General features: G+C 52.2%; 14 protein-coding genes across 28 annotated transcripts; 6 read left to right on the forward strand and 8 right to left on the reverse strand.

Annotated features, from left to right (window-relative positions):
- Positions 1 to 1,182: 1,182 nt before the first annotated feature.
- On the reverse strand, positions 1,183 to 45,020 carry IRAK2 (interleukin 1 receptor associated kinase 2). Its single transcript, XM_058678905.1, has 13 exons — positions 44,819 to 45,020; positions 38,778 to 38,960; positions 24,411 to 24,545; positions 18,235 to 18,305; positions 15,932 to 16,123; positions 15,783 to 15,847; positions 14,301 to 14,415; positions 12,932 to 13,041; positions 11,466 to 11,661; positions 8,186 to 8,248; positions 5,553 to 5,759; positions 2,683 to 2,914; positions 1,183 to 1,983 (listed from the first exon to the last, which is right to left on the reverse strand). Exons 1-13 carry the CDS (start codon positions 44,949 to 44,951, stop codon positions 1,871 to 1,873), a joined length of 1,815 nt encoding a protein of 604 aa, XP_058534888.1. The 5' UTR covers positions 44,952 to 45,020; the 3' UTR covers positions 1,183 to 1,870.
- A 6,457-nt stretch (positions 45,021 to 51,477) lies between these two features.
- Positions 51,478 to 54,100, reverse strand: VHL (von Hippel-Lindau tumor suppressor). Its single transcript, XM_004581662.3, has 3 exons — positions 53,855 to 54,100; positions 52,602 to 52,724; positions 51,478 to 51,686 (listed from the first exon to the last, which is right to left on the reverse strand). The coding sequence occupies exons 1-3, from the start codon at positions 54,033 to 54,035 to the stop codon at positions 51,502 to 51,504; spliced, it is 489 nt and encodes a 162-aa protein (XP_004581719.2). The 5' UTR covers positions 54,036 to 54,100; the 3' UTR covers positions 51,478 to 51,501.
- Positions 54,101 to 58,721: 4,621 nt separating this feature from the next.
- BRK1 (BRICK1 subunit of SCAR/WAVE actin nucleating complex) lies at positions 58,722 to 66,835 on the reverse strand. The gene is made up of 3 exons (XM_004581299.4): positions 66,677 to 66,835; positions 59,464 to 59,546; positions 58,722 to 59,339 (listed from the first exon to the last, which is right to left on the reverse strand). The coding sequence occupies exons 1-3, from the start codon at positions 66,792 to 66,794 to the stop codon at positions 59,313 to 59,315; spliced, it is 228 nt and encodes a 75-aa protein (XP_004581356.1). The 5' UTR covers positions 66,795 to 66,835; the 3' UTR covers positions 58,722 to 59,312.
- A 2,227-nt stretch (positions 66,836 to 69,062) lies between these two features.
- FANCD2OS (FANCD2 opposite strand) lies at positions 69,063 to 71,731 on the forward strand. 2 transcript variants are annotated; one of them, XM_004581298.3, is made up of 2 exons: positions 69,063 to 69,183; positions 71,160 to 71,731. In XM_004581298.3, exons 1-2 carry the CDS (start codon positions 69,126 to 69,128, stop codon positions 71,702 to 71,704), a joined length of 603 nt encoding a protein of 200 aa, XP_004581355.2. In that variant the 5' UTR covers positions 69,063 to 69,125; the 3' UTR covers positions 71,705 to 71,731. The 2 variants fall into 2 exon arrangements, with proteins under 2 accessions (XP_004581355.2, XP_058534716.1); XM_058678733.1 differs by having other exon boundaries at positions 69,118 to 69,270.
- A 2,024-nt stretch (positions 71,732 to 73,755) lies between these two features.
- FANCD2 (FA complementation group D2) lies at positions 73,756 to 169,823 on the reverse strand. Of its 5 annotated transcripts, none has more exons than XM_058678441.1 (44): positions 169,687 to 169,823; positions 136,773 to 136,869; positions 132,746 to 132,883; positions 130,704 to 130,771; positions 130,447 to 130,550; positions 129,214 to 129,274; positions 125,752 to 125,804; positions 123,914 to 123,992; positions 121,727 to 121,851; positions 119,500 to 119,587; positions 118,943 to 119,047; positions 118,485 to 118,585; positions 116,445 to 116,553; positions 116,202 to 116,237; positions 114,969 to 115,112; positions 113,651 to 113,785; positions 112,145 to 112,276; positions 107,316 to 107,426; positions 103,680 to 103,789; positions 100,395 to 100,455; positions 99,548 to 99,667; positions 99,048 to 99,121; positions 98,636 to 98,782; positions 98,383 to 98,483; positions 97,583 to 97,698; positions 95,832 to 95,940; positions 93,540 to 93,647; positions 93,203 to 93,315; positions 92,137 to 92,280; positions 90,584 to 90,697; positions 89,796 to 89,924; positions 89,561 to 89,679; positions 86,860 to 86,970; positions 85,658 to 85,788; positions 84,712 to 84,805; positions 84,161 to 84,283; positions 83,106 to 83,199; positions 81,956 to 82,027; positions 81,410 to 81,448; positions 79,889 to 79,963; positions 78,942 to 79,016; positions 78,105 to 78,251; positions 75,480 to 75,575; positions 73,756 to 74,140 (listed from the first exon to the last, which is right to left on the reverse strand). In XM_058678441.1, the coding sequence occupies exons 2-44, from the start codon at positions 136,834 to 136,836 to the stop codon at positions 74,057 to 74,059; spliced, it is 4,359 nt and encodes a 1,452-aa protein (XP_058534424.1). In that variant the 5' UTR covers positions 136,837 to 136,869; positions 169,687 to 169,823; the 3' UTR covers positions 73,756 to 74,056. The 5 variants fall into 5 exon arrangements, with proteins under 5 accessions (XP_058534424.1, XP_058534422.1, XP_012781366.2 ...); XM_058678439.1 differs by lacking the exon at positions 169,687 to 169,823 and adding an exon at positions 138,664 to 138,744; XM_012925912.3 differs by lacking the exon at positions 169,687 to 169,823 and adding an exon at positions 138,664 to 138,744 and having other exon boundaries at positions 132,746 to 132,876; positions 136,769 to 136,869.
- Positions 96,005 to 96,447, forward strand: LOC101530092 (U6 snRNA-associated Sm-like protein LSm8). The gene has a single exon (XM_036497462.2). The coding sequence runs from the start codon at positions 96,022 to 96,024 to the stop codon at positions 96,292 to 96,294; it is 273 nt and encodes a 90-aa protein (XP_036353355.1). The 5' UTR covers positions 96,005 to 96,021; the 3' UTR covers positions 96,295 to 96,447.
- EMC3 (ER membrane protein complex subunit 3) lies at positions 138,806 to 153,606 on the forward strand. Its single transcript, XM_004581297.3, has 8 exons — positions 138,806 to 139,070; positions 144,046 to 144,103; positions 144,391 to 144,484; positions 146,417 to 146,521; positions 147,179 to 147,260; positions 149,207 to 149,286; positions 149,911 to 149,993; positions 153,367 to 153,606. Exons 1-8 carry the CDS (start codon positions 138,916 to 138,918, stop codon positions 153,493 to 153,495), a joined length of 786 nt encoding a protein of 261 aa, XP_004581354.1. The 5' UTR covers positions 138,806 to 138,915; the 3' UTR covers positions 153,496 to 153,606.
- Positions 167,476 to 171,193, forward strand: PRRT3 (proline rich transmembrane protein 3). Its single transcript, XM_004581660.2, has 3 exons — positions 167,476 to 168,432; positions 168,609 to 168,764; positions 169,191 to 171,193. The coding sequence occupies exons 1-3, from the start codon at positions 167,547 to 167,549 to the stop codon at positions 170,975 to 170,977; spliced, it is 2,829 nt and encodes a 942-aa protein (XP_004581717.2). The 5' UTR covers positions 167,476 to 167,546; the 3' UTR covers positions 170,978 to 171,193.
- A 617-nt stretch (positions 171,194 to 171,810) lies between these two features.
- Positions 171,811 to 178,344, reverse strand: CRELD1 (cysteine rich with EGF like domains 1). 2 transcript variants are annotated; one of them, XM_058678900.1, is made up of 11 exons: positions 178,171 to 178,344; positions 177,602 to 177,793; positions 177,362 to 177,444; positions 174,995 to 175,105; positions 174,531 to 174,622; positions 173,965 to 174,141; positions 173,793 to 173,888; positions 173,130 to 173,213; positions 172,926 to 173,021; positions 172,631 to 172,765; positions 171,811 to 172,191 (listed from the first exon to the last, which is right to left on the reverse strand). In XM_058678900.1, exons 1-11 carry the CDS (start codon positions 178,327 to 178,329, stop codon positions 171,977 to 171,979), a joined length of 1,440 nt encoding a protein of 479 aa, XP_058534883.1. In that variant the 5' UTR covers positions 178,330 to 178,344; the 3' UTR covers positions 171,811 to 171,976. The 2 variants fall into 2 exon arrangements, with proteins under 2 accessions (XP_058534883.1, XP_004581353.1); XM_004581296.4 differs by having other exon boundaries at positions 178,167 to 178,289.
- Positions 178,345 to 178,807: 463 nt separating this feature from the next.
- IL17RC (interleukin 17 receptor C) lies at positions 178,808 to 189,068 on the reverse strand. 6 transcript variants are annotated; one of them, XM_004581659.2, is made up of 19 exons: positions 188,793 to 189,068; positions 188,498 to 188,519; positions 188,164 to 188,316; positions 187,890 to 187,964; positions 187,700 to 187,809; positions 186,433 to 186,544; positions 186,147 to 186,191; positions 184,262 to 184,401; positions 184,088 to 184,147; positions 182,343 to 182,397; positions 182,074 to 182,255; positions 181,949 to 181,999; positions 181,645 to 181,690; positions 181,438 to 181,556; positions 181,133 to 181,192; positions 180,747 to 180,795; positions 179,641 to 179,742; positions 179,518 to 179,556; positions 178,808 to 179,424 (listed from the first exon to the last, which is right to left on the reverse strand). In XM_004581659.2, the coding sequence occupies exons 1-19, from the start codon at positions 188,895 to 188,897 to the stop codon at positions 178,808 to 178,810; spliced, it is 2,142 nt and encodes a 713-aa protein (XP_004581716.2). In that variant the 5' UTR covers positions 188,898 to 189,068. The 6 variants fall into 6 exon arrangements, with proteins under 6 accessions (XP_004581716.2, XP_058534863.1, XP_058534860.1 ...); XM_058678880.1 differs by lacking the exon at positions 186,147 to 186,191; XM_058678877.1 differs by lacking the exons at positions 186,147 to 186,191; positions 188,793 to 189,068 and having other exon boundaries at positions 188,498 to 188,684.
- Positions 189,069 to 190,018: 950 nt separating this feature from the next.
- On the reverse strand, positions 190,019 to 199,609 carry IL17RE (interleukin 17 receptor E). Of its 2 annotated transcripts, none has more exons than XM_058678988.1 (13): positions 199,353 to 199,609; positions 197,239 to 197,404; positions 197,008 to 197,147; positions 196,191 to 196,259; positions 195,334 to 195,400; positions 194,460 to 194,635; positions 194,311 to 194,358; positions 194,187 to 194,232; positions 193,922 to 194,076; positions 191,720 to 191,788; positions 191,384 to 191,435; positions 191,192 to 191,290; positions 190,019 to 190,865 (listed from the first exon to the last, which is right to left on the reverse strand). In XM_058678988.1, the coding sequence occupies exons 1-13, from the start codon at positions 199,371 to 199,373 to the stop codon at positions 190,330 to 190,332; spliced, it is 1,644 nt and encodes a 547-aa protein (XP_058534971.1). In that variant the 5' UTR covers positions 199,374 to 199,609; the 3' UTR covers positions 190,019 to 190,329. The 2 variants fall into 2 exon arrangements, with proteins under 2 accessions (XP_058534971.1, XP_058534970.1); XM_058678987.1 differs by having other exon boundaries at positions 193,922 to 194,079.
- A 5,597-nt stretch (positions 199,610 to 205,206) lies between these two features.
- Positions 205,207 to 207,457, reverse strand: JAGN1 (jagunal homolog 1). 2 transcript variants are annotated; one of them, XM_004581295.2, is made up of 2 exons: positions 207,243 to 207,447; positions 205,207 to 206,074 (listed from the first exon to the last, which is right to left on the reverse strand). In XM_004581295.2, the coding sequence occupies exons 1-2, from the start codon at positions 207,329 to 207,331 to the stop codon at positions 205,612 to 205,614; spliced, it is 552 nt and encodes a 183-aa protein (XP_004581352.1). In that variant the 5' UTR covers positions 207,332 to 207,447; the 3' UTR covers positions 205,207 to 205,611. The 2 variants fall into 2 exon arrangements, with proteins under 2 accessions (XP_004581352.1, XP_058534497.1); XM_058678514.1 differs by having other exon boundaries at positions 205,820 to 206,074; positions 207,236 to 207,457.
- Positions 207,458 to 213,003: 5,546 nt separating this feature from the next.
- CIDEC (cell death inducing DFFA like effector c) lies at positions 213,004 to 217,300 on the forward strand. The gene is made up of 5 exons (XM_058678993.1): positions 213,004 to 213,100; positions 213,371 to 213,524; positions 215,322 to 215,504; positions 215,576 to 215,763; positions 216,888 to 217,300. Exons 1-5 carry the CDS (start codon positions 213,048 to 213,050, stop codon positions 217,051 to 217,053), a joined length of 744 nt encoding a protein of 247 aa, XP_058534976.1. The 5' UTR covers positions 213,004 to 213,047; the 3' UTR covers positions 217,054 to 217,300.
- A 2,580-nt stretch (positions 217,301 to 219,880) lies between these two features.
- RPUSD3 (RNA pseudouridine synthase D3) lies at positions 219,881 to 223,359 on the forward strand. Of its 2 annotated transcripts, XM_004581656.2 has the most exons (9): positions 219,895 to 220,218; positions 220,414 to 220,553; positions 221,006 to 221,050; positions 221,251 to 221,350; positions 221,862 to 221,969; positions 222,049 to 222,133; positions 222,270 to 222,393; positions 222,647 to 222,786; positions 223,143 to 223,359. In XM_004581656.2, exons 1-9 carry the CDS (start codon positions 220,118 to 220,120, stop codon positions 223,350 to 223,352), a joined length of 1,053 nt encoding a protein of 350 aa, XP_004581713.2. In that variant the 5' UTR covers positions 219,895 to 220,117; the 3' UTR covers positions 223,353 to 223,359. The 2 variants fall into 2 exon arrangements, with proteins under 2 accessions (XP_058534835.1, XP_004581713.2); XM_058678852.1 differs by lacking the exon at positions 222,049 to 222,133 and having other exon boundaries at positions 219,881 to 220,218; positions 221,251 to 221,330.
- The last annotated feature ends 2,415 nt before the right edge of the window (positions 223,360 to 225,774 follow it).

Raw genomic sequence — 225,774 nt, forward strand, 5'->3', positions numbered from 1 at the left:
GTAAAGAACTGGATCCTGGGCCCGGCACAGTGGCCTAGCGGCTAAAGTCCTCGCCTTGAACGCGCCAGGATCCCATATGGGCGCTGGTTCTAATCCCAGCAGCTCCACTTGCCATCCAGCTCCCTGCTTGTGGCCTGGGAAAGCAGTCGAGGATGGCCCAAAGCCTTGGGGCCCTGCCCCCATGTGGGAGACCCAGAAGTTCCTGGCTCTGGCCTGGCCCATCCCCAACTAGTATGTCAACTGAAGAGTGAATCAACAGATGGAAAATTCTCTCCATCTCTCCTCTCTTTGTAACTCTTTCAAATAATGTAAATAAACTTAAAAAAAAGCTTATCACATGCAATTTTTTTGCTAAAAAGAAAATGTCTGGCATACCTTTGGGGATCCCCAGAAGGGCAGCGCAATGGAAGGAACCCACAGACAATGACTGCCCTGATGAGTGCGCAAGTCTGTGACTTTCAGATTCTCAGGGCGGCCCAGTGGCTCTCCCAGGACATGCTAAGCTCTAGTCCAGAAACCCAAGTGTTCAGAGAACCAGCATCCTGTTTGTCGCTGAAGCTCTGGAAAGGCCTACAGGCCTGCAAGGAGCTCACCACAAGCCAGGTCCTGCTGGGGCACGCTCAGGGAACCCTCAAAACCACCGCAAAAGACCTAGAGTGTCTTACAGTTCAGAGCCATGTGGAGGAGACCTCAGTGGCTGCCAGGGTCCCTGTCCATGGCCAGTGTAAGGACTATTAATTGCTGTCAACAGAAAGAGCCCTGCCCCTTGCCTGGCCACCCTAGGAAACATACTTTCCAGATTGGCCAGCACCTGGAACTGGTCCTGGCTCTTTGCCGCCCTATGACCACCCCTCAGGGAGGCGAATCGCCCTCTGAACAAACTACCAGAACACACAAGTCACTATAAGGTATCTGTTACTTTACAAACATATCTTTATTAAAAAAAAAAAAAAAAAAAAACTATAGAATTATTTTTAAATAGGACATTTTTCCAGGTGAATTAAAGAATGCTTCATAAAGATTTACAATCTGACTTTTCAAAAATATCCTCTCTGTAGAAACATGAAATGTATGGCAGAAATATACAGGCCTTCTTCCTTGTTTTCTAGAACAGGACAAGTGCAAGAGCAAAGTGCCTCTTGGAGCCACCCTCACGTGCTCCTCCCAACAGGCCAGGGGAAGAGCAGGAGCAGCTAGTTCCTTACTTAGAGGTTCCAGAAAAGAAGTGATTGATTCAATCAGTAGCAGGCTCACATGAGGCTAGTGGAACTAGTTCTCCCAACTCCCCATCTGGCCATAAATAACACACTTGAAGCAGAAACTGCACCAAACACATGGGCATCCGTGCAATGTGCAGACGGAACTGGGCTGTGCTCAGTAAATACCTGCAGGTTGCGAGATTCCCCACAGGAAGCAAAGAGGCCTCCGAGCCCTGAGCCAGGTGTCTGGCATCAGAACTAGCTGACACCTTAGGAGGGCAATGGGAACTGCACGGGCGCATCTGGACAATCTTACACAGTGTATAAGTCTGTAGGTGCTTGTTGGCGACTATGACTCAGATGTCAGCTTCAGAGAACCCCATGGGCTTCACAGGACTTCCTATCAGCAGTCCTGTGGAGAGAGCTGGGTGACAGCAGCTGCTGGGACAATGATCACACAGCACCCCCAGTTTCCACCTCACTCTCCCAGAGCCCACTCTGGCCATCAGGCCTTGTCACTAAAAGCTGAGGCCTCCCTGTCCCCAAGTTCACTCTCAGAGAGGTGCTGTCTGGTGTCCATGTCGCTTGACCTTCTCAGATTCTGCCCTCAGCCCCTTTTTGTGCTTTGCTGATCTTCCTTCAGTGGGGGTAGGGGTCCTTGGCCCCCATCATCAAGGGCCAAAAAGTTCAACACTGTCCAGCTTCTCAGCCTTGTAGAGCAAGATGTTCTCCATCAGCTTCCTTTTGGCCTCGTTGATCTCGATTTTCCATGAAGTCTCTGTATCTGATGTTCCAGGGAAAGAGAAGAACGACAACAGGGATCACAGTCATCCTCCAGCCTTGGCCAGAGCCCCCAGCACCCCAGGTCTCAGCGTCAGACCCTGGGAATGGTGCGTTGTCACAGCACTGCCTGAGCAGGGGAAACCTGGGAACCCACCATCTTCCAGCATGGAGGGGCCATTCCGCTCCTGTCCTGCTTGCAGCCCCTCTGGCTCCTCTTCTCCCCTTCCATAGGTGTGGACCCTCCCTGGGACAGTCCCTGAGCCATGTTTCCTAGTGGTGGGGCATGTGGCTGCCATGGCTTTCCTGGGGCACCTGGCAAAAGCGGGGTAGATCACTCGGCCTCCCAGGCTCCAGGAGACACTGGATCCCAAGCATGACAGAGACTGTACTTGGGCAGACCTAGTGGGCTGGCTGCTGGAGAAGGAGCTGGAGAAGGAAGGGCAAGAGTGAGTCAGGGGGCACATGGGGAGGTTGTCCTGCTGTCCCAGAAGAGGACAGTAGCCAAATTAGGCCCTAGGGTCCCCGTGGAGGAGAGGGAGACTGGAAGAAACAGCTGGCACTCAGGGCAGAAGACAGGGAGGCAGCAAGGAGGACCCCAGGGCTCTGGGGGCAGCCGGCAGGGATGGGGCTGGGTGAGAGCACCACAGGACAGCAGAGGGGCTCAAATGGACACAAGATGAGCGAGCCTGCACATGCCTACCATCCTCAGCAGGCTCCAGGGGCGCACAGGCCTCGGCCCCCTCGGGGCCTCCTCCTCGGCTCTCTGCAGGCAGGGCTGAGGCTGCAATCTGCAGGATGCCCACAGCCCCGGTGGAGCAGGAGACATCAAGGTTGGGATTATCCACATCATCTGTTTCCTCTGGGGTGTTAGAGGAGGGCTCTGTACCCTCAGAGCCAAGCTGCTTTTCCACAGCGCCCACTGAGTCGCGCACCTTGGGAAACAGAGGCAAGAGTATATATCAAGAACCCTGAGCGGGGCCTGGCACAGTAAAATCCTTGCCTTGCACACTCCAGGATCCCATATGGGCACCAGTTCTAATCCCAGCAGCCCCACTTCCCATCCAGCTGCCTGTGGCCTGGGAAAGCAGTCAAGGATGGCCCAAAGCCTTGGGACCCTGCACCCACATGGGAAATCCAGAAGAAATTCCTGGCTCCTGGTTTGGATCGGCTTAGCTCTGGCCATTTTGGCTGCTTGGGGAGTGAATCATCGGATGGAAGATCTTCCTCTCTATCTCTCTATATATCTGACTTTCAAAAAAAAAAAAAAACAAACACAAGAGAACCCTGATGGGCCAGCAGCAGGTAAAGCCACAGCCCGCCACACCAGCTTCCCACATGGGTGCTGGCTCAAGTCCCAACTGCTGGTTTTTTCTGATGCAAATTCCTGCTAGTGCAGCAGAGGATAGCCCATCCAGGTGGGAAACCCGGTAGATGCTGCTGGCTTCAGTCTGGCCCAGCCCCAGCCACTCTGGCCACTTGGGCAGTGAACCAGCACATGGAAGATCTCGCTTTCTCACTCTAACTCTGCCTTTCAACTAAATAAAACAGAAATCTCTCTGAGATCAGCGATCCACCAGCTGCCCTCCCCGACCTCAAGGGAGCAAGACGCGGAGCACCTGCTTATTGTGTTGGCAGAACAGCGTCTTTGCATGGAAAGAGAGGAACTCGCCCCTGACCCCAGCCCTGAACACAGATGGCAGAGCATCACCTGAGACGGGCCAACCCAATGCCCCCTTCCCCTGACCACTGCCTATGACGATGGCCCAAGGTTGGGCACGTGACCCAAGCAGGCCAATCAGAATCCTTTCTTTTCCCTTCCGATGGCAGAACCAGGTGGCCCACTGTACACTCACCCCAATACCCATGGGGCCCTCCTCCCATGCCATGATGCTGAGGTACTTTGGGTTCAGGGCCTCCTCACAGTCCAGTCATGTAGCTGCTGTGCTCCTACTGTGACTGCTCTCTGCCAAGCACCACCTACTGGGAAGGCCTTCAGCACCCCAACCTGGCACCCACGTCTGCAAGCTCCAGGAAACCACAGCGGGTCTGCTGCTTTCATCAACAGATAACTCTGCAACCAGCAGATAACCACTGAATAATGACCCCCCCCACATCTGGGCACTCGGGGGCCCTGGTCGAGCCCAAGCCAGCAGTGACCGGGACCTCCTGCTCCTGCTGACAATAGCAGAAGATGGTGGTGAGGGGAGCTGGGAGGAGGGGAGGGCTCCATAGTTATGACAGAACTCACTCTGTGGCCTCATCTTCTCACTCAAGTCCTCCACTTTCCCTTGTGTAAAATGGGATGCTTGGGCTAGAGCAGTGGCTGTCTTGTTTTTTTTTTTGTAAAGATTTATTCATTTTATTACAAAGTCAGATATACAGAGAGGAGGAGGGACAGAGAAGAAGATCTTCCGTCCAATGATTCACTCCCCAAGTGAGCCACAACGGGCCGGTGCGTGCCTATCCGAAGCCGGGAACCAGGAACCTCCTCCAGGTCTCCCACATGGGTGCAGTGTCCCAAGGCATTGGGCCGTCCTCGACTGCTTTCCCAGGCCACAAGCAGGGAGCTGGATGGGAAGTGGAGCTGCTGGGATTAGAACCGGCGCCCATTTGGGATCCCGGGGCGTTCAAGGCGAGGACTTTAGCCGCTAGGCCATGCCGTCGGGCCCGGCTGTCTTTTTTTGTAAAGATTTATAAGACAGTTGAAGAGAGTGATCTTTCATCTGCTGCTTCACTGTCCAAATGGCTATAATTACTGGAGCTGGGACAGTCTGAAGCCAGGACCATGTGGTTGCAAGGACCCAAGCACTTGGACCATCTTCCCAGGCATCTTAGTAGAGATCTGGATCAGAAGTAGAGCAGCTGGAATTCAAACCAGCACCCACATAGGATGCTAGCTCTGTAGGTAGCAGCTTTACCAGCTATGCCACAGCACTGGCCCCTAGAGCAGTGCTTAACACCTCCTACCAGAAACACTAAAAGCCCAGTATAATGCTAAGAAGCAAGTAGGCATCTGGAATGTTGCATGGGGCCCTGCAGCTCCCAAGCCACCCACACCACCCCCAGCAACTCCTGGCTACCACCCCAGGAGCCCTTCTGTGCCAACTTCCCCTGAGGTACCCCGATGGCCTTGGAGGACCCTCCCCTGTGCTTAAACCTAACAAGGCCTCAAGCCCATGCTTTTCACCATGGAAATCACCTCTACTTATCAGGCTCAAAGGAGATGCTTCCTCCCCAAGGTGGGTGCTTGCAGAGGAGACCCTTTTCCTGGGTCCTGCCCCACCACTGGAGGGTTGAGCACAGGCAGCCAGGTTTATCTACTGGACCAGGCCACAAGGCAGACCCCTGCCTCAAGCCAGAAGAGGCTCTCCTGGTACAAAGAGATGGAGAAATCCCCTCCCCACCAAGAGCAGGGCAGGGAGGAGAGAGGCGTCCTCCAGTGGGAAAAGGCAGCAGGGACTGTGAGCACCCAGCTCTCAGGCCTCATGTTCTGCATAACCCATAAATCACATCTCAGCTGGAGACAGCTTCCATGGGTGCTGCGGCAAGGACCTCCCCAGACAGGCTCACCTGGTCCAGGCTGGCATTGCGCCTCCGCAGGCAGAGGCAGGCGGCAGCCAGAGCCCGTGCACAACCGGCAGGCGGAGTCCCTGCCCTTCTCTCCAGGAGCTTCTCGCAGACATCCCTCACCTTCTCTGCCACCTCAGCCTCCAAGGAGGTTCTTCCGGAGCAGGGCGATGTGGCAGTGCTGGGGATCTCACACAGGAGCAAATCCTTCTGCAGAAGGAAGAACAGGAGGCCCATGTGAAAGCTTTAGGACAAGGAAGATCTCGCAAAGACTCACAGACATTGGAAAAACAAAGCTGTACAGGTTCTGGGCCAGGGCACAGCCATGAGCCAAGGAGTCGCAAGGTGTATGCAAGGTGCCCCCTGCATACTCGCTGCAGACACAGGGGCTCAGCCTGGCCAAGAGAGGGGGACAGCAAAAGCACCTGCTCTCAGGTCAGACACAAGGTGGGCCACAGGCCACAGTGGTCAACTCCAGCATTTGTACAGCACTTGCCATATGCTATACTTTACTTGTCAGTCACCCAAAATCGTATTAACAACTAGAGGGGTGATGCCCTGAAATAAACCAAACATTTTGTTTATTTTTCATGATTTAATTAGCTTTTTGAGAGACAGAGAGCTCCCAACCCTACAGGCTTCCAGAAACCACAGCTCAGATGGGGAAGGGCAAGAGGGGAAGGCAAAGCAGGGGGAGGTTGGGCAGCTTCTGGGAACATAGGTTCATTCAGATCTCGACCCGGTGAGGATTCTGTGTGGCAGGACAGATCACCCTCATTACCTCTAAGTGCTGACAATCCACGCAGACTCACAGGGCCCCTCAGGAATCCCACATGTGCATAGCTGCATCATCATTCCTCCACCCCTGCCCTCATCGGCTGCAGCTTCTTCCAGCATAAGCAACGCTAGCAAGCCCCTCATCGATTTGTCTTTCCTCACTCAAAAGTGTGTGGGGGTAGGCATGCTGGGTCAACAACACTCCCCAGACCTCAGGCAGGGTCAGCAGCTGCCCCTCCTCTCTGACCTGTGAGGACCCCTCAGCCTGCATAGACCTCAACATGGCAGGTCAGAAGCCAGGCCTGGGGCTAGAGGGGGAGAATAAAGTTTGGCTTTTTAAAAATGGCATTTTCTATGCTCCTAGACAGCATTAACATAAACGCCTACAAAACATCATGGAAATTTCAATGGCATCTCCCCACGACTCTCACCCACACAGCCCGGAGGACCACAAATGGAGAAAACGGAAGGGAAACAAGCCCCAGCTGACCGACCGCATTACAGCACATGGGGCCAGTGACTACCCGCAGCGGTGCCCAGGGCCTCAGCAAGGGGAGAAGTCACAACTTCCTGTGCTCCCAGCCAGCGGTGTTTGTGGTGCCCAGTAACTCAAGAAGCTGGCTGTTCCACTGACCTCAACACCCACATGGATGGAAAGGATGAGTTCGGCCTGGTGCAATGGCTCAGCGGCTAAATCCTTGCCTTGCTCACACTGAGATCCCATATGGGTACCAGTGCATGTCCCAGCTACTCCACTTCCCCTCCAGCTCCCTACTTGTGGCCTGGGAAAGCAGCAGTATCAAGGCTCTTGGACCCTGCACCCATATGGGAGACTAGAAAGAAGCTCTTGGCTCCTGGCTTCAGATGGACTCGGTTCTGACCATCCAGGTCACCTGGGGAGTGAACCAATGGGTGGAAGATAATTCTCTGTCTCTCCTTCCCACTGTAAATTTGCCTTTCCAATAAAAATAAATAAATCTAAAAAAAAAAAAAAAAAAAAAAAAAAAGAGGGTAAAAGCTGGCTTAGCAGCTGCACCTGTGCAGAGCACTCACCCAATTCTACCACTGGTCTTACTGAGGCACAAGACATTTCACAGTAGCCTCAGTACTCCCAATAGTGAAGCAGGGATGACACCACTGAACTCATGCACCTGGCCACCACAGGAGTCATAGCTAGGGACTGGGGTCTAGGGGACCCAACACAGACTTCCAGTTCTGAACCACAGGTCAGCCTCAGAGCCTGCCACCCTCAAGTAGACACCTGGTCCCCTAGGTGGCCCAACTTCTCAGAAGAAGTGAAACAGGAGAAGGGCCTGAGGTCAACTGGGAACCCTGGGAAGGGACTGTGGGATCCCGGTCTCTCTCTGGCTTCCAGTGTCTGCCACGAAGTGCCTACCTCCCTCTCTCTCACATTCAAGTCATGTTCCCACCTGCCATTAGGCCCCTACCAGAGGCCAAATCAACAGTGTTGTCCAATCTTAAAGTTCCAGCCTCCCCAAAAATTAACCAAATGAACCCTTTCTTTACAAAGTTAGCCTGTCCTGGGCACTTTGTTACAGCAAGAAAAAGCTGAGGGACACACAGCTACAATGAAGGCAACCCAGTGCGGGCACAAATGCTGTCTGCCTGCCAGGTACAGAAACAAGGGAGAAAAAAATGGATTTTCTCAAACCCTCTGCTTCTGTGGGGAAAAGTTGGTGGGTATAGGAGGTTCAAGTGTCTTTGTTCAGATACAAATGAAGCCCTGGGCAAAGGCCTTGTCCACACCACCACAATGGGCACAGGAGGTGCCTCCCTGCCTCCCCTTGGGCTTCAAGACTCGCGTGCAGCCACTGGCAGGTACTGCCTGGGTCTCTCACCAAGTAGGCTGGTCTGCGGGTGTTGTCCACGGCAGGGATGCCCGTGAAGGTCTCGGCTAGCACCTGGAAAGGAGAGGACAGTGTGAGCATAATGGAAGGCTCCAGGAGCCAGACAGGACAGACCGGGAGAGAAACCTTGCCCAGGAGCCCAGCCTCGCCACCTGCCAGCTCCGGAGGGGACTGGAGGGGCGAGGGGACCAGCCCCAAGCCTCTCTGCCAACTGGAAAATTGCGTCAACCAACAGCAAGGTACAAAGAACAAAACTGGAACGTTCCAGTGCATGAGGGTGTGCACTACCATAGTGTACATCCATGTATAAACACACATGTGCATGCTTACATAGCAAATACACGCATGTCCACACATTCATGTTTGCATATGTATACATACTGACACTAGTGTTTTCCAAAGATCACTTCATTTAGAAACCCAGCAGCAACAGCAGGCTGGCACCGCTATGCCAATCTCAGGAAAGAAGGAATCCACAGGCAGGTATTGGTCACACCCGAAGCCTCAGAAGGCCCACAGCACTCTTTACCAAGGGCCTTTGTTGATAACACTTGCCCATAACACGTCCACCCCTAAAAGTACATGCACATCCAGTACTAGTACCAGGGCACATACTGGCATCATGAAACAACACACTGTGGCTCGTGTCTCAACCAACAGGAAACCTGCTGTAAATTCACAGCCGAGACAACAGCAGGTCAGGGCTGGTACTGTCAGGAAAGCCTAGGCTCAGTCCAAAATGGTTCTTTCCATGCTCAGGGTAAACAGCTGACATGTGAGCCTCACTGTCCTCCTCCAGGAAGTGGGGATCCAGCAGTCATGGCAGCTGAGGGAGTAAATACTCCACCCTAGTGGCATGGCTCAGGTGACCATCAAGGTCACACAGCCAGAGGGTCCTTAAGAGCATTAGCAGACAGCCAGTGGCCAGGAGGGGGCAGCAGAGGGCGCCACTCCAGGGGCCGGTCCAGCCCCAGAGGAAGAGAACAGGGGAAGTGAATAAACATCTCCACTCAGAGCTTACCAAAGACTGAGAGGGAGCAGGTGTTTGGCCCAGATGTCAAGACTCTGGCATCCCACGTTACAATGTCTGTGTGAGGGTCCCAGCTCCAGCTGCCAGTGCACACAGCTGGAGGCACAAAGTGATGACCCAAGTAGCCAGGCCTAGATTGGCCTTCCAGCTCCTGGAGCGAGCCTAACCCAGCCCCAGCTGTTGCAATCTTCAGGGGAACTAACCAGCAGATGGGAACAGAGATCTGTCTCTCTCTGCCTGCCTGCCTGTCTCTGAAATGAATTTTCTTAAATTAAAAAAAAATCTGAGAAATGCATTGTCCTTCCCACAGGACATTAGTCCAGTGGAGGGAGTTGGTGGGCCTTCAGTAAACGAGGGGACAGATGGGAAGATGGGTCACCTGTGACCTGGAAAGCCGAGTGAGAGGATCTAGAAGCAGTCAGCACTGAGCTGTGCAGGGCACTACATGTCTCCTACACCTCCAGAATGTTATCACCCTGTTCTACAGAGACCAGCTCAAGCCCTGACGGAGGTGACAGGTCACGCAGCTCAGAGCCACAAGGTTGGGTTAGCCTACAGTGGACTCAATGACTGATTCTGAATGGAGCAGGCCTGGCCCAGCCCTGCCAAGCTGCATGGACCAGCACGCAGGATGTCGGGGAGGCCAGGAAACCAGCAGAGTTGCACAGGCGGCAGACAGCAGGAGGCGGGACCTGGCACCAGCACACAGAGGTTATGCTATGGACAGAGGGTGGCCATGGGCCAGGGCACCAGTGGCAGAGGTGACAGGAAACTGTGATCAGAAACAGTAACTATAGAGTTGGTGCCTGGAGAGGAAAGTTGAGGCAGGACTCCCAGGGCGGCTCAGCTGTGGGCATCTGCCTGGGGTCATAAGATCCTGGACCAGGGCATGGGTGCCATCAGATACTGTGTGCAAATGGGCCTGGGTGGCACGGCTCACCCACCCTCCTCTGGAGAAGCCACAGTGACCACACTGAAAGCTCTAACAAACTTTGTGGGAAGGAGAACAGATGGACTTTGCTGAGCCAAATAAATCTGGCCACAAAACCCTTTGAACACGTCAATCCTATGAGGTCCAAAGGAAGTGGAGTTCTAATGAACACACCGGGGAGCCTGCCCCTCTTTTGCTTCAGATACACACACAAGCACATTCCCAGGATCTGGCAACTGTGACGAAGGGAGGAGCGGTGGACGAGTGGACAGCAGAAGAACCGACAAGAACAGAGAAGTGGACAGACATTAAAAAAAAAATTGGGGCAGACATTTAACTGGCTGGCTAGACAGGAATGAGGGAAGTTAGGAGACGGGGTCTGCGGCTGATGCACATTGGAACAGCTTTCTTCCAGGGCTGGCAAACATTGTCTGCCACATACAACCTCTGTCCTGTATTCACCTGTGCGTCTTTTCTCATACTCCTTTACAACTGGAAACACTCTCCCTGGAGCCAGGCATTTGGCAGATGAGTTCAGCCACCAGTTAGAACACCGTGGCGCCACACTACAGTGCTCAGGTTCAATTCCCAGCTCCACTTCTACATTCCAGTTTCCTAAAGTGGACCCTAGGAGATAGAGGGCCTGACCAGGTAGTTGTGGTCCCACCATCCACATGAGCAATCTGGATTGAACTCTGACTCCTGGCTCTAGCCTGACCCAGCCTTGGCTGCTGTTGGCATCCAGGTAGCAAACTACCAGGCTGGAGCTCCATCCCTCACATAATTTCCAAAGTGAATTAATTCTTTAAGATTATTTGAAAGAGTAAAAAGAGAGACAGAGACCTTCCACTTGCTGGTTCACTCTCCCAGTGGTCACCATGGCCAGGCTGAAGCCAGGACCTGGAATTCCTCCCTGTTCCCCACCTTCCCCACATGGGGTACAGACACCCAAGCGCTCAGACCATCCTCTGCTGTTCTGCCAGGTACATCAGCAGTGAGCCAGATCGGAAGCGGAGCAGTAAGGACTTGAACTGACAACTACATGGAGTGTCAGCACTGTGGAGCTTAACCTGTAGCACAACACTGGCCCCTATAAAGTATGTCTTAAGTCATATCTAATGGTAACAACTTTAAAATAATCAACCAAGACCACCCTACCTTTAGCCTGCAGGCACACAGAGCAGGCCACAACAGGCCAACTGGTGCCACATGCAGACAGAACACCTGCGTGCTGCTGCCACACCCTGAGCTCTCAAAGCTGGGCAGAGACAGGGAGTGCAGCCACGGGAGGCAAAGAGGGGGGCCCTTACTATCCCACAGCTGAAGACGTCCACGCGCTTCGTCAGCTGCCCCACGCGGATGAAATCCTCAGGCAGGTACGCAGCCGAAGCCTGGAAAAGGTGCGTTTTCATCACTGTGTACTTGGACTTTCTGTTGACAGGACACAGGTAAGCCACTGGGTGAGCCAGCTTTGGGGTGAAATTCTGGTCCAGCAACACGTTGGAGCTGTAAAACAAGCAGAGTGAGCCTTTGATTTCAGTGGATGGTAAGAAAAACGTAGAGGAAGAAAGAGATGGGGGAGGAAGAGGAGAGGAGGGAAGGAAAGAAAAAGGAAGGAGGGAAGGAGGAAAGAACGAATGAACAAACAAATGAACAAGGAAGGGAGGGAGGGAGGACCCAGTGCCCAGGAAGGAGGGCCAAGAGGTGCGGCCTCCCTGACCTCCCCAGGACATGAATCCTGGCAACGCCCGCCGGCCACCCCCAGTCCTGTTCGCACTGTGTCCATCCCCCTTGGCCTGGCTGACTCAAGTCTAAATGTCAGCAGCCTGGGAGCGCATCTGCAGACTGTGGGGACTAAGGCCAAAAGCCAAGGTGTTGGCCCAGCCACCTAAGCCACGAGGATTAACACTGAGAAAGCACCAGGAAAAAAAAGACAACAAAGCTCAACTGCATGTGAGGTATTCAGTGCAGAGCAGACGTCAAGTGCAGCACCCACCATGCACAGTGCTTGTCCAGGAAACCCTGGGAGGCACTCAAATACACAACATGCAAACACACTGCCCAGCGAAAACATGGGGGAGACCACCTGGCAGCATGGGACCAATCAACGACCAGGAGGAAGGGCTGTGCCAGCCTCTCACCCTAGCATCTTTTCTTGCTGTGACAATTATGAAGCCAAGCAGAGGACAGAAAAGAAGAAAGGTTTTCTATGTGCCAAAAAGGAAGAGCAGTATTTGGGTTCCCATAGTGCCAAAGCTGGTCCTGACAGATTTTCTGGAATCTTCTGGAACTTCTTCCCTGGTGCCAGTCCCTAGACGGGATCTCTGTCAGCTCTCTGTCCCTGGCTCACTGAGTCACAGGGATGCAGGCAGCTCCCAGGACAAGCTGCTGGGAAACCCACAGACCCAGGCAGAAGCCAGGTCTAAAGAAGAGCCTGAACAAGCAGCTCAAAATCCTGGGGGCTCGACAGATATCCCCTGCCCCAAGGGCCAGGGGCCGGGAGAGAGCCAGGCAAGGACTGCACAGTTACACATGCCAGGGTGTATCTTGTGGGGATCAGTCCAGAAAGTAGAGACCATAAACGTGGAAACAGGTGGGCAGACCCTGCAATGGAGCCTGAAAACACACCTACCCACCAACACTGACCTCCAAACACAGAGTAGGAAATGAACTGAGATACCTGGCTCAGGGGCTTGGGGCAAGAAAGGCAGAGACAGGGCGGGGAGGGGAGAGAGAGAACTTAGAGCGGCCAAGCAGGGCTCAGCACCATGCTCACCTTTTGATGTTGCTGTGGATAACATCCAAGCCATGCAGGTGCTCGACAGCCCTAAGCAGCCCAGAGCAGATGCCGATGCGCTGGGGCCAGCTGAGGGGGTCTGAGCTGCCCTAAAACAAGAAAAAAAAGGAGGAAAGCCTCACCCCTATGGCCTTAGGAAGTCACACAAAACTCTGTCTCTTCCCCTGCCCTAGTGTCCTATGCAACAAGGGAAGCCCAGCTCCCCGCCCCAGGACTGTGGGACAGGATGTCAGACACTGCTAGCAATGCAGACCTGAAGAGGAACTTACACCTTTGAGCCTCGGCTTTCCTGGGACAACAGTGTGCCCATGTTTCCGGGCTGCTGGAAGGACACCAGGAGTTGATGCAGGAAGCAGCTCACCTGCCACACCGCAGGTGCCCAGCCATCACGATTACTCCAGGGGCACCTGCAAAGTCCCTCCAGGAAGGGCAGGCTGGGAAAGGAGGTGGCACCACCTGCCTTGGGGAATCTCCCAAAGGGCTGGAGGGGAAGGGGGCTGAAGCTTCCCTCTTGTTCCCAGGCACTGCTGCTGTTGTTCTAAGACTGCTTCTCCACGGCCGATCACCTATCCTTCGAGCCCTGCCGTGGCTCACACATGCTCTAAGTAGCAGCTTGCACAAACCCCAGCTTGCAGATTTCTTAGAAACTGAAATCAGGAGCCACACAGACCCAATTTAAACCTTGGCCCCTACACTTGCCAGCTGCATTCCTCTGGGGCAAACAGCTTGGTGCCTCACGCCAGAGACTCCTCTTCTACATAGCGAGAGAACTCCATGCAGGGGACGGGAGCAGCCTGACAGCATCAAGGCGGGTGAGGCTTCTATCACGGCAAGTCACACAGGGCAGCTCAGGGTTACGAGTACCACAAGTAACTGCTTTGTCTACTCTCAGCCAAGAGAAGCCAGGGTGCTGGCATGGAGGAATGCCCTCCTCTCTTTCTGAGGAATGTGTTAGCAGGAGACCTCTCTCAAAATGTTTAATGGGAGTTAGAGTCACGAGAAAACATTCTGCAGGCCCAGGAGGGCATCTGGCAACAGCTGCCCCCACAGGGCACCTGAGACCCTGCATGGACACACATGTTTCCGTACTCCTGACCTCTTCCCTCTTATCCTTTCTGTGCTGCTGCACTGGCTAACCCTCAGAACCACGCCCATCAAGCTCAGGGCTACAGGCCCCTCTGCTTTGTGCTCACTCGGATGAAAGCCTGCTGTCCGGTAACTTCTAGGACAGGTTTTCCCTGTGCATGTTCAGCCAGATCCATCTCTCCTGGTCTCCTCTGGACCAGCCAATGTCCTTTACCTTCCACGTCACTTGGCCCAGTTCCCAGACCGTGAGCCAGGCCCTTACCTGACCATGCAGCCTGTCCTGTAGAGAGCCGTTAGCCATGTAGGGGTAGACCAAACTGTGAAACGCTCTGCCCGTGCAGAAGCCCAGCAGAAGTAAGACGTTGGGGTGGCAGCACCTGAAACCCAGCACCAATGCACAGCAATCAGACACCCAGTGATCAAAGGGGGAAGGGGCCTTAGTCGAACCCCCAAGGCCATTGAGAACTACCAGGTGCCACAGGCTCTACAAGGGCCCAGAGGAGAAAAAGCAAACTGCCTGCCTCCCCAGCTTTGCTGGACCCACCAACCATGTCCTCTCTACACACCAGCAGAGGCCACAGAGTGAGCAGGCCCCATGCCTTTGTGGCTCACAGCTCATTATCCTCTGCAATCCTCTTGTACTGTGCCCCAAGTCCCCTGCTTCACCTGGCCTTTCCACCTCTAGGGATCTCCCCAACCTGGCCATTCCAGCTCTAGGGACCCCTCCCCACCTGGCTCTTCCACCTCTAGGGACCCCTCCCCACCTGGCTCTTCCACCTCTAGGGACGCCCCCACCTGGCCCTTCCACCTCTAGGACCCCACATCCTTAGCCCTTCTACTGAGACTCTCCTGCTTTCTGGGAAAAGGGGTGCCACCCCTACAGGCTACCTTTCTCATATTACACGCTGATCCTCCAGGTCCTCTCAGACCCAGCAACAACACTCCCCACCTCTTCTTCCATCCTCCATCCTTCACCCACACTCAGCATCCCTGGGAAGTGGACCACCGCCCACCCGGGTTCCTGAATCTCTGACCTCCTGCATCTCAGAGTCACCACTCACTGTTATCAATAGCTTTCAAAACAGCCTCTTCAGACTGCCTGTGGTGGCACAGTGGGACAAGCCACCACTCAGGATGTCTGCATCCTTCATCTGAGAGCCTGGTTTGAGTCCTGGCTACTCCACACTTAGGATCCAACCTCATGCTAACACACCTAGCGGGGAGTGGACGATGGCCCAAGGAAGTATGTGGGTTCCTGCCACCTACGTAGGAGACAACCATGTACTTCCTGGCTCTGGCTTCCACCTGGACTAGCCCTGTCTGGCTTGGTAGGCATTCGGGAACTGAGCCAACAGATGGAAAACCTCTGTGTGTGTGTGTGTGCGTGCGCGCGCGCAAACACGCATTTGTCTTTCCTCTATCTCTGTAATTCTTTTCAAATACATAAACAATCTTAGAAAGAAAGAGACAGAGATGGAAAGAAAAAACACAGATGCTGGAGCCGGACCATGCAGGCCTGAATCCTGGCGCAGCCCTCACCAGCCTGCAGCCCTGGGTGGGACAGGTGGCCTTTCTGTGCTCCCACATCCCTACCTGGGAGCAGTTCCCAAGTTACGGTGTCCCGATGAGGAACACACGAGCTGGACGCCATGCGGTGCTTCCGGCATCCCCTCACCTAGCAAGCACAACTCGTGGGTCTTCTGTCCTCACGACTAAGCAAAGTGCTGCCAGTGGAGAGGCTCACCTGCGGCCCATTTCTATTTCCGCCTGGAAGAATCTTTCAATTGACCCTGGACTTGAGCAGGTGCCCTGTGGAGAAAGATGGGGACATGACACCCCTGACTCGCCTGGGCGCCCTCCGCAACACCCCCACCCCCAGACACAGGCGCTTGCCTCTCGGAGGGTCTTGAAAACAAATGGCTTCCCGTGCCTCTGTCCTCGGTAGATGTCAGCAAAGCTCCCATGGCTGATGCGGTGGCTTTCACTGAAGTCCTGGGTCGCCTGGACCACGTCCACCTCCCTCCAGAAAAGGCTGTCCCCAGCTGGGAGCAACAGTTCCTGCTGAGGAACGGATGTGCTGAAGTCCTGGGGAGCCAGAGAAGACACAGCTGTGGCCCTGAGCTATTTCCCAGCCGCAGGAGCCAGGCACACCGGAGCTGAGGGGCAGGGGGACATAGGATCCAGGGAGGGACAGAAGGCCACGGGAAGGCTCAGCTCAAATGCCAGCCCACACGGCCCTGCCCAGGAGGCCTTCCTGACCTCAGCGTCCTCAGAAGCAGCTGCAGGCTAACTTGGAGCACTGGGATGGGGTAATCCTGGCACACGGGTGATACCTCTTTTACTCTCAGCTAAAAGAACTGGCCAGCCAGTGCTGGCACTACAGAATAGCGGGTTAAGCTACCACCTTCAAATCCAGCAACTGGGCCCAGCACAGCACCCTCGTACCTAAAGTCCTCACCTGGCACACGCTGGGATCCCTCATGGCCACCAGTTCATATCCACTTCCCATCCAGCTCTCTGCTTGTGGCCTTGGAAAGCAGCAGAGGACAGCCCAAGGGTTTGGGACCCTGCACCTGTGTAGGAGACCGAGAAGAGGCTCCCGGCCCTTGGATTCAGATTGGCTCAGCTCCAGCCGTTGCAGCCACTTGGGGAATGAGTCATTGGACCAAAGATCTTCCTCTCTGTCTTTCCTCCTCTCTGTATATCTGACTTTATACTAAAAAATAAATTAAAAAAAAATCAGCATCCAGCTCTCTGCTAATGTGCCTGGGAAAGTACCAGAAAATGGTCCAAGTGCTTGGGACCCTGCACCCATGTGAGAGACCTGGATGGAGTTCCTGGGTCCTAGACACTGCAGCCATTTGGGGAAGGAACCAGTGGATAGAAGTTCCCTCCCTCTCTATCTCAAAAATAAATAACTCTTACACAACATCTTTGATTGACTATTAAACCCCAAGCCCCGCTGCAGTCTTCTGTAGGGAAGAGCTTCCTTAATCAGACTCAAGCAGAGCTGGCTTCTTCCCCAAAGCCACAGACACAACATTTCTCTGGCCACAAACATATTTTAATTATTCAAAAACCAGAAGAAAACAGGTAAACATTAAAGACTGAAGGAAATGTTTCCTGGAGCTGGTGTTGTGACATAACAGGTAAAGCCGCCACCTGCATTGCCGGCATCCCATATGAGCACTGGTTTGAGTCCTGGTTGTCCCATTTTTCATATAGCTCCTTGTTATGGTCTAGGAAAAACAGTGGAGGATGACTCAGGGCTTGGGCCTCTGAATTCACATGAAAGACACAGAAGAAACTTTTGGCTTTTGACTCCTGGCTTTGGACTGGCCTAGTTCCAGCCACTTCCCTTCCAGCTCTCAGCTTGTGGCCTGGGAAAGCAGTCAAAAATGGCCCAAAGCACATGGGAGACCTGGAAGAAGCTCCTGGCTCCTGGCTTCGGATCAGCTCAACTTTGGCCATTGTGGTCACCTGAGCAGTGAACCAGCGGATACAAGACCTTTTTCTCTGTCTCTCCTTCTCTCTGTAAATGTTTCAAAGAAAATCAATAAATCTGAAAGAAAGAAAGAAAGGAAGGAAGGAATGAAGGAAGGAAGGAAGGAAAGAAGGAAGGAAGAAAGAAAGGAAAGAAAGAAAGAAAAAGAAAGGAAGGAAAAAGAAAAAAGAAAGGAAATTACACATTTTTACAAAGCGCAGCCCGTTTAGCCAACCTCTGGCCGAGGGGCAAGACACAGCCATCAAGAACGGATCTCTGGACCCGGCGGCATGGCCTAGCAGCTAGTCCTTGCCTTGAACACCCCGGGATCCCATATGGGCGCCAGTTCTAATCCCGGCAGCACCACTTCCCATCCAGCTCCCTGCTTGTGGCCTGGGAAAGCAGTCAAGGACAGCCCAAAGATTTGGGACGCTGCACCCGTGTAGGAGACCCGGAAGAGGTTCCAGGTTCCTGGCTTCGGATTGGCACAGCACCAGCCGATTGCGCTCACTTGGGGAGTGAATCATCGGATGGAAGATCTTCCTCTCTGTCCCTCCTCCTCTCTGTATATCTGACTTTGTAATAAAAATAAATAAATCTTTATAAAAAAAAAAAAAGAACGGATCTCCCCTCTGAAGCCCCCATCAGCCCCCATCAGTCCTGGTGAAAGGACATGGCACTTCTGGAGGAGCCTGACAGGGCAGTGGGTTACCTTAGAATCTGAGGGGTCCTCTTCAAAAGTTGGTGAGGAAAAGGACTGCTGGGCTCCAGTGGAAGCAGATCCTGCAAAGAGGGTACAGTGGGTCAGGACGTGGCCTGGAGATGAATGGGGAAGGGGGACTACTCCCCATCTCTCAGCCAATGTGCCCCCCAAGGCTCACCTGTTCAAGCCTTGGGGCAATCCCAGCAGGGGTCCTATGGCAGTGACCTCCCACCCACGGCCACAGGAGTGGATTCCAATGGAAACCCATGTGTTAGCCGCCACTGCCCACTAGGTGCATCTCCTGGTGGCCAGTCAAGCACATGGACACAAACTAGCGACTAAGCCTGCCTTCCAGAAACCTCCCTGGAAGCAGATAGGGCAATGACCATCCTCCAAGGATACGGCAGCAAAGCTGGCAGCAGCCGGAGACAGGGCCGGTCTGGGTTTGCAGGGACTGAGGGAAACAATCCAGGCAGATGAAGGCACACAGGTCCACTTACTGGCAACCAGTGGCATCCAGCAGGCACCAACCCCTTGCTACCTGCCCTGGCTCTCTGCACCATGACCAACTCCTCTACAGATGGCACAAGGAGGCACACAGTTAACTGACTTCTCAGATGCATGGTCACTGGCTCCAGAGTCCATGCCCTCATCCCTCAGTACCTCCATGAGGACCAGTTCAGGAGCAGGCAAAACATAGAGATGGTCTAGTTTCCTCCTCAGATACAACATGAAGGTGAACCTGAAGCCTGACTGGGCAGGCTGGCCTCTGCTGGGTCATGGCCAGCATAGGATGTGAAAGAGACAGGCATGAGCAGCAGGCCTCAGCCAAAGGTCAGAAGCTTCAGACATCACTACCTAGAAGCATTCAGGCGGCCCCAAAGCAGGGACAGACTGTGAGCAACTGGGGACAACCCAACCTTTCCCAGCGAACCTGGCCTTGACACCAAGATTGGCAGACAAATCCACCTGCTATGGATATATCTGGTTTACCGCACCAGGAAAGGGATGGATGAACTTGAACTCTGTCCTGCTAATTCAGCAGTCAAAAAACAGCACCACAGTGAAACAGAAGCACCTTGCTAAACCCTACACCCAGGCAAGAATGAATGCTACAGACCCACAAGCACCAGCAGCCTCAATGCCAGGCCTGGCTCCTGCTGGCCCCAGGCCACCCCTGCACCTGCAGTCAGGCCCCAAGTCCCCCTAGCCACTGTCCCAGGTACTGAGAACAGGACAGGACACGCAGAAATCAGACAGCCAGCCCCTGACAAACCCACCCCAGACCTTCCCACTCCTGGCGCAGCATGATCCCTGTCAATTACTTCCCCTCCTGTCCCTTTCACCCTTCTTGGGGTCCGCTTCTCAGGGACCTGACAGATGCAAGCCTCCCTCTGGGTGTGGGGCATGCTGTGCCTGGGACAGCTGCCCCCTCAGGACCTGTGCCCCACATGGCCATCATTGTCACTCCTCTCTGGGTTGTTGGCCACGTCTTGGTGCTGCCTCACTATGAGCTATCTGACAGTTTCTGGCATCAACTTGAATTCACCTGTCATGCATTCATGCACGTGGTCTTGTTTGAAGCCATGACACCTAGGCCATCCCCAGGTCTTGTGCACATGGCATGTATTTGTTCTAGCATGTATTTGTTCACAGCCTGCAGGAGGACAGGGCCCACCTGGGGAACCGCTGCTCCAAGACCAAGTGATTTCCGTCCTGCCCCGCCGGCTCCACTCTCCACGTCTCATGACTCTCACCAGATTCAGTGTCTGGGCCTTGCTCAGGGGGTGACAGCAGGCATCTGGCCTTAAATTTCGTGTGTGTGTGTGTGTGTGTGTGTGTGTGTGATGTACTGATCAAGGCTATTTCTGCAACATACCACCATACTTTGAAAAATAATTGGAAAATGGAATTGAAAGATAAACTTGTTTCAGCACAGAAATTTTAAAGACCTGCATACAAGGGGTCTTCCAACAGTTAAAGAACAGTACACAATACATGGATTCAAGCCTTCATAGGAGGGCTGAATCTGTTAGTCCCTGAGAAAGAAATAAGATTTGAACCAAGACCACGAGGCTGACAAATCACATAGGAACCATGAACCCCTCGTTCCAGATCTGTTAACCATCTCTCATCCCTTCGGGGTCTCATCAGCTCCAAACCCTCCTGGGTGGCTCTTGGAGGAAGGCAGGGGATCCCCCAGCGAGCCCCAACTCAGTGTCCAAAGGAAACGCGGAACAGGAGAGAGGCAATCTCGCTGCTGGGGTCAGCGTCAGGTCAGCTGGTTCTCTGTGTCTGCAGGTTACACCCTTGGACTGAAATGTTCAGAACTGTCGGGGCTGGGGTCAGCACAGCAGCTGAGGGTCTGCTTTGGACCTCACACCCCATCCAGGAACTCTCGGGTTCCTGTCAGAGCCCATCTTGAGACGCAGCAGGAGACGGTTCAAGTGGAGTACCTCCACCCCTGGGGGAGACCTGGCTGGAGTTTCTGGATCCTGGCTTGATTGTGGTCCATGCCTGGCCATAATGGGCATTTGGGGAATGAGCCAGCAGGTGGAAGACCCCTCTCCCCTTTCTCGTCCAGGCCCCAAAAGCTGGAGTTGTGCCAGACAGAAGAAGCCAAAAGCCTGAAATTCCATCCTGGTCTCCTACACAAGTGGCACGTTCTAACTATTTTTAATGAAACACCTTGTCTGTACCGAAGCAGCTCAGACATTCCCCTTGTAGTCACTCACTTCACAGTTCAGCACAAACACCACTGATGGGGCATCAGCACTGTTTCAAGTATTATAAAGCCACAAGGACTATTCAAAGCCCAAGGTGGATTCACACAGGCTCCCAGCAAACACTGCAACATTTCATATAAGGAACTTGAGTGTTGAGCATGCGGAACCATCCTCCCATGGATATCAGGGCACTCCATGGTGAGAAATCCACCATGTGGGTCAGGACTGCAGAGCCTGGAGGCATGGCGCGCACCACAGCCTTGGTTTTGTGAGTGTCTGGAATTTTCCATACGGATATGTCTTAATCATCTACAGAGGGGTAGAAGTGGGTCAGGACAGCAGACAAAGCAAGAGGGGCTGCATGAGGGACCAAGGTGATGGGAAGACGGCTTCGCAGTACTGCTTCCTCAGCTTTTGTTCTCACACAATGATAATCTATCATCATAAAAGAAAAGTGACAGGCCCGGCGCAGTAGCCTATCGGCTAAAGTTCTTGCCTTGCACACAACGGGATCCCATATAGGCACTGGTTCATATCCCGGCTGCTCCACTACCCTTCCAGCTCCCTGCTTGTTGCCTGGGAAAGCAGCAGAAGATGGCCCAAGGCCTTGGGACCCTGCACCAGCATGGAAGACCTAGAAGAAGCTCCTGGCTCCTAGCTTCGGATCGGCTCAGCTCTGGCCGTTGTGGCCACTTGGGGAGTCAAACAGCAGATGGAGGATCTTCCTCTCTGTCTCTCCTCCTCTCTGTCAATCTTACTTTCCAATCTAAATAAATAAATAAACAAGTAAATCTTAAAGAAGAGAAAAGAAAAGAAAAGAAAAGAAAAGAAAAGAAAAGAAAAGAAAAGAAAAGAAAAGAAAAGAAGAGAAAAATGACAACTTTCCTTCTTCCCATACACCTTGTTGTGGGACAGGAATCCCCAAGGCACCTGGGGGTGTCCACAAGTGCTCCTGAAGGCCTGGGGTGATGACTATCTCCTAGCAAGGTCAGGGATAGCACCCCAGACTACAAAGACGCTGTTTCCAAAACACAACATTGGGGCCCAGCACAATAGCACAGTGGTTAAGGTCCTCGCCTTGCACGCCCGGGATCTCATATGGGCGCCGGTTCAAATCCTGGCAGCCCCGCTTCCCATACAGCTCCCTGCTTGTGGCCTGGGAAAGCAGTCAAAACACAACATTAATCCTTCATGTACTAGAACTTTTACTAAAAATGCCACACCCGTGGGACCAGCTCAGTGGTACAGCAGGCATCTCATAGGAACACAGGTTCAAGGCCCAGAACCCAGCTCCCTGCAGACACACCTGGGAAGCCATCAGAGCCTAGTCCAAGTAATTGGTCCCTGCAGCCACATGGGAGGCCAGACAGAGTACTAGGCTCCTGCTTTGACCCAAACCAGCATCACTGCCTACAGTCATGTGACTGAGCCAGCAGATGAAAGCTCCCTCCTGCTCTCTCTATAACTCTGCCTTTCAGACAGAAAACACGAGCACGACTGCACCAGCCGCAAGTGGAGGCGTGCCAGGGCAGGTATGTGGACGGGAAAGGCAGCGTGCTGAACTGACTGGGGTTTTCCGGGGCTTTCCCGAGAGCACTCAGCTACAGATGACCTAATGGCACTACCCAGGCCTCTGCTGTCTGCAGTCTGGGCAGATCACAGACAATGGATTTCCTGTCACTGTTGAGCACAGTTATCGATCGCCCTGCCAGGGCCATCTGTGATAGTCAACAGTGCAAAGGTCAATAGGTCAATGGGTACACAGCCTCCAGACTCGTTTCATGGGAACTCAGATAAGGGCCAGCCGAGGAAACTGCCGCCCCGTGGCCTCTGTCCTGCCAACGCTCCATGATGCTCCTGTGTTCACAGCTGGACTGTGGGGATACATAACCACTGCACTTTACCTTTAACTGCTACTCAGAAGTCTGAACCTCTTTTTTTTTTCCCTTTTAACAATCTTTAGCTACTAGAAATAATCCAGACTCCTAACCTTGAATTACTTTTTTAGGCCCCACCTACCTGGGCATCCAGAACATTCCTAGTACCAGCTAACACGTAAAGAGCTTAGCTCCGGAGCAACATGGAGGCGTGCCAGACCTTGTTACCAGGGCACCAAACGGGTTCTGTGACTGTGCCCGAGTCACACAGGAAGCAGCTGTGAGCAACTCTGCCAGGAGGGTAGAGCTGGGATGCCAGCACAGGACAGGCGACATTGAGGGCCCTCTATACACACCCATGGCCACGCTGACCTTGGCTTCAGGACCTGCATCCAGGAACTGAGAGCCCAGGGACCAGGGAGGCTGCAGGAGGAGACAGTCCCCTGACTGAGTACGCCCTGAGCCCCTGTCAGGGCACCAAGGGATGAAGACAACCCAGAAGTTGTCAGCAAGGCTCTAGAAAAGCAGCATGAGGGGTTTCCTAGGGTTTCCTAGGGTTCAATTCAATTCAAGGGATCAGCATGTAGCATAATGGGTAAAGCCACCACCTGTGATGCCAGCACCCCATATGGGCATAGTCTGAGTCCCAATTGTTCTCATCCTTGCTAATGACCTATGGAAGCAGTGAAGGATGGCTCAAACACTTGGGCCCCTACAACCACATGGAAGACACAAATGAAGCTCCTGGCTCCTGGCTCCTGGCTTCAGCTGGTCCAGCACTGCAAGTAACAGTTTTAACCACTACACCACAACACTGGTCCCAGAAGGTTCTGCTCTGGTACAGAATTGTTTTGACATACACTTTTTTTCATACCACATTTTTAATGAACTCTATGAAGACCCCTCGTTTTATGGGCATCAAAATCCTCTGGGCCAGACAAACTTAGTTTTAATTTCATTTTTCCCATGGGCTTTTATGAGGACCCTTGTACGAGTAGTGGTGAGGGTCAGGGGCCTACGCATCCTGTGGCTGAGAGACACTTCTCGTGTGATCCTGAGCCATGGCTCTGCCTCATGAGCACTACATGCAATGGAGCAGCTGACCTGTGAGTGGCAGAGCAGCCCCGTCCTCCCCCTGCACAGTTCAAGGCTCGGGCCCTGCCAGTGGCCTGCAGAGAGCAGAGTGGCTGCCAGGTACCAATCCAGAGCCCACAGATGGGTTCAGAGGGGAATGGGAGTGGACAACCTGGGCCAGCTTGTACAGCCTGTCCATGCTCAGGCTCCTCATCTGTGAAATGGAAACACAGTCCAACTCATGCAGTCAGCTGGGAGTTAAATGCATCAATACGCTTACAAGTGCGGTGTATTACTGTTAGCTGACTTCTCTGCTGGTCTAACTCTCTGACTCACGAACCTGTCCCCACAGATATGCACAACCACAGGACTGCTCACAGGACTGGATGCTGTGACCATCTCCTGTTGTCACTGACAATTTTTCATTCTCTGTGAAACTGCATATGCTTACAGATAAACCAATGCCTTAAATATATTTACTTGAAGTCAACAACTAAATTGAAAATACCTGGATGTGACTGGCTGGCCGGCCCCACGGGCTGCCCCTTCTCCCGTTCATCCCCAGTGCTTCTCTCAGGCCTCCCTGGCGTTGCAGGCTGAAGAAAGGTTGGGCTAGAAGATCCGGATTCCAGAGCAGGCTGCCCTGAAACAAGGTGGAGAAGGTTGTCAAGCCGTGAGATGGGTAGTAGGTCCACTCACCAGGGACCGGGCTCCCTAGCCTGGCCCCATACCAATTCCCAGGCACCTGGCAAGTTCCCTCCCAGGACCTCAACTTTTCCACCCGAGAACAAGGCAGAGGACCTGATCGCCTCCTGTGAGAACCCAGCTCCTGGCCACCACAGTCAGGCTCACTTCCTGCTCTGAGCCTGTGTCCCCTCCAGGAGAGGAAGAGGAGAGTGGTAGCACCTGCTCATCCCCTGACAGCAGAGAATACAGCAGTCACATGGTTCCATCAGTCACGTGCCTTCCTCATAGTGCTCCTCCAGTCCCTGTGTGTGACCATCCTGGCTGGCCCCCAGCCTCCCTTCCACAGCAGGGAACCATTTTGTGGACAGGAACCTCCTCCTCCCCCCCCAACATCAGCTCCACCCACAGCAGGGCCAAGGCCAGGCCCAGCTGCCCTTCTCTTAAGCCCTCATAGCCTCCACACCTTCCAGCCCGACTGGCTAGTCCAAGTTCACACAGCCAAGGCTGCAACAGGGACAGAGATCACACACCCCCTGAGGACACCACATACTGTGACGGTGTGTTCCCTTCAGCCACCCCAGTCTCAGAGCAGGGGAAAATAGCTCTCTCCATCCCTCCCTCCTTCTACGGCAGCCCTAACTGCCCCTCCATATCTCTCACCAAATAGTTTATAAAATGCAGTCTTCATTCCAGCAGAATTATTACATTTTGGTGCAATATGCCTAGGACAGAGCTATTTTTTTAAGTTTTATTTATTTTTATTGCAAAGTCAGATTTACAGAGAGGAGGAGGGACAGAGAGGAAGATCTTCCATCCTATGATTCACCCCCCAAGTGACAGCTACAGCCGGTGCTGTGCCAGTCCAAAGCCAGGAGCCAGGAACCTGTTCCAGGTCTCCCACACAGGTGCAGGTTCCCAAGGCTTTGGGCCATCCTCGACTGCTTTCCCAGCAGGGAGCTGGATGGAAAGCGGGGCTGCTGGGATTAGAACTGGTGCCCACATGGGATCCCAATGCGTTCAAGGTGAGGACTTAAGCCGCTGGCCACAGCGCTGGGCCCAGGACAGAACTATTTATGGGGAGAAAAAACTCTAAGAAAAAACCCCTAAACTCCCACACCAAATGTGAAACTATTATTTGGGGGTTCTGCGCTAGGTGGGAAGTTGGACCCGAATGTGGGAGGGGCCTAAGGACAACAGGGCATCTGTGAAACTCAGACACTCTTCTGGGAAGGGGCCCAGAATTATACACTGCACAGCACTGCCTAGACCCCATACCCTCACAGGAGGTCACAGGCTTTCCCCCCAGGGAGCGCTCCCCAGAAGTGCCCTCTCAAACCCTTGGTCCAGGAGCGGAGGAGCGGAGGAGCAAAGGCGGGAAGTAGTGGACCCTGTTCCCTCAAGCCCCAGTCTGAAGTCAGACCATACCCCAATCCTCAGTGCTTTCCTGAGCCGCCTGCAGGTGTGTTGTTGCCATTAAACCCCCAGTATGAATGCTGAGCACTCTCCTGCGGATTCCGTCAGGAGGCTGCCCATCCAGTCTGGAGGATGCCCTGCCTCATAAAACTGGGATATCTTGCTGACCATTCCTCTGCCTGATGTTTGAATTCTTGTGTGAAAATTCCACATATCTGGGCATCACACAATAGCCTAGTGGCAAAATCCTCTCCTTGCATTCTCCGGGATCCCATATGGGCACTAGTTCACGTCCAGGCTGCTCCACTTCCCATCCAGCTCCCTGCTTGTGGCCTGGGAAAGTAGTAGAGGACAGTACAAAGCCTTGGGACCTGTGTGGGAGACTCGAAAGACACTCCTGGCTTCAGATCAACTCAGCTCCAGCCATTGTAGCCACTTGAGGAGTGAACCAGTGGATGGAAGATCTTTCTGTCTGTCTTTCCATCTCTCTGTAAATCTACCTTTCCAATAAAAATAAATAAATCTCTTTTAAAAATTATTAAGACTACAAAGAGAAGGCACACAGTCAAAAAAAAAAAATTCCACAGATCACTACACATATCACTGTTAAGTGTAATCATTAGTAATATATACCATGGTATTTTTCTCTTGATTTATTAATTACAGATTTTTTCAAATGTGATCAAATATTCTTTGGTTAGTGAAGACTTGTGTTACATTTTTTTTTAATTATTTATTTAAAAGGCAAGAGTTACAGAAAAAAAGGGAGAAAGAGAGAGCAAACTCTTCCCCACAAGCTAGGACCGGGGGCCAACAGGGCCAGGCTGGGTTGTAGCATCTGCTGGCACATGCGAGAACCAGGCCTGAGGGCAGAGGTTACATGGGGTTGCCCCAACCAGGGCTTGCAAGAGCTGGGGCTGTGAGAAGACTGGGCCGGCACAGCACCTGCTAGCAGATGCGAAAGCTGGGATTGGGTGCAGGCTAGGGTTGGGAGCTCTTTGGGATCACCCCAACTAGGCCACAGCCGCAGGAACGAGCTGGGCCTGGGGGAGGCACCAGCACCCGCTGGTTTGCGTGAAAGCTGGGGCTGGGAGTGGGACTGACCAGGCACTGTACCCACCAGTATATGTGATGGCTGATGCACCAGACAGGCTGACCTGACCCTGCCAAGTGGCACAGATGAGAGCCAGTTCTGAGGATCTCTCAGGCAAGGTGTCTCAGCGGGTTCCCCAGCTGGACACTAGGTTAAAACCCTGATCTCAGGGAAAAACACCAGGTCATGGTCCGGACCCAGAGCACACGTTGCAGGACTGCGCCACCGTTGCTGACCTCAGCATAAGAATAGAACATACCCAGATGCACATCCCAGACAAGACAGCCAGCTCATCTAAACCAACAGAGGATTTCAAGTACCTCATCAAAAGAGGGAAAGTAGGACAGGTAGACCAACATCCTGGCCAGGTTTTGCCGCAAGTACCTAGGTCTGTGGACACGATGAGGTGGACATGATCAGAAAACAATCCTTAGAATTTCTCACCTCTAGGGCCTGGCAGTGTGGCCTAGCAGCTAAAGTCCTAGCCTTGAACACGCCAGGATCCCATATGGGTGCCGGTTCTAATCCCAGCAGCTCCACTTCCCATCCAGCTCCCTGCTTGTGGCCTGGGAAAGCAGTCGAGGACGGCCCAAAGCCTTGGGACCCTGCACCTGCATGGGAGACCCGGAAGAGGTTCCAGGTTCCCGGCTCCGGATCGGTACAGCACCGGCCGTAGCTGTCACTTGGGGAGTGAATCATTGGATGGAAGATCTTCCTCTCTATCTCTCCTCCTCTCTGTATATCTGACTTTGTAATAAAAGTAAATAAATCTTTTTTAAAAAAAAAGAATTTCTTACCTCTAGTATAACAAAGCCGACACCTTCTCAGAACAGTCAAGACCATTCAAGTAACACTCTTGGAACATGGAACAGCTTTCCCTATACTGGAGTCTCCAAGGTGACATCAAACAACCACCTCAATCCCCAAGGTTGATGTAGTCTGACAGCAACAAGTGGCACAACCCCCGCCCCGTCACACACAGGAGAAAAGACTGAAACGTTTGTCTTACCCATCTTCCCCTCATCCCCACCCTCTTCATCCCATAGGAGGCCCACATGAGTCTGCAACTCCCTCAACCCTGTAATCAATATTAAAATAATCAAAAGAGAGAGAACTCTTCCATTTGCTGATTCAATTCACAAATGACTGTAATGGCCAGGGTTAGGTCAGCAAAGCCAGGAGCCAGGAGCTTCTTCTGGATCCCATTGTGGGCACAGGGGCCCAAGCATTTGGGCCATTTTCTAATGTTTTCCCAAGTTATTCTCAGGGAACTGGATCAAAACTGGAGAAGGCATGGGCCCACCTTAGTGGCCCATTGGCTAAATTCTCACCTTGTAAGCACTAGGATCCCATATGGGCGCCAGCTGCTTCACTTCCCATCTAGCTCCCTGCTTATGGCCTAGGAAAGTAGTAGAGGACGGTCTGGGCCCTTGGGACTCGGCACCCTCATGGGAGACCCAGAGGAAGCTCCTGGTTCCTGGCTTTGGATCGGCTCAGCTCCAGCCATTGCGGCCACTTGGGGTGTAAACCAATGGATGGAAGATGTTTACCGCTGTCTCTTCTGCTCTCTGTAAATATGCCTTTCCTATAAAAATATTTAAATCTTAAAACAACAACAACAACAAAAAAAGGATCTGGCAGGACTTAAACCGGTGCCCATTTGAGATGTCAGTATTACAGGCAGAAGTCAAAGTTGTTGAATTTGACCTCCTACATCATAATGACTCCAAGACCTGTATTTCTAAAACAGAATGCAGCGATGGTAGAGGCCAGCCTGGCGCAGCTGAATGGGCAGAAAACTAAAGCTGACGCTCAGCACACATCTCTTCAGCCATGCATCTCTGGCAAGGTGGTCCCCTGCCCAGCTCTAGCTGCCTCATCCAACTTTAACCAAGACCTGGACCACCTCTGCCAGTTCCCAGATGGGGCCACAAGGATGGAATCCGCTCAGTACAGTAGCACAAGCTGCTGTGTGTCAGCCACAGCTTCCCTCCCCACTAACCCAGGGTCAGGCCTGCCCCAGGTGCCTTCCCACACATCCGCGTGGCCTACTTCATTCAGCGCTGCAGACAAAGGTGCAGCCCCTGTCTTTGTCCCCAGTTTGAAGAAAGCAAAACCCACAGCAACAAATTTACTTAATTCTGGGTTTTCTATGCCCACTTCCTCCAAGTGGAAGGGGCACAGGTACATGCATGCCGGGCTCTGGTCACCTGGAAACATGTACTACAGTGGCAAAGGGAAGTCAGCCATGCCTGGGAACAGGGTGGGGGACACCACACAGGTGACTGGGTTCTGCAGCACTGAGCATGCTCTGGAAACTCCCACTCCTAGGGCCCCATGAGGCAAGTGGTAACCCAATGGTGACCAGGCTTTCATCTCTGCCTGACTCACGGCTCCCTTCTAGACCAGATCAAAGGGACCAAAGGAGCCTGCTGCCAGCTGGCCTGACCAGCAACACGCACGGCTCCCTCCTCGCAGCCACAGTCTCAAGGGGCAGGTGGGCCCGCCCTCTCAGAGCTGCCAGTTCCCACGGGACTTGGTGGGAGAAACTCTAAGGCTGTCCTGTCCTGTGGAAAACTACACGCCACCAAGCTCCCATGACTCAGCATTCCTCACTCACGGCATGAGGACCTGGGGATTCCACCCTTTCTCGAACACACTTGCTTCTGTCAGTTGGCCCTAACCAGGACTCATTCTGTACTGAAAATCTGTTTGAGGAAGAAGAACCTGCCTGACCTACTTATTTACCTACAGGCAGTCAGGAAGAACTCCTGGGAGGACGAGGCCCAGCCAGGGCAAGGGCAAGGAGGCAGGGGGCTAGAGGGAACAGCAGCACCAAGGGGTGGAGGCAGAAGAGTCTGGTCTACCTGCCTAGGAGAAGGCCAACCCAGGGAGGTCAGAGGGCAGGGGACAGGGTAAGGGCTATGTGGGACCCTGGGTGAGACAGATCCCATCACAAATCCCTGGAAACAGAACGGCACCTGAGTCAGGACTTGCCTAAAGCCACCTGTTGCCCTCCTGTCCCAGCCTCCTGGCAACTAGACTGGAACCACATGACTGCTTCTAGCCAACAGGTTTTATCTACTTTTATTGTTCGAAAGTCTACAGATACGCGACAAAGAGAAGAGAGAGAGCTCCCATCTTCTGGTTCACTTCCCCAGTATTCACAATGGCTGGCAGTGGGCCAGGCTGAAGCCAGGACCCAAAACCCCCATCCAAGTCTCCCAGGTGGGTGGCAGGGATCCAGCTGTTTAGGACATCACTGTCACCTTTCTGGGTCTACACTAACAGGAAGCCCGAGTCAGGAGCCAGTGGCAGGTACTGAACGCACATCCTGCCACTTAAGACACAGCAGTTAAAGCCACAACCTGTGACACCAGCATCCCTCAGAAATACAGTTCAAATTCTGATTACTCCATTTTGTGCTTTATGGGGAAATGCTCTCTTCCACGTCCTGAACAGGGCCATCAAGAGCCAGTGGGCCTCCTCCGTGGCTCTGCTACCTCTCCCTGCCCCTGCCACCATGACCAGAAGACATTTCTGTGGCAGCCTGACCCACACTGGAAAGCCAGTGGCAGTACGGCCCACCTGACTAACGCAAGCTCTGCGGGCTAGGGGAGCAAGAGGGGGCTCAGCAGGGCAGCTGGGAGTGCAGCAGCCCACTCAGCAACGACTCACTCCACCCCCACGCTGCACACCCCACCCAACTCCCTCCCACATCATTCCTAGCTCTCCTGCAACAGAGCTGCCAGAGGCCTGTCCTTGGCCATATAGCAGTCACCTGAGGCACTGTGCCAGCCCTGAAACTTCAGAGCTCTCAGCGTCCAAGCACCGTGACAGGAAGACATTCATGCCCATTTCCAGATAAGGAAGGTGAGACTGGACGCCAGCCAGTGACCAAGCAGGGGATAGAGCCAAGCCCCATCCCCACCCCACCCCACCAACCGGCTCTACTCCTTACAGGGTACCTGCATGCAGCAAATCAGTTACTCTCTGGCCCTCAGCCTCCTCTCCCAACAAGAAGGTAGTGTCAAGAGGAGAGAAGGGATGGCTGGCTCCTCTCCTGAGCACGGGACTCTACAGTGACTGCCCTGGGGGCTGGGTGCAGCTAGTAGCCCCAGGGTCTGAACCAGGCAAGGGGAGTGGGCAAACCTTTCCAGGCCCACAGTACACCACAGGGCCCAGGGCCTCACCCAGCAGGGAGTTTTCCAGGAAGGAAATGAGCATGGTGTAGCTGCCTAAACTCAAGTTAGAAACAGCAGGGGTTTCACAATCCAAGCCAGGCTGTGAGAACATTGCAAAACAACTCCCAGGAAAGCGGTGGCAACAGTCTATAGAGAGAACCCATCTCTTGCCAGGTCCCTTCCAATTCCACACTCTGACATCCAGGGTCTCACTGCCCTGCCCCCACCCACAGAGAGCTACTCTCCAGCACCTTCCCCTCAATCCCTGGCAAGAGAATACTTTCTCCCTTCCATGACATGAGCAGGCTTTACTTCTGATTACAGAGTCAAGCCAGGGTCCTTTCATTCAAACGTTGAACATTCCAGTGGGAAGACTGGACTGGTTCACCAGGCCTGGAGGGGCTGTGCCCCCTCCCCTGCCTCAGTCACATCACCTACTGTCCCTTGGTTGAGGCCCTCCCAATCTGTGTGGCCCCTCACTTGGTTTGGCCTCATGCCCCAGAGGGAACTCTGGCTAGTTCCCCCAGTAGACCAATGCCACCCAGCCCATCTCTGCGACCTGTGAGCACTCCCTGCAGGTGGGCCCGGGTGGCTCTGTGGTGACCCCATGAACACCCCCAGGGCAAAAGAACTAGCAGGCACCTCCACACAACGCAAAGGGCCTTCTGGACACTCCAGATCCAGAAGGAAATGTCCTCCCTGCTGTTGGTGTGGGCTGTGCAGGGCATCAGGGGCATCAGCAGGGGCAAGCCTTGAGGCCCACGCCAAGGACAGGCAGCTGGCACCTCTGAGACTGTGGATCGAACAGCTCACACAAATACACGGGAGAATCTTTCAGCTAGTTGGCCTTTTTATAGCAGCCAAACCAGTGCAATCATTAATAAAATTTTTTTTTAAAGTTGGGTGCCCAAGAATAGAGCTCTTGGTGATGAGGTCCCAGACACCATTTACAGCATCCTGTTCCACAGAGCCTAGGTTCAAGTCCCTTGCCTTCTGCCCCAGCTTCCTGCCATCACAACCCTGAGGCAGCAGGTGTGGTGGCACAGGTAGGGCAGGGCAAGGCAGGGAGTCAGAAAGGATAAGGAACTTAGGATAGCCAACTTCAAAGTCAGCTGCGCCGCCCAGTCACATCTTGCAAGCCGATCCAGCATGGCACATCAGCAAGGAGCTGGAACGAAAGTGGAACAGCCAGACCTGGACTGGCACCCACGTGGGATGCTGGCATAGCAAGTGACAGCCTACTTCACAGCACCATGATGCCAGCCCCATCACGCCGACTCGTCACAGGGCTAACCCTCACTCTGCATCAGGCTCCAGGTGCCATGACACCTCCCAGGAGACCACTGGGGAGCAAGAGGTCATGTCCTTTGGTTCTTCAGTCAGGCCCTCCCTGAGCACTGCTCCCACCCCTAAGAGGAGGACCCAGACTCGGGGAGGGAGCTCTGCCTGGAAGTTGCCCACACACACGTCCAAGCGTGTGCTATCTTTCTGCCCCTCTCAAATCCAGCTCCTTTTTCACTCCTACTTACATCTCTGGCTGGTACTTACACGTGGCAAGACAAAAGCCTGGACTGAGTCTCTCTGAGCCCAGCCAGGTCTCCATCCCCAACAGTGCCCCACAGGTTTGCCTCCTGCCATCCCTGTGGGAGACCCAGACAGAGCTCCTGGTGCCTGGCTCCAAGCTCATCTGGTACTGGCTGCCATGGTCATTTGCAGAGTGAATCAGTATGTGGTTTATTATCTTGTCTCCTCATCTTTGTCTGTTTCAAATAAGACGAAAATCAAAATAAAAGCAGAGTTACCAATACTGAAGGCCTGGTCACTGAGCTGGAACTGAGTTGTTTATGTGAATGTGGGCAGGGCCCCCAAAGCGCCTGGTTCTACCCGTCCTGACACAGGCTCGTCTGCCTGGATCCTCCCCAGATCTACGCAGGTTTTTTCCTGCTGCCCTGATCCCATGGCCGCACCTCATGCTGTTGCTGCTTCCTCCGGCCCTCGCCCCCTGAAAAAACCTTCTCCCTTTCTTCTGACCACAGGAACAGAGTCTACTGCACAAAATGAAGTTCTGCCCAACTCTGAAATCTTAAAAAAAGGGGCCCGTCAGCATGGCCTAGCGGCTAAAGTCCTCACATTGAATGAGCCGGGATCCCATATGGTTGCCGGTTCTAATCCCGGCAGCTCCACTTCCCATCCAGCTCCCTGCTTGTGGCCTGGGAAAGCAGTTGAGGATGGCCCAAAGCTTTGGGACCCTGCACCTGCGTGGGAGACCTGGAAGAGGTTCCTGGTTCCCGGCTCTGGATCGGCGCAGAACTGGCCTTTGCACTCACTTGGGGAGTGACTCATTGGACAGAAGATCTTCCTCTCTGTCACTCCTCTCTGTATATCTGACTTTGTAATAAAAATAAATAAATCTTTTAAAAAAAAGCCAATTAAGAGGATTTTTAACATCCAGTTATGGGTGCCAACATTCAAGTACCGGTAGCTCCAGTTTTGATCCAGGTCCTTGCCCGTGGCCTGGGAAATCAACAGAGAATGACCCAAGTGCTTGGGCCGCTACCACTCAAGTGAGAGACCAGGAACAAGCTCCTGGGTCCAGCCTGGCACAGCCCTAGCTGTTGCAGATGGAAGGCCTCTTTTTTTTTTTTTTTTTTTTTTTTGCCTTTCAAATAAGTAAATTAAATGAAGAAGGAGGAAGAGGGAGAGGACAGAAATGAGAGGAGGGGGAGGTCAGAAAAGAGGGAGGAGAGGGAGCAAAGGGAGGAAGAGAGGGAGAAGAAAGATCTGTAAGTCCCTGGACGGTCCTAAGACGTGAGGTGGGATCTTTGCCTGTGGTTTCCACAGCAGAGCCGATTGGAAGCTTGCAGTCTCTTGTGACAATCCTCTTGCCAAAGAGGCCACAGGCCTGGTCTCAGGGAGCTGTGACTGCTGATGCCCTGCAGCTCCCCTCATTCCTCAAAGCCACAGCAGCAGGAGAGAAGCCTGTGCAGGCCGCCCCCTCCGACTGCACCTCAGGCGAAGTCACGAAACCACTCACTGCCCGCAGTCAGAATCCCAGAGGACCAGCAGAGTCCTTTCCTGCACCTCAGGATGCGTCAGGAGCACCATAAAGGCCGGGCAGAGCCAGCTGGGGCTGCAGCCCAGCAGTCAACACCCAAACCAGCTCCCAGGGGACACCGAAGCTCAAAGTGTCAGAACCACAGAGCCACCCAGAAGGACCAGGGGCCAAGAAAGGAGCCTCCACCCTCAACCCGCAGGGGCCACTGGCAGTCACCCTGTGCTCTCATTTAGCAGGGGCTGTTAGTGCAGCTTCCTGTCCCAATTCCAGCACTGCGCATTTTGGTGTGCAGGGGTGCACAAAGGGGGCACAAAGAGCTGCTCTTTTGTTGAAGGAATGGGATCACTGGGGCCTGACAGAGTCGAGAAGGCCACATGACCACCTGGGCCTAGGCTCTGAGCCACGAGGAGTCAATGACTAGGACCCTTAAACCTGGATCCCATGGGAAAAGGTTCTGCTGATGCACACAAAGACAGGTGTATGGGCATGTCTGAGTAGTCAGAGGGGAGGACCACACCAAACTCATGTGCATGGATTTCAAAAACTTTATACAAAAATAAACTTAGCTCTTCTATTTTGCATGACCTTTTTAAAGGACCCTTACTCTCCTCTCCCCAGCACATGATGGAAACCCATGCAGAACAAAACTCTCCTGCACACTGAGTGCGAGGGTTTTCATCAGCGGCATCGGCTCCATCCTGCCATAGTCACAGGGCCTCGCTCCGGCCTCGTCCTTCTCCAAGGGGGCTTTGTTCTCGTGCTTCCCTTTCTTTCTGAAAGTCATGTTCCTTGGTTATCTGACCCCTTACTCATGGCAGGAAGCGACCATGCTTGCACTCATCTAAGCTTTTTATTTTTGACAGATTTATTGATGTGGGGTCCACTTACTAGGTGGGTGCCAGGTTTGTGAGCCTCAGGGGAGGGGGATCCAGCGATGTTTGGGACGCCTGGCCTGGCTACTTGGACTCTCCTGCAAGAACATGTCCTACTTAGTGAAAAGGTGGAGTAGTGGACACAGGGCCTGTAGTAAAAGGAGAATATGGCAGCACATTAGGTGCTGTAGCAGAACAGAACTAACCCAATCAAACGATGACAGCAAAAAATCTCAGTGAATGGAGCCAGTGGACATTGGGAGGGTGACATCATCCTCGGATCAGTGAAACTGGCAACTATCCATGCCACTTGGACAGAACCCTCAGAATGTGTACACACTGAGACTCTGGGTTGATGTGAGGGGGCGGCTCCACATCCCTCGGTACTGGGACATGTGAAAAGTCATGAGTGTTTCCCCCTTTGTCTCTCCCCTTCCCCCAGGAACAACAAGAAGAAATAGCAAATTTGGAAGCAATGAGTATACCCAATTTTCCCTAAACCTCAATGCTTCCCACCCTGATCAACCATGTAATCATTTTTTAAAAATAAAATTAAAAGAAAGAAAGATTTATTGACGGCCAGGGTCCAAGCACCTGGGCAATCCCCTGCTGGCTCTCAGGCACGCTAGCAGGAGGCTGGGTGGGAAGCGGAGGCACAGACATGACTTGATCCCTGGCACTATGATAGGGAATGCAGGAGCCACACACACAGCTCAACTGAACCTGTGCACCACAAGCTAGCAAGAAGGAAGATGCTCGCTATGCCTGCCTGCCAAGACAGAAATAGCCAAAAACATTTAATTAAGGAGAGAGTGGCCCTCTGGGAGTCAGACTCAACATGTTTCACAGGCCCTCTGCTTTCACGCCCCACTGGGAGAGAGGCAGGGACTCACATACTTTCTTCCCTGATTTTTGAAAAACAGAGGACATTGTGGGAGGACGTACCTTATCTGGGGACCCTGAGGCCACAACCAGACACCAGGCTCCCAGGACAAGGAAGTGGAGTTATGGACACAGGGATCAGCCTCCGTCTCCCTTCTTCATGAAGAGGGAGATACAGCGAGAGAAAGACAAGCAGGATGAGCACCCATTCAGTGTCTCACTCCCGAGAGTTAACAGAGACCCCAGGCCAAGCCCAGGACCTTAACCCACACGAGCAACAGGAACCCCGACCCACCTTGAGCCAGTGCTTCTGCCTCGCGGAGTATGTGTGAGCCAGTGGCTGGAGTCAGGGGCCAAGGCAGCCATGACCCAGCACCTCCAGATGGAATGCGGGAACCTTAGCCATTGTACTTGGCTATTCTGATCAATAGGAGGGAGAGAAGCGGAAGAGAAAAAGCAGTGTGGAGAGGACAGGATAGCTGGAGCTGCGGCCCATCCCTGCAGTACAGCATCTGAAAGGTGACCCATTCCTGGGTCCCGCCAAGGCTGAGCACCAGGATTCTGGCCCCAGACCCACCCAGCTGCAACCATGGGTGGAGTCACTTCCCCTTTCTGGTCCTCCTTCCTGGGACAGAGGTACTCCCCAGAGTTCCATACCCCACCCCAGTCCACACATTCCCACAGGAGATCTGCCCCAGTCAGCACGCTCACTAAGTGAGCCAAATTAGTCATGTCAGGATGAGTGTGTCTCTTTAAATCTCACACTCCATTTGGTCGACCTCAAAGTGTTAAGAATCTGTTCCCGATGAGTCAGCAGCAGCTGTGACGCCAAGGGAGAGTGGGCGTGTCCAGCCAGGGGGCCTTGGTGTCCAGTTCCACACATCATGGGGCTCCAAGCGATATCTCAGCCCTTAGGCTGACCCAGATAAACACCTGTCCTTGGTTGGAGTCGGGTATCGGGGAGGGCAGAAGGGGAACCTAAGACTCAAGACCAGGGCAAGCCAGGGTTGGAACGGCCCACCCTCTCTGCCTGAGGAAGCTGGTGGGCTCAAGAGGCGAAAGCCTTTGAGAAGTGCTGACTCCTGACTTACACCAGCCCACTGGGGGCACACATGGGAAGGAAGCAGGCCTGTGCAGGCATGGGCTGGCTGGAGCCTGGCACCGGCCCAGCCGTACTGTCGTACTGTCAATTGCGGAGGTCCCATAACCAGAAAAAGAGCCTTGATCAAGGGAGTCCAGGGCCCCTCCCAGGATGCTCTGATCCTGACTCTGCCATGGCTGTCTTATGACCATTCCTCCAGCTTCACCTCCTCACACTGGTCTTCCTGGCCAGACCTGCCTAGGAGGTGCCCGACCTTCTCCCTTTATCTTCCTGGCTTGTGAACTTGATCAGAATTTTTTCTTAAGATTTATTTTTTTTTTATTGCAAAGTCAGATACACAGAGAGGAGAGACAGAGAGGAAGATCTTCCATCCAATCATTCATTCCCCAAGTGACCACAATGGCTGGTGCTGCACTGATCCAAAGCCAGGAGCTAGGAACTTCCTCCAGGTCTTCCACGTGGGTACAGAGTCCCAAGGCTTTGGGCCGTCCTCAACTGCTTTCCCAGGCCACAAGCAGGGAGCTGGATGGGAAGTGGAGCTGCCGGGATTAGAACCGATGCCCATATGGGATCCAGGTACTAGTCATCACATTGTATCCTTCCATTGGGGAGGCATCATTATCACCTAAATGCCTTCCCACTATGATTGTCGGAGGGCAAACTGGTACTGCTGACCAACACTTGAAACACACAAACCTATAAACTGGCCAATCTCAATGCGGAAAGCCACCCCACAGCTACACTCACACATGTTCAAAACAGGGTGTATCTGCCCAAGCATGTGTGCACATCACAGACAGAAATACCAGAAGTATCCACAGTACCTACCAACTGGGAGCAATCTTAGAAACTATGCCTGTGTGGGAGCAGGTGTCTGCCATGGTGATCCCAATGCATTACAACAGCCATGCCCTGTGCCAGGGTGCTGGGCTGGGCTCCTAGTTATGACCTCAGCTTCCTACTCAAGCAGACTTGCAGCAACAGCCATGCTGGCTTGGGAGCTGGCTTCCTGCCACCTGAGTGGGAGACCCAGACTGCGCTCACAGCTTTGGCCTGGTCCTGGTCACTGCAGGCACTCAGGAAGCGAAACAGGGTGGGGGATTCTGTCTCTCTCTCCTTCCCTCTCTTCCTGCCTCACAGCCACAACCTCCAAAAGCTGCTGCTGCTGAGGAAGCAGCATCACCACACAGAGAGCAGTTTGCCCACCTTGGGCTGCAACAGCAAGTCAGAGCAAACCCCAAACTTGTGAAAGCAGTTGATCCTTGGATGTAAAATGTGTAGGAGGACAATGATTGGAGTTGTGTTTTTGTTTTGTTTTTAACATTACAGAATATTGCAGCCTTTAAAATTCCTATTTAGTTAGCTTTGGAACAGAAAACCTAAATTCGTAGGGCACAGAAGGATGCCTAAGAAAGTCTCCCTCCTACACCTTGCTCCCCAGTAGCTGACTCTTCTCCCCTTGGGCACCACTGTCTCCAGTTTCTCAGATACACGCAGGCCCATCCACCTGCTGCCTCACGCGGGAACACTGAAGGATGACTGGAGGGCAGAGGGTGGAGCGTTGGGCAGTGCCCGGGAACCACTCACAGTTCAGCACGATCTGGGCGGCACGGTAGAGTTCCAGGCGGTGCAAGAGGTCAAGCAGCTGCTGCACAGTGGCCTGCCGCATGCTCCACCACCACAGCAGCTCCCGGGTGATGCTCACGCCCTGCACCCGCTCCATGGCCTTGATCTTCCGCAGCTGTGTCAGGTCTGTGATCACATAGGATGCTGCCAGATGGAGACAGGAGGTTAGGGTCCAAGTAGGTGGTCCCTCCACCACAGTATCCCACACGCCTCTCCCGGGGAAGCACAGGGATTCTGCTCCCACTGGTGGGCCAGGACATCTGTGCAAGGCTAGGGAAGTGGAAGCCTCTACTTGCAACACCAGCAACCCACATGGATGCAGGTTCAAGCTCCGGCTGCTCCACTTACAATCCAGTTTCCTGTTGATGTGCCTGGGAAAGCAAAGGAGGATGGCCCAAGTGCTTGGGCCCTAGCATCCATGTGGAAGACCTGGAAAAGCTCCAGGCTCGGGGCCCGGCACAGTAGCCTAACAGATAAAGTCTTCACTTTGTATGCACCAGGATCCCATATGCAATAAAAATACATAAATCTTAAAAAAACAAAAAACGTTCAGGCTGTTGGCTTAGCTCATTGTAGCCATTTGGGGAGTGAATTAGCAGATGGACTATTCTGTCTGTAACTCTGCTTTTGAATAATTTTTTTCTTTTTTAAAATATTCTTTATTTTTTTACATTTTTATTATCTTTGTCATTTTATCACACAGTCCCATTGGCCCTGGGATTTCCCTTATTCTCTCCCCAAATTCCCCCTCACTAAGTTCCCCTATAATATTACAATAGTATAGTTCTTCATAAATAGTAATAAGTCCATCAATGTGGGTATGGACAATGGCAGACAGTCCAGCATCCTATTGTCAAGATATAGTTAAACAGTTTCACTGGAAGTCCATTTTTGGAAGTAGAGATGCACATTGCATTGTATCCTCACATCTGGATATGATAGTCTCCATTACACAGCTACTATACATCCCCCAAATGAAAATCCATAAAACAAAATCAGCAACAGGAAGAAAAATTTACAACACCATGAAGTTAAATAATGTGCTACTGAATAACTAATGTGTCACTGAAGAAATGAAAAGGAAAATCAAGAACCTTCTTAGGGCCCAGCTTGGTGGCCTAGCGGCTAAAATCCTCTCCTTGAATGTGCCAGGATCCAATATGGGCGCCGGTTCTTATCTTGGCAGCTCCACTTCCCATCCAGTTCCCTGCTTGCGGTTTGGGAAAGCAGTCAAGGACGGCCTAAAGCCTAAAGCCTTGGGACCCTGCACCCACGTGGGAGACTTGGAGGAAGTTCCTGGTTCCTGGCTTTGGATCGGTGCAGCACCGGCCATTGCGGTTCACTTGGGGAGTGAATCATCGGACGGAAGATCTTTCTCTCTGTCTCTCCTCCTCTCTGTATATCTGACTTTGTGATAAAAATAAAATAAATCTTAAAAAAAAAAGAACCTTCTTAAAGAAAATGATGCTGTATGACCTATGAGTGAAGAATTTATTTTTTTATAAAGATTTATTTTTTTTTATTACAAAGTCAGATATACAGAGAGGAGAAAAGACAGGAAGATCTTCTATTTGATGATTCACTCCCCAAGTGACCACAATGGCTGGTGCTGCGCCGATCCCAGAGCCAGGAGCCAGGATCCTCTTCTGTGTCTCCCACGCGGGTGCATGGTCCCAAGGCTTTGGGCCGTCCTCGACTGCTTTCCCAGGCCACAAGCAGGGAGCTGGATGGGAAGTGGAGCTGCTGGGATTAGAACCGGCACCCATATGGGATCCTGGCGTTCAATGTGAGGACTTTAGCCACTAGGCCACGCCGCTGGGCCCTGAGTGAAGAATTTAATGATAAAGAAAGTGTTTCGAGGGCCCGGCGCAATAGTGTAGTGGTTAAAGCCAGGAGCCAGGAGCCTCTTGTAGGTCTCCCACACGGGTGCAGGGTCCCAAGGACATCCTCTACTGCTTTCCCAGGCCACAGGCTAGATGCTGGATGGGAAGTGGAGCAAACAGGACATGAACCGGCACCTCATTTAGAAGGCCAGCACTTGAAGGTAGAGATGAGCCTGTTGAGCCACAGTGCAAGCCCCTCTGCCAGGCTTACTAACGGGAGGGAGGTATTCATTAACATCAGAAATAAAATGAGGAAGCTTCAGTGACAGGGTTTTAGAAATCACAGAGCAGGTCCAAGTGACCACCATGACACTCATTTACTCATTCTCCACAACACAGGCAACACCTGCCCTGTGTCAGGCTTGTAACAAGCGGTAAGCCCCAGGGCGACGAAGGGGCCCAGAGGCAGGAGGGGGTGACACCAGGACGACGGTGTGCGCTCCCCTGTGGAGGGGAGGACGAAGATGGGGCCCGTTTCCTGCAGAGTAAACCTGCATAAGAGACCCTTGGGATGAAAAGTCTCCTCAGCTGCAGCTTTAGTCACTGGAAAGTCCAGACCTGATTCCTGGTCACAGGGAAGTGACGTCAGCTGGGCCGGGCCGCTTCCAGCTGCAGAGAGAGGAGAGTGAGAAAAGAGGAAGGAGCTCCCTCCCTACGCGCCCCCACCTTGGGGATGCGATCCATGACATTATGGGAAAAGCAGAGGCCAGCGCGGACAGAAGCTCAGAATTCCAGGCCTGGGTTCAAACCCTGCCCCTGCCTCTTGGCATCTGTGCACTGGGGGGAGGGCCTGCCACCCATACCCAACCCTCAGGTTCCTCGTCTGGACATGGCTTCAGTCCCGAATCACTGCCCCTGGAGCAGTGCTGGGCACACCGCACACATGGTGCAGGTGTCGCAGAGTGGGCACGGCCGCAAAGGCCAGGTGCCCCTTCAGGAACTAACGGGACACCCTGCTCCTCTGCAGGAATCCCATGCCCTGGGCCCCTCAGTGACTCTGCAGGGGACGATTATAGAACAGGAAGCTAAGCAAATCTTCAGAAACAATCAGGCGGCCATCACTGCCTGAAGCCACATGGCCAGGCAAGGGCAAGGCAGGGCTGAGGACAAAGGGTGACACAGCAGCACAGAAGCCCCTGCCCGGCCCCCCTAAACACCTGGGGTGAGGAGGGATCCCGGGCTGGAGGGCAGACAGACCCCAGAACTCTTCTCCCTCACAACCCAAGATCAGGGGACAAGTGAGAGGCAGTCTGCTCCCAGCTAGGAGGCGCCACACCAACAGTGTGCAGGGGCAGGGAAGGCATCCTGCACCCCTTCCGAGTTCTTCCCACACCCACACCTGCCCACGCAGGACCACAGTCGGCTCGGGAGACCACCTCCTACTACAGTGACTCATGGCAGCCAAGGCTTTCCAAGAATGCGGGGATTTCTGAGCTCAAAGCCAGCCCTGCAGGGTGAGTGGTGGGGCTGTCCCACATCCTCTCCGTCCCTGGACCCTGCAGTTCCTCTCTCAGGTGGGGCTACGAAGTGCCCCCCAGTGAGTCCTGGGCTCTGGGAACCCACAGGTGCAGCCTGCACAGGGACAGTCCCTATCCTCAGTGTTAACCTTCCACAGTGGGACGAGTGGAAGGAAGGAAATGAACAGATGAGGGGCTAAGAGAAGAAGGCTTGGTAAAGGGCTCTCCCCGGTCACCAGGTGAGCCGGCCTGCAGGAGCCAAAGGCGGCTGCCCACAACTCCAACGCCTGCGCACAGGGCCTCTGCAGGTGGGACTGAGCTAAGGCAATGACCCTGGGCTGTTAGGGTGGCACAACACACACACCAAGAGTTTAGAGAAGGGAGTTGGGAGGAGCACCAGCCTCAGATAGCACAGGAGGACAAGGCTTAGAGGGAAGGGCCGCTGGCCATGGGGTGACCTCCAGAGCAGAAGATCCCAAGGTGGGGCTGCTGTCAGCTAGTGCTTGCTTGTGACAGCAGCAGGAGAATGGCTTCCCCGGAGCAGGAGGAGTAGAAGGGGGAGGAGGAGCGCGCCAGCACCAGTGGGATGGGGAGCCTGTGGCCACTTAGCTTTAGCACCCCCAGGGTGCAGGAAGTGAGAGCAGAAGCCTCTGATAAGTACTTAGGAAGATAAGGCCAACAGCTGGCAGCTCGTGGGCAAAACACAAACCAACCACTGCGAGTGGCCACTTCACACTGAGACCATGACCTCATGCAGGGATGTGGGATGCCGGAGGTCAATGGTTCAGCGCTTGGGAGAACAACCTGGCAGTTCCTCAAATGGCTCAACACCGGCTTACCAGATGACTCAGTGAGCGATCTGCTCTGAGGACCTGCCCACGGAAATGAACAGTGATTCCCTGTAAACACCTGTCCACTCAACAGCCCCAACTGGAAACACACATCCATCAACAGCTAAACGCAGCCCACCCACACAAGGGAACGCTACTCATGAATGAAAATAAACCCTGGGACGCCTGCAGCCCCTCAGGACTGCCAGGCTTGCTTCCAGCTGCTGAGCTGCTCATCCAGCTTCCCCACAGCAGGCATCATGGAAGGCAGCAGATGTCCGCGTCAGTCCTTAAGTTCCCAGCGCTAACCCGGGGTGGACCCTGGCTTTTGCGGGCATTTGGCGGAGTGAACCAGTGAGTGGAAGACTTCCCCCACTGCATACACACTGCTTTGCCTTTTAAATAAAATTAAGTGTTATTTTTGGAAAAACTGAAACACTCACGCATGTTCTACATGCTCAATTAACAAGTCAGCTTCCAAGGACAGCTCACACTGCATGACACCATTTGTATGAAACCCGTGTGAACAAAGTCCAGCTCAATGGCTTAACTGGCTAATCTTCCCCTCACAAGTGCTAGAATTCCATAAGGGTGCTGGTTCGTGTCCTGGCTGCTCCACTTCCCATATAGTTCCTTGCTTGTGACCTGGAAGAAGCTCCTGGCTTCTGGCTTCAGATCTGTTCAGCTCCAGCATAATGTTATGGCCATTTGGGGAGTGAATCAGCAGACAAAATCTTTCTGTCTCTCCTTTTCTGTAAATCTGCCTTTCCAATAAAAATAAATACTTTTTTGAAAAAAAAAAAGATTTATTTTTATTGGAAAGTCAGATATAGAGAGAGGAAGAGAGACAGAGAGGAAGATCTACCATCTGTTTTCACTCCCCAAGTGGCCGCAACGGCCAGAACTGCACTGATCTGAAGCCAGGAGCTGTCGTGTCGGGCACATTTTTTTTTCTTTTTTTAATGTGTGGAACAGGCAGTGCCTCAAGGAGAAAGATGACAGGTAGAGAGGAACTACTGAAGGTTACAGGGCTTTTTTTGGTGGCGGGGGGGGGGGGGGCGGTAAATTCTACTTGACTAGAGCTGGCTTGTTTCCTGGTTTAACACCCTGGGAGCAGAAGCTCTCCTGGATCCCAGGTGAGGGCTGAGCAGTATGGGAAAGCAAGGTGAGCACCCACAGCACCGCAACCACTGCGTCATCTGAGGGGTGCAGCCACAGACCCCGGCAGCCAAGGACCACGCTGGCTGAGACACGCCACAGGGCTGGGTGTGCTGTCTCCCTCCGGTTAAACCCGTACTGAGCAAAAAGCCACCCTCGAAAAAAAAAAAAAAACTAAACCCATGCTACCAAGTAATACTGTTGAGGGAAAAATTACTGATGCATTTGGGGTGAAAAGTTTTGAAGAAAAAGTTCGGAGAAAGATCTGGGCACATGTCAATGTGCTGAGCACCCCGCAGCTGGCCCTCTGTCGGCGGGACCCTCCTGGCGTCCCACCACTAGGTAGGGTCACCCCTCACCAGGGCCTGTATTATTATTATTATGCCTTTAACCCGTAGGCAGACACTCTCCTGTATAACGGTACATTCCACAACCCGGACTTCGAATTTTAAAAAACGAATTACGAAGTCCAGTCCGCGCTCACCGCGGACACTTCCTCAGGAAGCCGGCGCCGTCGGCTCCCGTCAGCAGGCGGCGACCGCCACCGGGAAGGCCAGCCCGCGGCCCCGGGCGCCTCGGGGTCGGCCCGCGCTGGGAACCGGGGCTCCGGACGTCGGCGCCGACCCCCGCCCGCCCGCCCGGCCCCCGCCGCCACACCGCCGGGCCCTGCTCACCGAACTGCATCCAGTCCCACTCGTTGAGCGTATCCATGTTGCGGCACAGGTCGTCCAGCACCCAGGCGGGCAGCTGGTAGATGTAGCAGGACATGGCGCTGGACGCGACCGCGGACATCCGAGCCGAGAACATTCAGCGGACTGCCGGGCAAGCCGGTCGGGCTCCGAGAGGAGGCGAGGGGGCGGGGCTTCAGCTGGGCCAGAGGGGGCGGGCCCTGCCTCTGGGAGGGGCGGGGCTTGTAGCCTGGCCCGAGGGGGCGGGACCTGGGCGGGACCTGCACCTGGGGCGGAGCCTAACCCGGGCAGGGTCAGCGCAGAGGCCACTACCACCCCCAGAGGTTGAGCCACGGGATTCTGCCCGGCTGGCCCTTTGGAGACATAGGAACATGCGTTAGGCCTCACACACGTGCATTCCTCAGATACGCTGTGAATCACCTGCCATGAGCCAGACACACTTGAAGGAGCAGATAACAGGATAGGGCAGGAACCGGGACTGACAAGAAATACCCTAAATAAGTCACGTGGTGGTGTCATCAAGTCGTGAGTGGGAGGCAGCACTGCAGTCCCGCCATCTGGGACTCGCTCGCATCCCATCTGCCCGGGTGTGTCGGATCCAGCCACCAGCTTCCAGCTTCCACCTGCTGCCAAGCAGTGGGCAGTGTAAAGTACTTGGTTCCTGTCACCCACATGGGGGTTCCTGGCTTCTGCCTGGTCCAGGCTGGACTGTTGAGGTGTTTAGGGAGCTGACTAGTGTCGCGAACACCGAGCCTGGTTACTCGAACAAACGCCACGAGTCGAGAGATGGATCAAGCGTTTATTGCAATCAAGCGTTTATTCAAGCGAGCACACACCAAACAGGACGGGGGAAGCCACCGAGAGCGCCCTTGACTTAGGCCTCGTGGAAGTCTGCTGGGCTTTGGTTCCGGCCTAGTGGGAACCTGCTGGGCCCTTGGCTCCGGTCTCGTGGGAGCTTACTGGCTTGGGGTGGAAGCCCAAGAGGTTTGGCTCCGGTCAAGTGGGAGCCTGCTGGCTTCGGTGACTGGGACCAAGACATGGGTTTATATACAATTTAGTGGGTCAAGCAAGCAGTTTGTTACAACATTTTGATTGGTTATTACATGTTTACAATATATTTTCATTGGTTACTTTCACTTCACAAACATGTTTACTTTTTTCCAATTGGTTATAACTTATCAATAACACTTGCTTCTCTTAGCTCTGCAAACCATGTTTTTTTATATATTTATCAAGACACATTTTCTTCTATCATTTTTACCATAACTTGTTTTTTATGACATGCTTATGTACATTGGGGTTTCTTGACAGGAGTGATAGGAGAGATGGCCCCATTTCACCAGTAGCTTAGGAAGATGGAGTCACCTCTGTTCAAAAGCTCCAACATACATACTATATCCATTATTAAGTCACAGCATAATTTACATAAAAGATCTATTATTATAGTTATTTCTGGGTCATCAACCTCAGATAAAAGTGTAGTAATCTTAAGGATATAATTAAGATTATTGATAATATTACTACCCATATCTCCCACAGATTTTTATCTATACCCATGTCGCTGTCCCACAGCGATGGACTTTGTGCACGGAGCCGATAATAACACGCGTGGACCCTGACTGATGGTCAAAAGCCGTAGTTTATTAGTGGCATCAAACTTTATACACTGAGGGCCATACAGGATAAGGGAGGAAGTATTGAACTCATCAACAAAACCATCAATACTTTTGTTTGGAACTCTTTTGTCTTGTATATTCTACCAGGTGTTCTCATATACATACTGTCCACTCAACTGTTCTTATGCAAATGATATCCAATAAGGTATACAAAAGGTAGCCATTTGGTTATTCTCCTCCAAATATTATCCAACCAACTGTAATCCTGTGCTCACTGACCTTCTACGGTCACAATGTCCTCCTACATACCCATTTAAATATGTATTGATGGAGCAGTGTAGATGCAGATGGGAGTAAACACTTATAACCAGACTGTTGCTATCAACTAGCAAATGGAAAACGAACCTGAGGGGGCCCAATGTGATGGCTCAATTGGCTAATCCTCTCCCTGAAAGCAATGGCATCCCATGAGTGCCAGTTCATGTCCTGGCTGCTCCACTTCCCATCCGTCTCCCTGCTTGTGGCCTGGGAAGACAGTGGAGGATGGCTAAGGGTGTTAGGACCCTGTACCCATGTAGCAGACCCAGAGGAGGACCCTGGCTTCAGACCTACTCAGCTTTGGCTGTTATAGCCAATTGGCAAGTTAACCAGTGGATGGAAGATCTCGCTTCTAACTATACCTTTCAAATAAATTTTTAAGACTGTTCCGTCATTTCTCAGTTACAAATCCAAGAACCAGTGAAGTGCGTTGTGCTGCTACTCTGCTGTTAAAAATGCCAACTCAGGTCCCTGGGGAGCCCAGTTCACTCACAAGGAGAGGGAGGATGTGTGTCCCTGGCACATCCCATCCTGGCTCTCCATCCCACAGTCCCAGGTGAAACCCCACCTTAGAACACTAGGAGATGCCACTTCTGAAGTATCAGCTGTCACCAACTTGACTACACCTCGAGTTGGATGCATGCTGTACTTACATCACTTTCTTGTTGACCATGCCCCACCACAGTGCGTATGCAGACAGGAAGTGGTCCTGTTTGGTTCATCCCTGTACTTCCTGCATTGGCAGTAGCAGCTGGTGGAGGGTGCAGGATTCACGTCACTCACACTCGTGCACTGTGCTGCCCAGCCAGTTCTCCGCACTCGCTCTTGGGTCAGCAGGTCTCTGGTTGTGCTTTATTTGGAAGATTCATTTGAAAGGCAGAACCGGAGAGCAAGAAGCAGATAGAAATGACTTCTGAAATGACTCACCAGGCCAAAGGCAGGAGCCAGGAGCCCTCTGGTCTCTCACCTAGATGTCAAGGGATCCCAGTACTGAGTCCATCTCTCACCTCCTTCCCGGGCGTATTAGCAGGGAGCTGGATAGGAAGCAGAGCAGCCAAGACTTGGACTGGCACCGATACGGGATCTGGCATGGCGGCAGCTTATGCTACTGACCACGCCAGCCCCTGTGCTGGCCTGCACAATTACTCAGCAACACCACACCTCACTGAGCCCATCTCCCATCAGTGAGCACCTCGAGCACTGGGGTCTCTTCCAGAAGGATGTGCTGTGTGCATCTATGGGAAGCAGTGGTAACGCATGCCAAGGAAAAGCATGATGCAGACTGGGAAAACCCATAGGCACACCAGACTGCTCGGACTCCTCCCACTTCAGGAACAACCCCCACGGGGCATTGCCATGTGCTGCCTCTGAGTTCTGGGCACTACAACTGAGTTCTCAAAGGTTCTGGAACCAACAACTTCCCTGTTGTCTCAGGTGGTCCCCTCCCAATCACACCACCCGCTGCCCAGTGACAAGACTCCTCCCTTCCCCTCCTCCACCTCTGAGTTTATTTCCAGAAGCTCTTGCAGGACTGCTGGGCCTTTTTGTCACCTTCGCTCCGTCTGATGAACTTTCTGGGACCCTACACCTGCCCAGCTGGAATATCCACCTCCCAGTCTTTCCACCCTGACCCACAGGAAGGGCACCCTCTGACTTTACTGCCTCAAGGTCCCAGATTCCAACTCAGAAACAAGTTCTGCACCTTCTTTGTGGATCTGAACCCCGCCCCCACACGAGGACCAATTTCTCTATGATCTGCCCTCGGACTAGCGGGTCTGTGCATTGCACAGGAACATGTTTTGTCCAGGTCAGCAGCAGAGGCAGGGTCACAGAGATACCTGAGGACATTTACACAGCCCAGGGATTCCTGTGAAATGCACCAGCATTCCGAGGTAACTGCGTGGAACTCACCCCCTTACCTTTTCTGATAGTTTCCTTCAAAGATACTGTTCCCGACACGAATACTTTTTTTCTTAACACTTTTTTTTTTTTAAGATTTATTTTTTTATTGCAAAGGCAGATGTACAGAGGAGGAGAAACAGACAGCAAGATCTTCCATCCGATGATTCACTCTCCAAGTGGCCGCAACGGCCGGTGTTGCGCCAATTAGAACCAAGGAGCCAGGAACTTTCCTGCGTCTCCTACACGGGTGCAGGGTCCCAAGGCCTTAGGTCGTCCTCGACTGCTTTCCCAGGCCACAAGCAGGGAGCTGGATGGGAAGTGGAGCTGCCGGGATTAGACCTGGCGCCCATATGGGATCCCGGGGCGTTCAAGATGAAGACCTTAACCGTTATGCTATAGCGCTGGGCCCACTTTTTCTTTTCAATAAAGATTCATTTATTTATTTACAAAGTCAAAGATACAGAGAGAAGGAGAGAGGAAAATCTCTCATTCGTTAATTCACTCCCTACACTGCCACAATGGCCGGAGCTGCGCTGATCCGAAGCCAGAAGCCAAGAGCCTCTTCCATGTCTTCCACACAGGTGTAGGGTCCCAAAGATTTGGGCCATCCTCAACTGCTTTACCAGGCCACAAGCAGGGACCTAGACAGGGAGTAGGGCCTCTGGGACATGAACCTCAGCTCATATGGGATCCCAGCACAAACAAGGTGAGGACTTTAGCCTGAGTCATCACGCTGCCCCACCCCACTTTAAGATTTGTGTATTTTTATTGCAAAGTCAGACATACAGAGAGGAGGAGAGATAAAGAGGAAGATCCTCTGCCCGCTGAACCACCCCCCAAGTGACCGCAAAAGCGAGCTGAACCAATCCAAAGCCATGATCCAGGAGCCTCCTCCAGGTCTCCCACATGGCTGTAGGGTCCCAAGGCTTTGGGCCGTCCTTGACTGCTTTCCCAGGCCATAGGCAGGGAGCTGGATGGGAAGCAGGGCCGCCTGATCTAGAACCAACCCCCACATGGGATCCCGGTGCATTCAAGGAAGTACTTTAGCCGCTAGGCCACCATGTCAGCCCGTTGTTAACACTTCCACAGTACTTGTATTTTTCTTACATTTTTTTAAAAAGATTTTTTTATTTTTACTACAAAGTCAGATATACAGAGAGGAGGAGAGACAGAAAGATCTTTTGTCTTATTATTCACTCCCCAAGTGAGCACAACGGCCGGTGCTGAGCTGATCGGAAGCCAGGAGCTAGGAACTTCCTCCAGGTCTCCCACACGGGTGCAGGGTCCCAAAGCATTGGGCCGTCCTCGACTACCTTCCCAGGCCACAAGCAGGGAACTGGATGGGAAGTGGAGCTGCTGGGATTAGAACTGGCGCCCATATGGGATCCCAGCGCGTTCAAGGCAATGACTTTAGCCACTAGGCCACGCTGTCGGGCCCATTTCTTACATTTTATTCAGATATTTTTCACTGCCATAAGAGAACTGAAGCCGGAAGCAGTGTTAAACAGAAGACTTCTAGGGTTGGAAAGAAAAAGGACTCGGATCATGGTGGGCTGCATGTATCTGAAGCTTCTACCCCGCCACTCACCCCAAGGAACGGCATCCAGAGAAGAGCCTGGGTACAGCACAGCACACTGAGGTTCCTTCACCCACCTCCAGTGGATGTATTAAATAGTGTCATTCAAAGAAACATGAGTGTCTTAACGACAATGCATTTAACACACTCACTGATTCCAAGGGAAAACGGACACTGCTCCTACCGCAGGTCCTCAGGTTTACACAGACACACACACCCTGCAATCTCTTCTCTGGAGCTAAGAGGAAAGCAACAAGGAACTGCTCCAGCTCCAGGGCCTGCACTGCCTGCTGAGCCTAGGCCGGCCCATCTAGAGCACGCAACACACTCAACACTGAATTGTGTCACTGAAAGACAGCCACCACGGCATGCCAAGATGAATTTGGAAAAAAAGTCACACCATATTTACTGTTTGTTCAAAGGGACTGTGACGAAGGCGGAGGGAAAAGAGGACCAGGAAACAGGTGTGTCTTGCATCCCCACCACCTGGGCGTGACAGCCTGGGAGCTCTGCCTCAAGACACCATGACAGCAAGAAACACCCAACCCTACTCAGAACAGGAGGCCCAGGCTGGTACCCCCAGAGCACAGACACAAGACCCAACGAGGAAGGACAGAAGACCAGCTAGAGTGTTATTTCAACTGTGTAAGAAACAAAGGCATATCCTGGGAAAAAAAAAAAAAAGGCTGAAACAGCTCCAAATAATCATGTTTTTTGTTTACTGAATTAATATTTATGTCTTCAATGATCCCTCTGCTCTTTTCCCAGTTTTTCTCTGCTGAGGAATTAAAAAACTTCTTATTAAAAAAAACCTAGAAGTATGTTGCTAAGTATTAAACTGGAATTAGTAAGCCTAAGAGCGGACTGCAAGGCAGGACTACAGCCACTCACAAACCAGGAGGTGCCTGGGGAACGGTGACTCCGTACTCGCAAGCAGCGGCCAGGATGCCTGGACCTGTCCTCCTGAGCAGGAAAATGTCAACCGGATCCTGCCAAGGAGAAACACGGAAGCCGTCAGGAACCCAGGTATGCCCACCTGCAAAACCTTCAGAACCAGGGAGGCCCCCGGCTCCAGAGGGAAGGAGGCAGGCCTCTTCTCCAGTTTCCTAGGCACAAGGTGAGTCAAAGGAGGCAACAACTTCCTCCTCTGATGGTGCCAGCAAGTGCAGGCAGCTCCACCAATGCCCAGCACAGGTGGTGTCTAAGCCCTGGGAGGCCACAGGGCATACCACCCACAGCCCATGGCGGTGTGAAGTTCAGCTGCCATTCTCAGCATTTTGGTTTGTAAAGTGCTCCTGGCTCAGACGCGCCAGGTCCTTCCGCACATCCGGGCGGTCTTCCAGATCTTCGTAGAGCGACCTCACAATGTCCAGTCTCCGGTAGTTCTCGGGCTTGACCAGGCTGCGGATCACCTGGAGGCATCGTTCTTTGAGCGAGTACACTGCAAGGGCAGAACAGCAAACCCTCAGAGCTGATGGGGCCTCCAGGCAACCACGCCCACCAGGAATGGACTGCCAGCCAGCCAGCGTGCCTCCTGCGGGCCACACTGGGGCTCTCCACACTGCTCCCCAGTATCCACAGCTTTGGAATGGGCTGAGCTGTCCTATGAGTGTGGATGAAGTGGCGTGGCCAATTCTAGGTTTGAGCCTCGAGACGGGCTGACCGCTCGTGCCACAACCAGAGGTCAGCTTCAAGAAAGGCTTGATAGCTCATTCTCTATGTCTTGGTCCTCAGGGACCCCATACATAATTCTCCCAGAAGGCCAGGGAAATCTAAGACAATGACAGCTCTACCAGCAGATATGTTAGAATTCAGAGCATCTCTTAACAGGCCGAAGGGCTTCAGAGACACCATGCCGTCTCTGCTCAATACAGAACGCACAAACAAAAATGACATTTTATTTTGAAGAACAAGATACAAACGTACTGGGTACCCGGTCTAGCATCAGGCAGATCAGTAAACAAGGTCTTGCATCTTTTACATGTTACAAGCAATCTCATCTTTTTAAAAAGTAATACGGAAGTAGGGACCAGCACTGTGAGGCAGTGATGCCCGTTTCAAAGTGGTGATTGGAGTCCTGGCTACTCCATTTCCGATCCAGCTTCCTGCTGGTGCACCTGGGAGGGCAGCAGCTACCTCCTGCCACACATGGGAAATCTTGATATGGCGACCGGCTTCCGGCTTCCGGCTTCAGCCTGGCCCAGACCCAGCTGCTGCCACCCTTTGGCGAGTAAGCCAGTAGACAGAAGACCTCCATTTCTCCATCCCCCACATCTACTTATTCTGATTTCAAATACGTAAATCTTAAAAAAAAAAAAAAAAAAAACAGAAAAGAAAAAAGACTGAATAGTGATACCTGGCAGTGTGATGTTGGCAAAAATGGGCTGTCCGTCAACATTGAGAGTTGGCACAAACAGCTCAGTCTGGTTCACCAGAAGCCCATCCTGTGTACCCGCATCTCTGAAGAGCCACAGGTGACCTAGGGGACAAGCAGAGGCTATGAAGGAGCCACATGGTCAGACAGGCACCTGTGGTCCAGCGCAATGAGCCCATTCAGTGCACACAGCACAGGTCTGTGGAAGCAAGGGAGATGGACAGCACGCGCCTGCGGCCGCAAATGAACTGCCAAAGTAGGAAAGGCAGGTCCAGGAATCCAGGACTGCAAATCACACCAAACACGCAAACCGCTAACACAGATCTCACATGCATGGCCCTGCACGGCGGTGCTGCAAGCAAGGCCACCGCCTGCCACGCCAGCATCCCCTGTGGGTGCCACTCCCAGCCCTGCTCCAGACCCTTGCTGAGGCCTGCGAAGGTTGTGTGGGATGGCCCTGAGCCATGGGCCCCTGTAACCCTATCAGAGCCTGTGGGAGACGTGGAAGAAGCTGGCTTTACACTAGCTGGCCCTGGCCAGCACAGCCATTTGGGCAGTAAATCACCAGATGGAAAGTCTCTCGTGGCCCTGTCCCATTTACCCTCCATAACTCAAAGAAATAAGTAAGAGGGAGAAGTGCAAAACAAAAACACCAGCAAGGAGCTACCTTAGTTACACTGACACACAGAAACCAAACAGAAAAGGATGCACTGGGCACAGACAAAACGAACCCCAAGAGCCAGGCAGCTCTGCATGCAGGGGGCGGTGCAAATCATCCCCGAAATTAAAAACAAACCCACTGCTCAGGAGGCAACCCCAGCCCCTGGCCTAAGAGTCTACTAAGACAAAGGCCTCACAATAAACTGAGCAGGCATCCTGGGCAGAAAATGCCCAACAAGCTGATTACATACATTTTGTAATTGAGGCAAAACACAAAATTTAACAATGTAACCATTTCGAAGGCTACGTCGTGCTCGTGGAACGGCACAGGCTCGGGGTCCAGGTCTGAGAGGCGGCGCAAACGTCCCCGAGCCCCGACACCTCGCCCTCGCAGGTCGGCCGTGCACGCCCGGCGGGCCGCTCCGCGGGGCCAGCGCAGACCCAGCGCGAGGGCGGGCCGGCCCGCCGGGGAACAGCCTCCCGTGCCGCCCACGGGGTCCCCCGCCTCCCGAAGCCGCTGCCCCGGCTCGCGCACGCCGGGAAGGCGCACAGCCCCCCAGCGACCCAGCCCGTACCCCGGTAGCTGTGCATTCGGCGGCCCGTGCCCGGCTGCATCGGGGGGTAGGGCTGCGGCTCGCCGTGGAAGTTGAGCCACAGGGGCAGCACGACGCGCGGGCTGCGGTTGCAGAAGATGACCTGCGATGGCTCGCGCGTGTTCACCGAGCGCAGCACGGGCAGCGGCTGGTCGATCTCCATCCCGCCGTCCCTGCCGCAGCGCTGCCGCCCCGGCCTCTTCCGGACAAGCAAGCCCGGAACCCGGAAGCCAGGCCTGGTCGCGCGGGACGCCGGGGAGAGCGTGCGTGCGCACTCCCGGGCCGCCGAGGTGCAATAGGCGTGCGTTGCTAGCCTTCGCGCGTGCGCAGACGGATCCCCGGCGGCGGGACGTGCGGAGGCGGAAGCCAGCTGCCGGTGCTGTTGGGGTTTAGGGACCGTGCCGCGTGTGGGATGGTCTCGGAACCCCGCGCCTCTTTACGATCTTACATGTCGTGCTGTCCGCCAAGTCACTCTTACTATCCGAGGTTTGGCCTTTGTTTCGGGTCACAAAAAGAAATGTACAAACGTCCTTCCCAGCGAAGTCCGTGCGCGGGCAGTGGGTTCACGCGCTCGAGCACAGTTCCACAAGCTTAGTTTAAAAAAAAAAAAAAAAAAAGATTTATTTTCTTTTTATTACAAAGTCAGATATACTGAGAGGAGGAGAGATAGAGAGGAAATGGAGCTGTCGGGATTAGAACCAGCGGCCATAGGGGATCAAGGCGAGGACCTTAGCCACCAGGCCACGCTGCCAAGCCCGAGTTTTATCTAATTGTTTGCGAGGCAGGGAACGGAACACTCCACTTGCCGAGCCCAGGAGCTCACGAGGGAGCAAGGGCAGCCAGACCCTTGTCACGTATTTCTTTGGAAGTGCCTGTTTTGTAACGCAGAGAGCGAGCGAGCTTCCCTCAGCTGGTTCACTCTCCAAGAGCCTGCAGGAGCTGGGACTGGAACACCCCAAAACCAGGAGCTGGAAGTCAAACCAGCACTCTCTGTCTGTCCCAAAGTGATGTCCAAAGGCTGCTGCGACAGGAGGCGACTTGGCATCCCAAGCCGGTTCTTTTTTTTTTTTTTTAAGATTTTATTTTTGGGCACGGCGCTGTGCCTAACGGCTTAAGTCCTCGCCTTGAACACACCGGGATCTCATGTGGGACCAGTTCTAATTCCGGCAGCCCTGCTTCCCATCCAGCTGCCTGCTTATGGCCTGGGAAAGCAGTCAGTCGAGGACGGCCCAAAGCCTTTGGACCCTGCACCCACATGGGAGATTCAGCAGAAGTCTGTCTTGGTATTGGTTCAGCTCCAGCCGTTGCGGCTGCTTGGGGAGTGAACCAACAGAGGGAAGATCGTTCTCTCTGTATATCTGACTTTCCGATAAAATTTTTTTAATATTTATTTTACTTTTATCGCAAAGTCAGATATACAGAGAGGAGGAGACACAGAGAGGAAGATCTTCCATCTGATGGTTCACTCCCTAAGTGACTGCAAAGGCCGGTGCTGAGCTGATCGGAAGCCAGGAGCCAGGTCTCCCAAGCGGGTGCACGGTCCCAAGGCTTTGGGCTGTCCTCGACTGCTTTCCCAGGCCACAAGCAGGGAGCTGGATGGGAGGTGGAGCCACTGTGACCAGAACCGGTGACCATATGGGATCCCGGCGCGTTCAAGAAGAGGACTTTAGCCACTAGGCCACCGCTCCGGGTCCTGTTATTTCTTTACTTACCCAGACCAAGGTTTAAGGCCGAAAAATATTGGTCTGTTTCCATGTAGTGACATTTCAAATAAAAAGAAAAAAAGCTTGCCTTCTGCACACAATTTTGTCCTACATCTGCATTGCTCCTGCCGTTTGCTTTCCTGGTATTTCCCTCAAATGTCATTCTGGGGTTGCCGAGCCCTGACCGTGCTGTAAAACCCAGAACAACCTGTTTCTGTTCCCATCAAGACTGGTGCTTCACACGCTATGTACTCAACTGCTGAGTACTTTCTGGATAGATGTTTGTCAATGCCAAGCTGACTGATATATTTCTCATTTGTTAAACTGGACCATGTTACTTTAATTTTATTTATTTATTTATTTATTTTGGAAAGGCAGTGACAGGACAAGAGAAAAATCCCCACATGGCCATTTACAGCCCGAGCTGGGCTGGTCCAAAGCCAGGAGCGTGGAGCTTCTTCCACATCTCCCATTTGCTGCTAACATAGATACACAGATACACAGGAAAATCTTCCATCTGATGATTCACTCCAAGTGGTCACATGTGCCACAGCTGAGCTTATCTGAAGCACGGAGCTTCTTCTGGGTCTCCCACATGGGTGCAGTGTCCCAAGGCTGCTTTCCCAGGCCACAAACAGCGAGCTGAATGGGAAGCAGGGTGGCTGGGATTAGAACCGATGCACGTATGGGATCCCAGCCAGTGCAAGGCAACGTCTTTAGCCGCTAGGCTACTGCACCAGGCCTCAGAGCATGTTACTTTAAAAAAAAAAAAGATTTATTTGTTTTTACTGGAAAGGCAGATATACAGAGAGGAGAGACAGAGAGGAAGATCTTCCGTCTGATGGTTCACTCCCCAAGTGAGCGCAAAGGCCGGTGCTGAGCCAATCCAAAGCCAGGAGCTCTTCTAGTCTCCCACACGGGTGCAGGGTCCCAAGGATTTGGGCTGTACTCCACTGCTTTCCCAGGCCACAAGCAGGGAGCTGGATGGGAAGTAGGGCCGCCGGGATTAGAACCGGCGCTCATATGGGATCCTGGTGCGTGCAAGGCGAGGACCTTAACCTCTGTACTATCACGCTGGGCCCAAACATGTTACTTTTTAAGGTGGATGAATAGGGCAAGTGGCTTCTTTAAGTACCACCTCCTGAGCTTCCAATCCAGCTTCCTGCCAGTGTGCACCCTGGCAGGCAGCAGCTGATGCATTAAGTTCTTAGATCAGTCCAGGTAAGCTCCAGCTGCTCTGCAGGCATTTAGGAGGTGAACCATTGGATAGAAAAAATGCCAAGACGCATCCTGGCATCAGACTGCACCTGCTGCAGCTGGCACTGTGGCGTGACACATTAATGCTGCCCCAAGCAAGCTAAATCAGATCACAGGAGGCTTAAAGGAGACGAGGCAGGGTGGGGTCCTTTGATATCTCCCAACAGGCATATAGAACTGCACTGCACATAGTTGATTCAGACACTTTGGGGGTGGCAAGGGTTAAAAGGCCACTTCCTCTGCAGCTGCTGTTAACCTGCACTGCAGGCCCAGGTGCCCCAGTCCTTGCCCCCCACGGGGGAGATTCCCCCAGATGGAGTTTCAGACTTCCCACTCTCCTCAGCCTGGCCCAGCCCCAGCCACTGTGGGCATTTGGGGTGTGAAATGGACAGAAAAATGTGTTTCTGTCTCTGCCTTTCAAGTAACAGCCCAGCCAACACTGAAAGTTTCCCAGGAAGGGAAGGCAGACGTGGGCCACTTGGCCTGATCCATCCCAAGGAGAGAACTCCATTGCATTCTTCCTTGTGGTGGTGAGGGGCATTCAGTTCAGAAAACCTGGGGACTGTCACACTGCCTCCTTCTAGTCCGAGGCAGAATACATTGGGCCCAGCACTGTGGCCTAGTGGCTAAAGTCCTCACCTTGCAAGTGCTGGGAACCCATGTGGTCGCCGGTTCTAATCCCAGCATCTCCACTTCCCATCCAGCTCCCTGCTTGTGGCCTGGGAAAGCAGTGGAGGACAACCCAAAGCCTTTGGACCCTGCGGCTGCCTGGGAGAACCAAAAGAGGCCCTGGGCTCTTGGCTTCAGATCAGAACGGCTCCAGCTATTGCAGCTGCTTGCAGAGTGAATCAACAGATGGAAGATTTTCCTGTTTCCTCCTCTCTGTGTATCTGACTTTCTAATACAAATAAATCTTTAAAACAAAAAAGTCCTGTTCTTTAAGTAAATGTACTGGGAAATATCCCTTATCCACCAAGTTTGGAACCAATGTGCCTTGCACTGGGGGTTATGTACTGCCTGCACTGTAAGAACTGTTCTGGGGGTGGGATCAGTTCCGAACAGGAAAGTTATCTTACATGCATTTCCCACACAGTTTGAAGTTAATTACCTACACCAGTTTTAATGCACTTCAAGTCAGATTTTTCAGAATTTTCCACTGTACGGCCAGCCCGTGGCATCCAGAGCAGCTGGATCTGGGGATTAGCAGGCCCACCCGCACTACTGACAGTGTCCTCCCTAAGGTGTAAGGTGAGCAGGCAGAGCAGCCAGAGCTCCACCAGTCCAGCCAGGACTCGCTGGGTCACAAGCCTTTGTGGCCCTCGGGGTAAGACAGGCAACAAACTCCTACTCAGAGACCGACTCTGGCCAGAAGAAACCTTGTTCCATGCCTGGACAGGAGGAACTGAGAACAAAAGGAACTACTGAACAACACACTCAGGAACTTGTGGGGAAGTCTGTGGCTAGTAAGATCTGAACAGAGGAAACCAGCATGCTCAAGGCAGAATGAATCCTATGTGAGCAAAATGGAGCTTCCACATGGGGATGGGCCTTTACAAAGCCCGGCACAGATGTCGTCACGTCTGAAAACCAGGGGCAAAAGCTTTACTCCTACAGGCTGCAGTGTCTGGTTTCCACAGGAAGGAGACCTGGAACATTTCCGCCTTGCACCGTGGTTCAGTGGTGTGTACGATGGAGTTTCCAGGTGCTAAGCAGCAGGTGGGACCTCAGAGCAAGTCCCGTCCTGCCTGCTGAGCGCCGCCTGGTCCCAGGATGACTCAGCTCTGCCAGGAGTGAAGCAGCGCCTTGGCAGGTTTGATGTGGATCAATCACTCCTCAGATCACGTCAGCCCGCTCCAGCTCCTCTCCCCGCCGCACTCACAGCAAGCAGATCAACTTGAGGAGTTTATTAAGGAAACATGAGAGGAAAAGGCGCCCCACGTGACAGAAAGAGAACTCTGAGAACGTCCTTTCGAGCCCAGTGGAGGCCTGGCCTTGACCTCCCCCAACAAGAAGGAACTGGTAGCTGGCGACAGCACTGCCAAGGCGGGGGCAGTCTCAGCCAGGACTGCCCGCACCGTCCATCCGGGCATGCAGGAGACAGAGACTGTTGACAGGAGCAGTGCAGAGGCCCTGAGGGCTGTGATAAAGTCTGAGAAGAAGGGGAGAAGTGGGCAGGGCCTGGACACAGGGCCCCAGGCTTTGGGCTCTGGCAGCTTCCCAACACTGACATGTAGCCCCACAAAGTGTGACAGGGAAGGTAGACGCTGCTGCTGTCGCCAGCGTGCCCTGGGCTTCTCCCCACATGCCACTCCACACGCCCGGATGCACATGGCAAGGCCCGCGGGCACACTTTTGAAAACAGAAAAACAAGAGAAAGCCCCGTTGCTGTTTAAGGAGATGAAGGTGCTGAGGCTGCTGGGGCCTTTCCCATGTGGCCTGCGCTCTGCGAAGCAACTTCCCAGCAGCAGCGCAGCAAGGTTCTAGGTGAGCGTCTCACCTTTAGTCACCTGTCAGGGGAAAACCGACATTTAGAGACTCAAAACCACGGAGGGGCTGACAAGTCCCACTTCAACTCCTAGACAGTGGGAAAGAGTAGGAAGACGCCCAGACTCAGCCCTGCCCCACACTCACCCGTGCTTCTATGTATTCTATCCTCCGTTCCAGTGCTGTCAGCTTCTCATTTAGTGTGGCAAGTCGGGAACGACAAGACATATCTGGGGGAGGGAGACACGTGCACAGGGTTAACGTTACGCACACACAGTGCCTGTGAACACACATATGGAGAGAGGGCTCCGAGAGCCTCTGCAGGTTCCCAACTCACGGCTCCAGATGCTCCAGCCCTGCTCGCCTGCACCTGTGAGGAAGCAGTATGTGTGGCTGCATGATTGCAGACAGCACTAAGACCAGGACCCGAGACCCTAACTTATTCAGATGGGTCCCGTCTGATCAGGTCACAAATGTTGACCAGAAAAGCACAGGAAGTGGGTCAAAGGTGAGACAGAGTTGGAGATTAAAAGCGTGAAAATGACTCAAACTGTCATTGCTGGCTTTCATAGCAGAGGGGCTATGGCTGAAGGATCCAGGCCACCCTCAGAGCTGGCAGCAGTCCTCAGCTGCCTGGCAGCCTCACAACGACCAGACATCAGGGAGCAGGGAAAGCAAGTGACATGTAGAGCAGACAGCCTCGCCTAGGCCCAGTGACTGTAAGGGTTGGATTCCCTACCCACAGTAACCAAATGAATCCATGTGGATGCAGCCACAGGAAAGCAACTCTCGGGCCCAGAGCGTGGCGTAGTGGCTAAGGTCCTTTTGCATGCACGCTGGGATTCCATATGGGCACCGGTTCTAATCCCGGCAGCCCCACTTCCCATCCAGCTCCCTGCTTGTGGCCTGGGAAAACAGCTGAGGACGGCCCAAAGCTTGGGATCCTGTATCTGTGTGGGAGACTCAAAGAAGCTCCCGGCTCCTGGCTTCGGGTCAGCTCAGGTCTGGCTATTGCAGCCGCTTGGGGAGTAAAGATCTTGAAGATCTTCCTCTTTCTTTCTCTCTTCTCTCTGTAAATCTGCTTTTCAAATAAAAAGAAATCTTAAAAAAAGAAAAGAAAAGAAAAGAAAGAAAGCAGCTCTCACAGGCAGCCTACAGATTTTAGAAGGCAAGGAGGGTGGAAGGAAATCACTGGCGTGGGGGGATGGGAGGCTGCTAAGAAGACAGTGGGGCGGGGTGGGGTGGGGTGGGGCCGGGCAGTCTGGGAGCTGACCATTGTGGAGGAGCTCAGCATGCCCCAGCACCCCCTGCAGAGACCAGGAGCACACCAGGCACCCAGGGAAACACCCTCGGGGCTCAAAAACAGCCTCCTCTGCTCTTACTGATCTATTTTTTTTTAAAAACAGACCTATTTATTTTTATTGGAAAGGCAGATTTACAGAAAGCAGAGACAGAAAGATCTTTCATCTCCCCAAATGGCCGCCAACAACCAGAGCTGAGCTGACACGGAGCCAGGAGCTTCTTCCAGGCTTCCCATGTGGGTGCAGGGTCCCAAGGCTTTGGGCCGTCATCTACTACTTTCCCAGGCAACAAGCACTTGTAAAGCGAGGATTAGTCAACAAAGTCTTCACACTAGGTCCTCAATTCCAATGTTGTTTCACTGCCTCAGTCAACATCTTCCCTTCGCAAACTTCTCCAGCAGAAACTACCCGACTCTATCCCCAATTACTCCCAAGCATCAGAGGAAAGGGCACCTAAGCCTGGTCATCACCACCCACCACTCCTCCATCACCAACTCAGCTATCTCCCAATCAGCTTTATTTTTAAATTCTGAAAACCCACTCTGAGACAGTCTCCCACACACTGATCCAACACTTAGTTAACAACTTTGCTTCTCACCCCGCCCCTGGCTGTTCTGCAAGTGCCTCCGCACCCGGCGTGACCAGTCTGCATGTAGCTCCCCTCACTTGTGCCTCGTCCCGTCCAACCTTCTTGTCTGGGCTCAGTTCGCCTGCACTCTGAGACTTGCCCAGACGGCTGGGATTCTCCCTCTTCTGGATTTATACCTGAACATTTATGCATGAATTTCCAATGTGCAAATCTGCACTGATTATCAGTTCCCCCTTTAGATAAGTATTTATCTTTATTTACTTCGATTTTATTTGAAGCACTTTCCAAGGGCTAGCAACAGCCGAGGCTGGGCCAGGCCTGAGGCCAGAGCATTGAACCCCACCCAGGTGTCCCACATAGGTGGCAGGGATCTATCACCTGTCCTTTCTGGGATAAGCAGTCACAGTTGAATTGAAAGCAGGCATCCTGGTACAGGATGTGGCCATCTCAAGGGACAGCTTAACTTAGCCAAATGCCATCCCTCTCCCTAAATAAATAAGAATACTTGCCATAGTTACTTAGAGTGCTGAAAGAACAAATGCCCATCACTACAGGAATAAGTTGATAAAACATGGTACAGCCGGGAGGCCCGTGGCTCAGTGGGTTATCCAGCGCCTGGGAAGACCACCACGTTCTCAGAGCCCTAACCTGAGTCCTCATCCAGCCTCCTGCTGCTGCACCTGGGAACCTGAAACCCACAGATCCAGATGGAATTCTGGGCTCAGCGCGGTCTGGCCCTAGCTGTTGTGGACATTTGGGGATGGAAGCTCTAAGATTTATTTATCTTGGGGGCTGGCACAGGGGAAAACATAAATGTCACAAAGCCACAGAATTGTAATTTGTATTGTATGTTTGTTCCATCACTAGCAGATTTTACTTTAAAAATTAACGTTGTTCTTTATTTGAAAGGCAGGGAGAAAGAGCTCCCTCCTAAAATACTACCATGGGCAGGGGAGCTGGCCTAAGCTCATCTTCTAACCAAGGCCTCGTGTGGGTGGCAGGGGCCCAGACGCAGAGGCCCTGCCTGCGGCCTCAGGGCTGTGCTTCCCACTCAGAAATGCCCTTCACAACCCGTGGCCTTAACTGCCAGGCCAATCTTGCACCCCGTAATGCTTTTAAAAGTCTCTTTACTGACATACAAGTTACGTACCTTTGTGGTCACCCACATAAAGTGACAGAATTCAATGGCTTCTACACGTGCACGCACGTTGTCCTACCATCCTCACTGGTTACATGTCCATCCCATCCTGCTTCTCCCCTGCCCCACAGCCACCACCACTGACTCTAACACCCTGTTCCAGAAGCTCTGCCTTGGTTTTCCTCCTTACCTTCCAGACCACATTCTCTGACAGATCTAGCATCCTGCTTTCCGGACATGCGACCTCTTTCTGTCACAGCTATTCCAGATGTCTTCTTAGCTGGCTGCTGGAAGCTCAGGAGCACACGATGTGGGCGTTCCAGGAACGCCAGGAACATAAGCGCATACAACCTGTCATCTCCCACGACAAAGGACACACCAAAATGATGGGGGAGGCGGCAGGAGGGGCTGCCTTCCTGGAGGCCTGCTTGGTTCTGTCAATTTGGTTCTCAACCAGATTCCAGGAATGATCCCTGGCTGCAGGCATTCAGCTTAGTGGTTAAGAGAACTGTGTCCACACCCTGACTACCTGACGCCCAGCCTTGCTCCGGACAGATCCTGGGAGGCGGCACGGTATGGCTCAAGTCCCTGGACCCTGCCACCCATATGGATGACCTGGAGTGAATTCCCAACTACTAGCTCCACTGTGGTGTTTGGAGAGAACCAGTGGGTGGGTAGGAGTTTCCCGCTACTGGCCCATATGGATAAGCCCTGCTGAGAAGCAGGGAACATTCAGTTCTAGAAGCTTTGGCCTCATTTCAGATCCATTAACTATGCACTGGTTCAAACACAACAGCCCTGGAGAGCAGGCAGCAGCTGGGAGCTCCACGGGCCCATCAGGGCAGTCCGTTCCATCTGCTATGCACCTCGCCTGCCAACACACACCGCGGAGCAGACATCTCCTCTTCACACTGCAAAAACCAATGCTGCCTTTTCTGGAATTAAAAAGGAGGTGAAACTTACTTCTCCAACAAAAGCCCACCTTTCTCTGAGGAGCGGGTACTATGTCTAGTCTTACTTCATTCTCACAGCATCTGACACACAGATGATACCATGAGCACATTCTACTTGTTGATTAAGTACCAAAAACGGGGCCCGGCAGCGTGGCCTAGCAGCTAAAGTCCTTGCCTTGAGCACGCTGGAATCCCATATGGGCGCCAGTTCTAATCCCGGCAGCTCCACTTCCTATCCAGCTCCCTGCTTGTGGCCTGGGAGGGTAGTTGAGGACGGCCCAAAGCTTTGGGACCCTGCACCCATGTGGGAGACCTGGAAGAGGTTCCTGGTTCCCGGCTTTGGATCGGCGCAGAACCGGCCATTGTGCTCACTTGGGGAGTGAATCATCGACGGAAGATCTTCCTCTCTGTCTCTCCTCTATGTATATCTGACTTTGTAATAAAAAATAAATAAATCTTTTAAAAAAAGCAATTGTATCATAATAAAATTTTTAAAAAGTACCAAAAACGAATTCTCTGTAATAGTCACATTATCCTTTTTTCCTGCTCATAATTCTCTGCACATATTAGCTTTAGAACTGGGGGAAAGTACAAAAATAAAAAGCTGTGATCTATGAGGGTCTATTTTTAGAAATTCCCCCAGTACAGAGAGGCCTGTGTGGAGATGCTATCACTGCATTATGTTCAGGCGTGTTCCAACATGGGCAGACCCTGGCTCCTTTGCACAGCTGGGGCCACAGGGGAACAGCTGCCCTTCAACCCCTGCCAACTCTGCGGTCAAGGGGCTCCAGCTGCCACAGAAACAGGACGAAGCCACGCTGGGCATCAAGCCGGAAAATTCGGGATTGTCCACACTGAAAGCCACAGCCTCAAGGCTGTTCTCAACACTAGCTGGTTCCTTGGCCTGTGTTGGTCTTCGTCCAAACTCCCCATTGTGACACTGTCCATTTTCAGGAACTTTCCTTGAGCACACCTAAACATTAAGTCCACTTGCTGGGACATTCAGCAGAAACTTGCCCTCTGATACTGGATGGCAGTTTGTCCCAACAGGCATATTAATCACTATGCTAAACGGCTACACCAATTTGCTTTGATTTTTCTCCCCAAAAGATTTTGAAAGGCAGAGTGATGGAGAGAGGAATACAGAAAAAAATCTTCTATTCACTGATGCATTCCCAAATGACTGCAGACCTCCCCAAGCCGGAACTCCAGCAGGAAAACAGGTGGCAGAGACCCAAGTCCTCGAGTCACCATCAACCGCCTCCCAGGATGAATCAGCAGGAAGCTGCGTCGGAGGCCAAGAAGCCAGGATTCAAACCAGCATTCTGATACAGAAGACAGGCATCCCAAGCAGCGGCTTAACCCACGGTGCCGTAACACCCACCCTACCTTAACTTCTACAATCCTGTATTGTAATGCTGCTATTTCTTATTTGGAAATGTTTTATTTTCTACCATTTCCAGAAACCACACCAAACATCTGCTGAAACAATCACTTCAATGGAAGACAGTAAGCCAAGGGAAGCTAAATCTTTAGGCTCCTCCAGCTCCTCAGTCCAGCTCCTACCAGAAATCCAAAACACAAAGGAGCGGCTTGCCCTCCACTGACTCAGAGGGTAGACCCAACTACCGTGCACAGGGTGTGACAGGTCAAAGACAGACACAGAGCCTCAGTCTCCCAGTAGCATCCAGTGCCCAGGTGAAGTCACCACACCACCAAGACCCACAGGAGAGGACAGAGGCACCACACGGCGTCCCCACTGGAGGAGCAGCCCAGGTCAGCTCACTGTTTCCAACGCTTTGGAGTCTGGATGCATCTATGCCACAGACCTATCAACCCTATCAATCTAATCTTCTCATTCTGCTGCCTAAAAGCTTCCAACAGTTTCTCCCTGCTCCTCCAAAGCCTCCATCAGTCCATCTGGTTCCTCTGCATGGAATATTCCGGTTACTTTTAGCGGGTTTTCCTCCGAGGTGAATTCATTGTGAGAATAGGGAAACAATTTGCCCTGAACATTTAAAGCTTTTGAGGAAACCCAGAGGATCTGAGCAGTAAGTCGGTCAGTATTTCTAGAATGTTTCCAAGTCACTCAAATCAGATTTACCCATTCACTTTTTTCCCCAATACACCACACTCCTTTGCTTGGAGTCCTCAGTCTCAGGACACATGAACTCTGTGACTTGTCACCAACCCTGCCTACTACCACTGTGACATGACATGCGCATAAGCAGTGTGGGGACATGGACACACACACACACACTCTTTCCCCCTCATGCACACAGTCCCTGGCCAGAACACACCCCCACACCTCACAGGATAGAAGAGCACAAAAACCACAGTTCGTTCACACTGTCCCCATGTTCACTCCCTCCCCTTCAAGATGAGAACTTTCTGGGGACAGGAGGTGGTCTAGATACTGCACCCCGTAGTAGGGGCTGGGCCTGAGTCCCACCTCTGCCTCCGGCTCCAGTTCCCCCCGCAGACTCGAGCAGCTTCGTGGGGGTCACACACTGAGTGCCCAGCACTCGCTTTCCGCCTGCTCTGCCCTGTTGGAAGCATCTCATCAAGGCAGTGAATCAGAGGATGGGGGGGCTCTGGCTGCTCGCTTGTGTTCACATCAGGGCTGCTGAGTGAGGAAATGGCTCCTCCTGTGTCCTTTGGGGCCAGCCTTGCTGAGAGCCGAATCTCCTGTTGGTGCAGACTCGATTCTCCACCAGCAACCCAGAAGAGCGACAGTTCGAGACCAGCTGCACCACCTCCACTCGGCTCCCTGCTGATGCACCTGGGAAACCCGGGGCTGGGGTCCCTCAGCCCTGTGGGAGAGCCGGAAGAAGCAGCAGGCTCCTGGCTTCTGCCTGGCCCAGCCCCAGCCGAGGCAGGCACCGGGCGAGTCAGCCAGCGGGCTGAAGATCTGCCTCTCTAGTAACTGTTACTCCCAAACAAGTACATAAATAAATGCTTAATTATATATATAAAAAAAAAACCGGAAAAAAGACCTCACTCTGCATTGCTTTACGCATGTATATATAACATGCCCAAGTCGGATTCCCCTACTTAAAGTCGCTGAATTAGCTAAAGGAAATCTCGTGTCACCTGCACACCCCGCGGGGCAGGCCAAAGGGTCTCGTGCGATCCCCCGAGGACCCAGGGAGCCGGCCAGCTTTCACCGCCCCGGCCACGGGACAGAGCCCACGGCAGGCGGACACCGCGCGAGGCCCGTGAGCTCACCCTGCGGCCGGAGAGCTCCGTGAAGGCTGCCCAGCGCAGCCGCGGGGTCCCGGGAGGACGGGGGAAAGCGGGGCCTGGAGGAGGAAGCGCAAACCGGCGAGGGCCGAGGGCTCGGGGCAGTCCACGGAGGCCTCCCTCCTCCCCCACTGACCGAACGAGTTGAGAAAGTCCGCGATTTTCTTGATGCTGCTGGTGATAACCTCAATGTACTCCCGGTTCGCCCAGTCCTGGTGAATCTCGCGTTGCACCGGATCCTCTTGTCCCGCCATGGCGGCAGCCCTGAGGAAGACTGACAGCGCAGGCGCCGCGACCGCCCCGCCCCCCGGGAGGCAATGCGCCTGCGCCTCCAGCCCCTACCCGCCCCGGGGCACGCAAGGAAGCTCGGGCAACGTGATGCGCCTGCGCAGCGTCAGGTCCCCGCCCGCGTTTGCGCCCGGCTCCCACGCCCCGGAAAACAGATGCCGCGGTTGCGGGGGAGATGTGTGGTGCGCCTGCGCGCGCCGCCCGCCCACGCCCGCTTTGTCAGGTCCGCTGTGAGGTGGGCACAGTGCGCTAACCCTCAAGACGGCCAGTCGTCTTTAAAGCACTTTTCAGTAACACCGCAGCGCGTGTATCAAACAGCTTTCTTTTTTAGTGATGGAGGGGCTGAGGTGAAATTGGTAGACTGACAAATTTCCTTTCAGAAGGAAATCTGTAAATTGATTAGATCTGTTAACAAATTCAAACCTTTTGATCTTTCAGTAAGGAGATAAGTCACTTGAGGAAAGATGCTATCTGCAACATTATCTGTTCATGCTACAACCACCGAACCTCCCCAGTTGAGGGTTAAAACAGTTAAGGCAATATTTAAAAAGTATATATATATATTATGGGCCCGGCGGCATGGCCTAGCAGCTAAAGTCCTCGCCTTGAACGCGCCAGGATCCCATATGGGCGCCAGTTCTAATCCCGGCAGCTCCACTTCCCATCCAGCTCCCTGCCTGCCTGGGAAAGCAGTCGAGGATGGCCCAAAGCCTTGGGACCCTGCACCCGCGTGGGAGACCCGGAGGAGGTTCCTGGTTCCTGGCTCCGGATTGGCACAGTACCGGCCCGTTGCGGCTCACTTGGGGAGCGAATCATTGGACAGAAGATCTTCCTCTCTGTCTCTCCTCTCTGTATATCTGACTTTGTAATAAAAAAAAAAAGTAAAAAGAAAGTATATATATATATTATATATATAGTACCCTCATTACAATCATCACTTGAATGACAGTCGTTTAGGGGTAATATATATTAAATATTTTTAGATATTTATATTGTTTCATATATATATATATAAACCACAAGCTTTTAAGTGCTAATTACTGGCACTTTGGCAACATCGAGACAGGAATGAAAACCTGAGAAAGAAAATACACATTTTTCTTTAATCATTGCAACTCTGCTGAAATCGTGTCTGGAGGGTGGCAATAGGAAGACCGAACCCCAAATGCCAAAACGGTAATTGCTAAGGCAGTGGAATAATACACAATTTTATTTTCATTTCAGGGAGGCTTTTCAATGTGGTATGCAGTAAATACCTTTGGCTTCAAAAAACAGAGGGCTGAAGGAGTCAGACTGTTTCCAGCAGTAGCTAGGAAGAAAGCAGTCAGCCCAGTCCTATAAAGATGGTTTTATTCTCAGCTGACCCTCCCAGCACCTGTGTGGGGTCACAGGGCATCACACAGCCCGTTTTCCTTCAGGGAAAACAGCTCTCGCCTTAGAACCTCTGGCAGCCACTGTAGGAGAGTTGGTTCTTCCTCTGAGAGTTGGGAACACAGACGCCCCTGTATACTTACTGGTCCACTCCCCTAGTGCCCATGCCAAGCCCTGAGCTGGGAGATCCACCTGGGCCTTCCACCTCAGAGCAAGACCCTGCTCACCTGAGCCCCGGCTGACCTGAGCAGGCAACTGTCCATCAGGAGACTTTGGTGTGGAACACGGGAGGGGATTGCTAAGTATGCGCCTCTCAACGCCGGTTTCTGATTTTTTTTTTTTTTAAATGTGTGAGATGCAGCCCCGGACGGTGGTCTGACCCCCCAACCCATCCTCCTCAGTCTGTCTCCATCAGGAGCACCTGTCCTGCCAGATGTGCCTTCTGCACTCGGCTTGCACAATTCCACGCAGACAAGGAGGCAGCCTGCCCAGCTGTCTCTGCTGCAGACGCAGGCTGCACACAGCCTGGAACTGGGGATGAAGGATCCGCCCTCGCAGCCGCCCACAGCAGGTGTAGGAATTCGTGCTGTAGTCACAGAGAGCAGAGGGCTTTGGTCGGGGGAGTCAAGGGTGGATATGGACCGTTCTCTGCAAACTCTGCACCAAAGCCTGCTTTCAGGGCTGGGGCCACAAACCAAGCTGCACAGCTCTGACCACTGCCTTGCGGCTGGGAACCTGTCCTCCACCACCTAGGGGACAGAAAGCGTGAGGATGGGATTCGAACCGGCTGCGGGTGTGGCAAGGAAGGGAGGAGAGTGGGGCTCCCAACGTGGTGCCTCGAGCCTGACCCGCCCCTCTTCCAGGTCTCAGGCTCCCCCGTGGCCCTGGGTCATAAAGGCGGTTGCCAGGCGCCCCGCGGAGAAAAGATGCGTCCCAGAGTCGCGGGCCCCCACTCTGGTGCGTGCGGACCGCGGAGTTCAGCAGGTGAGCCGCCGCCGGGCCGATGGTGGGACTGGGCCCGGCTCCCGCCGCCTCCTGCGCCTCCGCCGGAGCTGCCGGGCCCCCGCCCCGGTACGGACAAGCTCCCTTCCCCCCGCGGGGTCTCAGCTGCACTCCACCATTGTCCCGCCCTTTCTCCGCTTGGGTGAGGGGTGTTAATCGAGAGATGGGATGGAAGGGACGCCGGTTTGTTCAGAGAAGCAGGTGTTTTCTACTGGGGACCTGGGAGCAGAGGGCAGCGTGGTGGAGATGGGGCGAACAATCTTTATTTAAGCCTCTGGTGAAGGGGTTGACAGACCTCGGTGGGAAGCCCAGTTGACTTGCGCCGGTCCTACTTGGGTTCAGCTGGACAGAGGAAGCCTTTTACCTCTTCAAGGACTGAGCGTTTTGTTGATCACTGTCTGGGAGTAGCTGAAGCTCTCCTCCTTCCCAGCCTCGCCCAGGTCTGGGGGTCCTTGCAGCCAAGATGGGTCCAGGCTTGCACAGCCCCTCCCAGGAAACAGCCAGGATTTGAACACTAGGTAGCTGGGCTGCGTGGATCAGAACCCTGACACATATCCTGTGTGATAACCATCAGGCATAGGTATGAGATCTCGCAACCAGTTCTTTTTAAACAATAAACTTTACAAACTAGGGTAGAGTTCAACCTTTTACAGCATTTCCAGGGCCATGCCTGGATGGGGTGTGGGCAAGGTGAGAGAGGAGAGCAGAACAGCTGTGCCCCTTAACACCTGGCAGGTAGCAGGTACTTGGCACATATTAGCTTTGCCCGAACTCAGCAAAGCCCCTTTCATTCTGGTAATTTCAAAGAAGTCTAAATTAAATGTTGAGCTAGCAGTATTCCCTAGCCTTATCCTCCATCTTCAAAGACAACCCATCAAGGTCACACCCAGATGCTCTCCCTTAGAAAAACAGACAACCCTCACCGGCACTTCTGGGATGGCCACCCCTCCAAGTTGCCTTCTCCCCGGGGCCTCTGCCTGGAGTAACTCACTCTGAGGACACAGAAGCAACCAGGCTCTCTGAGCCGCTCCCTGGGTTGGAAATGAGATGGATCAGGCATGAGAAGGGCGGCTGGGCCCACACCAGTTTCTGATGCTGTAGGCCACAGGAGAAGCACAGCAGTTTGCACTTCCACAAGTACCTCAAGCAGTCTGTTTCTGCTTCGGCGGGAGAATGCTGGGAGAACCACTGTGAGACAAGGCGCTGCTGAGCAGCTCACCTCACACGAGGAGGCCTCACGGGAGGATCCAGCAGCCGCTACCATCCTGGAGGGGCAGACTATGCTGTTAGCAGGTCTGGAGCCAGCAGAGGTCCCCATGGTGGAAGTGCCTAGTTAATTTTTAAATTTTTTTTTAAAGATTTATTTATTTTTATTGGAAAGGTGGATATACAGAGAGGAAAATCTTCCATCTGATGGTTCACTCCCCAAGCGGCCGCAACGGCTAGAGTTGAGTCAATCCGAAGCCAGGAACCAGGAGCCAGGAGCTCTTCCAGGTCTCCCACGCGGGTGCTGGGTCCCAAGGCTTTGGTCTGTCCTAGACTGCCTTCCCAGGCCATAAGCAGGGAGGTGGATGGGAAGCAGGGTTGCCAGGATTAGAACTGGTGACCATATGCGATCCCGGCACGTGCAAGGCGAGGACTTAAACCACTACGCTATTGTGCCAGGCCTGCCTAGTTCATTTTAGACAAACCCATTTCCCCTGTCAAGTCGACTAAGACCCACCTGCAGAGGCTTTTGGCCAAGTTGAAGCTTTGTGAGGTACAGCAGTCACCATACTTGATACCTGTTAAGATCCCCAACTACTCCCCCTTAACACACACTAACGCCCTGAACCTGGGATCTACAGTTCAAGTCTGTAATAAGGAGGTAGGATGGGTCTGTGTGGCTGGGAACAGCTGAAGCCCTCCTTCTCGGCAGCCACTCCAGCAAACCCTGTGTTCTGATTCCTCTCCTGCAGGACTGTCAATGGCAGGATACCAGCTCTGGTCACCATGGACCCCACTGGACGAGAGCTTCCAATGGCTGCGGCATACGACACCTACACCTTCCTCCAAGCACCCCTTCAGGGCCTCCCCCTGTTTCCCACACACCCCTTCTGACCTTGAAGTGCAGCTGTGTTTTCAAGAGGTCACTCTGGTCCTAGACAGCCCATTCCTGGAAACTACGGTGAGTCCCAAGTTACCGCATCATACGTCAGAGCTCCGAACGATGAACTGTAAGAAAGGACTGGTCAGGAAGCCCCAGCCTGTCCGCCTCAGGGGAGTGGACTCTGTCTTTGGCAGGGTCATCACGGCCCAACCTCCAAAGTGGACTGGAACCTTCAGAGTTTCCGACAAGTCGGCCTTCTGCAAAATCATCAGCAGGGAGCACCAGTGGCCCACTGGGCTGAAGGAGCCTCAGATTCAGATGACGGTGACGATGTGTAAACAGATGCTACGCTCCATCCTCTTGCTGTACGCGACCTACAAGAAGTGCACCTTTGCCCTGCAGCACTCCAAATAAAGAGCCTCTGCAGTGCCCTCTGGTGTGCACTTGGCCCAGCTGCACCTTGGCCCAGCCAGCCTGCTTTTCTGTCCAGCAATGAACAATAGCTGAGGAGCCCATTGATTGCTTTTGTCTCCAGTGACACAACACCTCCTTGGGAGAACAGTCATTTAGGAGTCAAACAAGCACTGACTTTGACATGGAATAAAGAACCAGTAAACCACACCCACAATGAGCCCTGTGTGAAGTCACTGTGACCAGGACATGACGCGCTGGGGGACAACGAGGTCAGGAAGAGGTGGGTGGATGTCGGGGTGCCAGAAGATGAAAGGGTCAAATATGTGGGTTAAAGGTTTTTTTTTTTTTAAGATTTACTTATTTTTTATCGCAAAGTCAGATTTACAGAGAGGAAGATCTTCCGTCTGATGATTCACTCCTCAAGAGACCACAACGGGCAGTGTTGTGCCAATATCTGAAGCCAGGAACTTCCTCCAGTTCTCCCACACGGGTGCAGGGTCCCAAGGCCATAAGCAGGGAGGTGGATGGGAAGCGGGGCTGCCGGGATTAGAACCGGCGCCCATATGGGATCCTGGCGTGTTCAAGGCGAGGACTTTAGCTGCTAGGCCACACTGCCGGGCCCAGTCACTGTTATATGATTTTTTAAAACTAATCCTTAGAGCCTGGCGCGGTGACCTAGCGGCTAAAGTCCTTACCTTGATTGTTCCGGGATCCCATATGGGTGCCGGTTCTAATCCCAGCAGCTCCACTTCCCATCCAGCTCCCTGCTTGTGGCCTGGGAAAGCAGTCGAGGACAGCCCAATGCTTTGGGACCCTACACCCATGTGGGAGACCCGGAAGAGGTTCCTGGTTCCCGGCTTCGGATCAGCACAGCACTGGCTGTTGTGAAGACTTGGGGAGTGAATCATCAGATGGAAGATCTTCCTCTCTCTCTCCTCCTTTCTGTATATCTGACTTTGTAATAAAAATAAATAAATCTTTACAAAAAAAAAATCATATAACAATGACAACAAAACCAGTCACCCTGACAGTATTGCAAAGTACACAGAGGGTCAGAAATAAACACACGCACTGCTGGGGCTCTCGGGCACACACGTCTCCAGCTGGCAAGCGCTCCTGATGCTGCGTTTAAGAAATTATCTCTGGGCCCAGCGTGATAGTGTAGTTGTTTAAGTCCTCATCTTGCATGCACTGAGATCTCAAATGGGTGCCAGTTCTCATCCCAGCAGTCCCGCTTTCCATCCACCTCCCTGCTTATGGCCTGGGAAAGCAGTCGAGGACGGACCAAAGCCTTGGGATTCTGCACCCGCATGGGAGACCTGGAAGAGCTCCTGGCTCCTGGTTCCTGGCTTCAGATTGGCTCAGCTCTAGCCATTGCGGCCGCTTGGGGAGTGAACCATCAGATGGAAGATCTTCCTCTCTGTCCTCCTCTCTGTATATCTGACTTTGTAATAAAATAAATAAATCTTAAAAAAAAATTATCTGATAGCTTTCTTGTAACTACATCACAGGCATAACCCAAACAAAGGGGTAAATTCACATTACAAATGCAAAGCCAATGATGTAGAAGCTTTCTCCCTTTACCTTACACTGACACAAAATCTTTTTAAAATCGAAAAAATACAAGCCAAACTATGCATTTTCACCTTTGTTGGGTACTGGCAGGAAGTTCAAGTCATCCATCCAGAAAGACCAAAGGTCTTCTTGTCTCAAATGAATATGATCTGTGTAACAGGAGACATGATCTTAATAGACAGAAATACAACTACGTTGCCAACAGTCCCAGGACTTCTCTAAGGTCTACTTCAGTTCATCTAATTATAAAGGATACAATGAAGGAATGAAGTAACTGAGATACAACTTAAAACAGTTTATTTGCAAAACTAGAACAAAGGTAAATGCTAGAATAAACCAAGATATTTCAGCTGCTCTGCTGTGCTTGGGCCCCTGCCACCCATGTGAGAGACCCACATGGAGCCCCAGGCTGCTGACTTCAGCCTGCTGTGAACCTGGTCACTGGCGCAGAGAACAAACCCATGGGAGACCTCTGTCTCTGCCTTTCACATAAGCAAAATTTTAAAATTATTAAAAAAAAATTTCAAAACTAGTTTTGAAGACCCAACATCATGACTCCAAGTGTTTTCTGCAGGGTGGCACTTCCCTGATGTAAAAGTCAACACCACAACCCAGGCACCCTGGGTGGGAGCGGATGTTAGACAAGCCATGAAGCCCACCGTTCATCACATGAGGCCCACTCTTCAAGGACAAGCAGGGTGCTTCCTGTTGCGAAAGCTGGCGGGTGATGGCAGACCCAGAACGCTACTGCCAAGAGGGCAAGGGTCTCTGGAACGTCTAATCAGAGTTGTCGTCACTCTCGTTGCTCTCCTGCTCCTTTTCTCCAGCACTCGCTGCATCTCCTTCATCTTCATTACCATCCTAAAGAGCAAAGGGCAAACAGGTAGGTATCTGAGGTCGTCATTCCAGGGACCCAGGAACTGACTGAGCATGCTCACAGGATGCACAGCTGTGCTGTTACCATCTGACACCACCTGTCAGTCAGCAGCTCCTGCACTGTTCTCCACATCATGACTGAACCAAGACCACAGACACTGAATCATGCCATCTGTAATGTAAGCCACCTACGTGCTGCTGAATCCATAAGCTATGGTCCCCCAGCTTCACTGCATGTATGTGACAGATACAAAATGGGCACTTCATGCAGAACGAAACAGGTGTTCTAAGTCCTAACATATGTCAACAGGAAACAGCACAAGATATTGTCTGGCTTGAAACTTTATTACAGGGGGCCCGGCGGCATGGCCTAGCAGCTAAAAGTCCTCGCCTTGAACGCCCCAGGATCCCATATGGGCGCCGGTTCTAATCCTGGCAGCTCCACTTCCCATCCAGCTCCCTGCTTGTGGCCTGGGAAAGCAGTCGAGGATGGCCCAAGGCTTTGGGACCCTGCACCCGCGTGGGAGACCCGGAAGAGGTTCCTGGTTCCTGGCTTCAGATCGGTGCATCACCGGCCGTTGCGGCTCACTTGGGGAGTGTATCATCGAACGGAAGATCTTCCTCTCTGTCTCTCCTCCTTTCTGTATATCTGACTTTGTAATAAAATAAATAAATCTTTTTTTTTTTTTAAAGAAACTTTATTACAGGAAGTTTGCTTAGGAAAAAGTAGCCAGCTTGAATTCTTTGTGAAAACAAGGCAGATGTGGGGTGTATTAAGCAAATGAAACCAAGGCCCATGTAAATGAAAGGACCCTTCATACTAAACCATCTATCTGCATCAACTCCAAACTGCCCCCAAAGCTTCACAGAGAGCTCTACAGCCAAAGCCTCCTGGGTCCTTAACCACCCAAACCAAAGTCGGTTTTACTTTAAATTTCAAAAAACATTTTATCACAGAATAAAACAAAATAAAACAGTACAAACTTTTTTATTCTTGGTGGTAGTTTCTGACTCAGTGCCATGACTTTCACCAAATGCTTTTTCATTTCTACATTCAAATGTGTTTAAAACATTTATCTCTTCTTTGCACCAAAGAGCACTTCTTCCCTGTCCCCTTCTAAAAGTGTCAAATAAGAAACTGTGAAAACAGCTGGCTACAATGGGAGAAAATCTTCCACTCCAGAACACACGACCCACAGGAGAAATCAGTCAGTCTAGGCCTGTGCGGTGGTCTCCAGCCCCAGTTCTGCACTTCCCATGAGCCAGGCAGAGTGAACAAAGCACGCCCTCTACCACTGGGTTCTGGCTCCTCTGATGGACATACCTCTGCGGCTTTGCTCCTGGAGACCTGGGATGACTCATCTGCCTCGCTTTCCTCTCCCGTACTCTCCTGGGAATTCTGGGAGAGAATCTCTTCACCCTAAAGGAAGATGAACCAAGACAAGTAGTTCGCTGCAACAGACAAGGCTGAGCTTACAAGGAGATATTCTAGCCATTCAAAACCAAGCCAAACAAGAACCCCAACTGTGATCCAACCCTTCAAAATGGGGAAGTCCAACGGGCTGGTATTATGGTGCAGCACATTAAGCTGTCCCCTGAGATGCTGAATCCCATATGAGCACCAGTTCCTGTACCCGCTGCTCCTCCGCTAATGTGCTTGGGAAAACAGCTGAGAATGGCCCAAGTACTTGAGTTCCTGCCACCCATGGGGGTGGCCAGGGAGAGTTCCAGGCTCCTGGTTATGGCCTGGGTTGTAGCCATTTGGGGAATGAACCAAAACATGGAAATCATCTTTCTCTGACTGTCTCTCTCACCATCTAACTATACCTTTCAAATAAATAAACAAATCTTTAATAATAACAACAATGATAATATTAAAAGGATGTTTAGTCTGTTTCTGACAGATCAGGGAGTTCTACAAAAGTCAATCATTGTATTTTAATATCACACTAGACTTTAAAAGACCAGACTGTACTGGTGATTCAGTTAATCCTGAAATTTTCCCCAACAGCTCAATGTGTATAAACCCCAATCCATCACCCATTCATGGGTAAGCAGAGGGTGAAGCACACTCTATCGCAATGATTTAAGGGTATCAACTCTGGGGAGCCAGTGTGATGGCTCAATTGGCTAATCCTCCTCCTGCAAGCACTGGCAACCCATAGGGGTGCTGGTTCCTATCCCAGCTGCTGCACTTCCCATCTAGCTCCGTTAGTGGCCTGGGAAAGCAGTGGATGATGGCGCAATTACCTGGACCCATGTCCCTCAGGTGGGAGACCTGGATGGAGTGCTAGGCTCCATGCTTCAGCCTAGACCAGCCACGGCATCCATTTGGGGAGTGAACCAATAGATAGAAGATCTCTTTATCTCCCTGCTCTTCTTCTGTTGCTTTTTAAATAAGTAAATAAATATTTAAAGAGAATAAGTGTGCATCACCACCATTTAGATTCAAACCCTGGCTCCATTCATTTATTGCTGAATGACCTTATATAGTTATTTAATTCTCTGACCTTGAATTTTTTCATAGATCCACCTCATATGGTTGATGTAAAGAAAGAAAGCTAACTTCCTGTCGCTTTATTCTTTTCCTAGGCAGGTATTACATGCCTGACGAGAAGGCCTTGGATCCTATCTGAAAGATGCTATGGGTGTGGGTGTTTGCTTCCTGGCTCCAAAGTGCCTGCATCCGACACCCAGCTCCACTCCCAAGCCAGTGGTTGAGTTCCCAGCACCCTGGGGGATAGTTGGATGAAATATCTACCTCTCAGCTCATGTGTGTGCCTCTCACCACACACACTGAGCAGATGCAAGTGCGTGCTCTGTCTACCTCTGTCTCGAAGGAAGAGCAATAAAGAGACGGAGAGAGGGACAGAGAAAAGATCGGAGGGTTGAAAGACGCAGGTGCTGGAACTCCACAGCAGTGTTTAACAGAACTCGGGACTCGAGTCACTCAATGAAAAGACCTTAGAAACGCTCCGTCATCAGAATTAGACAAAAGTAACCTCAGGGATGAACATGGGCTTGCAGAGGGGAAACCCAACAGGTTTTGGTTGGTTTGCTTTTGGTTTTTGAGATTTCATTCCCTTTACATTTATTTGAGGGCAGTTAGGGCACAGACTTTCCATCTACTGGGTCACTCCCCAAATGACTACACCAACCAGGACTGGGTGAGGCTGCATCAAGGAGACTGGAATTCCCTCAGGTCTCCAGGTGGATGCCCTTGGGCCTTACGCCTGTTAATTTCCCGGAAAGTTAGTACAGCAGCCAAGCCTCAAACCAGCACCCAATGGGAGCCTAGTATTGCAGGCAGCAGCTTTACTCACTATGCCACAACACTGAGGCCCCATCTTCATTTGTGCGGAGAGGCTGATTGGACTGAAAAGGATTTCAGATGATTTCCCATACAAACTTTTTCTTTTCAGGTTTATTTAAAAACTAGAATGATAAAGAGAGAGGAATGTGTATGTGTGTGCGCATGTGTGCATGTAAGGGGTGGGGAGCAGGGAAGGAGGGAACAAGGGGAGGGAGGGAGGGGGAGGGAAAGGGAGGGGAGAAGGAGAAAGAGAGAAAGAGAGAAAGAGAGAAAGAGAGAGAGAGAGAGAGAGAGAGAGAGAGAGAGAGAGAGAATGAGAATACAAATCTTTCTTCCACTGGATCATTCCCAATCAGTTACAGCCAGCAGAGCTGGTGCCACTCCATCCGGGTCTCCCACATGGGTAATAAGGGTCCACACTTGGGCCATCCTGCACCGATTTCCCAGGCAAAGACAGGCAGCTACACAGGAAGCAGAGCAGCTAGAAATCGAAAGAGCACTCGATTATCGGATGCTAGTATCACAAGCCAAGGCTTAACCTATTACATCACAATGCTGGCATCACTTTCCTAATTTCTTATCCTGTGAGAGAAACACAGGAGTGGGAAATGACTAACAGCGGCACCCCAAGCTCACCTGCAAGTCCCGGTTTTTCAGGTTACCTAGCCAGAAAGCCTCTCTACAGTTGTTGAGGACCAGCATGGCTTTGACCCTGCAGACCAGCAGCTCCAGGCTCTTTTTGAGCAAAGGCACATGTTTGGTGAGTCTGGTGTCCTGGTGAATCTGAAAGGAAATACACACCCATCTCATCTGCATTCATACCATGCTTTCACTTTCCTATACAAAATCGTTTGATTTCCTGACACCTCGGACACTGAGTCAGAGCATAAACCTTGTGCATTTGAACAGAGACTTGTTCCAGCAAACAGCCAAGAACGGTAGCTGGCAATTTCAAAGCTTAGAAGACATGCCAGCAAAGCCTCTATATCCGCTTTAAAACTTTCCAACCACTCCCGAGTCTCCCTAAGTGCTCTTCACATGGTGCTGTGACACACTAGGCTGCAGCTCTGCTGTGCTTCTGGGGGGGCGGGGCTTCACGAGCGGAAGCTTTTAACGCCACGCTATTCTAAAACAGAGGTGTGACCCTTGACAACCAGCATGGCTGAAAAGCTCTAAGGAGGGCTATCTCCAGCAGAAACCCTGCTGCGTGACACTCCCCCGCCCCGGGCACTGTCAGCAACGCCTCCAGAAGCACCTCTCATAGGAAAAGGGGCTTGGAGTTTCAGTGGAGCTGCAGGTGCAGAACTTCCGCTCTAGGTAACAGCAACCACTTTCTCCAGCACTCACAGATGTGACTGGTCTGAACCACCTGCCTTTCACAGACACTGCCCGGACAGGGGCTCAAGAAAAGGGTCCCAGGGTATCCCAAGAGCACCTGCAGGCAGGCTGGAGGTGTGAGCTGCTGACTCCTACCTTGGAATGCCCGCACACATGATGAAGCATCCGAGTATCCAACTGGAAGGCTTCCAGTAAGCTCAGAACATCCTCCTAATACCAGCAACAAACACAAATGCTGAATGAATGCTCTAATTTCATGTAAATGTTATTTTCAATTAACATCTAATATTTGCATATTTTTTGAGTACACTGTAATATTTTCACAAATGTGTACAACAAAACATCCTTTCTATTTGTTTCACATTTTGAACATCAAATTTCATTCTAAGTGCAAGATCTCCTTGCAGCCAAGGGTTCCAAGCTGGCACACGCAGGCTCTAGTCTGTGGATGATCGCTTCATGGAAGTAGCAACAGCTGACTTCTGCCCTCAACTCTCCCACTCTGGACCTCTGTGTAAATCGGAGTTGAAAGACCCGGATGTCAGTTATAAGAAGGCTACCTTTCTGCAATGTTTGGATTAAACACTGCTTTCTTCTTCCTGCAGGGCAATGAGGGAGTGCAGTGCAATGTCCAACTTGCTCAACACGTAAGAAGCCATCTCTGCCTCTACCCCTCCTTCCCTACTTGAGCCCTGGGTGTCACATGGCTAAATGCTATGCAGCCTGCTCATGTAACAGCAGAGTTTCAGGACATGAATGAATCTCTTCAATAGGAACTTACCCTGAGAGCAGACCTAGGGAAGGACAAAGGATTAAACTAATGCCCTAACACCTGCGGCTCAAGGAGGGTAGTGCATTCCACTGGAGAAGAGAGCGGTGCGTTAGAACCGGAGGGGTTTCAGGAGCCAGCAGACTTGGGTAGACCCAGTCCAAGCTGAGCATCTCTGGCTGTGGTTGGCACAGAGCAGAGGTGCCCCAGTAGGACTGATGACCAGATCACGGGCAAGGCAACTATTCCACCTGCAGCCCTGACCCAGGGAAGGCCACAGTGTCTCTTCCACACAGCCCTCCAGAGCTCTTACCCGGTGCTTCTTAAAGCTGAAGTCGAGGAGCGGCATGCACTGCTTCAGAAACGCTTCCACAAAAAGACGACCGTACTGAGGAGAGACACACGTGTGACCTCCAGAGGCTCCCACCTGATACAGACGGCAGCGCCCAGCCCAAGGGCTTTAGCTTTCTATTGTTATATAATAAAGTCACTGGAACAGTGAAGAACGTAATTTCATGCAAAAACTAAATAGTCCCTCTAACACTACCCGAGAACTAGGCAGCTGTAACTGTCCTAAGCATTACTTGAGAGCAAGTATACAGAACAGCAGGGCTTATCTCAAGCAACCTGAGGACAAGCCACTCCCAAAAGACACCTGAGGAAAGACTCATTTTATTTAATTGAATGACAGAGAAAGACATCTTTCTCTTGCTGGTTTAATTCCCAAATGGCCACAATGGCCAGGGCTGAGTCAGGCTGAAACTCCATCTGACCCTGCCAAACAGGTGGCAAGGCCCAGTACCTGCACCACCATCTGTTCCTTTCCAAGGTGCATTAGCAGAGAGCTGGGATGGAAGCAGAACAGCTGGGACTTGAACCACAACTCCATTATGGGACATTGGCAGTCACACACTGCAACTTCACCCAGTGCACCAAAATGCTGGTCCCATTTATTTATGTAGGGATTTGTTTTATTTAAACTAAAGGGAGAGACAGAGAGACACAATGATCTTCCACCTACTGGTTCATTCCTCAAATGACTACAACATCCAGTTCTGGGCCTGTTGGAAGCAGGCATGGGCCATGTTTCACTGCTTCCTAGGCACATTAGCAGGAAGCTCAATTTTAAGTGGAGCAGCTGAGACTTGAATCTGCACACGGATATGAGGTGTTGGCTTTGCAAGTGTCTGCTTAGTCCCCTGTGCCACAATGCCAGGCGGCACAAGAACATGAAGAGGAATCAGGCATGGATCAAGCCCACTCAGGAAGATTCTGGTTAGGGTAACTATATTCCACAGTACAGTTTCTGTGTTTAATTCCCAGTTCTGCTCCCAATTCCAACTTCTGGCTACTGCAGACCCTGGGAAGCAGTGACGATGGCTCAAGGCACTAGATCCTGCCACTCATGTGAGAGGCCTAGAATTCATGGGTCTGTTTCCTGTTTGAGCATTTAAAAAGGGCAACTACTTACCTTTCTCTCTGCCTTTCTAAATCAACAAACAACAACAAAAGAAGCTCAAATTTTTTAAGAATCACACACGCTCTTTCTTACTCCTTGCTGCTTGAGAAGGGAAAGCAGGACAGGGTATACTGACCATAAATCATCCCACCCACTTCCAAGATCCTAACCAGAGGTTTCAGACTCACAGAAAAATTGCCTTCATCAATCATCCAATGAGTACAGGCTACATCTTCCCTGCCTCTCCTAATCTACCACTGGTCAAGCCCTAAGCTACAGACTCTGGCACACGAGAAAGACATGAAACAATTCATCAGAGCCGAAGCTGTCTCCAGAGTAACCCACGCAAAGAATAATGACCAGTCAATCTCTTACCTTCAAACAGGCATGCAGAACAGGATGGCTATCAAACACCTGGAGAGGTGAAAAACAAGGACGCAGAGCTGGGGACAAACAAGGACACGAGCCTCTATCCCACTTAGTGAGGCAAGCTCAGCAAGCTGTAGAGAACTCCACAATAAAGCAGGCACACAGCAGTCCCATTAGCCACAAAACAGAATAAACTAAGTGCCAACACCTAAAGTTCAGGCACAGGAAGAAAGGACCAGAGAGGAACACCAGTTCCATGGGGAATGCTGGTAAGATGGCATCCCTGGAGACCACTGCTTGACGCAGCTCCAAGAGACAGATGAACCACTGACATCCTGGGTTTGGGGAACAGACTGGACAAGATCACAGAGCCCAGAATGCCTGTGACGGACAATGCAGGCAACACACGGCAGGAGTCACTGACTGGTGAGTATGGTGGTGCCGGCGGGAGGAGGGAAGAGGAAGAAAAGGAGAAAGGGTCATCCATGATGGTGCGAGGACCGGGGGAAGGAGCATCCTCGCTCCTGAGACGGGACCAGGGGCCTCACTCACCTTCACCAGGTTGATGAGGATACTGAAGTCTCTAACAGCCATGTTCCAGTAGACAAGCTTCTCTTCATGAATCTGGGGGCAGTCAGACACACAGGCACCTCTGAGCCACAGACAGGTACTTCTCTTACTGTATTCCTATCACTCCACAGCACTGGAATGTCAACTACTCATACAGAGCCAGCAGAGCAGGCAGCATTCCTACGGAGTCCTGAGGTGTGCCAAGCGGAGACAGCACAAGAGCAGCTGCTGGAGACATCGGGGGACCGATCTTGTGCCTCTTTTCCAGGCACTTTAGCCGGCAGCTGGATCTGAACTGGACATTTGAGGCAAATACCAGTACCCATTAGGGATATACAATCGTTGGCGATGCCTTAGTCCACTGCACCACAACACAGGGCCCTAAAGACGTCACTAAAAGATGACTCTTCATCACTGATTTCCAAGCAAGGAAAATAGCCACTGCAGCACACCCACTCCCCTCACATCTCTGGGGTTTCTGATTTATGATGCTATCCCTTCTCTCAAACAGACTGGCTTAGCTCATGCCAGATGGCAAGTGGCAAACTGGAAAACAGCCAGGGAAAACTGAGTCCAATTCTTACTCCCAACTAGAGGGAAATGAAATTAAACCGGGAACTCTAAAATACCCTGGATCTCAGTAACTCAAAAGAAGTAGCTCAGAAGGGAGGGCAGGCACTTGGCACAGTGAGGCTTTCTCTCGGATGCCTGCACCCCACGTGGCCATGCCTGAACTCCAACCCCAGCTTCCTGCTGACCTGCATCTTGGAAAGCAGAGAGTAATGGCTTAAGATTTTAGTTCCTGCTACCGACTGGGAGACTGGGATCAACAATGAAGCTCCTAGTTTCAGCATGGCCTAGCTGTTGTGGCTATTAGGGGATAAACCAATGGGTGGATGAACTCTGTATCTCTCTCACTGTGTCAAATAAACAACTTGAAAGAAAAGAAAAGAAAAGAAAAGAAAAGAAAAGAAAAGAAAAGAAAAGAAAAGAAAAGAAAAGAAAAGAAAAGAAAAGGAAAGAAAAGAAAAAAGAAAAGAAAAGAATAGAAAAAAGAAACAGCTTAAGAGAAACCAAATCCCCAAGAAACACAAGAATTCACCCCTTGTAAGCGCCCCAGCATAAGACATACGTGGTCGGAGTCCGATGCTGTGCCAGCCTGGATCCCTTTCACTGTCCTCTCTAGTTCAGCCATCATCACGCGGAAGAAAATGACAAAGGTATGCCTGGAAGTGAAGAGCAGGCACACGGCTCAACAAGAACTTCTTTAGAAGAAGCCAGGGAACCACGAAGAATGCCCTCCCCTCTTCTCCGACATCCTTTCCCCAGGGTCCACTGGGAGAGGATGAGGGGCAGAAAGGACTCAGTGGATACTCAGCGCAGCATCGGCACCAAAGCAACAGGTGGGAGCGGAGCAGCAGTCAGGAGACTGATGTCTGAGACCTGGGTCGATACTACTTTATCACGTGTGTAAACTGTGAAGTTCCCTCTAACTCTCCTGTCTACAGGAAGCAAGGATAATCTCACACAACCTTACAGAATTACCAGACAGGTCAAATCAGACAAAGAAGGCCCAAGTGTTTTTAAAACTGCAAGGGCTACAAGTGTAAGGTAACTATTGCTACTGGAAGACTGAAGCCCATGAAATAAGACATACATGATTTGATGGAACCACCTCAACCTTCTAAACATGGTCAGAATTTTGGAAAATTTGTCTCAAGTTTAAAGGGTGGAAGTGCAGATATGATGACGGTCACTTAAACATTCACTGACACTTTCAACTACTGAACATTCGTCCCTCAACGGTGCTCTCTTCCACACTGGCTGGGACTACAGAAGGAAGGCAGAACAGCATGTCTTGCTGCATAAGGCTGTACCTACGGCACCAAGTGCAAGCTGTGCCTACCTCTGCATCAGAGATGGACAAGGAAATACCTGGAGCAACACGCACTGAGCACACCTGCAGAGCACGACTGTATCTTAGGGAAAGTGAGGCAAGAACTGCTGTAACTGGGCTCGGCAGCGTGGCCTAGTGGCTAAGGTCCTCGCCTTGATCCCATATGGCCGCTGGTTCTAATCCCAGCAGCTCCACTTCCTCTCTGTCTCTCCTCCTCTCAGTATATCTGACTTTGTAATAAAAATGGAATAAATCTTTAAAAAAAAAAAAAAAAAAAAGAACTGCTATACCTGCTCAGTGTAGGGAACGTAGCAGACGACCCATCCTTTGGGGAGCTGATGAGCTCCGGGACGCCCACGCCAGCAATCTCCTCTATGGCCTTGAGAGAGCACACGACGCGTTCCAGGTAGATGCTACGGTTGGAGAACAGAAGGTAAGCATGCCATGCCAAGCGTCACCAGGCCTTTCGTCAGCTACTGGCTGATGTGTTTTTAATAGTAAAGATTCCAGAGACTCATCAATAGGAAAAGTAATCTCCATTAAAAGCAGCTAAGAGCTTGGGAGTGATGGGTATGTTTTGGGTAGAGTGAGAAATAACCATATTTCACTGATTATCAATATAGGTACTGGAGCAAACTCCTCCACGATTTGGTTTACCAAAGAATTAGCCAAGAGTAAACACAGAAGCAGAGGGCCGAAGGCCCACATGTTCCAAACTGTGTTCATCAGAAGCTCACTTCACCGCCTCAGTCTCCTAACAAGGTCATCACTCAGTCCCTGGCGGAAGGCCCCCAAGAGGACTAAGGCTCCGGGCTCCCAAGGCAGCCCAGCAGTGACTCACCGGAGCAAAGAGGGGAGCTGCTCATTGAAGACGCTACTCTTCTCGTTCTCCCCCAGTGGCCAGGCCCGGCACAGGAACTGCTTGGCCAAGGAAGCTGTCAGAAAAGAAAATAAAAGTATCTCATGCTCAGGAAATTGGCCTCATTCTTGTCGCCCAGCTTCAGAGCATAATTATTGGTGAATACAGTTATCCTAACGTGACTAAGAAGTTCCTGGTCTGACAATAACTGTTTAGAAATTGGTGTGCCGGCCCCGGCAGCGTGGCCTAGCAGCTAAAGTCCTCGCCTTGAACATGCCAGGATCCCATACCGATGCCAGGATCCCATCACCGATTCTAATCCCGGCAGCTCCACTTCCCATCCAACTCCCTGTTTGTGGCCTGGGAAAGCAGCAGCAGAAGGACCCCACCTGCGTGGGAGAACTGGAGGAGGCTGCTGGCCCCTGGCTTCGGATTGACTTAGCTCTGGCCGTTTGTGGCCACTTGGGGAGTGAACCAGTGCACGAAGCCCGTACTTTCCATATCTCCTATTCTCTATATATTTGCATTTCCAATAAAAAAATAAATAAAGCTTAAAAAAAGAGCTATGATCAAAATGGGGAGAAAGGCTGGGGAGTAAGGCAGCACGTCGGTCACCCTGGATCCCGCTTTCTCCTTCAGTCCCACTTTGTTGACTCAGAACTTATGTCTCCTTTGCTAAACATCTCAGTTAATTTTAAAAGACAAGGGGACAAGACATGATTAAACTTAAGCCAAACAAACAAAAAATCACCTAGTCAGCTGTTCTAACCAAACTTAGACTAAGCCACGGAGTCAGTCACAGCTCCCTCAGAGATAACAGGGCAGCATGCCTGAGGTTCTATGCGGTTTATGCATGAAAATGTGCAAGGTCCCGGGAAGCCCTCAGTTTACAGGCAAGGCATCAGAAAGGGGGACCTAGGGCCATCACCTATTTTTTCGTTGTTCCGAGAAGGAGTTCTCGATCTTTCCATAAAGACTATCAGAAGTCTGATGAGGTAAAGGGCACACTGGAAACTAGGAATGCTCTGATGAAAATTCTGGAAGTAACTGAAGCTCTGGCTGCAATGAGACATGGAATACACAAATGAGCACCACATTCATTACAGATATTAAAACTTAAATGAGTTGTCCAATTCCCCTTTCAGAACCCTCTGCACTTGGAGGAACTGTAGTTGCAACCTGAAAGCATCCCAGGAGAAAACTCTATGTTTGTTCGGAGAAACCAAGGCAGATGAGCACAATACTGGCCTTAAAAGGGTCATGTGAGCCAAACATCCAAGTACAACCTTACACAACAACCGAGTCTTCACAGCCTTGGCCCACACCACAAATAATGTGCGAAACTGGGGTAGACAGGCAGAGAATGCACAGCTTTATAAAAACTCATCATGCGTGGAATAACTAATCACCATTAACCTAAAGTCAAGTCATGACTGGTGAGGAGGTCCTATAAATTCAAAGTTTTACATCCAAAGAAAGAAGGTAATGGCTCTAAATGTGGAACTGCTGCACACTGACCCAGTGACACTCTACCAGGGGTAGAGAAGCATCCTTCTATGGAGGGTCATTTCGAAATGTATAACAGCATCCATAGGTAGATAAAACGAGCCTGCTGTGCTCACTGAATGCCCTGTCCCATCCGCAGGCAACTTAGCTTCATTTCACGAGCCTTCTGTGGCCCATACATCCCATGTTCTCCATCCTTGAGCCTAGGCTCTGAAGCCAGCGATGGAAAAAACAAGCCGGGCAAGAGCCTGGGATCCAGGTCTCGAAGACTGCCAGCGCCTTCCTTTCCACTGCTCAGCCTCCAAGAGCATGGAAGGACAGAAGCAAGCTGCTCTGTCACACAGCCCTTCGGGGGACAGAGGGCCCAGACAGCAGAGCTGACTGTAAACGGTCCATGTGCTCAGTATCACTCCCTAAAAAGGCAGACCTGATAGGCAAATGTATGCAGGAAGATTTTGCATGATTTGTTCGAAGGCTTCTAATGCTTCAAGATTTAACAAAATACATAATAGCAATTTATTTCACCACTGCTGATAGACACCCAAGTTATTTCACACAAATCTTGCCAAACTGGTTCCTAGGAGTCGTGTGGGGCCACACTGTGGGATATGAGGTCTGACCCACCTGATCAGCTCGTCCACGTCCAGATCACGTTCTCCCGGTTTCAGCCGGTTGGCAAGAATTTCAAGGGCCACATAGAATAAACTGTGATGCTCAAGCTCAGAAAATCCACTCCTACAGGACAGTCAAGGAAAGATGGTTTAATTTCAGAAAGGTTATATGTGAGGTCACTGGCCTTCATTTATACCATTAGTAAGTCAGCACAGCCTGGAAATATGCAAATGCCAAATATTATGAAAGGTCTAAACATCAGATTAGAAGTTGATGTGTATCAAAAATGATTGTAAGATTTAATTTCATGGGCTTATATCTAGGGAAGATGAAAGTTCTCCTATTTCCTATTTGCAGAGAAAAGTATTTGTCCAGTGTGTGTCTGTATAGGTAGTCAGGAACCTGTCATAGAGGCAATTTGGAACTGCCTCTCTGTCCCTTGATTCCAAGAGGATGGATGTACTGCTCATATGTCTGAAATATCTTAACTATTAAATGCTGTATTATAGACCCCAACTAACAAATGCAAAAATACCACACCCTCCAGAGAAGAAAACAAGGTCCCATGATTTCCCATTTTGTGGTGCTCTTCACCAGGTGGCTAACTGCGGTCACTGTGGAGGTAACACCGCATAGAGCGGATGTAGACACTGAAACCCAGACGAAGCTCCTGGATCTGGTAGGGTCCAGCCCCAGCCACTGTCACCATTAGGGTAATAAACCAGCAAAAAGAAGATGGAATATCTCTTTTTCAAACAAGCACATAAATCTTTTAAAAAATTAACAACTGGGCTCGGCAGCGTGGCCTAGTGGCTAAGGTCCTCACCTTGTTCCCATATGTCCGCTGGTTCTAATCCCGGCAGCTCTACTTCCTCTCTATCTCTCCTCCTCTTAGTATATCTGACTTTGTAATAAAAATAAAATAAATCTTTAAAAAAATAAATAAATAAAAATAAAAATTAACAACTAATTTTCCACAGATAACTACATTATACTCCTAGACAGCAAAGTACCTGGCACCCTTGCCACTGTTGTGGGTGAGACTCATTATAATCATGCAGTGCCTTTCAGTTTAGCCTGTGAGGTCCAGACCACCCAATACTTAGTCTAGCATCACAGGCACCCTGTGAGCCATGGAAATGGCACAGCTGGTGTAAGCTTAGCAGAATACTCAGCATATACGCATCCATTGCAGCTGGCCATCCCTTCTGCTATCATGACAGCACAGATGCAGAGAGAGTTGCATAGGGTGCTGCCACAATGTTTGCCTTCCAAGAGCAGGAATCACAATTCCCTACTCTCTGAGGATGTAGTTTTGGATGGTGTGGCACTCGGAATTCAGTGCACATGGTACACAGGTTAAATCTGTCACATTCCTGGTCCTCTGTTTGGTAGATATTGCAGATCTCAGGGTGTGATGCAGTGCCAGCAGGTGTATGCACACACTGCAAGTAGCTGCACCCTTTGCAGCAGCCAACAATGCCCCAGTCAATGAGATGCTGTACCGACAGACAGCAGAGCAGAGGCCACACATGATACTAGCGGGTATGGCGTTGACTGATGCTAAGGGCCCAGCAAGGGATCTACAGTACTGGGATGTGTACTGCTCCTGGTGGCGCTGTCATGGTTGTCAACATTCAAGTGGTATCAGGCCCAGCAGCGTGGCCTAGCGGCTAAAAGTCCTCACCTTGCACAAGCCAGGATCCCATATGGGCGCCGGTTCTAATCCTGGCAGCTCCACTTCCCATCCAGCTCCCTGCTTGTGGCCTGGGAAAGCAGTCGAGGACGGCCCAAAGCCTTGGGAACCTGCACCCTCATGGGACGCCTGGAGGAAGTTCCTGGCTCCTGGCTTTGGATCGGGCCATTGCGGTCACTTGGGGAGTGAATCATTGGACAGAAGATCTTCCTCTCTGTCTCTCCTCCTCTCCATATATCTGACTTTATAATAATAATAATAATAAAAATCTTAAAAAAAAAACACATTCAAGTGGTATCAATTCCAGTTCTTGGAAAGATCAAATAGGGCCAGGTACTTACAAGACTGGACTACACCCTAGGCCCAACGCCACGATCAGTAAACAAGCAAAAGCAGCAACTTGCCATGCCAGCCTCAGCCCCAAACTTGAAACAGAGATTCTCCACTAACCTGTTCTCTTCACGGTCTCTACAGAAAGCATTGTAGGAGCCAGTGTGATGGCTCGATTAGCTAATTCACTGCTTGTAAGTGCCAGAAGCCCATATGGGCATGGGTGCGTGTTCCAGCTGCTCTACTTCCTATCCAGCTCCCTGCTTATGGCTTGGAAAACCAGTGGAGGATGGCCCAAAGCTTTTGGACCCTGAACCCATATAGGATACCTGAAAGAACCTTCAGGCTCTTGGCTTTGAATTGGCTCAGCTCCAGCTATGGGGCCACTTGAGGAGTGAACCAGCGGACAGAAGATCTTTTTGTTAATCCTTTTCTTTGTAAATCTGCCTTTGTGGTGGAGGCTTTTTTCCCATAGGAAACAGAATCAGATCACACCTGATATGTTCACTGATCAATAAGTAACCTGATTCGTCAAATGGTTTAACAACACCTAATCCACAAGACCATGGGATGCAAGACGTTCCATGTGGTTTGGGCGTCGTCTTCTCCATCTCATTCCCTTGATGACTGTCAAGTAAAAGCATGCATACACACATTTCCATGTAACCACACTTCCTATTCACTCACCAAGCGAAAAGTCCATGGAATATCTGTAGCAGCCTGTGGTAGCAGGAAGACATAAGATGGTACTCCTGACCTTTCGTTGCTGAGCCATCAACTACATCACAGTTGTCAGGAGCTAAGCACTAAAAAGAATGGTTTTAGAGTAAGTGCTTCAGTAACTGCTTTTCTTCGTCCCAAGGAAACCTCATGTTTATCTGGCAAAACCTGGGTTTTACTGAGCGTAAGACCATCTTCTCACCTGAAAATAGTTGTGAATGTTCTCCAGGTGGTTACACATTGGGGTCATCAGCCGAACAACAGAGTGAGCTATTTCCTGGGCAGATCTCTGGTGGAGATGGGAGAATCCAACCTTCCGGCTTCCTTTACTCTATGAGAAAACCAGAGTGATGAGGAGAGTTGCCAGGCAGCTTCTCTGAAATGAAGAGTTTCCTATGGAGTTGAGTCAAACTGACGTCACCAGGGAAGTACAGACAACTGGGCTGCCTAAGAACACACTGTGACAAAGGGATAACTTTCCATTTTGCATGAATAGTGAGTCAGAACTCCATCCGATGGAGAAGCACAGATCCAGACGTAGCTCACATATAGGGAGAAGACAGACACTGAGTACCAAGAAGACACCATGAAGTAGGGAGCTATATTCATATGTAAATACTTGTATATAGATACAAATATGAACTATTCATGTTGTATTCTTTACAAAGCCTAGCAACTTCCCCGGAACCAGGTGCATGTCTATTCCTTCTGGGCCATGCAAGGTGCCGACCCTCTGGGCAGACAGTCACCACACCAACTCTCAAAGACAGGTTTCATTTGGGGCATATAATAATGAAAACTGAAGCAAAGAATAGGATTCAGGAATGCCAGGATATTTAGGAATGAATTTCTTGTCTGCTTCAGAGTTTCTTTCTAAGGGAAGTGAGAGTGCCAATGGGATGGCCACAGTGCCACTTAGTGACCTAAACGCAATGAGTTAAAATGACACGTTCCTCACCACTTGTTTCCACAGCTGCTGGCCTCACTAACCTTGAAGAAAGGGACTCTCTTGGCAACAGGTGTCAGTACATTCTCCAGCTTCTGGGAGAGATCTTCCAGCAAGAACAGCAGCTCAGGGGGCCCAAGCTGTAGAACCTCTGTCGCCTGTCACAGAGAAGAAAAGGGAAACTCCAGCTGAGTCTTGGTCATTTGGAGGTACACGTCATATTTACCCTTTCCACTGAGCAAACACTCTGACAGAATCAAAAAGGAAAATTTTAGCTCATGAAGATGCCATTCTAAGAAAAAAAAAAAGATGCCGTTTAAATCTGCCAATTGATCAAAAATTTATTTTTATTTATTTTAATTTTTAATGGAAAGATTTACAGAGAGAATGAGAGACAGAGACAAAACTCTCCTATGTACTGGTAGAACAGGCAGGGGAAATGAACTGGAGACCACGTGGGATGCAGGTCCCAAAGACAGCAGTTTTATTCACTATATCACAACACTGGCTCTCCAATCTATTTTTTTTTCTTTTGCAAAATTCCTTATCAAAAGCTGTTTTATTTTTATTTGGGAAGGGGGCAGTGTTGTGGTATAGCAGGTAAAGTTGCCTCCTGTGGGTGCTGGTTTGAGACCAGGCTGCTCCATTTACAACCCAGCTCCCTGCTAAGGCACCTGGGAGGGCAGTAGAGGACGGCTCAAGAGTTTGGGCCCCTGCACTCACAACAAAGACCTGGAGGAAGCTCCAGGCTCCTGGCTTCAGCTTGGCCCAACCCCGACCATATCAGCCATCCGGGGAGAAAACCAGAGTATGGAAGATCTCTCTCTGTCTCTCCCATTCTTGGTAACTCTGCCTTTCAAATAAATAAAGCAATTGTTTTCACATTACTTTCTCTGTGAAAGTAATCTCTACTCTCTTTCATAATACCTTCCTCATCAACATTTCAGTTACATGGTTCACACCATTAACGCAGAACACGCCATCAACAGTAGACCCACTCATTACTTCGACTTCCCCTGCCAGGTTAGCAGCCGCTGGAAGGCAAGCACCATGCTGAATACTACTGAGGGTCTAATTAGTGACACACAGAGAAAAGCACCCATTGGGTACTAAATGTCATAAGAACGTGACAAAAATAATGCTCACCTACAAAAGTAACATAGGCACTTTATTTTTAATACCCTGAAGGTAAGCATCACTGTCTAATACATTACAAAAACAAATATCAGTAATGAGGGTGGGAGTTTAGCCTAGTGGTTAAGATGCCTACGAACCACATCAGAGTACCTGGGTATAGACCTAGCCCTGGCCAACTCCAGGAACTAGAGTCCTGCCAGCCACATGGGAGACAGCGCCTAGCTTCTGTCTTTGGCCCTAAGACAGCCTCAGCCACTACAGACATTTAGATAGTAAAGTAACAGACAGGAGGCTGTCTCTTTCAAAGAAATACACTGGTTAATGAATTAATGTAACAAACCCAGTAGGATAAAGGCTTGCGAAGTCAGAGTCTATCTGAATGCCACAGTGCTCTTTGCCACAACAGAGTGAGGACACTTTTCAAAGAAGGTAGGTACTGAGATTTCAACCTGTCACTTACTTCGGTGTGCAACTCGGTATCTAAGATGGATTTGGTCACTAGTCCACAATGCAGAACAGAGAAGACCTCAATGTCCAGTTCTCGGAAAAAGGTACGGTAATTGTGCAGGGACACTGCCAGCTTCCCTTCCTTCCCCATAGATTCCTGGGTGAAAAGCAACAGTCACCAAGAAAGCAAATGCATCTATATTAACCTATTTTTAAGCTAGATTTCAGGGTAAACATGTATTCATTCAACGCAAACAGTTAAATTTCCATCGCATTTCCACCTTCCTTTCACCCAAATCCCTGAACATGTCTAAAGCAAAGTACTTAATTTGGCAGGGTGATGAGGGTCACACACAAGACCCCAGCTGGCTTCCACTGCAGGGTCAGTTGCCCAAGTCACAGCACAATGCTTCGTGACACATATCTGTGATTTTACAGCCAAGATGATCTGGCTTCACAGGCTCAAACACTTACTTCCTCTGTGACTTGTAACAGCTCACTCTTTCCGGTCCAAGCTTTCTTGTCGATTACATAAATGTGCATATTAATAATATACTAACACTTGGGTCTTTAGGAGGATCAGAGAAGCAATAAATAATAAACATACAATTTGGAAAAGTAAAAAGCAAACAAACAAAAAAATTGGGATACATGTGGTCCAGCCAATTCCACAGCACATGGACTCTCTAGTGTGACATGGACAACGTTCCCAGCAAGGGAACTGCTGCTGATCCAATGCCAAACTACACCACACATTCCTATCATTTGAGTTCACTGAGAAGTTCGTTAATAACCAAGGTCCAAAAGATAAAAGAGGCTAAAACAAATGTACATAAAGCAGCACGCTCAGACAAAACTTGTTAATTGCTATAAGACAGATTTCAAAAAGCTGTTAGGGGGCAAAAAGGCACTAAAGCATTCAAAAACATTACAGAAAAATAAAGTGTGTGGCAGAGGTAAGAGCTCAAGAGCCTGAGAGAATGCCCCATCTTTTTTTTTTTTCCTAAGATGCAGGGATGGAGCCCGGGCATCCCCGGATCCCCCGCGCAGCGCAGCGTCCTGAACGCCATGATGACTACCTTGTCCGGCTGGCTTTTGCTGGAAGGTGCAGGGCCATACTCGGAACTATCCTCCTTTGGAACTGAATCACAAGACAGCTTGCTGTCATCTGCTTTTTGTTGTTTCTTTTCTCCTTATATTTCAAAAGAGAAAAGTGATGTGAATAATGAATAATCACACATTGTCCTGAGGAGACTGCTCAAGGAAAGGTAGCTTTGTAACTCTAAATGATGGCACATTTATTAGCTTGCTAAAGAAGGCTTCATTTACGTAATCTCTCCAACTACTTAATAAAACCTTTCAGGTTAATTCAGAAGGTTCATCATTCACAGTACAAGAAGAAAAGAACATACTCACCTTTCTTTTCTTTTTTTCTGAGTTTGGCAGAAACAGTAGTAGTGCTACGAGGAACATCTAAAGTTTCCAAGTCAAAGTTTGCAGGGGGAGGAATGTAGTCAGGGGTGACTGAAACACAGACAGGTACCAGATCGAGTCACTCTAAGGGCAGAGCCCTGGGAGCTGCGCATGGCACTGACCCGCAGACTAAAAACCAGGAACATGCCCAAGTGCAGAGTGAGGTTTTGTAAAATACATTCCCATCATCTGACAGGGTAAAACAGAGGACCACCTCCTTAGTGACTGAAAATGACCAGCAAAGTATAGAGCCTTTCCAAGGAACCATGCAAGATAAACCAGTCAGATAAGGACTAAAACCAATCTAATTTATACCAATATTTAATCATTAATATGATATACACAATTACTTTATGTCATGAAAGCTTATCAATAAACACACTGTGGGCCAGCATCCCATATGGGCGTCAGTTTGTGCCCCAGCTGTCCCATGCCCAATTCAGCTCCCTCATGGTCTGGGAAAGCAGTGGAGAATGACCTAAAGCACTTGGGCCCCTGCACCCACTTGGGAGATTTGGAAGAGAACTGGCCCAGATCTGGCCTCTAAGGACATGTGTGGAGTTGGTCAATGGATGCAACATCTCCACCTCATTCAAGCAAAACAAATACATCTTTTAGAAACATAAACATGAGCCTGGTGCGGTAGTCCAGCAGCTGAACTCCTCGCCTTGAAAGTGCCGGGATCCCATATGGGCACCAGTTCTAATCCAGGCAGTCCCGCTTTCCATCCAGCTCCCTGTTTGTGGCCTGGGAAAGCAGTCGAGGAAGGCCCAAAGCCTTGGGACCCTGCACCCGTGTGGGAGACCTGGAGGAGGCTCCTGACTTCAGATCGCCTCAACAGCAGCCGTTGTGGCCACTTGGGGAGTGAAACAGCAGACAGAATCTTCCTGTCTGTTCTTTCAGTAAATCTGACTTTCCAATCAAAATGAAATAAATAAAATAAATAAATAAATAAGCACTGTAAATTTTCCTTTATTTGAAAAGCAGAGGCAGAAATAAACAGAAAAACTTACAAAGAACTTCTATTCACTGGTTTATTCCCCAAGTGCCTTCAACAGCACAGATGGGCCAGGCTGAGGCCAGGAGCCTGGAACCTAACCTGGGTTACTGCTTGGGTGCGAGTGATCCAAGCCTTCATCTATCACCACTCCCTCCCAGGGTGCACATTAGCAGGAAGCTGGAACATGAGGTGAAGAAGGGCTCAAATCCAGACACCCCAAAACGGGATATGAGCAACCAAGGAAGCATCTTAACTACTGCACTAAAGACTAACCCATTATGGAGAATTATCTCAGATAAGGGCCTACAGAAGGCTCCGAAGATGTGGCCAGAGGTTCCTCAGTTCACATATGGCCCAGAAGGTACCAAGAGGCCTTACACCTGTTCTGGCTCATGACCACATACAGGAGAACAAAGGTCACTCAAGGTTTTGACATGCAAAGTAGCAAAGTATCTTCACAACAGCCTGATAAATGTTTTCTATGCCCTTGAGTTCATTCTCTGTCTGCAGCAACGAGGGCTGGGCCAGGCCAAGTCAGGAGCTGGAACTCCACCTGGGACCCCAGAGGGCTGGTGGAGACCCACTGTTTGAGCCATCCCTGCGTTCCCCACAGGGTGCACAGCAGTAGGAAGGTGCAATCAGAAGAAAGGCACTCTGTCATGGTCTGCAAATGTCTCAAACAGTGCCTTGTCCACTGCACCAGATAATCAACCTTTGATGCTTGCTTCAGTTTTAAGCAGCAAGACCGCTACGGTGCAGGAAGTCAGGGGAGAAAACTCCATACACTCATTACAACCATGCTCAGCAGCCAGGGTTATGGCACAGAGGGGGACTAGGTCCCAAGTGATGCTGGGCAACTATGAGCAATGGTTTGACCCCTGGCTGCTCCATTTCTGCTTCAGCTCCCTGATGCTATGCCCTGGCACAGGAAGAAGGAGCCTGAATGCCTGGGCTTCTGCCACCCAAACGGGACACCTGGATGGAAGTCTGGGCTTTTGGCTTCTGCCTAGCTGACACCTGGCTGTGACAATCATTTGGGGAACAAACCAGTGCATGGAAGATATCTTTCCTGCTCTCTGTAACTCTGCCTTACAAATAACTAAATAAATCTGAAAAAAAGGAACAATGTGCTCACCATACCCCTTACTTAACCCGGAACAGGGGAGAACTGTCGGGGAGCCCAGTTTCTCCGCACTGCCTCGCACAGGCAGCAGGGCAAGCGCGGCAGCCCCTACCTGCCAAGTGCTTCTCCAGGACGTCCTGCAGCTCCACAATGTGCTTCAGCCGGGTGAGCACCTTCCCCTTCATCTCAGGTGATGTCTGCTGGCAGAAGGCACTCACGACCTGCAAAGTGCAAACCAGGCTCTCACATCGCAGGCTGAAGATCTGCACACAGTGGATGCCGCGCCAGCTGCGCCAGGCAGCATGACGTCCACCTTGGAAAACTACATCAACCCAACAGTGGCTGTGATTACCTCGGACGGGAGAATGACTGTGCGAACACGGAAAGGCTTTGACCAGACCATTAACTTGATTTTGAATGAAAGCCATGAACCAGTATTCAGCTCTTCACAGGGAGTAGAACAAGTAGTGCTGGGGTTGTGTATTGTGAGAGGCGACAATGTTGCAGTCATTGGAGAAATTGAAGAAGAGACAGATTCAGCCTTGACTTGGGCAACATCCGGGCAGAACCTCTGAACTCTGTGGCACACTGAGGAAGAGCTGCCTGACTGAACATCTGCAAATCTTTGTACAGAAACTGACTATTCTGAAGATGATGTAGGATTTTTATGAGCATGTAATTGTGATTTGTTGTCATATGTAAATTAAAATATTTCTACCATTTTTTGAAAAAATAAATAAAATCTGCACACAGCATTCCTCCAGAGATGACCGACATGAAAACAGCAGGATGTGTGAGGCTAGCCTGTGATCGACACTGTTCTCAGCTAACAAAGACAACATCCCCGAGTCAAAACACGGAGAGATCTGATGTTCAAGCCCAGTTCTCAGCACGTTCTGCTTACATAACCAGGCAGAACAGCCAGAAAGCACAGACTTCGAGAAAAAAGTTCTATTTGCTTCTTACTACCTATGTGATTTTCACTAATTTTGTAACTAAAGATTTTATTTCTTCAGGCACAAAATGGGAAAGTAGCTGCTAAATGAACTAAAGAATGTAAATAAATTAGCCCAACACTTGGTACAGTGTAAGCATTTAATCAATTTTAATGATTTTGAATTCTCTGTGCTTGAAGTTATGTATTTGAAAAACAAGGACAACATGTGACCAGCCCACATCATTACAAAGCAGGCACTGAATGAGCTCTCTCAAGAACAAACATCCCCTGAGACAACATGTGAGCAGAAAGCGGCAAGGAGGAGACTAAGGAATATGCTCTCAACGTCACGACTGTCGCCGAGCACTATGAGCTCTAAGCAAACTCCATTACCACTTCTTCATCTCCAACAGCCGAGACATTTGTGCACGCCTCATGCTAGGAGCATGTGGCAGCTACAGAGTGGTAAGGTATGGGTCTGGCGTGGTGGCCTAATAGCTAAAGTCCTTGTCTTGCATGCACCGGGATCCCACATGGGCAACAGTTTGTGTCTTGGCTGCTCCACAATTCTCTTCCAGCTCCCTGCTTGTGGCCTGGGAAAGCAGTCAAGGATGGCCCAAAGCCTTGGGACCCTGCACCTGCGTGGGAGACCCGGAAAAGATCCTGGCTCCTGGCTCTGGATCGGCTCAGCTCTGGCCACTGTGGCCACTTAAGTCAATCAGCAGAACGAGGATCTTTCCCTCTTTATTTCCTTCCCTCTGTAAATCTGGCTTTCCAATTATAAAAAAAATTAATATTTACAAAAACAAAGTGTCAAGGGGTAATAGGTAGAGGAGCCCACACAGGTCGGTGAATGATGGAGATTCTTAGGGAGACTTCTGAGAGAAACTACAGACAACAGGTGCACTGTCTCAGTGACCGCTCACCTCGCGGAACCAGTTGATGGTGAGGAACAGGGCTGAGCACGCCAAGGAGCGCTCCTTAGCAGACAGGGCCTCCGGACTCACTCCAGACGCCAGGTCAGGGAGGAAGAGAGGACAGTCTGAAAGAAGAAGAGGCACTCAACTCCCTGTGGTTCAGACAGTGGACGATGGACTCTGCCCTCAGCCGAGCTGTCCTGCAGCTTCTCCCTTGTAACTCCTGGTTCAGACTAAGCTTTGACTTTACCTAAACATTACACAACAGTCAACAAACAAAACTGAGAAGCTTTTGGGCTCGGCGGCATGGCCTAGCAGCTAAAGTCCTCGTCTTGAACGCCCCGGGATCCCATCTGGGTGCCGGTTCTAATCCCAGCAGCACCACTTCCCATCCAGCTCCCTGCTTGTGGCCTGGGAGGGCAGTCAAGGACGGCCCAATGCCTTGGGACACTGCATCCGCGTGGGAGACCCGGAAGAGATTCCTGGTTCCCGGCTTCGGATCGGCACAGAACCGGCCGTTGTGCTCACTTGGGGAGTGAATCATCAGATAGAAGATCTTTCTGTCTCTCCTCCTCTCTGTATATCTGACTTTGTAATAAAAAGAAATAAATCTTTAAAAATTGAGACGTTTTTGAAACAAATCCACAAGCAAGGATCAAGAAACAACATGGAACCAGGGGACAATTAACTGTTAAACTACTTTGCAAAGTTAGAAATTCCTTCCCACATACAGCTCACCTTGATCTGCTCGTTTCCTAAATTTTGTCACACACACAAAAAAACAAAAACCCACGAACTCTATCACATACCTAACAGACCATCAATCTCCTCCAAGTTTCCATTATGTTGTTTCTGCACACAAAGTCTCAGCAACCGGAAATAGGGTGCCAGGCACATTGGCGACACCAATCTGAAGAGCAAAAGTCCATTTTAGCTCTTGCTTTGTAAGCACATCGGTCCACATGCACAGGGAGCCCAGTTTTAATGCAAAATTTTTTTAAGGTTTTTTTTTTCCCCCTGAACAGAACTCTAAGACTCTAAGAATAGAAAGACTATACTGACTTTTGGCCTGATTCCTGCAGAGCACTTTGGGCCCCGTCTTCCGCCAGCTCCTGAGAGAACAGCAGTGGCAACAGGTTGATGACAATCCCATCACCATCACTGTATTCTTCCAGTCCATAAAGAGCTTTCACGGGAAACGGAAAGTCACTGTGGAGAGAACCCAGAATCGGACACCCAAGGCTAAGAGAAACCACAGGAACAAACCAACTTCAAACAAACTGTACAGACAAAAGCTGCAAACCAAGAGAAAGAACAAGCGTGGAATCCTTTAGCTTCTCTGGAGCAGGAGCTACAGGGGAGCCAGGGGAAGAGCAGCCGTGAGAGCGAGTGGTTTTGGCTCAGGTACAGCATATTGAGAAGTTCATTTTAGCTACTGATAGGACTGATGTAACTTCTTCACCCAAACACTCACCCTTCTGGAACAGCACAGAAGTCCACCACAAACGCATCTTGGAAATCATCAAAGATGGTCTGCCCAACCCATTCCTTCAGAAGACAAACGAAAAAGTGTCTAGAACACACATGCCCTAGAGCCCTAGATAAGGTATTAACTTTTCTAAGCCTACGATCCTTCATTTCAAAAGTAAAAACACAAACAAAAATCAATTATACATAGGTCATGATTGTGGGCTAGAAAAGGGATAATGCATCAAATGCGCTCAGCCCAGTGCCTCGTGCCTGGTACAGGAAAGGCTCTTGGCACCATAATCTATCAACATCCTGCTCCCCGTTGCTGTCACAACTGCCACTTCAGCCTCCCAGAAGCTGCAGAGGCCTGAGGCACCCAGAGATGGGGCATGGAGAATGTGCGAGATTTAACAGGTCTCACGGCAGCGAAATTCAGAGAACTTCAGAGGTGGTGGTAAAGCAGCCCTCATGTGCACTGCTGTGAGGAAGGGCACTGGGTCTTACCAGGGCTTTTGGAGCCAGCCTTCCTCGTTGAATCAGGTTGGCAAACTCATCATAATAGAGGGCCGAGGCCTGAGGAGACTTCTCACTACAGGAATGAACCAACTGCAGCAGGGAGGTCACCTGGAATAGCCACAAGATGCACCGTTAGTCCAGCCCCAGCGCGGCCAGCCCTTCCAGAACTCCACCTGCATTCTGACATTCAGCGTTCCCTTCCCAACCTAGCTGGCAGAGCTCCACTTCCCATCCGAGGTTTTTAGGAACCTCCTCACCAGTCCATCTCTTTTCCAATCTCATTCCATGTCATCAGACACAGGCCGCCCACACCCTTTCTCTAAAGCAAGGCTTTGATTGTGCAACTTCTATGTTAGGAAAGTCTTAGGACAATCTGAATAAAGAACGGAATAAAAATGTCTTCCTCTACATTTTTCTCTTCTGTTCTCTTTATCTGAATAGTTTTACTAGGGGATCAAAAGGTTCATAGAAATGGAATTAAAAGTTAAGTTGGTGCAAATGTTTTTTTTGGATCCAAGTAGTTTTCCATACTACGTTTTCCATGACTCTTTTTGAAAACCCTTCGTAGCCCCCACTTTCTGACTATGCACTGATTTGTCCCTACACAGCAATGAACATGCTACCCTTTAAATATAGCACATCTTTCTCCATGAGAATCTGATATTACTTCAGAGACTAGACTGTTTCAGAAATAAATGTAAATTAATCCATCATATTCTATGTGCCAACCACAAAAGCCAGGAATAGAGGAACATACTTTGGAAAAGAAGTCACCAGAGTGGTAAAGAGACAGCGAGGAGAAGCAGCGTGAAGGCTCACGGGTCTAAGGACTCACCTGTGAGCAACACTCACTGCTCGTGTCGGCCAGCCCCTGGGTAAACTGCGAAGGTCCACTTCTAAAAACAAGACCTCAGGTTCATTTTTGTAATGTTTTCTAACAATCAGCAATAAATTTGACAAACCCGTTCTTTCTAAGAGACAGAGCTGGAGGAAAAAAACATGACTGAGGGCATGTGTTCAGTGGTTAGGACGCCTACACTCCTCACGGATGACCACTGTGGATTCCAGCGTCCCGCGAGGCAGTGTTGATGGCTCCAGTGGCTGCCTCCCCCCACCCAGGCGGAGTCGGCTTTGCCCCAGCCCAGCCCAGGCCATGGTAAGCATTTGGTAGATGAGCAAACAGGACCTTCTCCAAGTCTCTTTCTCTAAGCCTCTCAACTAAGTAATAAGCATTTTAAAAATATATATATACATTTATTTGAATAAATGTTTACCAAGTTCTTTGTTCATTTTAAAATCAGGTTATCTGTTACTACTGAAATGTGAGTGATATTTAAAACAATTTTATTCATTTATTTATTTTATCAGAAAGGCAGATATACAGAGAGGAGACGAAGAGGAAGATCTTCCACCTACTGATTTACACCCAAGGTGGCAGCAATGGCCATAGTTGAGCTGATCCGAAGTCAGGAGGCAGGAGACTTTTCAGGGTCTCCAGCATGGGTGCAGGGTCCCAAGGCTATGGGCCGTCCTCGACTGCTTTCCCAGGCCACAAGCAGGGAGCTGGACGGGAAGCTGGATGGGGTGCTGAGATTAGAACTGTTGCCCATATGGGATCCCAGTACATGAAAGGTGAGGACTCTTGCTGCTAGGCTGCCACGCCGGGCTCAAAAAATATTTCTACTTGCAGGGCAGATTGAAAGACAGGAGACAAACCTGGTCCGTTCCCCAAATGTTCACAACAGCTACAACCTAGAGCCAGGAGCCACTGCTGGGGCTCCACTCAGATGGCTCTGGTCCGTCCTCCACTGCTTTCCCAGGCCATAAGCATAGAGCTACAGGTGAAGTGCAGCAGCCGGGACCAGAACCGCATCATATAGGATGCTGGCACTACAAGGGAAACAATTAGCCTGTTTCCAATGAAATTGTTGGACATATGTAGCCAATGGGATGCTGGACTCTCTGACACTGTCTGTACCAGCAATATTGGTGCACACTTAAATAACAAACTGATGGACTTACAACTGCTTATACAGCTCCATACTATTGTAATAATATGGGGAAAATCAGTTAGGGGGTGGGAGTTTGAGTGGGGGGAATCCCAGACCCTATGGAATTGTACCATAAAATTCAAAACAAAAAAAAATTTTTTTCAGGAAACAGAAAAAAAGAATTACCTGTTGAGTCAATGCATCAGCCCCCGACAAATACGTAGTTTTTAAACTGCACGAGGCTTGAAGGACTATTTACTGGTCACAAAAGTGTGAATCAGAACAAGGGACATCTATTTTTCTATATTTAAGTGCAAATTAAATAAGTAACAATAAGAAATACTTCTTAGTGCACACTTTGTGCTGGGCATTGCTCTAACCACTTAGTACTCTTAATAATTTTGTAAAGCAAACATTATCATCTATGTTTTACAGATATGAGACTATAGGCTAGCCATTCAGCTAGCAAACCACGGCGCCAGCATTCAGTTCCCCGGGCAGGCATCACAACTGCAGGAATCAAACTCTTCGGCAGGAAAGCACGCAGCCTCTCTGCTATCACTAACACTGACTGCAGGAATCAAACTCTTCGGCAGGAACCAGGCAGCCTCTCTGCTATCACTAACACTGACTGCAGGCCCGGCATGACGGCTCCAGTGCTTGACCTTCAAGCACTGCGATCCCAGGCGCTGGTTCTTGTCCTGGCTGCTCCACTTGCAATCCACTTGCCTGCTTGAGGATGTCCCAAGTCCTTGGAACCCAGTACCTGCGTGGGAGACCCAGATGAAGCTCCTGCCTCCTGCCTCTGGATCAGCTCAGCTCTGGCCATTACAGCAGGGAATGTACCAGCAAATTGAAAACCATTCTCTCTGTCTCTCTTTTTAACTTTGGCTTTACAAAAAAAATAAATGAATCTTAAAACACACACACACATACACACCAACAACAACACTGATTGTAAAGATGTTTACTGGCATCTCAGGAATTTGTGACAAATAATTTCTGAGGAATATAAATGAAGAGGTGTTGCAAGCTTAGTCCCCAGCTCCAAGGTAACATACAATCAAGCTTCTTTATCTTAACATTTACTTATTTAGGGTCTGGCGTGGCAGCCTATTGGCTAAATCCTTGCCTTACATGCGCCATTATCCCATATGGGCGCTGGCTCATATTGCGGTTGCTCCACTTCCCTTCCAGTTTCCTGCTTGTGGCCTAGGAAAACAGTTGAGGATGGCCCAAGGCCTTGAGACCCTGCACCCACACAGCCAACCCAAAAGAAGCTCCTAGCTTCGGATTAGCTCAGCTCTGGTTGTTGTGGTTACTTGGGGGAGTGAACCAGTGCATGAAAGATCCTTCTGTCTTGGCTTCTCTGTTAATCTGACTTTCCAATCAAAATAAAAAAATCTTAAAAATTTTTACTTATTTATTTGAAAGGGTTACACAGAGAGGAGAGACAGGGAGAGGTTTTCCACCTATTGGTTCATTCTCCAGATGTCTACAATGGTCACGGCTAGGCTAGGCCAAAGCCAGGAGCCAGATTCAGCCAGGTCCCCAACGTGGGTGACAGGGACCCAGGTACCTGGGCTATCCGGTGCTGCTTTTCCCAGCCCATGAGCAGAGGGTGCATTGGAAGTGCAGCAGCTGGGACTCAGCCAGCGCTCATATGGGATACGAGTGCTGCACGTGGTAGCTTTCCCTACTCTGCCACAACACCAGCTCTTACAGAGCTTCTTCAGATGATACAACAGTGGCATCCAAGGGCGAGAAAGATGTAATCCACAAGACAGGCTTTCTTCGAATCAAAGATGGAAATTTGTCACAAGATCATAGAAATGTACATTGTCTAATTCCTAAGTTAGGAGCATATATAGAAAAATCTATTGCAGAAGAAATAAAGTCATCCTTTTGTGGAAAGAATTCTAGAACTTTACCTCTGGGAAATCCTAGTTTGGAATTATCAGGCTATAAAAACTACAATCACAATTCTGAACAAATCATAACTAGACACTGACAAGATCAGAAGGGAACAGCCAAGTCACACAGTCCCATCTATGATGCTAACCTGACGCCGATTCAACAACACTGCATTGAGCCTGAGCCACAGAAGACAGTTAGCATTTAACGTGTACCTGTCTGCAGCCATGATGCCAACCATAGTGACGGCGCCGATAATGCCAATGAGTTTGTACTTGAACAGGGTGCTGGAGAGCTGCTTCCGTACGACCAGGTGCAAGTCATCCTGGAGCAAGAAGACAGTGACTCAGAACAGGAATGTTACACTGGAACAACCAGAGAGTCTGTAGGCTGGGAAGATGGGAAAGATCTTACCACTTACTAACTGGATGGACTGTAAAGAATAATTGTTTCATTCTTGAGTCTAAATTTTCCCATCTACAAAATGGGAAAAGCCTCTTAACCATTTGACAACTTAGGAAAAACTAGAGCAGTCCCTGGCACATGCCATACGTTCAACAGTAACAGCTATTAGTATTGTAGAGGTTGCTCTATCACTATATGAGAACCACTAAAATGTTAGTTGCCTAGCTAAAACACTGACATTTTTAAAAGTAGTTCAGCATAAATTTCAACCATGGAAACAAAAGACTTGGACTTGAAAAACTGCAAAACATTGATGACATGAATAAAGGACTTTAATAAATTAAAAGATGTGAAATGAAAATATTAACTGATTGGAGACTTAGGTATTATTAAGATGATGACACAACAATGCATACTACTCAGAGCAATTCAACAAAATACTCACAAAACATCAAGAATATTTTTTGCAGAAACAGAAAAACCCATTACAAAAACTCATATGGATTTTCAAGGAATCTCAAACAGTCAAACCAATCTTGAAAAGCAATTAAATTGGGGAAGCTCATACTTCATGATTTAAAAATGACTATAAAGTCATAGTAATCAAAACAATACAGTTCAGCCCAGTGCTATTATAGCCTAGGGCCTAAATCCTCGCCTTTTACAGGGATCCCATATAGACGCCAGTTTCTATTCCAGCTGCTCCACCTCCCATTCAGCTCCTTGCTTGTGGTCTGGGAGGACACTACAGGATGGTACCCATGTGGGAGACCCTGACAGAGTTCCTGGCTCTTGGCTTTGGATTGGCTCAGCCCCAGCTATTGCGGCTACTTGGGAAGGAAATCACTAGATTATAGACCTTTTCTTTTTCTCCTCTCTGTGTATCTGCCTACCCAATAAAAATAGGTAAATCTTAAAAAAAAAAAAAAAAATCACAGTGCAGGATGGCCATGAAGACACACAGAGAGATGAACAAGAGTCAGGAGTCTAGGAGTTTAACCACTACGCTATCACACCAGGCCCAGGAGTCTAGGAGTAAGCTTCCATATATGATCAACTGATGTGACAAGGGCGCCGACACTACAGCAGAAGGAAAGGGCGATACTGTAAACAACCTGACACCTTCCCATAGAAGACAATAAGAGAGAACCTGCATGACCTTGGAATTGGCAATGGTTTCTTACAAACACAAACACACAAGCCACAAGAGAAAGCGAGTAAAAAGACAACGAACAAAACAGGAAAAAATATCCACAAATTACTATGTGCTAGAGATTAACCTGCAGAACAGAAGAACTCAACAAAAACAAAAATTCAACTAAAAACATGATCAAAGGACAATAATACACACTGTTCCAAAGAAGATATAAAGGGCCCAGTGCAGTAGCCTCACAGTTGAAGTCCTCACCGCACACGTGCGGGGATCCTATAGGGTGCGGGTTCTAATCTCGACAGCCCTCATTCCCATCCAGCTCCCTGCTTGTGGCCTGGGAAAACAGAAGAGGACAGCCCAAAACATTGGGACCCTGCACCCACGTGAGACCCTGAAGAGGCTCCTGGCATCAGATTGGCTCAGCTCTGGCCATTGCAGCTGTTGGGGAGCAAATCAATGGACGGAAGATCTTACTCTCTGTCTCTCTTCCTCTCTGTATATCTGACTTTCAATCAAAACGTATAAATCTTTAAAAAAAAAAAAAGATACAGAAACGGCCCACCATGATCAACATCACTGTCACTCTGGATATGGCTTTAATATCCACAATGATGATAATTCCAAATGGGAAAAACACTGATGGCAGGAATGTAAAACTGGTATACTTCAAATCCATATCAGTTTGTTGTTCTTGGAGGTGTTAAACCAAACCAATACTGGCAGACTAGTTTACATAAGCAATAGTATTCAGCTAGTCAAAAGGCAGAGATGACTCAAACGTCCACCAGTGGATGAGAAATAAAAAACACGTGCTACACTTATCTGTGGTAAACACACACTGTAACAGGACACATTTGTAATACAACGAGGACTAAAGATGTCTTTGTAAGTATGACACATGATTAAAATTATTCCTTGTTTAGTTCTGACAGGCCCCATTACAAAGATGAAGCTGAAAAGCTTCCCAACTAAGCCAGAAACAAAAGCACAGTATTCCACTTACGTGAGGCACATAACAGACAAATTCACACAAAGTAGAATAGAGATGATCCAGTGTTGGAGAAGATGGGAAAGTACATTCTGCTGAGTGGACACACATTTTGGGCTGTGACAATGTCTTGGAGATGGTTACAAAACATTGTGAATACACTTAATGCAACTGAACTAAAAACTTGAGATAAAGTGGTAAATTTTGTGTCATATACATTTTATCATTATCCAAAAACAAAATAAAAAAAGAACCAGGTTTCTCTTACTGAAACAAAGCAACCTCCAGAGACCGTCACTAAAATCAGATGTGCAGCCAGAAAGGGCGGGGGGGTTAAGGCAGCAGTCAGAACCTCTGACAGCAGAAGGCAGGGATCCTCCCAGAAGGACCTGCAAGAAGTCACGTTCTCACCCCAAACCCGCTACATTTTGTTTTCTTCTTTTTTCTTTTTTAAGGTTTTATGCATTTTTATTGCCAAGTCAAATATACACAGAGGAGGTGAGACAGAGAACATCTTCTGTCTGTTGCTTCACTCCCCAAGTGACTGCAACGGCCGGTGCTGCGTCGATCCGATGCTGGGAACCAGGAACCTCCTCCACGTCTCCTACGTGGGTGCAGGGTCCCAAGGCCCTGGGCTGTCCTCAACTGCTTTCCCAGGCCACAAGCAGGGAACTGGATGGGAAGCGGGACCGCCAGGACTAGAACCAGCGACCATATAGGATCCCAGCGCATTCAAGGCAAGGATTTCAGCTGCTAGGCCACCGCACCAGACTCACATTTTGTTTTAATAGAAGGGGATGGTTGATAAAAGCCACATTCCAGGACAGATTAATCCCACCAAAGCAATCCGAGTTATGACATCATCCCACCAAAGCAATCCGAGTTATGACATCATCCCACCAAAGCAATCTGAGTTATGACATCATCCTGACCTTCCTGCTTGTCCCTCTAGCTGACCTGCTCATGAATGCTGCTCATTAAGAAATGCAAACCCAGAGGAAATTCATGTTCCTCACGAACCAGGGGAGTCAGGAGTCCCCTGTGCACTCAGAGCAGAATCTGAGGGTTTTTCTCATTCCGTTCCATGGCTGGCTGAGCTCAATCCCATCTCCAGCCTAGGACCAAGCTGAAAGGACAGATGAGCTCATCCAGCTCTCAGAGCTGGGTCACAGTACCGGCTGAGTGCAGCGTGCGAGGACACAGTGCTGAAAGCATGGCTCCATGCTCTCCACCACTGCTCCGGGTTCCGTGACTCGGCCTGGCCAACTCAAGGAGGGTCAGAGCAGTCGCAGCACATGACCTCACCTGAATGTGGCTGCCCAAGTTCTGCTGCTTCCTGAAGGCCAGGGTGCTGAGAATGTAGAAGAGCTTCCGGATCTGCTCAGGGGACATATTATCCAGATAATCTAAAATGCCCTGAGAAGGAAAAAACACAAAAACCACATGAGTCACTAACATTTTCCCCCTACAAGTCAAAAAACACCAATCTTCACTGCAGGTGTCAGGTGCAGTGGTAAGACACCCCTAAGAACATGCACACACAGGCTTTTGGAGAGGGAAGCAGTACACACAGGATCCCTGTCTCTTAGCCTTTAAAATAAATAGGGTCTGGCGCAGTAGCCTAGCGGTTAAAATCCTCGCCTTGCAAGCACCAGAATCCCATATGGGCCATTGTGGCCTAGGAAAGCAGTTGAAGATGGCCCAAAGCCTTGGGACCCTGCACCTGCACAGGACACCCTGAAGAAATTCCTGGCTCCTGGCCTCAGCTCAGCTCAGCTCCGGCCATTGCAGCCCCTTGGGTAGTGAATCAACAGATGCAAGATTTTTGTCTCTCCTCTCTGTATGTGTGACTTTTGAAAAACAAATCTTTAAAAACAAGTAAATAAGTAAATAAATAAATAATTAGATAAATCTAACTTAACCAGAGACAAGCAAGGACTGTCGAGATGATGATATGGCTGCTTCTCTGTGCCCTGAACGCAGGCCCAGGCTTCAGTTACCACTGCCTCTGTCGTCCCTGGGCTCTTCCAAGCTCTCCACACTCCCTAACGGACAGGCTCCTCGGCGAGCACACAGTCCCAGCACCACCAGGCACATCCTACCGCTTACTCTGACCTTTCCAGCGCCTATGCCACAGTGATTCACTCTACATATCTAGAAAGAACCAACAAGCACACTATTCATATTTTGGTTTGGGAATTTGCCTCAGCTTTGCCTTTGTTCTTTTTTTTAATTAGCTATTTTTATAGGAAAGGCAGATTTACAGAGAAGGAGAAACAGAAGAATCTTGTGTATGCTGGTTCACTTCCAAATGCCTGCCATGGCTTGAGTTGAACCTATTTGAAGCTAGGAGCCAGAAGCTTCTTCTGGGTCTCCCATGCAGATGCAGGGTCCTGAGGCTGTAGACAATCCTCTACTGCTACAGCAAAGTAGCTGGAAAGGAAGTGCAGCAGTGGGGACAAGAACTGTCACCATGTGGGATCCCAGCAACTGCAAGGCGAGGATTTAACCACTAGCCTATTGTAACGCACCAGGCCCCCGCTTTGTCTTTTAGAACCTTGCTACCTTCCAAAGCTGGGCTGAAAATGAAGAAAGCTTGGTAAATCCTTACATTAACTGAAAAATCTCTTAGTTTGCTTCATCTCCACTTTCCTTTTCAGCCAACAAATAATCTCAAGCCACCTCATCAAACTTCACCTTCCAGGATACCATCCTTTCCCTCCACACATTTCTTTTCTTCCTCCCCTCAAGACTCCTTTACGATGATGCAATCCCAGCGTCGGCAGCCTCAAGGCAGTGCTCTGGAGCAAGGCCCTTGCTAGCCAAAGAGCACTGTTCCCTCAGAGGTCTCCAGAGGAGTGCACACTGCCACAGCCAACGGCCTCGATCCCATTCATCCCCTAAGGCACCACCACTGTGCACAACTCTCACCGGTGCAGCTCGCCCTCTTGGACTCTGGCTACCCAACACCCTTCACGTCATTCTTGCTCCAGTCTTCTCATTTCCTGAGTGGATTCCACTTCCTCCTGGCAGTTAGCTTCCACATGCTCACCATTTCAGAGCTCTTAGGCCTCTATCACCTTCTGCCTCACCTGTGCTCACACCTAAAGGGCTACGAATCCCCATACCCAATCCCACACTGCATGTACTCATTCAGCAAGAACCTGCAATTTCCCAACCCTCCTCACCCACTCACATACATATGTTCCCATATGAAATTACAACACGAGCTCCAGGCTGTTTTTGTAAACTCAGAAAACATCACAACAAACCCACTAGCACTCAAAGATGAGAAACCTGAACTTGGTTGTTGACTCTCATTCCTATAAAATCTTGACAGGCTAATTTATAAAAATATATTCTATTTGTATTGAAAAAGGAGACCCACATAGAGAAGGAGAGACAGAAATATCTTCAGTCTGCTGGTTAACTACCCAATGGCCACAACAGCCAGAGCTGAGCCAATTCAAAGCCAGGAGCTTCTTCTAAGTCTCCCACAGGGACGCAGGGTTCCATGGTTTGGACCATTGTTCTCTGCTTTCCCAGGTCATCAGCAGGGAGCTGGATGGGAAGCAGAGCAGCTGGGACATGAACTGGCACTCATATGGAATCCCGGTGCTTGAACTGGGTTACTAGCCAACTGAGCCACTGTATAGGGCCCCAGGTTAATTCTGATACCATCCTGTTTCTCCCGTCATCATTTCTTCTCTATCCCGATGACTCTAATTTTGTCCCTTACTCTGACTCCCTTGGACGATTTTCATGGTCTCCAATCCAACAACACACAACCTAGAATTATCTTTCAAGGTACAGATTCATTAGGTCACCTCCCTTGAACAATCTGCAACAATCCCAACGGTTTCTAACATGCAGCTGAGGCGCCAGCTGAGATATAGACACCAGTTGCAATGACAGCATCCCATGAGCATCAGTTCCACTGCCTCCACTTCCAACCCAGCTCCCAGCCAACAGCCTAGAAAAAGCAGAAGACAGACCGAGTGTTTGGGCCTCTGCCACCCATGTGGGAGATCCCAATGAAAACCCCAGACTCGGGCCCGGCGGCGTGGCCTAGCGGCTAAAGTTCTCCCCTTGAACGCCCCGGGATCCCATCTGGGTGCCGGTTCTGGTCCCGGCAGCTCCACTTCCCATCCAGCTCCCTGCTTGTGGACTGGGAGGGCGGTCGAGGACAGCCCAAGACTTTGGGACACTGCACCCGCGTGGAAGACCTGGAGGAGGTTCCTGGACCCGGCATCGGATCGGCACGCACCGGCCCGTTGCGGCTCACTTGGGGAGTGAAACATCGGACGGAGGATCTTCCTCTCTGTCTCTCCTCCTCTGTGTATATCTGACTGTAATAAAATAAATAAATCTTTAAAAAAAAGAAAAAGAAAGAAAACCCCAGACTCCAGCTTTGTGCCTGCTTCAGGCATGGCTGTTGTAGCCACCTAGAGGAATGCAGCAATGGGTAGAAGATGTCTCCTTGACTTTCCTCTTTCAAAAAAATTAACACATCTTGGTCCCAGTATGATGACCTGGCAGCTAAAGTCCGCCTTTACCAGCTGGGATCCCATATGGGTGCCAGTGCTAATCCCGTCAGCCTCGCTTCCCATCCAACTCCCTGGTTGCAGCCTGGAAAAGCACTCAAAAACGGTCCAATGCCTTGGGACCCTGCACCCACGTAGGACACCTGAAAGAAGCTCCTGGCTCCTGGTTTTGGATAGGCTTAGCTCCAGTTGTTGCAGTCACTTGGGGACGTGAATCATAGGATGGAAGATCTTCCTCTCTCTCTCCTCCTGTCTGTGTATCTGACTTTGTAACAAAAATAAACAATACTATAAAAAATTTTTTTTTGAATCTTTAAAAATAAATGAAATTGAAAATAGTGTGGGGGGGGGCTCGGCAGTGTGGCCTAGTGGCTAAAGTCCTCGTCTTGAACACGCCGGGATCCCATATGGGCACCGGTTCTAGTCCCGGCAGCTCCACTTCCCATCCAGCTCCCTGCTTGTGGCCTGGGAAAGCAGTTGAGGACGGCCCAATGCTTTGGGACCCTGCATCCACGTGGGAGACCCGGAAGAGGTTCTGGGTTCCCGGTATCAGATCAGCGCGCACCGGCCAGTTGCGGCTCACTTGGAGAGTGAATCATCGGATGGAAGATCTTCCTCTCTGTCTCTCCTCCTCTTTCTATATTTGACTTTGCAATAAAAATAAATAAATCTTTAAAAAAAAAAAGAAAGAAAATAGTGTGGGAGTTGGGACTTCACAATCTATTCCATTCTTACGTCTTCTTAGCGCTTCCTCTCTCCCCTTCCTCCCACTGGCGCACGTGGCCACCAGCCTGATTCTGCTCTGGTGGTCTGTGCCAGGATGCACCTCCACTTTTCTCTCAGCAATCACCCCAGCCTGAAAGCATCACTTAAGTGCTACTTTTTTGAACACTTCTTCAGCTTTTCAAACACAATTTAATTATCCCTGCTGTTATTCCTAATACATTTATCTTTACTACAGTAAATCTGCTTTTGTGTCTTACTACTTATCAGTAAAAGAATCAATCTTTCCACAGTTTCCCAAACAAAACATGGAACACAGATTTTTTTAAGGATTAATATTCTTTTTTTAAGATTTTATTGTTTATTTTTATTGCAAAATCAGATATACAGAGAGGAGGAGAGACAGAGAGGAAGATCTTCCGTCCTATGATTCACTCCCCAAGTGACCTCAACGGCCGGTACTGAGCCAATCCGAAGCTAGGAGCCAGGTGCTCCTCTGGGTCTCCCACGCAGGCACATGGTCCCAAGGCTTTGGGCTGTCCTCGACTATTTTCCCAGGCCACAAGCAGGGAGCTGGATGGGAAGTGGGGCCGCCATGACTAGAACCGGCAACCATATCAGATCCCTGGGCTAGTTCAAGGAGAGGACTTTAGCTGCTAGGCTACTGCGCCAGGCCCGGAACATAGATTTAAAACACTGTTAAATACCTTATTATACAGGATGAGTTTTGTATTACTTGCCCATGAACTCCAACCCAGCCCTCCCACCAAGTATAGTGCTCAACATCCAAACAGTGCAAAATCAGTAACTGGCATCACGAAGCTCAGACACACACAGAAAGCACATTACTCAACACCCAGCAATCACCTTGATAAAGATAGCGTTCAGCCTCATTGCCGATAGGTTCACTGCTATCAAGTCGAGGAGGGCGTCCAACGCAGCGTCAACTTCTGCTTCATTGCCACTGCAGATATGGGTCACCAGGGCACCAACGACTTCCTAGAGCAGAAGTAGGAAGCACACAGGCCAATCTAGAACGCGTCATGCATGGGGCTGTTTGAATCCTCACCGTCTGAGCAGCTCCAGGAGGCTCAGGTCGATGCCACGTCACTGACCGACCCCCAGTTCTGACCGATGCTCATAACTTACCCATAACAGTCGGCTAAACTCTCCTGCTTCTGTGTCCTGACATAGTTATCCTCCTTCTGTTTTTACCCACTCAGGTTGAAGTTTACTTTTTAAGTTGTGGCTGAACTTAATCTATTAAAATTTCTTGAAACAGTATCACTGAAGGAGAGAAAGGCTGTACAGGTTTTCTCTGCAGTACAAGTCAGATTTGCAAGCTTACAAGTAAGACATGAAGAGGATTCAAAACTGTCCTGGACACCCTTCTTTCTTGCTTCCTCTTGTCCGCTTCAGATTCATAGCAAATTCAAGGTAGCATTATGCACTGCTCTATTCAGTTTCAACAATACTTAAACTTTTCACTTGTAAAAGTTTTATTCAAATATCTTTTGACACTATTAATGACAGATACCATACTGATAAAAATACAAAATAAAGCACTTTGTTCCCCACCTGCTCTCACAGTAACTTTCCAAAGTACAGCCTTCATCGTGGACACACGCTTTCCATTTAAGTCTCATATGAACAGGAATAAGGGTAAGCCCACAATCATTCTTATTTATTTTTCATCACATTTTTTTTTTCTACAGAACAAGTACCACATCAATCAAAATTTGATTATTTACAGCTAACTTTTACCACTATTCCAGCATTATGCAAACCACAAGGGGGCCAGTGCAATGTTTCAACTGCTGATCCTAAGCCAACAAGCACTGGCCTTCCATATAAGCACCAGCTCCTGTTCTGGCTGTTACGCTCTGATCCGGCTCCCTGTTTGTGACTGGGAAGCAGCACAGCATGCTAGAAGTGCTTGGGACCTAGCAAGTGTGAGAAACCTGAAAACACTCCTGGCTCCCGACTTCAGATCGGCTTCATTCTGGCCACTGTGGCAATTTGGGAAATGAACCAGCATATGGAAGATTTTCTCTCTGTATACCTGACTTTTTGATAAATAAATAAAACTTAAAATTTATCTTAAAATTCAGCAGTCTCTGAAGAAAGTGTCTATTTGAAATAACCTGGATCTGCACCTTAACCTTAGACTCACAAAATCTTAGAACTCAGAATAGAGTTACCAGTTGATTTGATCAACTCCAAGACAAGACAGCATTCCCAGGCCCACTTGAGAATTCTTCCCTCAGCAGTGCCTTCCAGCCAATAACAAACATTGGAATTTATTTAATTCACGTGGAACTGCAGTTCTTTTCCATTCTACATTTCCTTTCGAAAATAAATACTTCAACATACCTGCTGGTAGTAAGTGTCAAAGAACTTAAATATATATTTGTAGAGCAGACTGCCAAAAGAAATTATGCTCTGTTCTTGGGAGTGAAACAAACTCTGAGCCAGTGACAGAATGGATGAGCCAGCATCCATAAGAACCTGGAGGGGAAGAAGAAAAAGAGGAAAGTTCTGGACAATGTAGTTCTTGCAAAGCCTATGGTTTCCCAGCAACCACGGGTGCCAATGAAGCAAACATTTTCTGTGCTATGCCAAAGTTCTCCCCAAATCCCATTTTAAGTTCAGGAATGATGAGATTTGTTTTACTCAGAAAAATCCATCATTTTGAGTTTCTCTCCGTATCAAGAGGGTTCCACATTTGAGTAGCAATTAACCTTGAAAGTTAAGTTACTTTCAAATAACTTAACTTTGTGAATAAAACTGTTCCCCATTTGCCCAACGTGTAGTAAGAATCTCGCTGTCCTCACCCACTCACGCTGCCTCCCTGGGGAAGCTGCAGTCAGCCTGTGAGGTACAACACACAGTAACCTGCTTCACACGAACATCAGCAAGACAACAGAGCAAAGCCAATGCTGTGGCAGAGGGTAGAGCCTTCGCCTGCACCACTCCATAACGCGCTGGTTACAGCGCCAGGGGCTCTGACTCTGTTCCCTGCTATGGTACGATGGCCCTTGTCACCCACACGAGAGATCAACATGAAGTTGCAGACTCCTGGCTTCAGCATGGCCTGCTCCAACTGCCACTGTCACAGCATTTGGGGAGCACCATCTACAGCTGCAAGATTTCTCTCCCCCTCTCTCTGTAACTCTGCACTTCAAGTGAACAGTTTTTCATTTTTTTTTGAAGATTTATTATTATTGGAAAGCCGGATATACAGAGAGGAGGAGAGACAGAAAGGAAGATCTACCATTCGATGTTTCACTCCCCCAGTTTTTCATTTTTAAAGTTCATGTTGGTACTGGGCCCAGTACGAAGGACGAATAACTAAATCCTTGTCTTGCATGTGCTGGGATCCCATGTGGATGCTAGCTGGGGTCCCAACTACTCTACTTCCCATCCAGCTCCCTGGCTGTGGCCTGGGAAAGCAGTTGAGGACAACCCAAAGTCTTTGGACCCAGCACCTGCGTGGGAGACCTGAAACAAGCTCCTGAATCCTGCCTTCAGGTCTGCCCATTGTCATTGCTTTATTAATATCACAAAATCTCAGTAATGCTAAATACTACTGCTGATGTTTTGAAATACACTAAGCTCAGTACATACCAGAGCTGCGATAAAATGACCTCTCTTTATCTTTCAGATGGGTGCTGAGTCCTCAGACACTTACCAAGTGATGAATGTAGAAGGTGCTCTGCAGCAGATCCTCCTGAAAGCAGCCCAGGCGGATCTTGCTCCGCAGCACCCTTTCGATGCTCTTCTTTGCCTGAGTATTGCTGCTATAGATGATGATGAGCATGGCCAGGTCGAAAGTCTGTCGTCAATAAAGACACAACAAGAGAGAGTTTAACATTCAATACATGTAACACAAACAGCAGCTCTTGGGTCCTGCTTTGAGCCTGGCCTAGACCTGAGCATCTCAGCAGATGAAATAGTTCCTCACTTTGTCTCTCCTCCCTCTATATAACTCGCTCAAATAAAGAAATACATTTTTTTAAAATAACAATGAATAGAACATAGAAGCAGGCACATATTATGAATGGAGAATGGACAAAATAAAAAAGTCAGAATATAGTTATTTATACAGAAACTACAGATCTGTAAAACATGCAGCTAAAGTAGCCCATTTGCTTTTAGGTCATCTCCTGTTCTCTTAGGCACATAAGAAGAGAACTGTATTGAAGTGGAACAACAGAGATTCAAACTCGCCCCTGCATGGTATGCCAGCTTTGAGGCTCAGCCCACGGCACCACAAGGCAAGCCCTTATTTTTTTTTAATATTTTTTTTGAAGATTTATTTATTTAATTACAAAGTCAGATATACAGAGAGGAGGAGGAGAGACAGAGAGGAAGATCTTCCATCCGATGATTCACTCCCCAAGTGAGCCACAATGGCCAGTGCGCGCCGATCCGAAGCCGGGAACCAGGAACCTCTTCCGGGTCTCCCACACGGGTGCAGGGTCCCAAAGCATTGGGCCGTCCTCGACTGCTTTCCCAGGCCACAAGCAGGGAGCTGGATGGGAAGTAGAGCTGCCGGGATTAGAACCGGCGAAGGCTAGCCCTTATTTTAACTCCAGAAATAGATAGCCCATCTACTACCTAAGACAAGTTAAGCAGAACACAGAGTGTGGGACTCAATCCAGGTCTCCTCCAGAGGTGGCAGAGAGCCAACTCCTTGTGCCATCACCTGCATGTTACCAAAAGGTAGAACTGGAACTTAAACCCAGGCATTTGAGCGTGGGCCACAGGCATGTTGTCCAGAACCAAGCACCCACCATCAACTGGCATTATTAAAGAACACACAGAACGCCGAGGAGGTTGACTGGATGACAAGAGGAGAGTTAGCCTAGGCAAGGTCACTACTTTAAAGCCTGGGACAGTTAAGGCTCATGGTACCACATACCTTGTGTTCAGACTCCGAGGAAACATTTTCAATTGCCTGAAAAGCAAAGGTCACACAGTTAGAATGCACAAAGGGGCACACAGTTCACCTTGTTCATGCACCTTTTTCTCCCATTTGACAGTCAATCTGCCCTGTGCAATTATCACTTGTCACCGACTCTTCCAAATGAATGACTTTACTTCAATCTACACACCAACTGCCACCCACCTACTCCCTGACCCTCCCGGCCTAAAGCTCACTCACCTTAATCCAGGCGTCTGAAACGACCTTCTCATATCTCACAGAGGACTTTATTACATCGAAGAGGAGCACGACATAGTTCTGACAACCGCTTTCTTGACTTTGTGAAAAACTACAAGCAGCAGACAAAAAAAATGTACCGTCAACATGACAAGAAAGAACTTAGAAGATCTGCATTCCTGCTTCGCAGCCATGCGCCCTGGAGCAAGTCACAATATCACAGACAAAAAGGCGAGTATTAACTAGTGCCAGAGTATTTCTGGGATTGAGCTGGTAACCTTAGAAATTACAAGGAGACAGATATCACTAACAAAGATCAGCAGAAACTATACTCATGAATTTTTTTGTTTGTCTGTTTGTTTTACTGGAAAGTCAGATATAGAGAGGAGGGGGGAAAGAGAGAAAGATCTTCCATCCCATGACTCACTCCCCAAGTGACCACAACAGCTGGTGCTGTGCCGATCTGGAGCCAGGAGCCAGGAACTTCCTCCAGGTCTCCCACACGGGTGCAGATTCCCAAGGCTTTGGGCTGTCCTCGACTGCTTTCCCAGGCCACAAGCAGGGAGCTGGATGGGAAGTGGGGCTGCCAGCATTAGAACCAGTGCTCATATGGGATCCCATGCATTCAAGGAGAGGACTTTAGCTGCTAGGCTACGGCACCAGGCCTCAAGGATTTCGATGTTTTCGGTTTTAGTTTCACTTCTTCAAAAACACTTTCTTACTCATTAAATTCTTCACTGACTCATAGATCATACAGTAGCATCATTTTCTTTAAGAAGGTTCTTGATTGGGCTCGGCACAGTGGCCTAGCAGCTAAAGTCTTCTCCTTGAATGCACCAGGATCCCATATGGGACCGGTTCTAATCCCAGCAGGCCCTGCTTCCCATCCAGCTTCCTCCTTGTGGCCTGGGAAAGCAGTGGAGGACGGCCCAAAGCCTTGGGACCATGCACCCTCATGGGACGCCTGGAGGAAGTTCCTGGCTCCTGGCTTTGGATCGGTGCAGCAACGGCCACTGCGGTCACTTGGGGAGTGAATCATTGGATGAAAGCTTTTCCTCTGTCTCTCCTCCTCTCTGTATATTTGCCTTTCCAATCAAAATAAATAAATCTTTTTCTTAAAAAAAAAAAATTCTCGATTTTCTTTTTCATTTCTTCAGTGACACATTAGTCATTCATTACCATGTTATTTAACTTCATGGTATTGTTAACCTCTTTTTTTCTTCCTGCTGTTAATTTTGTTTTGTGGCTTTTCATTTAAGGGGATGTATAGTAACTGTAATGGAAACTATCATATCCAGACGTGAGGCTACAATGCAGTATGCATCTCTACTTCCAGATCAAAGATGGACTCGCAATGAAACTGTTAACTGTATCTTGAAAATAGGATGCTGGATTCTGCCATTGTCCATGCCCATAGTTATGGACATATGACTGTTTAGGAAGAACTGTATTGCTGTAATAATATAGGGGAACTCAGTGGGGGTAGGGAGTGGATTTGGGGAGAGGGGTAAAGGAAAGTCCAGGGTCTATGGAACTGTATCATAAAATGATTTAAAAAAAAATACAAATACAGCCACGATATAATGCTGCACAATATGGTACATGAATATAATGACACTATCAGAATTTATAGCTTCAGAGCCTGGCATGATCACTCAGTAGATAAATCATCGTTCTTGAACCCTCCGGAATCTCACATGGGCACCAGTTCTAGTCTGGGCTGCTCCACTTCCCATCCAGCTCCCTGTTCGTGGCTTGAGAAAGCAGTAGAGCATGGTCCAAGTTCTTGGGACCGTGAAGTCACCTGGGAGTCCCAGAAGAAGCGGTCACTTGGGAAATGAACCAGCAGACATATGATCTTTCTCTCTGTCTCTCCTGCTCTCTGTAAATCTGCCTTTCCAACAAAAATACATAAATCTTTAAAAACAAAAAATTTCCAGATTCAAGTGCTAAGCTTTCTCCATTCTGATTCCAGGATAAATGTCAGAAAGCTTTCCCAACCCAGGAGACAAAAATGCTCCCAACTGTCAAAAAGCACCATACCTGGCTGGACCTTTGGTTTTCAACCTGACTTGTGGAGGCTGAAAGAAGGAGGGCAAGATACAGTGCTGCACGTCCAGCTTGTCCCGGAGCTCGGAGATGACCTGTGGACACAAGCGTTAGCAATGTGCTGTCATTCACAGCAGATGGTAGTTGATTCTCAACAGAAGTCCAACATCATCCTCAAGGACTGAAGAAGAAAAGGTTTCAAATGTTGGCAAGGCATTCTGACAAAGAGTTGATGAGAATGGTTAACATAATTCCAGACTTTCCTATGGTACCGAAAGGAAACGGAAAACATCGCCTGAAGCAACTTGCATAGAAGCACCACTCTCTTTCTGGGATGCTACCCGGGCTAGTCATGATCATCAGTGTGTGGGCAGAAAACAGCAACTGGGGACTACCAAGTTAAATAATTTTTGAGAAATCTGTCTCTAGGTTTAGTGGGAATATCAGCATACCTCAAGGGCATTGTTGGATGTTACAGAATGAAGGATGAACTTGATTATCACAGGTAAATCTTCAAAAGTGACAGATAACAGTTTATTCATCACCAGCTGGCGAACCTAAAAATACCCATGTACACGTCTGTAATATGGTCATATCACGACCTCAACGACATATTGAATAAAAAGCAAACAAAACAAAACAAAAAACACATTACTCTCAATTTTCCAATCTGTAATTTATGAAAAAAAAATCTTTTCATTCTGCCCCAAATTAAAAACTTTCCATTTTTAATATCAAAGTTTCTTCAGATGGGTGACAAATACAAAAACAGTGTTTCCACCTTGTGTTTTGGAGTCCTAACTTCCAACTGATTACAGGAGGCCTAAAACGGGTCACTCCGATGAAGGACAGTAAACACTCAGCCTACCTACAAACAATAGTAACCGAAACTCAGTGAAAAGAAAGCCATGACCAAATGTCCTTCCATATCATTTTAAAATGGAATCACTCTGGCTGCTCCCTAGGCAACGGCTGCCCTGAGCTGTATCTGGAGAAGCGCCTGTCCCACCTTACACAGCAGGTCTGCATCTAGCCGGAGACTGGACAGAACATCCAGGATCGGGACAGTCAGCCGAGTGTTCTCCACCAGCAAGTCACTGTGAATGGGTCAAAGAGACAAACCTTGTTACCTGTTCTCAACACAGCTGACCTCAGCGCCTGCAGCAGCCTGCCCCGGGCTTCCTCTAAAGCATCACGACATGCACAGACCGTGCACAGAGTGCATGCACACCCTCTCATCTACTTTCAACCATTTCTAGCTTGCTCACATTAATTAATTCAATGAAAATGCAACAAGGCCCTAGTGCAATGGCTCGACTGGCTAACCCTCCCCTTGCAAGCACCGGGATCCCTTATGGATCCTAACCACCTCCCTGCTTGTGGCCTGGCAAAGCAGTAGAGGATGACCCAATGTCTTGGGACCCTGCACCCATGTAGAGATCCAGAGGTGGCTCCTAGCTTCGGATCAGCTTGCCTTGGCCACTGCGGCCACTTGGGGAGTCAGTTAGTAGATGGAAGATCTTTCTCTGTATCTCTACTTCTCTCTGTAAATCTACCTTTATAATAAAAATAAATACTTAAATATATACACATACATATCTATATAACATTGGCTACACCCAACTTCTGGGGATTAACAAGAGAAAAATACCTCAATGTGTTTAATACAATGTTTTTCCAATTCATGGTTAGGTGAATTCAAGGATGCAGAACATAGCAATACACAAGACCAGCTGGGTTCCTATGAAACTACAGTTCAGGGGCACACATTGTGGTGGATCTGGTTAATCTACCAACTACAACACCAGCGTTTGATACAGCTGCTGGTGCAACTGAGAAAGCAGTGGAAGACAGCCCAAATGCTTGGGCAGGGGACCAGGATAAAGACCCTGGTTCCTTTTCTCGGTCTGGCTCAGTTGTGTCATCTGAGAAGGGAACCAGCAGATCCAAGATCATTTCCTCTGCCTTTAACTGCGTCTCAAATAAATATTAAATCAAAACAAGCAAACACCTGAACACTGCTCATAGTATGTGTCATGAAAAATAGTTTTTTTAAAGATTGGTTTTTGTTAGAAAGATACACAGAGAGGAGGAGAGACAGAGAGAAAGGTCTTCTGTTCAATGATTCACTTCCCAAGTGGCCGCAATGGTCGGAGCTGAGCCGATCTGAAGCCAGGAGCCCAGAGCATCCCCTGGGTTTTTCACACGGGTGTAAGGTCTCAAGGCTTTGGGCCGTCCATGATTGCTTCCCTAGGCTATAAGCAGGGATCTGGATGGGAAGCAGGGCTGATGGGAAGAACCGGTGCCCATATGGAATTCCAACTCGCTCAAAGCGAAGACTAGCTGATAGGCTACTGCACCGCACACAAAAATCTTTTTTATTCTCAAAAAATGATGATGTGGGGTGACAGGCAGTGGCCTACTGGCTAAATCCTTGCCTTGTATGCCCCAGGATTCTGTACAGGTGCCAGTTCATATCCTGGTTGCTCTATTTCCCATCTAGCTACCTGCTTGTGGGAAGTCAATGGATCTGTCTTCCATTTTCTCTGTAAATCTGCATTTCTAATAAAAGTAAAAACTCTTAAAAAAAATTACAGAAACACTACAATCTGGTGTTGTACAGCACATGAAGCCCCAACTTGGGAAACCCGTATTCTACATGGTTTTAAATTTAGCTATTCCATTTCCAATTCAGCTTCCCCAGGTACTTCAGACCTGCACTCACATGGTACCTGGGTAGAGTTCCCAGTTGCGTCTTGAGTGTGGTCTGGCCCTGGCTATTACACTAGCACACAAAGAGCTCTTTCTCCGTCTCCGTCCTAATTACTGCCCAAACAACTACAACGCCAGTTTTCTGGCCCCAGCATGGCAGTGTATCAGACTAACCCTGTGCTTGCAACACCAACAGCCCATACAGATGTGTGTCCCAGTAGCTTCACTTCCAATCCAGCTCTCTACTCACGGCCTGAAAATGCAGAAGAGGCTGGCTAAAGTTTGGACCCCTGCACTCATTTGGGAGTCTTGCAGGAAGTTCCTGGCTCCTGAACGGCTCAGCTCCAGCTACTGTGACAACTTTGGGTGTGAACCAGGTGATAGAGGGTCTCTGTCTCTGCCTCTGTTCATAAAATCTGTTTTTTGGGCCCAGCGCAGTAGCCTATCAGCTGAAGTCCTCGCTTTGTATGTGCTGTGATTCTTGCCTACTTGAGCATTCTAGGAGAGACAGAGCACTTAGCCACCTGAGCTCCTTGCCCACTGGAGCATGCTGGGAGTCCCCAAGGATCTCAGGCAGACTGGTGATCACGTCGTGCTGCAGGCCTGCTGGGGCAACACTGATCAGCTGCATGAGCCTGGTGGTGAGCTCCTGCAAAGGAGGACACGGTTAGAATCACACCACGTGAGAGGACACCTATTCCCAAATGCACAGAGCGAGGTATTTTGTGGACATGTGAAAACCACACATGCCAAGTTCAAAACCAAAGTTCAGGGCCAGTGTCATGGCACAGTGGAGCAAACTGCAGCATAAAGTGCCTACATCCCATATGGACAGCAGTTCAATTTGATTCTCTTCCTGTCTAGCTCGCTGCTGATGCACCAGAGAAAAGCAGCAGAAGACAGTCTAAATGCTTGGGCCCTTGTACCCAAGTGGGAAACCCATATTAAGTTTCCGGCTCAGGGCTTCAGCCACGTCCGGTTTGCCTATTTTGGCCATCTGCAGGGTGAACCAGCAGACGTAACCTCTTTCTGTCTCCCCTTCTCCATCTGTAACTGCCTTTAATTCAGATGTAAAAGGCCTAGAAAATTTCATACAAGATGACATGCAGGGGACCTGACGCAGTGGCTCAGGTAGTTAACCCTCCCCCTGCAAGCACCAACATCCCATATGAGAGCCAGTTTGTGTCTCAGCTGCTCCCTTCCCATCAAACTCCCTATCTGTGGCTTGAGAAAACAGTGGAGGACGGCCAAGGCCGTGGGGCACTGCACCAGCCTGGGAGACCAGGAAGAAGCTCCTGCATCCCGGCTTAGGATTAGCTCAGCTCCAGCCATTGTGGTCACTCGGAGAACGAACCAGCAATGGAAGATATTTCTTTCTGTCTCTCCTTCTCTGTAAATTTACCTTTCCAATATAAATACAAATTTTTTTTTTTTTTTTTTAATTGCATGCAGGGCCCGGCACAGTGGCCTAGCGGCTAAAAGTCCTCACCTTGCACAAGCCAGGATCCCATATGGGCGCTGGTTGTAATTCCAGCAGCTCCACTTCCCATCCAGCTCCCTGCTTGTGGCCTGGGAAAGCAGTCGAGGACGGCCCAATGCTTTGGGACCCTGCACCCGCTTGGGAGACCAGGAAGAGGTTCCTGGTTCCAGGCTTTGGATTGGTGCAGAACGGGCTGTTGCGGTTCACTTGGGGAGTGAATCATCGGACGGAAGATCTTCCTCTCTGTCTCTCCTCCTCTCTGTATATCTGACTTTGTAATAAAAATAAACAAATCTTAAAAAGAATTGCAGGCAGGAAAAAATCCATGCATATAGATCATGTAAACAGGTCTCTTTTGCATTTTATCTTATCTTTACAAGTGTGGATTTAAAATGTGAGGACATGAGTTGCTCAAGAATACATGCTTAAAGAAGAGACACAAAATCCCAGCCCCAAAAGATTCAAAACTTCTCTATCAGTTAAATAACGACTTAGGCTTGAAATATCTTACCAATACTGGCAGAAAATGCTTAAGAGCTGGAGAGAAATGGGCTTTATGCTGTGGGCTCACAGCAGATTCGACTGCACTGGGGAGCTCAACAGCACATCACATCCCTTCCTGTGATCGCCTCAGTATGTAATTTAATGAAGACATTTGTGGGGCAGAAGGCAAGCAGGTATCACTACTGTTAAGAGATAAGCACAGATTTCTGAACTCTGAAAAAGCAATTTTCTTTCAAATACTCATCAAAATCATATCTTTTTTTTTGCAAACCATAAGGTTCTTTTTTTTTTCAAGAAATTAAGAGATACTCATAACTCTCGCTCAAGCTATGAAAGTTCAAAGCAGCTAGTGGCCAAAAAAGCAAGTGGAAAAACATGAATGTTGGGGGCTGGCACAACTTAGGTGTTTGTGTTTTTTTTGTTTTTTTTTAAAGATTTATTTTTATTTTTATTACAAAGTCAGATATACTGAGAGGAGGAGAGATAGAGAGGAAGTGGAGCTGCTGGGATTAGAACCAGCGGCCATATGGGATCAAGGCAAGGACCTTAACCACTAGGCCACGCTGCCGAGCCCCTAGGTGTTTGTGTTTTACACACAGGCTAAATCACACACATCCCACAGGGGATGTGAATGTTTCGTTTAGCAAGAAGCAAAAACCTTACAAATTCCGAAAGTTCAGGTAAGTAGAGCAAACAGGCACTTTAAGTCAGTGAAGTCGGAGCCTACCTTGCTGTCCACAATTCTGTCGAGCCACTTGAGCTGGCTGAGGATGAGCCGAGGCATGCTGAGCGCGTCGCCCTTCACACTGCAGGCAGGCGAGAAGACATGTGACTGACACAACAGCAAGCCGCAAGACTATACACACTATACACACTATACACACTATACACACTATTTCAGTCTCCTCAAGTTTACCAAACACCTGAAATGCACAGGACACTGTGCTGGACATACAGGTGGTATCAAAACAGCAGGACACATAAGCTTGTATGTGGAGGGGTCTTTAAAAAGCCTGTAAGAATACATATTATGAAAAAAACTAGGCATAGACTTCAACAAAATTTTGTGTCAGATAAACATATCTTTTAATTCCATCTTCCATAAACACTCTGAAATCCCGTGACATGCTAATAAAGTCTGGGAAAGGATTCATTGGTTCAGAGTGGCAAGGTTAGAGGAGAGGGAGGAAAGGGTTAGCCAGAATCTCTTACTAACAACAGAAACCTGTGGAACACATCAAAGCCAGTTTTTCAAAAATAAATGGGAGGCCAGCACAGCAGGTTACATCACTGCCTGCCATGCAGCATCCCGCAGGGATAGCAGTTCAAGTCCCAGGAGCTCGACTTTCAATACAGCTAGCAACGAGCCTGGGAAAGCAAAGGAAAACAGCCCAGGTCCTGGAGCCCTGCACCCACATGCAACACCCCTTAGCAGTCATCTTAGGAATGAACCAGCAGGTGAAGATGTCTCTGTAACTCTGCCTTTTTATATTACATGAGACAAAATCACTTTGCTTAAAATGTTACCATCTCACTGTTGACAACTTTTTGATATTTTAAGCAGTGACCCCATATCTGCGTTTTTGCTCCGTCACCACCTAACATAAATGAGGAGACGTGACGTGGAGGACAGAAGCGAACGTAAAGCCTGAAATATGGACACATATAGCCCACTGTTGTTCACAAAAACTGGACTGACTTCTACGCTCATGGGCACAACTGAGCTTATTCACGGAAATCAAACAAGAGTCACTCTGAGTGGACAAGTGCATTTACTGCTTTAAAGTCATGTCTTTGGGGTGGGTGAGGCTACTGCCTGCAAAACCAGCATTACCTGTGAGCACCACTTTGCATTATGGCTGCTCCACTTTCCATCCAGACCCCTGGGAAAGCAACAGAGGCTGAGGCTGAGACTGGCCCACATGGTTGGATGCCTGCATCCACATGGGAGACCCAGAAGAGACTCCCAGCTCCTGGCTTTGCCCTGGCCTAATCCCAGCCTTTGTGCTCATCGGGGGAGTGAGCCAGGGGACAGTAACATCTCTGTTGCTCTCTTTGTAACTCTACCTTTCAAATAATAAACAAATAAATTTTTTAAAGTGTTTAATTGCCAATAAGATTACACTTTTTGACTCTCACCTTTCTTATGAATTGGCTATTTGTGACCTTTTTGTTTATCCCTTAATTATTTTTTTTCTAACACAGTAATTTTGAACTAGTAGAAAACTGAAGTGGTAAAAAAAAAACACTATTTAGAGAACATCTGATTAAAGCCAACAGGTTCCCTTCCTTGGAGACAACCCGTTACCTTGTATTGTGAATCCTCTAGGGAAATCCCAGCAAACACACCTAGTATGTTCTTTCAGCAACGCTACTTCTTTCTATGATGTCACAGTAATAAAAAAACTTCAAAGAAAGACACCTTGATAACATTTTGTCACTTAAAAATGTTCCATCACGACAGTAGGTATGCCCTTCAAAGGAACTCGTGATGTTTCACAGTAACCTCGTTAGAAATTTAAATATACCAAAGTACCTAGGCTCTACCACAGCAGTTCTACTTACTTCTCAAAAAAAAATTCCGGCAACTTTTCAAATAAGGTTTTGATGACAGCAGGCTAAAAACGAAGACAAAAAGGATTAGCAAAGAGTCTCAAATTCACAACAGGAAAATGCACAGAATTCTCTTTCCGAAGAGACCCTGCTGCCTCTGACACCCTCTTACTGGAAGGACACCCAGGCAGGTGCGTGCGGCACAGCAGTCACTCCCCCACTACACACATCCGCGTCTGAGTCCCTGTTACACGATGCTTCCAAGCAAGCTTCCTAACAGTACACAGGGCTTGGCAGACAATGGCCCACGTCCCTGAACCCTGCCCACCACAGGGAGACCCAGGTAAGGTCCTGCTCCAACTTCACCCTGGTCTAGCTAGCTTCAGTTGCTGCAGGCATCTGGAGAATGGAACAGTGGATGGAAGCAATCTCTCTGTGTCACTATGTCTTTCAGATGCAATAAATAAACCTTTTTTGTTAAACATTTAATTTTTTTTGAAAGGTAAAGTTATAGAGAGAGATACAGAGAGATGTTCCATCCACTGGTTCACTCCCCAAATGGCTGCCATGGCCAGAGCAGGGCCAATATGAATCCAGGAACTAGGAGGTTCTCCCATGTCTCCCATATGAGTTCATAGACTCAAGGACCGGGGAAATTCTCCACTGCTTTCCTAGGCCACTAGCAGGGAGCTAGGTTAGAAGCAGAGAAGCCAGGACTCAAACCGGTGCCCATACGGATACCAGTACCAAAGACGGAGCTTAGCCAGCTGTGTCACAGTGCTGACCTGGTGGCATAGGAGGCTGGTACTCTGCATGCATCACCTACACCCCACGTGGGCACTGCTTCGTGCTCAATCTAGCTCTCGGCTTACACACTGGGAAGACAGTGAATGGTCTGAATCCCTGGGCGCCTACATCCATCTCCAGTGGAGATCCTGAAGGAGCACCTGGCTCCTGGTTTCAGCCCACTCCATTCTGGTCACTGCAGCAACTAGGGGGGTGGACAGTGAATTGAAGTCTCTCTGTAACTCCTCACAAGTAAAGTAAACCTTAAATAAATAACCTAGCGGCTAAACCCTCGCCTCACCTGTGCCAGGGGCCTACGAGCATCAGTTCGTATTCCAGCTGCTCCACTTCCCATCCTGCTCCCTGCTTGTGGCCTGGGAAAGCAGTTGAGGACAGCCTAAAGCCTCGAAACTCTGTAATTGTGTGGGAAACGGAAGCAGCTCCTGGCTTCAGATCGGCTCAACTCCGCTGTTGCGGTCACTTGGGGAGAGAACCAGTGGACAGAATATCTTTCTCTCTGTCTCTCCTTCTCCCTGTAAATCTGATTTTCCAATAAACATAAATAAATCTTTAAATAAATAATGTCAACACAAATAATGTCTGTATTATGAACATACTTATCAATAACATCCCCTAAAATTGATTTCAAAGCATAATTCAAATAATAAACTAATTAGAAATATTATTAAATATGGTCACTACTAATTCACTAACACAAAGTTTGCTTGTCATCCTCGCACAAGGGCCACCTAATCTCTGATCGGCTTCAATGTCAGTATATGTGCTGCTGAAGCAAGCCCCATTCACGCAAGGTTGAAAGGATTATCAAGAGTACTCTAGTCCAGCGGGGAGTGCCCTGCGTGTGCTGCCAGCCCCCACGCTGGAGTTCTGGCTTTCCTCCAATGCATCCTGGCAGGCAGAGATGAGGCCTGGATTGCTCTGTCAGTAGCACGTGTGAGACCCAGACGGAAACCAGACCCTGGCTGGGCCTGCTCCAGTCCCGGAAGATGCAAGCACCTGAAGAGTCAACTACAAGATGCAAGGTCTCTGAGTCTGTCACTGCTCCTTCCAAGCAGAATAAAACAGCCATAAAAAAAATTGACCAAAGAGTTTGCAAGAACAGAGAGTTTTCTTCAGAGGAAGAGATAACGATTTAATTAACCTAACAGAATTAAACGTAACATTTCCAATAAAAAACAAAGGTTGATGAGCATGGAGAGATGAACAGCAATCAAAAGGAGGGCAATGGGGCCCAGCGCAATAGCGTAGTGGTTAAGGTCCTCGCCTTGCACACGCTGGGATCCCATATGAGTGCTGGTTCTAATCCTGGTGGCCCTGCTTCCCATCCAGTTCCCTCCTTGTGGCCTGGGAAAGCAGCTGAGGATGGCCCAAAGCCTTGGGACCCTGCACCCTCATGGGAGACCCAGAAGAGCTCCTGGATCCTGGCTTTGGATTGGCTCAGCTCCAGCTGTTGCAGCCGCTTGGGGAGTGAACCATCGGACGGAAGATCTTCCTCTCTGTCTCTCCTCCTCTCTGTGTATCCACCTTTCCAATGAAAATAATCTTTAAAAAAAAAAAGAAAAAGGAGGACAAATGCAGAATGAGTAATAAGATCTGTCACTACCCTTACATGTGCTTATTCTGAGATATTTGTTAAAAATGTTGGCACCAACTTAAATCCTATCCTTGCATCCACCAGGATTTCATACAGGCGCTGGTTCATGTCCCGGCTACTCCACTTCCCATCCAGCTCCCTGCTTGTGTCCTAGGAAAGTAACAGAGAATGGTCCAGGGCCTTGGGACCCTGCACCCACAAGGGAGACCTGGAAGAAACTCCTGGCTCCTGACTTCAGATCAGTTTACCTCTGGCTTTAAAGACACTTGGGGAGGGGAGTGAACCAGTGGACTGAAGACCGTTCTGTCAGTCTCTCCTGCTCTCTGTAAATATGACTTTCCAATAACAAAAAAATAACAACTCTTAAAGTCATGGGAACAGCATGATGGCTCACCTGGCTAATCTTTCTCCTATAAGCACTAACATCCCATACAGGTTTCAGGTCTAGTCCAGGCTGCTACACATCTGATCCAACTCTCTGCATATGGCCTGGGAAAACAATGGAGGAGGGCTCACGCCCTCGGGGGCCTGCACTCACACGGGAGAGCTGGAAGGAGGTCCTGGCTCCTAGCTTTGGACTGGCCAAACTCCAGCCATGGGAGCCACTGGGAAGTAAATAATCGATACAAGATCTTCCCTGCCCTCTTTCTCCTGTAAATCTTTCAAATCGAAACAAATAACTAAACAAATACTTCTTTTTAAGAAGTCAACATACAATTTACACAATAAATTAAAAGCAAGGAGGAGGAAATGAGCAAAATCAAATCCCTTTAGCAACTAGAAAGCTCAATGGGAAATGAAAAAGATGCGAATGTAGCAAAAATCACAAGATGTTCAGAACACATAGGACACAGCCTTAAGAACCAGCGATCAGATGCCAGTGAAACACATGGGACTCGCTGACACAGTACTGGGCTGTTCAGCACCAATCATACAGGTGTCACTGTATCAATGTTCTCGGCCCAACAGGTCCAGCTGCCACAGTCATACTCCCTCCAAGCTGCACTCCAGCCACCTCAGCAGTGCCACCAGCCACACCCACCCAACAACCACCGACAAAGTGTGCAGCTCACCTGCAGTATGTCAATGCCCAGCAGCAGCTTGATGAGGCTCTTAGAATAACAAGTGCTTGTGCTGTAAAAACGAGATTTGTTTGCTTTGTTTCAACGGCTTTATTTTCTTTTCCCCACAGTATACATCAAAGACATGTCTATCCTGTTAGCTAAGAAATACACAACATGTGGGCCCAGTGCAGTAGCCCAGTGACTAAAGTCCTTGCCTTACACATGCTGGCAAATAAGTTCTAATGTCAGCGGCCTAGCTTCCCATCCAGCTCCCTGCTTGTGGCCTAGGAAAGGAGTGGAGGATGGCCTAAAGCTGTGGGACCCTGCACCTCACGGGAGAGCCAAAAGGAGTTCCTGGCTCCTGGCTTAAGATTGGCTCTAAAAAATATTCCACTTTCTAGCCTCATAAAGACTAACAGTAGGGCCTGGCATTATGGCTCAGTGACTAAATCCTCACTCTGCAAGTGCAAGGAGCCCATATAGGTGCTAGTTCCTTCCCATCAAGATCCCTGCCAGCGGCCTGGGAAAGCAGAAGATGGCCCAAAGCCTTGGGACCCTGCACCTGCGTGGGGGACCCAGAAGCTACTGGCTCCTGGCTTTGGATTGGCTCAGCTCTAGCTGCTGTGGTGATACCTGGGAATTAAACCAGTAAGGGTAAGATCTTCCTGTCTATTTCTCCTTCTTCCTGTAAATCTGATCTGCCTCTCCAATAAAAATAAATCTTAAAAAAAAAAAAAAAAAGAGCAACACTTGGAGCATATGCTGTCGCTGTTGAGTTCAGCAGAGCTGTCGCCGGCGGTGCTGCAGGCCCACATGACCGCTGGTTGGAGTCCTGGCTGCTCCAGTTCCCATCCAGCTCCATGCTAATGCACCTGGGAAGGCAGTGGAATCACCCAAGTGCTTGGGTCCAGTACCTTTGTGGGAAACCCAAAAGAAGCTTCTGACTCCTGGCTTCAGGTGCTACGGCCATGCGCGGAATGAACCAGTGGATAGATAAAAGACCTCTTCGTCTCTCTCTCCTCCCTACCTCATCCACTTCATTGTAATTCTTCCAAATAAAAAAAAAAAAATCTTAAAAAAAAAAGACCAACAATAATTTTAAGGCTAGGGTTGAGTTCTGAGGAAAACAGGCAGAAATCAACAAGAATAAAATTCCTAAAACAATTAACACATGCTGTCTACATCGCTGCTGCCTTTAGCTAGTGTGACAGAATCTTAGCAAGCGTCCACGCCCCTCCACACCTGCTCTCCTCATCCTGTAGCCGCTCACAAGACAAAAGGCAGTTCCTGAAATGATCTTTGTCCTCAATGTAGGACTCCAGGCCAGTCACAAACTCTTCTACAACCTTAACGAGAAGATTAAAAACAACAGTAAGACAATTCAGCTTCACACTCGCTGTCTTAGCCCCACTCAACTCCGTATAGATACACAGCGTCTTTCCACTCCCAAATTCAGAATGCCGAGAGCAAAACCAATCGCAGGAAAAAAGAATACATACTTTGGGATAAGAAGGATGCTTCCTCAGCGCCTCGAAGAGCTTCTTCTGGAACACTATTTGATCCACAGCTGTGAGGAGATAAGAACTCGTCACCTGGCAGCTGAAACATGGTTTGTTTGGGAGTCCTCTGAAAAGACATTTGGTCTCCAAAGTCTTATATTAATGCGTCATGGATTAACGACAGTGACTTAACTGCAGAATCTGAAGGCAGCACCTTCAGGCTAATTGGGATGAAGCTGGCAGCCAGGAAGTCCAGGACTTTTAAATACAGACCACGTGGACATGCAAGAGCAGGCTCCCTAGTTGCTATTTCCCAGCTGACCATGTGACTTCCTTCCGCACGGGTCCCCCAACCCCCGACCTTCCTTCGCTCTCACACTCGGGGCTGCCCAATCCTGGACTGTAAAGCTCCAAAACTACCCCCCTTTAAACATGAAGGAAACAATATGGAAATAATAGTCTTACCCACTTTCCTATACCCCTTGAACCTTTTTTATCCTAATTAACTATGGAAAGGTGTCAAACATATAATAAAAATAAATAAATAAATAAATAAATAAATAAATAAAGCTACAAGCTGAAATTAACCTTTCTGCTCACAGACTCCTCCCCCAAGTCACTGTAACAGACACAGGAATATCTCCTCCACTCATTTTCCTTCTCTAAACACCCAGCTATCTTGTTTAGCAAAACCATTAACAACACTTTCTACCTAACTTCAGGGTTTACAGTAATGTTCTAAACTCACGGTAGGGACCTGGATTGACAGAAGTACCAAGCGGGCATTATGACCAACACCTGCCAAGACCTCATAAGGACTGCAGAGTTGAAATCAAAATGGAGTCAACATAGCTCACTGCTAACTGCAATTTAGCAGTTAGCTTCTGCTTGGATTGCTTGGCTAAGAAACCGTGTGAGCTTGCAGGCCCGATGGCATACATGACCTTTAGTGTCAACGGCAACCAACCCCCATGAATCAAGGACCCAGCCTAACACACACAGAGAAAACTCCGAGATCGGAGTCTGGTTGTCATAGGTTGCACCAAGGCTGGAGCCTGGACCTGAGAAAAGCCAGGCCTGGGCTGCCCAGCAGAGATAAGGAATGTGTGATCTTTCCTCTCACCCTACAAGCTATTGTAAACTGCCCCATAAAAACTCTGTGAACCAGCAGTTTGTGGCCGCACTCTGGTTAGGGTGTCGGTCCACCGGGCCAGCTGGCTGGCTGTTCAGTTGCCTTGTGTCTCCTGTAATGAAGCTTTGCTGTGACTGTCACTGTTGAATGTGACGTTCTGGGCCCAGCGGCATGGCCTAGCGGCTAAAATCCTCGCCTTGAAAGCGCCAGGATCCCATATGGGCACCGGTTCTAATCCCGGCAGCTCCACTTCCCATCCAGTTCCCTGCTTATGGCCTGGGAAAGCACTCAGGGATGTCCCAAAGCTTTGGGACCCTGCACCCGTGTGGTAAACCTGGAAGAAGTTCCTGGTTCCCGGCTTCGGATTGGCAAGCACCAGGCATTGCGGCTCACTTGGGGAGTGAATCATCGGACGGAACATCTTCCCCTGTGTCTCTTCTCCTCTCTGTATATCTAACTTTGTAATAAAAATAAATAAATCTTAAAAAGAAAAATGAATGTAACGTTCTGTAGTGGCCGAGTGGGTACAGCAGGATAAGATCACTGTTGCCCTCTTCCTCCCCGAACAGGACAGACAGGGCTTTAAATCTTCTTTTGAAATCATTAGATCTACTTGTTCAACAAGCATTATTTCCCCAAAAGAAAATACTAAGGAGTATCAGCACACATTTTCTCTTATAAAAGATTAGAAACAGTTTAGCATACACACAACAATGAAGTAATAAAAAGAAAACACCAACTCACAACTACTTCAGCATTCATTGACCAAGGCAATAGCTACCCTCTGAAAAGCAGCTTCATTCTCCTGAAGACACACGGCCCTCCTGCTTCTAATCTTCACTACCCCTCCACCTCGGAAACCCGGGACGCCACCCTGAGCCAGAAAAGAGCTCAAGAATGAAACAGTTACCGAGCTGATGCTGATGCTGGCCGGGTTTAAGAAGAACGCCTGCTGTCTTCAGAAGCCTCACAAAGACACTGTCACTGTCGTCAGCTTTCTCAGCAGCAAGAAACTTCTTTGTCTTTTTGGAAAGTTGTTCCCTGGCTTCTGAAACACGGGTAATATTTTCAATGGCAAAACAAAGATTCAAGTGGAAACACAGGAATAACTGAGACACCAATGTGTTCTTGAAGTATATTGGAATTGGTTCTATACTGAAACAAGCTGTCTCTTACTGTCAGCAACAAATCAATCAATCAATCGCCAAACGCATGGAGTTTGCACTTGAAAAAAATAAAACTTTTCTATTGAAAAAATAGTTACCTTTAAAATAACAACAACAAAATACTTACTCTAACATTCGTCACCAGGAAACCAAATGTAAGATTCATTGACCACCAGGGAAATACCTCAGCTGAATATATAAGAATTTAGACGGCCATTACTCCAGGGAGCCACGGTCACGGGCTTCCCTTCCCTGTGTAGCAGGCAGACAGACGTGAAGGACAGGGCTACAGAGGAAGAAGAGTCAGGAAGAGAGATGCAGGGGGTCTTAACTCCCTCTTGCCACTGAAGCTTCTGGGTCGCAGCCTGAGGTTGGATTGGAAGCAAGCTTTGCCCTCCCCCAGTTACCAGGGCAACCATCATTTATCCTTCTTGAAATTTATTTCTGGGGTCCGGCAACGTGGCCTAGCGGCTAAAAGTCCTCGCCCTGAATGCGCCGGGATCCCATATGGGCACCGGTTCTAATCCCAGCAGCTCCACTTCCCATCCAGCTCCCTGCTTGTGGCCTGAGAAAACAGTCGAGGATGGCCCAAAGATTTGGGACCCTGCACCCATGTGGGAGACCCGGAAAAGGTTCCTGGTTCCTGGCTTCGGATCGGCACAGCACCGGCCCGTTGCGCTCACTTGGGGAGTGAATCATCGGACGGAAGATCTTCCTCTCTGTCTCTCCTCCTCTCTGTATATCTGACTTTGTAATAAAAATAAATAAAACTTTTTTTAAAAAAAGAAATTTATTTCTGGAGTTTTATTAGTTGTTTTTTTTTTTAATTTATTTTATTTTAATTACAAAGTCAGATATACTGAGAGGAAGAGAGATAGAGAGGAAGTGGAGCTGCCGGGATTAGAACCAGCAGCCGTATGGGATCAAGGCAAGGACCTTAGCCACTAGGCCACGCTGCCGAGCCCCTGGAGTTTTATTAGTTTGAAAAGCACAGCAGTGGAGACTTTGAGGGAGAGAGAGGGAGGGAAAGATTCTCCATCTGCTGGCTCCCTCCTCAGTGGCAGCAACAGCTGGACAGGTCAGCGTGAGGACAGGTGTTGGGAGCCTCACTGAGATGTCCTCTGTGAATGGCAGGGGCCCAACACTGAGCAGCCACCAGCAGTCACACAGGGAGTGCCCGCAGGCCGCCCCAGCAGCCATGGGGATGGGACTGAATCCCTAGCACTGATACAGGATATCAAGCAGCAACCCAAACACCCTAAAATGAACCATGGAGCTGTTTTCCACCCAAATCCCGAGGCTCTCAATGTCTCTGCAGCAGTTGTCTTTAACCACTGTGCTGCAATCACTGGGAAGCTAATTAAAACGCTATTCCCAGCCACAGTAGAGCATTACCAAGTCCAGATCCTGAGCAAGGGTTCTGGAGGTCTGAACTTCCGGCAAATCTGCAGCAGGATTTCCGACTAGCAGACCAAGCTGGAGCATATAAGATCTGGACGCAGACAGAGAACACAGCAGGTTCTCCAGCATCCTGCGTTTGAGAAAAAAGTCCAGACTAGCTTCAATGCAAAGCTTCCAACCCACAGAAAGAAAGGGCACAGGTCTGGAAGAATAGACACTGAGCCCCTGCGTAGCCCCTAGTACCACGGGAGGCCTGGGACGCTGACATCCCACAGCACAGTTCCTGGGACCAAGCCTGGGCTCAAGCGCCGAGGCAGCACCCTGAGAGACTGCAAGTACAGGGTCCCTGCCACCACCGTGCAACCGGAGGCGAGTTCCCGGCTCCGGCTTCAACTCTGCCTAGTCCGGGCAGAGGGTATTCTGGGACAGAATCTCAATCTCTCCCTCTGTCTCTTGCTCTGTCTTACAAATAAGTAATTGAATTTTAAAAAAAAGGGGGGGGGCAAGCTGGAGGAGCTGAAAGCTGCTTACCTTGGAGCTAGCAAGTCCCCAGGTTATCTCTCCTGCAAGTGTCCCTCAGGTTCTAAATTGTAGCAGAAAGCCCCCTTAACCCCAAGGCCAAGCCAAGCCCTCTTCTCTCCCTTTGTCCCTTTGTCCATGTCAGGCTGCTCTTGCCTTCAGGCTTTAAGTTTAATTAACATGGAAAAACCAACCCTAGAGACTGCATATCCTGGCCTGCGTCACCCAGGCTTTTTGGAATGTAATAGTCGGTATGTTCTAAAAGCCTGGATGATGGTCACAGTGTAGTTTAACAAAAGCATTCCTCTGTTAAGCATCTTCTCTTTGCTGGATCAACCCTGACAGAAAGCAACAGGACAATAACAAAGGAATGCAATCCACCCCTCTCCTTCAATGATGCAACTTCACTGTTTTTCTGTCTTCAATTCTTCTGCCTCTAATCAAAGACTATGGCTTTCCATAAATTTAAGGTATAAGCAAAATACAGGATGTAGGTCTCTCATTACTGACCAAAACAATCCAAGTCCCATCCAACAAATGTAACTCTGAAGTCTCTTCTCTTTTAGAAAACAGTATTTCCAACATGATGCTCACTTTTGGCGACTCATAAATTATTCCTCTTCAGTTTAAAAGCTGTTACCATTTCTCTATATTTTATAAACTCTTTACTAGCATATTTTTCAGAGCCTCAGAATTTCATTTTATCAATCAAGACTATTCCCAACTTGGTTTTGGCTGCAAAACTTCAATCATCCTAAATGCTGTTCAACAAGCATTTTCATCAATACTGGTTGTTTGGGGTAGGGCTGTATTCCTATGACTTAATAAAGGGTAATACTAGGGCCAACGCAGTGAGAGCACACTAACCCTCCAATTGCGGTGCCAACTTCCCATGTGCAGCCCAGGGTGCTCTACTTTTTTCGATTTATTTATTTTTGGGGGGCGAGGGGGAGAAGGTAGATTTACAGAGAGAAGAACAGAGAAAACGATCTTCCGTCTACTGGTTCACTCCCCAAATGGCTACAATATCCAGGAGCCAGGAGTTTCTTCTGGGTCTTCTGGGTCTCCCATGTGGGTGCAGGGTCCCAAAGTAGGGAGCTAGATGGGAAATAGAGCAGCCGGGACATGAATGGTACCCAGATGGAATCCTGGTGGATGCAAGGCAAGGATTTACCACTAGACTATTGCAGCAGGCCACTTCTGATCCAGCTCTCGACTTACGGCCTGGGAGAGCAACAGAGGAGGGCCCAAGTACTTTGCACCTCTACACCCACATAGGAGATCTGAAAAAAGCTCCTGGCTCCTTGCTTCAGACCAACTCAACTCTGGCACTTGCGGGGAGGGATTTCAGCAGCTAAAACACCTCTCTGTCCCTCTGTAACTCTTTCAAGTAAAATAAAAAGTAAATCTTTTTGTTTGTTTAAATATAATACTTCAATCAACAAGTTGATACTGCCTTTGTGGAGTTGATGAGTACAATAAATGAAAAGAACTTTCAGGGTCCCTCTCTCTGAGGGTCCTGCTGTTCCTTACATGGCAGGGCAGCACTGTGTCCTGGCCTCTGCGGGCTTGACTTGCAATGGGCTCCTTCCTGTGTAGAACAAAACCAGAGCATTTATCCAGAACTTTACTTTTCAAGGGAAAAAGGAGGACCACAGAATCTTCCTAAGGGAGAGGATTACGCTGTATCTTTGTGTCACAGCACCTAGCTGATGTGCAACAGAGATCAGGTTTACAGCACTCTCTCCCCCCAAGCACATGCAGGCTGGGAGCAGAGGCGTCCTGCGCCCATGAAGCCTTAGTGACTCGCGTCGGTTACAGGAAACAAGGCGAAAACAACTAGAAACTTACTAGAAGCATCTTCCGTCAAGTTCTCTCTGCCCTCTGATTTTGCAAGCTTCCTTTTGGAGACCATTTCGACCCAAGTCTTCTGCAGTTAAAGTCTATCCTAGAGCAAAAACCAGAGACCAGAAGTTACCCTCTAGAAGTATAATCTAAAACTTCTATAGCTAAAGTTTTGTGGGGTTAGAGCAAAATCATGCCAAAAAACGTCTAGGATGTATTAAAGAGTCTTTATTAACCAAGCTTGGTGATAACAGGACCCACTAGAAATAGCAAATCACAAGTCCACATGATCGAAACCCCAAGAGAAACAAATGTTCATCACCCTGAAGTCCACCCATTAAACTGAAGACCTATGTCCCAGCTTTTCCAGCAGTATAAATTATCCTAAGAGACATGCAGCAAACAACCTGGACACACAAAGCTGCAGACATGCATCTTTCCCTGGCTTCTCTGCCCATATTCCATTACTGCCACGCCTCACCTCTCCTGGAACTCCCAAAAGTACACAAATTAGAGATACAAAGCATCTTACTATTAACATCTTCTCGCCCAAGTAGGGGTGGAGGGGTGTATAAAAAATGGGACAAGGATTGCTAAGCAGGTACCTGTGGGCCTACGGGGGTGGGGGGGTAGCAACCTCACACCTTGTCCAGGCAGAGCAACACCCTCTGTAGTCTGCAGGTCACAGAGGAGCCGGAGGGGCAGGGCGGGCCTGGGCAGCCACGGTGAGCCTGGACACTATCCCATTCCAGATTACTTGGCCTGTCCTTCAGGGAGTTTGCCACCCCAGCTTCCCTGTGCCACAGCACACAACCCGGAGCCCCAACTACACCACACAGACTGGGGGGCAAGGGAGGGGGAGCCCCCATGGGAACACAAGCTCCCTGCCACTTAGCTCAGTGGGCTCTCTTTCCTGGTGGTTATTTCTAATTACCATCACTGAGGTTGGGTGGCAGGGCAGGAAAATCACCTCTTGCTAATAACATACACTGCTCCTAGTGCTTTAAGCTGCAGGCACTCACTCATGACCCATGGAAGCTTGGGGCTTTTGCTTTTCAGGTAAGGACCACTGTTATTCTCGTAGTCATTGGCTGGCTCGGGCAGTGGTTCTGGAATCGCCCCCTTTTAATACCAACGTGAAAGAATTGCAAACATTTGCGGGGGAGGAATTAAGAGGTCAGTTAATTTTGCAGCAAAGTACTTCTTAAGTCCATAGACTTCTCGTGAACTTTCGCAAGATCCCTGATGTATGTGCTGCCTTCTACTGCAGGGGGCAGAGGGGCAGTGAGAAAGCATTGCTCTGACAGGCTTCCCCCAGGAAGGCTCCCCAGCTCTGTGCTGCTGCACCCCAGCTCCCGACAAGGGAATCCAGGAGGAGCTCCCAGCTGCAGTTAGCCCCTGGAGCAGCCTCGGGCCATCTGGCCAGTGAACCAGAGCATGGGCAATCTTCCTCTGACTCTTCCTTTCAAACCAATGACAAATGTATTTTAAAAGAATGGCTAGGAATATCTTCAGGAACGGTTAGGACGAGTTTTAAAAGGCGAGATTGCAGAGAGAGAGAGGGAGCTTTTCCAAGCCCTAGTCCACGTCCCAGACGGCCACGCAGGCCAGGTGGGAGTCCCCGTGGTGCAGCGGCCCCCGTCCCGTGCCCATCTTCCAGGGCTTTCCCAGGCGCAGGAGCAGGGAGCTGGGCGGGACACAGACAGCTCTGGGGAGGGACTCCAACGGGGTGTCACATCCCGAGGACGCGGGACGCCCACTGACTCCCCGAGACGCCTACGAGCACGAAGGGCAGCGCCGACCGTCTGGCCCGGGTCACCGTCACAGTTTTACCGAGCCCAGGGCAGAGGGAGCCGAGGTGGGGCGTACGCGCCGCCGACCCCGCCGCCCCACTCACCCTCCGAGGAGCCGTCGCCGCTCGCCGCCTTCCACTTTCCCGCCAGCCGCGCCGTCCCCATGACGCCCGCCAGGCGCGCCGCCGCTTCACGTCAGAGCCCCGCGCCGGAAGTGGGCGGTGCGGCGTCCCTGAGGGAGGCCGTTCTCGAAGTCTGGGTCGGGTGGGCGACACACCTGGCGCCGGACGGGCCGAGGGGCGTGAGAAACTCGCGTGAGCTCTAGGAGACGGGAAACGCGGCTATCCGCAGGTGGGATGGCGGGACCGGAACTGCTGCTGGACTCCAACATCCGCCTCTGGGTGGTCCTGCCCATCGTTATCATCACTTTCTTCGTGGGCATGATCCGCCACTACGTGTCCATCCTGCTGCAGAGCGACAAGAAGCTGACCCAAGAGCAGGTGTCCGACAGGTCAGCGCCATGCCCCTCCCCGGCCCCTGTGCCCTTGGGGGCTGCCCCTCTGCGCCCCGGGTGGGCGTGAGAGTCCGCCCTCTGGCCGGGCTGCGGGCGGTCAGCAGGTGCTTGCCTTGAGGCTGGCTGCCGCCGGGCCGGCCGGAGCTGGGATCCTCCCGTCCGCTGCTAGCTCCGTGGCAGCGCTCCTGTGCGGATCCTGGCCGGTGCCCCGTAGCTCCAGAGGCTCCACGACCCTGCCTCATGTTTTTATTAACGAAAGCAGGGCAAGCCCGAGCTCAGGACTTTCCATGAGCAGGTTGACATATTTATTTAGAACAGTTACACTTTGCACCAAGTAATCATTGGATTTCCGGCTGCGGGTAATTCAGAAGTTCCTCTGAATTAACAACATATGTAGGTAGAAGAAGCTAACTGACAAGAAATGGTAAGGCGGTAATGGTGTGAGTGCTGAATGGGAATGAGTTTGGGGAATGCTGCTTTATCATTTCCAATTGTTCTTCCGAAATGGGCTGCGAATAATTCAGCGTACATTCATGTTTAAAATTGTTTGAAATTCATCTTTAACATTTATGTTGTTAAAAATGTTTAAAATTCAGAGAGACTGTAAGATCAATATTGTGGTCCGTTTATAGAAACTGCGGCTTAAAGAGTTTACATCATCACACATAGTGACATTCAGGATTTTATTTTTTTTTATTTATTTGACAGCGTGTACTCCCATGTGAGGTGGTACTGCCCTGATGTCCTCCCCAAGCTGTGACAGGGGCTAGGTTGAGATCTCGCAGGTGGGTGGCAGGACAGTAACTGCTGGAGTCTGTGGCCCTGGGGGCACGCCGGCATCTAGTCTTCCAGTTCCCAAGGTTAGGGCTCCCTTTGGTGCACCACCGTGACAACTTGGCAGTTTTTCTGTGGCAATGGTTTTAGAACTGACCAAAACCAGCCCCCTAAGTGCACTTTAAAAACTGAAGCTTTATTCTAAGGAAACCTTTTTCCCCCTTGCACGTTACCAAACCTTTATCTTTTCTAACCAGCACAAGGACTGATTTTTAGCTATGCATGGGAATAAATCACCGAATGAAAGGCTTCTGTAACATGTGCAGAGATCCAAGAACATGTGGCTTTTAGTCCTGGCCTGAGGTATGGGGGTTTGCCGTGTATGGGTTAAGCTCACTATGGGCCAGGGTCCCAGGACTTCAATTACTGACCCCAGATGCACAGAACTGTTTGCAGAGAGGAAATCTAGCTGATTCTCTATTCATCGCAGTGCCCAGAAAGGGCCTTTTACTGGTGGCCTAGTTAGCAAGGTGCCCACACACTGCTGCCTGCTGAGAGGCTCAGAGGAGGTACCACCCAGCTCTGTCCCAGTGTGAGCGACGCAGAGGGAAAACAGCAGATGGATATGCTGGGTGCACAGGGGGCCATTTTATGTGAAAAAATATATATTTTTTTTAAGTCTGTTTAGGGCCCGGTGCAATAATCTAGCAGCTAGAGTCCTCGCCTTGAACGCGCCAGGATCCCATGTAGGCACTGGTTCTAATCCCTGCAGCTCCACTTCCCATCCAGCTCCCTGCTTGTGCCCTGGGAAAGCAGTCAAGGATGGCCCAATGCCTAGGGACTCTGCACCCACGTGGGAGACCCAGAAGAGGCTCTGGGCTCCTGGCTTCGAATTGGCTCAAATCCAGCTGTTGCGGTCACATGAGCAGTGAATCATCAGACAGATCTTCCTCTGTCTCTCCTCCTCTCTACGTATCTGACTTTGCAATTTAAAAAAAAAAATCTTTTAGGCCCGGCACAGTGGCCTAGCGGCTAAAGTCCTCGCCTTGAACACGCCGGGATCCCATATGGACGCCGGTTCTAATCCCAGCAGTTCCACTTCCCATCCAGCTCCCTGCTTGTGGCCTGGGAAAGCAGTCGAGGATGGCCCAATGCTTTGGGACCCTGCACCCGTGTGGGAGACCTGGAAGAGGTTCCTGGTTCCCGGCTTCAGACTGGCAAGCACCAGCCGTTGCAGCTCACTTGGGGAGTGAGTCATCGGACAGAAGATCTTCCTCTGTCTCTCCTCCTCTGTATATCTGACTTTGTAATAAAAATAAATAAATCTTAAAAAAAAAGTCTGTTTAAAACCCCTCACCATTCCCCCTTTGCTGCAAAGACTATATTCTTTTTTTTTTTTAAGAATTTTTTTTCTTTTTTAAAAGAGTTTTGGTTTTTGGTTTTTTTTTTTTTAATTGGAAAGGCAGATTTACAGAGAGAAGGAGAGACAGAAAGATCTTCCATGTGCTGGTTTACTTGCTAAGTAGCTGCAACGGCCAGAGCTGAGCTGATCTGAAGCCAGAAGCTTCTTTGGGGTCTCCCACGCAGGTGTAGGGTCCCAAGGCTTTGGGCCATCCTCGATTGCTTTCCCAGGCCACAGGCAGGGAGCTGGAAGAAAAGTGGAGCAGCCAGGATATGAACCTGCTCCCATATGGGATCCCAGTGCATAAAAGGTGAGGACTTAGCTACTAGGCTAAGCGCCGGGCCCTGCTGCAAAGACTATTCTTATCCGGACCCCGAGAGCCTCAGCCCTTGCTTTGTCTCCTCTCCCACTGTGTCCCCTGGCCTGGGCTCTCTTCGCAGCCCTAGTGTGGCTCCTCCTCTGGACCTCAAAGATGGAATATCCTCCTGCTGCAGGGCCTTGATGGCCTCTCGAGCACTCCCTGGAATGACCCCCACACAGCCCTGAGACTCCCACATAGTCCTGTGTCCTGAGCAAAGCTTCTGTCCAACTGCCTGCCTGGGCCAGCCAGCTGCTGCTGTTGGACACTCCCGGGCTACCAGCCCTTGCTTCCTGAAGCTCCCGATAGTTCCTGGGATCATGTGATTCACTCCTTTCTCCCACCATAGCTTTTAACTTTGATGAGATACTTAGATTCTGACCAGTGGGTAGTAGTTGTATTGGTTTTGCTTGCTTTAGTTTTACAACTTAATCAGAATCAAACAATCTTCCATCTACTAGTTCACTCCCCAAATGGTCTCAGTGGCCAGGGCTGAGTCAGGCTGAAGCCAAGAGCATCATCCAGGTCTCCCATGCAGGTTCAGGGGACCAAGCACCTGGGTCATCTTCCATTGCTTTCCCAGGCCACTAGCAGAGAGCTGAACAGAAGTGGAACCCACATGACTGCTAGCACTGCAGACAGTGGCTTAACCCACTGCACCACAGCATTGGGTCCTGGGCCAGTGTTGTTTGTGTCACTCCACAACATTACTTAGCATTTAAAAGGTGAAGAAATGTTTCCTTCAGTCCAGGGTCTGGTATAGGCCTGCCTCTGCGTCAAAGGGCCCAAGTTCGAACCCAGGCTGTTCCTAGTTCCATCTTCCTGCTAAAGCACCTCATGAGGCAGGACAGGATGTTCAGATTGCTGGATCCCTCCTTCGCACTTGGGTGACTTGGACTGAGTTGTCGGGTCTAGTGTTGGCCAGCCCATCCCAGCCATTGCGGACACTGAGGGGCAAACCAAAGGATAATATTTCTCTGTTTTTCTGTCACTTTCTGGTTTTCAAATAAATAATACTTTTCAAAAAAAGTTTTTGCTAAAGGAGTGACTCAGTCTGTTTCTGCTCCAAATACAAACAGAAGCCTGGGGGAAGGGGTCTAAATGATTTGCCCAGGGACACATAGCTATGACAAGACTTGAACCCATCTGGCTATTGTGGTATTTATACCCATTGTTCCAGACCTACTGCTTTCTGATGGTCAGTGGTAACAGGTGGAGGGGAGGGAAGTTCTTTCTCTATTTTCCATCTGTAGACTGATCTTTTTGGTCACGTGACTTGAATGATGTGTCAATAAATTCCTGTGTCTAAAGCTTTCCTCAGTATCTGAACTTCCCACAGACCAGTACCAGTACAGAGGCGACAGGTTAGCTCTACAGTAGCTCACAGGCAACCGCATACTGTGCGTCACCCCTCAAGACCCTGGGTGTCAGGTGGACAGCGTGATGAGGCTGGGAGAGATTCCCAGGGGGTGCCAGACCTCAGCGAAGTGGGACGTGAAGGAGGAGCTGAGGCAGAGTGCGCTGGGGCATGTGCAATGAATAGAAAAGCTGGAATGAGCAGCCTGGCCAGGAGGCCCAAGGCAGCCTGAGCATGATGTCTGCGCAGTCACACCTCAGGGTCTGCAGAGGCTCACGTCCTGGGTTCCTTGCGAGGTCGCGCATCCCATGCGGGGTCGACTGGGGAGTAGGACCATGTGTGTGCACAGTGCAGATGCAGTTTTCACAGTCATTCTCCATCTGTAGCTGATGGTTACGGGTGAGCAAGCAGAGGGGGAGCAGCCACGCTGTTCTCTCTTATCCCTCTTAGGATTTTAACCACTTTTCAGGAAGGATTTCCAATGATTTAAGAGTGGTTTTTTCCTCTCCTTGTGGGGTGGGGGGTAATCGCATTCTGACCCCTGCTCTGGCATTTGTATGACCATGCGGTCCACTTTCTCTAATGACCAACTGTGCACTTGCCACCAAGCACTTCCGTTGACTAATCCAGTCAGCATTTACCAAGTGCCTGCTGCCAGGCAGGATCTGGCTGGCATGTCTGCGCTGTCCGTGAACTCCCAGCTACCTGCGTCAGGGTATTCACCGCTCTGTGCGCCGAGCACCTCGTTCCCGCGCATCCAGCTTCCGAGTGTGGTCCAGCTGCTGTGCCTCTCACTGGGAGAATGTTCCTGTTTGGCTCGTCAGGAAGGAAGAAGCACTGAGTGTAATGTCCTAAATCAGGAGGTTTTTTCAGAACCGCAGTCCCCTCTGAAACCGGCCTAGCTGAAAACCTGAGTGTCAGGCCAAAGACACTGGTGTTAGGACACAGCTTTGGGAAGTTTCCACACTGACCCAGCTCCAAGTAGGCTGCCACGTGCTCAAACAGGTCTGCTCCTTCGCTTTCACTCTTTCTTCTGGTGTCCCACTTCTTACACTCCCATTGTCTTGGTTCTGTTTTTCAGTCAAGTCCTCATTCGAAGCCGAGTCCTCAGGGAAAATGGAAAATACATTCCCAAACAGGTACTCATTGATCTTTGATTCACCACTGGGGACAGGGGACACCTGGATGTTTTATAAGGGCCTCTTTGGAGAGTGCTGGAGGTTGGCAGCTTGGTAATGAAGCTGTGGCCTGGTGCTGGTGGCTGTCATCGGGACCTCCCCCTTGCTGGGAAAGTGAGTTTTAAATGTGACTCAGTGTCAGCTCAAGGCATGCCAGTGTCTTCCGAGGGCCCCCCAGGCCTCGGGACTTGTTAGCCAGGGTGCTGTCTCTGTTCTCAACCTTACAGAGCTTTTTCTCCCCTTGCCAGTCATTCTTGACACGGAAATATTACTTCAACAACCCAGAGGATGGATTTTTCAAGAAAACCAAGAGGAAGGTGGTAGCCCCGTCTCCAATGACTGGTGCGTACGCTGCCTGCCATGGCCCTCAGGGAGGACAGGTCAGGAGGTAGCTATGTGACCGGAGCTGTGCTTGGGCTAAGGGACCAGAGAAACCCTCCACTGTGAGGATAAAATGACTTTAGAGTAAAAAGCAGATGTTAAGCTCATGGAGTGGGGAGGCCTGAGCCATAGTCCCGGTTGGAATTGTCTGGGGCCCAGGGCTCTGTGCTACATACAGCTTTCCAGCCCTGGTTCCCACCAGGCTGTGTCCTGTCACTGAGGCCCAGGGCTGCCCCGCTGCTACCTGAGGAGAAAGTGGCCATGCTGTCTGCAGCAGCTGGGCCTGCTGGACCCGGATGCTTGGTCTACCATGCAGTTTTTGCAGATTTTTTTTTGCTCCTACTGACGGCACACATTAAGACTGCAACAAAGTGGTACATTGTTCTGTGTGGCCTCTCCTCTGACTGTAGTGCCCAGGTGTTCGCATGGCATGACCAGACATTACAAACCCATGCAGGGGCCCTGATGTTCATTTCAGTGACTCTTAAAAACATGTAAGAAACAAAATCCCAGAAGTTGCGTGAAAACACTTGCCCTCACTAAGAACGATGGAGTTAACACGAGATGACCTGGGACTGACATGGGGCATGGCAGGCAGTGCCTGGTGGAGACCCAGCAGCTCCACTCCCAGGCCAGCTGCCTGCTGGTGCAGATGGCTGGAGCTCTTGGCTCCTGACTTCTGTGGGGTCCAGCCATGGCTGCTGTGGACATTTGGGGAGTGAACCAGGATGATTAATCCTCTCACTCTCTACCGTTCAAATAAGTAAATATTCTTTATAATACATACGTGTATTTTTTTAAAAGATTTGTTTTATTTGTATGAAAGGCAGTGTGAGACAGGGAGAAAGATCTTCCATCTACCAGTTCACTCCACAAATGGCCATGTTGGACAGGAACTGCATTCTGACCCCCTAGGTGGTTGAACAAGGGGCCACCCATCTTGTGCTGCTTGCCCAGGGCACCAGTAGGGAGCTGGATCATAAGCCCAGCAGCTGGGCCTCAAACTAGCACTCCAACACAGGATATAGATGCCTTAAGCAGCAGCCCTACCTATGGTGCCACAACACCGACCCCAGTGAATGAAACCTAACAAAAAAAGATAGCCTTTTAACCCATTGAACTGTCAGAGAGAAGACTGGCCAAAGCCACCACTGTCATGGTCAGGGGAAGTGAGGCCCTGTCACTGGCGTGAGTGCCAGTGGCAGGGCCTTACTGAAGGACAGCCTGGCACTGACTCTCGGTTTTAAAAGCACAGGTGCCTTGACCCAGCCATTCTCTGGCACACACATTAGAACCCTATGCAGATGTTCAGAATGTCAAGGGAAGATACTGTACTAGCATGGTGAAGCATCTCCAAGTTATGTAATGGTTTATAACTAAGAGGCAGGCACCAGTGCTATGGCGCAGCACGGTAAACCACCATCTGCTATAGTTCAATCCAGCTCCATGCTAATGGCCTGAGAAAACAGTGGGACATTGCCAAAATGCTCGGGCCCCTGCCCACAGGGGAGTCCCACACTAAGTTCCTGACTCCTGGTTTCAGTCTTGCCCAGCCTCGGCCATTGCTGCCATTTGTAGAGTGAACCATTGGGTGGAAAATCTTTCTGTCTTTCCCTCCCTCAATATAACTGTGCCTTTCAAATAAATAAGTCATTACAAAAAAGGTAACATAGTATCCCTTTACCCTCTGTGTGTGTGTGTGTGTGTGTGTGTGTGTGTGTGTGTGTGTGTAAAATGGAAAGATGTGTAACATAAAGGTGGAAAGAGACTGGGCTCAGTAGAATTGTCTACAGCAGATGTTTCTGGTTTGGTTTTGTTTGACAATTAGTAACAAATCCGGAGCGCCCTGGTGACAGAAGTGAGTCCTGCGGGTGACTTGTGCTCTTGTTGCAGATCCCACCATGCTCACTGACATGATGAAGGGCAACATTACAAACGTGCTCCCCATGATCCTCATCGGTGGCTGGATCAACATGACGTTTTCAGGCTTTGTCACAAGTAAGTCGCCAGCCCCGCCAGCCTGCAGTTGGCCTCCCAGTGTCCGCTCAAAGAGATCTAGGTAGGCGGAGGTGCTAAGTGGCCCTGGACCTGAGTATTTTCATTTGTAGTTTTCTAAAGGTACTCTTTGGAGGGAGGGATGTTAATGGGCTATGATTTTGTAGCGCTTCTTGCAAGTGGATCCCGAGTATGTTATGTGTCTTCTCGCTCATGAGACAGGCTGAGTGGAGAGGCAGCTCATGTCTCCTCTGGTGTCCCAGCCAAGTAGCAGCAGAGCAAGGCTCCCTTGGATCTGACGTCATGTCAGGGGCCAGCTGACTTACGTGCTCGCCTCCTTCCATGAGAACTGGGGGTGGGGGGGGGTCTTAGCTGGGCCCTCTCCACGCGTGTCCCATGTAGATTCTCTGACCGCTGGTGCCACACTGGAGCCCCAGCTCAGTTTGAGTCTCTGCTTCTGGAACAGCCCAGAAGCCCATGTTACTGCAGGAAACTCGAACAGAGAACTGTATGGAGGACTTTCTCTTCAGAATTCGTCACAGGTGTCCTTGTGGAAGTCATTCTGTAGAAGCTGTGGTTGGCCCAGCATGCCCACTGCCTTGGACGGCTCGCAGGCCTTCACACTCCACTGCCCTAAACCTGAGCCCTTCCTCTCCACAGCTAAGGTCCCGTTCCCGCTGACCCTGCGCTTCAAGCCTATGCTGCAGCAAGGGATCGAGCTGCTCACCTTAGATGCTTCCTGGTGAGAACCTTTGCTTTTATTTAAACAAAACAGAAGCCGGATTTTAGAACCAGCACCCCTTGAAATACATGAATAACAGCTTCCATCTTTCAGGAAACTCCCCTGAAAGTGCCAAGGCTGGATTCTGGCAACTTGTTATTTTTATTTGTGATGGATTTTTAACATTTGTTTTATGCATTTGGAAGACAGAGTTACAGAGAGAAGAAGAGACAGAGTTATCTTCCGTCCACTGGTTTACCACCCAAACAGCCACAGCAGCTGGGGCTGGGCTGGGCTAAGCCCGGAACTTCATGTCCATCTCCTGTGTAGCTACAGGGGATCAAGTGATTAGGCCATCTGCTGCTTTCTGAGGCACGTTAACAGGAAGCTGATTGCTTCCCTCCGATCCGGTCAGTGCAGAGTGCGCTTGTGTTTTACCCACATAACGATCCTGGGACATCTGCTGGATTGCACCACAGAGTCGCCCCAGATCTGGCAGGCATGTATTGTTGTCACCTCCATTTGTGTATATTGGAAAAACAGAAACACACCAGGTCTGGAAAGCTCTCAGGAAAGCACAGCTGCAGGTACAGAGCCCTGGGTGCAGCTCCCCATGGTCCCACAGACTGTCTCACTCGTGGCTTCCAACGACTGGTGTAAGAGAGAAGCCAGATGGGAGGAGGTGGATATGGGCTGTGGGCATCAGCCTCGGGTCTCTTGAGCCACTACAGTGAGAGCAGGGGCCCGGGCTAAGCAGGCGCTGGGAGCGACTTTACCAAGCATTGCTCTCCTGGAGTTTACCCCAGCCTCAGCCAGGCTCAACAGAAACATCAGGAGTTCCTGAACACCTGGACAGGTGTGTGTCTGACATGTTCACCTAGACAGAGGACAGACACTGGCAGGTGCATGAGCAGCAGCATGGCTGTTATGTGGCCCAGATACTGCATCATGTGTAGAGTCTGCCCACCTACCTGTCATTTTTCACACTCCTCTCAGTTTGTGTTATACACAAGCATATTCTTCTGCGAGATCAAGCAGAAGAGCTCGGCGATAAAGTCCAAATCGTGCAAGTTTCCCCCACAGCTGTCACCCTCAGCATGGCCTGGCTTTTGAGAAGCCGCCTCAAACACGGGAGCATTGGTGCTCACAGCTGCTCCCTTTTTTTTTTTTTTTTTTGTTAAGATTTATTTACGTACACATATTTGAAGGGCTGAGCGAGAGAGAGAGATCTTCCATCTGCTGGTTCACTCCCCAGATGGCTACAGTAGCCAGGGCTCGGCCAGGCTGAAGCCAGCAGCCAGGATCTCCATGCTGATGTTTTCCACATGGTTGGAAGAGGCCTAAGCCCCCGGCCACCTCCACTGCCTTCCCAGGTGCACTAGCAGGGGCTCAAATTGGCTTTCTGTGGGATGCCCTTGTCACAGGCTGTGCCACATTAGCCCCAGTCCGTGTTTCTTCCACATACTCCCATAGTGGCAAGACTGCCCTCACACTTGCATTTCCGTCTCTGCCGTGCTTTGTCTCACTCCACCCTAATCCAGAGAATTTCTTCGTGCATGCTGAACAGCTTTGAGGGTAAAAACTTACAGACTGTATTAACTTCTGAAATAACTAGAGCTGACACAGTGGTTCAAATGGCTAATCCTCTGACTATAAACCCTGGCATCCCATGTGAGCAACATTTCCTGTCCTGGTTGCTCCACTTAAATCCAGCTCTCTGGCCGTGGTCTGGGGAAGCAGCTGAAGATGATCAAGTCCTTGCGCGCTGCACACACAGGGGAGTGCCTGAAGAGGCTCCTGGCTCCTGGATTAGGATCACTCAGCTCCGGCCAGTATGGCCATTTGGGGGTTGAACCAGTGGATGGAAGATCTTTCTCTCCTCTGTAAATCTTCCTTACCAATAAAACTAAATAAGTCTTGAAAGGGAAAAAAGAACTGCATATGTTGTGTTCCTTTTGCTTTGGCAGGGTGAGTTCTGCATCCTGGTACTTCCTTAACGTGTTTGGGCTTCGGAGCATTTACTCTCTGATTCTGGGCCAGGATAATGGTAAGAAGCAAGTTGGGGTCAGTAAGCAAATACCTCTGTGGGTGGACCAGCCACGGCATGTACTAACAGTACATGGCCACATGCAGACCTTTGTTCTTAAGTCTCTGGGGTGTTCTGGAAGAGTTAAAAATTCCAGATGTCAGACCACAAGTCTGCATTCCCCCTGGAACCATGGCTATAGTATTTGGTTCCACAGAGCCTGACCCCTTTCTGGGAGGGGTCAGTGTCACAGTGTCAGCCTGTCGGCACATGGCCAAGCTCCTGGCCAGGCTCTCCTGGCTCTCGTTGTGACTGGGACTTAGCCATCCTAAGCACACTAACCCTCTGTGTGCTTTTCTCTCAATAGGGGCCTCCATACTTTCACCATAGAGTTGATGGGAGAGGGTGAGGCGGGACACACAAATCTGAAATAAAGTGTAGTATATTCTCCAGTTAGCTATCCTTTGGTTATCATTCCCATTTTTCAGGAGAGGTGAAGTGACCTTGCCAGGGTCACACAACCAGTGGGAGACAGGGCCCGTGAACTGTTGTGCAGTTCTCCAATGCACCACCGGGCACCAGGTTGCACAGGAGGCCCCTTCTTACGAAACCCTGGCCCTCATGTCTGTGTGTCTTCCCCGGCAGCCGCGGACCAGTCACGGATGATGCAAGAGCAGATGACCGGAGCAGCCATGGCCATGCCCACAGATACCAACAAAGCTTTTAAGGTGCGCCCCCTCACCCTCAGCCTCCCAGCTCCACTGTGTGAACCCGCATCTGGCCAAATGCACTTTGCTTATTCCTGAAGCACAGCGTCCAGTAAGCCGATTGGACAGTCCTGGTGCTTTCACAGACACATTCCTGTGTACTTCACACTGTAAATCAAACCCTCACAGTCAAGGCACTAGGTAACCTTTTGGGGTGTTTTCATCCTGTCTAGAAACATCACAATAGATTATACCCCAAAAATCAGTACATATCACCTTTTCATGAAGGATTCTGGATTTTTTATATCTAGTATCAGTTTTGTGATGCAAATTCTGACTTTCACAATGAAAATTAGAAACAGGACTTCCTCCTCCTGACCAGGGACACCTCTGAAAACTTCACAGCTAATGTCCAACTCAGCCAAGAAAACTGAAAGTCGATCCCCTGAGACCAGCAACAAGACAAGGATATCCACTCCTGCCACTTCTGTTGAACACTGTGCCAGAAGGTCTAGCCAGGGCAGTTAGGTAAGAAGACATTCAAGTCATCCAGGGCAAGAAGGGAATGAAACTCTGACGGCAGGCACGTGCTCTTACGTGCAGACCATCCTAAGGGGCCACAGGAAGCTCGCAGGCCCAGGGCACATGAGCCTTAAACAAAAACTGTATTTGTGCAGCTGGTAATGAACAATGTTAAAGTGAATCGAGAAGAACAACTCCGAGGAGCAGGTGTAGGCCTGCCAGGAAGGATACCTGTTGCCCTGTGCCTCCCGCCAGGGCAGGTCCTGGAGGCTGACATGGATTGTGCTTGTGGCTCAGGGTTTTGGCCCCGGAACAGCCTGGCAGCTGTGGGCATCTGTGGATATAACCAGCAGATGAAAATGCTGTCTGCCTCTCAAAGAAGTGAATAAAACATTTTTAATTTTTTTTTAATATCTATTTATAACAGTATCAGAAAGAATAAAATATTTAGAAATAAATTAACAAAAGCAATGCCAACCTGGCATATTAAAGATTTGAAAACGTGACTGAAAGAAATTAAAGACCTAAATAAATAGATATTTATGGATAGACTGGAATAATTGTTAGGATAACAATACTCAAATTGAAGATATAACACGATCCTTATGAAAATCTTATCTGTGGAAATTGAGAGGCTGATCCTAAAGGTTATATGAAAATGCAGGGAACAAAGAATACCCAAGAAACACTAAAGATCAAGGCTGGGGAACTAGTACCTTCTGGTGCTAAAACCCTAGAAAGCTACAGTCATCAAAATAGCATGGCGTTGGCCTGACAGCAGACAGGCTTCAGTGGCAGAATGAACCCATAAACCCATGGGGCCAGGGATGGGGCACAGCATGTTAGGCCTCTGCCTATGGTCCAGAATGGAGCCCATTCATTCCCAACTGCTAAACTTCCAATCCAGCTCCATGCTAGTGGCCCGGGAAACACAGCAACAGATGACCTCAGTGCTTGGATCTCTGCATCCACATGGAAGACCTGGATGAAATTCCTGGCTTTGGCCTGGTCAGCCCCGACCACTGTAGCCATTTGGGGAGTGAACCAGCAGGTGGAAGACTGTAATTGCCTTTCAAATAAATCTTTAAATAATCAATCCTGGGCCCGGTGCCATAGCATAGTGGTTAGGGTCCTCGCCTTGCACACACTGGGATCCCTTGTGGTTGTCGGTTCTAATCCTGGTGGCCCCGCTTCCCATCCAGCTCCCTGTTTGTGGCCTGGAAAAGCAGTCAAGGACGACCCAAGGCTTTGGGACCCTGCATCCAGGTGGGAGACCCGGAAGAGTTCCTGGCTCGTAGCTTCGGATTGGCGCAGCTCCAGCCATTGTGGTCGCTTGGGGAGTGAACCATCGGACAGAGGAGCTTCCTCTCTGTCTCTCCTCCTCTCTGTATATCTGCCTTTCCAATAAAAATAAATCTTAAAAAAATAAACAAACAATCCCACACATTTATGATATGGGGCTAGGACAGTTCAGGGGTGCTAGGGAAAACATACCTAAATGAAAAGAATGGATACCCACTTAACACCATGTACAAAAATTAAGTCAAAGCAAATCATAGCACCTGGCTTCAGCTATACCCACTGGGTTGTGACAGCAAATGGAAGCTCTCACTTGGCATCAGCCAGGAGCCAGAAACTCCATCCAGGTCTTCCCACAGGTGTGACAGGAGCTCATGCACATGGTGCATCTTGTACTGCCTTCCAGGCCCATCAGCAGACAGCTGTATGGAAGGTGGAGCAGCCAGGACTCAAACCATTGCTCTGATGTGGCATACAGTTGTACTGTACCACAGGGCCAGTGCCAAGACAAACTTTCGTCAAGAAAATTATATGAAGGGCCAGTGTTCAGGCACAGTGAATTAAACCTCAGCTGCGACTTATGACCCCAACATCCCCTATGGAATGCCAGTTCAAGGCCCTGCTACTGCACTGCCCATCCAGCTGCCTGCCCATGCCCCTGGACATGAGAGGATAAGGAGTCAAGTACTTGGGTCCTGCCACTCATGATAAAGACCTGAATGGACTTTGGCTCCTGGCTTCAGCCTGGCCCAGCCGTGGCTGTTGTAGCCATTTGGAGAGTATACTAGTGGATGAAAAATCTGTGCTTGTTTCTCTCTCTAAGGCAAAGCAACAAAATAAAAATTTTAAGGATTTTTTTATTTTTATTGGAAAGTCAGATTTACAGAGATATAAAGAAACAGAGAGGAACATCTTCCATCTGCTGGTTCACTCCCAAAGTAGCCACAATGGCTGGAGCTGAGCCAATCCAAAACGGGAGCCAGGAGCATCTTTCGGGTCTCCCACACAAGTGCAGGGTCCCAGGAGTTTTGCTGGTTAACACTCTTGGCCTTTCTCCCATGATGAGCTCACTGTGATGCCAAATCGGGGCTTCTGCGGGCTGTAATGAGATGCCATCATGTATCTGAACAAAAGAATGAACAGATGACCTCAGGGCCTTTGGAGATTTTCCCAGCCACTTACATCCATGCATTTTGGACCCTGCACAAGTTAAGCCAGATGGACGCCCCTTGATGAAAGGGCTCAAGCTCACAGAGCACCGATTTGTCTCCTGCCTGTCCCTCAGGGCTGGGGTGGAACACAGAGCACGTACCAAGAGGACCTGGGCTGACACACGGCTCTCACGCTCAGCTCCGTCCATTGTGAGCTACAGCGATCTTAAATTGCTCTGCCTCCCCAGCCTGATGTCCTTGTTTGTGAGTAAAGGGAAGGGAGGGAGACAGCAGCAGGCACCTGCCGGGACACTGAGCTGAGCCAGTCAATGGCTGGCCCTAGGAGGTGGGCTGCTGTGGCCAGCTCTGGCTGGCACTAATGGTGCCTTGTCTTCCTGTCCCACTGTTCTCTCCCCCTGCAGACAGAGTGGGAAGCCCTGGAGCTGACCGATCACCAGTGGGCACTGGATGACGTGGAAGAGGAGCTCATGGCCAGAGACCTGCACTTCGAAGGCATGTTCAAAAGGGAGTTACAGACCTCCATCTTTTAAGACAAAGAAGGGACTTCCTGTGTCTGGAGCTTGGGACAGCGCTTACCCTTGTAACTGATCAGAGTGCAAGCCTCAGAATAAAGAGGAAGATGCCAGGGCTGGCGGGCGTGCGACCAGGCTCCTTCTGTCTGTGCTGGAGGCATGGGCGGAGTGCCAGGGGCCCTGCCACTCGCCACACATGCACAGTGCTCCTCTGTGGCTCGTCAAAGGAGTTGGCAAGGAGACCCCACAGGTGCGCACACTTCACACTCAGCTGGGGGGAGACTCATCACCACGTTCACTCCACCCAGTTTCTAGCACAGTAACCACCCGCTTTCTTGGGATCCCTGCACCTTGCATTCCTTTTCTCTAGTATTTTTAAACTTTATAAAAGTAATACATGTATTACCACATATTTATAAGTTACAGATGAGCAGAATGAATCTCCCTATATTGTTTATGTAGCCTGTATGCTGGCATCAAAAGGAAACATGGCAAAACCGTACTGAAATCAACTTGAGAGTGAGCCCCCCGGGCCGGCCCGCTAGGCCCTCTAGGTGTGGGCCAGACAGATGGGTGCCCCTGCAGCTCAGTAGGATTCCAAGCACCTTTGGGGCCATCCAAGACGGCTCACAAAAGGCAGGGCCTCAATTTGACTTCCCAACCAGTGAAACCCGTCACTGGCTGCATGTGCTATGCTATAAATGGCAGCCCGGGGCAGGAGAGAGCTCGCTGCCCTGTTATAAAGGGGAGAGGGCAGTTTCCAGCAGATGCCTAGAGAAGGGGCCCCAGGAGAGCTGTGTCTGTGGGAGCAGCTGGGGCAAATGGCCGGGTGTCGGCTCCACCCAGTCATGGGTGTAATTTGCATGGTGAGCACTGTAATCAGGGACAAATATGTCTTGACTGCAATTAAACCGTCCTGCTTTCTCTGCCCGTGCCGTGCCTCTGGTGAGTCCCTGACAGCCTCTGCCAACAGTGAGGGCCACAGCCAGCCGGTGTGGGAGCAGAGAGACCTCTGCAAGTTTCTGGTGGGGGCACAGAGCCTGCTGGTGACCCTGATGTGGCAACAGACACACTACAAGTACTCCCAAGGGCCTGTGCACTACAGTTAGCCTGAACTTTAAAAGAGAAAGCTGTTGCCGCCCAAAGCGGGTATTAAAGCAGCCAGGGCTCCAAGGGAATTCACCTCTGACCTGGGCCCCAAAGGGTAACCAAGCAGTGCGGACTGCAGCACTGCAGCCACAAATGTCCACAGTTCCTGGCACCCCTGAAGGCAGGAGCAGGCCAGCCCAGGCCATGTATGCCCACACGGCACAGATGTAAGCAAGCCAGGGATGGGGTGACTGCCTCCTGCACGATGGCCCAGGAGCACTGGTGACATCCACATGGACTCCAGTGTCTCCTCTTGTAGGGAAGGAGGGTGACGAAGACAAGTGACTGTTCAGATGGATCATATTGTGGAGAAGCCTGGGGTGTCGCAGCTGAGGGCCCAGAGCTGCCGTCCACGCCCAGGGAGGAAATGCCTTTGCGCATTTTTTACAGCTCAGTGTGCGCCAGCGCTAAATATATCCACTCCCTGAGGGAGGCCACTTATTCACAGTCAGCTGTACAGCTCAACGCCGGGAAATGAAAGCAGGTGACGAAGGCAGGAAGAGGTCAGCCTTGTTCCTTTAGTGTGTAAGGTGTGTGATTACTCTCCAAGTCAGGAATATTGCTGTTGGAGGTGACCAAAACTGGATTCAACCTGACTCAAGCCATTAGGGGGGGATGGAACTTGCTTCTTAGCCTCAGTGGTTGCAGGCACACTGGATCCAGGGCCTCAACTGATGCCAACAAGACTCAGAGCAGGGAAAATTAAATACATAAATAATGGGGCCAGCTGATTGGCTCAACTGGCTAATCCTCCACCTGCAAGCATTTGCATCCCATATGGGTCCCACCTTGTGTCCTGGCAGCCCCTCTTCCCATACAGCTCCCTGCTTGTGGCCTGGGAGAGCAGTTGAGGACGGCCCAAAGCCTTGGGGCCCTGCATCTGCGTAGGAGACCCAGAAGAAGCTCCTGGCTCAGGCTTTAGATCAGCTCAGCTCTGGCCATTGCAGACACTTGGGGAGTGAATCAGTGGATGAAAGATCTTTCTGTCTCCTTCTCTGTAAATTTGATCTGCCTTGCCAGTAAAAATAAATCTTAAAATCACCAGTGGGGAAGGTTGGAACCTGGGGAAAAAAGTCAACAGACCCAATAACTGATTTTCAAATAAATAGGTACATCTTTAAGAAAAATTATCTGAAAACCAAAGCTACTGAGGGATAGATATCTTCACCTGCCATTGTGCTGATTCTCTTCCCAACTGCCAGTAACAGGGCTGGGCCAAGCTGAAGCCCAGAGCCAGAAATGCCATCTTGTACCATCTGGGTCCCCCATGTGGGTTTCAGGGGTAATCATCCATTGCCCTCCAGGGCACACTGGTAGGAAGCTGGATCAGAAATGGAACAGAAATGATAGCTAAATCCTCGCCTTGCACACGCCGGGATCCCATATGGGTGCCAGTTCGTGTCCCAGCAGCCCCACTTCCCATCCAGCTCCCTGCTCGTGGCCTGGGAAAGCAGAATAGGACGGCTCAAAGCCTTGGGAGTCTGCATCTATGTGGGAGACCCGGAAGAAGCTCTTGGCTCCGGCTTCAGATCAGTTCAGCTCTGGCCAGCGCAGCCACTTTGGGGAGTGAACCAGTAGATGGAAGATCTTTCTGTCTCTCCTTCTCTATAAAATCGGACTTTCCAATAAACATAAATAAATCTTTTTTTAAAAAAAGAAAGAAATGGAACAGTGTAGACTAACTGCATTTTCAGATGCAATTCCCCTGCCCCCACCCTGACTGGCACTCAGTAGCAGCTTACCTTGCTGTGCCACAAGACCCGTGTTTTCCCATGTTCATGTTTGTTCAACAAGCATGGCATGAACAGAAGGTGCAGGCACCGTCCACAAACAGGATTCCCTCACAGACCTTGCAAGTTCTGACTGCTGTGATCCCTGCTGGGCAGTGAACATCCTAGCAAGGCTGTGTCAGGTCCTCCAACCAAGCTGTGGTCAGGGAAGGCTTCCTGCTGGAGGTGTTGCCTCAGAGGGAAAGGAATGAAGGATTCCAAGGAGCTTTCCAGAAAAATAAAGCAGGACTTTTAGAGGCAATAGTACAGCACCCAGCAGCAGAAGCCAGGGTGCTATCATGGCAGAGGGGTGTCCTCGGGCACGACTGATGGGTGGGGGCACAGGAAGATGGGGCCAGCTGGGTGTGGAGGTTGCTGGAATGAGAGGGTGGCGTGTTCCAGGAGCTGGTGGCCCTGCTCTCTGGCACCCACTAAGCGGCTTCGCTGAAGACTCTTCCCTCACTGGCCCTCTCTACTGCTGTGTCAGGGGAATCATGGGCACAGCTGCTTTCCCAGGACTGGCAGTGGCAGCTCCCTAGTGCCTTGTAGTGTAGTCAGCAGGTGCCCACAGTCAGTTCTAATTTTCCAATGGCTGCAGGAGGGGCCACCTGTTACACTGAGAAGGAAACAGGCATCTTGAGATTTAAACAACTTGCCAAGAAGTAGCAGGGCCGGGACTTGAACCCAAGTCTGATCCCAGAATGGCTGCCATTAATGGCCAGATTAGGCTGACTACTCAAGTGTTTCCAGATTGGCACAATGCTCTCTACCCCTACCCCTTGCTCCGACTAGCTCCTTAAAAAACGTTTCGGACAGGAACTAGGATTCAGGATGAAAATGAAATGCAAAGGCCCCTGTTTCCATAGTGGCCCTACTCAGAACTGACACCCAACTTGCTGTGTGGCAAGACCCCAAGAAACCATTTGCTGCAGGTCTAGGCCAGGTCCCCACCCAGCTGTCACACAACACCAGGAGTGACTGACGGGCCATGACTGCTCTCAGCTTTCAATTCTGCTTCATGTACAAAGTGAATGTTCAATAAATACAGTGGGGATTCCCGAGAAGGTTCACCAGGAAGCTGCTGTTGCCACCGCAGCACAAGAAGCACCGCTGCTGGCCTGGGCTGCCCGGGGCCATTGCTGTCCTGGTGTGAGGACCGCTGGCTGCTACTGCCTGCCTGGGCTGCCCCAGGTGCAGAGCCACCTGCTCACTAAAGCACCCCCGTGGAACCTCTGCGTGGTCCGTGCTGAACACTGAGTATGAGTGAGAGTGTGTGTGTATTAAGGGGGATAGTGGGGGGGAGTGAAAGAGGGCAGGGAAGTGTGAGGGTGTGTGAATGTACGAGTACGTGTGTGTGTGAGAGAGTATATCAGTGTGAGGGGATGTGTGTATATGTGATGGCTATCTTGAATGCACACTGGAACAAGGTGTGTATCAAGAAATGCCATCATCTAGACAGACTCTGGAGAAGTAGCCAGCAGGACATTCTGTTGTAAAGCTCACAGAAACGCTGGTACAAGAGAGGAACACACCTCTCCGTTTCACCAAAGGACTGTGAATGACAGACTAAAACACTAGTGACCACGCAGAGGGTTTTGTAGCAGACACAGAGCAAGAAGCAACTTGCTGTCCACCACGCAAGAAACAGAATATGGCCTCATCTATGCAATGCAGATGGAACATGATCCAGCAAAACAAAACATAGTACCAATACTACAACATAGAGGAACTCGAAACCAGACCACCCAGTGCCAGCCGTGTTTACAGAAAGTCCTCCAGAACCTGCAGATCAGAGCTTGAGGGCTTATCCATCATGGGTCACCAGGGCCTGGGGAGGGGCAATGACAGGCAACTGCCACCTAGAGCTGGCCTGTTCCTTGGACATGGGGTGGCAGGAGGGCCACAAGCCTGTGCAGCTACACTAAGGGAGCTGCAGGTCATGGCCATGGGACAGTCCTGCGGGCTTCCTGGAATACAGACAGCGACATGAGCTGCCACAGTGATCACTCCCAGAGAAGTTCTGTAGAAAGGAACGAGTTAACTTGGGTTCCCAGTTTTGGAGGCTCATAGTGCATGATCCCTTGGGCAGCCCCATGGTGACCATGCGAGGAGGCCAGAGGATATCATGGTGGACAGTGTGCAGAGAAAGGATCACGTGGTAAGCCAAGAGGCACAGAGGGAGGCTGGGCCCATCCAGCTTCCACGATCAACCTTCCAGCTACCTTAAGGACCTGATGACCTAAGGACCTCCCCAGGCCTGCTCCTACGGGAGACCATCACTGGGTCCAGGTTCTGCCCTCCCAAGTAGCATCAGCCGCCCAAGACCCCAAGAGCTGGGAGCCACATCCTATTCAAATCCTAACCCAGCCACTGCAGGATACAAGGGGCTCCATGGCCCTCCCACGTGCTCCAGCTCCCAGCCTGCCACCCCTCCTGCCAGCCCTGCCTCCAGCTTTGTAGATTTATAAATTTACTTCTTTATATACTTGCAATTCAGAGACAGAATGAACCACAGCTCCTGTCTACTGGCAGAAACTCAAACTCAGCCATCCGAGGCATCAACCACTGGCTTGCCAGGGTGTGCGCACAGCAGGAACCAGCAACCAGGCGCTGAGACAGGACACACCCACACACACCTGCCAGTGGCACCTCTGTCCATCAGAGCCCACAGGGTCACTGTCTCACCTGACACACCCACGCACATTCTTCAATTCATGCCAGGACTTGATCCACACTCTGACTCCCCCAACGACCTATAATACCCTTCTACAGCAGGCTTCCTGGGTGAGGCCCCCAGTCAGCTCCAGCCAGTTCCAGGTGGTACCAGCTCCCTGCTTGTGGCCTGGGAAAGCAGTCAAGGATGGCTCAAAGCCTTGGAACCCTGCACCCACATGAGAGACCTGGAGGAAGCTCCTGGTTCCTGGCTCCGGATCGGCACAGCACCTGCCGTTGAGGTCACTTGGGGAGTAAATCATCAGATGGAAGATCTTCCTCTCTGTCCCTCCTCCTCTCGGTATATCTGACTGTAATAAAAATAAATAAACCTTTAAAAAAATGTTGGTCAGTCTTTTGGTTTTGGGAGCAGCTGCAGGACACTGGCTTACCTGGGCCACTGGTGTCAGGCTTGGGAACTGACAATGGGACAGAGCACCCAGCAAGGTCTACAAGCCCACAACCTCCTGCCCCATGTGCCTTTGGCTTGCTTGCTGCACTGGAGAGGCTCCAGCTGTCCTAGGACAGCCAAGGCCTTGGGGACCTGCATCTGCGTGGAGTCCTGGAAAAAAACCCTGGCACCTGGTTTCAGATTGGCTCTGCTCTGGCCATCGCAGCCAGTTCAATAGATGGAAAACTTTTGTCTCTTCTTCACTCTGAAAATCTGACTTTCCAATAAAAATAAGTAATTTTAAAAAAAGACCATGTCTGTTTTTTTGGTTCTAAGTTAGCGCTGGGGACAGGGCCAGCATTATGCACACAGACTAAACCACCAGCTGGGACACTAGTGCCCCTTCTGAGTACTAGTTTTGAGTCCCAGCTTCTGATCCAGCTCTCTGTTAATGTGCCTGAGAAAAAATGGAAGATGGCCCAAGTACCTGGGCCCCTGCACCCCCATGGGAGACTCAGATGAAGCTCCTGACCTCAGCCTGGCTCAACCCTGACCACTGCAGCAAGCTGGGGAGTGAGCTGGCAGATGGGGATGGGGGGAGTCTCTGTCTATCTGTCCATCTTTCTTTAATTCTGCCTTTCCAATTAATATGGAAATAAATCTTTTAATTTTTTTTTATTACAAAGGCAGATATACAGAGAGCAGGCACAGAGAGAAACATTTTCCATCCAGTGGTTCACTCCCCAAGTGGCTGCAACAAAGCAAGGGGCTTCTTCCAGGTCTCCCACACGAGTACAGGGTCCCAAGATTCTGGACTGTCCTCAACTGCTTTCCCAGGCCACAGCAGGAAGCTGGATGGGCAAGTAGAGAAGCCGAAATAGGAACCGAAACCATATGGTATCCCGGCAGATGCAAGGATAGGTTTTAGCCACTAGGCTATTGTGTAGAGCTTGAAAATACATCTTAAAACAAAACAAAACAAAACAGGGCCCGCTGTGGGAGCCTACTGGCTAATGTCATTGCCTTCCATGCACTGGGATCCTAAATGGGTACTGGTTCGCATTCTGGCTGTTCCACTTTCCCTCCAGCTCCCTGCTTGTAGCCTGGGAAAGCAGTCAAGGACGCCCAAAGCCTTGGGACCCTGCACCCACACAAAAGACCAGGAAACAACTGGTTTCGGATCAGTCCAGCTCCAGCTGCTGTCAGCCCATACCACTGCCAGTTCAAGTCCCAGCTGCCCCATTTCTGAACCAGCCTGCGAAAAGCAGTGTAAGATGGCCTGGCTCTGGATTGGCTCAGCTCTGGCCATTACAGCATTTGGGGAGTGAATCAGCAGATGAAAGCTCTCTCTCTTCTTTTCTCTGTAACTCTGCTTTTCAAGTAAGCAAATTTCCCCTTTTCAAAGAATGGACGAAGCATGCAGGTAAGGTGCACAGTGACTCCTGGCAGAACCTGTGCCTGGCCCACAGCAGCCACTGCCCGGGCCCCTCCTGGGAATCGGCCCGCCCACCTCCAGCAGCCCAGCGTCTCCAGGACGGCGCCTTGTGGGCCCCCACATCCAGTCACCCGTCCAGAGCCCATGGAATCAGCTTTCATCTCGGCCTCCAGCCAGAGGGATCATAATCTCCTGCCTTTGTCTGGAGTCTCCGAATCCTGCCAGACGGAGGCGTGGAAGCAACAAGGCATCCGGGCTCCTGGCCCCAGGGAGGGCTGCCAGGGAGCAGAGGGACTGTGGACTGGGGTGGCAGGGATAGAAGCTGAGAAAGGGTGCTAGTTCTGGGCCTGGGAACATTTTAAGGGCCTTTTAAGGGCCTCGTGGTAGAGCTCAAGGGGGGCCAGGAAAGAGGCAGCCAGACTCCTGGCTGCTGCCACGGGCATGAGGGCAGCCTTCCCCACACTTTCCCAAGGAGGTGGAGACATGGACCTCCCAGTAGGGCAAGTGGATGGCATTGGGAAGGAGACTGGATCTTGGAGGACCCCAAGACGCCAAGGATCTGTTCTGTACAATCAGCCTGCAGGTGGCATCTCACAAGGCTGGAGACAGTTAACTAAAGCAAGTGCACACACGCTAAGTCTGGCCCAGAGTGTGCGTGGAGCCCCAAGCCCCACAGCCACAGAGCAGGAGCCCAGCATTCTGCCCCACGAGAGACAGCAGAAAGACGAGAACATGTGGCCCAGTGCTAAACATAATCCTGACAAGCATGAAAGCAATATCCAGAAAGTCCCATCAGCCACCCTCCTCCACATGCTGCATAGAGACAGCCAGGGCGCACAGAGAACAGTGCAAGCACACAGTCACAACGGAGAGCAACCTGAGGAGGCGGGCCACACGGCTACTTCAGAACATTCCACACCAGCGTCCTGGCTGCTCTGCCTCACACCCAGCTCCCCGCTAATGCCCCTGGGAGAGCAGCAGATGAACCACGTGCTCTGGTCCTTGCAAGCCTGTGGGAGACGCAGATGGAGAGCTAGACCTGGTCCAGCCCTGGCCATTACAACCTTTTTGGGAGTGAATCCCAGATGGAAGATGTGTGTGTGTGTGTGTGTGTGTGTGTGTGTGTCTCTATTCTTCCAATAATTAAAGATTTGGGGAAAAAATTTTTTAAAAGATGAAATTAAAAAAACATGTTTATTTCAGTGCAGATAAAACTGAAATTCATGCACAGGCATAACGTACATTCTTTGGGGCTGATCAGTTGGCCATTCCTCTGCCTATAGGTACTGATGATCCCTGTAGGTGCTGGTTTGTTTCCCTGCTGCTCCACTTCCCATCCTGCTTTCTGCCTGTAGTCTTGGAAAGCAGAGGAACATAGCCCAAAGGCTTGGGGCTCTGCACCCACGTGGGAGAAGTTCCTAGCTGCTGGCTTCAGTTCAGCTCAGCTCTGGCCATTGCAGACATCTGGGAAGTGAACCAGCAGATGAACGATCTTTCTGTATCTCTCCTTCTCTATATACATCTATTGTTCCCTTTTTTATAGATTTACTTTATTTTTATTGAAAATTCAGATATACAGTGATGAGGAGAGACAGAAAGATCTTCCATCCACTGATTAACTCCCCAGGTGACCTCAATGGCTGGAGCTGAGCCGATCTGAAACCAGGAGCCACTTCAGGGTCTCCCAGGTGGGTGCAGGGTCCCAAGGCTTTGAGCCACCCTTGACTGCTTTCCCAGGCCACAAGCAGGGAGCTGGATGGGAATGGAGGCCTCCAGGACAAAAACGGGTGCCCAAATGGGATCCTGGTGGATGCAAGGCAAGGACTTTAGCTACTAGGTTACCAAGTTGGGCCCACATCTGCATTTATAATAAAAATAAATAAATCTTTTTTTAAAAAATGCATTGTCTGTGAAGTGTCTGAAGACCCCCTCATAAGCATGGATTTTAAAAATGTTTGCATCAAAATGAACTTATCCTTTAGTCTGCTTTGCAAACGCTTTTTGACCCTCTCCAGGCAGGGATGCCTGAGGCATCACCCCTCCTAGGAAAAAAGAAAGCTGTGAAGCACCTGCTGTCTGTTAGTGGGGGACGCGGTCAGCGGTCAGCGTGCAGTGCTGAAGGGTCTGCTCTGCTCTGGGATTCCAGCTTCCTGCCAGTGCACATCTGGGCGGCAGAGGTGATGGGTCAAAGAGTCAGGAGACCCGGAGGAAGCTCGTGCCTGTTAGCTGCAGCACCCAGTCCTGCCCTGGCCTTGTCAGGCTTTGGGAAATGACCCAGCAGTCTCTCTCTGTTTATATATTTTAATGTTTCCAGCATATACACTTTAAGGTAAAACGATGTTATAGGATGATATGCACAATGTGACCCCATGGCTCCTGTGTGTTTTTCCAAGCAGAGGACACACTGTGGTGATAGCAGGTACGGTGGACACATCCAGGAGCCCAGCGGGGGCGGGCAACGGGGGGGCACTAAGGACAAGAGAAGCGGCTTGCACCCAGACAATCAGCATCAAAGAACTGAAGATTAAACAAGCAACATCTTCCCTGGAAACATCTCCTGGAATTAGAGGCGGCATCATTTCTGATGGCCTCATGCATCACTCACGCAGATTTCCCTCAATGGCTTCAATGCAGCAATGGGCACTCAGCATGACAGGAGAGAAAGATGCAGGTACTTGGCAGGCAGAGTGGCCGAGAGACAGACACAGAGACATCTTCCATCCTCCAGCTTACTCCAGAAATGGCCATAACAGCTGGGGCGAGGTCAGGACAAAGGCAGGAGCTGGGAATTCCAACCAGGTCTCCCACGTGGGTGCAGGGCACAAGCACTTCAACCATCCTCTGCTGCCTTTCCAGGCACGTCAGCAGGAAGCCGGATCAGAAGTGGAAGAGCCAGGTCTGCAACCTGGCACTGTGACATGGTAGGCTAGTGTGGCTAAACTACCTCCCGACAACGCCAGCCCTTGACCCGGGTGTGACAGAGACCCCAGACTTTAAATATGACAGTCCTTAAATCAGCTCGGAAAGAACCTGACAGGTCCAGCATCGCACGTGTGCCAAGATGGCCACCCAAGGGTGGCCCCTGCCCCTGGTCCTGCTCCCAAAGGGCTAGAATATTAAGCCACAGGGAGACGATGAGTGACTGTGGACTGGGATTTTCATCCAGGCATGCAACAAATGAGGTCGATCAGGAGACATTTAGTTGGAAATGCTGTGAAGCTGAGGAGGGGGACAAGTTAGACCCCAGATGCACAGCAGGATCTCCTTTCTGGGCTGCCCAGGAAGCTGCAGGCAGGGGTAACCCCCAAAGACTCATGCCACTTCTAGGGGTGTCTAAAGATGTTGGTGGAAAATGAGTACCATGAAAAAAAAAGGCTGCACAGATACAAAAAATGTGAAAGACCATTATCCTTCCATTTCCCACAAGCTCTGAAATACTCTCGGCATGACTCTCTCAGGGGCATACACAGAGAAGTCTAACTGAAGGGAAGGCCAGTGAGTTCCCCGTCCTGTGTGGGATGCAAGCAGGTACTGCCCCATCACAGTCCAGGGTGCGGTGCATGGCTTTCCACGCCCTTCATGGGTGACCTGAGTTCCGCTTGTCCAGAGACCTGCGGACCCCAAAGGGGGAATGGGTTAAGCAGATCTGAGTGTCAGCCCTAAGGGGGAAAGGGTTAAGCAGGGCGGTGCTGCTGTGGGGGCGGGCTCCGCGATCGGCAGCGCTGGGCTCTGTTAGCCACGTCTGAGCATCTCGGAGGATGCGGTGCAGCGGGAGGCTGTGGGGACAAGCGCAAGGTGATCGCGGGGGCTGCGGGCGCGGTGCCCAGGTGAGGAGCTGGCCCGGGGAGGGGGCGATGGTGGGGGCCGGGCGGCGGGCGGCCACCCCTGCTCCCCACAGCCTCCGCGCGCGGGCTGCAGGGCCCTCACACCACCCACCCCCATCAGGACACTGCGGGAAGGCGCAGAGCCAGGGCCAGGGGAGGAGAGGTAACCCGAGCTGGAGCAGCTCCAGGAGCCTGCCGTGTAGCGGTGGCCCGCTCCCTGTCCTGGGCCCACAGGGCGCAAGGAGCCCCTACCACCCCCAGACTTCTGCAGTGGGACCCAAGCGCCTGGCTGCAGGGTGCCCACGTCTCCTGGAGGCGGGTGACGAGCAGATGGCACGTTTGTCACTGACTCCTCCTCTGCAGAATGTTCATGTAAAATGTGGGCTTCATAGCCCCTCTGGTGTTCAGTCAGCTGGCGGTGTGACCTTGGGCCAGTGCTCAGCCTCTCTGAACCTGAGAAATGGGTGTACACACCTGCTCATCCTGACATGCAGCTAAGCTAAGCACAGTTTGGAGCTCAATACCAGGTCACTCTGGCTAGCCAGTGCCTGGGTTAGGGGTCCTCCTTTTCACCCCACCATCTACCCTCTCCTGAGGGGTGCAGCCCCTATCCTGGGCCAGAAGCCCAGCCTGGAGCTTCGAGAATGTCTGAGAACTGAACTGACAGGCTTAAATAACAGAAGCTGGACTAGAGATGGAGGGTGTCTGTGAGGTCCTAACACCCTGGGAATTGCACACTTCCTTTGGGAAACTCTGACACACTCTTGGGGAAGTGCCTGTGTACCAGCAGGGGCTAGGGCTGAAGCCAGACAGCTCTGGGGTCAGCGGCTAAGTGGGGAGGGGCCTGGGGATGCCCCGGATTTCAGCTGTCACTGCCACTATCCCTGTCATACCCGGGGACTTGCAGGAACATCTATCTGGGGCCAGGTGCATACTGGGTGGGGGACAGGCCCCAGGCCAGCTGGGGAGGGAGATGACTATACAGTGTGCCCAGGGTCAGCAATGCCGCAAGGCTTCAGGAAGAGGATGTGTCAGGCACATGAGGTACCGTGACATCTCGCTGGGGCCTGTGCACCTGCTTCTCTGCTCTCTCTGCCACAGACCCAGTGTGCTGCCCCGTGCTTTCCACAGCTGATGGCATCCAGGCCAGGGGGGTGGGGTGGAGTACCACAGGGGCCTCCCACGACCCCACTCCCACCCTCAGTGTCATCTCCTTCTGCTACTTTCTCCCCGCATCTGCTCTGCCCTGGCCACGCCAGTGTAGTGTCCTTGTTTTGTTGTTGTTAAGATGTATTTATTTGAAAGACAGAATTACACAGCTAGAGACAGAGCGCTTCCCTCTTCCGGTTTATTCTCCAAGTGGCCTATGGCTGGGACTGGGCCAGGGTGAAGTCAGGAGCCGGAACTCCATCTGCAGGTCCCACATGAGGATAGGAGCCCAAGCCACCGGGCCGTCTTGCACTACTTTCCCAGATGCATTAGCAGACAGCTGGATCAGACTCACTGGACTCACGTGGGATGCTCGTGCTGCAGGGGCGGCCCTGATGCTATTTCTTAGACTTGTCTGACTGGTGCCTGCCTCAGGCCCTTTGAACTTGCTGTTCCCACTGCCAGATTTTTTTTTTATTTTTTTATTTTTTTATTTTTTTACTGCAGAGCTTCCTGGCACCCCTGCAGCTCGCTGTTCTGTTAACTACCACCGTCTTACCGACAGCCTGAGTACATTAAGGGCAGCCCTGTCCATCCTATTTGCTGCTGTATTCCCAGGGCCAGCTGTATGCTGTCCGCGTTCCAGCGATGCTAAGACAGATCAAGGGTAGCAGATGAAAGTAAGCCATCTGCCTGGGGAGGGGGCTGGCCTGAGAGGTTCTGTGACTTCGGCATTCCTGGTGTCCCTTAAGAACCCTTGCTGTTATCCCATTGTACTGATGAAAACACTGAGACACAGATTGCAAATGTAACTCATTGGGGAAAGGGCAAAGTCAGGTGGGTGTTTCTTGTCCTCTCTACCCTCTCCTATCCGAGCTGGGCCTTTAAAAACAGGAATTTAAGGGCTGACATTGTGGCCCAGCAGGCTTAACCACCACCTACATCCCACACTGGAGTACCACAAGTCCTGGCTGCTTCCCCTCTGATCCAGCTCTCTGCTACTGTGCCTGGGAAAGCAGCAGAGGATTGCCCAAGTGCTGGTGGCACCTGCCACCCACCTGGGCAACCTGAACAGATTTCCTGGCTTTAGCCCGGCCCAGCCCTCGTTTTTTGTGTATATTTGGGGAGTGAAGCAGCAGATAGAAGATCTCTGTCTCTCCCTCTCCCTTTTCCTGCTGCTCTGCCTTTCAAATGAATAAATCTTAGAAACAAAGTAACAAAAATGGATTTGGGCACATAGAGGAGGAGGTAGAGGGCATTCCAATCCCAACCAGGAGCACTGGGGGTGCAGGCACAGGGACCAGAGCAGCCCAGAAGGTGCTTGGCAACACCAGGGGTGCAGGCACCAGGACCAGGGAGGTCCAACAGGCACTGGGGGAGATGAGCAGCCTGAGGAGCCCGTAGCCTTGGAAGTCCAGCATGGGGAGCTTGTGTTCACTCCTGGGGTCCACAGGAAGCCACAGCAAGTTATGGGAAGGGATGGGGTCACTTGCTCGGCCAGAACAGTTTCACAGCAGGAGTGAGGTTGTAACCTCGTGTTCTTCCTCCAATCTCACATGTCGTCCCCCTCTCCTTTCTGTCAGGTTCATCCAGCAAAGACTGGAAGCTGAGGGCTGTAGGCCCAGGAGGTGAGGTCAACCATGGTCCTCAGTGTGTGGGGCTGCATCTGTGGCCTCCTGTTACTGCTGGCTCTGGGGGCCAGCCCTGCCACCGGCCGCAACCTTCCCAGGCCACTGGAAGACTCAGAACTTCACCTGACCCCAGAAGCCCACTCCAAGGGCCCTGATGTCCTTTGGGGGAGTCCCTGGGGTCCCACACTCCCCCAGGCTCCTGCTGCAGACTCTGCCCCTGGGCTGGCCCTGCACAGGCCCAGAGCAGCCCCTGGAGCTGCAAGAGAACAACTTCAGGGACCTGATGACCTACAGGTGGCTTGGGGGCCGGGTTTCCAGGGCTGGATGGGACCTCCCAGTGCATGGGAGCCTCTGGAGCAAGAGACGCTGGCCCCATCCCCAGCGGGAGCTCCATCTCTACCCTTCACCCTGACGATACCCCAGCCTCCCCCCAGGGCAGCCACGATTCCTCCCTCACCATGGGAACCTGGCAGCCACGCCCAACAGCCTCCGCCTATGGATGCCAAGGCTAGAGACCCTGCACAAACCCCTGGGGCCCCCTCGGGCACTGCCAGGGGGCCAGTGCTGGGAGACCAAGGTGGGCAAGAGGAGGACTTGCAGGAACTTGCTCAAGGCCCCCTCACCACCCAGCAACTTCCTGCAGCCCCGGAAACTGGTCCAGCATCCACAGTGGAGTTAGGGTCCCCTCGGGAGCCTGGGGTCCAGGTGGACTTGGCACTGGCCAGAAGTCTCCCTCCTGCTGAGCAGCTGCCAGCTGAAACACCCAAAGAGGCAGAAGCTGGAGAAACCAGGCCGGTGAGCTCCCCAGGCCCCCCACCTGATGCCACAGCTTCCTGGGGACCCCCGCCCACAGGTCCTGCAGCTTCTGCGGCCCCCAGTGGGCAGCCCACGCCAGGTGAGTGTCACAGAGTCGGGGCTGAGCAGGCCCAGGAAGCGGGCCATGGTCTAGGCTCACCAGGTGTAGCAGTTCCCTGTGAGCTCCGGGTCCTGCGTGCTGGTGACTGGGAAGGGACTGGGTTTGGGGGAACCTGTGGAAGGGCAGGCAAGGAGATGACCATTTTGTCATTATAGCGATAGCAGCGATGAATGGGGCAGACCCAATTTCCCCGCAGCGGGTGAGAGGCGCGGTAGAAGCTCCAGGCACCCCCAAGTCCCTCATCCCTGGCCTCGTGGACCCTGGCCCAGCCACAAATGCAACAGAGAGTCCAGCCAAGGCCCTGCAGCCAGGTGAGAGCACAATGAAAAAGCCTGTGAAGCCCAGGTGGGGATGGGGAGAGATGAGGGGATGCAGCGGGCAGGGGAAGGTCGGAGAGGGGACAGGGACAAGCAGCTGCTCAAGGGAAGTGGCCCCCACGGGGACAATAAACCAACACCCGTGAGTTCCGGTCTCCACCTGATGCCAACCTGTATGGAGACCCGTCAGAAATGGCAGCTCAGCTCCATTCAGGGCTGCCTGAGCACTGGACATCAAGCGCTAGGGTTTGCATGCCCTCCACGGCCCAGTGGCCACGAATCTGTTGCCTTCGTTTTACAAACAGGCTTGGGAAAGTTAACTACACGACCAACCATGCTAGAGAATGATGCAAAAAACCAAAATCACTTTACCAAAGGCCATTTTCACATCAAAGGCCATTTTTCACATTACTATTGCAGATGAGCCTGAAGAATGGCCGAGGCGCCCCCAAAGTCACCCCCCTGCGCCCCCAGTCCAAGCCCCATCAACGTCCCGCCGGGGTCTCATCCGAGTCACCACCCAGCGAGCCCTGGGCCAGGCTCCCCCTCCAGAGCCCTCTGCCAGCTCCACAGCCTCTGCACCTGCCTCCAGCCCCCCAGCCAATGCCACCGCACCACCCCTGCGCTGGGGACCACTGCGGCGCATACTGAGCTTCTCCTGGGAGCTGCACGTCTATGGGGTCGGGGTGCTCTTCCTGCTGCCCGCCCTGCTGGCACTGGTTACACTAGCAGCCGCCTCGACAGGGCCTCGGCTGGCACTGGCTGCAGCGGTGCTGGTGCTGGTGGCTTCGGGGCTGCGATCAGCTTACATGCTCACCGACCCCTACGGCTCACAGGCACGGCTAGGTGCACGTGCTGGCCTGGCCCTCTACAACCTGCCCTTCCCTTTGCTGCTCACAGCACTGGCGGCCCTCACCTTGCTTGGCCTGGGTGCGGGGCTGCCGCCACTGATGCAAAGGCCGCTCCTGCTGGGGGCCTTGGCACTGGTACACGGCATGGGCTTGCTGACCACGGACCTGTTGTCCTCGCAGCCTGCGCTCAACCTCCTGGTGCAGGGCCTGTCCTGTGCCTGGGGCGCGTCGGTAGCTCTGGGCACGCTCTGCTTGTGCCGGCGTCGCCTGCTGGATGGGCCGCGCGTCTGGGATACCAGCCCGGGCCCACGGCTGCTGGCCGTGGCCGGTTCGCTGGGGCTGCTGGCCAGTGGCCTGCAGTTGGCAGCCGCACTCTGGCTGTACCCTGGCCCGGGCCGCGTAGGCCGCTTCTCGTGGGCCTGGTGGGGCGTCCACTTCTGGCTGCGCCTGCTGGAGCTAACGTGGGCATTCGCCATGGCACTTGCTGCAGTGGCCGCCGCGCGACCCCGGCCGCCCACGGAGCATGCCTGCTGGGCCAAGCTGCTGCGGCTGGCGTGCCCTGCACCGGTGGGCAAGACCGAGGTGCCGGAGCGACCCAATAATTGCTACGCGGGGCCCAGCGGCGTGGGAGCCACAGGCGGCCTGGACATCAGCAAGAGCCTCATCCGCAACCCGGCCGAGGCCGGGCCGTCCGCCACGCCCAACTCTGGGGCCTGGGGGTCAGCCGCATCGCTGGGTCGCGGGACCCACGCGGGACTGTCCCGCGGCAGCATGGGGCCGGCGCCGTCGCTGAGCGAGCTGGACCTGCGACCGCCGTCGCCCATCAACCTGAGCCGCAGCATCGACGCGGCGCTTTTCCGCGAGCACCTGGTGCGAGACAGCGTGTTCCGGCACTGCGGCCTGCGCGGCCTGGTCTCCCCGCGGCCTCGCCGGGGCAGCCAGCCGGACGCCACCGAGCTCGACGGCGCAGACGCCTCGCTGCTCCGCGGCCGCTGCCGGTCACTGAGCGACGTGCGCGTGCGCGGGCCCCTCCCGCCACACGTGGCCGACGCGCCCCACGTGGCCGACGCGCCCCACGGGGCGGCCGCAGGGGCCTCGGGCAGCTCCCTGGACAGCTTCTCCAAGGGCTCTCTCAAGATCAGTTGGAACCCGTGGCGCCACGGGCTGTCGTCGGTGGACAGTCTGCCCCTGGACGAGTTGCCCAGCACGGTGCAGCTGCTGCCGGCGCCCACACCGGCCCCGACTCCGGCTCCGACTCCGGCTCCGACCCCAGCCCCAGCCCGGCCTGGGGAGGCCCCGCCACGTTGCAGGCCTGGAGACTCTCGCAGTGCCTCCAGCGATACCATTGAGTTGTGAGCGACCCTCGCTGACCACCAGCTGAAGTCCGGGGCCTGCAGCTGATGGCCAACCCCTTACTGACTGCGATACCTGGACGTCAAATTGCCCCTTACACATTTTGCGTTTAAATCTATTTTTCTCAGCGGGTATTTTGCACACAAAGGCCGTGACTCACGCGGAACACAGGGTGGACGTGGGTGGGTTTGGGCATGGGGACGCAGGGAACCTGGGGACCCAGAATCCCCGGTGCGTGGAGAGACGAGCCCTGGGCTTGCCCAGACTGCCTGTCCTCTTTGTGCCAAAGAAATAAAACCCTTAGGACTCGGCTTCTGCCTCCCTCTGGCCACACCAGGATCCTGCAACCCACAGCCTTCAGTATCCCCAAATGCCTGGGCCTGGAGAGGAGCCTGCTGGACCTGGTGGTGCCAGCTCACAGGGCCATGCTGAACTGCCCTCAAGTCTCGCCCAAGCTAGCAAAGGGATCAGCATCTGGCTGCCACCTCTAATCCCCACTTGTCCTCTTTGCCTCCCACACAGCCTCTGGGGTATCTGAGAAACTCCCCCGGGGGAGCCTAAGGAGCCAGGCCAAAGCTTGACCACTTTTCAAGGTCTTTATTTCCTGAGATGAATAAATAAGTAAATAAGCCAATGGCTGGGGGTGGGGAGCAGGGATTGAACACAGAAGGCGGCAGATGGCAGCAGGGGCGCAAGGCCTACCCCGGGGCCAGCCCCTCCTCTGGGCGGGGCCCAGCTCACCACTGGCTGACTAAGCAGCCACTTTCTCCACATTCCTATGTTGAGGTCTGCCCACTCCTGGGGGGGAGAGCATGCACCCACCATCAGGGCTATTCTCCCTCCAGGGGCCTCACCTGTCCCCGGGGAATCTTGGTCTGCGCTTCTCTGCAGGGCTAGAAAGGGGTGCCTAACTCCCAAGCTGCCCTGAGTGTCCCATGGCAGAGGCGTACCCTCTGGGATGCAGGAGACCCTGCAGAGAGCAGGGCAATGTGGGGCGGGGGCTTATCTGCCCTTGATGAAGCCCTCAAGCACACGGTCACTGCGCTCAGACAGCCAGTAGCCGGTCATGGCTGCAACGGCCCCAATAAAGATGGCCGTGAACACCAGGTCGCCCTTGGCAGCCAGCGTGGCCAGGGCGCAGATGATCACCCCGAAGAACATCTGCTGCAGTACCCCCAGCTCGTCCTCCGTCATGTCCGAGAAGAAGCCAGCCGACTCTGCGAGGGACAGGCAGCCTCACATCACCCATGGCCGCCACCTCTGCCCACAACCCACCAGGCACTGAAAGCTGAGCCAGGAGAGAGGAGGAGGGGTCTGCTGATGACCAGGAAGGTGAGCCTGAGCAGGGCTCAGGGAACAGGGAGAGTTCAGGCCACCTGAGCCCAAACTGCAGCCTGGCCAGCTGCTGGCCACAAGACTGGGTAGGCTGTCTCACCTGTCCCCACACGGGCCACAGAGGGACAAAGTATGTAGGCTGTGCATGTAACATGTGGGCAGCAGCATTTGATGCCAAGGACCTGGGTTTGGAGAGGCAGGATGGCCTGTTGCCATGCTTGATGCCCGTTGAACTCAGGGGAGGCACCAGGCTTGCCCAGGATCACCTGGAGGTCAACAGGGCAACCTGCAGGAGCCCACCCCATCCCCTGGCGGGCTCACCAGGGACCTGCTCCTTCACACAGATGCCCTCCATGGACTTGAAGCCCTCGGCACAGACACAGCGGTAGCCACCTTCCGTGTTCTCACAGCGCTCGTGCTGGCCCGGACACACCACGGTCTCACACTCATCCACATCTGTGGGGGGGCAGCAGGGGGCGCTGGCGCTGAGCCCACGGGCTGTCCCTCCTCCCCGTCCCCTCTCCCGGTGTGCTGTGCCCCCCACCCTCCCGCCAGGGTCGCTTCCCTGTCCCCTCTGTGTGCTGTGCCCCCCCACCCTCCCGCCAGGGCCACTCACCTAGACACTTGGATCCCACCTGCTGATAGCCAGGGCTGCACTTCTTGCAGCGGCCGGGCCCTGCCCCCATGCAGCCCAGACAGGCCTTGGCACAGTCTGAGAGAGAGAAGCAGAGAGCAGGTGAGGGGTGCTGGAGCTGGGAGAGGCTCTTGGGGGCGGGAGTGGGGGCCCCCGCTTCTTGGGCCAGGGAGAGAGGATGCTGACCTCGGCACTCATAGGAGCCCTCTGTGTTCACGCAGAACTGGTCGGCCCCACAGCTGGCACGCTCGGTGCCACACTCGTCGATGTCTGAGGAGAGGGGTGGGGTGGGTGGTCAGACAGGCTTGTGGGGGTTAGTGCCCCAAGTGCAGGTGCAGCCACATCAGCTCCCTCCCCGAGTGCTGGGACGTGGAACAGCCTCACCCCCTGAAAAATGACTGGCACCTGGGTGCCTGGGTGACTGACAGCCAGCTTCCCAGTCTGACACTCGCATCAGGACTGCGATGGGAGAAAAGCTAGCCTGTTGGCAGCCACGGTGTATGATGGCAGCCTAGCCCGTCCTCAGATGTCTACTCAGGAGGCTGGAAGGAGGGAGCCAGCCAGGTTGCCAGACCTCAACTGCAGTTTCCCCATTCCCCTGGCATAACCTTCCTCAATTTTCCAGACTTAGCAGGAATGACACCTCTTCCAGGAAGCCTCCCTTGATTGCCCACCCCCTCCTCCACTGGGCTGGCTTTGGGACTTCTCTCAGTGTGTTCCCAGTACCTGCTTGCTCTGTGGCTTTCCCAGCCTGGCTGCTGTGTCACTCTAACACATGCACTGAGGGAATGTGGAGTGATCGAGCTAGGCCCCTACCCACCCAGCCAGAACAGGCAGGGCCCTGCTTACCAACACACTTGAGGTGGTGCAAGGCCCAGCCCTTCTTACACTGCAGGCAGTGGGACTCCTCTGGTCCGGAGCAGCGGGCACAGGGCCCGAAGCAAGCTGGCATGGAAGAGGGGTGAGGATGGGCAGGTGTTTCCACACCCCCACCCTGGGGCCACACCCTCTGGCTACCTACCTGAACATACCAGGTGGCTGGCATTACGCTTAGCCTCGAAGTAACCAAGGCTGCACTGGCCGCAGGCCTCACCCCCGTAGCCGGCTTGACAGTCACAGATTCCAGTGCCTCCCCGTGTCCCTTCCCCTTGGCACTGCCCGTAGCCACTACAGGGCTTCTCTGCGCCTCCAGGACAAGCTGCAGGCAGACACCACAGTAGGTGAGGCCATGGTCACAGCCTCCAAGCACGCGAGAGCTCTTTCCACATGCCAATAGCCAGTTTGGGCAAGGAAAACAAGTTTTAATAATAATTACAGGCCATGCAGCTGTATGGCATGTGCTTAACTCCTCTTCTGCACAGCAACCAGGTTCCTCACCCATGCTGGGCCATCCTGGCACTAAGCTCTCAGCTACACTTAGGGAGAAGGTTCCAGAAGGGGCTGCTGGGACCATGCACTTGGTCCCACAAACACACACAGACACGGTCTCAGCAGACGATGTGCCCAGCTCCCCAGCCCCGACAGCCAGGCGGGCACAGTTGGCTCTGTGTCCCTTAACAGTCCCTCCCATGCCAATGAAGGACTCACGGAGGCAGGACGGCCCGAAGGTGCCCACGGGGCAGCAGAGCCGCAGCGAATCCAAGCAGAGCCACTGGAAGAGGTCGGGGGCCTCCTGCTGCCTGGGGTGGTGCAGGGGCAAGCAGCCTCTTAGGCCAAGTCCTTAGGGCAGCCGGACCATTTCCCACCAAGCCCTGGTCCAGCCCATCTCGGGCTGAGACCCAGCCAACCTCCCACCAATCCAGGATCCCAGCTCAACTCTGGCAGGAGACCCAGCTCACCTCCTACCAATCCATGACCCAGGCCATCTCGGGCAGGTGACCCTCAAGGCCCCTCAACCCATGCCCTCTCCCCACTGGCTCAGGACAGAAGCTGGGGTTGCCAGTGAATCCTCAGCAAACCCAGTTTCAAGGGGGGCAGAACAGGAACATGACCCCCTCATACAAGCACCCAACTCCTCCCTCTGTTCCTAGGGAGGGTTCCCGGCCACTCACTTGTGAAACCACCAGTTCTCCACCAGCTCCTCGCTCAGCTCCAGCAGGCGGTGGCACTCGAAGTCCGACTTGCTGCACACGCTCTCCAGTACCTCCACCAGCCGAGTCTCACTGCCGGGCACCAGGACACTGGCTACACACTCCCTGCCACCCGCCACCCACCACAGACAGACCCAGGTGGAAACCTAGCTGGGACCTCTGTTAGCACCCCTGTCAAATGGACATAGCCCCTGAAGCTTGCGAGGATGATAAGGAGATCTTTGTTTCTCTCTCTTTACCTCTCAAACGGAAGGAAATGCAGTACCCTGGCTGGGTTGATGTGATGGGAAACTGAGCGCAGAGAGTACTGGCACAAAGCAGGGAACCCGAAACCTCCAACCTCACGGGTGGGAAGGCAAGATGGCACAGCTCAGTGGAAAGGCCTTAAATATGGAGTTGTCACATGACTCAGCAATCCCACTTGTGCATCTATTCCCCCACTCCCCCAGAAAAGGAGAACAGGTACAGAGACAGCAATTCCACATGCCCAGAGGCTGCACACAGCCAGCTCCATGCCCTCTGCTTCTGCACCTGCGCTGTTCAACCCTCCTTGGGCTCAAAGTGCTTTTACAAAAGCAGGTGTACTGAAGGTAAACAGACTTATTCTTTTTTGTATTCTCCCTTGTGCTACAACATGCACTACACGTGCACTGTAACAGGCATCTGTAGCCACCCAGACACACTGAAGTATACAGGAGGATGTGCATGGATGGTAAGCAAATATTATGCCATCCTACAGGTGGGAGCTGAGCACCTGCAGCCTTCAGAGCCTGCGGGGAATCCTGGCACCCGCCTCCCGCAGCTACAGAGCGAAGACGACTGTGTACACGGCACTGCAGCACTCGAGGCTCTGGCACAGTCAGCGGCACACAGAACCCTGAATTCAGGATGCTAAGTGGCTTTAGTGCCCGCACTGATGGAACTGGCAAACCCACAGGGGCATCTGCTTGAGTAGAGCAAATCAAGTGGTGTGGGGCTGGGGCATGAGTGTTTACAGGAAATGAGGTTTCTTTTTGGCATGGTGAGAATGTTCTAGAATAAAAAGGCTGATGGCTGCATACAACAGCAGGGATGCACTACACCCTAAAATTTTTTTTCTGTATTTGAACAATGAACAAATGATGTAGTATATCATGTATTTAAAGAGCTTAGCAGTGTAACTTACACATAGGAGCAGGTGATTAAAAAAAAACAACCCAGGGGTGGGTGCTGTGCCAATGCAAGTAAAGCCTTTGCCTGCAGTACCAGCATCTCATATGGATATCACTTCTAGTCCCAGTTGCTCTGCTTTGAATCCAGCTTCCTGCTAATGGCCTGGGAAAGCAGTGCAAGATGTCACAAATGCTTGGGCAGCATGTGGGAGGCCAGCAGGATGCTCCCGGCTCCTAGACTCATAGCAGCTCAGCTTTGGCCACTGCAGTCATTTGGGAAGCAAAGCAGCAGGTGGAAGATCTTTCTATCTTTCCTCCTAACTCTGCCTTTCAAATAAATTAAATAAATATTAAAAAAAAAACAAAAAAACCATCCCAGGAGCGAGCTGAGAGAGCCCTCAGGAGTTCTGGCCAGTCCCTGCTGAGGCCCTGAGAGGAGCACAGGGACCACAGCCTCCCAGGGTCGAGCACAGTTTCAGCAACGGGCAAAGCAGGGATTTACAGTCCATTTCACAGGTGAGCAAACTGTGGCTGTGCGAGAGCAGGTAACTTCGCAGAGGCTACAGACACCACACCCTCCCTGCTCCCCGACTGTCAGGCCCGGGGGCTGAGGACACAGGCCTGGCCTCCCCAGGCTTTCTAGAAACTCCTGTCTCCAGTTCTGACGTCCAGGCCTAGTCCTCTTGGATATCCTGACCCAGACCCCACACCTCCCCTGTACCTTCTGCACCCTGAGTCAGGGTGGAGAGGAGCCTGGCACTCAGTAAGACCCCAGCTCCTTTCTGTGGCCTTCAGGGCCTGGTCTGAGCCACCCTCTACAGCATGGCTGACCACTTCTCAAGTGCCCCACACTCAGCCCCACAGATTCCCCACCCCAAACTCTCCCAGGGCTGGCTCCCTCACCTCCCCAGGGTCTGTAGCCCACCTTGCACTCCAGTTTTTCAGATACCTGAGTCAGAATTCTTTATTTTCACGGTCACCGCTGTCTCCTCTAACTAGTCCAGAGAGCCCATGAGGTCAGGCTCGCACCTGCCTCAGCACCTGCTGTCCCACAGATGTCCACCAACAAGTGGACATCTGTTCAAGGCTGAGTGTCTCCTCAGGAAGCCCCAGCCTCCCCCCACAAAGCAGAGGCTGGGAGGTGGGGTCCGCTCCCACCCTAGCCCCGGCCTCTAACCTGTCTCTGTACTTGGCTAACTTCTCCTCCTCCCAGGCCGTGTTCCCCCCTCCAAAGTTGTCCCGCGTGGTTCTCTCCAGGCCCTGGAAATGGAGAAGATCAGTAACCAGCCAGGACGGCACCTGGCACATCAGAGGCCACAAGCCAGGCCGTGATGCCACACACAGTCGCATCCCAGAGCGTCCATCATCGACTACTGCTGCCCCACCACCCAGGGAGGCGGCTGGCGCACGCACCCACCTTGTTAAAGCTGTCCACCAGTCCCCGGCAGGTGTGGCATGGATGGGACTCCGTGGGGGGAGAAGCCTGGGCAGGGGGCGAGGGCTGAAGCTGGACCGGGCCCAGGAGGCTGAGGCTCAGGCCCCAGAGCAGGGCTGGGACCAGCCCCCTGGGCGGAGGCCGTGGAACCATCTTTTCCCAGGCTGGGGGTACCTGCGGAGAGAGGGCATGGGGAGACCACACTGGAGCAGCCTGGCCCTAAGCAAGACAGAACAGGGGCGGTTCTGAGGTGCCAAGAGGCTGCAATGTCAGAGTTCCACAAGGCCAAGTGGGGGCTCTGCTACCCTGGGAGGCCGCGGGGACCAGGGGGGTCAGCGGGCAGGAGTCAGCCCCTTGCCTTAGGGTCTCAATATGCGTAATCAGAGTCCAGGTTAACAGCAACAGGGAGAAGGGGCCAGTTTCCAAATCCTGAGACCGGATGGGCGGTCTTAGGGGAGGGGCCCGGGTCCGGCTGTGGAAAAGGACGGTCAATCTGCGAGCCTCGCAGGCGACAGAGGCCGCCGGGGGTCGGGGTGGGGGTCCTGACCCGCCTTGGCCACCGAGGAGCAGGAAGCGAGCGCCCCGGGCCGGGCCGCCGCACGCTCCGCCGCCCCAACACCGCCTCCGCCGCCGCCTGCGGAGAACGTTCTCCGGGACCCGGAGCCGCAGCCGGGGGCGGGACCTACAGCCAGCAAATGGCGCGGGGCCATGTGCCATTGCGTCACCCCACGCTGGCCAATCGGAGGCGGCGCCAGGCTTGCACCTGTCCCGGCTTTAAAGGGCCGGGGAGTTAGGGCCGCAGGTTGGCAGCCCCGCAGCTTCGACACGTGTGGGCAACGTGCCGAGAAAAGCTTAACAGCGCGGCGGCCCAGCAGCTAAAGTCCTCGCCTTGAACATGCTGGGATCCTATATGGGACCGGTTCTAACCCCGGCAGCCCCGCTCCCCATCCAGCTCCCAGCTGTGGCCTGGGAAAGCAGTGGAGGACGGCCCAAGGCCTTGAGACCCTGCAACTGCGTTGGAGACACAGAAGAGGCTCCTGGCTCCGGATCGGCATAGCTCTGGCCCTTGCGGCCGCTTGGGGAGTGAAACATCAGATGATGTTCCGCTCTGTCTCTCCTCTCTGACTTTCCAAGAAAAATAAAATAAATCTTAAAAGATAAAGAAAAACTTAACAAACAGCGTTCCCTTTATTCAAGCCCTGTCCCCGGTCCCAGGTCCCAACCCGCGCCCCGGCCCGGGGGCTGGATGCAGTTGTCCAGGGCAGGCTGAAGGGTCCGGGTCACCTGTCGCACCCTGTCTGCGAGCCGCCCAGAGAGGGGCGCGCGGGGGCCCTGAAGCGCCCCCAGGAAGTCGGGCAGCTGCGAGGGCAGTGAATACACAGGTACGGTGCGGAAGAGGCCGGGCACGGCGTCCGGCTGCAGCAGGCCCTCGAAGCAGGCCCCGAGGTAGCGGCCGGGCGCCCGGCCCTGCAGGAAGTCAGGCAGCACGCAGCTGAGCGAGGCGGCGAAGGCGTCCTGCGGGCCGTGCGTGGCTGGCTGCGCGGCCCCGTCCTGCAGCCACTCGTGGCAGAGCGCCACGGCTCCCGGCGAGAAGAGCAGCACCACCACGCCGCCCTCCTGCAGCGTCCGGCGCCGCTGCGCGTGGAACCAGGCCAGGGGCCCCTGCGCGCTCAGCTCCCGACGGCTCCACAGGTCCACGGCCACGCGCAGCGGCAGGGGACACAGCGCCGACGCCAGCGCGCCCACCAGGTGCTCGAAGCCCGCGTCGTCCGGCGAGTACAGGAGCAGGGCCCTGCGGCCCCCGGCTGCCGAGAGAAGAGAGGGGAGGAAGGGAGAGGTGAGCCGCCCCGACCCGGCCGGCTAGGGCGGCTCCTGCCCCACGCTGGCTCACAACTCACCCCCGAAGCGGAAGTCCAGCTTCAGGAGCCTCAGCCACCCTGTGGGGGGAGAGGGGCAGGGGCTGCGGGTGAGCGCGGCTGGATCCCCGGGAGTCCTCAGCAGCGCAGTCCGGGAACACTCACCTTTCACAGGGTCCTTATGGAGGAGGAGGAGGAGGAGGAGGAAGAGCGCCGCAGCCAGGAGCAGGCAGCCCAGCCACACCAGGGCCCAGTGCCGGTGGATGTCTGGGGGAGAAGCCAAGGAGACAGCGTGGTTAGAGGGGAGAGCCAGAGACACAGGCTGCCAGGGGCCACAGGGGTGGGTGACCTCAGGTCAGTGTGCCTGCGCCAGTGGCTGGGAATGGAACTTAGCATAACACCCAACATTATGGGCGCTCACTGGTCTGCTGACCTTGTCCCCCAAGCTGGGCTCTTGGCTTTGCAGTCTCCAGTGACTGTGCTGCCTGCCCTGGACCTCCATGACTCAGGAGGACTTGATACTCTCTGACCGTGACGCTTGGGAAAGCTTCTGCTGCTCTAAACATGAAAGCCCTGGTGTAGCAGGTAAAGCCACCACCTGTGGCACCACATCCCTTGTGGGTACCGGTTCAAGTCCCAGCTGTCCCATTTTCCATCTGACTCCCTGCTAATGTACTTGGGAAAAGCAGCGGAAGAAGGCCCAAGTGCCTGGGTCCTGACACACAAGGGGGACCGAGAAAATGTTGTGGCTCCTGCTTCTGGCTGTTGAGGCCATGTGGGGAGTGAGCCAGCAGATGGGAGACCCTCTCTCTGTCTCTCCCTTTCTTTGTGTACTCTGCCTTTCTCGTTCCATGGTCCTCCAGCTCAGCCACAGAGTTCCTCTGGGCCCCCAGCACGGGCGAGTCCTGTTGGTGGATGGACAGCCCTCAACCCCTGGGAGTGTGGGAGACAGTGGTAGTGTTTAGAATTCCTCCTAAACACCTGCTACATCCGGCACTGGGCCTAGCCAAAGCCATGAGCCCACAGTTCAGCCTAGGTCTCCCGCATGGGTGTCAGGGCACGCCAGTGCTTAAGCACCACCTGTGCCTTCCAGGGTGCATTTAACAGGCAAGATCAGAAACAGAGGAGCAGGGACTCCAGCCAGGGGTCTTCAGCAGCGCCAGAGTGCTCTGGGGGTAACGGAAGACAGGACTCTGCTTGACCTGAGGCCATGGAGGTACAGGAGTCCCACTCCTGGTCTAGGGAGGATGGGCCGATTCTGTGATACTCACATTTGTCCATGGGGCAGGCCCAGAGTGCTCCAAGGTCATCATCCCACAGCTGTAAGACACAAACCAACCCCAAGCACAGCCCCCAGCTGCCTGACCCCACCCATCCTCACAGGTGGCCTCTCAGCCTCCACCCCATCCTTCACCTGGGAGGAGCCCATGGGCTGTGCTGCCTTGGCATAGCCCAGCTGACCACCTACACTGCAGCTGCTTGCTGCTGTGGGCCCCAGCCCCAGCACCTGCGGCAGCACGCCTGTTGCCTGGCCTTTAGGCAACAGTGCCAGATGTGTTGCTTCTACCCTCACCGTCCGGGGGCCTGAACACAAAAGCAGCTCAGGTGGGGAGTGTGTGAGTGAACGCTGGTCATACAGCCACTGCCGTGTGCTCACCTGCAGGCACTGGCCCAACTCTACATCTTCAAGCAAGTGTTCTCCCACCCGGGCTGCCCTCTGTCAAGAAGGAAGAGAGGCAGCTGTCACCTGGGGGCAGACCCCAGGAACACCACCAGGCTGGACTGGGGGCAGCGGGGAAGACCAAGAGCCTGGAGCACCCACCTTGGACAGGACACAGGCCTGAGCTCCACCCCCACCCTGGGCCACCCCTCCCCAGAGACTCATTGTAAAGCCGGGGATTGGAGGGCACTGGATGAGAGTCTGAGCAGGAGAGCTGGGTAGAGAAAGGCCACCAGCCTCACCGTGGCTGCCCTGCTGGGCAGCGGAGTACAGCCTGTGGGCTCCAAGGCACACAGCGACGTGTTGTGGGGGTCTCGCGTCTCCACCAGCAGCACATCGTCCTTGAGGGGCCCCAGGGAGTCTGTGAGGGGGGAGGAGCTGTACTGAGAGCAACACCCCCTCCCACGCCAATTCCTCAGGGGGCTGCCCCTCCCCCAGGCCCCACTCACCAGCCCACAGGCACTCCTGCAGCTGCAGCTTCTCCCCACTGCTCACCTGCTCGGAGGGGGCCGGAAAAGCAGGTCAGCATCCAGGCGGGATGTGCCTGGCAGTGGGCCTGACCTTGGGCAGGTGAGTGGTGGGTAAGCAGCTGAGGCCATGGGCTTCGAGCCACTGCCCTGCTCGGCCTCTGCTGGATAAGGTCAAGGACCTAGTTCCAGTGACCCGGCTTGTCCAGCCACCTGTGCTCGCTCTAGTCACTGGGTCTCCTTAGGTGGATGCAGGGGACCCTGCTCTGGGGCACCTCCTTCTGACCTGCACGCAGAGGTTTGGGTGTCCTTTCAGCAATGGGAACTTCTGGGCCTCCTGTGAAAAGGTGAGGGGGCTGTCACAAAAGGAACCCCAGGACCACCCATCCTGCCAGGGTGGAGGCTGCTCACGTTCACAGTGATGTTCTCCCAGGTCAGCGGTGGCACCAGTGGCAGGCAGAGCCCCCCATCTGGCACCTGCCAGCATAGCGTGGCCTGGGCAGCCAGCGAGCAGGGTGCGTCCAGGCGCCAGCCATCCGGGGGCAGCAGTCGTGGCTGGGCGGCTCGCCAGAGGTTCCGGAGGGCACGAGGGTCTGCGGGGATCCGGGGTGGTGATCAAGGAGAGGAGGGTGCTGCCAACCACACTGCCCCAGGCTCCCCCAGGATGGTCACTCACTTACCCTCCCGGAAGGGGCAGGTGCTCGTCCTGACAGAGTCGGGCTCCAGGGGCCACACCTGTTGGGGAGACAGTGCCGGCTGGGGTGCTGCAGTGCAACTGAGCCTCCATGGGCCTAAGCCAGCTAAGCGATGCTCAAAGTGCTGCAAGAGCGTCACCCACTGTGCATGTGCAGCTGGGACCAGGTACCTGCTGACCACCTACTGTGGGTGCTGTGTGAGGTGCTACAGACAGACTCGGACATTAACTGCAGCTGAACTGAGCACTCAGGATGCTAGAGGGTGCTGCTTCAGCACACTGCTGGAAAAATGCAGAGCTTAGTCGTCAGCATCCCACGTGGACACCACGTGGAATCCCGGCTGCTCCACTCCCTGCTAATACACCTGGGAAAGCAGTGGAGGACGGCCCGAGTGCTCCAGCCTCTGCACCCACGTGGCAGACCTGAAGAAGCTGGTTCCTGGCTTAAGGTTGGCTCAGCCCTGGCTGCTGTGACCACTCTCTCCTCTTTGTAAATCTGCCTTTCAAATAAAAATAAATCTTTTTAAAATCCCATTTTCCGTAAGTTTTCTGAAGCACGTTGTGTACCTGTACTCATCTCTGTCAACCTTTGAGAGGCTGGCATTTATCCCAGCGGCTGAGATATCCTTTGGGACGTTCACTCACCATGTCCCTTACCAAAACCACTGGGTTCAAGTCCCAGCTGCACCCCCAACTGAAGCTTCCTGTGCACAGCACGCCCCAGGAGGGGGCAGGTCCTTGCTCAGACACCTGGGCCCCTCCCACCCACAAGGAATACCCACATTGCTCTCTGCTCCTGGCCTCAGCCTGGCCTGGTCCCAGCTCTTGTGGGCAGTTGGACAGTGAATCAGTAAGATGGAACATTTCTTCCTTCAGAGCGGCTGCTAGGCAGCGGCTGCTTGGCAGTGAGGCTAGCTCAGGCCTAGCATGTAGTTTGTGAGCCTCTGCTGTGTGTCTTGCACACTGAGCTGGGCAGCAGTGGCTCAGCCAGTCAGCAACACCCCCACCCTGACACAGGCCAGGCACCGCACAAGGCGCTGGCAACATTCTGTGTGTTAGGTGTGAGTCACTTGCCTTCCAGAAAAATTGCAAACCTCACGGTTGAAACGAGGATGACACCATCAACTAGTTTGGTGGATCAGTCACTGTCTCCAAGTATGAGTCACTGAGCATCGACTGATCGCATGGAAGAAGGAAAATCCAACAGATGCCCAGCGGGAGAGGAAGTGACCAACACGAGGAAGGACAGGAGGGCAGGGCATTCAGAGAAGGGGGACTGGGGCCCAGGGAAGGCTTTGGGCAGGAAGTGACACAGGCACTGGGGGAGCAGGGACAGCCATAGCAGAGGGCCTCACGCTGGGTGGGCCTTGGAGAACAGCCTGGCTGGCTGGACCACACTTCCAGGAAGCAAACAGCACAGTGTGCATGGTATAGGCTGGAGTGGAAGGGAGGTGGGGCTAGAGAGACCAAGGAGGCCCACTCTAGACCAAAGAGGGCCCAGCGTTGGGGCGGGGGAGGGATATTGGCAGCAGAGGCTGGTGCCATCAGAGCAGGAACAAGAAGCGGGCTCCGCGGGGCCAGGTGCAGCTCTCAGGGCCTTAGGAGGCTGATGCTGTCAGTGCCACACCCAAACGCCATGATCCTCGGGGGGGGGGACCCCCCAGGGGGAAGAAAAGAAGGGGAGGGCTTCTAAGCAGCCCCAGCTGCAGCCCCACCAGACCCCCATCCTACCTGAACACAGAGGCAGGGAAGCAAGTCTGTGTGGTTCAAGATGACAGTCTGCGGCCCAGTCTGGGGAGCAAGCACAAGGAGTGAGTCAGGGACGAGGGCAAGGAAGGATCAAAGTAATCCCTCCAATGTTCCCTCCTCAAGGGTCCCCATAGGAACAGACATGGAGGGGCTCACCAGGTTTCTGTGCCACCAGGGCCTGGGGGAACCGTGGACCTGGCTCCAGTACAGGGACAGGCCGAAGCGTTGCTCCTCAGAGACCTCCACCAGCAGGCGCACGTGGTCACTCTCCGTGGACACATTGAGCCAGGGCAGGGCTGGTGGGGGCAGAGGGCAGTGTAGACTCCTACAAGGCCATGCCTGGCTACACTCTCCAAATGACCCTCTGGACTGTCCTGTAGCCCAGGAGGCCTGAGTCTGTGTCACTGTCTTAGACTTGGTCTGTAGCAGCTGGTCTAGGCCCAGGAGCCCATAGGTGCCCTTGGGATGGTTCCAGGAAAAGCTAACAGGGCGTGCCAGGCCCCACTCAGTCTAGCCTCATCTAGCACCTGTGGCTTTTCTTACTCTGCTGTGAATACCCACCTCCTCACCAGGGCTTCTGCCCCCTGCCCTGCGCCCCTGCCCTGCGCCCCTGCATGCACCCCCTAGCCCTCTCCTCCTAGCTGCTGCTCCCTGCAGGGAGGCGACCCCTAGCTGCTGCAGCCCCTACTTGTTCCTCCCCTTCCCAGAACTCTCTCCAGAGCTCTAACTGCCCTGTAACTCCCTCACTGCTACCCTGGCCCCAACCCCTAGCTCCAAAGGGCAGGGAATTCTGCTTGTTGAGTTTTGCCTGATGTGGAATAAAGGTCTCAATGTCTATGGCGTAAAGGAAAGAAATGCCCGGTGTGTGTTTGTGTTTTCACAGATTGTCAATGAGACTCACCAAGTTTAAGTTTACAGAACCAGAAGAAAACAGTTAAACAGCCCAAAACATGCCACAGCATACTTATCTGCATATCCTCTTTTTGAAAAACTTTTTTTTGCTGATAGACAGAATGTCTGGTGGTTCACTCTCCAGATACCAGCATCAGCTGGGACTGGGCCAGACTGAAGCTAAGAGCCTGGAACTCCATCCAGGTCTCCCACATCGGTGGCAAGGACTCAAGGATTGAGCCATCCTTCAGCTGCTGCCTCGCAGGCAGCTGGGTCAGAAGCAGAGCAGCTGTGACTAGATCTAAGCCACCTCCTGCACGGCCCCAGTGCCCTAGGCAGCAGCCTAACACGCCTGCCCATGGTGGGTATGCCTGGAGGATGTGCAGCACTTGTGACAGTGAATGGAGCTGGCCATTCATTTCAGGGCACTCTGTAGGTCCTTACGAATGTATGTTATACACAATGAAGGCAAACGCAAGACAAAAAGTGAACACAGAACCCAGTACATGCAGGTATATTCTTCTGAGCCTTTATTTCTGTTTTAGCATGATTCTGCTTTGGTATATAGAGGAAGCAGTACAGTTCTCGCAACGCTTTGGGCCCTAAATGTTCCCAGTATCAGTACATAACTGTCATCTACAGAGAGGGCCATGCATTTGGCACAGGGTTCATGCGCACTGCCTGGGACACCCACATACTGGGTATGAGTGCCTGGTCCAGCTGCTCTGCTTCCAAGCCTGCTCCCTTGTAACATGCGTCCCAGCAGGCAGCTGGTGACAGCCCAAGTCCCTGAGCCCTGCCTTTCACGCAGGGGACCAGTGTGGAGTCCCAGCTCCTGGCTTCCGCTGTTGCAGGCGTTTAGGGAATGAGCCAGCAGATGAAAGCACTCTCTCTGCCTTTCAAATAAAATTAAAATCAGTTTTTTTTTCTAAAGGTCTTAAAAAAATTAGCTTATCTTCGAAAACTCAAAGGAGTGAGGGGTTCCCCTTGACGTTCTCCATGCTGGCACAGGAGTGGCAGCCGGTGCAGATCAAGGGTGACAAGTGGTCAGGAGAATGCACCACTGGCCACCCCTCAGCATGCGGCCCTTCCGGGGGTCCTGGCCACACTCCAGACCTGCCCCTCCCCCCGCCGTGGCCCCGGTCCCTACCCCAGCAGCTCTGGATGCTGTCCTGGACTTCGAGTCCCTGGCAGTCTGGGAAGAGATCACAGAAATGCTTCCAGTGGGGCTGGGGGCCTGGGAGAGCTGGGGGCAGCCCGACCCAATCCCAGGAGGCATGGGAGGGGTTCTCAGAGTCCTAGCCCCACACCCCCTTCACTGTAGGGATAACCCCCTTCCCCCAGGGGCTGAGTCTGGGCAGGAAGTCAGCCAGGAGGAGGAGAGAATAGGAGGGACCTGGTCAGAGGGGACAGGGGCTTGGGCTGCGGGCACTCACCAGGCAGCACCTGTGTGAGGTTGAGCTCCTTCTGGTACCTGGGCTGCGTGTAGGACCAGATTCGCACCTCAGCCCCCAGGGCGGCCTTAAAGCAATCGAACACTAGGGAGCCCTGTAAGGAGAGGCACAGAGGAGGCTAGGGGCACAGGGCTCCGAGGTCAGGACCGCTGGTGCAGCTGGGGGCTGCGTGGAGACTGCACAACTTCACAGTTGCCAGGGTCGCTTCTAGGGTCCCGGGTTCTAAAGTGGCCAACTCCAAAAGGGGCCCACCAGGGCAGGGAAAGGCCCTGGCTTCCGGAATCCCTGCTGCTTCCAATGCCACTTTGAGTGAGTCACCTGGCCCAAGCTAAGACCATGTGACCCCAACACACACACACACACATACACACACACACACACACAGACGTCCGTCCCTCTCCACAAAAGCTGTTCCTATGCTGTTACCCCAGTGGTCCCCACTCCCACCTGGTCAGATCCCAGTTACAGTTTTCTAGAACAGAGGATGTTGACTGGGGGCTGGCAGGGAGTGAACAGCCTCCTAGGGAGGGGAGAGGGGGGACGTCCCTTGCAAGCCCCAGGGCATGCATGGCAGGGCTGTTCCCCGGTATCCCAGAGTCAGCGCTCAGGCCAGTCCTCTGCACACCTTAGTTTCTCTGTATGGAAAGTGGGTGTAGAAGCAAGGCCCAGTTCATGGGTAATTTGGAGGAGCACACAAGAAAGGAGAAGTTAGTGATACGTTCCAGAACTCCTCAGTTGCAGGTATGACCTGGAACATTTTACCTGTATTGGGCTTCTGAGTCCCTGAAATAGCCACAGGAACTATTTCACATTAAAGCTAAATGTTCAAGTTACCCAAAAAGCCAACAGCAGCACGGACAGGAGTTTGACTTCCCCAGACACTAGGCAGGCGTTGAGGAAGACCCCAACACTCCCTACACCCCCACATCTGCAGTGGAAGGACTAACATGTGAAATGGTGACGCCAAGTGCAAAGGTAAAAAGGTGAGAAGCAACTGGAACGTCATGGAGAACAGCACAAACACCTGAGGATGCTCCCTGGTGTTGCCACAGCGCCTCGAATGTGAGAGGCGGTGCTGCTCCTACCCATTTTACAGATAGAAAAACTGAGGTTAAAAGGCCCGAAAGGACTGGCCCTAGTCTCCCATCAGAATCAGGCCTTAAAGAGAACACGCCTAAGGAAGCAGTCAGTCGCCTTCATCTTTAGGCGGTGGCCGTTGTTACTATTCTGTTGTGGTGCTTTTACATACCACAGAGGGACCAGGCTGCGCCAGGGCGGCTGGCACCTGCACTTCCAGTAGCACACAGCGGGTGGTGGGGTAGGCATGGAAGGACAGCACGACGTGGGCCTGGAGAGGGGCTGTGGGCAACAAGGCAGGGGTGAGCAAGGCCCAGCAGCCAGGACCTGGTGAGCAGCTGGGCCGGTCAGGTTCTGCTCACCGTTCTGAGGCTTCTCAAGCCCAGGGCCAGCCGCTGCTCCAGCCTGTCCCTCCTCTGCCAGCTCTCCCCAATGCCCTGCAAGAACCCAGACAAAGCATAGGTCAGGCCTCCGCCCTGGGAGAGCTTTAGGCCTGGCTGCCTTCCAGAAAGCCCAGCCGTCAGGAACAGGAGCTAGAGCCTGGCTGCTCAACCAGAGCAGGTTGGCCCAGGGTCCTTGCTAGCTTCTCTTCCCCAGGCAGGCACATGCTCGCGAGGCCGTGGGCAGCTTGCTCACCGTGCACGGCCAGGTGGATGGTCACACGCACACAGAGGTCACAGTCAGTCTGCTGCCGGCACCGGAGCACCAACTCCGTCTGCAGGCGCGTGGGCACCAGGACAGGGCCCTGGGAAGGCTGCACGCTCCCAGGCAGGCACAGCACGTCACCGTCTATGTGAGGGGTAGGGAGGACAGAAGCCATTCACACCCCCGGAAGTGCTGCTGAGCAGAGCAGGACAGCCCTGCACCCTGCCACCCTCCAGAGGGCAAGGAGCCTGGCTGTTCCTGGACGGGAGGGCTTGTCGCGGCGCCCACATGCTAAGCAGCCCGTTCTCCAGGTGGGGATACTCACCCCAGAGGTGACAGGAGAGGCCCTGGGAAGGAGGCGAAACAGAATCAGGCTTTCTGTTGGGGTCTGAGCACTTTGCCCTCCCAAGGCCCCTGCCCTCCTGCTGGGTGCCCCAGGACACACCCCTCCCAGCAGGGAGGGCTGGGTTTTCGCCCTCTGCCTTCTCTTCCCCCATCAGCACCTGACAGACCAGCTGGGGCAGTTATGGAGACAGCAGTGACAGGAGCCAGACCAGGATTAGATGGGCCCGGACTGAACCCGCCAGCCCTCATCAACCCTCTCAGGACCCCAGACTCACCGGAGAGCAGCGGGCGGTGTCCTGAGGCCCCACAAGTCTCTCCAAAGACAGGACCCCAGGGCTTCGGCCCAGAGCCAAGGATAGCAGGAACCAGGGCACGGGCATCTTCCAGGTGCCTAGTGGCACTCAGGCCTCAGGCCCTGGTCGGCCCGTACCCCCCGAGGGGGGCTGCCACCAGCCCCTGCCCCCACTCAGTCCTCTGCTGTGTGGCCAGCAGGGGCTAGAACAATTCCCGGCCTCGAGTCCTGCCGGGGACAGCGTGCATACCCCCTCTCCTGGGAGTCAGGCGCCTGGCACCCCGGCACAGCCGGGTGCTTTCTGCTTTCGCTTTGGCTCCCGGCAGGCAGCCTGTTCCCGCCCCGCCCTGTCCTGTCCCTCCCACCAGGGCCAGGCCTAGCAGCCAGCTCTTCCAGACTGGGATAGACTGGCCTGGCCTTCCCTCCCTCTGCTGACACCTGACGGCTGGGGGGCTGGGGGGCTGGGGGGAGTCCCTAGAGAGGGGCAGCTCTTACTCACATGGGGGTCCCTGAGGAGAAGACCTCAAAAGGGCACACTCTGGGCAGTCCCAGTCATCCCCACTTTCCAAGGGATCCCACCTTCCCTGGTCTCAGGGGCGCTCCAGGGATCCGGGGCTGTGAAGACAGAACTGTAGGATGCTAGAAAGTGGGCTTTTCGCCGACCACAGCCAGGCCTGGGCTTGGACTTGGGCTTGGGGTGTGCGGGGAGGAACGCCCAGGGTTCCCTTGAGCTGCCATGGGTCAGGGGGAGCCTGAGGGAAGATGACACTGCCTTGCTGTGCCCAGGGAGGTCCTGCTCTGCCTTCTGGGCACTGCTGCACAGGGCGAGGGGCGCATGTGCAGCTGGGCATGTGGAACGGCAGAGCCATCCCAGGCAGGTGGCACTGGCCCTCTTTATGCAGCATCTCACACTGGCAGCTTCATTTCAATCATGGTCATACTTAGTATTTTTTTTGTAACAAAAAATATTTATTTATTTGAACAGAATTATTGAAAAAGAGGGAGACACAGAGAGGAGACCTTCCATCAACTGACAGTCTACTCCTCGAAGGGTCACAAAGGCCAGGCCTGAGCCAGCGGTTTCCCGTGGGTCTCCCATGTGAGTGAAGGGCCTCGAGCACTTGAGCCACTTACTACTGCTTTCCCAGGCACCTTAACAGGAGCCCAGCTGACATGCAGGCATGACAGGAGGTGACTTAACCGGCTCTGATGGGCAGGTTTCCTGGTCACCCTGGCTCTCTCGCCCTGGCCCAGAGCACCTGCAGTCTGCTTTTCCAGGAGGCTGTGAGGACAAGGGCTGTCCCTGTCCCAAAATGAGTGAGGGGCTCCCATAAAGGGCGGTCTCTGCTTAGGGATCTTGGCAGACAGAGAAGGAAGGAGGGAAGAGGTGATAGGACCGGTTGGGACACCTGACCTGAAAGCCAGCATAAGACACCCCAAGGGTTCCAGGGTGCAAGGGGGTTCCAGACCGTGACCCAGAACCGCCGTGGCCGCAGACACCCTGGACTGTGGGGAAACAGTCATGTGTGGCCGGCAACAGCAGCAGCCTCACGTTCCAGCCTACGGCACAGTTCCAGGCGGCCCCGCCAGCCCTGCCGAGCTGCAAGGCAGTCCGGGTCAGATGTCCAAGGCTGTGCGTCCAGGGCCTGCAGCAGGCGCGGCAAGTCGCGCAGCAAGCGGTAGCGCGGCAGTGCGCGCAGCGGCCGGGGGATGTCACCCTTGGCACAGAGGCAACTAAAGTGTGCAAGTAGCAGCAGTGGGCCTGGGGCGGCGCCTAGCAGGGTGAGCAGCGGTGCCACACCGGCTTCCGAGCCGTGGGCTGGGCTCCACAGCAGCAGCACCGTGCCCTGATCCCGTGCCACACGTGCCCGAGAAGCCCACAGCCACGGCAGGGGGCCCATATGTGCCACGCGGGTCCCCTCCCACAAGTCCACAATCACATCGCGTCCACTGCCGAGCGCCACGCGCAACAGTTCGGCCAGCGCTCCCACAAGGTGCCTTTGCTCCTCGGTTTCTGCCACGTGCAGCAGCAGCACCGGGCTTCCTCTACGAGGACCTGGGGGTAGCAGCAATAGCTGGAAGGGTGAGCAGCCCAGTGCCACCTTTCTCTCCCTGCACTGGGTGCGGAGTGCCCAGGCCCCTAAGCAGAGGGGACAGGGGCCCAGGTTCAGCAAGATCAACCCAAACTGGGCTTTCATCCCACACCAATTGGCTAGTGTCCTGGCACTGTGAACTCTGCCTCAAAGGCCCATAGTCCTGCCTTAGCCATCCCTGCCCACCAGCAGGCCCGCCCCTTGCTCCCTTGGATGGCACTGACAGGTGCAGTGCCAGGAACAGGAGGGAGGCAGGTGCGAATCCTCTGTTCTCCCCACATGCGTTTACCTGAGAGTGAGTGGCAGTGGGTAAGGACCAGGACAGCTCCCAGTAGGGCAGTGAGAACCAGCAGTGCCAAAATCAGCAACCCTAGGTGTCTATGAGAGACTGAGCCAGGCAGGGTGAGGCCACACCCAGCTCCTCAGGAAGTGGGGAAGGTCCTTCTGTTGCCATCCCCCTTCCCCAGAGCCAAGAACTCACCATCTGGACATAAGCGACGCTTGCAGGCAAATCGGACATCTGACCGCCACACCTGAGGGCAAACCCCCAACCCTATGAGCCAAGGCCTCCATCCCCTGCTCCAGGGGAGAGCAACAAGGCATGCGGTGTGCAGAAGGGGGTCCCCGTGGGCCAGGGAATTCCTGCAGCTCTGGCTGGGCACCTCATCTACCTCACCACGCAGCACAGAACTGGTGTGAGGTGGCCAGACTCGTAAAGATGGCCATGGTGAGGACCAGGAGCACATTTGTGGCAATGGCAGGCAGCCACACAGCACCAAGTCCCATCGCCTGGGGAGTGGATGCCGGCATTCCTTACCAGGATACAGTCCTCAGGCTTCACGAAGGGGATGACCAGCTCCAGCGTCACGGGGCCCAAGCCCTGGGTCTGCAGAAACAGGAAGTGGAAGGGCTGGCCTCTGCACCTTGGCCTGTGCTGTTGCCCTCCTGTCCTACCCAGGTTGACAGCCACACCCAACCTCTGAGGGGTCTTCCAAGCCCCTGAAGTGCCCCTGCTCTTCCCACTATGGCTGGAAGACTTGTCAACACACTCCGTGCCTGCCTGGCACCACCCACTGGCACAGATGGCCGGTGCAGACATTACTCCAGTCCTCCAGTGGTGTGGATACCAGGGCAGCTCCCAGCACCAGGTAGAAGTGTCTTGGCCCCAGAAAGCAGCCCCTGGGCAGGTTTGGCTATTGCCCTGAAGTGCCTGACCACATGCCTTCACCGCTCCTCCCTGACACCTAGCATCTTCACATAAGGATAAGAATCTATTTTCCTGAGTTACTCCACGCAACCAGAGCGTCTGTGCAGTCACAGTGGCTGCAGCTGGACATGGAGCCCCACAGGCAGGCTCTTATTGCATCTCCAGGGCAGGCAGAGCCAGCACTGGGTAAGCATATGCTGAATTGGACAGAATGGGTCACCATCTGTCTCATGCGGGCTATCACCCTGTCCTGGTTATGGAGGTGACCACAGCTCCTCTTTTAGGTTCACACCCTGACTCCTACCCGACCCATCTCAGATGCCAGGCTACATCAGCCAGCGTGTGGGAGCTGACAGCCTCCCTCTTGACTGCACTTGAAACAGGTGGTCTCCTCCCACTAGGAGGCACAGAATGACTCATGGATTTTTTTTTTTTTTTTTTTTTTTAAAGATTTATTCATTTTATTACAGCCAGATATATACAGAGGAGAGACAGAGAGGAAGATCTTCCGTCCGATGATTCACTCCCCAAGTGAGCCGCAACGGGCCGATGCGCGCCGATCCGAAGCCGGGAACCAGGAACCTCTTCCGGGTCTCCCACGTGGGTGCAGTGTCCCAATGCATTGGGCCGTCCTCAACTGCTTTCCCAGGCCACAAGCAGGGAGCTGGATGGGAAGTGGAGCTGCCGGGATTAGAACCGGCGCCCATATGGGATCCCGGGGCTTTCAAAGCGAGGACTTTAGCCGCTAGGCCACGCCGCCGGGCCCGACTCATGGATTTGACTCAGTTTTAAGGCTCCTCTACACAACTTTGTCTTCAATCTTCAGTGTGACTGCATTTTAAACTTGGTGTAGTCTTAAATGTTTGCTACCACCTGCCTTGCAGTCCTCACAGACGAAAAGCAAAAAAATCCAGCTCTAAGCACGTGTTCAAGAAGGCATGGGAAGGGGCTGATCTGCTTAGTCAGCCTGGTGCTGCGGTTTTACACACATACTTGACTGTGGTTTTCATACTGGATGCACAGAGCGAACCTGCCAGTGCACATGAAAGTTCAACGTGTCCACAGTGCCAGGCAGAAAGAAAGCACTTCAGCTTCCAGGGCACCTCCTCCTGAGACAGCCAGAACACTCCTTGGGGAGGCAGAATCGTGGGCAGCAGGGACAGCTGGGTTCAAGAAAAGGTTTCAGAGCCTGGTGTGGTAGCCTAGTGGCTAGTTTTTGCCTTGTACATGCCAGGATCCCACATGGGCACTGGTTCTAATCCTGGAAGCCCTGCTTCCCATCCAGCTCCCTGCTTGTGGCCTGGGAAAGCAGTCAAGGAGAGCCCAAAGCCTTGGGATCCTGCACTCGCACGGGAAACCCAGAAGATACTCCTGGCTCCTGGCTTCAGATCAGCTCAGCTCCGCCCACTGCGGCCACTTGGGGAGTGAATCATCGGACAGAAGGTCTTCCTGTCTTTCCTCCTCTCCGTAAATCTGACTTTCCAATATAAACAATAAATATGATCTTAGGGTGAAAAAAAGACAAAAGAAAAGGCATCAGCACCACACACGGCAGCAGTGTGGGGGAGTCAGGGAAGGCTGCCTGGGAGAGGGCCAGTCCTCGGTGTCCGCTGTCCCTGTAAGGGCCCTGTCAACAATCCCACGGACTGGAGCCAGCCCAAGAGGGGCAACAGAACAGAGAAATGAACCAGGAGCTAAAGGCAAGGGGTCTGCTAGCTTGCCTTGCCTGGCTCTGTGTCCCAATGTGACAAGGAGACAGGGATGTGCTGTGACCAGTGGGGTGTGACAGGGCCAGCCTTTCTGAGCCCATACCTGGCTGACACTGTACACAGGGGACGGCTCGGTGTCCCACCCTGAGCCTGAGTGGCTCCAGGCAGCACTGAAGGTGGCCTGTGTTCTCGAGGAGAAGCGAAGGAGTAGCTGCTGGGCCTGGGTGGCCATGCTCACGTTCCAGGATGCAAGAGCTCCTACTTGTGGGAAGGGACATGGAGTTGGCTCATGACTGACACAGCTGGGCTGGGGTTGGTTTTGGTGAAATGAGGGAAGGAGCCCTGGTCAAGGTCACTTATCTGCTTACCAGTCCCGTGGGGGCATTCAACGTGGCTGCTGTTTCCCACGGAGAACTAAGGAACGCAGGAAACACAAGTGGGTCCCAGGCACCTGCCTCCACCCTGAGCCCCACCTCTGGCTCACAGTTGTACCTTGAAACAGAGCTGGGGGTGTAAGTCCACTTTGTCCAAAATATACCACTGTGGGGAGAACAGAGTCAGCCAGTGGGGGACTCACAGTCTCTGTGCCCCAGCCGTGCCCCTCATGGTTTCCTGGGGAGCGGGAAGGGTTCAGTCCTCACCCCATCTGCCTCTCGAGCTGTGGCATTGGGGAGGTCTTCGCAGAGCCCTTGACCATCTTGCTTCTGGCACAAGGAGGCCTCCAGCCTCAGTGGACAGCGGAGGGTCAAGGCCATGGCCATCTGATCGTGCTGGCTGTGATCGGTGAAGTGCACAGACTTCCACAATTCCGAGCCATCTGTACAGGGGTTAGGGGTGGGAGTGAGGCCTCAGCCTTGTCATGCCCGTCCCCAGCATGGCATGGGGCTCCAGAGCACGGGTGAGTGCTCAGTGGGGTACGTGTGCCAAAGGGGTCTAAACAAATGAGCCCCCGTCCCAGACCTGCCTCCTACCTTTCTGCCACCTGCCCCAGCCCCCTTCGGCCCGTCCGGCCAGCTCATGGCTGCTACTTGGATCACAATCCACTTGGACGCCTCTCCTCTCTCCTTTCTAAACCTTGCCTGTTTCTGAGCCTGGTTCATAGATCAGCTCCTCTGAGACCTGCTTGGCTCCCAATGGCTGCCGCAGGCTTCTCCTGATCCGAACTCCCTCATGGCCTTACCTGTAATGACAACGAGCCTTTGTGCAACCTGCTGGGGGATGACAAAGTGCACCTAGCACTTCTAGCACTTTGGATGACACTACCTTCACACCTGAAATAGAGTTTCTGCTTCACAAACCACTGAGCGGCAAGGCAGGCATGTTTTTTGACAAGATGAAGCTCTGTGTGACCCCAAGGCCAAACCCTGGCCTAACCCTGTCACTGACACAGGAACTCCCCAATTCGATGGCAGGCACTGACTGCAGGTGAGAGGTGGGCCTGGCTCCAGAGGCCTCGGCCAGCACAAGTGTGAGGTGCGCGTGGGAGAGGACGAGGCCAACATGAAGCGCACTCACAGGCCTCGGGCCAGCTCTGGAAGGGACACTTCTTGCGCCTCACGGAGTCCTCTTGCAGGTGGGATGCCTGCAAGAAGACAGTGGGGAGCAGGGTCAAGGTCAGAGGAATGGCCGTCCCTTTATTGCTCACACCTGCAACCCTAGCTGGCCACTCCAGTGGGGCAAGCTGCCGGAGCTGCCAGGGCCTGAAGCAGGGGAGTAAGGAGTAGGCAGGACTGGAGCAGGGAGAGGACTCCAGGGAGCAGGAGAGCAGCCAGCACACTTGTGTTTCCTGGAGAGCACCAGCCCAGCAGGAGGGAAGGCACAAGCCATGTCCTTCATCGTGAGCCTTCCCTAGACTCCTGGCTACACCGAGCACTGAAGCTGGGCCTCTGCACTACCAAAGGGACCAAACGCTGTTCACCCTGCCTCAGGTCTGCACACACCCTCCTAAGGGAAGGACTCCCTGCCTGTGCTGCATGCTCCTAAGAAGTCTGCATGTTGCCCCCTTGGTCTCACAGGCCCAGAGGAGCTCCACCAAACAGGGCCGGAGGGGATGAGGCTTCCGGGGACACAGGGAACCCAGCAGGAACCACCTGTCACACAGCACAGGAAGCTGGCCATCCTGCCCCTGCAGACAGAGCGCTGGTCTGGAGCACGGGCACGGGCAGCTGGGTTTGGGTGGGGCTAGGTGTGGATTCCAGTGCGTGGGTCCTATGCCCAGCAGCCCCTTTTCCCATTGGCCCAGCTGCAGTCAAGCTGGTGCCCATCTCACCAAGTGTCCTGGAAACTGAATTCACGAGAGATATGCTTGAGAGCTGCACCAGCTGGGGGGTCCCCTAAGGCCTGCGGGCACCCATACCTGCTCCTTCGCTCACCTCTATGCACAGACAAGGCAGAAGGAACTCGTAAGGCAGCTCAGCAGTGTGGCCCCCGGACACTATTTTCTGTTGATGCAGCAGCCGAGGAAGAGAGAAGAAAGGGCTGAGAGAGAGTATGCGTACCCTGGGCAAAGGCAGGGGGCTGGGACCCTGGCCACCACTCCCTGCACCTTCCACAAGACGAGCAACATGTTCTCATGGGGTCTCTGCTCTGGACTCCAAATACCCACTGCTCTAGGTGCTGCAAGTGGAGCCAGGGCAGGAGACAGGTGCATTAATTAAGCCCCAACAGTTTGCCAGGCAGGTGCCTGCAGATGCCTGCTGGAGCATGAGCTAGGTTAATGCGTGTGGCACCATGGGGGTCTTGTGAGAGCGTGAGGCTGGGACAACAGCAGTCCTGTAGCCATGCCACATATACACATGGCATCACGGCAGCTGGGCGTGGTGGTGGGAGTTAGGGCCTGGGACAGGAGCATGCAAGTCACACTGTGTGAGAAGCAAGAACAACGCATGTGGATGGATGGTGCCCAGCCCAAACCTGGCTGCTCATTCCAGGGCTCCTCAGGGAAGCCACCCCTGGGGACTGAGAGAGCCGCCAAGGCAGTGGGAACCATGCAGAGGGATGCAGTTGGGCATGCCTGCCCCTTCAGTGCTCTGCCGCCTCAGACCCCAGGGCCCCCCACTTCTGTCTCATCCAGAGAGCCCTAATGCCAAGCTTCCTACCTTGTAGACACAGTAGTCTCCCACTCAGTTCCCCTCTGAACAATGGGTTCACCATGGTGCAATGTGGCACTACACAGGGGATGACACTTACCTGAGCCTTGAAGGGGCTGTTGAGCTCCTCGCACTCCAGTGCCCACTGGTGACAAAGACGCACATGCACCTCAGGGCCTGGAGGAACAGTTACCTGGATGGCCCGAGCCTCAGGCAGCCAATTAAAGGAGAATGCAGGCCCTGAGGACACAGGAACCCCTGGTTTTGCCCTGGCCTTACCACAGTCAGCACGCTCAGCTGAGCCATCCCTACTCCTGCCCCTAGGCCATACCTGCATGCCTGCATGGGCCCAGGCTGGACCTGCTGGCTGCTGCATCTGGGTCCAAAGGCTTGGTCCTCCTGGAACGTAGCCCCTTGTGAGAGGGGCCTGGGGAGGGTGTGGAGACAGGACGGCCCTTCCCAGGCAGGCAGCAGCTACCCAGGAGCTTGAGCTTCCTCTGCACATAGAGAGCATGGTTGGTTTCAGGACACCTGATACCTGCTCCTGCACCCGAGGTGCCACATGCTCAGCCTCTCCTGGCCCCACCGCCCTCACTGCCTGAGGGTAGGACAGGCTTCATCTCCATACTTTCCACTTCCCTCTAACCCCAGCTGAGGAGACAGTGAGGGGCTGTGGGGCCCAGGACAAGGATGGAGTGGCAAGGAGAGTACCTGAGCAGGTGCCAGCAGCTGGGGTCTCCTACTCAACCTGAACTTGCAAGGTGTCCTGGATTTGCACACTGAGAAGTAGAGCCAGCTGCCCTGAGGGCCTGCACAGGGTATGGGATGCTCAGTGCCCAGCCCAACAGCATCCCATACCCTACCTGAAAATGTGGCCCCTGCAAGCTAGGAAGTAATTCTCTTCTGTAACATTTTAATTTTTTAATTATTTGAAAGGCAGAGTGAGACAGAGACAAAGAGAGAAAGGGAGAAACAAACTGCTCTCCATCTATGGGTTTACTCCCCAAATGGCTGCCACAGCCAAGGCTGATCTAGGCTGAGGCCAGAAGTCCATGCAGGGCTCCCCTGGGGGTGGCAGGAGCTCAAGCACTCGGATCATCCTCCACTGGTTTCCCAGGTGTATCAACAGGGTAGCTGACAGGAAGCGCAACAGCCAGGACTTGAACTGGGATTCCCATATGGGATGCCAACATTATAAGACAGTGTTTTAACCTGTGGTGCTACAATGTCAGCCCTAAGATTCTTAAATTGAGAAAAAGCTATATTCCAAAGGTATTCATTGTAATATTATTTCTAATACTGGAAAATTAGAAATGGCCAACTCACAAGCAGGGTAGGGATGTTTACTACATAGTATTGATTGCTAAGCCATCAACAGACACAGAGTTGCAAAGGAAGGATTTGGGAAAGGGTATCAAGTACACAGTGAAGATGCTGCCTGGGGCGCCTCAGCACACAGCAGTGCCTGGAGGTGAGCTGAATTCTGACTTCTTGCTAAGTGCACCTTGGGGTGGAGACGGGAGGGTGGCACAGCAGTTGGGTAACTGCTCCTCTTGTGGGAGACTGGCATGAAGTTCTGGACTCCCGGCTTTAGCCTACCCAGTCCCAGCTGCTACAAGCATTTGGGAGTGAACTAATGGATGGGAGATCTGTCTCTTGCTTTCAAATAAACAATATTTAAGATTTTTTCATTTTATTTGAAAAGTTACAAAAAGAAACAGAGATCTTCCACCTGCTGGTTCACTTCCTAAATGGCTGCAATGGCCAGGGCTGGGCCAAACCAAAGCTAGGAGCCAGGAGCTCCATCTGGGTCTCCCACACGGGGCCCAAATCCTTGGATCATCTTCTGCTGCTTTTTCCAGGACCCTGGCAGGGAGCTAGATGGAAAGTGGAGCAGCCAGGACATTAACTACACCCATATGGCATGCTGACACTGCAGGTAGTGGCTTTACAATGCTGGTCCCAATAAATATGTATTCTGAAAAGACCCCATGTTACTAATGCAAATATCTGTTGGGGCCCTGGCTCCTGGCTTCCTGCCAGCATGCACGCCAGGAAGCAGCAGCTAATGGCTCAGACAGTCCTTCCCTCCCACAAGGGACATGGACTTCCCAGCTCCTGGCTCTGGCCTCGGTCAAGTCCAAAGCTACTGTGGGCACCTGGGGAGTAAAGCAGCGAATCAGAGCTCTTTCTCCTCTCTCTGTCCCTCCCTTCCTTCCTCTTTCTCCATTCCCAATGAATGAACACTTCTTAAACACACACAAACTGCAGTTATGAATACCAGCCATGCTATAGAATGAATGGTGCTCTGAGTCCCTGAGGCGGTGGACAACAGGACAAGTAACTGTTCTACTGCAAGTCCCACTTGTTGGAGCCTAGGAACCCCCTCAAATGTTCCTGAATCACACCTCCACCTACAACAGCCCAAAGGGCCATGGCTCACACCTGAAGAATCTGACGTCTCATGCAGGCCCTCGCAGCAGGGACAGAGCCAGGTCCCAGAACGCCAAAGCTTTTTGGGGAACAGGGTTGACTGGGAGCTACAGGCACTTCCTAGGAAAGAAGGGGAGAGACCAAATGGCTGGGGCTGTAGAATCCCTCCTGGGTTGGAGAATGGTTATACCACCTACATTCTGCAACTGTGACCTGGGCAAATTAAGAACTTGTCCAAGTGTCAGGCTCCTGAGTCATCAGCTGGGGCTGCTGTCGAGACCCCAGGACATGTGCAGTCCTGCTGCTGTGTACTGTCATCAGTGAGATGCCGGCGGCTGCACCTGCTCCCCACCAACTCCCCTGCACAGCTCAGAGACCACACAGCCCACTCTGCAGCCTCCTCCATGCAGCCCCCGTCAGCCCTCACAGCTATACTGCAGTCACCTCCACACAGCCCACAGACAACACCGTCTATACTGCAGTCACCTCCACACAGCCCACAGACAACACCGTCTATACTGCAGTCACCTCCACACAGCCCACAGACAACACCGTCTATACTGCAGTCACTTCCACACAGCCCACAGACAACACTGTCTATACTAGTCACCTCCACACAGCCCACAGACAACACCATCTATACTGCAGTCACCTCCACACCACCCACTAACACCGTCTATACTGCAGTCACCTCCACACAGCCCACAGACAACACCGTCTATACTGCAGTCACCTCCACACCACCCACTAACAGCACCGTCTATACTGCAGTCACCTCCGCACAGCCCACAGACAACACCGTCTATACTACAGTCACCTCTGCACCGCCCACTGACAACACCATCTATACTGCAGTCACCTCCACACAGCCCTGGGCTCAGAGGTAATATTGTGTTCCCTGTACATTCCTCTCTGTTCCTCCTTGCTGCTCCTGGGGTAGGTAACTGCTTGATGGAGGTCACCAAGGGCCTTAGGCAGCACTCAGCGCCAAGCCAAGCTGGTCCTGCCCCTTTTCCCTGCTTCTGCCTACTTGGGTTGGGAATGAAAAACCAGAATGGAGGGCTCACAAGGGATCTGGATAAAAGCGGGTATAGGGAAAAAGGGGATCAGGAAATAAGACTCACCGGCCAAACTGTTATCCTGAAGGCAAAGGGCCCCGAGGGGGAAAAAAGGAGAGATGGGTTAGTAGAAGGCCTCGCACAGGGACACTCCCCCCCGGGAACCCTGTCTCAAATGATCTGATGTCCACAGTGAATACCCATTCACACCCCTGCTTCCCCCTATCCAGCCTGCAGGAACGAGGATGTGAGCTGTCCCCAGTGACTATGCAGAGGCCAGCAAGAGGCAGGGACAGTGAGACGAAGAAAGGGCAGAAACTGAATGGGGCGCTTCCTGCCTGGGCCAGGCAGGTGTCCTTACCTGGCAGTGGCACTGTACTGAGTGAAGGGCCAGGAGACAGCAGGTTCTGCAGCAAGACGAGCGAGGATAAACAATCCCAGCAGAAGTATAGAGGCCCATGGTCAGCAGGAGTGGGGGCAGGTGCAGGGCTGCCCATCCGAGGCTCTCCATGGGCTACGGTGGGGTCACAGCACACAGAGCATAGCTCACAGCTGGCAGGTGGGCAGCGGCACTGTGCTGTGCAGTGACTGGGAGCACAGCACCAGTAGGAGCCTTGCCTTAGCCTGCCCTGACCCGCCCTGCCGCAAAGCCCCGCCTCCCACCCTAACCAGCCGGCCAGGTCACATTCCTTCTTGCAAGCTGAAGGACCCTGGGCCAACCAAAAATGCTACAGCCCTGTCTGAAAGACAACAGGAGTCCAGCCAAGGGAGGAAGCAGCAGGAAAGAGGCCAGCATCAGGCTGGGGTAAGGGGATGCCTATTTCTTCAACCTTCCCACCCCTGAAACACCTTGCAGATTTGACCATGAATGCACTCTTAAACTTGGGCCTCCCACAGACAATGTGCCTTTTGTTCTCACTTGGACTATTAAGCATCACCCTGCACTGGGTGCCAGACACAGGTCAGGCATGGGAATCCCTGTATCATTTAGCATGGGGCAAGAACAGCATAATGGGGCTCCAGAACCCTGCCACGTGCCAGGGGCACCCTGGCTCCCCACTAGCTGCACCGACTTTCTCCATCCTCCCACGATCCAGTCATAGCTCTGCTGGGCAAAGGGCTCAGTGCCCAAGGTGCCTCTGGCTTCGAGCAGCTGCTCGCAGGCCCAGCTTCAGGGCCGAGCTGGGAGCTGAGGGAGTGGCCCCTGCCCCACGCTGACCTGGTCTCCTGTGGTTTCTGCGGCTGGAGCCAAGCTGAGGCAGCTCCTCCCCACGGCCCCAATTTCCTCTCCTTCGTGGAGCAGCTCAACTGCTTCAGTCCTGCCCACACCCCTGGTGACACCCACAGAGGAAAGAAAATTTGGGGCACTCCTACCAGGTCAGGTGTCTTGAGACTGCCGTCCTTTCCCAGCCTCCCAGCGGCAGATTCCAGTCTGAGGTGTTGAGGGTCCATTGTCAAAAATCCAAATGTTACAGTTTACCCTAAAAATACCCTCCAGCTTTTGATGTCACTCATACATAAAGACTCTGTCATTCTGTTTCTTCTGTGCTTGACAGGCGGTCAGGAAACAAGCATCCTTGGGAGGAATAATGTCAATTTTGGCCTAGTTCATCCAGATGATTTGTCTGTTGCACAGTTGAAGCAGCACTTTTTTTTTTTTATTGCAAACTAAGATATACAGAGAGGAAGAGAGATAGAGAGGAAGATCTTCTGTCCCATGATTCACTCCCCAAGCAGCCACAACTGCCAGAGCTGTGCAGATCCGAAGCCAGGAGCCAGGAGCCAGGAACTTCCTTCAGATCTCCCACGCGGATGCAGGGTCCCAAGGTTTTGGGCCGTCCTTGACTGCCTTCCCAGGCCACAAGCAGGGAGCTGGCTGGGAAGTGGAGCTGCTGGGATTAGAGCCAGCGCCCATATGGAATCCCGGTGCATTCAAGGCTAGGACTTTAGCCGCTACACCATCTCGCCGGGCCCAAGAAGCACTTTTCTATGTGACCTACCCAACCACCAGTGTGACAGGTGAGAAGTGCTTTCATTTCATAAAGACAGAAATAAGCAGACGAGACATGTGCTCAACGTGGAAGTCTAGGTCGGGGAAAGCCACTTCTCAGCCTGACAACTCAATTCTCCATCGTCCCCCAGCCTTCCCCTCACTGCCTGACAGGGCTCTCAGCTTGCCCTTGGGGCTCAGGCCCTCCAACAGAATAAACACACAGGATCGGAAGGGAACAAAGGTAATCTGGCCACAGCAGAAGCCAGCTAGGGACACTTCCCTCCATCTTTCCCTAACTCACAGAACTTTAGGAAATGCGTGGAAACCGACTTCTCTTCTGGAGCACACCTCCCTGGCTCCTCCATCCTCTTGACCTTACACAGTGGGAATATGTGAAGGTGTAGTAGAGGCAGAAAAGGAAGTGGAGATGAGAAAAAGGAAGGGAGGGAGGAGAGGGGAGGCTGCAGAGGAAAGCACACAGCAGGTGAGGGCAGAGGAAGAGCCACATTCACTGCCGTGCTGCCCAGCTTCTGGAGCCTGGGGAAGGTGAGGGGCAAGTTGGGCACTTCCTAAACTCCGGCGGGGCTCTGGGCCACACACATCACCTTCTGGGTCTCATTTCACTGGCACAACGCTGAGGTCGGCCTCCCTGCCCTATGTCACAGACCAGAAAACAGGAAGCTGAGACAGGGAGAGCCAAGCCTCCCATGGCCTGGATCCACAGCAACCCTGCTGAGCCTACAAGGAACTGGGCTCAGCACAGACGCAGACACGGCAGGCTGTCCCGAGTGGTGATGGATCTGCCAGTGCTCAAACGGGATAGGCCAGTCAATGGGAGGAGTGGCTGCGGGGTGTTCACAGAGGCCTTGCCCTGGAGAAGGGGCCAGACCTTCCTCCAGGGGGGCACACCTGTCTCTGAACAGACCCACAGTCCACACGATCCTGACACTGCGTAGCAGCTGGCTCTCTGTCCACCCAGGAGTGGCCGGCAACCCCTGCCCCAACTTGCCAGAAATTCTAGGTCTGAAATCACTCCTAGGTTCCAGGAAGACCTAGCCTGAGAGGGCAGCCCGGCTCACTGAGGAAGACATATGTTGTCCATGGAGCCTCCCACAATGCTGGGAGGGCTGCGGTGCTCCCATGTCAGACCAAACACCAGCCCAATGCTCTGCTCAAGGCATAAGGCAGCAGATCCCAACCCAGGGGAGTCTAACACCAGCTCACGGGCTGCCCCACGCCACCTTTCTCCAGACCCAGAAGGCTGGGGAGTCCTCCGACTCCAGCACTCTGCATGAATACAGTGTCTCAGAGCTCCCGAAACACTTCCACAACACTTCCCCTCTCATTTTCAACCCCCATGAAACATGCAGGAGTGAGCTTGGTGCACGTAGACTCAAATGCTGGGATTCTGACCCAAACGCTGCTCCTCCCACTTAGTCCAGATCCCAGAAAGGGATGCTGTGTGCCTCAGGGATCACCACCACCACCATGGCAAAAGGGGGAAGCCACCAAACGCTCGAGACAGCATAAACCAAGAAGCTTTTTAGAATTTTTAAGTAATTTCATCCTGCACAGTTACCCCAACACTAAAAAGCATCATTCCAACAGCTAAAAAATGAACTTCTTTTCTCTCATGATTATTTGCATAGATTCTTAAAAAATTGGCAACGGTATACACGTTAACTCCGGTTCCCATGTATCTCTACCTGTGTGCCCTCCTAATCCTATTCCTGACTGGACTTCTACCCGCGTTCAGAGAAGGCTTCCTCACTCACAGTGCTAGAGGCCAGACTGAAGAGGGGGCATGGAAAAAGGCAAACTATTAATTCAGTCAATGAGAGCAATAAAATAGAATTTATAGGAATAGCTGTCCCTCTCTGAAATCAAAGAATCAAAGGTTCCCAAGTTACTGTACGAACTGGGACGTAAAAGCATGTCGGAACAGAAGATGCAAATGAGCCCCCGAAACCTAAACACCCCGACGCTCAGTCGGCTAGGTCTGTGAGTGCGGGCTGGAACCAGTGTGGAAACCGCAGCATTCATGTTCCAACAACAGTGGCCCCCGGCCGACCGGCCATCACAGGAGGCATGCTGACCTAGGTTCTGTTCCTGGTGCTCCAGGGGCGAGCCACAAGAGAGCCAGCGCAAGGCCCAAGGCACCATGAGGGCAGGAACACACGGAGTCTGAGGTGGCCGTTAGAGCAGTCAGTCTGCAACTGGAACTGCTGGTGCCCACTAGTGACCGAGAAAACACACACACAAAACGCTCCCAGAACCAAAGGCTCTGACTCCGCCTCTCGTAGAGCCGCCCAGTGTCAGCCCTGATCACACACCCCTTTCATTCCACACATTCTCCCCGGGGCCTGGTTCCCGCGTGGGGCTGAGGTAAATCAAACAGCACATTTCAACTTCTAGCACTCAAATTTATTTGCAGTACACCATGAGATACCACGGTCACCAAGAGTGGGGTGTGTACAGCAGCTTTCAGCTTCATTAGCTTCCATAAATTATCTTTTTGATGCTATTCAGTCGAGACACATAACTGACAGTTACCACTGACAAACATGAGTACAGGGCGGAGACAGGAGTCGCTGACCCACGCGAGGCACGTGCAAACCAGGCATTTCAGAGGAAGGCTGCGGGCAGGCCCTGGGTGGGTCTTGGCAATCAACAGCAGGTTGCAGTTACAACTTGGTCTCCCCATCCACGCCTCCAAGGCCACTGCCAGGCCTCGGGCTCTCCTGGGGCCTAGGGCCACTCAGCCACACCTTTCACACCATCAGATCTCACACACAGACACAGCGGGCGAGGGCAAGGCAGTCTTTACTGAGGGTCTTTTTATTAAAAAACACTTTGCAGTACAGACCACAGCCTGCGGGGGCAAAGCTGTCTGAATCTGCTGCCCCATGAACTATAATCTGAAGTAGCACTGACTTTATTCTTAGTCCCCTGCGGTCACGATGGCGAAGGGGAGATGGACGGAGGTGGGACAAGGGCCAGCTGTCTGACGGGGTCCTCACGTCACCACTGGCTTCATAGCAGCTGGCTGCTCCAGGCCGGCCACAGGAGAACTCACTGTGGCACTCGCAGTGGCTGGCACAGAAGCAGCTGTCCAGAACCCGGGCCTGGTTGGCACGAGGTGCCAAACCCCTAGAGGAGACTGAAGCCCAGCTCCTCGTCCTCGCTCACCCTCCTCACTGGGGTCGGCCATGGGGAGGCCTCACTTGCGCTTCTTCTCCTGTGTGCTGGTGAACCAGGAATCCAGGAGCTTCTTGCTGTAGTACAGCTGCCAGGCGTGCACCTGGACCGCCAGCACCAGCACCAGGTACATGACAGACACGGCGGAGAAGCCAAAGAGGAAGCGGTAGGCCTTGCCATGGCGGTAGAGCTGCTGGGCGGCGGGGAACATCTCCATGCTGCCATAGATGAGCGGGGCGATGGAGAAGAGCCCCGTACTGACCATGGAGAGCACCAGGTAGCTGATGTTGTTGCGCGGGAAAGACAGCAGCCCCAGAAGCGAGGGCGCCACGCTCAGCAGGTATGGGTACTCCCACTGGTAGGGCATGGCTACCTGGTCATGCGGCAGGAGCCTCAGGTGTCCCACGCTCATCTTGGCAACCAGCAGCAGCCACAGGACCAGGTGCACATAGATAAGCTTCTTGATCTCGTACTTGAGGGTTACGCTGTGGGGCAGAGCAGAGAGGGAGGGCCTTTCACTTGCAGGTTTGTGACCACCAGCCACAGGCAAGGCAGGTGTACCAGACAGGGGCCCTGCCCAGAGGTGGGGCTGCTCAAAAATGTTGCAACAAAGTTCTCCTGGGACCTGAGGATACCACCACTCCCTTCTGTGTGAGGATGGGATGGCAGCAAAGGTCACCAAGGCAGCTCCGGGAAGGCTGGAGTCACACAGGCCACACTCGGGGCCAACAGCAAGCAGGCAGAAAGGCCCTGAGCATTTGTCTTCCAGAAAACCAACAGAGTGCAGCAAGAACCAACTGTGGGCAGGGGAGTCCTGACAACCTGTGCAAGGGCAGGTTTAAAAGCATTTAACGGGGCCCGGTGCAATATCCTAGTGGCTAAATTCTTGTCTAGCAACTGCTGGGATCACATATGGGCGCCAGTTTGTGTCCCAGCGGCCGCACTTCCCATCCAGCTCCCTGCTTGTGGCCTGGGAAAGCAGTCGAGGACGGCCAAAGTCCATGTGGGAGACCCAGAAGAAGCTCCTGCCTTCCGACTGGCTCAGCTCTGGCCACTGCAGCCACTTGGGGAGAGAACCAGCAGATGGAAGATCTTTTTCTCTGTCTCTCCTTCTCTTTGTAAACCTGCTTTTCCAATGAAAATTAAAAAAAAAATCTTATAAAAAAATGTGCAAAGAACATTCTGGAAAGTTCTGTGGATTTAAGGAAGATCCTTTTTAAATTGATAATTATTTTTAAATTTTATTTTAATATATTATAGCAAAGCATGGAGGGGGATAGTCATTTGTAGGCTCCAAGAACCACTAGTGGGTTTTTGTTTGTTTGTTTGTTTGTTTTTTAACATTCTTTAAGAGGTAGCCTGCATGCAAGTACCAGGGCTCCTCCCGTTACGCAGCACTGGGCAGGTGCAAGACCAAGTGCGTGCAAAGAGGTACAAACGCCTCTCCCGCGGGCCGACCCCCATCTGCCGGCTACGGGGCTGTCCCTGGCTGCCACTGCCCCGAGGGACTCGATAATTCCACGAGGCTGACCATTTCCTCAAGGTCACGCACCCCCGGTCGGCGTCCGCGCGGCACTCGCGGGTGGGCGGCGGCGGCCTTGGGGGGGGTCTCACACCCCCGAGGCCGCCGCCGCCCCTCGCCTCACGCCGTACCTCATCTGGTAGTGTGTGGCGACGCGCTCCCGGTGCTGGAAGTCGCTGCCGTCCGTGCCGGCCGCTCGCGGGCCCGCCCGAGACGCCATGCTGCCCCGCCCGGCACCCCGGAACCCCCGGCACGACCCTCGCCGAGGCCTCGGGGAACCCGCTCTCTCCGCGCCGCGCCGACTCAGCGGCGCTGCGCCAAGCGGATGGGCCAGAGGCACTTCCGGCCTCTCTGTCTCCGCTGGGAGGACCGACTCTATGGTGCCGCCCGCCCCTAGAGTGGGGTGCGCCGGAAAAGGACTCGGCCAGCGTTGGCCGGGGAGGGGCCCGCTGCTACGCTTCCAGTTCAAGCTGGTCCGCACCCTGGCAGGGCGGCAGGTGGATGCTTCAGACTAGCCCAGCCCCAGCTGGTGCAAACACTTGGGGAGTGCACCAGCATATGGCATATTTCTCTCTCTGCCCTTCAAGTAAATAAGATGTTGTTTTCTTAATCGAATAAGATGAAAAGTTGTGTACATTAGCCATGTGAAGAGATGCGCAATTTTATGTCATTAAGGAAGTGCGAATCGAAATCTCTGTAAGATGTTGCCACGCACCTGTCAGCCAGAGTTGTGGAGTGAACCAGCAGGTGGAAGACTCCTCTCTGTCTCCCTCAGGGTGCCGTAGCTTTACCAAATTTGAAGTCTTACCTGTGCCTACACTGGGGCCGTTTTCCGCTGCTATTCCCAGGCCGGAAGTGGAGCAGTGGGGACAGAAGCCAGCGCCGTTTGGGCTGCCAGTGTTGCAGGAGCTGGCGATATCTGCTAGCCACAACGCTGGTCATTTCGTAGGGTAGTCCCCACAAACAGCCTAGGGTCACTGCTGTGGTATCAATTATAATCAAATCAGTAACGTATGCGTCTGATTCCTTGGCTGCCCACGGCTTTTCCACGATTTAGTCTGAAGGGTTAAGGATGGCATCCAGGGGTGGGCCTCAACCGCAGTGTGATCTCTGTAAATTAAGCATCCTTCATGCTTCAGGGTCATTTGCATTTCATTTTCCTGAATTCTGTTCATATTCCTTGCCTATTTTTCTGTTATGTTATTTCTTAACTATTTATGAGAGTACTTCAAAAAGTTCAAGGAAATGTGAAATTAAGAGCTGTTTTGATGCAAAATTAAAAAAAAATTTTTAATTGGAGAGGCAATATGCAGAGAAGATGATAGAAAGATATTTTTTTTTTAAAGATTTATTCATTTTTATTACAGCCAGATATACACAGAGGAGGAGAGACAGAGAGGAAGATCTTCCATCCGATGATTCACTCCCCAAGTGAGCCGCAACGGGCAGATGCGCGCCTATCCGAAGCCGGGAACCTGGAACCTCTTCCAGGTCTCCCACGCGGGTACAGGGTCCCAATGCATTGGGCCGTCCTCAACTGCTTTCCCAGGCCACAAGAAGGGAGCTGGATGGGAAGTGGAGCTGCCGGGATTAGAACCGGCGCCCATATGGGATCCCGGGGCTTTCAGAGTGAGGACTTTAGCCGCTAGGCCATGCCGCTGGGCCCAATGATAGAAAGATCTTCTATCTGCTGGTTCACTCCTCAAGTAGCTGCAATGGCTGGAGCTGAGCCGATCCGAAGCCAGGAGCCAGGAACTTCCTCCAGGTCTCCTACGCAGGTGCAGGGTCTCAAGGCTTTGGGCTGTCCTCTTCCACTTTCCCAGGCCACAAGCAGGGAGCTGGATGGGAAGTGGAGCAGCTGGGACACCGACTGGTGCCCATATGGGATCCTGGTGTGTACAAGGCAAGGATTTAGCACTAGCCATGGTGCAGGGTGCAAAACAAAATAGTTTTTTGATTCATACATAATTTTTTACAGTATGTATTTCCCTGAACTGTTTGCTATGGTCTAATCAATTCAAAGTCCGAATGACAGAAATTGAGACACAGAGAGAGCTGGTTCACTCCCAGATGGTCTGAACAGCTGGTTCTGAGCCAGCCCTGGGCCAGGCTGAAGCCAGAAGCCTCCTTCAGGCCTCCCACCTTCGGCCAGTGGTCCCACTACTTGGCCATTCTCTGCTGCTTTCCTGGATGCTTCAGCATGAGGCTGGACGGGAAGCCGAGCAGCGGGGACTTGTAAGCACTGTTACAGGATGCTGGCTGATGCTGTGCCTGCCAACCCCACCGGAACTTTCTGATGTCCCTCCTAGACATGAATTTCTTCTGTAAACGTTTTGAAGTACCCTCACATAGATGGGGAGAGAGGGGAAAAGGAGAGCAAAGAAAAAGAATTAGCTTTGGGCCTGGTGTGGTAGCCTAGCAGATAAAGTTTTCACCTTGCACGCCCTGGGATTCCATATGGGCGCCGGCTCTAATCCTGGTAGATTCGCTTCCCATCCAGCTCCCTGCTTGTGGCCTGGGAAGGCAGTCGAGGACAGCCCAAAGCCTTGGGACCCTGCACCCGTGTGAGGGAGACCCGGAAGAGGCTCCTGGCTCCTGCCTTCAGATGGACTCTGCTTGCACCATTGCGGCCACTTGGGGAATAAATCATTGGGCGGAAGATCTTCCTCTCTGTCTCTCCTCCTCTCTGTATATCTGACTTTCCAGTAAAAATAAACATTAAAAAAATTAACTTCTTGTGTGGGATATGAGTTGTAATGTATTTTCCTAGTTATTGCATAACATTTGACTTTGGTTCTGGTGTTACAAGTTTATCCTACTGGGTATCTCTCTCTCTCTCTAAGATTTATTTACTGGGTATCTCCTAAGGCAGTTGAATGCATCGTTCTTTCCGGAGCCCTTCTGCACTCCCAGGTGCTGAGCCTCTAGCTCACTATCACCTTTCCTTCCTAGAAGGTGAACTCCCCCATGGGCAGGGACAGGATCTCCATCTATTCCCAGCACTGCCCAGGGGCCAGGCACCTGCTCAACACTCAGGAGAGGTTGGGTGACTCCACTCCAACTGGGCCAAGGCAGCCTTCTGTCTGGAGCCCTGGGGAAGAACCCTGGGCCCAGGCCCAAACCCCAGGCAGATGCTCCCTGGACCCTGGATCCATCCCTCACCCCCAGGCAGGTGCTCCCTTAGGCTCAGTTACCCTTGTCCTCACAGAGTCTGCCCTAAGATTTCCTAAGAGCTGGGCTGCTGCTGAGTCTCCACCCGCCAATCAGGAGACACCAAGCATTGGCTGGATAGGCAGTCAAGTCTGATGGGACCCAAGGGAGGGGCTTGACCCTTTCTCCAGAACTTTCTTCAGCCTCTGGGCTTGCACTCTCCCCTGGCTCTGAGCCAGCCTTGAAATGTAAGCTGTCTGAGCTCCTGTCCCATACCCTGTGGTTGCCTGCGGGTGTGGGAAGGAGCGGTCCTGTTTCCTGCCAAGATCTCAGCCCCTAGGAGGGCTGGCATATAGTCAGCTTCTTGCTGACACAGCAGAAGATGGTCCCAGTGCTTGGGCTTCTGCACCCCTAATGAGACCAAAACAGAGTCCTGGGCTCCTGACTTCAGCCTTGTCCAGCCCTGGTTACTGTGGCCATTGGGGGAGTGAGTCAGCAGATGGATGGGCCATCCGGGTCCCCCTGGAATGAATGCTGGGCTGCCTGAGGATATCTTTAGGGAGTGATTTAGATCTAAAAACCCTACTAATAGTGACTGCTGGCTGGCGAGCCCTGTGGATGTGCTAGGCTCGGTTGCAAGGACATTTCATGACAGTCTCCTGTGAGTTCTCTGCAGGCCTCCATATGTCAGCTCAAAATGCAGCTTCGAGATGTTGGGTGATACAGCCTGGAGTCAGGACAACGAGCAGACACGGCTTCTGCATCACAGAAGAACCTGTCAGAAACATGGAGAGGCAGAGGCAGGGAGAAATCTTCCACCTGCTGGTTTACTCCCCAGATGGTCACAGAGTTCAGGGGCTTCATCCAGGACTCCCACCTGGGTTGCAGGGGTCCAAGCACTGGAGCTATTCTCCACTGCTTTGCCAGGCACAGTAACAAAGAGCCGGATTGGAAATGGAGCAACCGGGACTTGAACCAGCAACCATCCAGGAAGCAGCATTGCATTGCAGGCAGAGGGTTAACTCACTATCCCACAATGCTAGTTCCCCTCCCCCCAACCTAGTCTACCCTTTTTATTGAGAAACAGAACCCTTGTGGACCACCTACATCTTCACAAATCCCTTCAGCTTGTGATGGAAAGGTCAAATTATTCCTTCTGCCTGCTGGGAACAGTGCTGTGAACCGAGGCACAAGTGCCTGTGAGGACCCAGAGACTGGCAGACATGCATGTCAGGGGTTGTAGCTCTTACACGCTGGACCCTATGCATCCCAGGCTCTGTTCCGACTTGATAGAGATATTATTAACAGCACCCAGGTAACGACATTCACCTGCTAAGTGACCACTTGGTGAAGCCTTCCTCTATTCTGAATCCACATGACAACCCCAGCAATCTGGAACCAAGAGCCTGGGGTTGCAGGAGGGACAGACACGGGGCTCACAGGGTGCCAGCCCGGGCAGGGCTTGGGCTGGGGCTGCAGCCCACGTCACCTGCTTTCTGTACACCCATCCTCAGCCAGACCCTCGCACGGCCCAGCGAATCAGGCCTTTCCATAAAGTTGAACTGACTTCAGATCCGGGGGGGGGGGCGACTGTCCCTCCCCTTGCTCTTTTCTCCAGCTGGGGCTCCAGGCTAAGGGAGGGGCTTCTCTGGGAGCTGGACATAAAATGAAGGGAGGCCTGGGCGGGCAGGACCATACTGAGACTGCAGGGAGCGGTGAGGAGTTGGGCTCTTTCAGAGCAGGTGAGGAGGGGCTGGGCAGTTTGGGCTGCAGAGAGAGGAGTGAGGCAGGAGACAGCAGGCTGGGATGGAGCTAAGCAAGGGCTGGGTGTCTCTCTCTGGAGGCCCCTGAGGCCTGACAAAGCAAAAGTGACTTCAACTGTGGAAGGCTTTGGTGCCAACCCAGCTCCTTTGTCCCCCCATTCTGTGCCATGCTCTCCACACGCTGGAGTGGGTACTCAGGGATGGGGGTTGGAGCTGAAACAGACCCTGAGGCACCCTTGCCCTGTAACAGGCCAAAAGGAGTAGATCCATGATCTGCGCCAGGTTTTCCTTCGAGAATCAAGGCTGCCTGAGGCTAGCCCTGGGTCAAGGTGAGGTAAAGCACTGGTGCACAGAGAGCAGAGTACATGGGCTGTGTGTGTGTGTGTGTGTACGCGCGCATGCAGCATGTATAGTCCAATACAGAAGCCACAGCAGCCATTTGCCCTTACAAGATGCAATAAGGTTCCTTAGTGGCCCCAGTCGCATGTGGCTGGCAGCCTGGCCCTGGACAGTCTACCACAGAACCACGCTGAACCCCAGGAAGCCTCCCAAGGGCCTCAATTGCCCAAGGCTCTGACAGGCCACCCGCCGCGGCGGTCTCTGGACCATAGGTGAGGGGTTGGTCACTTCCTGCCAGTGTTGTTGTATGGACTCTGTCCCCAGGGACAGGAGAGCCAGGCAGGGCCTCTTTTGTCCAGCTTGGGATCCTCATTTCAGTGAGACAAGAGCTGGGGTTGGAGGAACATGGAGTGAGTGAAGCTGGGACAGGAGGGGTACTAGGGGAAGTGGGTTGCTGAGACTGTGCTTGGGGGGTGGTGGCTGGCGGAGGGCTGCCTTGGTCACAGTAGTCAGCATGCAGAGCTGGACAGGTGAGTTGGGATGGGAGACCCTTGCCGGTGCTTGTTAGATGGGAGTGGGAGGGACAGGGAGGACAGAAGGTGCGGGCAGGGGGACATGCTCTTGTCATGCCCAGCAGCTGGGTCGGCCTTCCTTCCCAGGTGCAAGGCGGTGCAGCTGACCAGCATGGAATACGCTGCCAAGTCACTGAGCTTTCTCTATCCCAAGTCCCGCTCCAGGTGAGAGCCCAGGTGGCAGGGCACGTGTGGGAGTGCAGCCAGGGGGTTATCGGTCCTGCCCAAGCAGGCTCTGACTCAGCAGGTCTGCGGGTGGGCCTGAAACTCGGCCCCACCCCCCAATGCAGACCCTGACTTTCCTGGAGCCAGCCCCCTCCCTTCCTACACAGCCTCCTGCAAACTTCCTACAGGGCAGGCTGAGGGTGGGGCAGGGCAAGAGGGCTGGGAGTAGTGGGCAGCCCACCTGACACACGCCCGCCTGTCTGTTCCCAGGCGCTGGGCCGTGGGCACCTCGGTGGTGACCGAGCAGCTGCTGTCGGAGGCCGGCCCTGAGCCCTACAGGGCCCGTCCTTGGCGCGTGAGCACCGCAGATCGCAGCGTACGCAAGGGTGTCTTGGCGCACAGCCTGGAGGATCTCAGGTGCAAGGTAGGACCCAGCAGCCTTCCACGCTCTCAGACGGCCAGCTCGCAGGCCTAGCCACCGCCATGGGGTTTTTTTTTAGCAACATCAGCCCAGGGGCAGGTACAGCGGCAGTTGCAGGTGATTTTGCTGCATAGACTCAGGCTGCCTCTTCCAGTAGCTCTTAAAACAGGTGGGAACAGGAAAGTATGCATCCAGCCGGAGCCTTTCCATCATAGATTGTTGGAAACTTTTGGAGGACTTCAAAAATTCTCCTTTAAAAAAAATAATTTATTATCCTATTAATTTTCCCTTTTTAGTGCGTTACTTGAGCAGATTCGTCTAGTCCCTGTGTTTTGGGATGCCCCACTCTAGCCTGTCTCTGTGAGGGGTTCAGGGGAAGTGGTGAGGCTCCACCCCTAGAAGAGGGAAGCCAGGTGGGACCTGGGTATCCTGGAAGGACCAGCAGGGGCAAGCGCCTGTCCAGGCTGCGGCAGACTTAGGGCACAGGGAACACAGTTGGCCAGGAGCTGCCAGGGACCGGGACATTGGGCCTCCCTTTGAAAAGTAACAAAAAGCATGGAGGGTAGTTGTTTCAAGCTGACATGAAACAATCATCAAGGAACAACAGCAAGAACAGCACAGTCTTTCCTGAGTCACTGGACACTCGCTGTGGTACTCAAACTCTTCAGTCCACCTAGACAAAAAGATTCTCGCTCTTACCTGAAAGCAAGGCAGAGTTAAAGAGAGGGAGAAAGAGACAGAAAGACAGAAATCCAGAAAGAAATCTATCCACTGATTGATTCTCCAAATGGCCACAACAGCCGGAGCTGAGCCGATCCAAAGTTAGGAGCCAGGAGCCTCTTCCAGGTCTCCCATGTGAGGGCAGGAGTCCAAACACTTGGACCATCTTCTGTCCTCCTAGGCACAGCAGCAGGGAGTTGGGTTGGAAGTGCAGCAGCCAGGATTCCCCTGGGTGCTCCTAGGGAAGTCCAGTGTTACAGGTGAAGGCATGGCCTGCTGCGCCACAGTGCTGGCCCCTCCAGGGCTTGTCTCACGTGTGTCCCTTCGTCTGCATCTGTGCCTTGTCTGTCACGGCTTTGACCGCGTGGAACATCGGTTGACTGTCCGTTAAGCCTGGCATAATTTCCGCATTCAGGCCGTGCACTAGCTGGTCCTTTGGGCAGGCGAGTGGTGCCACCTGGAATGCCCAAGTTCCATGTCAGGGTGCCTGGTTCAGGTCCTGGCTCCTCTGCCTCTGGCCCAGCTTCCTGGGAACACTTACCGAAGCAGCGGGTGAGGGCACCAGTCCTGGAGCCCCTGCCCCACACATGGGGATCGGGATGAGTTCCAGGCTCCCGACCTCAGCCTGGCCCAGCCCTGACAGGCGTGTGCATTTGGGAAACCATGGAGGATATTTCTGCCTTTTAAATAAAGTGAAAGTCAGTTTAAATGGGAAAATGAAGACCTTTTAAAGAGATGCATGTTGTAGGGGTCTGTATGAAGGGGCTGGGATAGAGGATGCTGTGGAATGGAGAATGCAGTGCCTGGGGCGTGGCTGCTGGTGGCTTCTGGGTGATGAAAACATATTACGGATGTGACCCCTTCCCCTGCCCCCACTCCCGCCACTGCATTTTGTTGGCTTGCAGCATCCTAGGTTTCAGCCCGAAAGCCAGGCACCATGAGGACCTTTAGTCTCGGGGCAGGGGTGGTGATTCCCACGGCCTGGGGCTCCCTTGCTCTTCTTGGGAAGCTGTGTTGGTTGCTATGTCTTCCTCTGTGGCTCCCTGGACGTTCGGAAGCACCCCTGGTGCCTTCCTCCAGGTCCGGGACGCCCTGAAGCTGGCAGACAGGCCCTTTTCGCTGGTGCTGGAGGAAGATGGCACGATGGTGGAGACAGAGGACTACTTCCAGGCTCTGGCGGCAGATACCGTGTTCATGGTCCTCCAGAAGGGGCAGCGTTGGCAGGCCCCATGGGAACAGGCAAGAGGGCCCACCTGGTGCTGGGTGTGGAACAGAGCTGGGAGCCTTGGGGAAACTCTCGAGGGGTGTCAGCCACATGTCTGTCTTTGCTGTAGGGGACTAGGGGCCAACTGTCCCTTTCCCGTGAGAACACCAAGAAGATTGACGTGGCCCGTGTCACCTTTGACCTGTACAAGCTGCACCCTCGGGACTTCCTGGGCTGCCTGAACGTGAAGGCCACCCTCTATGACACGTACTCACTCTCCTACGACCTGCACTGCCAGGGGGCCAAGCGTGTCGTCACGTGAGTCTGTGGGAGCAAAGTAGCAGCACTGGCATCCCCTGAGGGCACCAGTTCGAGTGCCGGCTGCTCCACTTCTGATGCAGCTCCCTATTAATGCGCCTGGGAAAGCAGTGGAATATGACCCTAGCCTTTGGGCCCTACACCCATGTGGGAGACCTGGAAGAAGCGCTTGGCTTCAGGCTTTGGTCTGGCCCAGCCCTGGCTGTTGGAGCCACCTGGGGAGTGAACCAGTGGAAGGAAGAGCTCTTTTTCTCAGTGTCTCTCCTTTCACTGCGACTCTGCCTTCCAAATAAATACATCCTCAAAAAAATAAAAGTTACAGTGAAATAGGTGTTTCAAAAACTTTGTGAAAATGGAATTAACAGATTACTTTGGAACAAAATTTTAACATCCCTGTGGGATGTTTTCATAATACACATTTCCCACAAACTTCACAGCAAGTTTAATGTATCTGGAAGACAGAGGCTGAGACAGTTACAGAGACACATCTGCCATGTGCTAGTTCACTCCCCGAATGCCTACCACAGCTGGGGCCGGGCCAGCTCCAATCAGGAGTTCTGAACGCCATGCCGCCTCCCACCTGAGTGGCAGGAACCCAAGTTCCTGTCGCCTGCTGCCTCCCAGCGTGTGCTTCAGCAGGAAGCTGCCTTCATGAGCAGAGGTTTGTCCTGAGCCCAGGCACTTCCAAGGGGCCGTGAGCACCTTAACTATTAAATCTTAGCCCTATTTAAGGGGACAGGTCAGTGGCATTAAGGGCAGTTGCTGTCTTATGCAACTATGTCCAGAACTTTCTCATCATCCCGAATAGGAACACTGTGCCCATTTAGTAATCGCTCCTCCCCGCTCCCTGGAGGCCCACAAACCTCTTGGCTGCTCTCTGGCCCTAAGGCTCAGCCCACGCCAGAGAGCCCGATGTCCTCTGAGCCTGGCCTCTCTGTCTTTACATGCTGGTGTGGGGGTTCCTCTGTGCTCCAGCGCAGAGCAAGGTGTCAGTCCTTCTGAAGAAAATGAACCCAAGCCTGAACTTCGTGCCAGGCCAGGGCTGGGAGGCGGTGGTGGGAAGGGCGGCAGGACAGGAGGGTCTTGGCCCTGTGTTTGATGCCAGTGTCTTCTGTTTCCACTAGGGAAGTGCTGCGCTGGGCGCTGCTAGGCATGCGGGCCACAGGCCACATACTGCTCGGCACCTCCTGGTACATGCAGAGGCTCCTGGATGCCACCGAGGACAACCAGCAGCCGCCTGAGGGCAGGGCCTCTTCCCTCTTGCCCACTTGTCTGCGGATTCTGCATTGAGAGCCCAAGCCCTCCGAGATCCCTGCCCAGCACCAGGTGGGGTCCCCAGTACTCTCTGGGGGTCTCACCCATGAGCACAGCTGAAGTGTACAACTCTCACTCCCCCACCCCTGCCCCCTTCACATACAGGCCTGTGTCTGAGGAAACAGCAGGAAGGGCTGGGAGTCTGGGCGGGCCAGCCAAAGGAGAACTCCTGGGCCTGGCTGTGGGAGTGTCACCAATTGAACCAGGGGCCCTAGCAGGCGACGGTGTGAAGTCATCCCTCAGCCACCTGTCTTCCCTTGCTGCACTTCGAAGATGCTCCTTCCTCCACCTGGGTGGGTGGGCGAGCCCCCCAGTGTCAGAAGCTAGCCATCCCACAATAAATTGTTTTTGCGGTTCATCCCCACTGCCCATGTGCTCTGGTGTGAGGGACGGTGGGCTTCTCTCTGGAAGTTCAGAAAATGGCAAGCAACACAAGAATCTGCCACAGGGCCCGGCGTGGTGGCCTAGCAGCTAAAGTCCTCGCCTTGAACGTACCGGGATCCCATATGGGCACTGGTTCTAATCCCAGCAGCTCCACTTCCCATTTAGCTCCCTGCTTGAGGCCTGGGAAAGCAGTCAAGGATGGCCCAAAGCCTTGGGACCCTGCACCCACATGGGAGATCTGGAGAAAGTTCCTGGCTCCTAGCATTGGATCGGCTCAGCTCCGGTCACTGTGGTCACTTGGGGACTGAATCATCGGATGGAAGATCTTCCTCTCTGTCTCTCCTCCTTTCTATATATCTGACTTCACAATAAAAAAATAAATAAATCTTAAAAAAAAAAAAAAAAAGAATCTGCCACAAACCATTCTTCATGTGGGATCCCAGGACATGGCAGTCCCTGCACAACAGACTTGGGAAGTCGAGACTCCAGCAGCCCGCTTCAGTGTGGTGAAGCAACACTTCCTACATCAATCTTCCCGCCAGAAGAGTGTTGATGGGGGGGTGAGGTTAAATGCTTTTCTAACTGTTTTTTTTTTCAAAATTCATTTGTTCAGTTTATGTGAAAGGCAGAGCCAACAGAGACAGTAAGAATTGTAGCTGCTAATTCACTCCCCACATGCCCTACTACAGCTGGACAGGGCCAAAGGCAGGGACTCCATCTGGACCTCACCCTGTGTGGGAAGGACCAAGCAGCCACCTGCTGCTTCCTAGGGTACAGAGCAGCAGGAAGCTGGGTCAGAAGAGGAGGTAGGACTGCACACTAGGCACTGGATCAAGGCACATAGTTGTCCAAAGGCATGGCCCAGCGGGTAAGCTCCATCCTGGCATCCCTGGGCCTCCCTCGCAGGTCGCCAAGGCTCGCCCTCAGGGTTCCCAAGGGGGCTCAGCAGCCTGAGGAACAGGAGCGCATGATCTGCAAGCATCCAACACCTCAGGATCAGGCAGTGCCAATGAGACTGCACCAATGCTCTGTGCTTTGGTCTGCCAGCCTGAGCTTCAGAAATGGTGTCATTGTGTAACGCTTGCTCGGAAGCCTATTTGGAATTACTCAAGTCCAGGACACAGGTCTGGGTTTGCACAGCTGCTGGGCTGGGAGCTGCCCGGGCCAGCCAAGGCCGATGGGCTCCTCCAGTGAGGTTACTGACAGCTGAGGTGGAGGGGACAGCAAAGGCCTGGCATCTATCCTGAGCCACCCTCTCCTGAGATCTGGTGACACAACAACCTTGCAGAACTGGCCTCTCTGTCCAGGAGCTGGAGGCGGCGGAGTGAAAGCAGTAGTCGGTAGTGAGCGGGGAAGTTGCAGGCCTGGCCGTGGTTGGGGACTGGGGAGGGAAAACACAAGAGGCAAGGGTGAAGGGGCTGGGATCCATGAGGACCAGACATAGCTGCGGGTGGGGTCCGCTGGGCCGGGGGAGGGGGAAGGGGCTGGGGTCCCATGAAGCCCAGCCACAGCTGTGGGTGGGGCCCGCTGGGCTGGGGGAGGCAGTGCACGGAGGAGTCTAACCAGCACAGGGCTGTCAGCCAAGCACAGACACGCCCTTCCGGTTGAGCCCAAGCAAGATCAATCCCCAAAGCCCATTTTCACAGAATTGCTCACCAATTCCACCACTCCAAGGGGACTTCAATTCAATAGAGAACTACATGGCATTTATTTGGCAGAAATACATTCTGGGGACCATGCACAGCTTTGCACTCATGTGTTTTCTGTGAATTTTGCTCAACATCCCTTCAAATACTTGGATTTCAAATGGCAGATTTAAAGAGGCAGATGACCCAAAGACTTGGGACTCTACACGCGCTGGGAGAACCAGAGAGGCGTCTGGCTTCAGATCGGCTCAGCTGCAGCCTCTGCCAGCACATGGAAGATCTCTGTCCTTCTCTAATTCTACCTTTCAACTAATAAAAATCTCCAAAATGTTTCTGCATCAAAATCAACTTATCCTTTTTACATTTTACAAAGAATTAAAAAAATTTTTTTGAAAGGCAGTCACACAGGGTGAATGAACACAGCTGTCTTCCTCCGCCATATGCCACCTCCGGTTTTAAGGCGGAGACCGAGTCGGGAGCTCGCGGTCCTCCCACTCCACGGCTCGAGGACTTGGCCGCGCCCACGGCGACCCGCCCGCAACGCTGGGCCCGGGGTGGCGAACCCGCCCGGGACGCCAGCACCCACCAGGCCCGGACCCATTGGGGCGCGGTGGGTGACGCGCGGGTCCCCGGCGTCCGCGTGGAAGACTCACTTCCGGCTTCCGCCAGGCCGACACCAGGTTGTCGCCGGCCTCGCTCGCTCTCTCCCTTTCTCTCTCAGATCTCATGACAGGATAACACCTGCTTCCCGTTTTCACCCCCGGCCCTCTCCTTCGGATCACTCACCGCCAGTACCCCTTATCCGGGTGTTGCCCCGCTGCCTCCGGCTTCATTTCCCTCTAAAGCGCAGGCGCAAGCGCATCCCAGGGCTTGCAGACCGGAAAGACAACTTCCCCGAGTCCCGCCTGCGTCCTCCACTGATTGACAGCAAGAACAAACCGATCAGCGTGCAGCAAACGAGAGTGGGTCCGCCCTGCTAGGACGCGCGCGCAACGCGCCTCGCTCCGGGCATGAGGGACTGCGGGGTTTGGGGCCGCGTTCTTGGCGGCTGGCGGCGGGGAGTAGGGCTCCGCACGGAGACCAGGGACGCAGGGTTCGGCTCCGAGGCCCGGTGATTCCCACAGACCCATTTGTGTGTGGGAGGGAGGCTGGCACGGGGTGGCAATGGGCAGGTCCTGGATGGAGGTCCACTCCCGGCCCTGCCGTGGGACCCTGTGTCCTGGCTTTCTGGGTGTGCGAGGACGGGAACGGGAGCCGTCTTGGGAGATGACAGATGGCCGGCTGGCTGACCCCCGGCCCTTTGCAGGCATCAGCCGCACCCTCAAGGCCCCGGCCGGGCTTCGGAGCCCCTCGGCGAGCAGCCTTTCCCGGGCCTGCAGTGGTCGGAGGGTCTTAACCGCGAAGAGCTGGTCGACGTGCTGAGGGAGGCCGTGGTAGACCAGAGAGGTGAGCGTGGGAGGCACAGGTGCAGAGTCGGGGGTCCAGGCCCCGCCACGCCACTGCATGCAGTAACCAACGTGCTGGGGGCTTTAGGGAACTGCATTTGAGCCAGTGCCTTGTCCACTTCCTGCAGTGTTTACTGGACAGATGCCCCGTCCCAGCTCTGTCTATGCAGGCTTTGCAGAGCCGAAGGAGGGGACTGACAGGTCAGTGGGAGAATCGTTCCGTGAGTGAACCCCACCGGGGTGCTGCCATGACCAGCAGCTGCAGGAGGCGCAGTGCTGGGCAGGAGGTGCAGTGCTGGGCCAGAGCCCCATATCTGACAGTCCCAGGCTGAGCAAACAGCTGTGACGGTGGGCTTGGTACGTGGGACACACAGGGTTCAGGTCGTGGCTGGCCCTGGAGCGTCGCGCTACGTCTGCTCATTCAGCCCCATTCATGAGAGTGTTGTCTTGCAGGACCTCTCGTGGCACTCAACAAGCCGCAGGGCCTGCCGGTGACAGGTACGGCTGAGGGCGTGCAGTAACCAGGGGCCAGTGACAGGTACGGCCGAGGGCGTGAGTAACCAGGGCTAGTGACAGGTGCAGCCGAGGGCGTGAGTAACCAGGGCCAGTGACAGGTGCAGCCGAGGATGTGCAGTAACCAGGGCCAGTGTGTCCTGGGGGAGTGGAGGGACACAGCTCTGCTTCTTGTTGCTTTCCAGGAAAGCCAGGAGAGCTGACGTTAGTCTCGGTGCTGCCTGAGCTGAGCCAGTCCCTGGCGCTGGGGGCGTCGACACTGCAGGTTGTGCAGGCACCCGGGAAGTGAGTGGGCATGACGGGGCGGCGGGAAGATGGGTGTCTGTTCGGGAGGGAGCCAGCTGAGGCTGTCCGGTCCACGTGGTTCTCAGCATCACATGTGACACTAATATCCACGTATGGCCTCTTCTCCTGGCCTGACTGCTGAGCAGGCATGGGGAGTCAATCCCCGATGCTCCTTCCTCTGCCATCCAGGAGCGGTGGTATTTGAGATGACGCTTTTCTGAAATTCCATAAGTTCACATGCTTGTTTGTAGAGGATTTATTTAGGGCTTAGATCAGGTTCCTGGTGGATTGTCTGATACGTGGTGGACCATTTGGCTCTGAATTTCCTGGCAGGTGGGGAAACACGGGAACCCACACCATCATATTAGCAACCCAAGGCAGCCTTGTCCAGGGGCAGGTCTGGATTACAGTCCTGGTGTGGCAGTCCAGCTGGAGGGTCAGCATTCCTTCGTGGGGTCTTGGGTTCAGGGCTGAGCCCAACAACTCAGCTTGATTAGTGCCTTGCCCCCAGGGAGGCCTCTGGGCTTGTCCTCCTCTCCAGCTGTCCCCAGACGGCCAGCTTCCTATACAAGTTCTTCACCCAAGCACGGAGAACCCAGAGACCCACAGCCACCTACTGGTGAGCAAGGCGGGGAGCTCCAGGGGGCTGAGGGGTGGGCCCAGGAGCCCTTGGAGATCACCTCCCTCCCCTTGCTCAGGGCTGTCACCCACGGGGTCCCAGCCACGCCTGAGGGCAAGATCCAGACAGCTCTGAGGCTGCAGGAGGTTGATGGGGTCAGCCTGGTGAGTGAAGGTCCTACTAGTCACCTGACACTTGGCAGGCAGTTGGGGCGTGGGGTGCTGGCTCTCCTGTAACCCTTTCCTGCATACTGGGAGTGGGGAGAGTCTGGGTGAAGCTTGGGCTTGGCTGGCATCACAGGTCATCCCAGTCAAGTCCCCAACCCGGAAGGACATCCTGGCAAATGTCAAAAGAACCCTCAGCTACTTCCATGTGATGGCCACAGGCTCCGGCTGTGCCCTTGTCCAGCTACAGCCTCTGACAGGTGGGTTGAAGCCCCAGCCAGTTGTTAGAACAGAACTGCGCCTTGGGTAGCCAGGGCGGGATGGTAGTGGTGGTTGCTGATGAATACTGAGGGGGCAGAGGGTCAGGCCAGCTGGAGGTGACCACAGCAAGTTCTACCCTGGCCTGTTCCCCACCCCAGGAGGAAGTAGCAGCCCCTGTTCCAAGCTCAGCTGGCCTGGCAGCGGCCAGAGCAATGACTTCTACCACCATGGGCCCATCCTCTCCCCACCCAGGTTTCCCCAGACAGCTGCAGGTACACATGATGCTGCAGCTCTGCCCTGTGCTTGGGGACCACATTCACGCAGCCCGCGTGGGCACTGTCCTGGGCCAGCGCTTTCTGCTGCCAGCTGAGAACACCAAACCCAGGAGACAGGTAGCTGTGCCCACTCCCCTGCACCTCAGGGGCTGGGACTGGAGTGAGGGGCTTTGGGGGTGACCCTCGGCTTCCAAGGCTTCCTGTGCCCCTGTCTGTCTTGGGGGCCTCCTGCTGCTCGTCTGTTGAGTACGGGTCTGGTTTCTGAGCATGTTGCCACTAGTCTGGGGTACCTCTGTCTTCAACTTCTTATGTCCATAAAGGGAGTAGGTTTTGTTGTGTGTGTTTGAGAGTGAGAGAGTGAGAGAGAGGAAGGAAATGCATGAATGAATAATGAGGGGAGGCAGTGGTGGCTGCACTGCCGTCTGTGGGAGCGGGGGACTGTCTGCTCAGTCACCCTCCCCCGCCTACCCCAGGTCCTGGACGCAGCTCTCCTCCAACGCCTTCGGCTGACCCCCTCACAGGCCGCCCAGCTGCCCCTGCACCTGCACCTGCGCCATCTCCTCCTCCCGGGCACGGGGCCCAAGGATGCCCCCATCCAGCTTGCGGCCCCCCTGCCCACATACTTCTCCAGGACCCTGCAGTGCCTCAGGCTGTGCCAACAAGAGCCCTCCGTGTGTCCCTGACGTCCTACTGCCCGCCCCTGCAAGTGGGAGGGTCCGGGCTGTAGCCAGGCTGGAGGATGGGCTCAGGGCACAGCACACAGAGTCCCCGGGCTCGACTCTTTCAAACCTGAGATGGGCTCCTGGTCACACTGCTGGCTTGCTGTGGCCATCTCTTGTGGCTTGAGATAATAAAAGCTCCTACCTTGTGGTCCAGTGTTGAGGACTTGCTGAAAAAGCAGATGTTAATCAGGGACCATGCCGTCTGCCAGGTTGGAAGGTATTTTGGTTCTGATTCTGCTTAGGAGATCTTAAAAACATGTAAGGTTGTCCGTTTCAGCCACTTCCGAGTGAGTCGTCCTATGGCATTAAGCACACTCACTTCCCTGTGCAACCATCACGTCAACTGTGTCCAGAACCTTCTGTCTTGCCAAACTGGAGCTCTGCGATTTAAGCACACACTCAGTTCCCAGCCGCTATCCATCTTTCACCTGGGCCCATCCTGGCTGTTGTAGATATTTGGGAGTGAACCAGCAGGTAGATCTCTGGGACGTTAAAATTTTTTAAAAATTAAAAAATACTTTTCATTACAAAAATTTGTTTTAAAGGCAGAGTTACACAGAAAGAGAAATAGATCTTCCATTCGCTAGTTCACTCTCCAAGTTGGGCGCTTCCTCCAAGTTTCCCACAAGGTGGTAGGGGTCCACACACATGGGCCTTCTTCCTCTGCTTTCCCAGGTACATTAGCAGGGAGGTAAATTGGAAGTAGAGTAATTGGACCGGGAACCAGCACCCATATTGGATGCCAGCTGTAGTTTTACCTATTCTGCCACAGTGTCAGCCCCAATAAAAACTTTTACGAACTGTGAGCTATGGGGCTTGTTCCATGACTCAACAGACTAATCCTCCGTCTTTGAGTGCCAGCATCCATATGGGTGCTGGCTCATGTCCCAACTGCTCCACCTCCCATCCAGCTCTCTGCTTGTGGCCTAGGAAAGCAGTAGAGAATGGCCTCTACTCCTTGGGATCCTACACCCACATGGGATATCAGGAAAAAGCTGGCTTCAGAACGGCTTAGCTTCAGCTGTTGCAGCCATTTGGGGAGTGAACCAGCAGGTGGAAAATCTTTGTCTCTTCTCTGTAAATCTCTGTAAATAAATTTTGAACTATGTCATTCACTGAGCTCCTAGAACATTTTTGTGACTTACAGAATAATGGTGAAATGACAGCTGGACAGTGCCTCCACAAAACTGAAGAGGAGCAACTCTGAGCCATGCCCCACGCTGGCATCTGCTACCTCAGGAAGCTTTGCGCCCCGGGGCTCTGCACCTCAAGATGCAGGTGTACCTGGATGTGGGAAAGATCCTGGCAGGTTGTTTTTTTTAAGCACCTGATGGGGTTCTGCTATTCACAGCCTTGACCTGGAAGAATTCTTCAGGCTTTACATCCGTGCACGTATCTCCATTTTTCACATTGGACGTTTTTGTAAGTGGAATCCTGGGGTGTTGTTTCAGAGGCCTGCTCTTACTCTGCCAAGTGTAGTGCACTTGTGTCATGGGGCATGGGGGTTGGACTCCAGCTGGGACAGACCTTTGCTCACTCCCTCTGGGGAGCGGGGTGGGCACATGGCTGCAGTGAAGTTACATGGGGTGTTTTCTGGCTTGTTCTGCAAGGATTGCTAGGTTGGGCATATCTGTCTCCAGCTTTACTTGCACATTCATTTTCTGAGGCTGCTGTGACAGTCCCCACAACCTGAGTGACTTTATAAACAACAGAAATGTCAGCTGGTGCTGTGGGATAGCAGGTTAAGTGATGCTGACAGCCCATGTGGGCTCCAGCACCCTGCTAATGCATCTGGGACTTCAGTGGAGGATTGCCCAGGGCCCCTGTACCCCAAAGGGAGACCAGAAGAAGCTCCAGACTCCTGGCATAACCCTGGCCATTGTGGCCAACTGGGGAGTGAACCAGCAGATGGAAAATTTCTTGGTGTATCCCTCTGTATCAACAAATTCTGCCTTTTCAATAAACCTTAAGAACAAAGAAAAAGGAATGTATGCTTGCTTTTGGAGGCCAGAAATCCACAGTGAAGGTGGCGACAAGCCCACTGTCACTGTGAGGCTCTGGGGGGAGGGGGAGAGGAGGGGTTCTCTGCTGGCTCCAGGTATCCCTCAACTTGTGGCTGTGTCACACTCCATCTGTCTGCAACTCCAGTTGGCTAAAAATATCCCACCCTGATCTAAGTGAGAGACACAGAGGCCAGCAGGTACCCAGGGACTGCTCTTGCCCCGTCTGTCAGAGGCCCGTCCTCCTCCAGGAGCAAATGCCACAAGCGGGCAGAGCTCAGTGAGTCCAGATGCCTCCCCACAGCCCTGCACAGACACTCTGAGGACCCCGCTCCCTGACCCGCTGTACAAAGGCAGTTCTCCAACCATCCAGTCCCTCAGAG

This window comes from Ochotona princeps, chromosome 21 (assembly GCF_030435755.1).
Source record: "Ochotona princeps isolate mOchPri1 chromosome 21, mOchPri1.hap1, whole genome shotgun sequence".
Classification (NCBI taxonomy): Eukaryota; Metazoa; Chordata; class Mammalia; order Lagomorpha; family Ochotonidae; genus Ochotona; species Ochotona princeps.

Coding starts and splice junctions, on each gene's coding strand:
- IRAK2 (XM_058678905.1), bottom strand. CDS start 44,951: ATGTTCTCGGCTCGGATGTCCGCGGTCGCGTCCAGCGCCATGTCCTGC. Junction 24,546..38,777: donor CGCCCAGATCGTGCTGAACT/GTGAGTGGTTCC, acceptor ACCTTGTTTCAG/GGCAGCCTGCTCTGGAATCC. Junction 2,915..5,552: donor GCAATGCCAGCCTGGACCAG/GTGAGCCTGTCT, acceptor CTGTTTCCCAAG/GTGCGCGACTCAGTGGGCGC.
- VHL (XM_004581662.3), bottom strand. CDS start 54,035: ATGGAGATCGACCAGCCGCTGCCCGTGCTGCGCTCGGTGAACACGCGC. Junction 52,725..53,854: donor CCGAATGCACAGCTACCGGG/GTACGGGCTGGG, acceptor CTTGTCCCCTAG/GTCACCTGTGGCTCTTCAGA. Junction 51,687..52,601: donor TGCCAACATCACACTGCCAG/GTATCACTATTC, acceptor CTGCCCTTGCAG/TGTACTCGCTCAAAGAACGA.
- BRK1 (XM_004581299.4), bottom strand. CDS start 66,794: ATGGCGGGACAAGAGGATCCGGTGCAACGCGAGATTCACCAGGACTGG. Junction 59,547..66,676: donor GGACTTTCTCAACTCGTTCG/GTCAGTGGGGGA, acceptor TCCCTCCCCCAG/ATATGTCTTGTCGTTCCCGA. Junction 59,340..59,463: donor TAGAATACATAGAAGCACGG/GTGAGTGTGGGG, acceptor TTCCCCTGACAG/GTGACTAAAGGTGAGACGCT.
- FANCD2OS (XM_058678733.1), top strand. CDS start 69,126: ATGCGTCCCAGAGTCGCGGGCCCCCACTCTGGTGCGTGCGGACCGCGG. Junction 69,271..71,159: donor GCTGCCGGGCCCCCGCCCCG/GTACGGACAAGC, acceptor CCTCTCCTGCAG/GACTGTCAATGGCAGGATAC.
- LOC101530092 (XM_036497462.2), top strand. CDS start 96,022: ATGACGTCCACCTTGGAAAACTACATCAACCCAACAGTGGCTGTGATT.
- FANCD2 (XM_058678441.1), bottom strand. CDS start 136,836: ATGGTCTCCAAAAGGAAGCTTGCAAAATCAGAGGGCAGAGAGAACTTG. Junction 93,316..93,539: donor CAGAAAAAAAGAAAAGAAAG/GTGAGTATGTTC, acceptor TTGAAATATAAG/GAGAAAAGAAACAACAAAAA. Junction 82,028..83,105: donor CAGCATCGGACTCCGACCAC/GTATGTCTTATG, acceptor GACTGCCCCCAG/ATTCATGAAGAGAAGCTTGT.
- EMC3 (XM_004581297.3), top strand. CDS start 138,916: ATGGCGGGACCGGAACTGCTGCTGGACTCCAACATCCGCCTCTGGGTG. Junction 146,522..147,178: donor GTTTTCAGGCTTTGTCACAA/GTAAGTCGCCAG, acceptor TCCTCTCCACAG/CTAAGGTCCCGTTCCCGCTG. Junction 147,261..149,206: donor CTCACCTTAGATGCTTCCTG/GTGAGAACCTTT, acceptor TTGCTTTGGCAG/GGTGAGTTCTGCATCCTGGT.
- PRRT3 (XM_004581660.2), top strand. CDS start 167,547: ATGGTCCTCAGTGTGTGGGGCTGCATCTGTGGCCTCCTGTTACTGCTG. Junction 168,433..168,608: donor CAGTGGGCAGCCCACGCCAG/GTGAGTGTCACA, acceptor TTGTCATTATAG/CGATAGCAGCGATGAATGGG. Junction 168,765..169,190: donor AGCCAAGGCCCTGCAGCCAG/GTGAGAGCACAA, acceptor TTACTATTGCAG/ATGAGCCTGAAGAATGGCCG.
- CRELD1 (XM_058678900.1), bottom strand. CDS start 178,329: ATGGCCCCGCGCCATTTGCTGGCTGTAGGTCCCGCCCCCGGCTGCGGC. Junction 173,214..173,792: donor GCACCACCTCAAGTGTGTTG/GTAAGCAGGGCC, acceptor CCCTCTCCTCAG/ACATCGACGAGTGTGGCACC. Junction 172,766..172,925: donor GGTGGGATCCAAGTGTCTAG/GTGAGTGGCCCT, acceptor GCCCCCCCACAG/ATGTGGATGAGTGTGAGACC.
- IL17RC (XM_058678876.1), bottom strand. CDS start 188,669: ATGGGGGAAGAGAAGGCAGAGGGCGAAAACCCAGCCCTCCCTGCTGGG. Junction 184,402..186,146: donor CAGCATCCAGAGCTGCTGGG/GTAGGGACCGGG, acceptor TGCCCCCACCAG/CCCTGCCCTGGCTCAATGTG. Junction 179,743..180,746: donor GGCCTGCCCCATGGACAAAT/GTGAGTATCACA, acceptor CTTCTCCCCCAG/ACATCCACCGGCACTGGGCC.
- IL17RE (XM_058678987.1), bottom strand. CDS start 199,373: ATGAGACGTCAGATTCTTCAG. Junction 194,636..195,333: donor CCAGAGCTGGCCCGAGGCCT/GTGAGTGCGCTT, acceptor ACCCCTGTACAG/ATGGCTCGGAATTGTGGAAG. Junction 194,359..194,459: donor CAGCTCGAGAGGCAGATGGG/GTGAGGACTGAA, acceptor TTCTCCCCACAG/TGGTATATTTTGGACAAAGT.
- JAGN1 (XM_004581295.2), bottom strand. CDS start 207,331: ATGGCGTCTCGGGCGGGCCCGCGAGCGGCCGGCACGGACGGCAGCGAC. Junction 206,075..207,242: donor GCCACACACTACCAGATGAG/GTACGGCGTGAG, acceptor TCTGCCCCACAG/CGTAACCCTCAAGTACGAGA.
- CIDEC (XM_058678993.1), top strand. CDS start 213,048: ATGGAATACGCTGCCAAGTCACTGAGCTTTCTCTATCCCAAGTCCCGC. Junction 215,505..215,575: donor GAGGGCCCACCTGGTGCTGG/GTGTGGAACAGA, acceptor TCTTTGCTGTAG/GGGACTAGGGGCCAACTGTC. Junction 215,764..216,887: donor GGGGCCAAGCGTGTCGTCAC/GTGAGTCTGTGG, acceptor TGTTTCCACTAG/GGAAGTGCTGCGCTGGGCGC.
- RPUSD3 (XM_004581656.2), top strand. CDS start 220,118: ATGAGGGACTGCGGGGTTTGGGGCCGCGTTCTTGGCGGCTGGCGGCGG. Junction 221,970..222,048: donor AGACCCACAGCCACCTACTG/GTGAGCAAGGCG, acceptor CCCCTTGCTCAG/GGCTGTCACCCACGGGGTCC. Junction 222,787..223,142: donor ACACCAAACCCAGGAGACAG/GTAGCTGTGCCC, acceptor CGCCTACCCCAG/GTCCTGGACGCAGCTCTCCT.